This window comes from Calonectris borealis, chromosome 18 (assembly GCF_964195595.1).
Source record: "Calonectris borealis chromosome 18, bCalBor7.hap1.2, whole genome shotgun sequence".
NCBI classification, from domain to species: domain Eukaryota; kingdom Metazoa; phylum Chordata; class Aves; order Procellariiformes; family Procellariidae; genus Calonectris; species Calonectris borealis.
This window is the reverse complement of record NC_134329.1, coordinates 16,391,600-16,679,957: the sequence shown is the minus strand read 5'-3', so window position 1 is coordinate 16,679,957 and position 288,358 is coordinate 16,391,600. Positions and strand designations below refer to the sequence as shown.

The following is a 288,358-nucleotide window of genomic DNA, read 5'->3' as shown; positions in this document are numbered from 1 at the left end:
TTTCTGCATGTAATCCATTACTGCAAATCCGAACAATAATTTAGATAATCCTCCATAGCATTGACCCTAAAGATCTTTACAGCAACACAAATGAGATCAAAGGACAAATGAAAGTCTCTTAATCCCTCTAAGTGTGAGTTCAACCTAATCTTACATTTCTGTCTTTTAATTCTCTCTAAATCTGTTTTTAACTTTGCTTAACAATCATTATCCTTTTTCATGCCCTAATTCTGCAAAAAAAAAAAAAAGCACATGTCTAGGAGTACATTCAAGCATTTCTCCACAGGGATGGTATTTTTAAAATGAAACACTATTTTCTCGTGCCAGCTGCTGAAGTGAGAAGTAGGTGGAGGGAAGAAGTGGATGTAGGATATGCAATGGAGGATTAAGATTGATGAATGAGGTGCAGAAAGTCTGCTTGGTAATAGCAGTCACTTGTGTGAGCATAAAATCTAAACAATAACTTTTCAAAATAAGAGTCAGGGACAGTAATTTCCTTTTAGAAAAGAATTTACCTGGAATTGAAAAAATATACATATCAGGAGAGAACTGTGTAGTTTAACGAGCAGAAAGAAGAGAAATACCCCAGATGTATTTATTTTTTGTGATCTTAATTTTTCAAATATGTTATTTTAATCTGTGTAGAATACTATTTTTACTTCTGCCAAAGGATTGCCTCTAAGAGCTTGTCAGGTGCATTATTTAAACAGCTTTATAATACTGTTTAATATGGACCTTTAGTACAGACCAAAGCTTGTTGAGCCAGCAGCAAAACCTCTATTGACTTCCGTGACCTATGAACATGACCTATCTGTACCACACTAAACACCATAGGGATCAACAAATGAAACTGAACACAAATGTAATATTTAAGGGACACAAAGACTTCAGAGGCAACCAGAAAGGCCCATAGTTGGAAGCCATACATGAAACTTGCAGAGCTTGGCCCTGCACAATTGCTGAGTACCCGTTGCACTGTGACACTAATTGCACTCTCTTCTTCAGAAGAGTAAAGGATCTAATTGCATTCTTCTAATTAAGCAGAGAATAAAACATTTGTATGCATAAGGATGCCATCTTTTGGAAAATTTCGAGCTGGGGAATAAGGAACTCGGGAGAGACAAGCATGAAAACACCAAACTACACCAGTCCTACTAAGACATTGTTATAGAGCGAGCAATTCAAAAGAGTGGGATGTCTGAGGCATTCACTCCTTTCATGTACTAATTTTGTGAGTACTATTTGCTTCAGGAGTAGGAAAGGTAGGTATACAGGTGGAAGAGTGTTTTCTTTCAATTTTGAGGTAACCACCTTTTTTTTTTTTTGTTATACTGACATGCTGATTTCAACCTCTTATTCCAAACATCTTGTAAGAAACACTGGAGAAAGCCCAGCAATGAACACCTCAAGCAACAAGCCTGTTTATGAGAAAAAAATATTAAGATATGCTTAAGTCGATTTATTCCCTTAATTGAGATCTATGGATGGTGAACTTCCACTCTCGCATGAAAGCACTATCCACAAAATCAGTTTGGGGCTCCCCACTTCCTGTGCTACGTACTGCTCAGATGAACCAAGAATATATTGTTGATTATACATCACCATAGGCCAACAGCAGCTTACCATTTTCCTAGTATAAAAGGTGTTGCTGGGTTTCTAAGGGCTAAATCAGTAATTAGGCAGTATATCTACCTCCCCAAGCTCCATTCTTTGCAAAAGGCTGAGCAGCCAGTCTGCTTTTCATGGATAGAAAAAATGATCCCACTGTGACTTGTGCAAGTGCCCAAATTTGGCCCGTTCAACAGTACCTGAGTTTTCCACCTTATTCATAGCCTGGAGAAAGGAAGGCTTGGGGGATCTTTTCAATGTGTATAAACATATGATGGAAGTCTGTAAAGAAGATGGAGCCAGACTCTTCTCAGCGGTGCCCAGTGGAAAGACAAAAGGCAATGGGCAAACTGAAATACAGGAAATTCCATTTAAACATAGAAAAACCTTTTTTTACCTTAAGGGTGATCAAACACTGGAATAGATTGCTCGAAGAGTTTGCAGAGTCTCCTTCCTTGGAGATATGCAAATCCAACTGGAGCAGGTTGCTCAGAACCTTGTCAACTGTTTTGAGCAGGGAAGTTGGACTAGACAACCTCCACAGGTCCCTTCCAACCTCAACTGTTCTGCGTGGTTCTATGATTTATAAGTGGCCATGTACACTGGATTGATATATATAAAATAAAGCATGTGTATGCTTATGGGTGGGTGGGTGTGTACACACTTTGACTTTTTTTGCTAATTTTTCCTGAAGAAAAAGTTAGTATTTCTTCCTAATAAGACTACTACATTGAATCCAATAATTTCAAAAGTATAAAATACCAATCACTACTTTAACCAACACACGTAATGAAGGAGGGAAGAATGAAATTCTGTCTTTTCCTAGAATATTACATTTCACAAAGTTCTCATCAGGTTTCTACGGAAAATTTTGAAGAGTTTTTCCCCTTCAGAGAATAAATTAGGGGTTTTCCCCTATTCGGAGAATAAATATAATACATACTACTGCATTCCAGTTGTAAGTTAATGATGGGTTGGGCCATACATGGCCATTAAGAATCATGGTTCTTACAGAATGTTCAACTTCTACCATGTCTAAAAAGCTGACTACTGAAAAACTGAATTGAGAGGAAGACTGTTTCTAAACTGGTTTTTTTCCCCTGAAGTCCTACACATTTGCTGTTGGAGATAGTAAAAGTTAGGCTACTTGTTTAGGTGGTCTGGAAAATCTCATTCTACAATGGACAGGCTGATTAAGACATGTACCCATAACACGGGAAAATTCAGATTCAAGTTTCTGCACACATTCATTTCAAACAGAGAACTGCAACCAAGCCTTCTCCTACAGCAGTAAGCAGAGTGGTCTTTTAATGGATATGTATGTGTAGGGGTGTATTAAAAAATCACCATGGTTTTTACAAAAAAAAAAAAAAGTTAGTATTACTGCTGTTATTTGGCCACAATTAGCTATTCCTTCCACCTTGCCAACCTCATGTCATAGAAGATCTCATAGCTTCTGACTGTTTCATTAATGAAGTCCTATATAAATTTGGTAATGCAGCTATCACTCAATGATATTTTGAAGCCATGCCAACATTTTTATGTTACTCAGATTTGTGTATTTTGGGATACTGAAGGCTTCTTTCATTAAGCATTATTCTTTGCTAATGTGTAGTTAATAACATAATGGAAAAGCTTTTAAACTGCTCTGAGGATTAAACCACTCATACTTGTTTAACTGCTTGATTTCCTAATGGATATAGTGTAGGATTTAATATTCTGCTCATTTACATTACCTACCAGAAGAAAAAAAGAGAGAGACCTTTAACTGTTTGTTCTAAAAACAACAGTAAATCATGTTTAAGTTGATTGATTTCTGCATATATATTAACACAGACTAAGGCACAATGAAAGGCACAATGTCTTCATAATGCACGCCATCATGATCAACTACAGCTGAATATTTAGATTACTTTTTTTTTTCTTTTTACTTAGACTGGAGAAACAGCATCCTTATTGCTTGACTGAATTTGACTTATCTCACAGCTGGATTCACTCCCTTATACAAAGTGTGGTGCTAAGTTAAAATAAAATTTCATTCCTTCCATAATTAATGGAACTACACTGGTTTACATCAACCACTGCTCTAGCCCTATATATCTGATATCATAATTGAATATCTTGTTCAAATACATCCAGACACAGAAAAACTTTTAAGGATTAGATTATATCCCCTTTATTCACTCTGAGAAATACTTTAGCCCCCTAACATATTCAATGAAATGGACATAGGCTGAGAACAATGGTAGGAACTGCATGCACCACACAGGCAACTCTTGAACATGTTCTCTTTCATTTCAGTCCTGCCTTCTCTCTCTCACAGCTATTCCAGAAGCTGCATCATGATGGTGAATTTATGACACAGCAAAATCCTAGTATATAGCCCCAGCTTGAAACATCCCCAGTCACTTCCAATTAGGACGTAGAAGTTAACTGAGCCCAAATCTCCATACATAACCATAAATTTCATGAACACTACCTCAGAGTCAAACATTCATCCATGTAAGTTCCTCCATCAAACTAACAGATATAAGGCATCTGCCTGCAAAGCACTGTCTCCTCAACCAAGAGCATTCTGCATTTAAAAAAAAAAGTCAAATTTAAACAGAATTGTCTAACTAAGAGAGAGACTGTCTAATTAAGGCAGTTCTCCAGGTATATTGTAATGCTGATTGATTAACTTCCTGCAGGCCTGATTACTCTGCCGCTGTAATGTTAAATAATGTCTTACTCCTCAAGAAGTCTCACTGATATTCATTGGAACTATCCAGAGATCATAGCAGTACTCAGCATGAGCAGGCAATGAGGGTATCAGGGACACACTCATAGCTGGACACAAAGAACAAAAATCTCAACAACTATTCCAAGATAATCCTCTATAAGTCCAAGACCTGTCCAAATTCCTGAAGGGGAATCACAAAGGCAGAACCGATATTCCAAGAGCTGTTCTCTCGTATAGAAGTGGCCACATTTAGAAACTTAGAATAGTTACCCTGATATGTTTTGCTGAGGATGCTCTGAAAAATTACTGTCACAAGTGCTGAAATAATCATAATCAAAGTGATTAAAAATTACTGTCATGAATGCTAAAATAATCAAATCCATAAAGTGCACCACAAAATCTATTAGCTACTTCACGCTACATATCCAGTTTGGGAAACAATATTTCTGTTGTTTGAATGGCAGCTGTGATTCAACAATACAATCACACACCAAGCACTCTCATTAGCTGAATGGCTAATACAAATGGAGTTAACTGTAAGAACTGGCATTTCACAGAAATCTGTTAGGTAAACAAAATCAGCAACGGTCCGAGAAACATCAAGGAGAATTAAATAGGATATGTACGATCCTCTCTGATTGTTAATAAATCTTCATTTTTTTCTGAACTGGCAATATTCTTTAAGAGGACTGCTCAGGAATTTTAAAAAAATAAATTACCTGAGAAGTATTTCAGTGTAAAACTCTCAAGCACTAAATCAGTTATTTAGTTGGATTGTACAGAACCCTGAGATCCAGATGTGCACTACCTTCCTCCTTGCCCTGGACTCCTTTGAAAGGTGAGCCCGGCATGCAGACAGAGAGAAGGCTGTGGTGTACTCCATTAAGGTTCGAATAAATCTGGAACCAGGATGTGGGGCACATCCAGAGCACCTTGCCTTCCAGTCAGGATATAGGCAGGATGCATACATGCGAACCCAAGACTCTTAAGTATGCCACAGGGTAAACAGACCACAGTGACCAAGATGAAATTCAAAGAGTTTTCATGAATTAATGATTGCTCCTCCATTAAGCTGAATGGACAGGTTTGAGAAGTGGTAGTGTTGAATATTGACGTGGTAGATTTGTGTTCCAATGATTAACATTATCCTGAGTCTCCTCGGCAAGCAGTATGACAGCAGGGAAGAACACCCAACTCTTCAGTATCTCCTGTGGGTTTGGGACGGTGCCTTGCCATCTTTGGCACCCACCAGCAGCTTCCAGTTTGGTTTGATTGAAACTGCTAGCTCTACACTTTGGCATCTGAAAGTCAAGTTTATGCAAATCAATTCTTGCCCTCAGTAACATTCGTCTAGCTCTGCTGCCATCAAATAATTTGGGTCTTCTTACAGCCCTCAGAGCTCTCAGTGGCTGAGCACTGCTTTCAGTAGACACTGCATTTGGTTAACAACTCTGTTGGTTATGCACAGGATTGACAATGTCCATGAACTGAACCCAGCTTGTTCTACCAAGTGGCAAGAAAACTAATCCATCTATCGTGACTAAAATATTTTGTTTAAAAAAAACCAAAAACAACCAAGAAATTAGGTACATATGTGAGTTACAAGGATCAAGCCTTTGTGTTGATACGTATACGAGACTGTAATGCAGTAGACCAACAAACCAAAACTTCTAAATGCAAGTGAATATGCTCCCCCTAAAGTCACAGAAGGGAAGGGAGGTCTTAAATCATATGAATAAGCTATTGAAATAGCATAAACAATTCCATTTGAGCCTGAAGTTAATTATGGCACTGTAGCTGTCAAAGGATTCATCTGAAGCACTTGCTGCCTAAATTGAAGGTTGGACATCCAAATTGAAATGTCATTTTTATTAGTCTCTGACGCTTAGAGAAATAGCCTCTTCTTTTCTAGTAGGCTATACCCATTAACTCCCATTAGTGCTAATGGAGTTATGCACATACATCACATTCATGTACATCACTAAGCACCTTTGTAACACTCATAATGTCACATTAGGTAACAGCTGTTTTACTGCAGTATGGTAGGAAAAATTCCAATATGGCATACTTGACATCATCCTCTGAAGTAACCACTGGCCACTTCAACATTTTAAACTGACGTATAATCTAAGATACAAAGCTGGATCTTCATGCAGATCTAGAATAGCTCAGTTGGCTGGATTACATCTGATGTGAGTTGATCAGAAAACCTGATCCAAAGAACCTTCTGGCTTCAGCCAGTTTTGCTGTTCCTATCCATGGTGTGGAACTTCCTCTGAAAGGACAATACTGGAGATCAGCCAACAAATGAACTTTTTGGAGTATACATAATAATATATATTGGGCTTCTGGACATCATTGCATCTAGCATTATATTGCATGCAGACCTGTTAATTAAATTGGATTGATTTTGACAATCTTTATGTGAAGGCTAGTGGTACAAAACTCCAATGTACTCTTTGGGGCAGGGGATTCTGTCTTCCTGTTTGTTTGGATGCCTGGGTACTATCATGCTAGAAATACGTACTGAGAATGATAACATTTGCTTCATGCCCAGTTTAAATGTCCTGTTTTGTATAGCTCTTAAACTAACTGAGGTGCACGGGAAACTTGAGGTTGTTTCTGGGTGATCTGAATCAATTGTTTTCTCTCTAGCTGAGCAATCTGAAAGAGCAACCATCTATGCTGTCAGTCAGCACAGGCTATTCTGCCTTTGGTTACGTACAAACAGGATGTCCCATCTCAGAAGACCAAGTCCACAGAGGGGGATTATAACAAAACCCACAATGATGCTTGCGTTTATTAAGCACTGTGCCTTTTGTTATAATCCCATAATGCTTTACATTATTGATTTGGCATTCCTGGCAGCAATCTATCAATAGGAAATTGAGTTGAATCTTTTCGGCTGAAGAGAAGGGTGACTAATTGCCTGACATCTTCAAATAGCTCTTGCACTGAATTAATTCTTGCACTTAGATTCCATGTTTTATTAATGTCGGGATCCAATCTACCATAAAGGCAGTATGTAATAAGAGTGAAAACATTTACCATTGATTGCAATATCAGCTCCTGACAGCTCTGTGGTACTTCTCAGATACCAGCTAAAGTAACCTAGTAAACCGTGCAGAGTTCCAAGCAGTAAGCAGCTCTATGCATATTGTAGCATCCACCTTAGTCATCTCAGTTCCTCTTGTTCAAAGAACAGATGGCAATGAAAACTGATTTCAAGTAGTTATGTATAATCCCTGCTAAACATTTGTCGGAATTTACTGCAGTTGCTATGTACTGTAGATACATCAAATGGCAATTTTTGAAAGACTTTTATAAATGCCATTTTAGAATGCTTTCACCTCTGGAGCAGTTTGAAATGAAGAACACTCCAGCATGGTCAGATAGGGTGCTACAAAATAAGAATGGAAGAGAGCCACTCACTGAGCTTTGAGGTGTCATCATTTTGGGGACATAAGTAGGAGGTGGAAAGGATTGTTTATGTATGACAAAACAACCTGCCTTTAAGATAGGGGTCCCTGGGTGACAATCACTTATCCCTGCTTCCAGCTGGTTTGAAAATTGATTTCATGTGCTTGGATTGCAAATTTATTTTGTAGTATTTTGTGGTAATAGATACTGCAACATTGCTGTCCCTAAACCTGCAGAATGCAAGTTAGGTAAGAGAACAACTTTAAAGCTAAACAATAGAAAATTAATAACAATCATTCTTATTCTTAGCACAACCTCAATGTGCTGTATAGACTCCTTTAAAGCACATACTCTGCTCTGTAAACAGGGATTACATTAACATGCCTGTGATATCTGCCCTCCTGGAGAGTACATGTGTATGTCACTGTCCTCTAGAGACAGGAAAATAACCATGCAGTGGTGTGTGCCCTTACACCATTGCCAGCAGAAATTCAGATGAAACTCAAGTGCCTTCACCCTCCAGCCAGATGTGAACTCCATACTGATGGGATGCTCTGAAGTGTCTGCAATGCACAGGAGAGGTCAGTGGACAGCGAGGGAGAACGCCACAAAACGTTGCAGTTTTGTGGGTAGTACTGCAAGAGTTACATTATTAATGCACCTACCTGTTACACATTCTATGTTTAACTGACCTGCCTTTCACCCAGGCTTTTACAACATGTGATGACATTGCTAAAACAGACTGACTGAGAAAGAATCAGCAGCTTGCTATGCAAAAGTGTTAGTAAATCATTTTAGAGTTGAAAGAAGCTTTTATATTAATGAAATGGCTTTGTATTACAAATCTAATCTGGATAACCTGCTTAATCCCTTGTCATCTTAATTCATGAATTAATATTATGAATTCTCGAAGGTCTGGTACACTTGCCTGAAATTTTTAATTCCTTTCTAAGTGTATCAAAATCACACATCTGAATTTTGTCAGAAATGAAAATACAATGTACCCAATATTTCCTAAACAATGAAACTGGAAAGTAAATCTCTCTTAAACATATTTTATGTATTTTCCTATTGAAGATCATCGTAAATATTAAATATATCATGTTAGCCTACTTAGCAATTCACATGTAGATTTTTTTCAAAGGAAATTTGAAAACAGATAATCTTCACAACATGTCCATGAATGTTATTTAAGTCTCATAGCGTTCTTAAAAGGGAGTTTAGAATGTTTTTCTCTTTCAATAGAAGTATTTTGGTGATGGCAAGTAAATCTGAGAATCAGCAGAAGACATACAATAAGGCCCACTACCTACAGCTTGCATTGCCTACAGCTCCAAAATCCCCCAGTCATTCCACTTGTGTATGTCTAGTACAGTAATAGCTTACTTATAACCATTTTTGCTGTTCCAGGATCGAGAATGCAGCTGTAATATTAAACCTACCTTCAACTACAGCTATGGTGAATTCAAAACCATCTATAGTTAATTTTTCTTCCCCGTGCAATGAAAAGGTTTTCAAAGGAACAATATTGATCCCTTCAATTCCCTCAGAAAAATGTACTTTGGCATACTCAAAAGGATCTTCCTTTATTTTCAAAGTTAATCATTCTAAGGTTATACTATTTTATTGTGTTTTCTATGTTTTTTTGCCGTAAGGCAATGTTGTCATGCACCACTAAGGTTATCACAGCTTGCAAATGCAATTTTTTTTTTTTTTTGTTCTTGCTACACTGCCGATATAGATAATACTTCAATAGTTTTCTCAGCCAGCACCAACAGAGAGCTGGCTCATTTAACTATCTTTGAATTGTATCCAATTTGGCTGCAAGGCTGGATTTTTCATAGCATAACACAGGGCAGTTAAAGACTAATTTTTGCCATGGAGTTCTATTTCCTTCCAGTTCTATCCTGCATTTGTACATCAACATATAATTTGGATTATTACTAAATGCATCACATACCAGTTGCACCTTCATACTTTCTGGGATCCTGCTGTATTTTCAGGTGTAACCTACCTAATGTTGTACTGCTGGCGATGACATCCACTAGGTTTATGCTAGACTTGGCTATGAGAAGACTGAGGTAACCAGCCTATTTATACAGTGTAAGACCTCATAAAGACTACTCTTTAGAGTGTAAGACCCAAGAATAACCAACAGACTGGTGTGACACAGAGCAGAAATGTAACACCTAATGCAGCACAGAACAAAATGAATGGCAATGCTTAGACTGGACACCCTCTGACAGTAATAGTCCAAGGGAATTTGATTCCTCCTTGTCAAGCAGAGTTGCTACCCAATTTCTCATCTGGCCAAACACTGGTAGCAGCTCCAATAAGACACCACAATATTTTTCAATCCTTCTTTTATCATTTCTAATGGCAAATGCCAGCAGTGTATAAACACTTGCTACATCACACTTTCTTCTATCCAAAGATGAACGGAGTGTATCAAAGCTGGAGGTGAGGGTGGTTGCTGGGTTTTCTTTATCACGGCAGTCAACAAATTGCCAAAATTACCAACACAGAACTCCAAAGAATTATTTGCAAATATTATACTTTGTCACATGCGTTTATATAATCACTTTGTGGCTCTAGGTCAGATAAGCAAGGAAAGACAAGTTAGATGCTTTGCTGATAATCAGCTTGCATAACCTCTTTGATTAATTTTCAAGCAGATGAAGATCTGGCCCACAATCTTCACAACATTTTTGAGAAGATCCAGACTGAACTCCAAATTGTCCTGATAGTCTCGTTGTTTTACCACTCTTTAGTTGCCCAAATGTCCTTTCTGTATTCATTTGCTTCCTCAGATACATGAAAATTATTATCCCTGTATCAAACCCAAGGCAGTAGTGCTTGACAAAATCCAGCTGTAATTTTCACATCAATTAGCTGTTTGAGACAGCAAGTTTCACAGTTCATGCTTTGTGCAATGTATTGGATTTACTAGATATAAATTCTTTATTCCATCAATGGCAAAACCAAAGCAATTGCCCTGCCACATGATTTATTTCATTCCTTATCCGCTCTGCAGCATCTCAAACTTTTCCAGTACTCCCCATGTTCCTATGCTTCATCCTGACTTTTCTTCAGAATTACTGAGTCATATTCACAGTGACTTTGCACCCTGGCCAGCCAAATGAATTACAGACATACAGACTCACCTCTTCACTGTTGAATCCCTGCCTGTGGCTCTTCTGGGTTTTCTAAAAGGTCCTTCCCAGCTGGAGATATACAGGCAACTCTGCCTGCTGACTTGCTGTCATTTATTATCCTTGTTTGGGCACATGCAAAAATACCAAGACAACAAAACATTTTGTCTTGGGTTTGAAGCAGTTCTGGAAAAGCGCCTGTCACACCTAAACCTACAATGTTGTCATCTCATAATCTCTTATGATTCTACCTAACCAGATATTATTACAGATGTCAATTCTGCATATCTTATTAGGGCAAGAAAACTGAATTTGAACAAGAGGTAGGTATCAAATTCCCATTCTCAAATTGGGTTAGCAGATTTATCCACAAAACTAACTCCACTCCTTTGGGATCAGGAAATGGGTACAGCACTAAGAAATCACTAAGAAAAGTTGAAGCAAGTTGAAGCAAATGCTTCCATGAAATTAAATGGTACTTTGGTATTCAGGTCTGCCTCCTCTACTGGGATTTGTGACTAGGTAAAAAAATCATCTGGTAACAATCTCTTTCACTCCATTTACATGGTTTTTTAACATCATCTCAAGCTTCCTTCACAATCATAAAATATTTTGCATATTGTTTTCCCACTGTATCCAGAGACATAACTTTGCAAATTGGTGCAATAGAAGAAATTTGAACTATAGGGAATAAGTAGTTCATGATGCTAAATGTTATGACTTTAATTGAACTTTCTAGGAGGCAGATTATTCCACTTTTCAAAATTGGTTTCCCAAGTCACTTTTGGTCTAAAAATATTTCAGATATTATACTCACTTTGCTTGTCAGACTTTTAAATTCATCATTTAGTTTCAGAGCAAAAACATCCTAATGGGTACAACCTCTTCCACTTCAATAACCTGTCTTCCACATACTTTTGATACATTCTCTTGAAGTTAATGAGTGAACTCCCTGCACCTTGCTACTCTTGGGGATGATAGGAAGACCAGTTGCCAGCTCTCACTCTCTTTCACTCACTCCAGTCACTTTTTACATGACAATATAGTCTGCAAATTTCATTAGCAGTCACAGAGGAGATCTGGCTTTTCTTTTGGTGAGGTAAGATCCATTAATGCATTTTCAGAATGTATAAGCTTATATTCATGGAGTCAAAGACTCCATGCACCAAATAATACCCTATAGCATTGTTATTAGAGCAAGACAGAATTTTTTGAACCACAGAGATTTCACTAAATCTGCACCTTTCACTGGACGCACCACAATTTTAACTTTCTCAGATCCAGGATGAAATTGCTAGTCAAAACATACGCAGTTGTGACACCAGCATGATTAAAAGCTCAAGTAAGGACATAAGTCTAATACAGGGGAGATGAAGGTTTTAGCTTTATTTATGTGACATTAATCAGAGAGATTGTGGTAAAATCACCTCTCATCCCACCTTCCAACTCTGTTCAGCTACTACGCTGTTATTCTGGGATTTGTCTCTCATGGTACAGAAGTAGCCCAAATATGAAAAAAAACAAAACATCATACACTGTCCACTTTAAAGTGTGATGGCAACTTTAAGTTCTTATGACAAAGGCAAATATCTTGAGAATGGTGAGTGGCTTATAATACCCTCTTATTCTATGCATAGACAACAAGATTTCTTTTTGTATGAAAGAAGGGGCACAAGACCTGATACAGCCAGTTCAACCTGGTATTTGAAAAACATCTCTAATGCTATCAAGAATAGCGCTCAGTCCCTTGGCAAACAGACATATGCCTTGGAAGGTAGTGACATTTAAGGAAAGGGTAATTATTTTTTTTTACCACAATTTATATTTCTGTACCTTAGAAGTAAAAATGTCAAAGATTTACAGACTGAAATAAGTAAAATACTGAAAGGCATGTACAAGATCCTTTCCGGAGAAAAAAGAGGTTGCTTAGAGAATACTTGAAACTTCTAAAGAGCTTCTCCTCTATGTAAGAATGCCAAGGGAATTTATCGATGATTTTGTAATAAGATGATATTGATGTTAAGAAGGGACATGTTTTAATACCTCAGTGTCTGGAGTCCCTGATCTGGGAATGAAGCAAATGGCTTTCTGGGACAGACTTTAATACCTTCAATGAGACCTAAGAACCCTCAGTATCTCCCAAGGAAGGTTGACAGTCATGCAGAACCAGGCATTAAGCAGACTGAGGTATCGAGACAGAATTGCAGTGTTGATCACCAATTACCTTGTCTTCCCCATTCCATACTTTATCCCCAGACTCCTTTCTCCTCTACGTTCTTCTTCCTCTCCTTCTTCCACTACTTCATCCTATAAAGAAAGACTGGAACCCTGACAGGCACAATTGCTGTCCTGAATTTCTCTTGATGAAGGCTGTGATGCATGCAGCTCCATAGAATCAGCTATTACTAAGTAAGTGCCTCTAAAAAACTGCCATCTGCCATTGTCACCCTGTTTTCCAGGACCTGCATTACCACACTCAGCTCAGGTGGCAGTTCCTCCTCCACCCCATGCAGGCAATCCCTGCTGGACCAGAGGAGCTGGCACTCTGCCATCCTAGAACTGTTTAACTTTAGCTTTGCAGCAGACTTTGGTTCTTAGAACATCCTCTCTGCTCAGCAGCTGAGGCAACCGTTCCAGGTTCCTTCTAAGTCCCACTGGCTCATGAAGAGCAGTGTGAAACTCAGCTAAGGCAACAGCCAGGAGAGAAAACATCAAATCGCAGATGAAGTATTGTTCCAGTATCCATATATTTCAATAGGAAATATATTTTTTTTCTTTTTTTTTAGTGCCAGGTGACAGCTCTTCTCAAGAAAAAACTGATTGGGTTTAGCAGATTTTAAAAGAAACATGCATGAGAACAATTTTTATCTCCAAACCTCTAATATACTAACACCAATCTGTCACTAAAATATTTTAATATACATTCAAGCCACCAGAATATCAGTCATGTAATGTAATACAGATGCTGTAATGCAGATGTGTGTAAAATAATCACTTATCCCAGTTACAAAGCTGTAGCTCTTGCCACGTTATAAAATGACAGAGCATGTAAACAGAAAAGCAGCTCAACATATAGATTACTTATTTTGTGCTGCCTTCCTTCGCAGCAAACTATGCTATCTTCTTATTCAAGTAGCATGGCACTAATTCAAAATGCAAGACACTTGCCTTTCCCAGAGTACAAAGTGGGCTGTTTAAATCTGACAAGGTTTTTGCCCTCCTTTTCTCCCGCCACCCTTCAGCCTCCACACATAACCACATAACATAGTTTAGATATTTTTTTTCAAACCAGCCTTCTCATTTCTGTTTTTTTTTTGGTGAATCTATGAAGGGACTAAGATCAGCCACACACCAGAAACTAAAGTAACATGCTACTTGCACATGCTTTATCAGCATCACCTCCGGGAGGTTTCCTGCTTCTAAGCTACTGTGCAAATAGCCTTTGTTTCATAGCAGTAGAAATCTCCTTTGTCAACATTAGCATTTTGTGTTTGGATTTATTACAAATCCTGAAAATAACAATCACGTTTCCCTTCTTTAAAGATACCTACCCATTACATAACTTTTTTCATTGACTTCATCAGCCCAGGTGTGAACAGAACTCCTATTTTCTTAATGGTGGTCTTCTGCTTCAGCAAGCGACCACACTGTATCGAGTTTAGCTCCCTCAATACAAGCAGCAACTTCTAAACAGCAGTCATCTCTTAGGCATTGTTAATTTGTCCTGTTGAGAATTGTTATTAATTGATCACACCTCGTCTCCTTAATCCCCATGTTCTTATACACATCAAACGGTAACTTACTCCACAAAAAATCCTTCTGATGACACAGTGCAGTGGAAAGCAGAGCAAGGTAATGAGAAAATGGCCTCTATACTTGAGCCTTTGACCAGAATAAATAAGTCTCCTTGCCTCATTGATGTTTACCTTTTCAAATGCTGGACTATTTCCTCTGGGAATGAATGTTAACAGGCCATGGCCAACACCTACTTATAGTTTTGCCTTCATTTTCCAATATATACTGTAAAAATAGTGGTCCTCTTTACCACGCATGGTGTAATTTTCTTTCCTTCCATTTGCTGTTTTGTAACTTCAGCCTACTGTAAATCACATTAAAAGACTTGCTTTCTAATAGTTTTTTTATTGACTAATATATTTTATTTGGCACCTGTTACCTTGGTGGAGATTTCTTCTTCCAGTAATTTACTGTATGTGACATAGTCCTCTGGGCATTAGTCAAGAGGAATCAACACAGTTAAACAGTAGATTTACTCTACACTCCTTGGGCTTGGGGTTAAAAAAAAGAATGTTATGAAAATCTATCAGTGTCCTCTGTTTTGCAAAGAGAAGACTTGCCACTGTGCTTACTTGCTTCAGAAGCAGCTGATATGATGTGTTTTCTTACACAAGTCATGCTGTGCCCATTTATCTATTATTTAAAATATGAAATAATTCTTATCTAATACAGAAGTGTTTAGTGAGACTTAATGAGCTGCTAGTATGTTTATTACAGAGATGTCTAAGAACCAAATGGCATAATATTGCTTCATATATGAAAAATGATTAAAACATCTTATGAAGTATCAATTTGTAAGTAAAAAGGGTTCCAGCTATGAAACCACATTTGCTATTACACTCTGGAGGACATGCTATAATGTTTATATTTCCTAAGAATACTTCTTTAATTTTAGTACGATGTTTCTTTATCACCACAGTTTACCAGTAATAAGGATTTAAGCACTCCAGGCCCCTATGAGATTTGGTTAGTTTTCACAGGTTCTGTCTGTTGAGCAGCATTTGCTCACTATGTGAGTCAAGGGAACTATCAATCAGCTGTGTTAACATCTTTGCTTTTTTGAGTGCTGGTGCCTTTTGTATGTTAGTCTATGATGAACATGTGCAAGACAGATGTGTCAAAACTGTCCCCCTCCTCCAGATACATGAAGCAAGATTTTAGGAAACCATTCTGGTATGCTCTGAAACCTCTAAAGACTTCCAAATAGTCCCATAAATAGCTGGCTTTTGGTGCTGTAAAGTGAGGGTTTTGAAAAGAAAGAAAAAAAGACCACAAACAAAGCAAAGAAGTCAACCAAAAGGAAAGTCTGTGACTAGAGGAGAGAGGTTTCCTAACGTTGTGGCTGGCCGCTATACCCTATTATGCTTCTCAACACACTATCGGCAATGCAAATGGCAGCCTGCCTGTACGGCACATGGATCAGCCGGTGGCACACATACAGCTGGACGTATCTGCAGGCAGCATGTTCGACTTTGTCCTTGCCAGCTAACCAGATTTTTGCAGCCAATCTCAGAGTTATTTCACAAAGAGAAAGGATCACTAATCTCCCTTTTCTCTCTTTGCCATCTTCACCTTAAGACTTCACCATGGGAGTGTGGCATGATGGGAAATATATACTTCACACCCATCACCGCTGGCAAGGAGCTTTGGGGTCCCAGGAGGCGCAGGATAAGTCACTAAGCAGTTACCCAGACTGTACAATGAGCACAGAATAGTTGATGAACACTGCTTCATTTTCTGCAGCTTTTTAAAGGTCACATGCCATACATTATGAAAATATGATGGTAAAAAAATCAGAAATGCTCCTACACTCCTTTGACCTGCAACCTATCATGGACAGCAAGCCTTTAACAAAGAAAAATATGCCATATCAGGAACAGGGTAGTCATATAAACTATGTGATCCAGAAGTCACGCTATACCTAGGAGTACTGACATTGTGTCTTGTTCCTGAGGGAAAAGAAAAGTGCCAGTGTAGCCTGAGTTGGGTTTTTAAACACATTTAGTTACACCAATCCAAAAGGTCAGGTCCTTCAGCTTAGCTCATATCAATTTAGAATTGCTCTAAAAGAAACCAGGTCAAAATCACTGCAATTTCAGGGGTTAGACAGAGCCTAATCATTTTATCTCCTCTCTTTCAAAGCACAAGCACAAATAGTACTGAAGCGTGCAAAGTTGCAGAGGGCAGTGAGCAAATGTCTACCTATAGAGGAGGGGGGGAAGACTAAAACAACGAATCCATTTTGACATCTTCTCTGTTAACACTTTTAATTTTACCAAGTTTTTTCTTAGTAGGACAAGTAGACAAAATTTGATGACCCCCTGAGTAAATGAATTCCATAAACTGACCATAAAGTCAACGAATTCATGCTTCTTTATGCTTGTTTTACATGAACAGCTTTTTATAACAACAATCCATTCTATTACAAGAGAAGCAAGCTTATAAAAAGGGCAGAAAGAAAATTTTATTTCAGATTAACTCCTCCACCATGTAAGAGAACATTTCATATGTCATCTTCGAATTTTTCCTTAAGTTTATCTCTACATCTCTCTGTCACAAAGCAGGTATCAAAGAACAGCCTTAATTTTCTTCATGAGCAGTGAGAACGAGGTACATTTGAAATAAAGGAAAAAAGGTATGAACTAACAAGTGTGTGTGTATATATATGTGTATATATATAAGGAGAACCACCCTAAGAAGTCACTGTCAATGTGGAGGACATAAAACATTAAACTATTGCCTTGGCTTAAGAAATGCAATTTCCATGTCCAGAATCCCAAATGCTGATCTGGGGCTTGATTTTCAAAACCAGCAGCTGACCCTGGTATTCTTTATCTTGCAAATATTGGTGAAGTATAGAGACTTCATAATTATATCACAGACAACTTTTTTTTTTAATTGAAGATCAGTTACCTTCACAAACCATTGGAGAACATAATTATTCCTGTCTCTAATTCCTGTTTTGAACCAGTAAACACTCCTGAAAAGAAAAATCAAGAGTTTTCTCACAGTGCTTACAGTTCAGGTAGTCCATATTGTTGTGACACTTTAAAATGACAGCCACCATCTACAAAAGTGGATGTCTGAAACTGAAATGAACTTCCCTGAAAATGTGTAGGAAACTTACTTTCCCTTATTCTGCTCCAGCTGACAGTGCTATACTTTTCTAACTCTAAGAGGAAGCCGTTTAAAATCAAATAAATTATTAGTAATATTCTTCGTGACTTTGAATTGTGTAGGTTTTGATGGCACATTGACTGATGAACAATAATAAGCTGCTTAGCAAGCAGAATAAGTACCACAATGAAACACTTTTATGCAGGAGAAATTAATGCCAATATTTACCTTTTGGTATTTCATTGGCTTAGCCATGACTCCATGGCTTAGCAAAGCTTGTAAGTTTAGGGTAGTAATGAGCAGGGTTTGGAAATATAGAGGATTATTCCAGATGTTTCTCCAAAGCTACCTAACTAGCTGAACTTCTGAATCTATAAAATCAGATCAGATGTCTTATTTGACACATTATTATGAATACGATGGAAATGGGAAACTTTGTGGCTAAGAAAAAAATACTGCCTCCTCCAACATACTCTGAGTTTTTTATTAGTTGTCCTGATCATGATCTCCGAAGTCAAGAATGGCAAGTAGAAACAAAGGGAGAAAAACGAGATCACCAAAAAAGAGGCTTTTATTACATCCATGCAGGAATGTTATTAAAGTGAAGAAACCTGAGGGAACAAGAGCTTTGAGCTATGATATTCTTTTCTGTATAGCTGATGAAAAGAGACTATGAAAGGTCAAACAATTCTAATTCTCCTCCTTGAAGTTAGTCATTCTTCCTGTTGTCAATGTTACTCTGTAGTCTACTTAGCAAAGGCAAGATTGCATCAGTTCATGGCGATAGCAAGCAAGAATGAATTAAAAAGAGAAATGGATGCATTTGTGCATTTCCATTTCCATTTTCCATTTTCCTGAAATGCTGATAGTCTGAAAGCCAAACCTCATGCCCAAGTCAGACTTCTCTTGAGAAAGAAATGCTATGGAAATTCTGAATGTGGGAGGGAGATCAGTTTCATGGTTTCTACATGCAAAACTTCACTTGGGAGTGGGTGACTGCTCTGAGCTATTCATTCCTCTTGCAAAGCCACTGCATACAGTATGACCCTGGCTGACAACTCTTCCTTCCTTTGTACCTACCCTCCCACACTTCGTACAACACTCAAGAAGATTTAGAAAAAGGTACAGGGCACATGACTAAGAAATAAACTGTGGAATCCCTGCTCAGTGAGAAACCATGGGGAGCTATCACCTTCACTTCAGCAAGCTAAGAATATAGGAATGAATAGGCATTTTAGCTGTAATTTCTAAGATTTTGTGATGACCTAAACCAGCTAGGTACAAAGGGTTAAAAATAAATATTTAGGTAGGGAAGGGAGAAATGTATTTTAATATTTTTAATGAGCTGTATGTTTCCTGAAGATAAAGTTGGTTTCAGAGCTTAACATTTCAATGTCACGGGCATGCTGCTGAATTTCCTTTTTATGGAACATGAAATTGCGGCTAGGCAGTTGGAGAAGAAAACACAATTTTGTTTCCTTTCCATATTCATGATAATATTTGTCATAATAATTTAGTTTTGTTTCAGTAACAGGAATGTTGGTGTTTTTCCATTTCCCCAATGCATTTCCATTTTCACACTTCCCCATCTAACATCAAATATATTGAAAATGGTGCCAAAATATTCAACAACATTGAAAGAGCAGAGGAGAAATAAAATTATAGTCACAGATTTCATTTCACTTCTTTTTCTAAATTAATCAATATTTCATTTTCTAATTCTTATCTAGAGAACTAGCAATATACCCCAATGAACTTCCACTCTCAAATATGAAAATCTGACAAGTTGAACTTGAAAATTTGGTTTAGCAAATAGGCGATCTTGAAAATGAAACCAAGATTATTACAAGCAGCAATCATCCCCACAAGTACAAAAGAAAGAAAAACAATTAGATTTTGTCACATGATCCTACCATTAAAATGTCTTCAGAGTGAAAGATTTAACAAATCATTTCAGGTCACTTTGCTATTGAAAACATAGGGAGATTGTAACTCAGGGTTACTAACTCCAGGTAGAGGTGTGGCAAAACCACACTCATAATCATGATTAGGGTGAGGTTTTTTTTCCTTTCCTGCTCCAAAACTCACATTCTCATCTCTGCTGCTATATAGCAAAGACCATAGTGACACTTGCTGGTGCAGCAAGGAGTCTGAAACAAAATGCAAAAGGAAACTGAACCAATTGCAGTTGTTTTTTAATTCATATCTTCCCTTGGGGATAAATGCTCTGAGGATTCTGTTTCCTGCTTGCCAGATCAAGACACGTACAACATGTAGAGGTAATTATTCTTCTCCTGATCTAGCAGTGGAAGCATTGAAATAGCAAACTTGGCTATCGCAGGAGCACTGTGCCACTTTGCTAAACATAGGTGAATCAATCTGTCAATCTTCTCTTTTTGTCCCCTTTTTTAAAGGTATCTGAACAAGAAAGTACTCTAAGATATACTCTCTCCCTTTGCCCTCCACCTGTCTTACCTGTCTCTTTAAATGTCCCTGTACTCCTTAAATACCCCTATAACCTCTCGTTTCAGTGAAAAAGGATTGGAAAAGTTTCTCTTCTCCTGTGGCTGGCATGTATGGGGCACCTCAATATTGCTTATGGCTCTGCCCAGCTTTCAGAAGAGCAGTGCATTGCACCGATTCTGCAAGGAGAGTCAAGTATCTTCAGCATGCTATGGAGCCAGAACCTCAAGATGTGCTTCCAGCCATGGGAGCTTGAGGAAATGCCTTATACTCCCTGTCTCACCATGTTCTCCACTGCAAAGGGCACTGGGAGACATAGATTTGATTTTTTTTGAGGGAGAGGGCAAGTGGTTATACAGCCATATTAAAAGCCTGCATTGGCTAGAGATACTACATGGGGTTAAAACCCCTTACAACCTCCTCCCTCCAATCCACATCTAAAATAGGAGTTACCATGAAACCCCTGTTAAAGGGAAGTTGTAGTGAATGCTCACTCAGCTGAGAAGAGTTATGGGAGCCTCAGGTCTCTGATTTGATACTTGGAAAACTAAAAGTGATTTCTCTTACAACAGTAACAACAGCAACAACAACAAAACAACCCCCAAATGAACAGCAAAGGAACATTTTAGCCATTTGTTGATTATGATGACAGGCAATTCTTCCTCACAGGCAATTGCATATCCTAGATGGTTATTCCATTCAATATTTGTCCTGATTGAGGCAACATGGTTGCTTTCACCTGAGGTTGAATTCATTGTTACAGTAGAGGCACCTGGAAGCACCTGACCTACCAAGTTGTTAATATTTAGGTCTAAAAGGCTGAAAAAAAGGGAGCAGGTGTAGCAAGTATGTGGCAGGCAAGCTTGAATTTACACCCTGCTCCCATCATAAAACACCACGAGAAAAAATTCCAGGATTGTCCTCAGTTGCTTGACATCTTTCAAGGGAGAAAGTCTTTTACTTTCCTTTCCACATATTTTCTTATGACCTTTCTGCATTTTTTATCTGTTCTAAGGTGCCAGGAGTACCATTCCCAACCACATGGTTTTTCATAGGTGGCAGAGAGGGGAAATGAAGGGCTGTATCTCTTCCTCTACAATGCATTTCAGCAATATCTATAGCATGTTATGTGATTCAACTAAATGAGCTTTTCTGTTTGCTCCTTGCCCTTTTCTGTCATTCCTCTCCTGTTGTCCATAAATCACATCTTCTCAATGTCTCCATTTCATTGTTTACCTTGTCCATTTAGACTGAAAGTATCTCAAAACAGGGGCTTTCTCTTAGACATACTAAATTATGTACATAGTATTTGGAAATTCTGGGAAAGATTTTATAGAGGTATTTCAAACCCTCAGCTCCTGCTGGCTGCAGTGTAAGCTCCACCTACATGTCTTTACAAGTCAGTAAGCCAAGTTGTGTGAATAACTTGTTTTATTTTGGTTTGGTTTTCTGTTTCCCTGCCTAAACAGATATACTGCAAAATGCACTGCTCTTCTGAAAGCTGGGCAGAGCCATAAGCAATATTGAGGTGCCCCATACATGCCAGCCACAGGAGAAGAGAAACTTTTCCAATCCTTTTTCACTGAAACGAGAGGTTATAGGGGTATTTAAGGAGTACAGGGACATTTAAAGAGACAGGTAAGACAGGTGGAGGGCAAAGGGAGAGAGTATACCTTAGAGTACTTTCTTCTTCAGAAAGAAACCTCTAAAAAAGGGGACATTAAAAAATGTCCTGGTAAGGCATTAACCAGTTTTAAAATATTTAGATGCATCTGGAAAAAAAAGAAAAAGGTTGCTTAAAAATGTGGGGAAATATATAAATCTGTTTTGTATCAAAACTTTCAAAATGAAAATTATTTGACTTGATGAATCTTTTAGCTGAGGCAATTTGACAAACTCAGCATGAATTCATAAATCGTGTCAATCAAATGTAATGTGAAGTTACACTGAAAAAGTTATGTCCTGAGATTATTGACCAATTCTAGTTCTAACACTAGTATTATGGATCAATCCTAGTTTTTCAATGGGTAATCAGCTAACATTTTGGTCTTTAATCACTCAGTGCTTACCTTAGCACAAACAACTGGTATGTACTGAGCACAGGGTGGAACAATCTCTCTCGTAACTTTGCTTTGTCTTCCTACAGCTAACCCACTGTTCAATACCCATCCCTGGATGGTATTAAGAATCTGTGCTCATCTATATGAGCTCATCCCTCTCCTTTCAAGCTTCTGTGTACATTAAATAAGTTCCTTTTGGAGAAAGAATGGATAGTTTCTTTGGCAGCAAAATATGCAGTTTTGAAGCTTATTGAAGTCAGCATGTGTATGACAAAGAACAGCAAATTTCAGTCACTGTTGAATGATTTGCACTGATTGGAAGGCTGTCAGTTACGATCTCTCTGCCAGCTCTCTGGTCACTCAACACAGAGTTCGTTGCTCCAAAGGGGTCTAGTACGCTAAACAACTTTCAGCTAGAACAAATAGAAGAATGAAATGGACCTAGGCCATTGCAGCTGCAGCACAAATGTTCCCAAACAAAGCCAAGAGCCCCTGTCATGAGCAGTGTTCCCATTCATACCAGTAAAAGATTTTAAAGTACAACAAGATACCATGTCAACAGATTAGATACTGCAAACAAATTAGTAATTTGGAAGTAGGCTATAGTCAGAAGTGTTGAAAAAAAAATGGAGTATCCCTAGTGGTATTCTTTCAAAGATATTCTGAGGAAAAAAAAATGCAATGGCTAAATCCTCTATCAATGAACTAGAAAAAGAGAAGATAATTATAGGGGATAACAAGGGTCAAAAATATAATCTTCAAGGCTACTAGAACCAGGAGAGCAAAAAAAATTCCTCCTGAGCAGTAAGAGGCTCTGGTATTATCCATTTCTTAAGCTACTTAACCTGCAAGTGAATATACTATTAAAAATCCCCAACTTCGTGACATTATTAAAATGTTTCAGCTGGGAAAACTCATATTTGCCTAAGAGTAGGAGCAAGTGTTAGTCCTAAAGTCCTCTGCAAGAGAAACATAGGATGGGAGACTTAAATAGCAGCATGCAATGAAAGAGTGAGAGAAAATGATACTTCACGAAAAAAACAGGCTGCAGACATTATCATTTTTCTTCTGGGAAAAGCATAAAAAAAGAAAGCCTGAGCTTCTTCAGGATTTTTAGGAGGTACTTCAGAAATGCAACTGGAGTCCTAATAGAATTTCTCAAGTTGCTGTCAATTTATTCAGAAGAAGAAGAAATATGATTTAGCAAAAGTCATCAGCATAACAACCTTCCATTTAACCACTACAGTGTTTTGATCTCCCTACTTTGAACAAGATCCTAAGGAGAATCCCCATTTGCTGTGGTTCAGGATAGCTGATCTTGACTATTTTTTAAATCAAGCCTGGTTAGACACAAAAGAATGATTGTGTGAAGTCTTAATGCACAGGTGCCCTTGCATGCAGCACTCAAGCCAGACAACCACATATTGGAAATTGTTGCTCCCACAAGTCTCAAGCATCAGTCATGTGCTAAACACTGCATGTTCATTTAACCCAAGCATTTCCCAGGCAACTGATCAAAACCCATTTAAGTGTAATGACAAAACCAGCAATGTTAGTGTTTTGATGCTTGAACAGGTCTAGCGTCCTGAACACAGCACTGACATTTAGAAAGTCAGCTCTAGCCATGTCTTTCCCAGCTTTTATGTGCATACTTCTATTCAATGGGGGCTAAAGCTTCTTTGGAGTAACTTGATGATTGTGGATTTCAGAAAAGTTTCAGAAAGCTTAATTTAAAATACACTGGGGCCATTTGAAAAAGTTGTCAAGTATTCACTGCGCTGTGTTCAAGCTAATCTCTCTGACAGCACCTTTCAAGATCTTCATGGCCAGGACCCACACATAATCAAACTGGCTGTATGGAGGCATGCTGCTCTGTTGTGCCAGATGTCTGACAGGTGGCGTAGCCACTGGCAGGCACCAAGTAGCTAGCAGGCTAAGTCTCCATCCCACTTCCCTTAATGCTTGCCCTCAATTTCATGGCCCTGTCTATTGAAACCAGTCTTACTGAACCCAGCAGTTCCACAAGAATGATGTGACAGTTCACACATACTCTAGCAGAAAGCAACAGCTTCTTCTTACAGAGACCATAGCTCTTTTACATATGCACTTTCAGGTAAGAGATAATCAATATGGACCTTGGACCACATTCAGTTCCAATTATCCTCCAAGCTAGAACTCTCTTGACTGGACTGGGAGCCCAGCTTGGTCTGCTTGAGATTACTGCTTATTGCTATGGTAGGCTGCTGCTCCATACTCCAGCTTGTGTTTCTTTGTGCTATTTGTATTCCCCTCTTGAGGTATGCCATAATCTCTGGAGAGATGCTAGTGCAGCACAAACTGTAACAGTTTATTAATCTACAATGGCAGATATACTAACATAGACCATTCAACCCATGGTCTCCAGTTATATCTCCTTTTTTTAATTTGAAATGAAATTCAATAAATATATTGCTGTCTGTCATTTGTTTCTCCTCTGTGCACTAGGATATTGCACTGTCCTGAGTGTTTCAAGTTGCTTACTGGCGCAAGCTGATAACAGTCCCCATGACCCTCACTTTTCAGTGACCCCTTGAGCCATGACTTATCCATGAGCATCCATTCATAAAACAAAAATGTCTTTCTTGCACCTTTTATTTCCAGAAACAATTAAGGCCTAAAGCACTTACATCCTAGATCTTGGAGGCATGTAATTGTGCTTGGAAGCACAATTTGTATTTTTTAAAGGATCTTATGGTCGTGTACGGGCAAGCATTAGAGGCAAGTGGCCTATATCCACTATTCTTGGTCTGTAAGTTTCTTGCAATTGGCAGCAGAACAAGAGGCTATCTTCAAGATAGCAGCAACTGCAACTGGCAGCCTGAAAACATGGGCATCACAGTTAACCCTGCAGTTGCTGTAGCATGATCTGCTTCTTCCCATACATTATGCTGTGGGGCTGTTGAGCTGTGACATTCTGATAGAGCAATAGGACTTGTAACAGGAGATGAAAAGTGTGTCTCTCAAACACAGGGGCAGATCCTTCACCTTTAGAATTAAATGCTTAAAAACAAAGAAGATGACAAAGCAGCCTTATAACTCACCAGAAGGAAACTGCCTCTCCCTTGCTCCTCCTCTCTCTGTTGGAGACAAGATCTGTCACCATTGCCCTTGTCCAGGAGAATGAGAGATTCAAGAAGGCATCTGATGCCTGGAAAATGAAGAAACCTATGACAGCAAGAAATTCAAGGAAAAGCAGAACGCCTGTATCAAGGCAGCAGGCCTTTTTCTTCCCATATAGAACATACAGACTACAGGGAATCTCTTTCCCTATAAGTCTATAATTATTATATTTATTTCCTTCTGGGGTCCCACCAGAAATACTGAAGGCCAAAGCCTTAAGATGGATCTAGTCTGTAGTACTTGCCCACTGGTAATACTTTGAAATATAGACTTCTAGCAAAACCAGAAAAGGGATCTTTCCTTGCAAAATACTTACAAGGAAGACAAACACTGATCTTAGAATTACATGTTAGGGAATTAAGAACAAATTATGTTCTCGATATAATGACACTGACATTGCAGAGAGCATGAATAGAGGTGAATTTGATGTTGAGAGTTTAAATAATTTGCTTGAGGTCACATTGCAAGTCTGTGTCAGCCCTGAGATTAGAAGCCAGGAGCTATTAAATTCTCTCTCTTGTTCTCAAACTCCTAGACTAGAGAATACAGCTCCCTGCAGGGAGGAATATTTAAAAAAAAACCAGAAGACTTGTTCACTGAGTACAGGCCCTAGAGTAAGACTTTGACACATGTAGTATCACTAACGCTTCTCCATTCCTCATGTATCCTCCTTGACCTCCTCTGACTGACAGAATTACTGACAACTTCTCAAGAGCCATCTGATCAAAAATCTGAGGATTATAGCTTCTGGAGGTTGGGAGAAGGGGAATTAAGTGTGGCTCTGCAACCCTAGATGTGAGAAATAACTTCACCCCTTGCACCTAAGACATTCTAGTGAGCTGTCCCTGTTAGCAGCTGGTGTTAGATCCACTGACAGCTTGACAAAGGCAATTGCAAAAAAAGGTTCTTCTTTCCAGTCATTAGATGAAATGTAGACTATAGGCCACCAAATCATAAAGTGCTCCAGCCTCCCACATAACAGCAATGGGAGGCAGAAGGCTGTGATGCATTTCAGTCTAGTCCTTTATTATTACATTTCGCTGTGAACACTTCAGAGCAAATTCTTCTAAGATTTTCCCCAGCCTTTGACTGCATCATGATTTGCTATTGTAATGCTCTCCTTCATGAAAAGAACGTGCTAGCATACGATTTCCTCCCTCATTTTCAAAAAGCCTTCCATGAATTCCATGGACACCAGGAAAGAACTCAATGTCACCTAGGACCCTCAGGATAACCACTTGTCCTCCTTCTCCATGCCTTCACACTACCTCCAGCGATCATGTAAAACATACTACTTTTAATACACTTCACACGCACTGAGGATTCAAAGGGACTAACTTTGAGGCAGCTGCTTTGAAATGAGATGGATACTTCAAATGCAGCCCAAGAGAAGGAAGAGACAACAGTAAATCCCATCTGAACCTATCTTTACTCCGTGCAGCCCAATACCACCAATAATACCACAAATAAAGCAATAACTATCACAGGGAATAGCACCAGTTTTTGAGTAATAGGCTATGCTTACAGCCAGATTCAGGAATTAAGAGACCAACATTTCTTATCCTTATTGATCTGAAACTCTACCTTAACGTGAAACCTTCCAGAATAAGGACAGTTTTTGAACTGTTATTTGAGCAGTTCTTACCCAATCACAGTGCAGATTCGGCCATTTACTGGGCCCCTATATTACAGTGCAATATAAAAAGTATTAATTATTTATTCTGTTTTATCAGCATTATATTCACCAATGCTTGAGTGCTGTAAATGCAAATGATATAGGTATGAAAGCATTAAAATGTAAATACAAATAAAATTTGAGGTTAAATCAGCTAGGATAAGATGGCAACAGAAACCTACACATCGATGTAGGTTTCGATGACTGTGAATGGGAAGAGGTTTTATTCAGGCTAAAATACTAAATATCCTTACACACCTTTCAACACCTGACATTCATTACCACAACATCTCTTACTACTATCCTCTGCTACTGAAATGAACAGAACTATACCCACTGATGTCAGTATTCAGTGATGCCTGTAGTTTGTCTGTTTTCAAATAATAGGTTTGAATCTGTCCTGTTGTAAATGAGTTGAGCAATTTCACTTAGTCATATCAGCAGACTTTGCCTGGCTATTAGAATCAAACTAGATGGATTCACAATGTTAATGCTCAGGGTCCTACACAATAGCCACAATTTTTTCCCTTCAAATGGGCTTTCTCAGAAATGATTAGGCTCAAGTGTATTCATTAAATAAGCCAATGATCAAGTTAATATTATTATTAGCTTTTAACCATGCAAACACAGTCCAAATAAAACTGGGATTTACAATAGTATGATCACATTGACTCTCACCTGGTCATTTATTCTGCCATAAAAAGGCAATAAAAAGCACTGACTGTGCTTGGAGTATGTCTACCTTCCTAATAAAACGTTGGCCTCAGTTATTTGGATTTTTTTTTTCTGACAAATGAGGAACAGCTGATCAACAAATGTATTGTTCTTTTTATAGCAGAACTTTATTTTTTTCCATACTGTAACAATTGAGAAAAGAACACCCCAAATCTGTCAAAATAGAATGCTTTTGGAATCAAGCCACAAAAGATAAAATGAAGTTGTCACTGAAAATTAATTAATACAAAGCAGCAATTGGTAGGAGGAATAAATACTTTTTAGACTTAAAAATACCAGTGCAACAGCATACTGAAAGGCTATTTTTAGTCCTATTTTTAACAAGCATATCTCACTATGTTTAATAATAGCAAATTAGGTCTCCAGGGCAAGATATTGAGAAAAATTGTTTACAGCATGCACTTCCAGATCTGAAAAACTTACCTTAACGGATTTTTAAGTTGTTATTAAGCTTTTGTTGGCTTTTTAAAGAAATGGCTTTAAAGCATTTTTCCGTTATATGCGTTCATTATTTGTTACAGCACGTGAGGTTTCTATGTAACCAAAAATCATTACAGCATAGGCAATTTCAATGTCTGAGTCTCCGTGAAAGCCAGTTTTCTTGAATGCAAGTGTGAAACAAGCAAACACAAAATTTTTTTTCTCATGTAAGGAAAAACATGCATTTTGAAATTTATTGAGAGTTCAATTTAAAAACTTCCATTTTGTAATAAATAGCTCCTTATGACCAAGTAGATGACAAGAATTAAATCTTCTGGGCTTCTTTTAAAAATCTGTATCCAATTCTTAAAAATCTATATCCAATTCTAAATACATTAGACCTCTGGAGCCCTGTCCTGGCTTACCAGAAAGGGGAAAAAGCCTCATCTGCCGAGCTATAAAAGCTTTTAACTTTCTCTCTTTGGAAATCAGATGAAGCTGGATATAGTTTTAAGGTTCTTAATATATCCCTTTGCAGTAGCTAATAAAAACCAAAACTGTACACAGTGAAATACACCCCTCTGCAAGGACTATGTATTTATGTCCTACAATATCTTCCAAAATGGAGTGAAAAAACATCTCTATGCGTCTATATAACACACATGAATTCTTCTACTTGTATCCCAAGCTGATAGTACAGAAATCAGGCAAGACATGTCACTCCAATCCAGTGTGACTTGAGGGACTAAACCCAAGCCCTTGTAATTTTGTTACAAACCCCTCTGTTCGTTACACTACTGGCAGACCTTTGGTGGGGAAGTATGGACATGAGGAGGCACACACTACCCTTTTACTACACAGACACTTTTACCAGTGTCTTGTGGCCTCTCCACTTCTTCAGCAAGGCTGAAAAGATGAGAAGAAGCCATGACTTTGCCTACAGAAACACAGAAACAAGAGAAGGGATAATTCAGGGGAGAAAGGTACAGATAATAGTGTCAGCTGTGCAGGTTGTACACTGGATGGATTACCATTCCGCCTAAGATCATACACCCAGCCTCTCAGCACTGCTCATCAGCCAGGAACAGCACTGCACAAACGTCATTCTACAGCTTCCAGGCCAGAGCTGACAGTCCTATCTACTCCTCTTGAGCATCAAAGGGGTGATTTTGCTACCATAATCTCATCTGAATTCACTTGGAAGATGTCACATACTATTCAGGGAAGTGCTGAATTGTGTTGGTCCCGGAAAGAGCACATTTTAAAGAAGGCTCCATGCAGTCTAAATATATGACTTCTTAAGTATGTGTCCAGGTATTGGAACATAAATGGATTTATACTGGCAGTAGTTACAAACATTCATTCAAATAAAACATCCTTGTTTATTTACTACAGACCAATAAGCAGGAGTGGACACATGAGTTAATTGAATAATTTTCTGGAAAGAATTTTTTTACCTACTCAACTAAATAGTGTTTATCAAAATGACTAAAATTACCCCTTAACTTGAAGGACACATGTCAGAAAATGCATTAGTATTCAGAAAGACACATGCATGCTGGAGGCATTCTTTTCTAAGAAATTTTGAGCATATTAGGCATCTTAGAACAAAAAATGAGACATAAACGTTCTGTGAAGGACAGTGAAATACTAGGGAACAATATACCAAATATGGATATTGCCCAAGACCAGTAGGAGTAATGGAATATGGCCCCCAAAATACTTGTGCTAAGTTATTTAACAAGCCTAAACAAGTTTGGGATTTTCCTAAGAAGCCTATTTTCCTAAGAGGAATATTTATATTAGTGTTTCAATTTAGTGAAGTAAGAAGTGTATGCAATCATAAGATGCCCAGCGTGCCTTCTAAAAACTTAAATCAAACCTTATAGTTGTCCATTAACACGGAAACATGAAATATTCTGGCCTTTTTACTAATGGAGAAACTATGGCACAGAGAAATGAAATTATCTACATTTCATATGATATGCAAGAAATTCCCTCTGGTCAAAGAACTTCTTCCATAGTTTGCTGTACAGTGTCTTCTGCTCCAGTAAAAACTTAAATTGAAATCATGATGGTAGAGAAAAAGGGAAATACTTCTATGATTCAAACTTTTTTTTATAATACATGTATAATGGAGAAGAAATGTGAGCAGACAATAAGAAAATGAAGGGAAAGTCCAACACAATCTAACGTTTTCACCTTTCAGATATCATCAGAAACATTAGTTTTCAGTTGATTATTTCAGATTTCATCTGCTAATGCTGGGCAGTGGTCTTGGGTTCCAAAATCAGATACCTTCAAAAAATATGGTTTTACTTAGGACTGTAAAAACTTCCTGTGACTCATTCTAACCACAAACTAAAAATCTTTATTAATGTCTTGAGCTAGCCATTCACAGATTGGGACATTTTAAATCATTAGTCATTTAAAAACCCTTGGTCTTTGTGAAGGTGGCCTGAATGTTTGGCTCATTTGAAAAGTCACAAGCACACTTGAGGCAAGGACCTTGGATCCCTTGACCTCAATAGAGGGATGCAGCAGTGGGGCAGTGACCACATGTGAACCCAAGGCAAGTTTTAGCTTCTGGGGCTGATTGACAAAATACAGTTTTTCATCTACAGATGACAAACCAGCCTATTTTTTTTAACTGAGAATAATACTGCATGCTCGATTCTCCTTGCCCTCTATTCTGTCTACTGGTAGAACTTAACTGAAGTCAGGGGAGCCACCCTGTTGATTATGCTACTGCATGCTTAGTATCAGTGTCTGAATACTGCCTCTAAGTTAGAACATTATTTGGAAAAATAAACACTTAGGGTAAGATGCCACCATCCCTGCTTGCCAACTCTCTCGTCAGCCAGCTGCATAACTGCCTGTGGCAATCAGCCTCTCTAAAGGAACCGATAACCCCTCTGCTCTTGAAGGGAACATAACAGCCCTGGCATTGTTTTGTCACTTGCGTATAAAAATAGACACAGAATGCTTCCCCCCACCCCTTTCCATTTTGATGCTTTATCATGTTCCAATTAACACCATCCCCTTTACAATCCTCAACTGACTAAAATCCATGCCTCTTCCGTTTGTCCTCCAACATGTATATAGCTGCTTTTATGATCTTTGGCCTCATAACTTCTCTTACTGTCCCAAAGGATTAGTTACGAGATGCTCTCATGCTAGGGTTTTTACTTTCCTTTCTACATCTAGTGCTCATGGAAAGTGTATTAATTGTACTGATAATTTTGCAATGGATTTTTCCATTCTTTTGAAGTCACATATGGTGAATTAACAACTCATTTTCCAAAGGTTCTTACAACAAAAGTTTCAGGTGTCCAGAAAGAAGGAGGACTGACTAATCAATAGTTCACCATCTCCTAATTCAACAGCAGGTACTGCAGCAGTGTTTATGTGTGGAATAACATACAATTTTAGAAACAGGCAAGGGCCAAAGCAAGCATTTAGCACCACAGCACTTGGATTTGCATAAGAAAAGGGCTTTTCCAAAATAAGGACATTAACGTTATTTTTGAAAGTTGCTTTACTATGGAACCAATTCTTTTTATACCGAAAATAAAACCCTTGCCTTACAAAGGACTAGCTGGTGACAGTATGTATAGAGACACTGCAGAAAAACTTGTACCCTTCAATGCAGGAACCCAGCCTGCATACAATTTTGGAGGTAAGCAAGGTGATACTGTACAGTATGCATATGGTAAGCAAATCCCTAATCTGAGTGAGGATGAAATGCCGTCACTAGAGCTAGTAAGGCACAACTGTGAATTCAGCCCTCTCCTGACTAAGAAATCATGTGTAGTCCAGTCCTAAGTACTGTATGCTTAATATTCATAGCAATTTATTAGGGAGTTTGGATATTATATGAATTCTTGCCACACTTTCTATCATATCCCTATGCAACTGGTTCCTTGAATAATGTGTTATTGTTTCTCTGTCTTTGACTGCTTAGTTAAAATTTCTGTTTTGTCTGAAGAAAAGAGGAAAGAAAAAAACCTTTGGGCACAAATTTCTGAGCAATCAATCGCTATTGCCACAAGTTTTGAAACTGAGGGTTTGAAAGACAATTTATCAGAAGATGGACAAACTGAATGAAATAGCCTAATATTTGCAATATGTAGTTAAACACCATTTAAATCTGATTGATATCCTATGAATTCTGGATTTTTTTGGTTGCTGTATTTTAATAACAGATATTAGGAGTACACTCCCATGAAAAATTATTTTCTTCTCAGCTCTCACCCTCATGTTTCACAGCCAGTGGTTGAACTTGTGAATACTTTTTGGATTTGAGGGCAAATCCAGCTTTTACTATTGTGGCTGTGGACATTTTCTGAGAAAGAATTCACTGACCATGTGTAAGAGGGCAAGTTAGTAAAAAACAGAGTAGAGCAGGACTGGATGAAGGAAGAGACAGAGATCCATTGATTGTGAGATTCCTGCTAGCTAGTTAAATTACTGTACAGTCATACAGGAATGCTTCATTCAGCAGGATAAAAACTCCACAGAAGGGCTCTGCAGTCTCTCTCCCACTACTACATCTGCAAACTGCAACACCGGAGTGAAGCACTGGGTCATTTCTGAACTGACTTTTAGCTCCAGCAGCTGTTACTGTGTCAAGCTGTTATGTGGGAATAAGTTCTGTGTCCTTTCTGCTGGAGATGCAGCGCCTTCTTGGAAAGGGGATCTCTGGGATGGGAAGATGGGAAGATACAGAGAGAAAATTGTATACTTAATAAAAGTTTTGGATGTGTCATTTTTGCTTACCAAAGAAAATTGCACAGAAAAAAACTGGCTGCTTAATGGATTGTTCAAATGCTCATTAGCATCAAGCAGATTTATTTGAACAGATAATTATCCCCATATTGTGCTTTCATCACTGGAATTGTTTATGTTAAACTGTCAAGCAGCCGTTTTCAAATTTTATTCCTCGATGTGTTGAAGTTCCTTTTATGGTTAGAAAAACAAAAAAGGATTTAATTTTTTTCCCCCTCAGCTTCATTTTAACCCTGTTTAAAGTCTTTCATGAGACTTTTAAGTTTACAGGAACATTGAGTCATTTTCACTTCAGATGTTATGAAGAACTGAACATATAGGTTCTCCCATGAGAAACACAATGCTATTCAAGTTTCTCCGTTCTGCTTTAATTCATTCATTATATTAGCTGGAAGGCACATGTATGTGTGCACGCAAGAGAGAATGTACAACTTACAAGGGGCAACTTCTCTACCTCCAGAAGCTGATTTTGAAGCTGACAGTCCCCCAACATTCACTTTGGCTGTTGCCATCAGTATGTTTAGCAAATCAGTCTATTTGCAGTTACAAGTGATTAGAGCCCTATGTAAGATAGATAGCAAATTGCTATGCCTAATCAAAACAAGCCAACCCATGCCTTTAGCCTACTCTTAATGCTATTATCTGTTGCTAAAGAAAGCAGTCTGACAATATATGTGTCCTTTTAATTTTCTCTGGCTGTCAGTTACGTTTATATTCTACATACTGCTTATCCACAGTAAAAGTCAATTTAGCTAGCCAGTATAAATATGCATTTTCTTCAATGGCGAATGACTGTATGATGACAGACAATGTTCAACATTTGATGTTTAACTACATAAGTTATTAAAAAATGGAATAGCATGTTTCTTTTTTAATTGCATTCCCACCTTTTTACCTCCCGCAGCAAACAGTAGAAATTCTTTAAAGGCATCTCCCAGGAAGATTTGCAAGTATTCCTATAGAGAACCACTACAAAAAAAACCCTTTTAATATTGCCTTGCAAGGTAAATAATCCTAAATAAAGCCAAAATATCCTAATTTGCCATTTCTCTAACTTCAGCTGTGTGCACTCCTACAGAATTTGTTAACGTGGAGAGCAATGGCAAAGCTGTAATTTTGGTCTATAACTCATAGTCAATAAGGAGTAGAGAACTATGTCTACTTACAGGGCTTTCATGCAAGTCAGCCTGAGAATCTAATAGCCAACAGGAAAAAAGGTGTTGACCAAACTTGGCCCATAAGTAAGGAAGAAGAAGGACAAGCTCCTGTGTGCTCCTTGTCTTTTATCCTCATAAAATCCCTATTAAGCATTTTCCAGTATAAATCTTCAATCTTGGGTTTAAACTCCCTCTGGTTTTGAACAGCTGTCCTGGTGAATCTTAGCATCCATGTAGCTGTCCAGCATCCAGGCTTTTGCATCTACTCTGTTGCTTGCTGTGAAAAGAGGTACCTTATCTTAATGATAAAAGCTTTTTATTTTAGAGCAGAAATAAAATCCCATTGAGGAAATATGCAAAGCTACACTAGCATTTTGTTAAGGAGCACGCGAAGATTGGCATTTTATCATTTCGTATCCTGAGCAAGAAATCTTTACAGCTTTGAGAGATGACAGTGGCTGCTGGCCCTAGTACAGTTAGTATTGGCACCAGCCATCAGACAGGGATGTAGCCACACACAAAGGCTGCCCTGTTGCATGGGGATGTAACTTCAGCTCTGCTCAAAGGTCAATCACAGGAAGTTGCTATCCTAAAGGGAAATAAATCAGGTGGTTTAACTCTATGGAGGAGAGTAACCTGATTTATTAACTGTTGTTTTTGAGACTGCACAGGCAACGCTTGAAAAATGAAGTGAGGATGCCGTCTGTGTTTTGCATTATAATTCAATTTAGCAATACCACACACACACACAAAGCTTTATTGCTAATGGATGCACCAAGCAGACCTGACTGCTCTACATCAACAACAAAACAAAGAACTAGACATCAACAGTAGGCTATCATTAGCAGTAATGTTATTCCAAAGCGTGGCATATCTGTCAGGCAAATGTAACTGCATCTGACATCTACCATAGTTCTATTTGCCTGGCTGAGATGATACGTTTCAAATTGAAGAACATCTGTTTTGGGCATGTGATGAATTACCTTCAACTATATTTCCTATTTCCTGCTATCCTGTGAGATCAGACGCTGAAAGAAGTTACATAACACTATGATTGTGTTGTTTTTAAGTACTTTTGAAATTTTAGATTTTTTCTGACTAATGGCTCTTTTCATGGTTTAAAAAAAAAAAGGTCCCAGAGAGAGGATATTTGCATTGCTAGAATAGGAAGAAATTGAAATAAAAACATATGCTGTGGAGATTCTTCCTTTCCCATTGATAATAAGTCAGCTGAAATGGCTCACCTATCCGAAGGTGATAATTCTAGAGAGGTACAATGTGGTACTTTCGCCACTGTCCTTTTCAGCTGATAAATTCTCTCACTGAATGTACTAGAATTGTACCTGGTTGCAGGGGTGTGGGAGAGTAAGCAAGAAACAAGGTAAAGTATGAGTTTAATGGATCCACCAAAAACTGGAAGAATCAACACCATGTCACAAGGAGAAGAGAATAGTGTGAGAACTTTGGTCATAGAGGAGTTTGGCAATCAAAAATAAGACCCTCTGATTGAAATGTAAAATTTCACACATCAAAAGAGGGATTAATATTCAGGCAATGGGACCTGACAGCACATCAGCACAGCACATGTAGAAAATTTAATGTAGTACTAGTGTGCATGTCTTCTGCATTTAAAACGAAAATTGAGAGCTATCGAGAACAAGGCTGTTTTAAATGTGCTATACAGTGAGTAGTAATATGAACACCTTCATGCATGAGAAAGCACAATTTGCCATCACTCTGAAGAGGATCACTATGAATTTAGCTTGTACACTAGCTGATATAAAAATATTTATTTCTCAGTGGATAGTATTTATTGTATTCCAGTGATTCGTAGTGTGACAGCAGCACACCAGATCATATGTGCAGTCACAAGTTGCTCAAATGCTTTGCATGTTGACTTTAAAATTATGTTTTATACAATGTCTTCACAGACCTAAAACAATAAAAGCATCTAGACTACTTGCTCAACTAGTAGAAGGCAACCAGTTTTGCAGCTTTTGGAATTCACTTCGGTTTCTGGACATACTACATTATCCTGAATCATACCAGGTGGTATATTTCTGGGTAAGCAGAAAGGTCTCTTTCGGTAAGCTTCAGATCCAAACATGGATCTCAGCTTCCCCTAAATTCATTGGAATCTGAAGTCAGGAATTTCATTTGGGCTCCTAGGCCATTGCTTCAGTTAAGAAGTGTTCTGTCGCCGATTAGTACAAACCAGACTATTGTTGTAGTACATTCAGCTTCCAAAAATGAATGCATCGCAGCTGACCATACGCATTTCTCCAAAAGCAAACTGCCATATCAGCAGGTCATCAAAAGTAGCAAGACCATTTACAATAGCACCATCTGGTGTCTCTCAGTGATTTTATAGTTATGGTAAATGTAGTAGATTAAAGAAGTTAGCACACAGAAATTAACACAGTATGAAATAGTCATGTCCTGTCATTTCCACTACTCTGTCCCAGCTTTTCACAATGAACAAATGATGCCATTTGCTTCTTTCCGTGTGATTCTCACAGTTGTCCACATCTGATGAATTTAGGGTTTGCTTTGTTTTCAAAAGGAGGCTGATTTATATCTTTTTGCCTGCAATCAAACTTGGGCTGAATGAGAAAAATCAGGAAACTGCCTGTGCTAATCAGTCTTAATATGTTAAGCAGGTTTTTGATCAGCCTATACCAGGTACATCTGGAAAAGTTGCCTGTCACCCACTCTCATGCTTGGCTCTTTCCCAGAGGTACACCTGCAGTCCTTGCACTCTCAGAATATAAAGAAGTATTTTCCGCAAAGGATGCACACTGAAATGCAGCAGAACTTAGTGAACTGGACATTAGACAATGCTAAGGAAATAATTCTTCAGTTCCCAGGCAGACCAATGACCTTGGAAAAGTGAGTTCAGTATTTTATTCGTCTCTACTTGCTATAGGATTCTGCTTTATTAAGTGTGTGTAGCATCCCATCTAACGGGGACCAGCCTTTATAAATATGAACAACAACTTTACTTCTTTCTAAATGAGTGTCTCCTGTGACTGAACTCTTAGGGAATGCTATTCTTGAAATTAATCTTGAATGCTCTAATTAGAATGGTAGCAGTTACAGAATTCTCTAATGGCTACTTTGAAGAAACAATTAGTGTCTTTATTATGATAACCCTCCAGATGAGATACTACAGTTGACAAAAGATTATTAAACAAGTTATTATTCAGTCACTGACTCGCTCAGCCAATAGCTTGTGTATGTAGTGATGAAGGTTAACAAGCCAGCAGTTATAAGTGTTGTAATACAGTGGCCAGCTTTTTAATACATTTTTGACAGTACGATATTGCAATAGATTGGGTTTTTTTAGTAAATCAATGGTAATTCCACTATAATTAGATCTTCCTAAGATTGTATAAGGTGTGATTAGCACGCAGAATTGTAAACCTTTTATTTCATTCATCTCAGAAATTAGCATAGAAGGTCAGAATCCAAGACAATAGGCATTATTTCCAAGAGCAAAGAATTGAGTTAATCAATCTCTTTATAGCTATACTTGTCAGTCAATCAGAAATGTGACTTTAGGATACGCAATGTCAAGTCTATGCTAAAGTCTGAAAAAAAAATCAGAAGGAAAAATTAAATCCTGGCTTCCCAGACAGAAGATATTTCATGCTCAGGAATATGGGAAGGAACAAATGGAACTGTGGAAGGAAAGGTGGCAGAAAGAAACATTCAAAAAATTGCTCTAGCAAGCAAGAGGGTAACACTGTAAATAGTGTGTAGCTTCTCTTTCTAGGAGGAGTGAGTTACACGAAAATGATACTGCTCTGGGGGAATATATATTTTGATCTAACTTGCTTGTCACTTGATAAATTTAAACATTGAGGACAAAAGATTCTGGTACACAGTTTTCTTCCTGTTTGCTGTACTGTGTTCTGATGGTCACCCTGTCACAAGTCTTAGTAGAACTGTTATGTTATATTAGGCTAAGACTATATTGGGCTATTATTTTGCAGCAACCAGTGATAGATTCATACCTTAATTATGCATCAGTTAATCAGAAAGCTCAGATGGTCTGGATTTTCTGAAAATTTTTGTAAAATACAAAATGCAAGTGAGCACCAGCGTCCTCTATACACCCAGGGTCAAGCAGCCATACATCAAAATCTTCCCGCCCATAAAAGACAGTGAGACACTTGTCTTCCTCACACCATCTCTTGAAGTCTAACTTACAAGCCCTGGTTGCCTTGCTCCTGATTTGCATGGTTTCCCTGTAAGAACATCCCTTAGGCTAGAGGGGGCCAGACTAGTACAGTCATTGCAAGGCCTTCAAGTTGTTGTGGGTACTGTGCTGCAATAAGAAGTCTTCTGGATGAGCCATAGAACAAAACCCTTATCATTTATGATCAACAAATTCTTCATAGCACTTTGTTAAGGAAGATGTGGAAACCTTACTGCTTTCCTTCCAATTCCTTTCCTTCCAATTTCCTTTCCAATTTCCTTACCTTCTCTGTCTAACTCGTACTGCAGGTTCACAAAATAAAGATAATCTTTTCTCCCTGTCTTCCTTTAGTGTTGCTTGCTCCACTGAAAGCAGTGTTATTTGGGCTAAAATAATTTTTATTTCTACAACCCTTGGGTTGTATCTACTCGTAAAATATCTTGGTAAGAAAGGCATTACAGGAATGTAAGGATATTATCATAAGACTACCTATAACCAGTTTGCTCAATTCTTCTCTCTAGGGATAGCCATTTGAATAAGTGAGTAGTCATTGAAATTTTGAATTAGTTTTGTGTATTATAACTTCACTGGATAGTTCATTTTCCTCTCCTATGGATAACACAAAGATACTTTCTAAAAAGACAGTGCACCAAGTTTTCTAATCAGATTCTTATACCCTGGTGACTCTGCAGACCATTTTCTAATAGAATTGAGGCATGGGCTACGTAGCTAAAATAGAATAGGCTATTAAAAATGTTATCTCTGCGGAAGCTTATAATAATAATACTAAAAAATTTCCATGGTAGAGAAGAACGCATTTTGAAAAAAGATATATTAAGTCAGTCACTGCCACTCATGAAAAGCTTCCAGTGAGAGAGAGTGATCTATAGAAGGAAGGTCTTATATCCAGGAAAACAGATGCTTCTATAATGGCATAATTCAGTAGATTTGATGACAACTTAAAAAAATCATGTAATAATAACTAAATCACTGATGTTTGTTTTATCTGATCTCAGATTGGCTGTATAATTATAATAGTCATACTTGGAATTCTCTAAATAGGTTACTTATGAGCAAAGCCTAAAAGCATACAAGCAATAGCATAACAAGTCTAAAAAAGTAATTTTCTGCATTTTGATGTCCTTCAATGCTCATTTGTTTCACTTGAGCCATGTGCTGTGTTGGCAAGTCTCCATCCAAGTGCTAGTTTGTATCAACAGACTGTACTGGATTCTTAAAAAGAGAACATGGAGAGAGCAGCTGCATATTTCATCTGGCATTGTCATGGCATTATCGCATTTCGGCACTGTAAAACTGTAGTTTATTATGCGTTGCTGTCAGTGCTAAACTGGAAAGAACTTTGTTGATCCCCTGTAAGGTATGATGGTAGCACAAAGTGAGGGATTTTTACCACACAGAGATCTTCAAAGTGCCCCAGTTCTCTGTAGTCCGATAAAATAAACAATTCTCCAGAGAGATTTCTTCTCTTCAAATAACACTATTTGCCCCTTTCTAGTTGAAGGTATTTGTGAAATTAAGTTAACAATGCTTTGCCAAAATGGCCCATTGAATACCCACATTCTTGCTATATTCACTGATCCTTCCATGGTCATCGTCTAGCATTCGCGGAGAAGTTCACAATAATCTTTTATCTTCACCTATGTCTTAGTTACTTTCAAAGATGCGGTGAATGTGAAATAAAAATCCCCGCGAAAAATGTTAAGGTTCTTGAACAAATTAAGTGCGTGTGCGTAACAATACATATCCGTACATCAGTGTTGGGCTATCACGAGCCCTTACTATAAAACTGTTTCTCATTCATAGAAGATCTGCTTAAAAATTCATAGCACATTTTGGTCTATTACTGTTAGAAAGCCTCACGGTTATTGAATGTTGTCCCTTCTCAAGGTTATGTCCTTACAGTAGTGTCAGGCTCAGGGTACTTACTTTCCTAAGCAGAAATTTGGCAGTATGCCCTTTTGTAGCTGGGTAACAGTTCCTGGATTACTTCAGTATGTTCAGTTGAGGTTTAGTTACTGAAGGAGTTTTGCTAGAGAGGCTAATTAGAAAGATCCAAACCACACTTATTTAATGGCAAAATATTATTTGTTCACTAATTCAAAGAAACAAAGATTGCAGGCCCAGGTGTTAACGAAAAAAATAATGTTTTTCTTTTATATGTATGTTCCCAGTCTAAACTTCCACACTCAATAACTTATATAAATCCAGATTAGTCTCCCTCTCGGGAGGAACAGCCTACATTGCTTGCAGCACATTCTTTCTGCCTGTGAGTCTTCCCAGCCTGTCAGCTCTATAATTGACACATTCTGGGAAACCTCTCTTGGCTCACCCAAAGCTCCCTCCCTTTTCTAGTTCTTTGAGGTTTTAGGCTTCTTTGATCCCCCACTTAGCCTTGGGAAGAGTACCCATTCTAGCCTGGATGGAGCCAGCTCATTAGCTTTTCTCCCAGTGATGACCCAACCGTTATTATCTTAACTACTTTGAAGCCATGTATCTGAAGCTATTCTTATCTGTGTCATTGTTTTACATTTCCTCTTTGGTCCTTTAACAACCCCTTTATAGTTTGCTTTGATTTAACTCTCTCCATGCAGGCAGGAAGCAATATTGAATTGAATAGGGAAACATTTATAACACGAATGAACCAGCTTAACACACAAAATGTATTCTTGATGAGAAAAACATATTTTCTTTTTTTCCAACACCTGTTTCATCTTCCCTCTGAAATGATGAAATCAGATAGGTAAGTGGGAATGCTTAATGACTTCCATTAAATTGGACTAGGTCTGAGATTAGACAGATGCATGCATATGAGCTAGAAGACCAGAGTAAGACCCTTTTGTTTTCTCTATATGTCTTAAAACATTTTAAGATTCTCATAAAGCCATAATTATATACAAATCATCAATTTGTAAATTTCCTCCAAAAATCCCAACATTTCTGTTAAATCAGGATCAGGAATTCTAGTGAGTCCTTTTCTTGGATTCAACTGTGAAGATTGCATGCAGTCCTTTCTCAGGCAACCTTCTCATACTGAAAAACCCAAGCAGGTCAGCAAAACAGCCACAGGAAACACCTATTTGACTCAGAAAGGAGGGGGATAATGTCTGAGTTTTAAAAGATCTGAGCATCACCTGCTTTCCTTCCACTCCACTTAAAATCAACCGTAGCAAGTCCATGGAAGAAAATTTAAGACAATGTTAAGGTATTCTGAAAACACCATCCAAAATCTCTAAGCAACTACAGCAATTTGCAATGTTATCTTTAGGTGTGAAGAAGGCATTAGTATATCTATAACAAGATCTGATATTTTGTCACTGTTGTTCTAGATAATTTAATTACAAGACACATGAGTTATTTTCACAGATGCAGTCTAATTAAAATTAAATATGAGCTGGATGGTTTGTAAACATTTTGGAAGTGTAGGTTATTGACTTAAAAAAGTGCAAAAGTCGCAGGTAGGCAGTGCTCCCTATGTAATGAAGTTTGAGACAGGATACTGTGAGAGTTTTGTAATGAGGTGTTCTTTGTGGCAGAAGTTTAAATGAACAATGCCTTATGATCATGACTAATTTAGACAACTGGCAGTGCAGTTTATATGCTACGCTCCAAAGTGTGTCAAGTTGGTATTGGGTACAGTGCTTTATCAACAGATCATTCCAGAAAGAGTAGCATGTAGAAAGCTCATAGAAGAGACTGAAAAGATATTTTATTGATATTTGGTGAGACAAGAAAGCTAAAGTGCAATAAAATAGGTAGGTAAGTAAAATTGGCACTGACAATAATATTATTTCTGGATACTGGTCTTGGGCAAGTTATTTTTTCAACTATCAGAATGACACTTTCCTTTGTTTGTAAACAATTTAGGCATGTAGGAATGGAAAAGGAAAAATCTATGTGTCATCTCTAAAGACCCAATCTCAATTTGCATGTAAAATCACCAGAGAAACTTTCATGTGTTCGCTTTTAATATCACATATCAGCTTTGCTCTTAGAACGTATATTAATCCACTTAAAGGTGAGGAACCAAGAGAAACAATTGAAAGGAGGTGAAGGAAAATGGCTCTAAACAAAGCATTCCTAAGCAAACTGCTGAGGCTTACAAGACTGCAGCAGAACTTGCTCTGAAGTCTAACTCAGTACATTGCTGAGGCGATTTCATTTTTTTGGACATAGTGAGGAAAAATTCCTGGAGTTAACAAGAACTAAGGGATTCTAACTGGTTTCAGTTCTTTCCTTCTCCCTGTCTTTTTCACTGAGGAACAGCAGTAGAGAAGCTATTTCAGCAGCTCGGATTAACAGAGGAAAGCAATGAAATGTCTGAAGAACCTAGGTCAATGCACTATACTAAATTTCTACACAATAATTATGAACATAGACTGCTGGCTGAAAATAAAGTTTTCCTTGCATGGTTTATTCCTGTTAGTAAAATGAAGACTTTGATTTTCAAATGGTCACAATGGCTATGCCTCTACTTTGGAATAGCAGCCTGGACTGCGCAAATATACCAGCAACATCCCAACTCCATGGCAGTATGAGACCTGGGCAAACACTACCTCTAGCTCCCACAGTGCAAGTTTTTGGAAAGGAAACTTGAGCATGTGGGCCAGAAATGAGCCATGGGGTCCTTCAGCAGATCTCCTTATTTGGGGAATTCGACATCTGGTACTGTGGAGCTTCTTGCAGGGGACATCTAACCCACAGTCCAGAAAAGAATTAATAACCACTGATGACAAGCCCCAAAATGGAAGAACCAGAAGTGTTGAATCTAGCCACATATTTCATAGGGATGCTTGATATCTTGCTATTGTAGCCTAAGATCTAGAAATGTGAAAAATTTTGGTATTTTCACTCCAGAAAAGATAAAGACAGACCATGTGAAACCAGAAAGGGAACAGAGGTTTAGCTAGACCTAAAAAAATTGCAAATGCAAGATAAAATCCTGAGTACCATAACCAAAAAACCACAGTAATCTATAACAGGCAACCCTAACAAATGTAAGACCAGAATAACAGAAATACTTAAATCTCTTTAACTAATATATATACGGACTAGATCTCACAAGAAAATCTGAAAATTGGCAATGAGTAGAGATGCCTGAATACCTTTTTCATTTATATTTTATTGTTTGAGTAATAACATTAGTCTTAATGCAGGAGAGATTTAGCCCTTTTGTACTTTCCCCCACACCTCAAGTGAATTTCACCTGTGGGAGAATGAATGATTGAGTCTTTGTGAATATTTGCACTCATAAAAGACAAGGGATTTCTTAGCCAAGAGAATGAATACAGAAAGACATAATGGCAAAAGAAAAATGGAGAAATTAAAATTTGTATTTAAACCTGTATAGATAGATATTTCCCACTGTATTATGCATTGAGCTGTATGTGAAATACCTACAGGATTATTGTTCCAAGGGTGAAGCAGGATGCAGTGTATGTGACAATAATTGCAGAAGCACTTGCATTAAGTTGGAAGTAAACATTTTTTAAAAATATATGTATAGCATCAAAACAAGTTTTAAAATGTTCTTATAAAAAGTGTTTTTAAAAAGTTTCCTATGTTATTATCTCAGGAGACATCAGCTTCAAAGGAGTTAGCAATTCAGTTCTAAAACTTCTGCCTTAATGTCTTTTCCTAAAGTTGTCTTTGAGGATTTGTGAGCTGTTTACTTGGCAGTAAAAATTCAAAGTCCAACCAAAGACCTGTTGTGGACTCCTGATTCTCACTTTTCCTATCTCTCATTCCAGTGATTAGTGCAGGACTGAAAACCCTGATTAGCTGCTGCTTGTTGTGATGGGGCTGATATACTGCTGTGACACAGTAGCTAAAAGGTATACATAATATAATGGAATACCTGTGTCTTCACTAGACAGAAGGTTGAGTCTTCTACTCCAAATCCGAGAGTTCTCTTTCTACGTCATCGTTTTAGCTATAGATATCCACAGCTTCATTCCTGCAGAAAAATAAACAGAGATGGAATTACAACACCGCTTGTGAAAGGGATTTCCCATCTAGAAAATAACAATTTTTAGTAATCTTTGTAACGCATTTTGGGGTCATATTTATGCTATGAATAGGCATAAATATTTTCTCCATTACAACCAAATATTAAACACTGTTTTACTTTAAAGCAAGGTAATTTTGCCAGTAGTTTGAACAAATTCAGGATCAGACACCTTTCTGGGAAATTTTATATATCTTTTTATGCATCTGCTTTAATTGCACATCGAGGCCCATTGGCTTTTTATGGCTGCCACTGTGGAAAATAAATTATTCACTAATTATTATATGGGTGAGTGTGACTATGTTGCACCATAATGTTAAAACATTACATCAAGTAAAGTGTGGAACATAGCATGAATTGATTAAACATGCTCCTTTTTTGATGAATGTGTCCTTCCTTGTACCTCAGGCTTGGACAGAGGGCTGAGTGAATGGCAAATTACTGTCATCATCATGGTGGCTAGTCATGAAGAAAATGGCTTTCTGATTTCACTAATTTACTTTTCCAAATGACAGTTTTAGTTTATCACACCATCTTAGTTCTGACATGTTTTCTTCCCTCTATGGATTAAGCACATTAGTTATGCAACAACTGTCTGAAACTTCTACAGTGGTTGAGTTCAAGATTCAAGACGCTCTCTGAGGCTAGGTAAAGACGACAGAATATCGACTTTCCACAGGGAATAACTCAAGCAGAATGTCTCTCTTATAGAGATAGCTTCAGAAAAAAGTAATGTATTTTACCGTCTAAGGAAAGGGAAATCACCAGGATTTTAACCAAAGAACTATCGCAATTGTATAGAACACTCTTAATTCATCCTGGGCTTCATACCTCTCCAAAAGAAGATAACTACTTGGCAAGCTTTCTTCTTTCTTCTCCAAAATAGTTTTTTTAGTCTCACTGGTGTTGGTCCCCCTACACCTAATTGACATCTCTTCTCAGAAGGGCTTCCATGTAATGTAGTATCTTTGTTCTGAGACTGTATCAGAAACCAATGATGAATTAGCAAATCACAGGGCCAAACTTTCTTACAGTATGTAGATAAAATGTCTCAACTCATTGATTTCTCTAGGCACCTAAATAACTTTTGCTGTACTCTCCCCCTGTTTTGGGGCAAGTGTAAATTTTGTTTACAGGACTAATTTCCATTTCCACGTAATATCTACAGATAACTTTACATTAATGGTATGTAAATACATACTGGGTCCAGTCAGCTGATATAAACCAAAATTTTTTCACAGATTTCCATGGTCCATGACTGGAAAGGAAGAGGGCTAGAATAGCTTACATGTGACATTCCGTTATTTCACTTGATACACTATAAGAATATACCTAACTATTGTCATGCTGGTAGTTATATAAGGTCCTACAAAAAAGAAAATAGAACATGAGGCATACAACCATTTCTAAAGTGCAAACATTTAAACAGTAGCTTCTGTTTAGTTTGTAGTGTTTTCTTGCCTCCTTGCTTCAGTTATGGTTCTCCCACACTTAATTAGCTCCCTCCAACTGGATATCATATCATGTCATACTTAACGCATGATCTGTATCAGATGTTAGCTCTACCTCCAGCAAATATATACTTGTTTTATTTATGGAAAATACTGTTGCAGTAATAGAAGAATGTAAAGTCCCTAGGAAACACACTTTTTCATAATTGAGAATAGAATTTTAAACACAAGGACAGAAATACACAGTATCCAAACCTCTAGTTTAAAATGACTAAAAGGCTTCAGTGAAATGCCTACGGGAATAAAGTAATATTTGCAACTTAAAACTATCTTCTCCAGTGTTTTCTCCAATATGTTAATGGCTCAGGCAATTTAATTTCCATGCAAAAGTACAAAGTGGAAAGCAGTTTCCTTTGAACACATGTAGTACTTTTTCTGGATATATTAGGCTATATTGCAAGTGCTTCAAATGAAGATAGAGGAACATACTAGTAAGAGTTCATTAAATTATTTTACTAAATACCAAACAATCGTGTTTAACTTGAAGGTTTTCATGTTCAAAGAGATCCTACTTTCATCTTCTAAGTCTCTAAAGAAGGCTGTGGGAGAAAAGGCTCAAGTAATGTACCTTTCCTTTTCTTTAACTTGAAGGACAGTAAAAATCCTTCCAGGCAGAGCTTCTTTCCGTTCTTTCTTCTACAGAAAGAATATGCATATTTCATCATATTTTCTTCTTAAACTCTTTCACACCTACCAGATGATGTCTGTACTCCATCAACATGTGGTCTACTGACTGAAAAATATTCCCTATATCTAACTAATTTCCATAACAAAGAAACAAAGTATCATGGTTTAACCCCAGCCAGAAACTAAGCCCCACACAGCTGCTCGCTCAGTCCCCTGAGGTGGGATGGGAGAGAGAATCGAAAGGGTAAAAATGAGAAAACTCGTGGGTTGAGATAAAGACAGTTTAACAGGTAAAGCAAAAGCCGCGCACACAAGCAAAGCAAAACAAGGAATTCATTCACTGCTTCCCATCAGCAGGCAGATATTCAGTCATCTCCAGGAAAGCAGGGCTCCATCACGTGTAACAGTTATTTGGGAAGACAAACGCCATCACTCCAAACGTCCCCCCCTTCCTTCTTCTTCCCCCAGCTTTATACGCTGAGCATGACATCATACGGTATGGAATACCCCATTGGCCAGTTGGGTCAGCTCTCCTGACTATGCTCCCTCCCAGCTTCTTGTGCACCTGTCAGAGCATGGGAAGCTGAAAAGTCCTTAACTATTGTAAACGTTACTTAGCAACAACTAAAACATCAGTGTGTTATCAACATTATTCTCATACTAAATACAAAACACAGCACTATACCAACTACTAGGAAGAAAATTAATTCTATCCCAGCCAAAACCAGGACACGAAGAAAATAAATACTGATTTGGGAACTGTTCAAGCATTTCACATTTAGAATTGTATTTGCATTGTTCTGCACGTGAACTCATTTTGCAGAAGAGCTACTTACATCCATCACCTATGTAGGAAATCTATTGACAGTTTTACACGAGGAAAGAAACAGAATTTTTGAGACCTACTTGATGTACCTCACAGGCTGCTATGTAACAGTGGACAACACTGATTGGCCAAGACAGTGCAGCAGAAGTGATACTGATCACTTCTGATAACTGAATTCTGATCTAAGGATGAATAATTTCAGGCTGAGGATTTCAGGACCATATAGGTACACCTATTGTTATTGAATTAATAAGAACACGAAGTCTTACTGCCCTGGACAGATCTGGGTATCTCAGTGTTATTACCCAAAGGATGTAAATAAAATAGCTATGTCATGAATATTTTCTTTTACTCTTTACAGTTGCTATCACAGGAATTTTTATATCTTGCTTATGATAAAACTCAGTCCCCATCGTCTATTCACCAAGATCACTGCATTATGCCTATAACAGTAGTACAAGATGATGCTGTTGGATTTAACTAAGAGTTCCCACTGACTGACAGACAGGTGAACATTTTGAAAATGGCTTATTCACCTCTTCATCAGCCTTTTTTTGAGTAGAATTACATTCACAGTAAATAAAAAAACTGCTACACTCAGTGATTCTCTGAAGAGTAACACTAGTAGTTGCATCATTGCCATGACACCTCACATACCATTTGTTAGTTTAAAAAGTAGTAATAGAAAAAACTGTAGGAACAGAGAGTGAGTTTTTCAACTTGAGCTGTTGTTTATAATTCCACCAAAAGAAATTTTGAAACAATATAAGCCCATACTTTTTGTTTGATCTTTTAATATATTAATATTTGCAAGTAGAATACTCAAGAGAAACTCATTGAGAAAAGCTTTAAATCTCATATCAGTGTCTGAAGATTTTAGGACCTGGCCCTAGAAAATGGTATTGGTCTATTAATAAATATCAAGGACATTTTTTCACAGCTCTGTTAAATGCTAAATGCTTCCATTAGCTGAAAGTGTATTATTTTGCAGTCAGAAGAGTGTTAACCTTTTAGTTGTATGGGAACAATAATAAATCCATCCTCTTCTAACATGGTTTATCAGGTAATGATGATACTTTAATAAATAACAATGAGCTCTTTATTCAACAGTACATAAAACATAACTAGAATTTTGTTTAATGACTCATAACAGTAATTCTTTATTTTGCTGCCTTTTTTTTTTTTTTTTTTAATTCCCTGACCTATTGTCCCTGGTATCCATAAGATACTTATGTGTAATCCTTAAAGAGTGAGATTTATCATCATGTCTTTGAAGTACAAAGGATCACAAGCCTCTTTCCTGATGGCTAAGATATATTTTTCAAGTCAGTGCACATTTTTTAAGTATTTCTTTTCTTGTTCACACACCACCAATGTCATTGTACTCTGCACACAATAATTTACCAGTGCTTACCATCTATGGACAGCTGTAGGATAGGATCAGCAGGCAAGGGAGATCTTTAAGCTTGTACTTTCAGTGATTTGCTTGAGCTGTTAACTTGTAAGCTCTCAGTATGCTATGAACTAAATAACACTGTGCTCAGAATAACCGATGACAGTGGTATCTCAGACATTATCCATGTCTCTGGCAATTACTGACTTTTTAAAAAAGTAATTTCTGTATTACAAAATTAGATGTCTTTTCTAGAGTGACTAGAAGCTTCAGGTAATGCCAATACTGCAATATCTGCAAAGCATTTCTTAGTGCAAAACCACTTGCAGAAAGGCTTCCAGAGATGACACAAAGATAATACAGAGGTCAGCAACATTTTCCAGGAAACTCATCCAAGGTCCATGTAGTACAATGAAAAAAAGTTTTTTTTTACTATGATGTACTTTGGGCAAATACTGCTGACCTATAAAGGGTGTCCACATCAGAAAAAATCACATTTAGGAAAAGATAATAAAGGTACCAGGCTTAAAAAGCAAGAACTGAAGGAAGAGTGTATTTTCTTGTTTCATTTGGAAAAGATCCTTCCGATTCTAGAAGAGCTGACATGTTGATAAAAGCACAGAGGAATACTTCTGCCAAACATGCTGCTTTACCAATATGAAGTGGACAACTCCACCCACCAGCTTCCCATACCCAGTATTGAAACTTGGAAAGAAAGGGAACAGCAATGGCCCTAGGCAAGCAAAGGGGTGTTTCTTTGTATTTGTTCTCCACAAATCAATGACAACTTTAGCTTTTGAAAAATGGGAAGGCTTGGTCATACTGTTTTTACCAGTCCCACTTTCTCTGGAGATGGGGAGAGGAATTCCAATCCGAGCCTACTGCTGCTCTTGCTAGTGGAAGAAACAAGGGAAGAAAATTAGTAAAATGGGCATCTACAGTGATGTTTTGGAAATCACTGTTCTTATGTTATCTGATTGCTGAATTCTTCTGGCCTCTCTGCAGCTGTAGTTCTGTATAAAAGCAGCTAAGCTGCAGTGTTATGAGCAAAGGTTTAACAAATAATAGCCTAGAATCTATTTATTTCCATCTGCAAATTTATACATCTTGCTATTCAAATTTGCATAATGAAAAGTATATTAGAATCCAGATGCACATCAACTTAGATATGCATTCACTCTATTGAAGGGACGAATTCTGATGCCTCAGTTACAGACCTAATCTACTGTTTTTGAAAGTCAATGAAAAGTCTTCCATCCATTAAGTGGACTCTGTCCCAACCTTTTAGGGTTTTTCAGTCCTTATCAAACAAAATTCCACAATTCATTATTTGAAGACTTTTCTTCAGCAACCACTACTTTTCTAAAAGGTCTGAGCAAACAATCTGTTATCCAGTAGTGAAAAGAATAGCATACAAAAAGCCATTTCCAGTCCAAAACTAGTAAATAATCATAATCTCACATTCCGCAAGAACAACACTACGTATTTCCAGACTTCCATTCATCTTAGCTCCAAGGAGGCAAGGCAGGCTTTTGGCTGCATCCTTGCACTTAGAAACAGGATCAGGTTTCTCACTAGTTTTATTTGACATACTATGTGATCTTGTAGAAGGTACTTTACTTCCCTGTTTCCCTCTACTTTTTACATTTTTTAATTAGGCTGTAAACTCAACTTGCCAACTGCCAGCTAAAGTGGGACCTCAGTCTTCATCAGGACCATTAATCATAGTATAAGAAAATAAGAGATGTTAGTAAAATTTAATAACATTTCTACCATACCTGCTCAAACAGTATAGATCCTAACCTGTCAGTAATCTCATTTTCTTAGATCCCAAACCAGCATCTTTAAGAGTGGAAATGTATCAGTACAAAGATTTTAAATAATTTGGTAATGCAATGATGAAATTGTTTTTGTCCTTTTCCCCACTATCCAAAGACTGTAATGATTCACGTCATTGTTAATGAAGTCTAACACTTACCGTATCAAAAAGATATTCAATATTGCAGTGGAAGCTTCATTTTTACTTTGTCCCATAGTAGCAGAATATCAGCACCAGTATTTTCAGATTGTTTGACATACTCTGTGTGCAAGAGCTCTTTGGATACAACGTAATGTTGACTTTTAGTTAATAGCTTTTTTCTTAATGCACCTTTACAAACTTTGTTAGGATGCAAGATCATGTCAGTATTTACTACTGTCATACATTTCTTTTCTGTTGCCAGCTGCATATGGAAGTTTTCTGTGTTTCTTTAATACAAACCCATAGAGATGACAGTATGATGACACTAAAGGCATTAGAGCTAAGCCTATGGATGCAATTACATGCAGTGAATCAGACTCTGGGGTGTTGAGTGCATCAAAATAATGCATCATAGTTAGGAGATAAACTGCAAACTTAGATGCTAACACAAACAAGAAGTCTGGAATGTGGTAGCTATCTACAGCTGGAAAGGAAGATCTGGAAAAGAAATCTGAAAGAAAAATTTCTGATTGTGCAACAACAAAAAAAGAAAATTGCAAGGAAGAAAAAGAGAGAGTCACAGATTAATAATGCTCATTCATTGAGGTGCAACTGGCTATCAGAACTCTACACACTACCTTTGAATCCACTTGCATGTACCAAGGGTTAACTGGGATAGTATGAGGTTGTTTCCCAGGTGTTCAGGTTAAAAATACACCCAGAACCTTTAAAGTCCAGATAAGAGTAAGTCTAAACTGTTACCCCAGGTAGGTAGGAGGAGCATTAACTCTTTTCATCTAGCTCCTTCTCCCACATCTCCTTTTTCCTTTCCCTTCTCTATAAAAAAAGTACAGTTTTTCTTGTCCAAATCTTGAAGATGTATAAGTAACGTCTGCATTAGACTCTCATCTCTGCTTGTGGGTGATGGTCTGAACAGGAACTTCACTGGCCTGGAGTACACTCTCATACTCCAGGTTATGGTTCAGACATTTGGCACATCTACTTACATCTCCCTTCTTTAAGTCCTTTACCTTCTAATTGGCTAAACCCACAGTCTTTCACCCCTGAGATTACAGCAAGAGCTCACATGACCACAACAGCTCTGTGTGGCTGAACAAAAACAGTCCTTGAACATAGTTTGGTTGTAGTGTGAGGATCATAGCACGGAAACTTTGGGAACCGGTGTTCCAAAACAACTTTTGAAACCTCAGATTTGGACCATTTTAGTCTCTTTGCATTTTTCCAGAAAGAATATTTTGTAACCTCTCTGGTTAGTCACGAGCTTTGTAAAATTCCAGTCTTGGGACACAAGTCAAGTTGTTTCAGATACAGTATTTGACAAATTAGTTCATATGTTTGCACAGCTTTTTGAAAAATATTTTGCTAGCTGTTCCAGCCCGTTTTTGATTTGTCACTATGTTACTCCAAAAATCCTATCCTTTTTGTATCTTTTTATACTGTGGGGTAAGATGGAATAATATCACTATTCTGATTTTGTAACACACTATGTATTCTGCAGGGGTGTAAAAGATAACATGAATTATTAGGGAAGTCATTCCTAGTTTGAATTCCCTCAGCCAGAAAATATTATTTGTTCAACAGAGTAATGAATTTTAATACAATAAAGCTGCATTTGCTCATCATCTTACTAATGGCTGGTGTTTCCGACATGACAGAAAACAACTGCATATGGACAAATACAAGCAAGCCTCCAGTTACTTAAAACAACTATCTCAGTTAGCATCAGAAAATGAATGGAGCTTTATAAAACAACATTCTTTATCTGCAGCTGTACTACAGGGCCCTCTGCCGTGCGATTCATGGTAATAATGGAATAAACATAGCAGGTCAGTAAAATTATCCTCCCATTAGTTCTAGCGGTGTAAGCTGCATAATTGACAGGTTAGGTTTTCACTATTGTTTAAAAACCTTTTTAGGAGCAAGTGGCAAGTGGGCATTATTTACCACTCACTCTGGGTTCCTAACAAGGTCAGACAGATCGCCTAACCTTGTCAGATGGCTCGATCTCAGCCTGATCTGATTTCTGTTTCATAAACTAAACTCCACAGTCCCTTGAAAGAGAGACAATAGCCTTTTCAATGGCCTGAGCCCTTTCACCTTTTGTTTCTCTGTTTAAATAATATATGTCTCTTTGGTCTTTTGGCAAGAATGCTTGACCTTGTAAATATGACCATTCACAGTACTCTGTAGTGCTGGAATGTGCTTTCATAATACTCGAAGGCTTCTTTATATTATCTAAGGCAAATGTTTGTTTATGAAAGTTGAAGTAAAACATTCACATGATCAAAAGAGAAATGAACAGGCATCTGGAAGGCACAGTAAAAAGATCCCTCCTAAGAGGAAACTTCTCTCGTTTCAGCTACTGTTCTGAATCCAATTAGGGTAGGTGAAAGCATTTATCTCACTTAACTCTGAAATTAGAAAAAGAACAGGAACTACAAAAAAAAATTGGCTATTAATATTCTAACTAATTTGCTCTCCTTCTGTATTTGTGAACTGCTGATACACTGCTGCCAACGGTTATATTAGTCCATTATAATAGTTGCAGAAAGGACTTCTTTGACCTTTCCTTGTGCCCTGGGGTACAGTTCCACAGAACTGCTGAGGCAGTCTACCAACTTGCTGTACCTGAAAGGGACAGACCTGTTTCTTCTTCCCGTCTTCACTGCTGCTGCCCTCTCATCTGCCTGCTTGCAGCTGTGCCTCCCTTGCACTGGCTATGGTGCTTTTTTGGAATCTTCACTGAACTGAATTTGTCAGCCAAGCAGAAAAGTATTTGCATTTTCTTTATCAGCTTTTTTTTTCTGCTGCTCATGTGAGCGGAATCATTTTAGTGGGGGGCCACTGAACACCAACCTGAGTGGAAAGGAACCAGAAGGGACATGCAGTGAGGAGGTAAAGAAAAGCAGTGAAGCTGGTACAGAAATATGGTGGGAAACAAAGCCGTAGGGTGTAGCACTTGCTGTTCTGCAAGATGTGAGGAGAAGAGACAGTGACTGTTGCAGCTGCAAGGAGAAGCCAACCCTTCTGTCTTCTTTCCTGGGACTAGCTCCCACCACTCATCCAGCCTGAGCTTCCCTCCTGCTGTAGCAACAGCTATATGGCATAACCAAAGCAGGTGGCTGGGCTGGGGTCTGTTGCTGCACCTCCAGCAACCAACAATCTGTTGCTAAAGGCAGTTCCTGCTCTGTGGCTCGAGGCAGTTGCTTAGAGCCAGCCATGTGCAGCAGCTTCAGTGTGTGTCAGGGTTTCACAGAGGAAAGGCTTAGTACTGTACACATTAAAAACCTCTAATGCAGACAAACTAAAGACATACTTTGACTAAGCATCTTTTGCCTTAGATAATACAGTAATTCTACAGGTCTGAAATTCAGGAGATTGTCATAATCTTCCTGCTATGAACAAACATCACTTGCTGCAGACTTAATTAGTCTTCCCTTTATTCATACAGCTTGTATACAGCTGAGAAACTTGTTTCCCTGCAGATACCTCACCACCTACTACAATCTCCAGTGTAAACCCATGGTTTTTTCTTTCCACTTTAAAATATTGCTCTGGCTGGTCACTCAGTCAATGCACCAAAATTCTCCCTCTCTCTTTATGCTCTTCTACCCTTTTTTTCCACAGTTAGAGCCAATTAAATGTCTGACCTAGAAGAAAGTACTTAACTACCATTGAGTCTGAATAGCTTCTCACTGTGAATTGCCATTAAGCTTCTTAATAAGGCACTGTAGGTAATATTAACCTCAGTCAGAATGTCTTAAAAGGTATAGGCACTTTTCACTATCATAAATTAAACCAAATAAATTTTCCTTTCTCTCATATGGCTATTTTATGGGATTGGTGTTATTTATATTAAGCAGCTATCTAAATGCTCAAACTACATACTGATAGCTTACGCAGTGGATTTTTTTTCTCTTCTGTTAATATCAAATATATTCAATTTGCTTACTGAAATACATTTCTGATATTCCTAGCACTTCAGATTCAATCTGCATTAAACTCTTACTTCATAACATGACTGAATTGTGGTCTTGGAACAACGCATGTGCAGAATTTGGAAATGAATCTCTTTAGTGTTGACAATTGCTAAGACTGAGAAAAGAAACTGCAAGAAGATTAGAGGTAATCATGCTCTCTTCCCACTGTTTCTTCATCTGAAATTTATAACTAGCCCAAACCGCTATAGTACCTGCAAGCTTCGCAACAGAATCTCTGCAGTACCTGATAGGATAAGGAAAAGCTCTTACTTCCTATAATGTAGAGAACTGTTTCACAGAGAAACTAAAGTCCAGGTTCTTTTAATTTGGTACCCAAACGGAACTGAGATGCTGAAATATTTTTTCAAGCTTTTTTTTAATCAAACCTTTCAAATTAACAGAACTTGGGTAGATAACAACGGTGGACAAAGCAATAAACCAAGATCAATGTCTGGTTTGGTTTGCTCATCCAAGCAGTAAGCATAGGAAATTCAGCAGAACATGATGTTTAAATCATTGTCACCAATCAGAAGGAAAGAACACTGTAACCTTTTGTGAATTAAATGACAAATGTCTGGTAACTGATATTCTAGAAGACAGTGAACACTTCAGATCTGCTACTGTCCTTGTAAGTCAGGAGGTGAATTTTATAGATGTTTTTGGAGAATAAGATTGAGACTGGTACCTTCTAAGGAGAAAGAAAGGGGCATTAAAATTTTCTACTGTCTGGTCTGCCAAGCAAAAACATCCCACAGAACAGAGGAAAAAGTCCTGCACAAAAGATATGGGCATGTTATTTATAGACAAGTTACGAGTATGCAGTTGATTTTGCTTCCTCTGGATAAAAGTTATTGTGTTTTGGACAAGAAAATGCAGTTGATATTTGAAATCAGAACACTGATTGAGTGTTTTGAAAGTACAACACATGCCTTCTTAGCAGAAAATTACAGAGAAGTCCAATTCCTACGCTGCTGATTGCAAGCTTTTGTGTCCAAGACTTATTGAATACAGTTTTGTACCCCGCCTAGGACAAACAGGGTACGTCAACCTGTAGGTGCCAATACAATATAAAGATTTAATAATAAAATACTACTAATATAAAATATAATAATATATAATACATATTATTATAGATACTATAAAACAGATAATAAAAATAACAATAAAAATAAACTGTTAATAATAAAAATGTTTCTATTGTATTGACAATAAAACCAAAGTGTTCTAGTATGCTGTCATGTGTAGTTTTAAATGAAGCTCATAATAAAATTAGGCAAGAGTAGCAAAAGCTCTCGTATGTTCAACTCTTTTAGAAGCAGCTGCAGCAAGGGATTCAGATTAATGCAGTTGACTACTGATTCAATTAAATGTTAGATTTACAAATGAAATTAGCTATTAAAAGCCAGGAGATTATCTTTTTTTGGTTATTTTTAATGAATTTTTTTTTTTAGTTATTATGAACCTAGGAAGTCATTGGCAAAGAGGTTCTTCTGATACACTATCTTGTGTCTGCTTCAAAGTAAGGCACGAGGAATAGTTGTATATGGATACAAGATAATTTGCCAAAAAATAGAGTTCCTTAATTTATTTGGTTAAAAGGTGGCTGATACTCTGATGAATAAGAGCTTATAAAATTTCAGAAAATGCTAATTTCAGATGTTGTCAACATAAATCTCCATTATTTTTTTAATATTACTAATCTCTTTCCCTAATGGTGTCTGTGGTAAGGAGTTCCACAGACATTGCCCCTATTTATAAGGGCAATTTTAAAATCACTGTCTTGCAATTGTATTGAATATCTCTTTGGCCTTGCATTAATTAAGAAATTAATGAAATTTTTTATTTACCTTTACATTATTGTTCATTATTTATGCCATTTAATCATCTCTGTTGCAAACCATAATTTAACTGTTAACTGTTCTTACCCTTTAGCAACTTCTGATGGCAATGTAGGCAAAATGTAAGGTTGCCTCATTGAGCAGTTTTAATTTAGGTTTATACATGTTGCTTGAACGCAGTTGTGGAAATTCGGACCATTTTACTTCGTGAATGGGGGCGTGGGAGGGAGAACAACACTCCTGATATTATAGAAATCATTATGTCAGCCTTAAGTTTAGATTTTTTGAGCAGACAGTAAAATCAAGGAAGCTTAAAAAAGCTCATCCATGAGTCTTTATAAAGCTGCTTTTTGGGTTAGCAGACAAAAATGACTTCACGTACAATCTATTTCTGTAATTAAACGTGTGAGCCATAGTTCAATGGAAAGACAATTCTCAGCCTAAAATGCCAAATTTCCACCTTGGTACTACAGACAAAAGTCCTCCTGTTCTGGTAGTGTGATTTATCTTTGAAATTCAAAGGTTAAACAAGTATGTCTGCTTCCCATATGGGCCTTCTAACTAGTCTGCTTCTAACTGTCAATTAGAAGTCTTACAATTTGCTGAATGGATGCAGCCTAGAACATCAAAGATTAGCCATAGAGCTAGAAGTTCAATCTACTTCTCTTTGGACATCTTTAAGTTTCTTCTCTACTAACTCCTGTTGGCAAAGATGTTTAAAAAAGAAGTGAGCACTGACAGAAGAGTTATGTGAAGAGCTTTCTGCCTTGATCTACTCAATCTAAATAAAACACATCACTTCAGGAAATTGAGCTGCTTTTTGTAACCACAAAGTCTGATGTATCTGCTACTAAGGAGGGAAGTGCAGACAGACTTACACACTCCCTCATGAGTTCCTACTGATCTCAGGGAATATTATGAAGTATACATCCTAACTCTGTGGATGTCAGAGGCTGCTGAATTGTGGTCTTCATACCACAAATATTTAATGAGAACATAATAAATAGTCTGTGGCTCATCTGCAGAGACATATTGCCTTTCCTTTTTAATTAAAAGTCTCATTACGGTGACAGTGATGGTGGTTTCTGCCAGAAATGTTCAGGGCTGATTGTAGTCCATTGATCCAACGACCTGCTTCTCCACAGCTTCTTGGGTTAAGTTCTTCCCTCACTTTAACCTCTTACCCTCAATGCCAGTGATTTTTATGGGATTGGTGACATTCGCAAATCAAAATACAACCAGGTTCCTTCTTTTTTCGCCCCGATGTCCATATAAATGAGTCTGGAGACATATTTACTGAGAGCTCAGCATGGGCAGTTATCACTCTTTTTTTTTCTTCTTCTTCTCATTAACTTGGTGATTTTCAGGTTCACATAAATAATGAGATAGATAGAATCATAGAGTAGTTTAGATTGAAAGAGACCTCTGGAGGCCATCTAACACAAGCCCCCGAGACATAAGATTCATATCTGAGGTGATTTCAGTATTTCTACAGAGAACTGGAATGCCCTGGAAGAAGAAGAACTTCATAGCCTGTTTCATGCGTACTAATTAATTAATGTATAGTAAAAAGACTGAACAGTGAACACTATATAGTGAAGTGAATTTTGAAAGTTTTTCGTTTTCTGGAGACAGTCATAAGGTGTGGCTTAGTTCTACAAATGTTTCATCTTACGATATGATTTAGGCACTTGGAGGAGGTTTTTGAAAGTAAATATGCAAATCAAAATATAGAAGAAAGTCTGTGTTATCTTCAGAAGTGCCAAGGGGCTGCAAGAGTTTCTGCAGCATGTGTATATGTTCCTCAAAATCTGTTTAGATGGCTATCTTAATCCATTAGATGCCTAAACTAGTTTTTAAATACTTCCCTATTTCTGCTTTTTTTTTTTTTTTAAATCTGTCCTTACACAGGCAAGAGTCAGCATTCTTATTATTAAAAAGCCAGCTGTATCTAAAATGTCGTTACAAATCTATTTGTTGTCAGTTTGTTTCATTTGATTGGGAAAAAACGAGAGGCAGAAGTAACATCTAAAAGTTCCTACTCCTCGCTAGATTATTACTAATTTTTAACTAGGACTATTTAATTGCATCTTCACCAATTTACAACAGTTATTGGCCACAGTCATCAAACAGTTCGTAAAGCAATTTGAAGTATTATACTCCTGTAAGACTGTATTTGTTTTGCCATGTTTTCTTTATAAATAATACGCATTAGGTTGGAACATTATCCTCATTAGCCTAGGGGACTGTTGAAAAGCAGTAGTTATATGAAAGATTGAATTTCAGCGTTTCGGGTCCTATTATGCTAGGTAATTAAATGAGAACCTCTGCTAATTGTACTGCATCAAAGACTGACAATGGCTAGGAAGAAATGGCGTGTTCCATTCATTAAGCAAGGATAATATGCTTGTTATGACCAAATAATCCATCATGATCAGAGAATGATCCGAATATTGTTTATCTGTATGCCACATTAATGAGACTTGGCGCTTTCAGACTGCTCTTGAGTACCAGATGCATTGGAAAAAATAGCAAGCCCACCTTCTGCTGCTGCTGCTCCCTCCGGCGCGGTGCAGGAAGCCCCGGCTGATGCGCGAGGGGGCACTGCTCGCACTGCAAACGCAACCGCTCGCCTCTGGCACAGCGAGTGCCAGACTGGAAAACTCCCTGTGATTCAAAACCTTAGAACAAAACTCCCGCAGAAGAACTTAGAGCTTAAATCCACCTTAAAAGATACTTCTCTTAACTCCTGGTCAGATGCTGTCACCTCGGTTACGATTGTCCGAGAATATGGTATTAATATGCCCATTCACATGTACAGTCACAACAGATCTGGTATGTTGAATACAACTTCAGAGTCTAATAATTGCTACCACGTGTTTAACGTAATGGTTGAACTCAAGCTAAGTGTCAAGGGGTTCACCTGGATTAGCAATTTATCCTGGGCACAGCACTTTGAAGTAGCTATCCTTTTTCAGAATGCAACCTGCAACAGATGTGTCTCGAGTTTTTCAAAGCCTTAACTTGAAGCAAATCAAAATATGCAGGAGTAAAGTGACAAACACCTTTGAAATGTATTATATCTGACAGAATATCTGTTTCTTAAGTTAATAGATACGTATTAAGACAACTAATTCACATTGCAGAAAACATACTAGAGTGATTCATGGTGTACATATTTAAAGCTTATCAAGATATCTCGATTTATTTTAGTTTATGCATACAAATATAAGAGAAGGAATAAGAAGGATCAGAAACACTTGTGGATGAATTGTTCAAAAGGTTATTCATATATGTGAACGCTACAATATCTACACATGAAAAATGCTATATAAGACACGAGCATTATTGGTTTATAGACTTCTATTGCAATAGAATCTAGAGATCATAATTAGTCCATCATGTTCCTTCCCAAGAGTATGTAGTCTCAGGTTATAATACTTGTATAAAACACAGAAACAAAGAGAAGAAACATTACAGTTAAAAAAAAAGCTGTCAAAGATTTCAGTAAGTGTTTGCTATATGAAAACAAATACTTAGTCTTGGCTCTGTTCAAATTCTGCTCACGTTTCTTTCCACAAATGATGAAGTTGTATTTGCATTTTATGTCTCTGGAAGCTAATAGTCCCAAATATTACTGGTAATTTGAATATTTACTACAAGTATGGACATCTTAAAAATCTGACCCTTATAATATAGTTATCACAGTTTTGGAACTAAAAAAATTAAGGAACATGGCATCATTATTTGTGTATAAAAACACTGGTATTTGGCCTTAGAATAGATAGCAGATTTGTGGACACTCAAAAACGTAGATGGGTTCAAAAACAGTTGGAAAAGTTCAGGGGAGAGAAATCCATCAAAGACAAAGATACAATTGTTGGCTCAGGAATTCTCTGAGCGGCAAATCTTCAGAGGCTGGGAAAGGACTATCACTGCACACTTGCCTTCTTGTACACTTCCCAAGGCATCTGGTTTTGGCCACTGTCAAAAACAAGCTAGGTGAATCTTTGGTCTGACTCAGTACAGCTAGTATTATTATAGAGATTCTTAGCACATTGAGGAAAGAAGACCAGATTCTTCAAAAATTTCAGTTATTGAAAATTTTGGAAGAGCTTTTGCATGCACATAGAGTAATTTTTTTATATAAGAATAGAAAATTAAATTTACATCTAGCTAATGGCATGACTTTTCTAAAGCTGATGTGCCAGGTGAAGCCTTTGCAGCCAGAAATTAAAATGTTGAAAAGATTCACAGACCCCTAAATGGTTTTTATCAAATGCTCCATTCTAAATGATATGCCCTTTACCTTGTAGTTGCTTTCTGGACCTGTTTCTGTGAAGCTTCTCATTGATAAATTTGGCATCCCTTTGCCAGGTCAGAGGAAAGATACTTCCCTATTTTACTAAACTATCTGTGAATAGAACTAGACAATAAATACCTAAAATCATGTTAGCCACATGGCATTTTGTCTGCATTCTTAACAAAATTTAGCTCATTTTGGTAGCAATGTTGAATGATAGGAGGGAAAGCCCCATATTTAATCCCTTTGATATCAGTGATTTGAGTATCTACTGTTTTTTTTATATACTAAGTTGTATATAAAACAGATCTAAAACTGAAGCGTATGCACCCCAAATTTTTGATCCATGCAATAGATACATATTGTGTACATTGCTTACAGTCATGAGTATAACAACTAGGAAAGATCACAGTGACTAGGTGAGCTGGCTCCTTTTGCAAATAATGGTATCTTGTGATCCTAAGTCCTTGTTAAAAACATCTGTCAACCAAAAAGATGACAATGCCAGACACTATGGTAGAAAAATACATTTCAGATGTACTGAATATAAACCCAGGCCATGCTGTCTGCATGCAGCACAAATGAATAACTGTAAGAGATACAAGTTCTATCCCTATTCCAAGGATAAATGCTGACACTGAAGTATAATAAAATCACTTTAAATGGCAATACTCCTAACTGGAAAACAAAGCATAGAAGACAGAAGAGAGATAATAATGCACTCAGGTACAAGGATGGGATAAAACTGTATGCTGAACATTTTTTCACTCTATTCCTTTATGTGGCTTCAGATCTCTGGCAGAATTTGGGGTGCGCCACTCTCCCTTCCTTTCTGTTGGAATCTTGTATAAATTGAACAATACAGAATGCAATTTCGATATGGTCACTTGCAGTGAACTGGTCACGATCACATTCCAAGGGTTTAAAATTCTATATTTAAAGAAAACGAGTTTAGAAAAGTATAATTCTGAATAATTACAAATAAGTGAGCAGAGGCATACATTAAATGAGAAACCTATTTATTCACCTAGTCCTATTAATTTTAAAGAATGGTAGAATATATATGTAGCTTTTTTCCTCTATGTGTCCATGCACTTGATGAAACTATTTGGTGTCATTATCCCATTATATATATAAGGACATCGAGGGATAGAGTAGGTGACTTGTTTAAGGTCACACTGAAAGACAGAGTCATTTGTATGATATAGTGCCAAGGATAACAATACATGGCAAGCTAAAACAGAGAACAAGTTAAATGGGCCTTCGAGTAGTAGACATAGTCAGTGCTAAATGATCACATCCAAAACCACTTACATGTATCACGGACAATCTATGCTTTTGGCTAAATTACCAGGTAATGGTCAAAGACTAGTTTTCATTACAGAATGATTAAAATCAAGATTACAGGCTATAATGTCTATTATACTCATTTGTGTTATGAGTGCTAAACTGCCAGCAACATCACAACCCCAATATCTGTTTTCTAAAGTTCTATCAGATTATTCCTTCTGACACACTTTTGCTTCCAGTCCAGTCTTAGGGTTGGTTGACAGGTTTTTGATTTTCTTTTGTCATTGAAAGTCTACACAGCACAAAATTTGGTTGTTTTTTTTCCTTAAAAACCCCACATTTTCACATTAAGAAAAAAATGTGTAAAATCTTGTACTTCAACTGTTTTCCATTTTATGATGAAAGTTGCACATGCCCATGCTCAGTATAAGACAACTTGATAGCTTTTTCATTCTCTAACAAAAAATAGCAACTTGGATAGCTGTAAGTAGTTATTGTAACACTCAATCACCTACACAATATGTTACTCCTCAAAATATATGATCATGTTTTCACCTGAGAAATGTTGGTGAGATATATTCACCATACAGAACTTCTGCACGGATGCAATAGGTGCATCGACAAAATACAAATTGTACAAATTGTACCTCAGTGCCTATATACAGGTTGGAGAGTTTCGCTATCAAATGCTATCTGCACATGGCAATATGAGCTTTAATTTGATGGATTTTTTTTCTGCTTTCATTTTTTTTAGCATTGGGTCAGTGAATCGGCATATGATTTCAACATTGCAGCTGGCAAAATATAAAGAGGGGGTTGTGTGAGACCTCAATGTAGGTTGCATTTTCAGCCTAATGTATACTGTATGGTACTTTTGAAAATTTTAGGAGGCTGACTGACCCTAAGAAGTCAGCTTTGGCCCACTGTTGCCTATTTGTTTCTGAGCATGTTCCTTATTTCCTTACACTTACTGCAGGGAATACGCTACATATAAGACTGAAAATTTCAGTTTTGCCTATTACAAGTCACAAGAGCCCATAAAGACTTCAAAACTTTAACTCCTGAGGTTCCTTCAGAGAAACAAAGCTGTGTAACAATGTTAGAAGTATCTGTTGATGAAATATTTACTACAAGTAGAAAACAAAAAAATTGTGACAAAATCTTTGTTGTGACAAATTTAATTATGACAAAACTAAGTTACATACTATTCAAAATGAAGTTCATACTATTCATTCCCTATATTCAAGACAAATACCTTGACACATCATTACTAGGATGTGCTGAAGTCTAGGGCTAAGCTAGTGGTAAAATAGCTAACCAATTCTCCTCGCTCACTTGAGTAACCCTTTGACAACGTAAGACCTGGACTTGGGGATAAAATTTCCATAAAGTTTAGTGGGAACAGAATTGAACTCTTAGGGCTAAATTCATGTTATATAGTTTCTGCAACTAACCTTCTTAACTTCAACTGGATAATCTGAGGAGTCGCATAATAATCAACGTGAATAAAATATCAGAATCTAACTTTGCACATAAAAAACCACTCTGGAGCAATACAACATCACAAAAATCCAAACAGATTCAGGATTACATAAAATTTAACACATACAGAATGCCTTTGCTTACATGTTTAGAGACATAATTTGGACTGTATCAAAGGTAGGTAATGATATGTTTCATATTTTTTAATCTCGTTACGGTTTCCTTTTTCAGGACTCCGTATATACTTTTCCTTGCCTTCAAACACACCCCTTCTCCGTTTTTGTGCTTGATGTTAATTGTACTGTTGTTATAAATTGTTCACAGCAACCCATAATTTCATTATATATGCATTAAGAAATAAATTAAGCCAAGTTCTTTGAATTTGAGTGTAATTTGTGTATTTAACTCCTTTGGTTTTCTTTGAAAATGCTAGCCTAAACAAATCATCTTAGGCATAGCTTCTATTGAAAATTCTCATACTGAAATATTGTACCTACAATGACAAGAAATCAAATTTCAAAAGAATAATAATAGCTGTAGCAAAACCTATTCTGTCCAGACTTCTTTTATCATATTTATCACCTTCTTATCTGACTTCTACTTCTTATCCATGAAAGTCTCTGCCAATGGGTTCTATGTGCAACTTCCAAAACTTTCTTCAGAGCATGTTACGCAAATAACACATACGCTCCAGTTCGGATTTGATAAATAGGACATATCCTACTTGTCAGTACTTCCAAATATCTCATGTTCCACCTAATTTACATCATATTGAAATTTTCTTCACAATTCTAAGAAGACAAATGTTGCTAGTTTATGAATGATGATAGGATTGGTTTTTGGTCCCTTAGTAAAAGTTGCCTTGGAAAGAAATAGCATTTGTCTTCACTGTATCAGCTTTCTTGTATAAATCAGATGGATTGTATACACACATTATCTCCAAATTCAAGTGCAGGACATAAATGTTTGTTAGCGGCTGTGTTTTACCATTGACTGCTGGATTTTTATATTTAAACTCCTCTAACAAGTATTTGTAGCATCTAGCAGAATTTGCAATGAAGCAGAAGAGGCTAAAGCTGTTAAATATTTTTGAATGAGTTTTTCACTGAGAAATGCTTCTTTACATTCTTGTGAGAAAAATTATGTTAAAATTGCATCCATATGATATCCTCTTTCTGCTTTTTCCAATCTGAATTAGCTCCTACTGACAATAAAATAATGTAAACCATGACAGTACAAAGCATACTCCTGACAAAGTTCTCTGCAGTTCCTCATCAGAAATCATGATGGTAAGGTAGCCTTTCTTCACTTAGCTTATCAAACTGGGAACAATGTCTTGCACAAACAATAGACTTTTTAGAATCAGCCAAAATATATTTTACTTATTTTATTTAGGGTAATATCTAATGATAAACTTTGACACCTGTTTCAGTAACTGACCACAGATGGAGAGAACCTCACTGATTTTGGTTGATTAGCCAGCCATAGAGGACTGGCTGTGAGTATTTGCCTGAAGGATCAGAGCCTAATTTCTCACCATAAAAGCAGCAGGTTGGAAAAGAAGTCACTATTTAAGCCATTGCTTTGTCATAGAGCAGGAGGGGTGGGGGTGTTTGTTTCCCTGCTTAGGTGATTTCTGCACTTGATACTTCTTGCACTAAAATACTTCAAATACTCAATCCTTCTTACTAAACTGCACCTTGCTTACTGTATGCTACAGCTGTAGCAAAGATTATTAAAAGTATGGTTACTGTTGGGCCACACATATTTACATTTTTTGCCACAAGAAGGAGATGCCAGCTGAAGTTATCCAGGATACCCAAGTGAAAGCATCAAATTAAAGGAATAGGAATAAAAATATGGCCTGTGAGTTATGTTTAGAAGATGGAACTGAGGAAGTGTGCAAAAGGAAAAGAAAAAACAAGAGGATGAGGAGGCAATGACAGGGCTGGAGCTGGGTGACATGCAGGTGGGTCAAGCTGTTCTCTTTGTTTTAGGGCTTGCAGTGGGCTTCCCTCTCTCCTGTTTTGTAAGGCTCTTTGCTTTTGGTTTTCTATTTTTAATATATGTTGCTTTACAGCAGACTTGGGAAAGCAGGAGTGCAGCAATGGGGTGGTGAGGTGTCAGTGATGGTCCCTCGTGTCGGAGAGGAATTTCTGTACTCCCCAGGGCCGGCTGCCTCTTCATTCCCGCGCCCCTCTCCTGATCGCCACCCGCGGCCCCCAACCTGGCCAGCTCGCACCCCAGGGCAGGGCTCCCCCCTCCCCTGCCATGTCGGCTTGGCGAAAGTCCTTCCTCCCTTCGCAGCCCGGGCGCTCTGAGCGAGCGTCTCACCTCGTCAGCCTCCTCCTGCGGGGGGCTCAGCACCAGGGGACCGACAGCGGGTCCTGCTCCCCACCTCGGTGCCGGGCAGCCCTCCCCTCAGCCGCTGCCCGAGGGCGTCCTTCCCCTCAGCGCCTCCCGCCCCGCGCTGAGGGCGGCCGTAGGTAGGGCTCCCCCCGCCCCCCTCCCCCGCCGCGAGCGCCAACGGTCCCCCCTCCCCCCTCCCCTCTCTCCCTCCTCTGAGGGAAAAGTGTGTGTGCGCGCGTCTGCCGGCGGCCCCGAGATAAAGGCACGGCAAGCGGAGCCGGCTGGAGCCGCAGCGGAGGGCTCTCGGGTTTAGCGGGGGACGACCCAGCCCCGCCGGGTCCGGGACCTTCCCTGCCCTTTGCTCGCCCGCTTGAAAAGTTTTGCCTGGGGAGCGCGGCGGTGCTGGGGCGCCCGTCAGTCTCAGCCCGCCATGGGCGCTGACCCCCCGGCCCGACCCCACCGGCGCTAGGGCAGGGCGCGGAGGGGAGAAGGAAGGCGCGGGGCTGAGGGGAAGGCGCGGGAGGCGGCATGGGCAGGAGCCCGCCGCGGGGCTGAGCTGCGCTCCGGAGCGAGGTGTGCGTGCGAAGCTCGGCGATGGCGCCCCCGCAGCGGGCGGCGGGCGGGGAGAGCTAGCGGCGTCGGCGGAGCCCCCCGGAGCCGCGCCCGGGATGTGTCCCCGTCTTCTCGGCATGGCGGGGGCTGCCGGGGGCGGCGGGCCCCGCTGCCCGGCTGTCAGCCTGCTCCTCGGAGCCCTGCTCTGCGGAGGTAAGCGGGGAGGCACTTGTCGCCGGGCGCTGGCGGGGTGCGGAGCGGGGGGAGCTGGCTGGTGCTTCTGTTGGAGCGAGTGGAGTCACCAGTTGATCGCGTACAGACTGTGCTGGGCTGGTTTGCAGCTACTCAGGCAGCGACTTGAACTCCTTCCTAAGCAAGCGTCTTGTTTTCCACTGTAGCGGCGTGTGGACTAAATTACTCCTTCCTCCTTCTTTTCTCCTGGTCTCTTCTTCTCCTTTAAATCCTGCCTCTGTCTCTGCTGTTTTAAAATTTCGCCTCCCCCTTTTTTCCTCGCTTGTTTATTTGAATGGTAGGAAACTTTGCAAGCTTGCATTTGACTAAAATGAGAAAAAGGGAAAGTTTCCTTTCTTTCTGCCTCAACGATGATGGTATTTACAAATGCATCTTAATTATTGTGTTGTGTTAAAGGTATCCCCTCTGTGGGACAGAGTGTCCCGGTCCCAGCTTGGAACGGAACATGGGGAGTGGTGAAAGCTATAAAAAGGCACCAGGAGTACAATGACAGTGTTTAGGAATAGCGTCCTTTAAATTATATTGGAGTTGTGCAGTGGTAGCTCTAGAGACTGGATAGAAGCTCTGTTACCTGGACTGGACAAGATGCTTGTTATCTTGATTAAAGGGACAGCTGAGGAACAGGTTTGTCTTAGCAGAGAGGTCATTTGAATGATCTGCTGTTTTTTCTCATCGCTGAACTTCTGTGACACAGAGTCCCTTTGACAAAGGCAAATCTTCTCTAAAGTGATTCAGGAATGCAAATTGTGCATGATCCAAACAGGGGTTTCTGTGCAGAATAGTAGGTGACTGCCATGTCTCAATACTACTTGTTTTCTTGCTCAGACCATGATAGTTGTGGATATTTTCTAAAAACATATCCTTCTCCCCCATTGGGGGGATGGAAACTTGTTAAGCTCTCTGCAATTCCTGCTGTTGTTGCCATCCCTAGGAATAAAAAAAAATAATTTTGCCTTTTATCCTGTTGGTATTAGTGGTGCTGTTCGACTGACACGAGGAGATTACTAATAAAAGACTCTTCACTGTTTAGTTTGGTCCAGTCGTGCCAACCCCTCTCCCAGGGTAGTTGATTGTAGAGGCAGCTGTGAGATATACAGAAGTATCTCAAGAGTGAAGCAAGCGTGGAATCAGTAGCAGTTCACAAAGGGACTTTTCCCACCCTGGTTGGTAGGGAAAACAAAGTACTTGGCAGAAAATTGCGTGGCCTCTTAATGCCGGTCATTTTAATATAGTACATTAAAATTAATGGACATCCCAGTGACTTGACATGCTCTGAAAGTGCTGATGTGAAGAATCTAAAATACAGGTTTCTGTTTTGATTGCTGCAGCCTGGGGGTGAGAGTTATATTAGCCTTGTGCTCACCTTCAAAGACTGCATGAGATTAAGACTTGTAAAGAGGGTCTGGCATTTTTCTGGGGCGGTGTGTCTCTTCTGCCATGCAGCTTTGACAGTCACAAATGCATCTTCTCCAATAAGCGTTTGCATTAGACTTAATATATTGAGTTAGGCACCGATATATGGGCATTTTCTGTCTGAAAATATTTTTGTAAGAGAAATATGTAGGTTATGCTGCTTCTTAAGGGTGGGAGAAAGTGCTACAGTGAGAGGTTATAAACAGCCCAACCTTGTTAAGCCGTTTCTCTCTGCTGGAACCTGGGTCAGCGTTGACTCAGCCATGCTGTAAAAAAGTCAGTAGTGGTGCCACGGCTAGCCACGGCTAGCAGCAGCTGCTGGGGATTTCTGGGCTGTGCTCTTTGAGAATGAAAGAGAAAATATTACTTTCCTTCAGGGAAGAAAAGCACAGCTTCTGAGCAGGGAGTTTGCCTCTCAGCATTGCTGGGCACAGTATGATTTAGAAAAAAGCCGGTTAATTAAACTTATTAAGTAAGGTGTTTGTATAGTTTCCTTGTGAGGCCTTAACAAGCGTTTCATTTGCGCTCCCCTTGTGTATTTGCACTCTTTTTGTTGGCATGTTAGGATAGTGATTGTTCTTGAGAGCTAAAGTCCAACTAAATGAAAGTCACTTTATAGCTCACAAGCGAAAACATTTGTAAATGTGCTGAGAAACTTACTATTATAGACAAGTTGTCATTTGCTATTTAAAGAGCTATATTTACTTCTCTAAACTCATTAGCATCTCCTGTCAGGCCTGAATTTCTAAGAAAATTCTCCTGAAATGTTGCCTTAGGCTTCAGTGTGCCATTATGCTGTGGTTATTATCTGGCTAATAATGTTAATTCATTCAATCTCAAGAAAGAAGCTTGGCATTTAATTTAAGCCATGCCTCTAGTCAGACCAGGATGTATAAAAAGTCAGTGTGCAAAAGTGCTCTTGCATTTAGGTACAAGCACATGTTTTACATACCAATTATTGGATGCCTGTTCCCTAGGTGGAGAGTATGTGTGTGAAATCATATTTACATAAGTAAATCCCAAGTGTATATATATTCCTTTCAGGAAATGACCTCTTCTCAGCAAAGTGCTAATGCATGTGCTTAAGCCTCTTTATAGCCAATAGAAGGTATTCATGAGCTTGAAGTAAATTTTTTTTACTTTTTTAAAATTGTTTTCTTGAATCAGAGCATAAATGCGAACACAAGTGTACAGATTTACTTATTGTATAATGCATAGATAACTGAGAATCCTCAGTTTCATATTAGCTGTGAACTAAACCAAGAATCATAGAAACTGGAAATACGGAATCTAGTAAGTCCTAAAAAAGAGTTTAAGGATACAGCTAGGGGATTGATTCGTTTGCACAAGAAGTATATATGTGCAAGAAGGTATTGAACATGAGCAGATGTTAAAGGTGCATGGAGTTACCAGAATTTTAGGTACTTAAGTAGTGTTTGAACACAAATGCACACACAGTTGTGCATCCATAGGTTGGTGTAGCACCTGCTTTGGTTCTGCTCTTCTTTATGCCACAATCATGCAATATGTCCTTGTTTTAGTTGCACTGATGTGGAAACTGATTGAGGCTCTTTATTTTGAATATTGTTTCATTCCAATTTTAAAATGTTCAAGCAGTGAGGTTTTTTTATATCTTATTTATGGAAAACCTCCTAAATTTTCTTAATTTCATTGCATTAGTGCTAGCTATGAACACAGCAGGGACTTGCATTATATTAAATTATAACTGCATGGGGTTTTATAAGTGGCTAATCTCTCTTTTGGATATAACACTTTCAAAATGGAGATAGTGCTATTAATATTCTAATTTACTTTGTTTTCATATTTGGTAGTAGATCTTAAAGTTTATTAGACACTGTACTTACCTAGTAAAATAACCAGCAGTTGTATTATAAATGTCTGTTCAAGCATGCTTTTAAATGCATGACTGTGTGACATAAAATGTCATACCTGTAATCACTTTTCTAATGCATAAATACGTGTCTGGCTCTTGAATTGGGCAACTAAGTATTTGTATGAAATGAAGTAATAAACAGCACACCATTATGTTTTCTTAAATGGCTAAATATTAGTAAGTATTGACAAATTATGTTCACTGAGATGGAAGGATGGGGATTTTATTGAGAATTGGGATTTAGTTCTGTGTTTTTCTTTTGAAACTCTACTGACAAAGCAGTAGTTCAGCACTACTGGAAAGGTGGCTTGTAAGGAATAGCTAGAAACTCTATGAATAACGGCAAATTTGCTAGAAGTTTTGGTATACAAACTTTCTGAGTAGAGGTAGTGCCCCTCTGCAGTAAATCTCTCTGAGCTGTTGTTTGTAACTGTAGTTAGGGTCATGCCTATTTAAGGCGGTTAGTCAAGAGACAAATAAGTAAATGAAAATTTGAAGTCTTCAGAGTATGATGACGCCGTTGAAGAGGTGTCAGAGATTTGTTGTGTTGAATCCCAGTTTTCTTCAAGGCTTTGGTAAATTCTTTGAATTACTCATATGCTGCATGCAAGTTTGTGCTGCCACACTGAGATTTTGGCAGTAGTTCACATCTGGCGGGCTCCACTAGATGTGTCCTAGCTATTTTGAGAGAGACAAAAAGCATATTATGATAAAAGATGTAAAAGTAAAATGGCAACAAGTTGAGAGAACTTAAGTGTGTAAAGACAGTAACTGAAAATCATCTAATACGGATGTTAAAAAGCTAAACGGAAGATCTAAGAGAAAGCAAACACATATTGTGGGTGGCTTAAAATAATAATGTCTCTTTCAAACTAATGGACAAGTTACTGTGTACTAGGTAGATTTGATACCAAAGACGAAAGTGGATTTAGTGAAAGGAAAGCTGTGTAGCCAGAATCAGACCTTGCCTCTGCTGTCAGGAATACCACTGTCTTGCTGTTTTCATCTGTCATTTCCTTCTTTCTCTCCCTGTTCTCTGATCCACTGTGATTGTCAGTTCATTGGTGAAAGACTTGATCCTGGTTTGGCCACTTTGTCCAGTGGGACCTTTTTGTTTGCTTAGTATCTAAACACTACAGTGATACAAATACAGGTAATATTTTGTGATGCTATAAGGTATTAACTTAAGGTGTATTAACTTGTGATGCTATAAGGGATTAACTTAAGGTATATTAACTCAAATGCAATTTGAGTGCTCTGTCCTTCGTAGTGATAAGCAATAGCTTTCTGGTCAGAAAACCTGCTTTTGTCTAGTTCAAACTCTTGTCCTGACTTGCTCTTACAGGCCTGAGTCCTTTATATTTTATTCAGTCTTCCTTACAGACTCAGTACCCTAGCAAAACAGTTTCACAGTGTTCAGCTCTTCGAGCAGTTGTACTGTTTTGTGTTCTGTGGACTGGCTCAGGCTCTAGTGACAGATGTGACCCCTTTGAAACAGGGACGGACAAATGGTGCATTGAAAGTTCATAGCTTCTGCAGTCTCCTCGCTTAGAGGTATCTGGTAAAAGCCTGCGGATGCATCCAGCTTTGGAAATAATTTCAGTCCGGTAGTGCCTGTGTCTGTTTTAGTTAGCAAATGGAAATACTCTCTCTTTATCTATTTGTTCACATTTTTTTGGGTCAATACACAGCCTCAGGTCACCATTTTTCTTTTCAACTGTATCTAGTGAAATGACCTAGTGAGTCTACTCTCCTATTTTCTTTGCTATTCTAAAACATACTAATCTGTTGAGTTTGAATTCCATAAACAAAGTGTCATCCCCATCACCAAAATTACAGGCATCTTTGCAGCACTGGTCAATTAGGTGAACTTTTCTTTAGTACATTTTGACTAAGTGGTTCTTTGCCACTACATTTAAGAAATGTGCTAATGTCTTACTATTGCATCACTGACATCTTGGGTCAGTAACTTTGTGCTTGGAGACAACCTTTTCTGGCACTTTTTTTGCTTGAATAACACACATCATACTAATCGTAGTTCCACTGTCGTTATCAAAAGCGTTCTCTTACAACTGTGCAGTTTTAGCAGCTTGACAGATGTAAACAGCTAGACAAGTCTCCTTAAGTGGACACTTCTTTTATTATACACTGCAGTAAGAATTTAATCTGATTTTGCCATCCAGTAGTGTTACAAGTGTCATGTGTAAGGTCAAACACCTTTTTTGTTAACTGTTTCTTCCCACATAATATTTTCCATTGTCTTCTACAATTGTTATAAAGTTTCTATAATTTTGTAGAAGGACAGCGTGAAATTTTTAATATTTTTATCATAAATACATTAATGTCTGTTGCTACCAGAATTTCTGCGTTTAGTGCTTTTAGTTGTGTGTTCCTCTTTAAGATCAGGAAACACAAACCTGCTGTAAGGGGAGCCTGTAAGTGAATTGCCCTTTTCAATACTATGAAGCAAACACTAAGCCCCAAAACAGTGGTTAGGACTTTAACATTTATATGAAAACTTTGAAGTTAAATAAGAATGTAAAGGAGGGGAAGCTTGCTTAATTATGAAAAAAGACTTTGAAAAAAGTTTATGCTTTTGGATGGAAAAAAGACTTAGTCCCCTGAGCACATCTAAAAGTCAGTTTCTCTGTGCATGAAGAAGAAATCTTAAGTAAATAAAAGGTAAGCTGATATCCCATGATACTGATGCAACAGAGGGGTTGGTCCACTAGATTCTGCTCATTAACTGCAACATGCAATCACAGAGTATAGATGTTGAAATATATCCACCAATACATCTAATGTATTACTTATGTAACTGCTGTATTTTTTTGCTTGATAAATTGTTTCAATTGAGCAGTTCTTAATTTGAAAATATTTTTGCAACTGATATAACTTACAAACCAATTTACTTTTAAAATTGTGCTTGCATCTAAAATTTACTTAGATAATTTAATATTTTTGTGAAGTTAACTATTTCAGATAAAATTAGCTTTTTGACTTCTAGTAAATGTATTCAAATACAAACTGATAATAGTATAGGTACTCTATAAAGCACATTAGTATTTTTCTGTAATATTGTTCTATAGTATCTATAGTATTTTTCTGTAATATTGTTTTGATATTACAAAAATGAACCACCTCTTTAACTGCTATGAAACGATTTGTCATGCCAAATGACTTTTGAAAAGCATCTTAACTTCATGTAACAATTTAATTTTTTTCTTCTGATTGACAATGAAAGTAAACTTCAAAATGTTGGTTTCTGTCCTTGTGAAATTCCATTTTCCAACCAGTTGTATTGCCTGAGGGTGCAGTTCCTTACCAGCTTGAGCCGATGTATATTGATGCTGCCAGGTTTCTGCCCTCTCCCAAACTGAGCAACCCTCTTTTTGTGCCAACTCTGGCATGCCTCTAATTCTCCTGTAAGCTGCTTCAGGGAGATAAAGCACATAAAATACTTTTTTTTTTTTATAAAGGGTAAGTTTGTATCACCTTGGGATCAACTTACTGCTTATATAATCGAAAAAGAGGATGGGCCCAGTGGGGGAGGGACACCTTAAACAAGTACGATACTGCAGCCTAGCACTTGCAGTGGTATGGCTTTAATTTGTTCGTGGGACACTATAGTAAAAAAAAGAGATTGTTATGGGAGTTGCTTATATTATATATCCAATGCAGGATATTAAACACTGAGAGGTTAGAGAACATGAGAGGCACTTGGTAAACGACACAGCTTTGATTTCTGTATTGGGTGTCTTTTCTCATTTTATTGATTCTGTATCACTTTGAACAAATAAAAGTGAGGTTTACATTAATGTATTGCCATTTCCTCATGTAGGTAGAATGCACTTTTTGATGCTTAAGATAAAACTATTTTCCTGAACTCAAACCAACCCAAATACACACCATCACCATGACTTCCTCTCCGCTCCCCCCCCCAAAAAAAAAACCCCAAAAGCCCCAAACTCCAACTTTCTTGCACTATTATTACAAACAGGACTGGTAGCACTGCTTCGTATTAGAATTGCCATTAAAAGAGTTTGGTTTTAGTTTCTTATAAATTCCCCAACCATTAACTGTTTCAGCTAAAATATTCCATGCCAAGCATCTGCCTCAGATTGAATACATTTTTTTTCTTTTCCAAAACTTCAGCCAAGAGTTCAGTGGTTTCCAAGAACAGAGCTAGTGGGGAAGGGGGAAACTCTGGATTTTCCTTTGTTTAAACATAGTTGCTGACCTCTCCTTTGAGAAGCACTGATACCCCAATGAAACTTGCCAGGCGGAGACTTGTGAGATTGCTGAGAAAACAGTCCATGGTTGATTTGATGGGTTGTCAGGTTAGCCACATTTGAAAGAATGAATTTGCTTATGATAAGGAAAGACTTGATGTGTCCTTACAGCTAAATTCTATGAAAATTACTATGCACTGGGCATATGCCATGTCAGGGTGAGCTCTACTTTCCTTGCAATTACAGATATTCACTGCAGAAGTCTGACATGGGCAAAGTATAAGAGCTGTGGGTAGGGACAGTGTCTGTCCTTGTGCTCTCTATGCTCTGTCCCCTTCCGTAGCCGCAGGGGAGATTTCTGGAAGAGGAAACTGCCTAATTGGAATAAAGAAAGGACAAAGCTGGACCTGAAGGTGGCGAGTGAAATGGGCAAAAGGAGAATGGTGCAGGAAAGTGTGGTATGAACATTGGCAAAGACAGGAATCAGTTTGGGGCTGGATGGGAGGGAGAGTCAGGCTTTCTGGGTAAGGAGGAAGATCAAGGTTGTGTAAGGGGAATGTCTCGGGAAGCTGGGACTAGAACTGGAGCGACAAAATGAGCAGAAATATGCTGGGGAGCATACACGGATTTCGGTCATGTGTTGATGGAAAAAAGGATTCGGGCTTGAACAAAATGGGTATAGAAGTACATAGCTGCTAGAGTATGGATTTTTTTTTTGTCAGAGCCTGGGATACAGAATGCATTCTTGTAGTAGTGATGTGTTGTATATGGAGGAGAAATAGAGGTGGGGTGCAGGCCTACTGTAATGTCTCCCACCCCAATGCCCATTGTAACCAGGTAGAACCTTTCTGTTGCCATTGGTGGGTATGGAGTCAGGCCCAACTGTTTTATGATTTAGTTAATGATTTTAATACTTGTTGTCTGCAGCTGAATTACCCTGTCAAGCGTTGTACAATGCCATTAGACTTGTGTTGAGACTGTGAAACCTAACTGACCGGTGGCCTGTATTTACTGGGCTGTTATAGCATGTTTGTTACATACACTCATCTCCAGCGTTTGCTCCGTTGGTGGTCTGTATGTGCTGGTGGAGAAAGTAATTACGCCTCATTCATCTTTATTCTTTTAAACCTGATTTTTGCACAACTTGATGTGGTGTTTTTTTCTTTTTGATTTCATAACTCTGTAGAAAGAGCTAGAAAGTGTGTTTCTGCTCTGTAGAATCAAATGACTTACCACTCTACTGGCATGAAATAGAGAGTAGCAAATATAATAAATAACTACTGTGGAGAAGGTAATATAGTATTGACTTCTCAGTACCTGTTAATTTTCACTGATCAGAACATCAGGGAAGAGGGAGATTGAATTTGGCTGCCCCTTAGTGAGGGCAGATACCTGCTTGTGAATAGTATTAGCCTGAAAACTCATGAGGGTTTCAGTTTTGCAACAGATTGTAAAAACTTGTAGAGGAACAATTTGTATTACACTTTTGTCATCTATAACTTTAGGTTGTCATTCCTCACATTTCTGCATTTTTAATGATGAGTTTAATTTAGGATTTCTTTCTTAACTGCTTTGCTCTTCTGGTAGGTACTCATGAAACTTTATGATGTGTTTCACAGCTCCAGGTGTGCAGTATTGAAATGTTTAGATGGAAAAGATGCTTCTCTGTGTGTGTAGCTGTAATTTGGGATTTGGACTTGAGTCATATAGAGTATGGGTAGCACAATTAGAAAAGGCTCCACATTTTCTCATCTGTGCTATAAAATGCTTGTTCAGTGAATTTCTGCGTGACACGCTTTGGCACTAATAGCCAAAGGGAGCTGCACATGCTTAACCTAAGTGTAAAGCCTGTGCCTCTTGGAAAAGCTGATGTGACATTACATGAGTTTGTGATTATTCTTGACTGGGTCTCTTGTGTCTATCCTGGTATGTCTTTATTGTATATCTTTGAATCTTAGTCTTTTAGATGACAAAGCTTACTATTAGAAAAAAATTGTGTTTTATTTGGCAGAGTGACTAATCATTATATTTTCCATTTTTCGTAAGTGTTCAAAAAGACAGTCTTTTATGAGAGATGCTATTTGAACTCATACTGTTTTAAATGCCTTTGTGCATTTGATGTTCATAATCATCTCATTGACAATTTCAGAAGGCAATCTATCAAAATAATTCAGAAATAGGGAACTCTCTTCCCATATATTTATGTTTAGCATGCCCTCTTGACATTCCATCTCAGCGAGAAAAGGTTTTTTTTTTTTCAATGGGAACAGCAAGAAATTGTAAGTAGGGTTTCCTGTTTTCTTTAATTCTCTCTCCAGCTGTATGTGTGAAATGTGGACGCTTAGGTAACCTCTCAGATTTAATTTGTTCATCTGTAAAATGGGAGTGACTATAGCCACTTGATTACCTTTTTGTTATCATAATGTGGGTAGAAAAATATTTTCTTCTTTGGTGTAAAATTGCAAGTTCTTTTTACAATAATATCTGCAACTGATTAGATAGTAACATGAATTAATTATTACTGTTTCATTTTTACCCAGGGAAAAAAATACTCTGATACAAGATCAGGATCACATGATGGTACTCAGCAATTCACTGGAGGTGCTTATTAGCTTATGAAATCAATATGAAAATATGACTAATGCATTGTGCTTTGGAATGTTAGCAAACTAGTAGAAGGAATTTTTCCAATTGTGTGTGACACAATGGAATTAGTGTATTCTCTTTTTTCCTTTGGAGTGTCACAAGCAGTCTGGAGATGAAAGGAGGGTGCTGACTGGTCTTGAAAGACAAATGCTGGTCTGGAAACACCTATAGTGCAATGTCCATCTGAAAGGTCTTACTTTATTATATTATACAGTTATTCAAAGAACCATAGATTCATGGTGTTGCCTTGGCATTTCATGGATTAAAGTTGGATATCACTATATTTCAGGCTCAAAGCTTCACAGGTCCTCAAAGCTTCAGGCTTCCATTGAACTTTAGTCTTGGTTTTGAAAATTCATTTAGAATTAAATTAGCTGTAGTGACGAAACTGTGGCACTTTAATAGGAGTCATCCGATGACATTTAAACACAACCATGTAGTGCAGTAATGTCAGAACTGGTTTGAGGTAAAAATCATGCCTTTAGGAAATATTGTTCAGGAAAGTCACAAAAGGCAAGTAGTTTATTTGGAGAGTACTTATATTGATTTGTTTTTGTTTTTTGGGGAGAGGAAGAAGATCCACTTTTGTCAGTAGCACAGATGTTTAAAGTTGGAGTTGAATTTACCGTTCTCAGTGCCTATAAAATTTCGGATCCTGACCTAGACCCTGAAATGGATCTCTCAACTTTGTATATTGAATCAAACTAACAGTGGTCCAAACCCACTTAAACTTTAGGAATGTTCGGACCTTTTTTTGTATTTTGTGGCTCTTGCACCTACTCTCTTCATTTATCATTTAGTAAGAGTACGTAAAATTGAAGCCTTGCATCACCAGTGCTTATTAGTTTCTCTTGACTTTTTGTAGTTCATTATTTTATGACTGTGGAATTTTCTGAAATTAAAAATTGGGTTTTAATGTTAGAACCTGTACATGAATAACTGCCAGGACACTGGCATAAGTTGTTAGCTGATCAAGTTCTCGCACTTTTGTAATGAAGCAAATTCTGCTCCGTGGTCACTCTGTCATGCCCTACGTGTTGCAAGTGAAATCCTGGTTCTACTTATTGCAGTAGGAGTCTTGCCATTCATCAAGATATGAACCGGCATATATATTGCTCTGTATATATCTAACAATTCATGGTTGCTTGGTAAAGTGTTTTCAGTCTACCTTATTTCACCATGCAATTTCCCTTCCTATGAAGGGAAACAGATTTGATGAAGAGGACATTCGTAGTGCTGTTCACAGGCAAAGAATAGTTTTGTATGGATTCTTCTGTTACAGTATTTACATATTCCTTTGCTGGAAGAGAGGCGCTAGTTCAGGATGCCAGATATAATTTGGCACTGCTAGACCCTGTCAGAGTTGAAGTTATTTTGGAAATCTCTCTCTTTCTGCTAATTAGTCTATGTTTATGTGATAGGTGCAGTTCAGATAATTCTATTTCAGTGTCCTTCATGGGAGGATGTTTAAAACAATTAATCTGAGTCCATGTGTTCAAATAATTTAAAGTACATTTAATCCAGATTATTTGGCTGCTGAAGTAGAGGCATTTAAAATATATTTATCCTTGGTTATTTATTTCTTTGGGGGTGAAAACTAACATAATAATATGTAACCAGAATTTTCAGTTATTCTGCCCTGTGTCTTGCAGTAGCCCTGCACAGAGTTACCAGAGGCAGAGGGAGAAGCTCAGATCTTTTGGTGGAAGTTTTGTCAGCATAGCAGTTGTTCATTTCATCTATGGCTTTATTGAATAATAATTCATGTAGTGCTTTCTGTCTTCATCTAATGCTGAGTACTCCTGAATGTTAGTATTCTTTCCACCTGATATAGCTGAGTGATATGAAAGGGGGGTGGTGGAAAGAAAGGACAGTATTTTCATTAGTAGACTGTAGAGTTTGGATGTTTTAGTTCTTACTGGTGGTTGGGGCTTAAAACTCACTTGATTTTGGAGTGTCAATATAATTGCTCCAGTTATTTTTATTGGTGATCTAGTTAATGGTATTTGGTGTTCAGGAGGGTGATTAATCTGATCAAATGTAGGTGTCTGCTCTAGAGTGAGGTGATTTGCTCTCTGGGTTTGAACTGAAAGTGTTGTATCTTTTGACCATGGTGGGAACAAGAAGTTATCTGTACATAGATGTTGATATTATAGCATCGTAAGTATAGGTGAGATTAATTCAACCCATATAGACTTATTTTTTTCAAAGAGTAGACGGGCCTGTAGCTTCTGTTAAGCGGTCAGCACTTTTTGGAAATCCATCCCATTCGCCCAGATTCAAACTCTAACTTAGGTATATAAGTTAAGATCCTAAATTACTCTATGTTCCTACGATCACAGAAGAGTAAGAAATGCTTCCAGGGGGTGATTCAGATTGATGTGATGTTTTGACTCCAAAAGGGCCTTTATTCTTCCATCATCAAAGTCTTGGACAAGTAAGGTCCATGTTTAGAGGCCTCAGTTATGTAGGGTGAATCTGGGCGTATGTGACTGAAGTTGGACACACACAACAGAAAACCCCAAAACTTGAAAAATAATGAAACACACCAGTTAGTATTTCTGTGCATTAAATGTTAAAGGATATACCTGGAAAGGTCTCTCTTCTGTTACCTATGCTCTGTTTTGTGGATTTGGTTATCGAAAGCTGTTACTCTAGTACATGTCATCGAACCTTCCACCCTCTTAGAAAGCGAGTTTTGGGTTGCCAGCCTGTGATTTTGTAAATTTCTAATCATCTCTGAAGAAATATACTTAGGTTTGTATTGAGATTTAAATTCTATACTAACATGGCACAAAAGTAAATAGCACTCTATATAAGTACAGAGTGAATATGACCCCTCCATACCTTGTAATTTTGAATTTGTCTCGCCACATTTCAGATTTTAGCTCCTCTAAACTGAAAATGAAATCAAACAGTGTGAGCTTTTGGGAAACTGTTTTGAAGAAACAGAAAATGCAAACCACATGGTATACTCGCAATGTGAAGATTTAGTGAAGAAATCTTTTTTCATTGGAAAAACGAACTCTAGTGGGTTTACTAAGCAACATTTCAAAGCAGTTTGAGATGAAAGGTCTGTGGTCTAATTCATTGCATATGTGATATTTCCTAATGGATCAGTGTTATATTGAAAAAGAAGTCAGGGAAGTGCAGTAAAACTGGGTGTTGTGTTTTTTTTTGTTTGAATTGATAGTTTAAAAAATGAGTTTAATCACAATTTTCTGTCTAAAAAGTGGCAAATATCTGTATATCAGAAAATCACATCTGGATTAAGTGTTCAACACTTTTCATTATAATACCCTTTAAAAATGTTACTTTCTCAAGCTGTAACAGTTTTAGCTGAAGTTTTCCATGCTGCATATTTTCTGACTGATTTGGGAAAGTTTCTGTGAAGTGGTTCAGTTGTTTCTGAGAACAAAGCCAGCTACAAATCCTGAATTCTAGCCAGCTAGAATCATTTCCATGAGCAGCAGTAGTTGGGTTAAATGCTGTGATTTTCACTGTTAGAGGCAAAGATAGATGGTGTTTTCTTTAATCTCTCTTTGTGAAGTGATGATGATGTATGAATGCTAGTATTCATTTTTACTAAGTAAGATTCATGACTGCAGATAACTCTTGCAAACATGTCCCTGCATTAAAAAAAGGCACATAAAAAAGGAGATAAAAATATTTTTGAAGTCGTATACCTTTTGGTCTAATTCCATGAAAAATCTATTCAAAGTTGCCAGACTTCTAAGTCTGAAAATTGGGTTTAGTCTGTTCTTAATGCAGAATTGAGAGGGTGGCAGCAGCATTATTCTGAGAAATCTTGTCTTTGCGAAGCCCACTGCATCTTAGATACCAGAGCTGCATACGGATTTTCTTGGGTATGTTCCTCTTTAACTGTCATAAGCCATCATGGGCCCAGTTTCCAGGGCAAAAGCTGCAGAGCCACAGAGGCTCTCGCATGCCCTCTGAATCCTCCTTCCTCTATTCTCTTCCACACAGAAAAGGAGGAGGAAGCAATCTCAGGGCATGACAAGGGTTAAGGAACAGGTGGTTATCTACGGGACTGAAGTCTCATTTCGTACACAGGATGGATAGCTTCCTGGGAAAAAATCCCAGTTTTTGTACTGAAGGAGGTTATTGTCTGTGGACTTCTGCTTCATTTGTTACAGAAGCTGGAAGGTGTGTAGATGTAACAGGCTCAGCATGGGTTTAACTTCTGAATCTATACAGAGAGGAACTTTGGCATTTTTGAGTATAAGCAGCCTCTGTGGCTGTCACTGTTTTTCATACTCGGTGTTGGTGACAGCATCCTAGAACATATTTTTAATAGCCCTTCAAAGACCACAAGATTGTCCTCATGAGCCAAATGCAAACTACAGAAGGAAGATAGGCAGAGGGTATCTGGTTCTAAGCATCTTATTTTACCTCTCAGAAACTTCCCTTGGCATTCAGGACTCCATTTTCTGAATCCCTCCTTTATCTTTACTTGCTGTAGCCAGACATGCTGGGAAGTTTGCAGGTTAACTTGTATCTCATGGAAGGAGCAAAGATTGTAGAAGGATAAAAAGGAGTTTAGTAACACTCGGGGGAATTATATTTTGTTCTTGTTCCTGCCACAGAGTTAGCACTATGCTTGGGGAAAAAAAAAGCAGATTTTTGTAATGCTTTTGTATTTTTTTATAGCTGTCCCTAATGTAAGCAAGAGATTTGCTCTGAACTTACACCAATGCTGTATTCTTCAGAAAATGAGGCCACAGGTTTTCTAAATTAGGCATCTGTATTAGCAGATGCTTTTGAGAGCATAGTTACTAATTTTGCTGTGCTGCAGTTTACCCTTTTAAAATTATAGAAAATTCTGTTCCAGAAAATTGTTGTGTAAGTAAATGTATTAATATTTCTGAAGTGGTCTGTATAGCATCCTGATAAGCTGCATAAAAAGTTTATCAGAATTTTAATAATTCAGTGCAATACTTAAATATTGTGTCTTGAATTAACGCATAGGGTTATACATAATGATAAAGAAATGGTGAGCAGCTGTCGATTCTGTCAGCCTTAGGCAGAAGTTCTCTGGAAGAAATAATATATCATTAAAGGCTGTATCTTAATGCATATGTATGTGGGGATGAATTAAGTTTAAGTCTGGATTTCCTTATTACTTTTTTAGTGCTTTCCTTGGCAAACTTAACATTCTTTTTTGTGAAGGAACCTCCTGGCTCATTGTAGGCTATTCCTGCTGCTTTTAATATCCTTTGAGATTGATTCATGAAGTGCCAACATCTTGAGCTGTGGAAAAAGAGTAAGAATCCTAAAGAAGGACCCTGGATACATGGGAATAGATTTGAACTCAGACTCTTTCTGTGCCACTTTGATCTAAAAGAGACGTGATTCAAAGAACCTTTACTGTTAATTAAGGCCATTAATTCAATCAGTTCCATTTTGATTAAAAATTGATAGTGTTAGCAACATATATGAAGACAGCATCTGGATCAGGTTTATTGGAACGATATTTTAGGAAACTAAAAGAGGTTTCTCAAGTAGCTTTTGAACATGTCTGTATGTGATAACTACTTAGAGGAAAAAATTCTCTGTGGGTATATGAACTTAAGAACATTTTTATATTAGTGACATTCAAGTGATTAATGTCCTGGTGTAGGATAGGTCAATGTGTGTTTCCATTTCACTAGCTGACAGTTCCTCACAGGAGAATGAAGTTACGAGGAAAGAATGGAAGAATGTTAGAATACCTGGCACATCTGTAGGGGATGGTGGTGGACCCACAATGCAACCAGCTTGGAGCAGTGCATGTTTTGAAAATTAACCAACCATAAAAGTCACGGGAAGAAGAACCTGTGACTTTTTGGCTTCTTTTCATTAGGTCTTTGAACGGAGCGCAGGAAAAAAAAGAAAATCAAAGCGATTTTTCCCTATAAACTAGTCAAGTGGCCACATTTATGACTTGCTGTGTGTGGTCAGAGTTGTTTCAGAAGTATCTCCGATTTAGGAACACTTTTGTAAGATGGCTCTCAGTAGCTTTCAGGTGAGATAGAGCAGCAGAAACTGTACACAAATAAATGATAAAACTTTATTTGTCTCTTACCTGTGTAACTTTACTGTCCTGCAAGAAAAATGATAATGACTTTTCATGGGCGTAGCCTGAGAAGCTAGGATTGAATGGAATTGGACCCTGTGGCAACACAGATGTCAAAGCTGCAGCTCAAGGCTTGATTGTGCCAAGGTCAGTGATCTTGGTATTGGACTTGCAGCTAATACAGTGCAGTGTCTGGGACTTACTAACTTTCAGTTCAGTTACAGCTGCTATTCTGTAATAATTCTTAGTTATCTTTGAGCAGGTCAGTTAGTGGATTCTTTTCAGCTGATCGTAGTTACTAACTGAGGTAAGTTATTTAGGAGCTACCTTGTTTTAGAAGAAGAGGACAAAGTTCTATGCCTGAAAGACAGCACTGGATAGTGATTGAGGCCATCTGAGATCCAACTCCTGACTTTTTCTGGAAGCATCCTTCTTGATTATAGGAAGTGCTGAAGGAGAACCTAAGTTAAGTGCGTGGATTTAATGGAATTAATCTGTGCAGGCGTTTATCATTTCCCACTTTATTGCATTCCATTGTGTCACACTGCATGCATAAGAAATATTTTTTTTCCCTCACCAGATTTCAGATGCTATAGAATCCCCTAAAAGTTCTTTGCAGCTGTCAGGGAACAAGGATTCAACATATTGCGGAAAAGGCTGAGCATGTTTGAGGTCAAGAGTGGTACTGACCTGTGTGATTGATAAGAATACTACAAGAACCTCTCCCAGTTTTTAATCTGATGCATTTTTTTTAGGTCTTCATTTAAACTTTTTTCTCGGCTCCCACAAAGAAAGCAGTCAGACTTCCTTTAAGATCTTTGTAAATATTCCTGCTAATTAAGCTATTAAGAGTGGAGTTGGGAGAATCTATTTACAGATTTTTTTAATGTAGTGGTTAATGTTTTGAGAATGGCTTTGTTGTATGAAGAAGTTCCTTACAGTCAGCTTACATAATAAAACTTTGTTCTTTGAATGTCAAATGATAATCTCCTTCAGGAGGTAGCAGAAATAGGGTAATAAGACACTCTATTAATTACTTCTTTTTTTTTTCCAAAAGACAGGGAAATATTAGGTGTTTAGAGAGAAAGGAAAACAGGTGTCTTCTTTTAAAGGCTCAGAGAAGTCTATTCAACGGCTATAGAGTTCCTGGATACTTCCTAGAGTGCCTGTAAGTGCCTTACATGATTATATTTTCATCTGTTTACTTACACATCACCAGCAAACTATAGTGCAGGAGATTCCTTAGCTGATAAATCAGGCTTTTATCCTCATATCCTTCTTGCAAGAGGGCTTACTTGAAAGGAAAAGGAATATTTTGCAGGCTCTTGTATTTTTACTATGTGAATATAGACCAGTTATTTGCAGTTCTGATGGCTTGTTTCTGGAACCAGTTTTAGTTTCCTCAGGAAACTTACCTTATTCTCTCACTTTTTTCTGCTTAAATGTCATCGCTTTTAAAAAAAAAAATCTAAGGAAATGGTGGTGTTCTAATAGTTGTAAGTGAGAACAGAAATCTTTGATTTAGACTGCACAGCAGTACAGTCTCTGTTAGAGAAGCACAAGCTTTCCTTTAATAAGCAGAAGTGACCTGGAGGGTTTCTCATAAGTTTAGTGAGTGGTGTGATGGCACAGAGATTGGATGCATCATGGTACATTATAAAACCCAGAGTGAAATCCAGAGTTTTAATGCAGACAGTGAACCCGGAAGCTCTGCTTCATTCAAGTCTGGAAGATGATCTGCAAAGCACATGGGACACTCTCTGCTGTGTACGTAGAACAGCTCATATCACCAAAACAGCATCAGGCAGCTTGATTTGCTGCTATTCCCATTCAGACAGGCTGCCCACATCGAGATTATAAGTAGATACATCTGCAAACATGCTGTGCTTCTTCCCAATCCCTAGACCTGTTCTCAAGAGCTGTGTAGATACAGCCAGTGAGCTCTCTGTTAGTTATAAAGGTAAGTCCACCAATTCCATGCCACGGGTACCAGGTGCAGATTTGGGTTCTGGCCAGAATGTTCTTGACAAGACAAAGTTTATTGGCTCTTGTTTTATACTATGCTCGTTTTTTAAATGCAGCCATTATGTTGGCCAAGTTCCCATAGTAAATTATTTTTATGTACCTAATTCATTCTCAATGAAACAGACCAATCCATTAAGGATTCTGCACTAAAAACTGTAGCTCGTTATGTGTTCTTGTGGTGTATGACATCAGTAGAATGCCACAAGTTAATTACATTCTTAATTACAGCTTTGTATTGAATTAGGGACCTATTATACATAGAATAATTGAAAACCTGCTGAGATCACGTCTGGTAACATCTAATTGTATCCCATGATTTTTTCCTCCTAAACTTTAAATAAAAACTGGCATTTCATTTAGCATGGTTTTAATTAATTGACATGAGAAATGTAATTAGAGCTGAGTCAATGGACCAACTATCTTAAAACAATCAGTCAGAAATTAATCATATTTTGGGGAACAATTAACAGTTTCCAGAGCAGGAGCTATTCTGCTGCATTTCTGGAAAAACCTTGAGCAGGCACAATTGAAGAAAGGACTTGCTGCTCTTAGAAGAGAAGAAAGATTTGAGTGTTCGGAGACATTCACAGTGCTCTTTCAACCTAAGGAAACTTGATATGCTTGCAGCTTCAGGCGTTAGAAACCTAAGAACAGCACAGGAAGAGAACTGAGATCTAATGATTTTCCCGAGTATTCAGGACAGGACATGGCTGTATTGTACCAGGAGTAGAAGAGGTTACTGGTGGCCTGAAGGGCTGAGAAGTTCTTTCCCAGCTTTTCTTGACTCCAGTGGAATTACCTGCTACCTGCCAAGAGCAGAAGTGTTTCACCTCAGCATCAGTGAGAGCAGGTTGCAAGCTGGACTTCTTGAACTTTCTGCCCTTGCTTTCCAATTCCCACCTGCCTATATGGATGTGGCAGAATTTGTTTGGAAGCTGCTTTGCCATCCACCATCCAAAGAGCACTATTGCAGGTAACAGGAAAAATTTTTATTTCCTCTTTTCTTTCTTTATGAACATGTTAGCCCACTCTTGCCCTTAATATCAAGACTGAGTAATTAGCTAAATTAGGCAGGACCTGGTAGTGAGAATGGTGATTGGTTAGTGGACCAACACATTGGGCGTTTTTCCTCCTTTTGTTTGACAAAAATCTTGATTGTGATCTTAGACAGAACTCGTTGGATTTTAAAGAAGTTATCTGAGAATGAAATGCTACTGAACAGTATTTTCAGTGACAGAATTTCTGAGGCTGACATCTAATCAGAAGATTTGGGTCTGTCCTTCTTTTTCACTTTCCTTTTGTAGAAGCCTTGAAAGTTGTTTGATTTTTGTGTTTTGTTTTGTGGTTTTGTTTGTTTTAAATGGAAATTATTATATTTTTCTATTGGTATTTTTCCATAGAGACAAAGCCTTTCATTTAAATCAACCTGCAACAAAGCTTTAATTCCAGGGTGAAGAATAATGTCTATTTTCTGTTTGCAGAAAGATTTATTTGTTTCGGGACATACAGTTGTTATATTTCCTGTGTATAGCCTGATTTAGAGGATCTGATGGTTTTTGTTTGATACCTCTAAAATTAATGTGAACATATTTAGACCTGCCTATACATAAATATGCATATGCTTTGTTTATAAATGGAGAGCATATGCAAGGATAAAACTGCTGTGTGAGAGCAGTTTAAGAGATCTCGCTGAGCTTGGACACAAGCAGAAAAACACTGGGTACATCAACTGAAAACTGGCTGGCAGCCATAGCACATAGAATGGAGGGAATGTTTGCCTAAAAGACGAGATTGTGTCAGGCGTGACTAAGCAGGAATTTTAGCTAAAATGCGTTAGCAAATTGAATGCTTAGAGGAAAATGAGAATGTTCATGGGCTTATCTTAGTTCATTTGAGACTGGATTTGATTTTTTGATACAAAAATCAATGGAGGGGGGAAAGGAAGTTCTGCAGAGTGTTTCCTGATTTTTAGGAATGCTGATATAGGTGACTGCTGAATATTTTGCTATGGCTCTGTTTACATTCCTTCTGGAATATGCATGCCTTTTAATGGCCTTGTAGCTCATGGAGCACTGGGCTGTCAGTCAGGTAGTAAAATACTTTCATTACCCCCATGCGCTGGACGGACCCAGTGAGAGAAAGGGTGGGACTGAATAAAAGGAGTGCACTTCAAGCTTACTTTCTGACTGTCAAAAGAATGATAAAACATAAGTCCTGGCTATTATTCTTCCTTTCTACATGAATGGCATTCCTGATGGAAAGAGGTGTTGGGGTGTGCATACTTGGCAGATCCTGCTCTTTTCTGAATCGCTAAGGATATGGGGATGGCCACTGCAAAGTGATAGCTTCATGGAATAAGTTATCCAGCAGGTCAGATAGTGTAGAACTGAGAGTAGAAGAGATTTCCTCCCCTTGGTGTAGGACCATTATGTGTTTATGTCAGACTAAGATGGTATTTTTCTTACCCTCTTTTCCTCCCTTCAGACTCTTTTCATTTCTTCAGAAGTGTGTGATTTTTACTTTTTTTTTCTTTTTTTTTTTTGTCTTGACATCAAAAATACTTTCTCCCAGGTAGAGGTCTTTAGCAGTTAAATTGTGCTCATGTTGAATAAATGAGAACCCCTGTTGCTATAAAGTTTCTGAAAAGCTGTCTCAATTAATTAATTAATAGGTAGGAAACTTTGCTGAAATACATGACCCTGCCTGCTTGATCTTTTATTTACTTTTATGGACTGCTGTGTTTTTTTCATTACTTTTCTCATATTATCCTTATTGGATATGTATGCAAATTGATGAACAAATCACCATATTCATGTTTCTGTCATCCAGCTAGGCTTAGCATGTAAAACACTGCTGCTCTGGCAAGGTTCTGGGAACTTCTGGAATGTGGAAAACAGGGCTGCTGGAGGCTCCCAAACTAGTTAAACGGTAATTCTTCTACCACTTTATTTCCCCCATTCCTGGGAATGTAGTGAAAAGAGGATTTAACAATGAAGCAGATATGCTGTGGTTAAGAAGAAAAAAAAACCGCTATTGGAGCTAGAAACCATTACCTGTCACTGAGATGGTGCATACAGCCCAGCATAGAGTGAACAATTTCCACTGTATCACTGGATAGAGCTGGGATAGAGCCGAACAACTTGTTTCTGTGCTAGGAATAGCATAGGAGTAGTATTGCAGGAGTCAGTTGGTAGGAAACAATGTTAGAAACCTTATGGAAAGCCTATGTGTGGGACTCACATTTCCAGAAAAAGCTCATCTTGTTTTCTGAAGTCAGGAAATACATTGTAGGGATGTTGGTTATGCACAAAGCATGCATTACAGACCCAGAAAATTAAGCATTGAGATCACAAATTTACGTCCAGGCTGCTTGCACAGAATTGATGTTCTGATAAGCTTTTGGGGACCAAAAAAGGGGATCAGTAGCTTAAATTGGTGAATTTAACAAACTTAGTTTTTCTTGACAAGTGATTTCTGGAGTATTCCTGTCTCCTGAAGGCTGTAGGAGTGGGCACATGGAATGATCTGACAGTAATGGGCAACTGTCTTTCTTCTCATCTCCCTCCAGTTTGCGTAAGCCTTCCATTTTTCAGTGATAATACTAAATGAAGTACGAGTTTGGACAGCAGCCAGGTGTCAGCACATGGCAGAAGGTTTTAATTCTGCTTTTAGAAACTAGATAAGTGGTGTGCTAATATAAGCTAATATAAGCACAACCTCTCTTCTCAGTTGGACAGCTTGAGAGTGAAGATGATCATGACACTGCCATGTTGTAGTGTTTTGTGTTAGAGCTTGTTAAAGCTCTAATTATTACAGCTGTCTCCGTAACATGCTGTCTCACTATTATAACATCTATTTGATTATATGCAATGCCAGAGCAACTAGATAGGATTAATTCCCTGAGAAGCTTTTTGTCTCTTGATTATGTATGTTTTTTCCCAGTTGTGTTCATACTCTGACACTGCTCAGGATTCATAACTGCTGTTGTCCTTTTCCATCCCCTCTCCCAATCTCCACATTGAAAGCTGTGTTTCTGAGTAATCATCAAGTTATGCATTTAGCTGCTTCCTCTCTGAGATTCCCTGATTTCTTCAGATGCATTGTAGCCACAAAGTGTGCTGTAGCTTGTGCCCAGGACAAGCTGATTATGCTATAGTATATGCATTCTGATGATCAGTGAAGACATCTGGTTTCAGTGAAGAAATTCAAACCAGAATGCCTCAGAATGCACAAATGGACTGAAATTAGTGTTTTTAACATTAACTGCAGTAGTGCTTTTTAGCCTTCTTTCTCATTCTCTACAGATTTTAACCCCTTCCATTCTTCAACAAATCTGTGCTTGAATTTATGTGTAATCCTCTCTAGTATAGGAGAAAGGCTGCTTTGTTTTATGGTTTCTAAATTTTTTTTTAGATGTGGGATTACTGTAAATTGTTTTAGAGAGATCAGTGAAAAGAAAGTGACTATCTTTCCCTTTGTGAAACTCCTTCTGTTATGGAACGTGGAGATTTCTCCACTACAATATGCCAATTACAGATGAGCTCATCATTTGACACATTTTTGGCATTGAGAAATTTTAGAATCTGAGTCTGAATTTGCACAGGATAGTGCTGTTTTGAATAGATCCAAAAGTTGGATCTCAAAGGTCTGACTATTGCGGTGCTGGATGGGTGCATGTAAAAACATACTGCGCTTCTCACTGAGTTAGTTGATATAATACAGGACAAAGCTGTGACAGGACACTCGGAAGCGGTCTCGATGAGTCCTTTGCCAGCTGTATTTAGTACTCTTGTTCCCCTGATCAATGAATAGATTTTCCTCAGATCCTCTTTTATTTTTTGGTTTCCTCAAAGCTTTTTTTTTTTCCCGTGGAAGATGAAATCTATCACAGGGGCTCAGATTTATTAACTGCTGCCTGAGTCGCTTTGCGTGATGTCAGGGCAGGCGAGGAACTGATTGTATCAGAACTAGCTTAACAGAAGGGCTTTGGATAATTCCATAGATTTTTAAGATGTTGGTTGGCTTAAATGATTAATGTGAAAGCTTCAAAGACTAAATATTTAAGGCGCTCTTCTGCTCTTACTTGTACCCATGCAAATCTCTGTATTTTCACATTTGAATGAAAAAGGAATTCTGCGTCTCTCTTTTGCTCCCTCCCTTTTTCTCCTCTCCCCCATTCAGATTGCACAGAGTTGGTATTCTCTCTTCCAGCAGTTGGTGAGCATCTAGGGAATACTGCCAGGTACATGGGGATGGGGGAAGGCAGGGTGCAAGGGGGAAGAGTGGATCCAAGCAGTGTGCAGCACATCATTCCCTGTTCATCACTGGTGTTCTTATGGATGCCCCTGAAGTAACAAATCCCTTCACATCTAACAGCTCAGAATTGGAGCTTCACTACTTCACTTCATCTTGCTACCCCCCTGTGTTGGAAATCATCATCTCCCCTGCTCCAGCTCCATTCCTCTCCTGACAGAATCTGTTTTCTCCTATTCCATCTCCCTGCATGAGCTGCCATTTAAAACCCTTTATTTTTTGCTGGGGGTACCTGCAGTAATGGTGGTAACCCCATATGCTGAGAGACCACTTTGTCATGGGCAGTGATCCTTCCTGTAGCTGAGCATGGGGCAGCTTTGCATGGGGCAAGGAGATGAAGACTGGAGAAGCAAACAGAGGAGTCTGATCCCATGCTGGTGAGATATCTGCATCAGTTGATGATTGAAATCTACATGATGGTTAAAATAATTTGGTAGCTGCTTACGGAAACGTAGTCATTTCCATTTGATTGGGCTAGCTTGCAATACCAGTGTACCTGGTAGAAAGGTATAACGCTTCTTGGTAAAAGACTGTTTTAGCGCTGTGTCTTTAAAAATGACTGCTGAATGCTATTCTTAATCATGATCCTATTTGTCGTCTGTGACAGTGGTGTAACTAGGAACTAACTGTTCAGTCAAGGTGAGAAGCTCACTCAGCCTGGTATTTACTTTTTACAGTCCTAGATGTAGTGCATTCATTAGTGAAGTCTGAATTCAGTGTGGGACGGACGGACTTAGTCTACTCTGTTCCCTTGGAGTATTTCATTAGTGAGTGCTTTTCACAGTTACATGTGTAGCTAAGCTGTGGGTTTCATCTGTGTTAAGTGGATTCTAGTTATTCCTCTGACCTTCAACTTCTCTTTCAGAAGTTCAGGCATCAAGGAACGTGCTTTGGTGCAGTTCTAAGGAAAGTCTATATTCCTTGGTTTTCAATACCTTTACTATATGAAGATATTAGGGTATCTAGGCAGCTTGCCAGCATGACTGGACTGGATAACACAGTTGGCAAATCCTGTATGCCCCAGACAAGGTATCAGTCATTGTCAGTGAAGATTTGTTTAACTGATCAACAGATGTATTTTTCTTATTGGCTCTTCTACATGGTGACTCAGGAGGGTGAGAAGGTTGGGTGAATTCCTTCAGGCTAATTGCATCAGTAGTAGCCAAACAGTGCAGCTATTTGCCTTTTGCCTCTCAGCCCTTCCTGACAGGTGTTTTCATGCCATGTGAGCCAGGGCTTTGTATCCTGCTAAGTTTGGAAGTGTGATCTAGAGAGGTGCTAAGTATCCCCCTCACCAAATTGCCAAGTACAGAAAGCCCTTAAAAGAGCACTCCTGGAATTGTTTAGAAAGGCTCTTTGTTGGGCATATGTAGTATTATCATAGAGATGCTTTCATTGCTAATCGACTGTTCAGATACATTCAACTGTGGAATTGATGTATGGTGTGTTATAGGCAGATACATGATGCAGGATGTTGTCTGAGAGAATTCCCTCAAATGTCACTTGCAAGAAAATTTATCTAGTAACTGTAGTTCTGAGACAGGATATAAGCTGAGCATCTAGTTTGCAATGTGTTTTGTTATGACCTCTGTCTAGCCATAGCAAGCAAACAAGAGCATTAGTGTGCAGTGGATAAAGGAGTATGTTGATTGTTGAAGATGTAGAGGGAGTTCTACCTCTGAAAAGCCTGGAGGACTTTTTATAGTAGCTTTGAAGGGCACAGCATTTGCTGTGATGATTCACTAGTTCTGCCAATTTGTAGTTGAAAGGTGGGCTCTCTTCATTCAAATGGATTGATGGTTCTGAAGAAAGCAAATTTCAGGTTTTTTTAATCCTTTTTCCTTAAGTAAGAGCACTGCATTTCTCCCAACTGTGCAGAAAGTGAGTCTGATTGATTTCAGTTGTTCCTTTGTGGAATTCATTTATGTTCCCTCACAGTAACTGAGGAAGTGGCTGACTTTTTCCTTATACTTTTGTTAGTACAGATTAACATATAAGGTCCTTCTTGACCTTTTATGAAATGGAATCATGTTATTCAGGAGAAGGAGGGAAGAGGGAAAATCTTTTAAGACTTCTCTGTCCCCTTGCCCGAGTTAAATTTTTTATCATCCTTGTGCAATTAAATATTTGCTACTGCTTAAAAAAATAACTTGGAATATATCAACAAGCTGGCAAATGGTGGAGCTCGTGAAGCTGATAATGAGTCTGTAGAGCTTTGGAGCTGATACTGAAAGGTCGTGAGTTCTGAGGGGGGTCTGACCCTCAGGAATCCTGGATCCAGAGAGGGTCAGAATGGCACTTGGGCCTAAGGGTGAGAGGCTAGATCCAAGTGATGCTTTGGAGTAAGATTTATTACAATCTAGCTGTTCCCCACCTTGTACTTGAAAATAAAGTAAAACCTAAACTGAAAATGGAGTGAGCTAGTGTTGCATTGGAGTGGGTAAATTTGCTAGAGAAGTCATTATTCTCTTCCTTTTGTAAGAGAATGAGGCTTCATTTTCCTTTACTACAATCAAGATACATTGTCAGTGTCGTGGTTTAACCCCAGCCGGCAACTAAGCCCCACACAGTCACTTGCTCACTCCCCCCCCCCCCCCCCCGGTGGGAAGGGGGAGAGAATCGGAAGAGTAAAAGTGAGAAAACTCGTGGGTTGAGATAAAGACAGCTTAACAGGTAAAGCAAAAGCCACGCACGCAAGCAAAGTAAAACAAGGAATTCATTCACTGCTTCCCATCGGTAGACAGGTGTTCAGCCATCTCCAGGAAAGCAGGGCTCCATCATGCGTAACGGTGATTTGGGAAGACAAACGCCATCACTCCGAACATCCCCCCCTTCCTCCTTCTTCTCCAAGCTTTATATGCTGAGCATGACGTCATATGGTATGGAATATCCCTGTGGTCAGTTGGGGTCAGCTGTCCCAGCCGTGTCCCCTCCCAACTTCTTGTGCACCCCCAGCCTCCTCGCTGGTGGGGTGGGGTGAGAAGCAGAAAAACCTTGACTCTGTGTAAGCACTGCTCAGCAATGATGAAAACATCCCTGTATTATCAACACTGTTTTCAGCACAAATCCAAAACATAGCCCCATACTAGCTGCTATGAAGAAAATTAACTCTATCCCAGCCAAAACCAGCACGGTCAGAGAAACCAGTACATTAATTTAGCTGTTTACTTTGGCATTTTTATATGCTAAAAGTACATACTGAAACTGTGTTCCTAACTTTTCCCTCTGTTCCTTCCACTTCTGCAAAAAATTCTTTGTGTGTGTATGTATTCAAAATATGTATGTGTGTAAATATACACGTAAAAATATTTTGGTGAACTGTTTCTATGTCTGACTTACATTTGGCATTCACAAGTTTGTATGTTGAAAGGTGGCAGGGATGTTACTTCAGGTTTGTTTGTTTAATGATGCACTGGTTTATAACCAGTAGGGATGGAAGGTTGCTTTTAAACTCAGTGACAAATTGCCAGGGGAACGAGGGCTATAAAGCCATTCATTTGGCTATCCTCTGGGGAGAGTCAGCCGTCCATCCAGCTGAGTCAGCTATCGCAATACGGCAGGAGAAACCTTCCAGCTAGCCAGCCATTTAGAAAATGTGCTAGCTGCTTCTGGGGATTAATTTAGTTAATCAGATCAGTTTAGCAAGTGTCAAGAAGAGAACTGACCAAGTGGCTGCTAGATGAAGCCCATGTAAAAGAGAAACAATCAGTGACAAGTATAATAACTAGTATTTTTCATGAATAAGTCATTTCAAATTATAAACACTTAGCAGCATACTTCTTTATTCCAGTGTGGTTATGCCTTCATGTTAATACCTGTATGTGGATCAATCTGGAAGGGTTAATTATATATTGGTTTTGAGTCCACTTCTTCCCAGCTCCTCCCATATTGCTTTCTTTCATATCGTTTTCTATACTGTTAACCATCCCTCATTAATTACCCCCTTCTCACCTTCTTTAAAGGCTCATGAGCTCAAAGAAAACTCCTGATACTTTCACATGTGAATCATGGAAACACCTGTATTTGTATCCCTTATCACTTTTTTTTATCCTGCTTTTGTCAGTGAGGACCTGGGCCGGCTCACATCACAGTCAATGGAGAGCAGGAGGTGGGTGGGCAAGCTAAGGAGAGTGGCCCTCAGAAATGGGCTTATGAGCTCACTGGAAACTGAATTGCAAAAACTGGTTCCTACTGGCAGCAAAAACATGATTTATTTCTTTTCAGAAGGAAATGGAGAACAAGAGATGTAAACTATTGAGACAGTGCCTCATTTATCTGTATCTTTTCTAAAAGCTTGTGTATAATTAAAATGCCATGAAAGTTTAGCTGGAGTAAAAATATGGTATCTCTATTAGTATTGAAGGAGCCCTTTGACTTATACCAATTGAGAATCTGATGTTATATAAAAGACTGTTAATAAGGAAGATGCTTAAAAGCTGGGTATTTTTAATGCATTTTTTTAGTGGAAGAAGCCTGTTTTCATTGCTGGTATTTAAATATTGTAATCAGCTATAAATAGTGGTTAAGGAAATGGAGACATTCATACAGTTATGTTTTCCGCTCTTGGTGACTTGAACCTATTTTCAGTAAAAACTCTTCATATGCATCCTAACTTGTTAAATGAGATTGCAGTGTTCTTCATTATATTGAATAGCATATTTTACGATGAGAGTTTCAGTAGAAATCAATACAGAATACTGTACTTGTTAGAAGTATTTTCAAAGTATGTTATTAATACTAAGGGAGATCCCTGTTTTCCCCCAAGATCTTTGGGTTGCTTTACTTTCAAACATTTACTTATTTTGTGACATCTTCATTATTTTCGTTCTGTAGGAGACTAATTGCATGAGCTCACATATTTTGTGTTTTGAGGAATTAGCCATTAAATAGCAACGACTTAAAATCTTCTTTGATTGATAACGTGTAACTGTCTGAATTGCAACAGTAATTCAATGTAACAGTCATTGCGTATGAGGTACAAAGTAATTTATCCTGCTAATAAAACATCATTGTACACTTGCTAAGAGAAAAATATTAAATTCATTCTTGTTACTTTGTATTTTTATATCTTAATTCTGTTCAAATTTCTGCCATAATATAAAAAAAAAATTTAATCACATCTTTTCATGAAGATGACTTTGAAATCCTTTGCAGTGGAAAAAATCAAGACAAAGAACCGCCAAACAGAAGTTGTATTCTGTGAATGTAAATAGGTTCTGCACCATAATTAGTGATTTTCTAGGGCTGGATTGGAGGCCCTGTATTTTCATGGGAAAATCCGTTTGATGTGTACCATCCCTAATTTCTGCAGTACTGAATAACCAGGCTCTAATTCTGTTGTAATGAACCATGTGTTAATGCTACAGCCTTCTGTCCAGCCAGAAGCCAAAACACCATGTCTGACTTTGTAATGAATCTTGCAGTTGTCTTGTTGACTCCATGGGTAGGCTTTTGTTCCAAATCTGTCCTCAAATATTGCTAGTTTTCATTGAAACGTACAATGCATCCTACGTTTGTGCTTGGGTTTACTCAATTTGCTAACTTTCCTGGAAAGCGTGAATACTTCATACTCTTCAGGGAAATTTTTTTGTTTGTTTCCTTGTTAGTTTTGGAACAGTGAGATTTAAAACCGTGGAACTGGCTAGAGCTGTTTATATTTTACAGTTTAGTTTTCTTTTTTGATTTTTTTTTTTTTAAAAGCTATGAGTCACATATAGAATTAGCACAGAGGTGAGGGTTTGCTGTGTATCTCTAGGTGGAAAGGTTTATTCTTGCAGCCACCAGTTTTTTGGTAGATCGTTTAATAATGAACACATGAACACTTGTTTCTGTGTTCTGAACAGTAACTTTTGCATGTGTGTTTTTTCCTCAAATTGATTTATTTTCTGCTACCAAGTTGGTTGATTTTTATTTTTATTTTATTTTAGCTTTAATTTAAAACTTGCAAACAGAACACAGTTTTGCATGGGTATAGTTAGACCGAGGAAGATATTGACTGAGTTCAGAAACTGTTTGGTATTGAGAATGACTTACTCAAATCCTAATCAAATGCACAGAGCCTAAGTAGATGGAATCCCTCCTCCCCTGCATGAAAAGCGCATGTGAGACCAATTCTGTTGTACTTACATGCTGCAATGAGTCCTACAGTGGCCAGAGCAATGTTCTTCAAGCACATTGCTTCAATCAGCAGGTCTGCATACTGTATTTTGATGGACTGGTGGCTATGTTGTAGTCCCACTGAGATGACCATCCTTGTGGCTGGGAGAGACCTTGCATGTGCTTACATCCAAAGCTTTGGGAATGTACTTTATAGGTTACAAACTGATACAAAGATGTTATCAGTTGTGTGGAAGTGTTATTAGTGGCTCCCACAGGATGTAGATAAAGAGTATGCGAGTGTAAACTAATGTCCATTGTAAATATTGGTCTATGAGGTAGGTTTCTTCTGAGTTTTGTTGATTTTCAGGCATGAGTATAGGACTGTTGGTTTACATATAGAGAGTCTAACCCAATTCAAGTGAGCACTTGTATTCTTTGTCTGCACAGCTTCTCCCCATTAGCATAGTTGTTACTCCTGAGAGTATGTGTTCATTCATTGCATCTCAGTGTGGCAGTCAAAGAATTAATTACTCTGAGAAGGGACAGGCCTCTTCTAAAGAGTTTCACAACTTCAGCTTTTAATGGATCTCTCTCCCCTGCTGAGGCAGCACCGCAGCTTGTCAAAGCATTCGCAGCGGCTCCATGGGTCAGTGGTTCCCAATGGAGAGACAGTGTTAGAGGAACCGTGACACTGGTTCCTAAGGCTGATTTACTTGGAATTGGGGGGGGAGTGAGGGAACAGGGAGAAGGGAAATTGTAAGCCCTTGAGTCATTGTTCACAGGAAACAGATTTTGAAATTCTCATTAAAAAAAAAAAAAGTACTTTATTTAAGCGCATGTTACTTGCACGTTCAAGCGCTAACCTCACTGGTTGCTTCTGAAACTGATTGTCTAAATGGCCTGCCTGCAATGCCGCTGGATGTTTGTTTCATTATCTAATGTCACTTATTGATTTTCATTAAAAACATGTCAGCATTGATTTTTCTAAAGCACCCTCGGAAATGCATTCTGACCCTTTTTTATGTTGAATCCACCGCAGAGTCTCCCACTGAATCAGTCTAAAGCAGGATTATTTTCTGACTAAGAAATGTTGATTAAATATTTTGATGTATGAGTGGTTAAGACTACTTTAAGAACAAAGCATGCCACAGGGAAATGAACTGAGACAAGGGAAAAGCTGAAAGGGAGGATGCTATAAAACAGGCGCTTTGTCCATTCATGCATTGTTATTTAAAGTTAGTGATGTAAATCAGCTGAGGATCTGGTCCTGTGTATTAGCATCAGTTCACACACCAGATTGTATTGATGTGATGCTGATATGAGAAAGGAAATGTTATTTTTAAACATAGTTAAATCTGAGTACAGACAAATATCATTTCTTCTCTTGCCTTATTACCATGAGTTTTCAGGGAGCCTGACATATTTGTTCCTTAAGTTTTAAAATGCTGACAATCACAGGACTTAAATTGATCAACTGTTTTTGTCATATGCCTATGTTATTTTCCTGCTGTCCTCCTGTGGCTCATTATGCTTATTTTTCATATATGAAAAATAAGTTACTAGACATGTATGGTGATGTGAATGATGTTCTGTGGACCTTTCGAGTAACTCTAGCACAGCTGCCTGTGATTGCAGGACACTGGGCTCACTGCTCCCAGACTGGTGCTTATATTCCTGCATTAGTTAGCACTGGGACTTCACAGAATTGACACACAGCTGAAGTTCAGTGACTGGAAAGTTCTGGTACTGGTGAATTGGCTATTGAATTTGAAGCTGTGGCCTGGTTTGGGTAGCAGTGGGCCGCAGAAATCCAAATTCATCACTGAAAACAGGAAAAGGCTTTTAAAGCCAGCTTTGTGTGCATCTCTTTCTGAAGATGGACAAGCTGGTTTCCCTATAATACTGTAGAGTGTAAAGCTCATGACTCTCCTTCTGGAGGTGAGTGTGATAGACAGTTGTACCGTAGTGTCTGTTGCAATAGTTCTTGACCTTTTGATCACAGATACATATAACCCAAGGGGAAAATCTTTGACTGCCTCTCCATGTGTACCTCAGTGGATGGCTCTAAAACCTCTCTGCACTGAGATCACGTGTGCCTCATCTTTCCTCCCTATTCTCTGTGTGCACTGTATTTTTTTTTTTCTCCTGTTGCCTCCTCTTTCCTTAGTGCACATTCTTAAGCTGTCTGCCTTTTCTTCGTTCCTCTTGTAATCTGCATTCATTATATTCATTGTACTCTTACCTATTCATGCTTACTGTTCTGATTTTTAGGATAGACATCCTTTCAAATACTTGCTGGATTCCCCAAGGGTTTGAGAAAGCATCTGTTTAAGTGGGACCAGCTGATCGATGCAGTGCTGCTCAAACCCCACTTACATCCTCCACCTCTGGTAGGTACGTAGGTCTCAAGGCAGCTAGATGCTGCAGCTCCCTTGCATAATATAATAGCTAGCTTCTAAATAGCACCAACTACTTGCCCCTTCGTGGTACAGCCTTCCTGTAAACTTAGCTATTGTTACACAAAGCTGGGATAGACGAACAGATGAGTGGTCCATCAAATATGGTGTTTGAGCTCTGGAGGTGGCCTTTTTCAAATGCCTCAGAGGAATGCAGAAGAAACCCCCTAATGTGCCTAGCCAATTGTGCAACTCTATACGATCGGGCTGGAGGGAGGGGACTGGATTTCTTCCTGACCCCCACCTGTCAGTCAGCTTAGCCCTGAAGGATAAACTGATCTTTTGAAGTCAAGGCTTAAAATTGCTGAGACTGGAGGGCATTTCTAATAGGTTACTGGGTTAGCAAGGAGAAGCAATGGTACTGTGTATGGTATCAGCTTTGCTTTGATCAGGTATTGTAGTGTTGCACACACACACACATTAATTTAATAGCTACTACTTAACACTTACCTATACTGTCCATATTACTAAATCAGAACCAGAGGGTGTCTGCGATACAGTCCTCTCCTTGAGTGGACAGATCTGAGAGCTTTTTCCAGAGGTGGTGACTAATGAAGCAGTTCTTTTTACTGATAAAACAATGAAGGAGCAATGTGCCTGAACTCTGACTTGCCCTATAAGTGTGTGGATGCGTATATATAGGTGTGTGTAAAATGCTGTGAGGCTGCCCTGATTTGGAGATTTCAGTGCTATTGAAATACAAATAATAAAAGCAGAAACTGGCACAAACCTACCGAGAGAATGCACTGAAAATACAACTTCTGAAGGGGAAACACCACCTTCTTCACCTCTCAAACAACCATACCATAAATTTTCTCCCTCTTTTGGTTTTAGTGCTGTTGTAAAAAGCCCAGGCATGCTTTAAAAACCTGAAACTTTCTCTTACAATGGCCAGGGCTGAGCTTTGAGACAATGCCACAACTCATTGTCTGTGGAAGAACCCTTGCTGGGAAGGCTGTGATTTATATCAGCCTGCCTGTCATGGGGTGAAAGGAATGCTCAGTTTTTCATTTTGATCAAATGTTAGGTTTGAAAACCACCCACTGCTGTAAACTCAGTTGGAGTGGAGAGATGAGATGGAGCACATTGCATGCTTTGTTGCTGAGATAGCGTTTTAAGGCTGGCTGAATCTGTTTCCCATTGCTGAATGCAGTGAGGAAAGATGTGGATTTATAAAAAGGAAAACTAAATTGAGTCCTTTTTTTTTCTACTTTCAGTGAAATCGAAAATGGGGTGAGGGCAGTTCAGGAATATATACTCTCTTCAGTAAAGACACTAAAGAAGGCAAAATCTTTGGTATAATTCATTTGAAACCTGAGTAGATGAACCTGTAGAGAAGATGGGGGTGGAATTTTCCAAGGAGACTAGCAGAGATAATCACCTAACTCCTACTGAAAGCTGATCGACCTGCCCTTATGCCAAAAACTGGGGGGGAAGACACCAAACCAATTTTGTTCTGTAATTGGCTTTATTTTCTTTCATAGATTTCTTCAGTTCCCCCCATCCCCTCATTTTTTTGTCTTCTGTTTAGCAGCTTTCACATGGACTTTCCTTTCTGAAAGGATGGATGCTGATACAGTTCTAGAACCACGATATTCTTTCTATTTAAAATGTACAATAGTTTCTGTGGCTTTTTCTTCTCTTGACTGTGTTGGCAACAGCCCATAGGACTTTCCCTGGTTTCGAGTTTCATCACGAATTTCCAACTTGGACTACCCTTAAGGTATAAAAGCATCTGATCTGAGTTTGTGGCTTTGAATTTAAATGACATTCAATTTCTGATCTTTCTTAGGTTAGTTCTCATTTTGGCTGAGTTTCATGATGTAGAATAACATTTTTACCTCATTAATACTACTTGTGTTTACTTTGTCCTAAAATGAGTAACTAAAAATTAGAACCTGAGATTCTAATTACAGAGTTTGGAGCAGTCCTTCCTAAGAGTATATTAAATAAAAACTATAATAAGTACCTATATACTCACGTGTTAAGAACATAAGAAATTCTGTGCTGTTGAGCCTGGCTGTAGTCACGATCTTCAGATAGTCTGTATGATGCTGGTGAAGCAATTTTTATGAGTAAGGGTTCACTACTGGGAGTAAGAAAAACTTTATCTCTTATCTACCTCTGCTGGTATTACATTTGTAAATGTAAAATTAGAAGATGTAGATAATTCCCCTGCTCTGCCACCACAAGCTGTGTAACCTTGGGCAAATCATGGCTGTGTTCACCTGATACAAGAAGGGATAATATAGTCTCATAGAGGTGCTTTGAAACTAAGCACGTTCAAGATTAAAATATTATGGTGACAGTGGCAAAAAAATATCCAGTGTACTTTAACCAGTATATTTGATCAGTCCTTCAGGTCAGAGCAGATTTAAAGGCCATCTGTGGTATGACTCCATTGACTTATATAAACCGGGATCAAACGTGATTCATGTATTTGTGTGGTCTGACCTCTTTGAATTCTCTGGTCAAGTTGTGTTAGGAAGGGAGAGAAGCACAGAGGTTCGCTATGATTTTTATGTGTCTGTCTTTAAATAAAACAAAACCCTGTCAACAGCTGACCAGAAGACTTTTGTTTTGCAGTTTTTTATCACAATTTTGGCAACATGAGTAGCAAGCTGAAATGTGCTTTTCCAATTACAATGCCTCTGAATATTTTTAAGGCAGTTAACATGGGTGTTATAAAGTACATTTTTTTTTCCCCCTATGAAATAATATACTCTCTTTTTAATGACAGAGCTGCTGAACTCTACTGAACTACTCTAGTTATTATTTTCTGAATACATTTTAAAAACCTTGTTTTTCCATCTTTTTCTTTTTATCCATAGATTATACCTTTATTGTTTTTATATTTCCAGGCATAAGGGGGGAGTTATCCTGTGGCCACATAATTCTGATCCCAGCTGGGAACAACCAAAAGGACTGACTGATTACAGTACCTAACAGTGCTCTGTAAAGGTGGTTTGCAAATGTAGAAAAAAATCCAAGGTCTGTTTCACCAGGGCATCAAAGGCTGAGTTTTTGAACATCATGCTACTACTAATTCCCAGCTGGAATGTGTTAAGTGCAGCCATTATTGTTAGAAATGGCAAACATCAGGTAACATTGCACTGTGGAGCTGGAAATGATTCTCATTCTTGAAATCTACATCCTGTATTTTTCCTCATAAGGTTCAGGTCTGGATTTCTTGCTTTTTGGTATTAACTTTGTGCTTTTTATGTTTAACATATGACTTACTAGCGGGCAGAGTACTAAATGCCAATGTTTTGAGAGTTTTATTGAGTGTTTTTGTCAGATGTGGTTTTAGGATAACATTTGGTTCTTCTCTATTATTTCCATGGTGTGCCTGTACCTCTGGTATCAAAGCAGAGCTCTGACAGGTATGCACATTTTCTGAAACTGTAGTGCAGATAAGAGTTTTAGAGTTCGAATTTATAGCCTCTTAATTTTAAAAGCCGTTCAGAAAACACTACAGGGCTTCTGTCAGTGAGAATCCTCTTGCTAGTATGGGCTGAAGCACGTTTCTTAGTAGGACTGCTTTTAGAACTATCTCCCTAGCTTCTGTAATAAAAGTTTGCATAGTGCATCTTGGTGTACCATCAGTAAGATCATTCCTATTTGATAAAAGCAGATTATCAAATGAAAAATACAATGTAAGTTTATTTACAATATTCTGTATTAAGTAAAATGAATTGGAAACTTGGCATTTCTGCATTTTATTATATATTCATACTTAATTGCTACATTTTTATCACTGAGCTCAGTCATCTTCATGTATAATCTTATTTGTTTCATTTGTGGGTTTTCTAAAAGAGATGTGAAACTATATTCACAGCAGAACTGAAAAAAAGGAAAAAAAAGCCTTTGAATTGATATGATGTAGGATATTTATAACAAGCTTAAAAGTGGATTATTGCTTACTATTGATGTACCTACAGTCAAACATACACATCTGATTCCTTCATACGAGTTTAAAATGTTAATGATAACTATAGCAGAATAAGTGGGTAGTTACGAGTCATAGAAAAGGAAGAACATCTGAACTTACTGCTATTATCTTTGACTAAATAGCCGGTGTAAATTAGGGAGTCCTTTGAACCAGTCCAGTTGGGCCCTGGAAGTTTGGGGACTTTCACAGAAATGCTTAAGCCACAGTCTTCTGATGGCGAGAGAGCTGAAAATAGCTGGAGGGTCAGCTCTGATCTCTCTTGTGAGACTGGAATTTGTTTAGGAGAGTTCTTATCTATGACGTTCCCTCCTGCACCTAAGTTTTGTTGCATTTGTTGCATACATTTTATAGAGCAGAAAAGGAGTGCTTCTGAAAGCTGTCTTAAAAATACAGACTCTGAAGAGATTGGGGGAAAGCCCAAATTCTTTCTAATCCCCATTTGTACAAATAATTTGTACAGATTAAAGATTCTGGACCAGAAAGAGGGGCTGAAGTCTGAAATGTATGGCCCCCATGTGGGACACGTACAGAGCAGCTAAACAAAATGCTTCATTTCAAAAAGCCGTTGCATGGCTTCTTTCTCTGTTCTCAGGGAGATGATGAAGAAGAAAAAAGATGACGACTTTGCAGCTGATTAATCACTGGGAAACAGTAATCATTGGTGGTGTGTTTTGGATCATTATTCAAGGACTTTCAGACAGAAATAAACTGGAAAACTACAACAGTAGCTTTCTCTAATTATTTTTCTGTGCTCAGCCCTACTTCATGTATTGAGCAAACCATTTCTCTTCTTCCAATTTATAGTCAATGATCTCTGGGGCACAGATTCAAACATCCTGCAGAGTTTATTCTAGAAGCTGACTTGATGAGAGCATATTTACGTCTTTAAAAGAGGCTATTTATTATGGAATTAATTCAGACTCTAAAATCATAGCTAAGGTTTTATAGCACACTTAAATGTATATATCTGCTTGAAAAATATTTTGAGATAGATCTTTACTATGTGTAAATTAGCACAGCCTCTCCAGAGCTGAAAGAAACTGAGCTGATTTACACCCGCTGAAGTTTGGACCCCTTTGATTTTTCTTTTCTCTTCCATGTGTATAATGCACTGAAAAAGAAGACAACCCTCTTTAATCTGTGGAGAATTTAGACACTAATCAAGCACTAAAGAGGCTCCATGCTGAGGCTGAGAGCTAAAATCCTAAGGATGAAATCAAGTAATTGCTTTATCTCTTTCTTTTCAGACATCTAGAGAGATGCTTAAAGGCAAAACTAAAAGTAAATGAATGAATCTATCCAAGTGGATTTAGCAGTGGATGTATGTATTAAACTTCCACTGAAAGTAGCAGCAAATAGGTGACATTCAATACCGCTTACAAAGGCAACACCAACATTAAGGCATGAGTTGGTTCTCTCTGACATGGTATATCTGTAAGCACCCAAATCAAGGGAAAATGTCCTTAATTTAGAAAAAAGTTTGCTTTTTTGTTAAAGGTATCTCATAATCAAGAAACTACCATAAATATTAAGTTTGTTCAGCAGTTAACTACCTTCATGTCTATAATTTCTCTGAAATTCCTATGTTTGTCCAGACCCTGAACAATCGCAGCACTGATTCAGTGATTTTTCTCATGGATATAATTTGTGAGAGACTTATACTTTCAGAAAGGAGCAAGCCAAAAAGCTAGGGGAGAGAGAGCAGGGAAGAGTTGGGCACTTTTTTTAAATGAGCTATTGAGTCTGCATAACAACCTGACCATTTTACAGTTACATTCTATTGCAGCAGGTTCTTCATACTTTGCTACTGATTGGGATCTGATTATTGAAACAGGAGGGATCATTTTCTTTCCTTAGCTTTTTCTCATGTATATCGTTTTATGCTTCTCATCTAGATTAGGAACAAAAAAGTGCAAATTTTTTACCAAAGACATGAGTAACGAAGCTGTTTCCATGAAAAAAGTTTCAGGCTTGGATTTTAGGTCTGAGCAAAGAATTTACGGTATTTTTGAGCTCGGTTTGTCTAAACTGGTAAATTAATAGTGATACTGCAAAATCAAATAAGGTTAGAAATAGAAAGGTTTAAAAAAAAATACTGTCTGTACTTCAGATTATTTATATTGAGGAGAGTCCTTGCATGTCAGTTGCTTGTTTAGTATGTGGAAAAATCATTGACATCAACTTCCAACTGCAAAATAGGGAGTTTACACCACAGACTGAATTCTGCTTAAGCCCCAGAGGCCATGTTTTCAAACTTTCCTCAAGTAAATATGGAAAGAAATGACCAAATTTCTAGGGCCTCGGAGGCTGACTTTCAGAATTACTGCCTCTGGATGCTGGCTGCTACTAGACTCCAAGTGTAGTAATGCAAGTTAATGCCTGCAAGATTGCACCCTAGATGCGTTGTAGCTTTAATTTTGGTCTCTGAGAAGGGCAATTAGCTCATACAGACTAATGACAGCTCATCTGCACTTTAATTAGCCAGGGATGTGATCATATTTAGTACAGGAGCAATACTAAAATGCCACTCACATTTCACTTTTAAGTGTTCTGTGTCAAACACACCATCACCCAGGAATGAACTGCTGCTATTAAATTTCATAAACAATCATTTGAAATAAAGAGTTGTCACGGAAGTAGACTTAAGCAGCATTTTAATGTAGTATCAAAGGCACCGTTGCACAGTGGACAGAATTACAAAACTCCCCTCCAGACAGCAGGAAAAGGTCATCAGATCTTGGTCATACTCACCTGAGTGGCCAGGTATTACTTGTGCACGATTTATCTTTTTCTTCTGGAAGTTAGAGAGATGTCATTTGTGAGATCATAAGGCAGCCAGACCTCTCCTGGCATCTGCCCTGGAAACGTGCAAAGCGTGTATATCAATTCTGGCTGGTTGTATGAGCTGTTTCTGTTACTGAATTGATTCTCAGCAATAAAGAAATGTGGCAGCAGAACAATAATAAATTAAAAACAATGAATGTCATGGCCAAACTGAAAGAATATTTACATTTTCTTTTCCATATCTACGTTTTAAAGTGTATGATGTAAGGGCACCATTACATTGTATGCTTACCTGACTTGACTAGGAGATCTGAGTGCTATAAACACTCACTAACTGATTTTACATACTGAAACTGCATTCAGCTTTTCCCCTTATGTACCCGTCTTCCTACTGTAAACCTTCCCTGTTCAGTGGTCAGCAGTTACAGCAGTCAGCCAGCTCATGGGGAGTCTGTAAAGATACTGCCACTTATTTTAGAAGTGAGGACTAGAGAGCTTTGAGTAATGGTGGCAACTTCAACTTGCTTTGTGAGGAAATCAAATGATATCTGGTCAGTGCAGAGGAGTGGCCAGAATGCAATGCCTAGAAGCAGTAGTCATTGTAAGTCAGATGCTCCAGTCCCTTAACTGTCTTAGTGGCCTTTTGCTGGTCTTGTTGCGATGTCTCTCTTCTACTGGAGAACACAGAAATGGACACAGTTGTGCGGGTGTGGAATCACTGGTACTGAGGACCACCTCCTTCAACCTGCTGGCAACACTTTGGGGGAAATCAAGGAGAAAAATCACTTTGACCCTTGTGCCCTGACCCTCGTCCCTAGAACTGCGTATTTATGCTTGATACATTCCAGGTCTCCATTAGCAGTGGGTGCCTGTGTGAAAGAGCAGCACAGGGTAATAGTCTGAGGGCCAAAGAGGCATTGGTAGTTCTTCCACAATGTCCCTTGCAAGCAGCAAACTTCCCTAGACAGCAGATCAGGTTAGCAAATGGTGGCGTTTGTTCACCACAGCAGATAGTCTCTCACTACACGTAGTGCTCCTGTGTGGTTCAGGCTTAGCCAGCTCTGATGCTTCAATGGAGAGACTTCCCAGCCCCTCTTCCACTGCCAGAGCACTGAACCTATTTTGTAGTTGCAGATCAGCAGGTGAAGAGACCCTACCTCCTGGTGCCGGAGGTCACAAGCTTCCAGCCTTCACCACCCTGGAATCAACCTGATAGGCACATGCCCTGCCTGCTGCTTCTTCAGTACGTTTCTTTCCTTCATTGTAGCAGCATCAGCAGAAATTGAAAGTTATGACCCTTGCAAAGATGAGATGCATAACGGTACTATCTAAAAGACATCACCTTGCTAGAAGTATAGATGAGAAGTAAATCAGGCTTATGGTTCAGCGGCTGTGTTGGTTAAGTATATAAGGAATTGTGGTATTTTGGGATTCCTGTTTGAGTGAATCAACTCGGTCACAGAATGAAAAACGCAAATGGTCTATTTGAGGAACTTGCCATTCACTCATGGTTTTAACACGTGTGAATCATGTAATCAGGGAAGTGAAATGATACTGTTTGACCTGTACCTACTCAATGTAGTATAAATTACATTTATTAATATTTCATGCCTACTGGCATAATTATTCTCTACAGAAATACATAAATAGCTTCTAATAGTTAATAAATATTCAGTTCTTTGGGAATATAATAGTAATTCTCAACAAAACAAGTACATACTTTTTAACTATTCGGTCACTTTTAGAATTACTAAACACAGACTTCTCTAATTCTCCAATCAATTCAGTAAAAATACTTCTTTTTGACTGCAGTAAGACTATATCAGTCTAAATTACAATGAGTTTGATACCTTGGAGCAAGCTAATGAATTCTAAGAGGAGCTGGCAACGCCATCTAGAGTTGAGGCTGCCTGGTATTTCTTACTATTGGGCCTTTTTCTGTTGTCTATGAGTACATCATAATTGAAACTGAAATTTTCTGTACCAGTTATCTGTCTCTGGCTGAATTTTACATTTTGAAAAGTGAACACTATTCAGTTTGAGGAAGAAGTTAGAGTAAAACTGTTTTGTCTGATAACCTTTTATTAATATCTTTTCATTGAGACTTTTCAAAGCCTTTGTGCTCTGAAGAGAAAGGACTTGAAAAGTGGTGGGAAGGTTTACTTTCATGCCATTTTGTGTAATGAACATGGGTACTGTGAAGATGCTGGGTAGTCATATAATCTAGAATTGCATATACACAACAAAGGGAAATTAAGATTGCCCATAGATCAAACTCCTGCATTTCCTAATTTAGGAATCTTTTAGCTTTCTTCCTTATCATTCTTTTGGTATAGGTTTTATCTGTAATTTTGAATATGTATTCAATATTATGTTCTATAGTATGTGTGCAACCATATAAAAAACCCTATAATTTCATTTTTATGAAATTTTAGGTGGGTAGTACCTGTCTTACTATGTTTATTCAGGTGTTACGAGATTCTCAGTGGATTCTGATATTTTCTTTTGGTTTTCTAGTGCACATCTAGAAGTTCCTAAACCACAATAGGAATGGTTTTATTAAAAAAGTTGGGGGGGGGGGGGAAGGGCAAAACCCCATTGTGAACAGTCTGTGAATACATTGTTGTCTCTTTGGCGATTAGAAATCTGTAGAGAAACTAGGTTTTTTATTTGAATCTTGTGTAATACAAGTAACCAAAAATAAGCAGTAAAATGAATGATGTGTTATGCCCTTTTCCTTCTAATCATTATATCATCCTTGAGTTCAAAGGTATTTCTTTCTACCCTCAGGATATTTCTTTTTTCCAGATCTCCTGAGCATGTCTTACTGAAGCAAGAGGCTATTGTGTTTTCTGGGATCACTTAAAAATTTCAAGGCAAACACTTTGCCATTTAAAAAAACCCCACAAACATCACTAATGATGGGAGGGAACTATTGGGACAAGCAGTGAATATATGAGGACAGTCTGCACCTCCCTCTGCACTTCAGAGACTTTGGTTCATTTCCAATAGCACTGAAGTCTTAACCACTGCAATTACCACTGAACCTTCAGATTCCTAGCAACTAGCAAACGAACAGAGAAAGCAGTTATCTGGGTAACTAGGGAATTTAACACCAGAACAGCCTTCTGTTTCACTGGCACATTAATGTGCAATGATTACATACCCAGAAGACAGAATTTAGCTAAGTTTCTGGTGGGGGCAAGAACTAGAGCAGCAATAGTCTCAGATGTCTTTGAAGGAAGAAATGTGGAAATTCTCTAAATAGTTGGAATAGTATTTTGATTTTAAATCTGGCTGTTAACTTCCCTGTGGTTTAGGGCTATCTAGATGTTTTCTTGTGATACATGTAAAATAGATGAAGTTCTTTTGATATGAACATGTATTAATATAATTGTCCTTTGCAGAACAGAAAAACTGCTCAAAACAGTATTTTTTCTTCCTTGTGTCTGAAGTCTTGTGCAATTGCTATGTCGATCCTGATAGATTTTTTTTGGTCTTGTTGCTGCCGTGGATTGGGCAAGTTTTCATCTGTTCATCAGTTTCACCATCTGTAAAACTATGAAAATGATACTGACTTCCACTGGGAAGGGAAGTGATGCTGAAGCATAACAGGTGTTTGCATGAGGTCTGCGTTTCTTAAGTATAGTTGATGTATCTAATAGTAAAATGTGAATAACTGAAATTTAAACAGCATGATTAACAGTACTTGTAAATAAATAAAGGACATGTTTATTTTGGAGTTCTTCCTTTTTGTGGAGATGCAAACATACCAATACATCTACTTCAACAGTGGCTGTTTGTAGAGCTTGAACAGATGATGTAAATAATGAAAAACCCACAAAAAAGAAAAGTCCGTATTATCTTTCCTGTTCTAGAATGGATCTGCATTTTTGCTGTGTGTGTTAAATCTGGAATTGATTCTGGAAAGCAGTTCATATTGTTCCCCTCTCCATCTAGCAGAAGTTAAAAAGCCATGTTGGAGTACTATATAGGATTTTAACTTTTGCAGTCTAGCAGTTAAATCTTCAATAATTTTTTAGTATATAGTGGCAAGCTTCTACTATCATTTACATTTCAGATGCCTAAGTAAGGAAATACTTAACATATATTTCTCAGAACTTTTTTGGCAGACATACTGTAACCAAAATAAATAAATATTGTACATTAGAAGAGTGCCTTATTCAACCTTACAGGCACACTGAAAAAGAAGAGACGTGCTGCAAGTTCATTCTCTCTGCTCATGGGGCTGGCTTTCATTTTTCCTGAAGCAGTTGTCTTTTTGCTTCTTGAACTCTTTTCCTTTGCTATGGAGTATCCCATCTGGTAAGGTCTGACAGACCCAGTAATCCCTCTCATATCTGTAGTTACAAAAACCAAGACAGATCTAAACCTACCATGGAAACATGCTGGTTCAATCATAATCAACTGTTTTTCTTTGCTCCCCCAAGTGTTTCAGGATGCTTTCATAGTAGATGCAAGGGAATTCTGGGAGATGGGAATAAGGATTTGTATGTAAAATGTGGGATTTGAGGGGGTTTAGAAGGAAAGATTAACTGGGTGAAATGTCTAGATCTGATGATTTCCTGCTGAGAATGCATTTTTTCAACTGGGAAGGCAGTTCTGAAGGACTGAAAAAGTAGTAGTGCTGTGTGTGTCTCTGGTCTCTTTCCTGCAGCATGCTGAAAGCATGAATGGAGCTACGGCTAGGATGGGTATTATCTCACGTTAGCAGGAAATTTGCTAATTGCTGCATGTCAGTCATGGTAAGAGTTTCATCCTGCTTTGTATGAAGAATATGATCCTGACTGCAAGTAGTTACTCGTTAGATGAGATTGAAAACAAACAGTATCTGGTATCTTAGCGAATATTCTAGAGGTGTAGGAATAAAATCTAGGTGTGCCAATTTACAGTTTATTGCTCTGACCATTAGACCATGCTCATCTTTAAAGATTTGTTTCAATCGGCAGCATTTCTAATGAGAACGCGGAAGTTTAAAAAGCCAAAGGAACATTTAACTACTTTAGTTCCTGAGGTTTTTTGTTGTGATTTTGTTGTGATTAAGTATGCCCAAGAAGTTCCCTATTTGACTATATCATGAAATGGATTCCTGCCAACATATACTACTAATACTCCATCAAGGGGGCTTATTTATGCTGTTGCGTTAGTAATTTTAAAAATACTATCAGAAAACCATTTATTTACATTAATAGTGCCACTAATATTTCATAAATCTGTTGCGGTTATGGCTTGTTGCTGCTTAAGGAGATATGGTAATTCAAGTATATAAGCTTGAAGGAGAATTGGGAGAGTTCTTTTTCCTAAGGGAAATGAAGCTAAAACTTTCAGATCTTAGGAAATGTTCCTAGCCCACATGAGATTCAGACACTGGTTTATGTGATAGCTAAGAGCTGATCCTGTAACTGCAGCTATGGAACAGAGATATTTGCCAGAAAATATTCAGTAGGTCTCTATTCATGTCATTCCAAACACACACATTATCTGATACAGTATTCACAGGAACCAGGTTTTTTTCTGTGCTTTAGATGGATGGAATGACCGAGGAAGATGAGTCACCTATGCTATGCATGGTAGAAATTTTCAGACATTACAGCTCCAGTTTGTCTATAAGTATTGGAAGTTTGCAGGTAGCTCTGACAATTGCCATTAATCTTTTAGAAATCAGCAGCATACTTAACTAGTCAATATGGACTTATTGAATAAGATTCATGTATTTAAGACTTAAATATAGGTTATTCCTTAGATTTCCAACCATGAAAAAGAATATGGTATAGGAAATAAATTGATTAATATTTATTTTCTCGTATTTTCTGCTTAGCTACAGTCAAGACTTGTTCATTTTCTTCTGGACTTGTAAGAAAATCAGACATGATCAGGGACTATCAAACTTCCTCTGAAGTTAGGTTGCTTTCTTGAACATGTTAGCAGTAGTCTTATATTACAGTTAATGGAGATCAGATATTAAATGACTGTTGCAGTGTTTTTTCTGTGACCAAGCATACCCTCTCTGCTAAGGGCTTGACCAGGTAGGTGGAAGGGTGTTGGTTGCTGTAAGATTACTCTGCACTAACAGTCATTACACAGCAGTGCTTTGCAATATCTAACAGTGCAGAAATCCCCTGATGGCAGTTTGGAATAGTGGTGGGAGAAGGGTTAACTTTTGTACCAGTACGTGCTCTCGGATAATTTATGAAGTATGTGTCTGATTTAGAGGTATGGAGGTGGACCAACTCATTTTGCCATGTGGCCTGCTGGAGAGGCAACCTTGGTGTTGCAGGAAAGTTGCTGATTGAGTTATTCAAAGGGCTTCTCTGTTGGCCGATAGCCAGGGCAGCACAGATTTTTGGCTGCAAAACCAGTTGTCTGTTTGCCATTTCAGTGTCAGAATTGAATTGCAATGAGAAGGTCTAAGATAGACTGAGGAGATAACGATAACAGGACAGCCGAGAGTCAGCACCTTGTTTGCCATATTTGGCTTTGGTTAGGGCAGATAGTTTTAATAATGATATTTGGTAGCTTATTCAGCAAAAAGCGGTGTTTATAGCTTTCAAACTGAAAACTGAAAACACCGTACATGAAAAGTAGTATCAGTGCCTCTAAAACCTTTGAGTGTAAGATAAGGCTGGTGTGCCATTTTGAAATGCTGGGCTGTAAACATTTTACTTAAGTTTGCTTCTTCTTAAAATTGAATCTTGGCAGACTTGCATGCAAATTCCATCAAGTACTAATCTTTGTTCAGCCATTGCTACGTGGATTTTTTTCATTAATTTGAAATAATTTAGGAAAGGAAGAGAGCCAGTGTTTTTCTAATTGGATAACCTAAAGTAAAATTGCTAAATCTGTATCATAGAATAATAGAATGGCTTGGGTTGGAAGGGACCTTGAAGATCATCTAGTTCCAACCCCCATTCCATGGGCAGGACACCTTCCACTAGACCAGGTTGCTCAAAGCCCCATCCAACATGGCCTTGAACGCTTCCAGGGATGGGGCATCCACAACTTCTCTGGGCAACCTGTTCCAGTGCCTCACAACCCTCATGGTGAAAAATTTCTTCCTAATCTAAATCTACCCTCTTCTACCCTACCCTAAATCTAATCTAAATCTACCCTCTTTCAGTTTAAAGCCATTACCCCTTGGCCTATCACTACACGCCCTTGTAAAAAGTCCCTCTCCAGCTTTCTTGTAGGCCCCTTTCAGGTACTGGAAGGCTGCTATAAGGTCTCCCTGGAGCCTTCTCTATCCAGGCTGACCATCCCCAACTCTCTCAGCCTGTCTTTGTAGAAGAGGTGCTCCAGCCCTCTGATCATCTTTGTGGCCCTCCTCTGGACTCACTCCAACAGGTCCATGTCCTTCTTGTGTTGGGAGCCCCAGACGTGAACACAGTACTCAAGGTGGGGTGTCACGAGAGCACAGTAGAGGGGGAGAATCACCTCCATTGACCTGCTGGTCACGCTTCTTTTGATGCAGCCCACGATACGGTTGGCTTTCTGGGCTGCAAGCGTGCATTGCTGGGTCATGTTAAGTTTCTCATCAACCAAAACCCCCAAGTCCTTCTCCTAACGGCTGCTCTCAATCCATTTTCCGCCCAGCCTGTATTTTTGCCAGGAATTGCCCCAGCCCATGTGCAGGACCTTGCACTTGGCCTTGTTGAACTTCATGAGGTTCGCATGGGCCCACCTCTCAAGGCTGTCGAGGTCCCTCTGGATGACATCCCTTCCCTCCAGCATGTTGACTGTACCACACAGCTTGGTGTCATCGGCAAACTTGCTGAGGGTGCACTCAATCCCACTGCCCATGTTGCCAACAAAGATGTTAAACAGAACATTTTTAAACCGCAAAGATGTTAAACAAATATGTAGGCACCAGACTGTTATTTGTTTCTTAATAGGGCTAATTTTGCTGAGACTTGAGGGATCTTAGCATCTCTGAAATCAGGTTGCCTATGCAGGTATTTAAGACAAAATAAAGAGGCTGGTCCCATTCTTAGGTGCGGGTGACCACCAAGGGGCATATGAGTTGCATTTGCATAGTGGTCTTGGGGAAACAGTTTAAAATGCTGCTGGAATCCAGATTATCTTTTAATGAGAAAAAGCTGTATCTTTATATATTGGAAAAGTTTTTCATTTATCTTGCCTAGATTTTCACAGGTCAGTCCCAAGTAGCAATAAAGTCGGAAGGAGTAAGTTCATTGGCTTAACTGGATTAGTATCACACCCTTATTCTTAATAGGAGTCAGACTTTCTTTACCTACTATAAAATGTTATTGAGAGTGAAATTTCTCAACTCTTTGTAATCAGACTGGTATCAAATATCTAGCAAATATCTAACAAATTTTAGTGCCCCCTCTTCTACCTCCTGTATTAATGCTGGCATCTCTTATCATGTGGGAACAATATGAATGAATTAAAGTTTTATGAAAATATGTTTAAATATACGTTTTATCTTTGAGTTGACCATAATGTATTGATGCACCTTAATATCTTTTGGTTTTATGATTTTAATAATACCACTTTCCATTACATAATCACCCTTTCAAAGGTCCCAAACCATTTTTTGAGCGCTAGTTAAGGCCCCAGGCATTTCTTTCTGCAAAAGAACTCTTACTTATTTTACTTGGGGCCTCTATCTACCTAGAAATGAGTGGCCTAAGGTAATTCAGCAGATGTGGTGCCTCTATTGTGGGATTACTTTAAAATTATTGTGGATAACAAAACCTTCATCTAAATTTAGAGTTTACCATCTTAGTGTAGTTACAGTGAAGAGTTGTACGGTTTATTCTTGACCAGTTGATCTGAAACATTCTGTTTTTCTGATCACCATTGCTTCCACAAAGAATCACTTAGCTTTTGATCACTGCAGGTTTCTGAACTATAGTTTTAGAAAAGATAGTTCATTTTAAATAGTTAAAATCTATTTCCAACTCTTTTGCATTTGAAAGATTTTGGTCCTGTAAGAATATTTTGTATTAGTTCTCTAGTTATCAGCGTGAAAACTTTCAGAGGAACAGAGCTGACAAAAACCTCTTGGAACAGCAGGTCATTTGGCAGCTTCTAAGTTCATCGTGCCTACTGCTGTGCTATGGGAGGTTGAAGCAGCAAGACAAGAACCTGTGTGGAATATATTTACTCTTTACCTGTTCTGCTGTGGATTAAATGAGAACAGATTTTTGTCTCTGAGCATCTGTGTATAAATTCAGTCTGAATAGGAGGCAAGTTACAAAATGAGATCAGCTCTGAAAAATAATACGAACCACAGCTAATTTTAAAAACAGAATATAAATTGCTACCTTTTGAGCAGCCAAAGAAAATTAGGGGCTTGTGTAGGCTCTTAGATTTTGCCAGATTTTGTATTGATTTGCATTAAGGCTAGTTTTTGTGAAGGTTTGTTTCAAAACAGGTGTGAGCTCTATGTGTTATGAGGATGTGTACCTTAATCTAAATGACCTGAGGAGACTTTTTGACCTTTCTTGCTCCCTCGGTGTGTCTCCATTTACATTTTCTAATGTGGGCACAGATTGTGTGCTGGCATCTGTGTTCAGATGATACAGAAGCAGTTATCAGGTTGATGCAACTTTCAGTTACTGCCTGGCTGGACCGGATTTGAACCAGGCAGCTGGAGGAGAGAGGTTCTTTTTTGTTTTGCCAAATCTTCTGAGTATAAGGATGACTGATAAGGGGGGGTAACTAGAAAACAATGTAAAAAATACTAATTGTGTAAGGGAAAATAAAAAAAGTGGGACAACTCATAACAGATAGTAGCATGTCGTTAAGGATAGTGCTTACTGTGCAAAGGAATCATCTTCCATTCTTGATGAGAGAGAAATCTCATCATGAGAGACTCTATAATGCTTTCCCAAAGTGTGGTGTGTACATTGCTAGTGGTTTGCAGGCACTTCAAAGTGAAACTCTGAACCTAAGTCTCTGAATCCATGCAAGCATGTAGATCTAAAATGTACACCATTCTCTTCTGAAATTGGCTGCGAAGAGTTCCCACAGTTCTCTCTACTGCAGGGGAGAGTCCATGCAAAGGAACTGATTTCAAGAAACCCAGCTTTCTTTGCTGTAGACATTGTGTGACAATGTTAGACAAGTTATTTATTCTGTCTGCATAATGATTCCTTTACTGTAAAATGAGGAGAATAGCACACCTCTGCCTCGCACAAGCTCTTGGAGATAAGAACTGTAAGATACTATGGCAGAGGGAAGGGATACCTGATTGTTGCAGAGAGCTATGGACTACCGTACCATTTCATGGTGTTTATCCCAAGTCAGGACTAAGGTGCACAGGCAGAGAACATGCAAGCAAATCTGCAGAGTGCCTTCACTATAGCTGGTTCTAATTAGTCATTTTTATGAGCTCCAGAGTCAGACAAAAATGAGGAGCCCTCCCCTTGTGTAGTTTCCTGTTTGCTGGGTGCATGTAAAAGAGATCTGGCCCTGATGTATGTTAATAATGAGCTGATAATGTAAGCCAGCTGAGAGATGTGGAGTTAGTCTGGTATGCTGCCAAGTGGGAGGTGAAAGTTCAGGAACTGACTCATGTTGCCAAGACCTGGTCCTGCGGAGAAGGTCTGCCCATTAATAGATTGAGTTTCTCATTAGGCCTCACAGCATATGCTTACAGCTTTCGGGTTTCAAGCTGAAACCCAATACCAGTAAAAGCCTGCTGAACAGAGCGGCAGATTTACTGGTAAATAAAGGATTAAAGGAACACTTGGCAGGGTTGTTGGACTGGAAACCTGACTGGCCTTTGAAGATTTCTCCATATTGTAGGTCCTCCCTTTAAATTTATACCAAGGGACTTGTTCTGCTCTTTACCGTGCAGCCCACGGGGCAGGAATTTTACATAGTCTGCTCTGTATCCATCAAGGGTATGAGATGCTTGTATCTGTCTTTTAAATCAAATGCATGATATTGCCTCTAAAGTAAAACATTATAAATAAGTTGTTAGCTCAGAGGAGCCTGGTGTAAACAGGCTTCCTTCCTACCCCCTAACCCACTGGCAGGCCCTGTCTTTCCATGGAGAACAAGTACCATGCATTAGTTTTCACAGCAGGCAGCTCAGCATTTACAGCATCTCTAAAACTACTCTTGTTCTGTTCCTTTTTTTGAATGAGGATCTCCAGCAAACCAGCACAACTGCCTGCTTGGGTTACAGCATGTGATGTTTATTACAGCTGGCCAGAGTGGAGTTCATATCTGGCTAAATGGCTTTAGCAAACTAAAATGCAGACAGGTTTAAATAGACTTATAAAAGAAAAAAAAATACAGCAGTCCAAAAGCCCTACAGCTGTCAAGAGTGTTAATATAGTACTCTGGGACTTCAGGGTGGCATTGGCTTTATATTTCTCTATTGAAAGCAAAAACGATTCCCATTAAAATTTTGTTTCTTGAATTTGCATGACATAATGGCTCTCGTACCACTCTGCTTTAGCTAGCTAGCTTTTCCTAGGGAAACTTGAGAGTCAAAAGGAACTGCAGGATAGGCATTGTAAACTGGTCAGGGTAGTAATAGTTTCCTTTTTCATTTAATTAATCTGAGTCTATTGTTTTCTGAACGAATGAAGGAGACAAAACTGCAAATGTGGAGGCAGCAGTGAATTTTATCTAACCTCTCTTCCAACAGAAGGGTTTCCTTTGTTCCTGCATGCCCAGAAGCCACAGGCATCTTTAATCATTGCTGAAATCATATTGTCTTGATCCAATAGCCATGCTAGACCACAGTCTTTTCTGATGTGAGACATCTGGCTTCAGTAAAGTTACAACAGGGAGAAGGTATCTGGCTTTTTCCTCGCTCAGACATGACATGACCATTGAATCTGAGAGTTAGATCAAGAGTTGGATTTACAGTTTATCATATAGAAATGAACTGTATTTTTGTGTGTGTAGACAAATATACGTTGCATGTATGCTTGTACATGCACAAGTACATATTTCACGATGATGATATATACTATCGTAGTTGCATAAAGACATCCATTATTTCTTTTATGTAAATCAGAACTACAAAAGGATTTTTCTGCCTCCAAAGGAGCCTGTATCAGATAGTATAGGCCAAGCTGTGGTTATGGAGTCCATTAGGAATTTGAAGTTGCAGGTTTAACTTTACCTGTGAACCACTTATCTCATACAGTCAGTCATGAAATTCCTATGGCAGAGAGACTTTTCTGAGAAACACTGCCTGGGAATGAGCAGTTGGGATCCAGAATAGATCAATGTGAGAAAATACATGTGGGTAGGCAGAAGCATGTGACAGGCTTGTTTGTGTGTTACTGTAGGAGTGCAACAGGCCTCTCTCCTGTGAATTGGCACGGACAGTCACCACTGCTGACGGTGGGGACAGCCATGTGTGGTGGCTCAGGGGCCAGCTGTAGAGGGAATGAAAGCTGTACTCAAAGCCAGGGTCTTACAGCCTCTTGGACTTTGAGTATGCCTTGGTCTTGCAGCATCTCACTGACAATGGAGCCCTGAACGCTTCTGATTAAATCAGTAGCTTTTATTCAGCTGTAACCCCATCCTCTGCTGGTAGTCTCTTTGTCACCAGAGCCAATGTGGTTGCCTGTTGCAAAGCCAACAGTGTGTTAGTGCAGTTGATGCTGCCGGTAGTAAGTGGACAGCGTTCATTGTATTGAAACATCTTTAGCCAGCCACATCAGCTTCTCTGTCCCTTAGAGGGCAGATTAAAACACTCCTAATGTTTAATAGCATAAATCCTGAGGAGATCTTATGTAAACATATTCAGTGAGCACTCATTAATTTCCCTTAGGAGTCAGGCTGAATGAGGATGATTTTCAAAGAAAGGTAAAAATTAATTTTATCTTTAAGGACTGCACCTGTTGGAAAAAATTGTAGGAGGCACTCTGTGTTTTTAGCTGTGTGAATTAGTGATCTGTGGCAGGGACATGGGGGAGGAGGAAGGTTTGGAAGTTATATTAGGAAAGGACAAAAATAGTACTTGCAAAATGTATAGCAAGGCTCTATTTCATTGATTTGCAGGGAGGTCTCGCTGATTCTTGAGGAACAGCACTTTAGGAGCATGACACATTCAACCTCTTAGAAAGACCGTACAAGTCATTTGTTCTGCACAATTTTGTGGCACTCAGCATAACAAATGTGCATCCATCATCGTCATTTGTCTTTGCCAATGACTTTAAGGACACTCGAGAAGCAACAGTAAGGTGGGATTCTTGGAAAATGATTCTGTTTTCTGCCAGCCCCAGAAAATACTTGCTCCCAGTCTTGCTCTATTGTACCTTCAGAGGTGTGCAGGCCAACTTTACTTCTTTCATTAATGCACTCCATCATTCCTTCTTGAAGACTCACCAGACTGTTGCTCTGCTTTGTACACTGGATCCAGGTTCTTGTAAGGTATCTTCATCTTAGGCATGCCTTGTTTTTTGACTTCTGAATTTATTCCTTTGGTAAAAACTTTGTCTTGGAAAGAAGAATTTGGTCTCATTGGCTTTTGCATCCTAATTCCAAAACTGGAATTGTCAGTTGTCTTCTCCCAGACACTTTCCTCAGGTACAGATGGTATGTTTTGGTTTAACTCTTTCTAGGCAGATTATAGCAAGACAATTAAAGCAAATAAAAAAAGACTTTAGAGAGGGACTTCTAAATCATTCTCTCTACATTAAACAACAAAAACAGAATTAAAAACATGTGAACATAATTCTTTTTCTGCATTTCCTCACTATGATTTAGCGTTCTGTCAGGTCTGCTTGTGTCCCTCTGGAGGATTCCTTCTTCTGGATCTCATTCTTCTCACCACAACCATTGCAGTGCCTTGTTCTTCCTATCATTTCTTCACCCACTCACTTCTCTGTTGCATGTAAACTGGAGAGAACGGATTACAGAATGGCTGAAGTTCAGCTGATGCAGGGACTGGGGCTTAAGGAGCCTCTTCCCTCCTGCTTCTGCCCTTCAGTACCAATATTCACCAAACAGACCACCCAGTGACTGCTGCGGAGAGCTGGGATGCTGCCACAAAGGTTTTGAGTCAGGTCAGGATACTTGAGAGTAACAACAGTTCAGGGTTTGGGGAGCAGCTGCTCACCCCAGTATCCACTGGCCTTTGCTCTGTTAGCAGCAGCAGCTAGGTCACCTTTTAGGAGGTAACACCTTAAAAACAGCCCTTAGAAGTGCTATGACCACAATAACACCAGTGCTCTAACCGTCCCTTTTAATTAATCCCTGGGAAAGAAGGTGTTTAACCAGATAAATTTCCGCTTGGTTTCTGTCCTGCTGTTGTTCTGGTATGATGAGTTGCTTTGTGCTCTGTGACAAAGAATTACTTGGAGGTTAAAGGTGATGCCGAGTTCATTTCCCGAACAGGCAAGGCTATCCTTCACCCCCTCAGCCTCATTTCTCAATTAATCTCCTCATAAATCCTCATTGCATTTTTGAAACAGAGATGATTAGCAGGGCTGTAGCCAGGATATGGGATATTCTGGCATGTTTTAAGTCACAGCATGCATGCATGCAAGTATTTAATACATGCAAGTAAATGTGCGTGCATTATGCCTGCTCGTGTTCCAAATTCCTCCATGGAGGAGAAGGAGAGAGTGAAGGATAAGTGTCTGTCTTCACTCTTAAATTACATTTTCATATAAATAATAAACTTCTTTTTTCAGGAAGCAATTAGAAAAAATCTTTGGGGCTGGGACATTGCTAGTGTAGTACGTAGTAATTTTTCTGACTTTTATGGAACTTTATTGATTTATACCAGTGGTGAAACTTTTCCAAGGGTGAAATTCTGCAACAGTTAAAGCTAATCTAAGTCAGTACTTCCATGGTCTTTTTCTCCACGAATTACATATTTTACACCAAATTTGCGTCGATACCTGGAGATGCTAGGTAGCGGAGATTGAGGCACTTAGTTACCACTCGGAAAAGTTGACGGACTGGATTTTAATCTTGGAAGCATTTGCTACCTTGTCTTGCCAAGTTTCATACATTAACGGTAAGACTCTTACATCATATTATCTTCTTAGTCTGTCTTGCGTTGATGCTTTCACCTGATACACGTGCAGTGTAATGCCACTGTCTCCTGCTTCATGTGCCACATGCAGCTAGTTGGATTTATCTGTCATCTGCTGTGTTGTATCTCCCCAGAATGCAAAACAGCACAATTGCCATGTGGTGTGGCACTACCTTAGACAATCATCAAAATCTTTTCCGTGTGACTGTGTGTGAATCTCGAACATTGAAAGGTACATTGAGAGGTCTACTGCCAAGCTCGAGCTTTGCAGATTCTGGACCTAAATTAAGGCAAACAAAACAAAGGATTTTACAACAAGTACTGGGTAAGATGATGGAAATAGTTTTTGCTAATAATGTTTTTCTTTCTCTGAAAAGTAAAACTCCCTCAAGACCGTAAGATAGGAAGCTGAAAGGTTTATTGAAGGCAGTTGTTTAAAACTACCACTAATCCAAGTCACATACCCCTTCAGTCAGTTATCAGTGCTCTTGTGTAAACATTCTCATTATGATGACAGGTCTAAGGAAAGTGCTATTGAAGAAATGAAACTGCTGTCCAGGAGGGATTTTGCTCTGTTGCAAGTATCTAAGGATTGCTGATGAATAGTCTATTGGAGCACAGAAAACTCAGAGCCATATAAACAAAACTCCAGAGAATCCATGTGGCAGTTGGTACGTTATTGGACCTAAAGATAACTTGGATTGCCCTTTAAAACATAGGGCATTTGCATTAAGGAATAGGTGTCATAATGTGTTTCAGCATTTCCAATGGCATGGTGCTTCAAGGTCTATTTTAAATACATGATCTTGAAAACAATTCTTTCCCAGATGTGATGCCCAAATCTGCAACTCTTTTCACAGGTCAGGAATTCCTGTTGCTGCAGTGTTCCCATTGGCTTGTATGGGATTATTGGCTGTTTGCAGGAACAAGTTTAAATTGCCCAACCTCAAAAAAAATCGTGCCGCTTCCGATGTGTGTGTTATCAATCTATGTATAAAGGAGGTTTGGAAATGGCAGGATTGGATTTGTGGATAATGACATCGGATGAGTCTAAAAATGCCTGACTTCAGTGCTTAGCTTTGGTAGAAACCCCTGGAAAACTCAATTTAGTTACACTGCCTCAGTTCCCTATCTAGATGGTGGGAAAAATTCCATCTCTTGTGTATTTCACTGCTGAGGTGGGATGATAGGTCTGGAAGGGGTTTATTTCATGGTAGAGTCCAGGACCCTGAGAATACAGGCCCTGAAACATGAGATGCCAGTTATGAACGTGTTGAGATATTATTAACCCCAGGGAAAGCCTGGTCCAGATCTGATGGTAAGAAATTCTTTTTTCTTTTTCAGCCTTGGAATTATTCACTGCCAGGTTATACCTAGCTCTTTGAGTAATACCCCTTATATTTGTGTAATGCAGAGCACAGTGGAGTCTGAATCTCAGTGTGGGCCTTTTGGCACTAATGTAATACAAAGTCCTGTTGGTTGTTGCTGGTTGGCTTTATTTTTAATTAGCTTATCAAAATGTACCTATTTACAAGAAAAATTATTCTCTCTTTTTCTTACTGAGTGGTAAGGGGAAAAGCATTGTAATTCATTTATTGAGACCTCTGTGTCCTCTTTCTATACCCGTGTAGCTGAGGGCTCCATCCTGCACAGATCTGAGCACTTCTCACACTAAGTTTGTACTCTTGGTTCTTGTTGATTTTTGTGGCAGTGGAAAGTGCTGAGCAAATTGCACCATTCAGCCTCTAGGACCCTAATCTCTTTTTAAACAAGGAGCCTGTGTAAAGCAATTTAATGTCTAAACAGAGGAATGAGTGCCTATCAGCGTCTAACAAAGACTTAAACAGCAGAGGAAAGCACGATGCTATTAAAAACTAGAGAAAGAGACACAGGACAAGGAATTGATGCATTGCCAAGGCCAGAACTATTTGTTTTATGTTTGTAACCTACATCTTACATGTCCCCATTTTTATGACTCTTCAGTAATTTAAAAAAAAAATCTGTGATATTCATGTAACTGATCATTGTGACATTCTGGCCAAGGTTTAAAGTTTCGTGGGGTTTTTTGTGAGCCATCTTGTAGGGCTAAATTTGAGACGTCTTCTGCAGAGACCTGTCTTTCACATAATTGTACTCCTATGAAAATTAGACCTCTTTAGCAGAGTGTCTTCAATGAGATGAACAGTCCAGATCTCTGAAAAGTTACTGGTTAAGTTAGAAAATCCTGACCATATTTTCTACTTATTCCCCACTTTGTGACTTCAACTGGGTTATTTTTGCCTGCTTTAAGGGGGGGGAGAGAAAAAAACCCAGTGTTTTACCTAGTGTTTTGTCTGATGAACTCAATGTGTTTTTTAATCACAAGTCAATCAAACTTTGTGATAGCTTCTCTCATTTCATTGCTAGTGTATTCGGTTTGCGTGGCAAGGTTTTAGTAGCGGGAGGCTACAGGGATGGCTTCTGTGAGAAGCTGCTGGAAGCTTCCCTTATGTCCGATAGGGCCAATGCCAGCCAGCTCCAAGACGGACCCATTGCTGGCCAAGGCTGAGCCCATCAGCGACGGTGGTAGTGCCTCTGTGGTAACATATTTAAAAAGGGGGAAAAAAAACAACTGCGCAACACCAGCAGCAGTCAGAAGGGAGGAGTGAGAATGTGAGAGAAACAACTCTGCAGACACCAAGGTCAGTGAAGAAGGAGGAGGAGGCAGCGCTCCAGGCACTGGAGCAGAGATTCCCATGCAGCCCATGGTGAAGACCATGGTGAGGCAGGCTGTCCCCCTGCAGCCCATGGAGGTTAGCAGTGGAGCAGGTTTCCCTGCAGCCCCTGGAGGACCTCACACCGGAGCAGGTGGATGCCCGAAGGAGGCTGTGACCCCATGGTGGGCCCATGCTGGAGCAGGCTCCTGGCAGGACCTGTGGACCTGTGGAGAGAGGAGCCCACGCTGGAGCAGGTTTGCTGGCAGGACTTGTGACCCCGTGGGGGACCCAGGCTGGAGCAGTCTGTTCCTGAAGGGCTGCATCCCATGGAAGGGACCCACGCTGGAGCAGTTCGTGAAGAACTGCAGCCCATGGGAAGGACTCAAGTTGGAGAAGTTAGGGGAGGACTGTCTCCCGTGGGAGGGACCCTATGCTAGAGCAGGGGAAGAGTGTGAGGAGTCCTCCGCAGAGATGTGTGATGAACTGACCGCACCCCCCATTCCCCATCCCCCTGCACCTCTGGAGGGGAGGACGTAGAGAAAATTGGGAGTGAAGTTGAGCCCTGGAAAAAGGGCAGTGTGGGGGAAGGTGTTTTAAGATTTGGTTTTATTTCTCATTATCCTACTCTGATTTGATTGGTAATAAATTAAACTAATTTCCCCAAGTCAAGTCTGTTTTGCCCGTGACGGTAATTGGTGAATGATCTCTCCCTGTCCTTAGCTTGACCCATGAGACTTTCATTTTATTTTTCTCTCCCTGTCCAGCTGAGGAGGGGAGTGATAGAGCAGCTTTGGTGGGCACCTGGCGTCCAGCTAAGGTCAATCCACCACAGCTAGAGAAACTGAGTTGCAGAGGTTTCCTATGGCTACCATATGTTTTCAATGGAGCTGGGAATAAACTCTGGTGTCCTAAATCCTTCTCCTCTTCTCTACAGCTATCAGACAAAATCAGCTTAAGCGTTATTTGCTTTGGACTTTTAGTGCTGACACAGTGAATGAATGCAGAATCCATGGAGTTTACCACAATGAGGCAAACAGCGTTGGAATGAAAGGCTATCATATGACATTTTACCTACTGCATGTTGCTCACAGGACACTGACATTTGCAGCTTCTGGCGAGGGGAAGAAAGCCTGAGTACCTGAATGGTGTCTATATAGAAGTTTCCAAACCTTATCTCTTAACAAAAGCTTTCATTAGCGGAATTTTGAGTTCCAGATATTTATCTTTGATTCTAAGCAGTAAACTAGCTTAAATATGTCAGATGGCCTCAGCAGTACAGACATTTGGTAATGTCAGCGCTGGGAGCAGGAGTGATTTCTGAAACCTTCGCTGACCTTTGCATATACACTGTTGTTTTACAGACTTTTAAGGTCATCAGCCAGTCTGAGAAAACAGTTTATAGATTTCGGTCCTGAATGTCAGACAGTCTTTGACTAACATGTCTCAGTTATATGAATTGAGGGTGATAGAGAAGATAGGTTTGCAATAAAAGGATATTTTGGAATTTCTGCAGTCAAAGGGTGAGATATGTAGAACTGCGACCATCAAAAGTTGAAGCTCGTAGGGTGTCATTAAAAGATTGGAAATGCATTTCTAATTTGCAGTTTTCTGAAAGTTTTCATTATGTTTCCAAATTAGACTTCAATGATTCACTTTTCTGTTTGTGAAAAGGCTGTACATTACAAAACAGCTGTGGTTTATACACATGTGCCTGTTGTGTCAGTAATCCTGAGGAAGATGGAACAACCTGACAGATGTTGGATAATGCTTTATAATGCAGAGGTCTAATCCTGCTTTCTAATAGATAAATACTAAAACAAGGAGTTTTACATGTAGTTAATGACATTACTCTAGATGGTCTGCATATCTTTCCAAACATTCAGATTGTCAATTTAAGTCTGGATAAGTTCTTGGCCTCTGTGCAATGAGCTCTATCATCTAATCACGCACTGTATTAAATATTTTTTTTTTAATCCACTTGGAATTCCCATTATTTAGTTTCAGTGACTGTCCCCTTGTTTTTGTATTTTAAAGAAGTGCAAAAGTTGCTGGTGTACCTTTTGTTCATTCATTGTTTTAGGTACTTTTGTCATTTTCCTGACAGTTGTGAAATGACTGTGTTCTGCCTCTGCTGGAGAAGAATGGGGGAAGTGTTCACTTCTGTACTAAATCCACGGATGTCTGTTGAGATTTAGTGAAGATTTTGGCTGCAGTAAGATACAAAGGATAATTTCATTAAGGAGTATACTCTCAGTATGTGAAAGAAGCCTGTTTAATAGAATTTTATTGCAGGTTTTCATTTAACAATATACTGAATGAAATAAGTTGATCTTTATTTCAGTCCCACTGAAATAAAATAGGAAATTTGTTCAGAGTAACTGAATATAGTGTCTCCTGATGATCTTTATGTGCTGTGGTTTAATTGAACTCTGATCTAGGCTAAATAAGGTTCCATCTACATCTGGGCTTAAAATATGTCTGGTTGGTTACCAAGGGTGTGTACACGTATATATGTGAATAGGGGTATACTATCCCATGTCAATCAACAAAACACTGCAATTATAAACTTATCCTTGGACTTCAGGTCACAGTTTAATAAAATCTGGTTTCTAAAAAGAACTGAGAAAATAATTTTGTTAGCAATCATTTATTTGACAAAATTGCCCTCATTGGGTGCTCTCAGAATATTTGAAAATAGGCTGCAATTTCCCTCAAATGTTTGCTATATGGATTTCTTTGGAGATTTGTTTCCACAGTTTATTTTTAACTTCACAAATTGTCTCCAACATTCACCATAAGCATTTGACACTTGACATTGCCTATGTGCAATTAGTCAAAGAGTCTCTCTGTTCTCTCACTGGGTGAGAAAGCATATCTGATGGGCGAGCATGAGAAATAGAAAATGTGGCTTCTGCAATTACCCTGTCATGTACGTTTTCCAATTGATTTTTTTTGAATGGTCACAGAACTATAGATTTTAAGCCGGAGAGGAGTATGAGGCTCCAGTCATCCCTATACTTAAACAGTAACTTGTACTGAGAAAAAAGTACCTTTCAGAAAGGAATCCAGTCTTGATGTGAAGACACGGCCAAGCCATTGCTCCTTTCTGTAGTTTGTTGCAATGGTTAACCAACCTCACAGTTAAAAATATTTTCTGTATTCTGAATTTGAGCTTGTTTGGTTTTAAGTTCCACCCAGCCTTTCTAACAGCGAAATTCCTTTTTCCAGATGTTAAGAAAAGGGAACGTGGAGGGGATGAGAGTACAACTAAGATCATTCTGAAGTCCAAATGAATATTCAGAGACACTTATGTCTTGAAGTATTTGCTGAGCTCTAGTTCTAAGCAAAATACTCGCTACAAAGATTTCATACACTGAAGTCACTAAATGTGGTGCTAGTATAGAAAATTAAAGGAAAATGAACCAGAAAATATAGCTGTTGACATTTTGTAGTGAAGGAAACATCTGCGCTGATTTAAGTGCATCTTTTCTACTTTTATTCTTTCCCTACTCTGTATTTCCTGAGCTGAAATATGTGATTTGCAGTGCAAGAGCAGAACAGGTTTGTAGTGGAAGGTGGAGTCGCTGAAGAGAATTCAAAGGTGGGGACTTTCATGAGAGGATGGTTTGTATAATGTGTTTATAGTACGGTTAGGCTCTCTGGGTGTAGGGGCAGCATGGGAATAGGAGTCCATGTAAGGAGGAGGGATAATATGCAGAATTTTAGGTGGTGGTGGTGCTGTAAATTAATACTTGTTTTTTTTTCTTAAAACTCTAGTGGCATGGAATTTGGGCCAAAAAAAAAAAATCAATATGGTACAGCATTCAATTATAGCTATGTTTAGGAATGGAGGAACAAGGCAGTGGGTAAAGCTGTTATAAAAAGGAAGGAGAAGATCCTGCCTTAAAAGTTACAGAATTCTTGGTGGAAGCTTCAGCTGTACTGATGTGCTAGGGCAATAGGAGAACACAGAGGGACAGAAATTTGTGTACCACTTTTCGTATGGTTTGTTTCCTGGAAGGAGTAATTATAAACGTGCCTTTGTGAGAGCCATACAAGGTGCAGAGAAAGCTTCTCGCATTAGTCTTCCTTTGCATAGGCAGATGTCTTCTGCTTCTCACTGGCTTTCTCTGGCTAGGAGCCTTCTGGCTGAGGGGACAGGCAGATGGTTTCCTTGAAGGCTCAGTGGCTCATCAAACATCAGTCAGTGAAGATACATGGCCATTGGCCAGTAATCTCCCACCCACAATCTAAACCCTTAATTCTCAGTCCAAAAGAAAGTTGTTTCAAACCAACCTCATAAAAGAATGGCTTAAAAATATTAAGTTTTTATAACTGTTCCAGTGAATCCAGCACCCAGGGCTCCAGTTCCATATGAACCCCCCCCCCCCCCCCCCCCCCAAAAAAAAAATTCCTCTTACACTGGAATCCAAGAAATAATAATACAGATGAGAATTCACCGTTTCATATCCAGCTCCAAAAATGAACTTGCTAGGTTATAGGAATTTGAGCTGGACTGTCACACTGGAGCCGGTGATGTGCTTAACAGATGCCTGCTTGGGTTCAGATGAAGTGCTGCAGAAGCATATGATGCCAGAAGAAGGATTAAAAAGTCACCAGGCTGTTACAAAGGAGGAGTAATTACTTGTAAGCCTTAACTTTTGTTCTTGGCTAATACTAGCTTTGTTAGATGTTTCTTAATCTTTTCCATGCTGGACTTCATCTCTGGACAAGTTGTAACTCTTGTTTGATAAATGTAGAAGGGTAAAGCACTTAACTGCCTACTCGTAAGTCAGGCCTGCTGTAATCTGAGTTAGTCTTCAGTACGGAAACGGTGTTTCTGCATTTCCGTTCTCGCCCTTGCCCGTATTCTTGATTTCTATTTCAGTTTGTAAAAGCCCTCATGAAATGGGAGTTGCACTTAATTTGAACCCAACTGGAAGGTCAACAAGCATCTTTCTTTAAGGAATAGACTCTTACATGAAACATCCAGGGTTTTCTCAGGATATTTACACCCTTTAGCTAAACTGTTTGAGGAAGTTCAACTTCCATGATGTGAGTAAGTTATATTTGTATAAATGTGCTTATAGCACTGGGTCACAGAGACCCAGTTCCATTTTACTGATACAATTGTGCCCACATAAGAAGCTGAACTGGCAGTGAAATACTGCTCCCACAACTGATGCTGTTATAGGGATAAAACGCTTAAATTTACACCTTGCTTTAACATGAACCTCTGGAAATGTGTTTCGGTGGTTGAGCAGAAAAAAGTTTAAAATGGAGAAATCTGTTCCAGAGCACCTGAAAGCATTGATAGACATGGCTTCTTTCCTGCCCCGCTCTGTAACAGGCAGTCTATTTATTTTTCAGGTAGACAAAGTAATCTTATGCTTAATGATTATTTAAAATAATAACTTGTGATATGAAGCTCAGAAAAACTTTGGCATTGTGTTTAAATAGATTCTCTGATAAATTAAAGAACTTTGTAGATGATCTGATCAAGCATACAAAAATGTTCTCTGGAAACATTGGTAATTAATTATACCAGGACATGAAGGTTATTGGGTAGAGATGAAGAGTATAGAACAAATCCCTTAAATGATGGTCTGTAGTTACTGATGCACATGGTTGGGATTCTAAAATAAAATGGACAATTTTAACTACCAATTTTATCATTAAAAGGCTTAAAGTGCTTAAATAAATTGTCTAAAGTACAGCCATCACTATAGAACTATATCACTCCATTATGTACAGTATGAAAGTGGGTGGAAATCTTTAGACGACAATAAAAAAGCAAAGCTTTTTCTTCCTTTTGCTGTCAGTCTGACCACGTAGGTTTTGCTGTTTGCTTTCAGCTTATTAAAGCGGAAGTTGCATGGCTGTTTTTCTTAATATAGGGACAAGTCCTACACACCTTGTCCATGTGATTGATCTGGGATAAGTGGAGTGCCTGCAAAAATGAGACCATTGTCTGTGTGAGGATAATGTGCTGCAGCAAAAGTCCTGGGAATTGCAGAAAAACAGCTGTTAAGTTTCAAGTGTAGGTCCTGATCAACAACCCTTTGAAATCAGAGGAGTTCAGTTGTCTCTGCAGCCTGCTGAGTTTATTTCTGTTTTTTGCAGATCTATTGGAGCCAAAGGTATTCCCTCAGTAGCAATGGTGCCAAATCTAGAGTATCTCTAATCATGGAAACACTTCAGCAAAATGTACCTGTGTGCTTAAGTCAATTTAATGCTTACATTCACTTATGTAGTTGCTTATGTGCTTTTCTTTAACTAGAGCTTGCTTCCCTCTAGTATTACAAGGCGTTTAGCCTGACACAAGAGGATGCCTAATAAAGAAATTCTAATGATTCGTCAAGTCAAATTCAGTAGCCAAACTGACCAGTAAGAAGCTGACTACTTGTGTAGGAACCAGGTGTTTTTAAAAGAATGGCCGTATCTGTCTTGTAAATGTCCATGATTGTTCTTTGCGAAGGGCTGCAGGAAGCTGACCAAATCTCAGCAGGCTCATCCAGGGCAGGTGAAGGGATTTAGAGAAGAAAATGAGACCAAACTGTGCCTGTTTCAGTAAACCAAGTTCCTGTTCTGCTCCTGGACCAGAAGAAGTATGTAGGCTTTGCTGTTCTCTTGAAAGGTCCATCGTCCAAAGTGGCTCTTCTTTGCATTCCTTATTTCAGTGTTACAGCACTTTGGGATGTAACCCTAACAGATTAGTACTTTGATTCAGCTAAGGGGAAATCGATCAGCTCAGGAGGTGGCATTTGTAGATTCCTTTCCAGCAGAATTAAAATGTATGCCAAGGATTGTAGACTTACAGGATTGTAACAGTGTGTTAAACTGATGTTATATTTTAAACGTGAATCTACTTGACAGAGAGGGTGTTGTGCTGGTAATTCACTACAGTCTGGTGTTTTCATTGACAGGCCTCTTACCTTTTTCTCTTTTTGCCATCTAATTTTTTTGGTTTTGTCCAGTCATGGCAGTTTGCTCATTTATGAGAACTAATTCTACCATCCAGTGGTGGTGCATGAATTAAACATGAGTGAACACATCTTAATTCCTTATTTCAAATTTATGGCTGCTGTCCTTTGAGAGCTCTGATTTCCCCCTCCTCCACGTTTGTTTCTTTCCTTTTTTCTTAATTGCCTAACACCTGCCTTCCAAAGCTATTCGCTTTCCCAGCACTGAGTAGTGCCAGCGCACTAGCTGTGTGCACACTCAACAGGATTGTAGTGAAGTTGTCTGTCAGCAGTAGTCATTTGGTGTAATGACAGATATTGATTATTTATTACTTGAAAACATTTAATTAAATTTGACTGCATAATTAGCATGCTAGCAGCCAGACATGCTAGAAGGACATTGAATCTATTATTTGCAAAAATCCTCAAGCTGCAGACCTTTGTGAGACAGCTGATAAAAGAGCCTGACTCTGTAGGGCTTTTTAGACATCTTTAGGTGTTCCTGAGTTTGAGATGAATCTGCACATTATGCATTGCCCTTACGGTTGCCTTTCTTCTTTAAAGAGCTGGATTTACACAGAATCTTAAATCCTGACTCTGATGGGATTCCCCGAGGATGTTGGAACTGACATATGTCTGAGGGCAAGGTCTGTTTTTAAATACTAAAGACAGTCTAGCGCTAGATGCATCATCATTCATTTAACTTACGTACCTACAGTCAGTCTCTTCAGTATGAGTTAGGAAGAGGGTTGTGAGTAGCATTATGTAATCTACTGTATTTTAACTGTCCTCTGTTGTTATCTACCCTATTTAGATAACAATTTTTCTCTTTCAACCATATATGTTGTTAATCTTTATAATAGGGAAACAACATTTAGGTCAAAAGGAATCTGATATTCAGCTGAAACTTAAAATCAGCCAGTATGTCCTAATTTCTCTCTGTGTGCATCTCATATATTAGCACTTGTTGAAATATTTCTAGCCTGTGATGTGCATCTGTGTTTAAATAACTTAGAAAGCTGAGGTACTGTCAATATTAAATTATAGAGGCGTAGACCATAGTGCTAGAAACAGTAATACGAGAGCAAGGTTTCTTGATGGAGGAAGAGTGTGAAATGGTGTACGTGTCAGTTCTTAGAAAAGTAGTTTCTGTCTTTGGCTGTAGAACAGAAACTATCTTTGATCTCCTGGACAGTGATCCTGTAGGGATAGTGATAAGCAGTCCTTCGGGGGCTGTGATTCAGTGGTCCGTAGCAATGTACGGAATACCTTATGCATGCTGTAACTGAACAAAAGATTGGAAAGACAGGAGAGAAGTTCTAAGAGGGTGGAAAGTTTAGAAGGGGATGGTATGACCAGGAAAAGAGTGGGGAAGGTGAGCACATGGGTGGTTTAAAAGACACCCTGTTTACTTACGGAATTGCTTTTGGAAGGCTTTGACTTTGATTTGGGGCCAGTCCTTAAGAGAATTGGTGCGCGCAAACTTATGCAAGTTTGCTTGAAGTTTTGTTAGAGAGGTGAGACGTTGCATAGGAGTGACAAGTAACCTAGTTATTTCTCATTCAGGTGATAGTCAAAGTATTCAATGAGTGTGTGTTTGCTGTGCATTAGCAAAGCACTGCTGCAGTCAGCTGAGCCATGTAAAATGGCTATTGGGACAAGCATTGCTTCTGCTTGTGAATCTTCCTACTCCCTCTGGGAGCAGGAATAATTGATGGTGCTGCACACAACCCTTTGTACATCACCTGTGTGTGTATATGTGCATGTGTGACAAAACGTTTATCATAGTTAAATGCAAGGTAGCACGAAAGCCTGCATTTTTTTTTCTTTTGTGAATGTAATGCAAAAAAGAATTAGCTACATCTAAACATGTAGCTACACTAAACATTTACAGCTACACTGTAAATATTTTTTGCACAAAATAGTGCTTGTCCCTAACTTATCAAGTAGCTCTACTAAAGTTATAGTAAATGTCCCTTTGAACCTATAAGCAGATTTGATCTAACTCGCATCACCTTTTCTTTTATATTAGTGACAGAGTGTCGAGGGATCTTGGACAATAATCAGAGATTTTCTTCATTACCAACATACCTACGTGTGAGCTATCGGATCTTCAGTGCTGAGACATCTTTCTTTCTCAAAGAAGCCAACCAGGACTTTATGAGAAATTCCAGTTTGCAGTCCAGGGTGGAATCGTTCTTCCCATATAAAGCCAAGAGACCACCAATATTAAATGCCAGCTATGGACCTTTTTCTGTTGAACAAGTTGTGCCCCAGGACCTAATGTTAACTTCCAACTTTTTTGGATCTGCCAACAAGTTTACTTATAACTGGAAACTTAAGGCCTACATAATGAGCGACAAAATTTACCTGAGCAAGCCCAAAGTCCAGGTCCTGTTCTACATCGTGGGCAGGGACTGGGATGACTATAGCACCACGGAACGGCTGCCCTGCCTGCGGGTGTTTGCCTTCCGAGAGACGCGAGAAGTCAGAGGCAGCTGCAGGCTGAAAGGGGATCTGGGGTTGTGTGTGGCAGAGCTGGAGCTCCTGCCGAGCTGGTTTAACCCCCCCACGGTTGTCACGGGCCGCAAGAAGACACCGGATCAGTTTGAAGGGAGCCCTGTGGAGCTTTACTATACTATCCAACCAGGAGACGAGAAGGGAGAATGTACTGCTGAGGATATAAGGAAGGGAAATGCTATCCGGCCAGGAAAAGATGGCATAGATGAAACCATGTCCCACTTACAGAGGATTGGATCTGTCAGCCTCTACCGAGGCCAGGAGACTTCTCAGCTAACGGAGCTACGGCTGGATAGTAATATTGTTGTCTGGTTGCCCTCAAAGCCTGTCAAACAAGGAGAAGTTGTGAATGTTTACGTGACAATTGCCAACAATTCTACGGTGGATCAGTTCATACTCAGGTACGGTAGGTTGTTTTTGAATGTTTCTAATGCAGTAGCACACAAAGATGTTGGGGACACGGGATGAATCTCAACCAATTTGAGGTTAAAGCCAACCAAAGGTTGCTCCTAGTCACTGAAATACATAATTTTCCTCCTTGAACACTATGAAGAAGATTGAAAGCCTCCATCACTAGCAGGCTTGTAACATGTATGCCATGCCATTTATCACATGCCCCCGTTATGCAACAATGTACAAAACACGGCCATTCGCTGCTTTAGTGGGACCATTTCTGCAGAATGACAGACAGTAAGGCACCAGAAAAGTTCTCTGCTTTACAGGGCTTTTAAAATCAGGTTTTTATTGCACAGGCATGGAGTTTAAATGTAGCAAAACTTCAATTACCTGCTTTTCTTTAAGTGCTCTGATGGTGCTTTGCCTCTCCCACACAGAGTGGTTTTGTTATAAGAGCTCTTTAGGGAGGGGTTTAACTATCTACTGGTAGTTAAGTAGCGTTTGTCTTTGCCAACGCATATACCCTTTAAAATAAGGCCTAATGTGTTTGATATTGCTGTCTGTTAACTCACTGTTAGAAGTGAGTGCCATTACTTTGGACACGAATGGTGAATACAGGACCTGGGAACACAAGAACTGTCTTACTGGGTCGGATCACTTTCCTTTTATTTTCTTCTTTAGCAGTTTCCCTACCGATCAGATGAAAATCCTTTGAGGATGACAAAGACTGGGAAACTTGTTAATCACTGAAATATTTGATGTGGTTTTTTTTTTCCTTGTTACCAGGCTTTAAATTCAAGGGAAATTTCCACGGTGATAAGCAACAATTGCTCTTTAAAGCCTCAGGGAATCAGAGTTTCCCAAAAGATTCTGCACATGAAAGTATTTATTTCTAAGGCTTACATGAATTAGATTAATACATAGTTGACAACTACTGAGGAGAATAGCCTTTAGAACAGGAAGTGTTGCTTGGCAGATAAAAGGCTTTTATTTTAAAAAAGGGGGGTTTTAGTCATGCCAGAATCGTTCTGATGTTCGCAGCTTTGGTTAAGTTGGTGAGATAATCTCCCAGACACCTGTTTACTGAGTGAAAACTCCGTTATAGAAGTCTTTTCTGACACTGTTGCTTATCTTTTATGGAAAATCCTTTTTCACGAAGCAGTAGAAACAGAATACTTTTCCACATAACAAGCATAGCTGTGGTGAAAGAAGTTGTCCAAAAGCAATGAACTGGGTGTTTGCTGGGTGGATAGGAGAGGGGATCACCCTTTGAAGGTCTGTGTCACAGTCTTTGTCTTCCTGAAAAGCAAGTTGAAGATAAACAAGCTTGTTGAAATCTGGTGATTTATTTCTTTGCTCAGAAGTGAATCTGACTGCCTAGGCAAGGATATCATTTGCATGCTGAGAGGTGCAATAGATAGAGATGGTAATGTGGGATGTCAGTAGTTGCCTGTGTGACTTGCTGTTATGGACAAAATGGATTTGCTTTCGTTTTGAGAACAAGTGACTGATTTATTTGAAGTGTCTGACATTTGTTGGTATATTAGTTGTTCTGTGTTACCACAAATGCAGAGCTCAGGCCATGTTCTCTTGCTGAAACATCCTTTTGGTGAAAAGAGGATTTGCATTTTTGCTTAAAGTTACTTTGAACCAGACACAAGAACACAAGAGGCTGAAGAGACCAAGATTTTTTTTTTTTAAAATGTCTTTTGCTTGATTCCAGTGCGGTTGGGCAGGTGGTCATTGCCTTGAGATGTAGTATAGGGCTGACTCACGTTCTAAAAATCAGCACTGTTCAGTATGCTTCCTCCTCTCCACCACCAGAGGCAAAAAAAGCAATGGGAGATACTCCAATGCAGTCTTGGTTTTGAAAACTTTGTCTTGCAGGCGTGTTAGTCTCTTGTATCTACCAAAGATGCTGATCTGTGCAGTTGTTAAGGCATCAGATGGAAGCTTTGCTTAAGGTGTACAGGAGGATAATTCTATGTAAAAGAAAAGGAAATTGTTTTAACTGTTTTCCTGACACTGCAATAGGAAGGGGCAGCTGATACCCACTGGTGAATGTCGTGTGGGACCGTCCCCTGAAGCATGAACCTTGTGGCCCATTCTGTCAACCTCGAAGGTTTCTTTTGTGGTTTTAGTGGCGGAGTGGTGGTGAAAGGCTGGCAAAGCCAAATTCAGCTTCCTGCTTCTGTGGTGGAAACCTGTTGTCTTCGGTGAGACTTCCTAGGTGTGAAAGACTGTAGAATGTGACCCAGGAATCTGTGAAGTGCCTGTATCTTACAGGAAAAAAAGCCAAGTGGCTACAGCAGCCAGGGAGTAGTCAGTGCATATGCTAGGTCTGCCTAGGGGCTCCTTTAACCTTCTCCGTGGCCATTTGCCTGGTTAGATAGAGGGCCGTATGCTCTCATACTCATGGGTTCCCAGCAGAGCAATCCCTACATCCTATGACATGCATTCACATTTAATTATCCTAAAGAAAAACACACCACACATTATCCCCAGGCATAGTGGGTTTGTTTATTTTCTGCTTCTTGTATATTTTTCATTGAGGTATTGCAACATCCAGTGCCGAAGCAAACAGCATGTGATCATTGCTTTGGGGGGGGAATAATAGCTACAAATCTTCTCTGGCAAAAGGGAAGTAGACTGGTCTAAATGACCTCATATCCACAAATCATTGCAATTGAAACTGTGTTCTTAAATTGTGTCTTAATTCAGAATCCTATTACTGTACCTATAAATTTATCAGCCCAAGAACACCAGTAAAGTCAAAGAGAATGACTAATATGACAGGGAGTGAATCGAATTATATGTGGTAGTACATTAACGCAGTAGGAGCACTGTCTGAATAAACACAGATCTTCCTTTCTTGCATCTAGTCAGCACAGGCCTATTGTGAAAGCAGTTCAAACAATACCGATAGGTTAAAGGGTGTAGGTTCTGTTCACAGGCCTGTTCCTGTCCTGCTGTGTCACCTCTGGCAAGTCTTTACAGGCCTTTTCTATATGCAATGTAGAAAATGCGAACAGTTAGTCAGCATCACTCTCAGGAGTGGGAAGCCTGTTTCAGTCCTGTTCCTAAAAGACTTTGACTTCCTCTGATGGAAGGGGTTTCATGTTTGCCATATATTATCAACAGTCACATGAATGGGAAAATCTTGATAAAAGAGCTGAGAAATAGAGAAGGGGGAAGGAAATATTGCACTGCATTCTTACCATTGGGAAGGATTTCTGGGCCCCCAAAAGAGAGATGAATTGCACTTACTGCTGACTGCTCGGTAAGGAAAATTAGTTACCTCTAGCAGTTGGGTAAACTATGAACAGAAGAAAAGTAGCATCTATATAGGACAGAAAAGCAAAAATCTAGCAATATTTAAAATAAAGATCATTCAGGTCTTCTGTGCACTTCCCAGAGCTGTTATAAATTAACACCGCTGGCTTCAGCAGAGCTGCCATGATTGATTGCTGCTTCACCAATTGCTGTGTACACAAGCTTTTCTAATCTGAGTCATCATTTTGGGTGTATTGTCTGTAAGGATTAGAAAGCAAAATCCTTAGGGCAAGACCCTGTTCTTGAATGCTTTTATGAACTGCCCTCACACCCAGCAGGCTACAAATAAGGGGAAAAATCATAACCATACTGAAAATAAGCTATTCTTGTGAGGTTAACTTTCAGAAAGTAACACATAGCTGCATGTGTAGGCTGAGATATTTGAAGGTAAGTAGGAAACCGGGCATTTAATTTCTATTTGTAGTACTGGGGAGTTGGTGAGCTGAATGCATTAGGCAGCTTTGAAAACGTTGGCCTGTGTGCATTGCTGTGTTTGTCTGTAGCTCTAAATACTTTTCCAGCTACTACACCATTAAAGGATCCTTCCATCTGTTTTTCATGGCGTGACATGCCACATTTGATCTGGCAGAGCACTGTGCAGCACAGGGCCAAAGCAAAAGGTGTGGGAGTGCGAAGTGTTTTATGTTACTCTGCGAGGCAGCAGCTAATCTCTAACTCACTCTAGAAGGTGCTGAACCACCAGATAACCCGATTTACAGGAGGTATTGAGCAGGATAAGTAACGGGAAAGAGGATGAAGTTGTTATCTGGCCTGATTAGAAAAAAGAGGTGAAAAACAGTGGTACTTTTTTCCCCTCAGGCTTCTTATTACAGATTTTGCAGTGCAGCTCATTGTACCTGAAGGGATGTAGGTTCTAAACAGTGTTACTGAATTACCTTTGTCCAGCAAACAAATCAACCCAAGACAATGGATAATTAGTAGTGATAATAAATCTACAGATTGGAAGAAAGATAAAGGATAAATGCAGTGAGGAAAGCTATTAAACCCATCAGCTGAGGCAGCTTTATATGTCAGTTCCTAATGAGTATTGACAGCAGAGCTGTGCTAGGTGGTATTGAGAACAGCTAAAAAACTAGAGGAAGATGCACACGTAGAGTAGCACTACACAGAATAGCCATAGCTAGAGAAAGTAGTTACGATCATAACATTGTTGTACTGCTTGCTTGTAAATCTCAATATTTCAAAGATTAGATTGTGATCTGACCATAAATAGCCATTTTGGAGTAACTGGTCATGGAAAAGGGGGATCTCCAGCACTAAATCTGCCTGTTTGGCATGGAAGACCTATTTGAGCCTCCCTAGGGAGTAAACCACTCAGGGGAGCTGTCTGTGCTTGGCACTGCCCTCAGCTGTTCTACCTGCTGTATATAAAAGAAACAAAAGTAATAACATTTTCAAGCAATTACTGTTTAATTTTAGATACTGACATTTTAATCTTACCTTATGTGAAATAACCTTTAGTACCCTGAAATTTACTTGTGCTTAATTGTTGGTTTATCAGTTTTTACTGCTGCAGTATGGTGGTAGCATCACTGCAAACGCAAGTGACGTCGTAATGAGTAACTGAAGCTGAAGTTAACCAGAATATGTGAGACTAAAACCAGGGCTGAGTTCACTCTACGTTTTGTGTTAACCCGTAATTTGGGACATATTATCCCAAGTAACTATTTTCCACAGTAAATGGAATGCTGATTTCCAACTGGAAATGAAGAGTGTGGTTTTTTATACTGCTTCATATTTTAAAACTAATGCAGCTCAGAGTGAAATGAAAAGAGACAGAATGATTTGGTGGGATGCTCTTCTGGGCGTACATGTGTGTCTCCAGATGTGAATTGCAACAAAACATTTTTCATTTCTATGCAGCTTTGCATTACTTAAATATTTAAAAGTTATTTTACTGCACAAAAGCGTATCAGTCGACATCTGAAGGGAGAGGAGTTTGAAGCCCTGAGACTTGGTTCTGTTGTCTCATTATTTCATGTTCCATTTTCAATTGAAAAGAAGGTCTCGTCTTCAAAAATTCAGACCTGCAGTTTTACCTATTGCACAAATGTAGAAAATAACACAGATATAGTCTCTGAAAGCTAGATTTCCTTTTATAGTGCCTTAAACTTCTTTAGATGTACATCTTGTATTCTGAGGCACAGATAAAACTGTAAGTGGCTAATTCTTACACTGTATAAAGAAAAGTATGCATCTCAGGCACTCTGGGTAGCAAACTGCTGTTTGTTCTCACCTGAGGTACAGTTTCTCCATTCATGTTTCCATCTTGAATAAACAAGATGCAAACTTGCTAACTAAGATCTTTCAGACTATTCTGTTCACATTTTTCTTGGTATCTCTTTCAGTAAAGTCAATTATTAAGTCAAGGCTGGGAAATAAAAGCAATTTGCTTGCTTATGAACCTTTAATCAGGGTTAAGAGAAACTGGAGAAACTCTTTCCCAGCCCATCAAAGTGGTTTCCCAGTTATTTTATGGTGTTGGTAGGACCCATAAAGTCAGGTGCTAGGCCAGAGTTGGTTTGCAAAAGTGTTCAGAGCTGTGAATTATGGCTTGAAGGGGTTTTATATATTTCATTGATGAAGAGTTTATATATTTCATTATCTAGTGTTTAGCCTTATGAAACTTTAATTCTTATTGATTTTTTTTGTTTTCCCTTCTATAGAATGATTAGTAACAATTCAGCTACAAATCTACAGTGGAGCAGGTTAATGAAAGAAAGGTAGTGGTCTAGTCCTTATTGTGCACAAATTAGGACGTCAAGAGACCTGGATTCTCTTCTTACTTCTGTTCAGGACTTACTGTGTTACTTTAGGCATATCATTTTATCCCTGCTTACATCTTCACCTTCTCAGATGGCTTGTTTGTACTATACATAATTCAGGGAAGAGACTGGACTGTGCTCTATGTGCATCATTCAGTCTAGTGAGCCTCTGATCCCCATAGGGCATCTGTGTATTACATAAAACAAGCTACAGTAAATCATACAAAAGTTGTTACACTGTGGGGATTATGGTTTTTGCAAGTAACAAAGTGTAATAGCACCTTGCAAGTGCTTTGTTAAGATTTCTCCAAAGTAAATGCGTAGTTAAAAAATCATAGCAATCATGTGCTATCATTTTTTATATTCTGCTTCAGTAAGCAATGGGGACGTAGTCTGTTGAAGTACTCCTAATTGTCATTTACTAGAGAATATGACAGACTAACAGTAAAAGGGTAAATATTTCTCAATACAAGTTTAAAAAGCATTTGTGATGTAAAAAATACTTTTTCAAACAAGAGAATGTGATAATGCTATTTTGAGAGAATGGTATCACACTCCAGTTAGTTTAATTTCATTAGCCCTTAGCAGGCACTTTTCATGGACATCAGTGTCATACCAGAGGCAGCTGGGTCCTCCAAACAAATGACTCATTCTCAAAAATGCTAAGCTGATGAGGATGTCCTTTAAACAGAGATTGAGAAAAGGTGCTTCTCACCAGAAGTGAAAAGCTCACTTGAGTCTGTGGTAGCAGAGTGTCAGGTTTGGTAAAATTTAAAAAGGAACTGATTATTATAGAATCATAGAATAGTTTGGGTTGGAAGGGACCTTTAAAGGTCATCTAGTCCAACCCCACTGCCGAGGGCAGGGACATCAACTCGATCAGGTTGCTCAGAGCCCCATCCAACCTGACCTTGAATGTTTCCACGGATGGGGCATTAACTTGAAATTGAAGCTACCTACAAAAGAAAAAACAGCACTCTGCCCCTGACCCTCTTTAAAAGCCTTTAAAATAGTGTGGTGCTTGAGAAACCTTCTGAACAATTCTACTGATGTCTCCAATGCAATGTACTCCTTAGTACTGAGAATAAACTATGGATTTGTTGTTAGAAGGCTGAGTCTGTGTTCCTTGCTTTGGAAGTCATTCGCTGATTGACCATGACGGAGTCGCTGGAGCACAGCTTTGCAACCAGTGAACCAGGAAAAGACCTTAAATCCTGATATGTTTAGGAGCTGAGCACTAAAGTTCAATGGTGCTGAAGTCCATAGAGTGTACCCAGCACTGAGAATCAAAAGTTATAGCCTTCCTTCTGAAAACGTTATCCTTAACACCCTGTTCAGCTGCCTGTAAAGTGGAATTCCTATCATGCAGAAGTCTTACAAGACTTAACTAAATCAGTAGTGTAGTACTTGTAGGAATGTTCTTTGTATCATGAAAGCAGGCATTTCCACAGTGCATGTTCAATTGAAGTCTGTGGGTTCTTTGAGCCAAATCCAAGGCTATCTTCGTATGATTGTCAGCCTTCCTGGTTATGTGACAGGTAACACCTACATTTTTCTAGGTGCAGACTAAGACATGAAATCCAATCAGCTGAGTGTAGACAAACCTGAACTATATATATAATTTATATAATAACTTTATATAACCTAACTATAAAACACATTTGGACTTTTGCGCTTCAGGCTTGTATGTTTGAAAACTTTCTGTAGTATGTTGATTAGACAGGTAGAAGGAATTGATAGGGGCCATTGTAGGGGGACATCATAAATGGAAGAGAACAAAATTATTGCATCAGCAGTCAGCCAGAGAATTGCTAGCTATTGATGCTGCTTCAAGTACTGGAGCTGAAGTTTTTGGTTAACTTTTGGCAAATGCACATGCATATCTGAGTTCCAGAAACTTCATATTGAGGTATCTTGTTAAAATCCCCTCTTGTAAGTCGTTTCCCTTCCCACCCCCTGCAGTCTCGGCAGACTAGTGAAGTCATTCCTGGCTTCTTTTCCAAATACGCTGCAGCACGTGTTGCTAAATGCACACTGGTGCCTCTGGCTCTTGTCCTTCTGTTTTGAGATGCCGCTCTGAGGTGCAGCGTGTCTCCTGCTAGCTTCTGCTCTGCCTGACCTTTGCAAAAGCCTGTGCATGTGCAAGGCTGCTTAAAGATGAGATAAGGCACCTCTACTTAATTTCTGTTTAGACTATTAGCCACTTGTGTGACTCAAGTTACAACAGTTAATTAAATCCTTGGTTACTTGCCTAATTAGAAACAATGGTGGCTCGTTAAAAGATCATACCATATAAACCCCAGTCCTCCCAAACCAGCAGTAGGGAGGGAAATTTCATACTACTGGGAGTGGATTTTAGTTGAACCAAGATAATGTTTTCTGGCTGTCTGAAAAAGGCTGTGATCTGATGCATTAGGGAATCTCCTGGGAGTCCTCAGTGTGATTATCTGACAAGCTGTTGGGTTCTAAGGCCACTGTAAGCAAGAAAGTGTGTGAGCCTGTAGGTCTGAATGGAAATGAGTATCCCTGAGAAAAATTGTATGACAAGGCTTTAAAACCTAGTGCATCTGTTAAAACTGTAAAAGCAGTAGTGACTTGCTGGAATGATACTGGGAGGGACATCAGCAAGTCATAGCTCAGGGCTTGCAGGGGGAGGATTTGGGATGGGGTGGAAGTATGGGGAGTAATCCAATGTAGCTAACTGGCCCAGTAGAATTGTAAAAACTGATGTTTTTATCTGTATTGTTTTATTGGTGCTTGTGTGGCTCGTTATTTAAGACAGAAACTGTCAGATTGAAGTTTCTGTTTTGGCAGACTACTGCTCCTCACTTGTGACAGCATATACAGAAAGAACTTAAATTGTTTATATGTTCTTATGGCACTTTACAGTTAAAACTTCCACAGAAGGTGTGGGGATGGTAGGAAGTGCTGCTCTGCACTTAAGAGTTAATTTCTACAGAATGCTGAGCTTTCCTATAAGGTATAGAGCATTTGACTCCAATTTTTGTCACTGTTTCCTCTGGGACCCCATTGGGGTGCTCTGTACTTCCTTGAAATCCCACCCTGCCCTGTATGTGCTGCCTCTTCAGAGAGGTGTGTGCTGTTGTGTGTAGTATTCTCTTGAAAAAAACCCTGCATTTCTATAGACTTTCAGTACACAGAAAAGCTGATTCATTCATAGTTTAGATGAGACTGAGTTAAAAAGAAATTCAGCATCGTTTGTTTGTTTGTTTGTCTGGTTCCTGGTGTGTTACAAAATGTCTGTTAGCAAAGCTGCCAGGGGGTTAATTTGCACTAACAGTCTAATCATCTCCAACAACATCGTTTTAGGTTTTCATATTGCTGCTTAGATCAGCAAGACTAGAGAAAAGACGACTTGAGAAATAGCGCATATCTTAGAAAAATGGGGGGGGAAGCATTTCAGACAAAGCCTTCTGCATTATCAGCTGCCAGGCTGCTTAAAAAGATTTGCTTTTTCTTACACGCTCTGGCTCCAAGATGTAAGTCTTGATTTCCAAAGTGTTATGAGACTGAGCTCTTTGTACAAAAGAGACAGGCTCATTAAAGGGAATATATGGGACTTACACAACCAAAGTCTATAGCTCAATTCCTCAACCTTCCCGATTAGTCGTTAAACAGAACACACAAGTAGTTGTGGATCATGAATCACAACTTGGTTTCGCAGATAAAAGAGTTCCTGACATGCTAGGCCATAAAGTCATATTTAGTCTTTCATTTGCCCCATGAGTGCAGTTCAGCCCTACCCGTGGTCATTAAGGCACAAATGTTGTTGCTGATCAGCCTAAGAGGGTTTCTTATTTGGCATATTGGACATCGGTGGATCCTGTTTCGAGGACACTAAATTTTGTTACGGATTGCATGGCTGCTTACTCTGAGCTTTGCTAGCTTTTAAAAAATTAGGTGCTGTGATGCTAATTGCTGGAGTTACTGAGTCACTTGGTGTGCCTGGTCTCAGCAGGTTGTAGAAATACCACCAGTAGCAACAAAAATATTTTTCTGCTTGAGGTTATGTCTAGCTTAGAAAAAGCCCTGATTGCATAGAGACTTCTTCCTATGGAAAGGAAACACCAACCCACAGTAGGAGCCTGTCACTTAGGAACGTACCCAAATTTAGTCCTGTTGAAAGTAATGAGAATATTCACAGGCTTTAGGCTGCTTTTTATCCCTCTGGATTCGAGACATTCATGAGAGGCCACGTTAGCACCAGCTTCTGCTTTTCCACAGCAGCCTGATCAGAGTTTTCCAGTAGAAAGGAATGACCAAACCTTTTTGGTTTTTTGTATGTACTTAGTTGCTGTTGGTTGGATGATGATGATGATAGTGGACAGTGTACACTTACATGTATTGTAATACTGTTTTCTGAGACAGCAGATGATAAAAGGATGGTGTTAAAGTTTTAATTCATTTGTCTACTCAGTATGCTGTGAAGAGGACAGAACTGGTCTGAACAGGGAGGCTCAGGGCACATAGAGGAACAGAGAGCAGGCAGTGTTACACAAGCCAGCTGTAGTGTCAGGAGGGTTGCACAACCTTGCAGGTAACATCGTGGCAGCATTCAAGTTGGTGACTTGGATCCTTGACACTGAATTTTGATTTACTGGTGAGTCCTGCTGTGCTTGTGATGACATGTGAAAGTTCCAGATTCCAGACCTAATGAGCTCACCTTTGCAACAGGGTCTCTGAAGGGAAGTAATGGCAACCTTGTGGCTTAGGTCCATTAGGGTCTGCGCTGGTGACATTGAGCTTCAAAGCAATTCCCCAGTGACTCTCGTGGTGAAGTGTTAGTATCTTAAATCAAGCTGTTCAAAGCCCTAGAAAGGATGTTGCAAACGGCAATCTAGCTGGGACAGAAATGCGTGAAGATGATATGTAATCTCCATTTTCTAAGACTCCAGGGTACTGCTTAGGAATTTTTCTCTTATCTGTCTGAGACAATGCTATTGTAATTAATACTGGGCAAAAAAATTGACATAGTTGAGCAAAGATTTTATCGTCTGGCTGTAGACAGTGACAGCTGGTTAATTTTAATATTTTCTGAAAGATCTTTAAAGAAATCCTGAATAGTTGTTCAGAAATTAATATGCTTCATCTCTCTTTGTGTTACTAAAGTATGGCTGTGCTGTCATCTATGGTTTGCATTCTTTAATTTTCATAGCATCTCAGGTGATGGGTGCTTTGTCTATTGCTATGGTAACAACCGTTTTTATTTCTTACTCAAAGTAAACATTGACGTAAAACCCACTGTAATGTGTTCTTTTTATTCACCATGTACACCTAATGGATGCCATAGCTGTGCAAATATGTCATGATTGTAGTGGATAGAGAGCAATAAACTGAAAGTCTAGTGCCCTGGTATATGACTGGTTTCGCCTTTCAACACACACATAATTTTGTCAGCTACTTCAACTCTGTTTTTACTCCTACCCATGTTTAATTAGATTTCAAATACTTCAGGGTGGAAACAGTCCCTGACTGTGTGTTGGTGAGTGCTTAAGGGAAATGGGATCTAATAGCAGATGAGGCATGCTAACTTTGTTTTTGCTCTTAAACAGCTCCATTTTGAAGTTGAATTGATCGCATGAACTTTTGGCAGTTGTTCAAAATCCTTCCTATCCTTTTTCTGAACGCTAATGATGGGAGTAGCATTTGTTTTCCTGTGGTAGTACTTCTATTTTGTTGCCTTAAAAACCCCAAATGTTTCATGAAAAGCTGTATGAAACTAGTAGCCCCCGTCCCCTCCACGAGGCTTTGCTACCCAGTTCCTTTCAGATTGCTGTTCCTCAAAACCTGTGTGCAATGATGCAAATGCAGAACGGAGTGTTAGAGTTCCTCCCTCACAGTAGGGGAGGTGATTTGCTTTGAGTCCTGTGCCACCCCCACGGGGGAGAGCTGTTAGGTCTGGCTCTTGGAAGGAAAAACACTGTTGGAAAAATTCTTTCTGCAAGTGTTTTCTAGGGTTCTCCCTGCTCCCTATCACAATTATCTGATAAATGTAGCAATTATCTTTTTGGCTTAGAGTAAAAGAAAAAAAAAAATCTAATTTTTATCTACAATAAGGGGCTTGCATTTTTCTGTATTATATTCTATATGCTTTTAGAGTGATTCAGATAGAACCTCATTAAACATCTTTACAGCCCTCTTAAGTTCATCTCTATTAACTATATTAGGGATTTCCCATGAGGGAGTGACTCTGTACCACCCTGCGCTAAAATCAAGCACAATTTAGTCTGAGAGACCGTTCTGTTGGGAGTGATGACATTAAAAATGCTGTGCATGGATAGAAGTGTTTGCAGGATTGAAGCTGTAGCCCTAGTTCTGCAATAAGACTATTCATGCACTTAGCCGTATGTGCTGTGGCCCAAAGTTAAACTGTGCAGTAACTTTAAAAATCAAGATCATGCTTTATGAAATGCTTTTTAATCCTGCAGATGGGAATGTGCTATATACTGCAATGAATATTGCTGAAAGGGGTCTAATTGCTTACCCATTTGATATGAATCAGATGATACTTTCCTACTTCTGCAGACTTATTTTAAAGTAAAATATTCGTATAGTTAGCTAGGTTTTAAATATTACTGATTATTCTGGTTTGGGGATAGTACTCCTTTCTTCCATGTTAGTAAAGCTAATACCAGAAGGTGTCATTTTTGGGGGTGCCTTGCCTAACGTTGTACAGTAGGCATATTAGGTAAGAGGGCTCAATAGAAAGAGCCACAACAACTCTCTTGTTCTCATAGTGCTAAATGAGAGTGAGTCATGGCTAGATCTCGGCTGGATGTAAGAGCGATTCCTGGGAATGGGAAATGGTCAAGAACTTCTTGTTCTAGGAAGCTCTGATTGTTCAGAAAGGCAATGATTGTCCTGTTGTGTTGCATAATTATATCCGCCTCCACATATCCCACTGCTGTTCATTTCTATTATGTCTTTTTATTTAAGTCATAGCTACTCAAGGAGGAAATTTAACAGATTCATGGCAAGAGCAAGTGAACATCCGTGCGTCCTTGTCTGCTCAAAAAAGGTCTCAATGGATAAGGAATGTTACTTTGATAATTGTTTAAATGGTGCTTAAGGGGCCCTCTGGGCTAGTTACATTGGCTCTATGATTTGCCTTTTTGCCAAATACTCAATTTATTCAGAGTCAGAAACATGAAAGAAGAGGGGAAAAAATGCAAGAGGATTCTAGTAATTGAGTCTTTACAAACATAAGGAAATTAGTCAGTCGTATTAAAAACCACAGTTGCCACGCTGAAATATACATGTACTCGAGTGTTTGTTCAATGGATAACTGTTTTTATCTTTTATTTCTCTTTTCCGTAAATATAAAAAGGAAAGAAAAATAACAAACACAAACTGAGTTTAACTCACTCTGAGCATATTCCTGTGATCTGAAAAAAAAAAAGGCAAACTATTCTCTGTTCCATTTTAGAGCTGCTTCATTCAGAGCAGAAAAGAGCCTTCTGTGGGAATTCATTCCAGATAGGTATTTTGGAGAAAATTGGAATCTGGATTGATTTTGGTAGGGAATTCTTAAATCTGGCCACTTATGCTTCTTAAATCTTTCTAGTATGTTACCTAAGGCTTAAAACACCCTCAGAGAAGTGTTTCTTATAAGATTCCAAATGAGTGTTTCTGACCTGTAGGTAAAGCTGATTGTGATTAGTAGTCAGATTTGGTGGTGGTTTTTTTTTTCCTTTTTTCCTGATCAAAACATCTTAATTGTCACCTGTGATTAAAAGTGACTCTGCAACATTTGAGTACGGAAATCCTTATATCATCAAGGCAGGTCGATGTGGACAGTTGTAACAATTTTGGGGCAGGTTCTGTGAGTACAGATTGCTCATCTGAGTAAAGAGCCCTGCATAATCATACTTATCAGATGGGAAGGAATTTTGGAGTGCTGTGTCTTTATGCTGTTTCAAATGCTTTAGAAACAGGACATCCAGAACAAAGATGCCCGTATAATGAAGGGTAGAGTGCCTAGCTCAAGTGAATGGATAGGTCATTAAAAACTTGGGCTGAATCGAGCTCCAGGCACACATCTTCATCACCATAAAACTTTCTGTTCTTAGACTCATGTTTCTGCGTTATTCTTTCTACTGCAGTATCCTCTGTTTCCTCCTTGTCACAGTCAATCCATATTACTCCATTAATTACTGATTGGGCAAGAGACAGCTCATCCTCTTCCTCCATCGAGTCTGTGGGTATATGTGTGCAGAAAGCTGTCTCTGCACTACAAAGAGCAGCAAAGAGCGTGTGCTGCTGCTTTCTGACCGCTCTCAAACCTAGCACACGGCTTCACTGACCAGCTGTTGCGTGTGCTTGAGATAGACTTATCGCAAGTCCCTGAACAATGTTTGCTAGGACCCCTACCCTGCTGTGAAATGTATTTAGAGCAGATTTTCTTATGGGCACAAGTATGATGTCATTGCAGAAGTGTAACTGTCAGATGTAGATATGTGGAACAGAAATTGGAAAACAGCAGCTGTAAAATATATGCTTTTTTTCACACTCTAGAGAGAGCGGATGATGCCTTCCAGCTTTTCCTAAGTTGAACCTTAATTCTTGTCTTTAACTTTTAGTATGCTTCTTGTGCAAATCCTGATGGGATCATTTCAATTAAGCTTTATATTCTGATATGGGTAAATTTATGTAAGCGGATAAGTGTTGGTTGTGCTGGAACTTGAGATTTATATTGCATGAACACCCAACTGTTTGGCTAAGTCTTTCTTTTTCTTTCTCCTTAAGCAACCTATTCATCTTTTTGCTTTGTCTGCACCTTCCACTCCTTACGTTCTCACTGGAGAGAGAAATATGGAGATTGGAGGTGTAATTTCTCTTGTCTGATGAAACAAATGTGAGACTTGCATTTGATAGGATACCGCCTGGGCTGTCTTATACAGGAGTAATAATAGTTTTCCAGCATGTGATAAGAGGGGACAGAATGTTATCACAGTTCCAGTGTTTGTATATTGAATTTCCACGTGGTCAGGCTTGAAAATAATAATGGTGAGAATGATGCCGACTTCTCTAAAATAATAGTCTTCTAGACAAGTTGTCTCTCTTATCCTTTATTGTAATAAAGTGAGTGTGTTACATGTTTATTACATAAATATATATAAAAGTATACTGCCTTGGTGCAAGTGGTACTAAGTGGTTAAAGCAGTAAGTCATGGAGTAAGATGCCATCCACAGAGCCACTAGATGAGGTGGCAGTCTTTTGACACTCGGGTGGTTCTTCCATGTCTCTCACGTCCATCAGCATGCTGGGACTATAACACTGAACCTGCTCACAACAGATCTGGTGATCCTTCTGAGAGGGGTTGTGACTCTTCCATGCGAGTGTACAAAGACATAGGAGAAAAAAGTGTGCTAGGTATAATTTTTCTCTCTCCTATCGTTGCACAAGCTTTAATTGCAAATCCAGTCCTTGACCTACCTAAATACAAGGACTGGTTGAGGCCAGCACAGACAGCTGCCAGATCGCCTCCGAGAAAGCACAATTTATAACCCTGTCCCCCCTGCACCGGGGCGGGAGGGTTGGAGGTCTGCAGGCAGCACCTTTCAGACTACTCTGCGGCACTGCCAGAGGCAAGGCACCTGTTTTAGCCAAAGGGTCTCCAGAAGCTGCTGCTTTGCGTCATCTCTGCCACCACTGCCACCACGAGCAGCAGCTGCGAACCAGCAGCTCCTCAACTTTGCACTCCTGCGATGTAAATACGACACATTACTGATGCCAGTAGACTTTGGATCAGTTAGTAACTACTGCTCAGCGTTATTATTTTAACATACGAAGAGATTGCTTTTGGTGTTGGGGGAATTTATTTCCCTCTGAGCATAGTCACAGCAAAGTTTGATTTGTACCTTTTTTTAAGTGCATGCTTTAGCATACAAAATCCAATGCATCCTTTTGTAGAGCCAAGTGGACTGTTGTTTTCTTGTTTGATTTGGCTCTTCTTGCTTAACCTGGAGCTGTGCCAAAAACATGAATATTCATGACACTGTTAAACAAGATTTTTATTGAAAACAAAAAATGGATCTGAAGTCTTTCATTTGTCATTCTGAACTCAGCTAGTGAAAGCCCTGTGAACAGGCACATTTATCAGTGAGGTTTTCTTGGGGTTTTCTGGTTTTGTTTGCTTATTGAATGAAAATTCATTAGGGCCAAAGAGCATATGACTGGCCAGTAAGCCTAATGTTAAGATATTTCTGTATACAATATGAATATAATATATATGAAATATGCAAATTAAATTGTACTAGTCTATATATTATATTAATTATAGCTTAAGTATAAAATACTTTAACAAGCAGTGAGCCTCAAGTAAGAACATACAAGCAGAGGACAGATCTAGCAGAGTTAACAAGAGTTGATGTTCACTTTTTCCAGGGCCAGTGTTCATATTTGAAACCTATCTGCCGGGCATCTTGGCTGTCCTGCACGCAGAGGGCATGGTTGTTCCCAAGGAACACTCTTCCTTGAGATTACAGTGTAAATAGATGGGAAGGCAAGTGTTCAGCTGGCCAGTCTGCATCTTGATGGTACCAGGAGTTTCTACTGCTCTGAGTGACCCGACTAGTGTCAGCAGAGGTGGTAGGGAAGAGGGCTAGTTGTGGTTTCTTCCTTGACTGTGGTCTTCTGGGTACTGCTTATGCATTCACCAATCTCAGAGCTGATTCCTGAGTCCCTGTGCAACGGCTGAATGAGGGAGAAATATATTTCCTCTGTGTGTGTATATGTAGATAGATAGTTGGAAGAGGGGAAAGTGAGAAGAAACTAGAAGAGCAATATAAGCGCAAGGTAGATTTCTCTTGCAGCCTCTGGCCTGTACAAGAAACTAAATAAGCTTAGCTTTTAGATGACACATGTAACTGATTTTAGATATCCATGCTCATTTATTTTGCAAGGTGAAATTCTCCTGAGAGCTATCTCTTTCATCCTGGAAAGCAGACTAGCTAGTATCTTTTTCTTTCATGCATTATCTAGGAGAACAGTGTCAGGAGGAAAATGTCTGGGGATGTGTTTGTACTGTGTCAGGTATGATGAGACTTGGATCCTGACTGGGACCTTTTTTGTCCTCTTACAGCTTCTTTATTAATATAAACAATCCTGTGTTTTCATGATGCATTTGTACTTCACAATATTCTGGTTCCCCTCATCGGAACGTGCTTTCTTCTGAACTTTATTGAAATGCTTATTATAACAGGAGATTTCATCCAGAAATATTTTTCACTTGATATGTTCATTTTAGGAACCATGAAATTCCCAGGCGTGAGCTTTCCACATTGACAAAACTCTAAACAGATAGTGTTGGAGATGGAGGAGAAAAAAATGTTCTTTTCATTAAATGTAATCATCTTGGTGCTTTGTAAAAATCACTTTCACCACATGCTCTGTTAGTTGCAATCAGTGATAAAATCTTACTATAGATATTAGTAGAAATTATTTCAGGCTGATGACCTCACCCACTTCTCACCTAGGATTTTTTGGGGTGTTGTGATAGTACCACAAAATTCAGCTACTGATGCATGAAAATGCTATATAAAGGTTACAGTTAATGACACGGATCTCAATTGATCCAAAATCTGATCCTGTGACAATTTAAATCCGTGTCAAAGCTTCCATTGACTTCAGTCAGGGCATGATCAGGTCAACAATTGAGTACTTGTGCTAAGGACTAGTAGCCTGTAACACCACACTCCCAACTCCTGATTATCACAGTTTCCTTTTTCAGCAATTAGTCGTACTGTTAAAAACAGATAATTAAAACAAGACATGTCCAGAAAAAGTAGTAACTTCTGAAGTTACTGTGGAGTTGTTCATACAGGAGTGCTATGAGGGCAGAAGTACAAAGAGTGAGGCTGAAGAGAAGCAAGAGATCTGATATAGAAGTAAGTTGGGGAAGCACCACCATAATTTTTTTGTTTATTGTACATTGATGGAGGTCAGTAAATATATTAGCAGAAAATACATGGAATAACTGATTACGGTCGGGAGTACATCGGAGTGAACGTTTATCTCCCTATAGTGGGTAGGCCTTATAGTGAAGTCTAAATTTGCTGTTGCTCGCAAGCAAAGAGTTAAAGTCCTTTTACTTGCAATTGTAATTTCCTGTTTCTGGATTTGGAGGTCTTGGTTCGGTCCTGCTAGACAGTCCGGTATGGTGCCTTGGCAACCCATTGCCCAATGTGTTAATTTGGGTGAGGTTCATTTCTAAAATAACAAGAATGTTGTTAACAACCCAAAAGTTTTGTGTAAGCTACAGTGAGACAAGATTTTTTTCAGGTATCTTAAAAAATTCTCATCCTAGCTAAAGGAGGAAGGCTAGAGCTAATTCCACACAAAGAGCTTAGGAACAAAAGAGAAAAAAAAAGCATCAATTAGTGTGCAAGAAGAGAGAACGGAAAAGTAGAAGGGATCATAGATAATTCAGAAGTGAATCCTGTTTCCCTCTACACTGAGTTATATGCCACTAAGATTTTTTTTTTCCCCCCAGTTGCTATTACGGCAGTGCAATAGCTAAAGTTTGCATGCAGAACTATAGAAAGGGCTTGGGGCATCCTGCCTGGAGAAGCTGTGTGTGAAGAGTGAAGATGACTTTCGAGCCTGGCTTCAGAAACCAGGGAGGCCCTCATGGTAGAATTGTGGGAAAGTATTGCTGTAACAACAAAGTATTTGCTCTTAAAGGGGGAAAAGTATGTAGCACCATCAAAGGAGGACAAGGATTCAAAGGGAAACATATGTCTAAAACATACGGGTCAAGTTTATTTGAAAGGAAAATTTGTTTGCTTTTGATTCTTTATAACATTTCCCATGGAGACTAGCAAATATAGCTGCCACATTTTTGGCAAAGGGGATCTTATCCTAAACCTGAAACACTTAAATACACATACTTACATAAATATGGTCTCTATTAGTTTCAGCCGTGTGACTTCTAACTCCTGCCTTTTGTAGTTAATTTTTTATTTTGTCCTATTGGGTGTATTTCAAGCTTAAAATGGGATTGTTAATAAAAACAAAAGTTGTTATTATTGCTTTTTGAGAAGGAGAAAGAAGGACAAGGTGATTAAAAGAAATTTTCTTCAGTGCTTATGCTGTATGTGCAAAGGTCTGTAGGAGTAGGGGCACTGGTGATAGACTATACTGTAAAAACTTTCTATAGGGTGCAGTGGGCCTGAAACCACCTGAGGTGTGTAGTTATTGAAAGTCATTATTAAAACTGGTTGACTATTACAGGAAACATTTAGGTAGCAGTAACTCAGGAATCCTCTCTGGCAGTGCTTTCCAAAAAATACCCATTAGCAGAGCTGAAATTTGAAGGTGGGGCAGGATAAAGTCAAATCAGGCCCTATTCACTGAACCATTCTGGTTCCAGTGCCTTCCCTGGGCTGGAATAAAGCTCGTTTCCCCCCCCCCCCCTTGATTCAGTTAACTTTGTTTATTTTTAAATAAACATATGACACACTCATTTCTCACACAGGCAAAGAGCTCTCATTGATGTCAGTGGGAGCTTCAACACCTTCAGGATGAGAGAGTCGGGATCAATAAAAGAATGCCTGAGAGCTGGCCAGGCTTTATATTCCACTATTCCTAAGCCTATGATAGTTGGAAAAGCAAACAATCCACTGAGACCTAATCAAGTTAAGTGCATTTAAAACACCGATTGTGACTGTCATCAAGGGATTACAGTCAACAGAATTGATACAAACATTTCAAAGCCTTGGTGCAAAAAGATGGGCAAGCTCAGAGCTAGAATAGCCTCTAACCTGCAGTAGAATGGTTTCAGTCTCCTGCTCTGTATTTTTCTTACCTTGGTGCTTCCTGAAATAAATGTATACATGTATACTTGTATACAAATACATATACATTTTTTTTTTAGAAGCACCGAAAGCAGACTCTTAATGTAAGTATATAAAAGGCTGATACCTGTTCCTCAGACATCACTTTTGGATCCCCTGTCAACATGCTGCCTAGCGCTTGGGACTAGATTTAGGCAAAGAATAGGGCTTATGAGTCAAAGCATTTGCCTTCCCCTCCATGCAAATGCTTTTCTTACCTTTGTATATATGTTGCAATACTTTTAATGGCTGAAACAAGAGATAGTAGTGACAAACACAGAGAGAATTGCCAAGGTTGTCTTGGCATTGTGTACTTTCTCTCTGTGGCCCAAAAAAATGGGAGGGAGAGAAAGAGCAGAGGCTTTGGCTATTTGCCAGTTTGCTTAGTGATTTGCAGACAGCAGACAGATCTGCCTGTGAAGATGGATGGTTGCAAACACTTATTAGTATGTAGTGCCAGTGACAGATCTCAAGACGGCCATCTGTCTTTCTTGTGAGAACATTGGTTACCCACCTTTGGTAATGAAGTGACTGAATCTCGCTGTTCTGACTTTTGACAGTGTCTTGTTGTAAGCGGATATTAAATGACTCCTAATCAAGTTAAAGTATGCAACCACAGTAGGGCTCTCGGTGCATTGTATGTCCTAAAATCTAATTTTGTCTTTGTTATTTGTACAGGACTATATCCGTGATTTTAGGTGACTGATAAGGGAGTAAACATGCACAGATTGTGTTTTACACACATTGAGATAAAAATCCCTACCACTGCTGGGCTGCTTTACCCAGAAGGAAGCATATATATTCTTTAAATATTTCTTCACAGCTGGTGCTAAACTCGAGCTGAAGGATTCAGTAGTCTGCCATGGAGGCAATGTTTGTGTGCAGATCTCATGTAAAGTGGAGTTTGGTCTTCTGTATTGAACTTGGTGAGTGCTGGACTTTGGTCTTACAGATCTTGAAGTCTCCTGAGCTTTCGGAGTCCAAAATGGCACAACTATCAGCTGTATTTGAGATTTTTATTATCTTGAGGGATGGAAATCAGTTTTCCTCATAAGGGTGAATTCACTTTTAGGGTTCCTTAGAGTTGGGTCTCATCTTCATTTACTTTATTCAGGTACATACATCTTGATGTCATAATGATCATAATGGTTTCATTTTGTCAGGAGTCAGTATTGGTTTTCAACCTTTCAGCTAAAGACAGATTTAAGAAAATTCATTCCTGCCAACATGAAGATATGAAATATTGTAATGAGCCTTTTCTAGTGAGACTTCTTTCCAGACATACCTAGATTTTGCTTAGGCAATATGATTTCCATAATAATTTAAAATCTGTCAGACTCCCTTCTCAGTCTTGTTCTGACTGCGTTACACAGTAAACCTGAAGGATGGTCTTTTTTTCAAGAACAGCCCAGGATAAAAATAGTATCTTTCTCACAGAAATGGGTGAAAGAGTTTTCACAGACCCTGCCAACAGTGTTCCTGGCTCAGAGCATTTCTATTTATCCTTCTTTTCTAAAAGCGCTGAATTCACTTTCAAGTTTGAAAGCATAAAAAAAATAATTTGAGATCCAAATTTGATGGTGCACTTGAAAGATCCAGTAGACATTCCAGATACATCTCATATTTGAGTTGTTCTGAATATTAAGCACCAAGATGCCAAATTATTAGATCCTGGCAGTGTTCCCATTTGCCTAGCAAAGTAATCCTATTATAATTAATGTGGCAAGGCTTCTCTATGTAGGAAAATATTTATGGGATCTGCAGAGACCACAAAATGAACCATAATAAAAGAATTCTGCCAAGTTTGGCTATGCAAATTAGGGACATATGGTTGGTGTGGCTGATGCTGGCAAAATCCTTTGAAGCCTGATTTATACATCATCTTACTGCCATCCATCACACTTCCACATAGTGGCAGGAGATATCAGCAGACGCTGTTGCTGCACCTTGAAATAAGTTTGGTGTGTGTTCTGCGTTCAGGTGGAAGACTGTAGCTTAAAGCAAAGAAATCAGAGTAGAAAGAAATAGTAACATTGAGCTTTGTTAGTATCTCTCTCTGTCTTGTCTCTGTATACTATATAAGCACTTAATAAAAATAGTTTTGAATTTCTGACTATACTAACTTCTTTTGGAAGTTCTGGGGCCAAACTGATTTATAAATCCACTCTAAATCCCAGTAAAATCACAATGAGAGAGAATAGAATTTGGCCTAGTATGTCCAGATCAAATAAATCATACTGGAAAAGCAATTAAAACTTTAATTTTTGTGTTGATTACTTTGATGCTTTACTTTTTAAAATCTATCTTTAGGAAAAATAGTACTGTAGATTATTTCAAATTTTTTTTTCAGCATGCAAAATAGCTAGTGAAAAGCTAGGTTAAAGGCTGCCCAAAATTACAAATGCTCGTAATTGTTTATTTTAAAAACCAGTGTTTACCTCACTGGAAAGACATCGGCATTTGGGAATGTGAAATGATGAGAGATGTAAACAGAAACATCCTTCATTGTCAGAGGAGCTTTACTACAGAAGCATGTTCAATCAGCGCTGGTAGGAACATTAAGTGGTATCACTTAATTACAGCTCCAGGTGAAACAAAATGATTTGCAATAACCATGTCAATTTAATTAGCATGATACAAATATAAGCCTTTTTTTTGCTCATTGCATAATGCATGGACATGACCTCTTTAAATGTATTTACTTTTATTGACACTTTAATTGGCTGCCCACACGCTGTTTCTCTATGCAGTGATTTCCATAGTAACAAAAGACAAATGATCATGACACTCAGATTAGGAACCACATAAAATTACATTGCTGGCTGCTTCCTACTTCTCTTCCCAAGGGGTAAAAGCATCCTTAAAAATCTGTAGTACAAATAGCAGAATAAGAGAGAAGGGCATGTTAGTACTACCCTATGCTTAGGCTTATAAATATGAGCATGACCTAGTAAGCAAGGTACAAGGTCAGAGGTAGCGAGGTCCCTGACAGAACTTCCTGATCACTGATGCGGGCGAAAAACTGCAAAGTAGAATACTGCTGCTCTCAGACTGTAGTTTAGGCACATTTATTTCTTTTTAAAATCAGACATGCTTAAAGGTAATCTAGCATTGTAACATCTCTTCCCTCATCTCTAACTTTTTCCCACATTGCAGTTTATAGATACTTTTGCAAAGTTTTTGAAGTATAGGGTCATGGACGATTTCATCTCTTATATTTATTCCCCTGTGCCATATGGAATAGACAAGCTTGCAAAATGAAGGAAGTCTAAAATTTAGTTTTCCATTATTTAAACCTTTTTTCCTCTTCTTACCACTGGCCAGTGCAAGTCAGTTCCATTTTTCATTCTCTGAGGAAAGGTTGCTAGACTCTACTGCTGTATAAGGAAACCCTAAGCTCCCCCTTCCAACACCAGTTTTTATTATTAAATCATGATGAAAACACATCTATTCCCCAAGAAGCAGAATACAGTATTGAAAAACTCAAATGCAGGTTCTTTTCATTAACTAACTTTGGATCAGTTTTTCAGAGGGTTATTTTTTTGAGATGCCTGAAGAGAGGTTGTAAGATATCCAACACGGAATGAGTGTCTGTCTCTTCTTAAAACTGGATCTTGTATTACATCCTTTTCTAGATTTTTAGCTGTCTTAATACCTTTTAAAATCTGGGTAGGTTTTACTGTGATTTTGGAAGTCTCTCTTTTTATGGCCAATGTAAGACACTCTAACAGGAAGAGTTGTACATCATACCCCTTTAGTTTCTCAGATTAGGTATCCTATGTGAATAGTCACTACAGATAACTGGTCTTTTCTTAAATTATTACAAAATAGTTGCCAAGTCTATCTTGCAAAACTGTTACTCAAATGTGTGAGCTCAGAACTGAAACCTGCTTCTATATCTTTACTAGGATGATGATGCTAAACAGAACAGTCAGTCAGGACTGTCTTTTTCTCACTCATTGCAAAAATTACTTTCCTTCTGTGAGCAACAGAATTTTGCACCATGCCCTGAATGGTCAGTGTTGCTCCTCTGGCTAGAACTAATTTTCCCATTGCTCAGTTGGAAGCATTTTGAAAAGCCTCCATTTTCCTTCAAATAGGAAAATGCTCTGAAATGCTGTTGCAAAAACCAGCAATACAGAAGCAGGTAGAAATTCACAGAAAAAATGACAAACTTGTAAGAGACCAACCTGCATGTTATTGCCAGTTGTTCTAACTACAAGCCAGTGAAAGAAAACTTTGAGCTGAATTTTGCCAACATTCACCCTGTAACAATCAGTCTATGATTAGTCATGTCATCAAAATATAAACAAAAATAATTCAATCATAAAAGCAGTAATTCCATCTGTGGGGCATAAACACTAAGAATAAAGCAATGTTGCCTTTTAGAAGGACTGAGCAGGATCGTGTGTCTCTTTTGAGTCCAGTATGAAAGCTATAGCTATGTACAATTTTTAACATGGTTGAAAACTACAATCAGAACTTTGATTTGTGACAACATAGTGCCAACCAAAGTGTTTGGGCTGTGAATCTGATGTTCTCAGGTTAGAAAAACCTTGGCTGAAAATTAATGTGTCCAAAGACTAGTTTTGTTTCACAGGGTACAGATAAGATGAAAATTTGATTAGTTCATACACCATCAAGGTAAAAGATATGAAGTATGAATATTCTATTAACAGCTTTGAACTGAACAAATAACCATGTCTGCTAGATTGCAAGCAATGTATTTCACAATCACAGAAAACTATTCTGTTTGTAGCAAAGGAGGATATGTAATGCCAGATTCAAGTATTTATCATTTTGCAATGCCATTCCTAGGACAGTTCATGATCTACCACAGAAACAAAAAATGGAGGCTGGCATTGTAAATGAGAACAGCACATTTAGAAAAAGTCTGAACTCTCTCTGCCTTATGATTCTCTTGAATATAAGGAGATATGGTTGGTCCATTTGAATAGATAAATGAGGGTTCTGCCATATATGATGCAAGTATAGAGTGTATCAGGAGAGAGAGCTTTTTCCTCTAGGTATTTTAAAATGTCCAATTCTCATGATAGAGGCTGATTTTTAGGTGAGAGGCAATCTAAAGCCTCACTAGCTATGGTCGTTTAAAAACTCTTTCTTGCTCCTTTTCAGATGTAGTGTTTTAATGTCATATTGTCTTTGATACCTCAGACCTTTTATCTTCTCAAAATCCTTTCTGTAGCTGCAATTCTATAAACAGTTCTGCTCTTGCCTCTAATACTATTTCTATGAAATGCTACATAGCTCCCTCTTTCCAATAATGGAAAAACTTCATTGTTGTGGTGTTTATAGCTCAAGATTATTAGGAGCTGAGTTTGGCTGAAATTCTTGGCAAAATGATGTGTTCAGTGAAGAGTACAAATTTGAGACAGCCAAAGAAATTAATATGTCAAATTTTAATTTAAGAAAGAACTGAACAACCTGAAAATGAAACAGAGCCTTTCAGTTTACGAAAGAAAAAAAAAAAAAAACACCACACCACAAAAAAAACCCAAAACAAAAAAAACCCACCAAACAAAAAACCACTTCATCCAGTAACATTTTTTTCCTGCCTTCTGGTAAGCATCAACGCCCAAAACAATTCTATGTTGACAGTAATAATTTTACCTTTGTTAGTGGTTTAGTCTGACCAGCAAACCCCAAATCAAATACTCATGAAGTTCTATTTCTGACCTTTTACTTTTTAATATCCTTTAAAAATGCTGTGAGTCCTTTTTGCAATTTGAAGTATCCTACTGGGGCAACCACTGTCTTTGCAATTGTGTTCCTGCTGTTCCCAGACCGTAAGTGTCTTATGCTCTGATTTTTTTTTTTTCCAAGTCACTCCCTGTTGCCAGAAAACAGTTAGTTTCCAAGTGTGGTGGAAACCAACTGTCCTTGAATTAGAAAGACGAGATTACCAAGATCTTGAAGAGAGTCAACAAAGTCTACTCCATTTTATGTTTATCATGGAAGTAGACTGAAGCATGAGTGACACCTTTCCAGGGATGATATGCAGATATAATTTGGGCCAGAAATGACTGGCTATGCTAGGTTCTCATTAATTATGTCTGAAAACGGTTACTCTCTTTCTTTATCATTACTGAGCATGCTTTTTTTTTATTTTCCCATACTTTCACTTCCAAATGCCAATGACTTTTAAGAATTATTTTCATGTAGTTGTCCATCTTCTTAAATATTGATGGGGTTGCAAAGTAAGCAGTTATTAGACTTTTACCTGCCTAATTTGGTTATCTGATACTTGTATGCAGCAGCAGCTGGTTAGATGGAGAACTACCCATTTACATCTGCACAGACAGTTTAACTACACGTTGACAAGAATTTCTCATCTGAAAAACAAGCCCCATCACTTGTGATTGTGTGTCTTGTATTTGATGTTACAGGTGTATGAGATTTGCCAATTAGAGATAAAGTTATTGCATTTCCGTACGTATAACTTGCGTGTCAAATATGCCTACTCCCTATTGAAGGATTATCCCTTAAGACCAAGTTGATAAAAGCATCTTCAGATAACAAGTATGAAGTCAGGCAAAGTAGGTGCTCTTTGGAAGAACAGCAGCACTCTTGGTCTCACAGTAGTTTGCTTGCTCTGAAGTTGGCACTGGCATTATTCCACCCTACTCCAAAATAATTCTGCCCTTTGCTTTGATGTATAGAAGGACTAAATGACTTGCATAGGGGTTCACAGGACATCTATAGAAGCGTAAGGACTATGAATGCTCTCATGAAATGTTTTCCCTCTGTCTCCAAACCTATCTTCAAAATCTTCTTGAGGCCTCTAGAAAACAACATGTAGGTCAAATAATGGCATAGGAAAGTTTCTTTTAAAGATGGGTGATTTCTGTATTTATTTTTGTTCTGTCTTTGGCAGTGTCTCTTTCAGGCTGGCTTTAACCCAGCACTGTGTTTAATACGCAGGCTGTCAAATGCTCTGTATTATGCATGATGGTTTAGTAATGTGCAATAGAGACTAAGTTGAACACAAAAGAAGTCTATTTCATTTAGATTCTCCAGCAAAATTTGAAAATGTTTTTTTGGAGAAAAAGATTCAGCCTTCTCTTGCACTTCCTTTTATACTTGCTTGCAATGAAAGAATATATTGTATATGCAATGGATGCATTGCAGTGCGGTGTTTCTGTTCCTTTTGAAGAGGTGCTTCTGTAAATTTTGATGGGTTGCATAAATGATTGTAGATTATTCTTACCCCCATATCTCTTTGTGGGCGTAGCCATCACATAGTCCTTCACTGGCTTTTTTCATCTTCCTCTCTGATGCTCACTTCGTTCAGTGTGTGAACTGGCTATATCTGCACTATTCTTTCCTCCTGTGTCCTCTGATAATCAGAATGCCTGGTGGCACTGTGGGCTGGAAGTTGCTTTTGGGTTCAGTTCCATTTCAGAGCTTGGCATTCAGTTCATGACCTTTCCTAAAATAATATGACTTATTGCAGACTATGCTATTAGTCTTTGAATTATTTGAGTGATGGAGCTAGAGATAAAAGGAAGGTAGAGAAGTATAGTTAGTTTGACTTTCCATTCTGGAGCTGCCAAGCAGGGTTTTCTCCTGAGGTGGCTATTACTTTTCAGTGTTGTCATGTCTGAACTTGTGTACCAGAGCCATTTGAGTTCTGTGGTGTTGAACGATTTTCAGAGGTAGTATGGTATGTTAAAAATACCTAGGTGCCTTCACACACTTTCTTAAGTGAGATTAAGTGAAATCTAAAGTAATATTTTGATTCTTTCTTGGTCATTAGAATTCTTGACAACGGTGCTTACCCAAGTAGAGAAAATTCTGACATCCCAAGAGGAGAAATTACAACACAGTCTCTTTGTGATGGTCCACGGAATCCTTTTTTTTATTATTTTGAATAGCTGAGTAATGTCCTATGGAATGCTGGCAGGTGATAGTTTGTATAAATTGGGGAAGTGTGGTAGATCTTTGATAGGCTCCTCTTTTGTCAAGAGCTCTGTTTACAATCCAGGGGAGTCATTCAAATGGTCAGGTTTCCTTGGTTTAAGTGGTTTAAGTGGGCTTAGAAATATTATTTACTCTTTATGTACTGTTCTCAGGACAGAGAAAAGTCATGCATGGCTCTAGGTCAGCATCAGAGTAAGCAGAAGTGTTTCTCTTTCATGGTCTTCCAACCTAACCGCTGTGCAGTCAGGTCAAAATTTCATCCTCCAGCATCAGAGCACAGAAGGACAGATTCTGCTTTCTTTGTGCATGCTGTGATATTACAGACTTCAAAGAGCTTTGGGTGAGGCTTTTGTGAAAGGGACGTATTAGCAATGAATACAGATAAGTATAGCAGGTCCTGGATTAAATTAGGAGATTGATCTGGGTAGTAAAGTGATAACTGGGGTCTAGTGTTTACTGAAGCTCCAAATGTTAGACCAGATGTTCGTACAGCTCTTCAAAAAGGTCATTAGGGCCAAATTTCAAAATCCATCGCAAGACTGAGAGAGATGGAGGAAGTGAGAGAGCTGGAGAGAAAATAGAGGTGGAAAAAACCAGCCTCTCAGTGCTGAATGGAGACAGAGATACGGAGAGCAGTGTCGTCTTTCATCACAGATGTGCATGTTTTGGTAGAGAAATAAATAGCATTTCTTTTGAAATTTCCTCTGATTTCAAAGTTCTTTGCAATCAAGTGGGTTTATATTATCATCAGCATTTTGGAGAAGAAGGATGAAGAACAGAGAGGTTAAGAGGCCTTGTCCAATGTCACACAAGAAGTTGGTATCGTATCCAGGAATAGCTTCCTATCCATTGCACCATGCTGTGACACAATGCTGCTATATAGAGAGGAGCTTACTGTGCATCTGTGATGCATTATGCAGCTGCAGAGAGCATTCAGCATTTGAGATTGTAACAGCACAGATAATCTAAACATAGAAGAGATGGGAAAAGTCAAGTGATAAAACCTGCATCTTTGTAACCTCTCCCAGTAAAACAGCAAATCAAAATTTGTATCCTAGGTGGTGGCACAAAATCTCCTAAAACCTGGAGTCAAGCAGTATCTGCAAGAACAAAAAGAAGTAGCATTAAGTAGAAACCTCAGTAGATGCAATATGCATATTCTGGTTCGAACATTCTCTTTCTAGCAAAGAATCTCTAAAATTAATGAATACTAACTCATGATGAGGCAGGGTATAGAAATGCTCTGTGAGACATTGCCTCAAAACCTTCTGCAGCATTAGAGATTAAGATGTTCAACAGATAAATGCATAAATTAGTAAATAAAATCTTGCTTCCAGCAAAGCTAAGCTTCTTTACACCCAATGGCAAATTGTAGTCACATGGACATGATTTGCTCTGCCACTGTTGCGGACTAATGAACTTATTATGTCCAAAAAGTAGAGTGTTAGAAATGAGCAAGAGTAGGCTGTTGTTCTTGAGGACCAGACACGGCCGAACTCGTGGTGTGTGTGTGTTGCATAATGTATTGTGGTCATATTGAGAGAATGTTTTTAGATTCCTGTTTATCTTCCTGATGAGTGGTTATTTCCTTTAATTAAAGATTAAATAAACCATATCTACTACATCCACTCAACTTATCCAAACTCTTCTAATAGTTTTCTGACTCTTTTTTTTCCTACAAAATTAATTTCTCTGTGAAGGCTGTTCGTGGGCAGTGAAATTAGGGTGACAGCTCTGGAATGGCAGGAGATAGGTTGTTCCACTGCAAATTACACCCTTTCCTCGAAGCAGGTGATTTTTCTCTGTTAAACACAAACATTTGGAAGTCTAAACCCTCCTACTTTCTGCTACGCAATCACACACTTTTAATTAAATGGAAGATGTAGTTATGGAAGGCATTAATACCTGCTTTTGTGACATGTGAGTGTACAAAATACAACCTATCATGAAAGAAACTGCTTTTGTATATGAGTCATGTTAAAGATGGCACCATGCAATTAGTCTGTAAGAGAATTGTCTTGATACCTTTGCATGAAAGAAATCTAAATGCTGTTACTTCAGCACTGTTATGTTGGCACGTACTGATGTAAAATCTCTACAAAATTTCCCTTTGAGTCTTCAGACCAATGCAGTTTTATTTCCATAAGTGTCTTTCACGTGGATTTTCTTCTTTTGGAAGGCAGGGCAAGTTTCTGCTGTTTTGTGTAGTGGCCATGCTTGAGCAAGTAATATGCCATCCCTTAATCACATTACCAAACTGGCACAAATGAGAGAGAAAAACGTAATGCAAGCTTTTGGACGAGAGTCATGAGTTGAAGATAAAGCACTTCCTGGCTCCCTAATGGCTTCATTTCTTTTCAAGGGAAAAAATATGCTTTTATCAGCTTTGAAGGTCAGGTAGTAAAATACAGAGGTTAAGCAGTTTTACTTTAATTTTGGATCCAGTATCAGAAATTCCCATTCAAATGCTGGATAGAGCAGCATAAGCAGTCAGTTCTGCCTGTTTATGGGTCTCAGCACTGAAGCACAAGCCAAGAGATCAAATCATGTGGATGGTTTGGACCAGTAAAGAATTCTGTTGTTCTGTCTCCTTTGATGGTGCTGTTATATATTTTTATGCAGCCATGGAAAAAAAAGTTGTTTTTTTTCCTTCCCAATTACCTTATACTTTATTATTGTTTTGTGTGTGTGATTGATTTTCTGTTCTGCCTCTAATAAGCCCCCCCCCCTTTTTTTTTTTGTAAAGAAATATTGGTAGTCCTGGTTGAGCTTCCTCAGGGTAAGTTTTCCATCATTTTTTCATCTGTCTGTTACCTCAACTCTACTCAGTTGGGACACCTCCTTTTAAAGTCAGAAGTTCAGGCCAAATTCCAGAACCACGCATAAACAAGCAACAACCTGGTAATACTGCAGGCTTGTTGGTTTCCACATCGGACTCCTGTCCACTTAGAAATGATCGAAAGCTACAAACAGATGTAGTTAGATTAAACCAGCAAATTTGAACTGCGGTTCCTTAGCACTACAGTTGCTTCTATTGGAAAATCTGTAGCACTGGGGACCGTTACCGCTCCCTGCCCCGTGGAGGGTGTGCAATTCCTCTGTCCTTCCTTCTCTCCACTGGACTCAGAGATGGGGTGAGGGAGTCATCTGGTACCTGCTGAAATTTGGGTGTATATCTTATTTTCCTGTCTTGCTACTGAATTCTGTGTTATGATGAGCAAATCTCTTGAGTCCCTTTATTCTTCATGGGTTTGTCTTTTAACGTGGCAGTACTAAATTATGTAATGAGACTGGTATGGGACTGAATCTATTGATGATTGTGGTGATAAGGCCCATATAAAGTCACTGGTATGGCTAATTTGTTGTTACTACTTTGGAATTAGGCCAAGAATTAGAGAATGCAGTTGCTCTTCCTGGATTTGACACCAGCAAGAACTATGGCAGTAAAACAAGCTTTCTTAAATTCATATTGGCTTTCCTGCTACCTCTTATGCTTTGACACACTGGCCGTTCTATTTGCTAAACCATTTTCCACTAAGCTTTCTATTTGTTCTTCAACTCTTAAATGTATAGTGCAAAATCCATAGCTTGTATGAAACCTTATAGTAAAGGAGCAGAGTATTTTAGAAGGGATTCTTCTGCTCCTTTTTTAAGTAGCCTGTGATTTCCAACAAGCTTTGCAAACATATGCAAGCTGGCATTCTAGCAGACCAGTGTTATAATAGATGGCTTATCTTGCTCTGGGAATAGCCCACAGGTTCCTTTGATTATCTTCCCATTTTTTGTGGGTGTCTGAGCATTGACATGTGGCTCTGTCTGGGAGGTTCGAGACTGTATCATACAATTAACCAACCCATATTCAGTCAAACAGTTCTGCTCTTTTGCTGCAGGGAAGATTCCAGCCATTTTATGCCTGACACGTATCTGTGCTTATGGACCGGTATAAAAAGAAAAGGGAGGGGAAAAAAAAAAAAGAGAGTATTAAGAAGCAGAGTTGAACAAACAGGACAGCTGGGAGTAAATCAATCATGTAACCCATCCTATTTCAACAAATTTTGAAAATTCTGTTTATTGCAGCTAACCATAGCTGTAGCAGTTTCTTTGATAGTTGAGAATTATCCTGGTTTTGTTACAGTAAAGAGTCTGTCATAGTTTTGCTATGCCAGGGAGTAGAGAAATCACTGTAATCTGTAAGAGCTATAGGACTTGAGAGCCAGGTATGCCGGGTGATGAGCCAGAGCAGAACTGAAGTCACAGTAGGGGCCGCAGCACTGAAAGAGTGTTTCATACATGACACCTGGAGCAGCACTGAAACTGTATTTTGTCCTTAGAGACTTAGTACTTCAAACAGCCATAAGAACTTACGCTTAAAGTACAGCTAAATAGTGTTAGAAGCTCTCTTTCGGCTGGCGTTGCTTGTTTTGGTTTTTAAATAAGATTATTTAGACTCCTCTTAGAAAGTCATTAACAAATGTCTGTCAGTTCCTTAATGCCTTCCGTTACATGAAAAATATTCATAGAAATCTCGTACCTTAGTAGAGTCTTGGGGTCCCAGACAGGCTTTGCATACTGAAAGACAGACCCTATCCTAACATTACAGAATGATTTATAGACAGATTTGGGGGCGGGGAGAAGTGGTGTAAGAAGTTTAGAAACCTAAGTAGTTCTGACAGTAAAGGGCGGTTGTGTTCATGCATTTGTGGTAGGGTGGTTGAAAGTTTCCCTTTTTGTCCTGGTTCATCTCCTTTTTACTCTGTGCTTTGTAGAGAGAATCTTTAGTTAGAAGCAGAATGGATTTTTTTTTTCTGAAATTCCATACATTTCTGTATCAGCCTCTACTGTTTCCACTGAGATAATTCTGTATTAATGAGGTTAACTGAAAGTGCAGTTGTGCAAATTCAGATTGTCTGCGGTGTTCCCCAAGGACTGTTTTAAAGTCGGGCTTTGAATCTCTCCGGCTATCCTAAAGCAAACACTTTAAAATAAAACCATATTCTAAAAACTCAGGGCAGGTCTCTATGTTGTTTCCCTTCTTTACTTCCAGCATTCAGCTCTTCATGATAGCAGAGCAGTGGAGGAAAGGAAGAGGCAGCCTTTAGTAACTGAACAGAAGAATATATAGATTATATAAGGAAAATGCAGGAGCATTTGAATCTCATTAAGACTGTGTGGTTTGGAATCTTTGGGTTTCCTGAGTAGGAGGAAACATTTGAAACAGAAAACTCTCCTACCATGATGGTATGTAGTATTTCACTTCTGCAGTTGTTCTACTTACCTTCATCTGATTCCCATTCAGAGTATGATACATTAATGCCTACTTCAGGCATTTCAGAGCAAAGTCCCAGACCCTCCCAAAATCATGAAATCGGCTTGCGGATAATTTTTTAACAATGTGTATTTGGATTTTGGTTTTTCTTTGGAACATACAAATTTTACATGCTTAAACACTATCTGCCCAACTACGAGGTTTAGAAATGTATTTTAAAAATTACTGCTGGTATTCTGGTGTATTCATACAGTGTTTCTAGTGTTTTGAGGGAGACACCAGATACTACAAAATACTGATCACTGACTCAGCAATACTATCCATAATCTTAGTGTCTACTACAGAAAATTACAAAATCTCCTCCTAAATTATCATCAAAGCAAGAGTCATGGCCCTGAGCAGCAGCTGCTACAACTGCAAATAAAGCACCATTGAGAATAACTCGTGCTCTTCTATAGAAAGTTTTTTTTAAAGGAGGATGCCTGCACTCCTGAGGGGATGAGGGGTTTACTATATGCCCTCATTTTACTGTATTCCCTGTACTGTGTGCAATTTTATGTTTAGATAGGAGAATGCCCCTTCACCCATTATTGTGCTACAGAATAATGTGCCTCTCAGTTGGCCTCTCCATCTGTTGCCCTGAATTGCTAAACAAATATGGCTTTTTAGTAGCTTGCGATCAGTCATTCTTCACAGATGCCCCAAATATACCCATTTTTCTTCGATTATTCTCTCGATTTAACCGAGGTGTTATCTGAAGGTCATTTAATGTCTTTTTCTGTCGTTCATTGGTGGGTTCAATTTGAGAAGAGAGTAATAATAATAATAGGGCTTGCATTAGAAGCACCTGGTGATTTTGGTTTCCTCAAGATCCTATGGAAGAGCACCCAGTGTCCAGTACTGGGGTGGTAACAAACACCTGGGACTGATAATACCTGAAGTAGCAACTCTTCTGCAGTGAACATCGTGTAGGCTCTCAGGGGCTTGTGACAGGGAGGCTGGGATCAAGATCAGAAATGGCCTAAGTAGCAACACGTCTCCTTCCTGTCATGTTGGTTTGAGTCTTTTCTTCTCGAAGCATTTCACAGAAGTGAGTATTAATACGTTTACTAACAGTTTAAGGACAGGAAAAAGTGAATCACAAAGAAATGCATAAGCAAAGGATATCTAGAATCAGATAATGAGTTGCCCTTGATTGGACCAGTTAAATCTTCATTTTTTTGAGAGTGTCTCTGTATTGAGTGACACCTGGCACTTCAACAAAAAAATCTGTTAGTTCCTTAGAAAATACTGTCAGGAGGATGGGATTTTTCCTTTTATTATTAAAGGACATTACCTTGAGAATTCTGGCACTCTGAGGATATGATGCGTACTAGTTAATAGCTCAGGTCAAACTCCTTCATCACTAACCCTAATGCTAAAAAAAAAAAGAAAACAAAGCCCCCCAAAACCCCCAAACAAACAAACAAAACCCACAAAGATCTGTTTCTGTTATTAGAGACCAAACTCTCTTCATGGATGTAATGTTACTACTTAGTCAGTGGAATGCAGAATGATTGACAGGATATTTTTAAGGACTTTAAGAGCTTTTGTACAGGCTTTCAAGGAAAAAGTTCTGACCATTATTTATTTTGAAGATGCTTTTTAAAGACACAGAAACCCAACACCCTACATTTACAGATGTGTAGCCAGTTCAGTTAACGTCTGCCTCAAAGACTTGAAATGTCAAGAGTACAAGCCCAGCACCATTAGCTGTTTTCTGATTTCATACATACCTTGTTAGGGTTATTGAACTCTCAGCGAGGGAAGAAAGGCTCAATATAGAAGCTGCGGAGATTTCTTACTCTTCTGAGAGATGAGCTGCTAAAAAAGAAGTCACCACGAGGTCTATTGATTATGCTGTAATACCCTGTTGATACGAAATGTGAAAGAAGAATCCCAAAACGATGAATTTCTGCTTCTCTCAGATGTATCCACAGGATCTTGTGCCTTGCAAAATACCTCTGTTTCTCTAAAGGCTACCACAATCAACTGGATGGCCATAGATTGCAGCACGTTTTCACCAATACTTTTACATCTGGGCAAAGGGGATGTGAAATGTACTGTGACTGGGAGAATAGCATTATATATCAACTTAGGCAATTTCAGATAGGTACGGATCACTACTTCTGTAGTGCAAGATCATGTTTGGGGATTTTATTTTTAAGTATCAGAATGATATAGCAGTAAGGTGTGGGGATATCCTCCTCCCACTGCCTTCTCATTTTGAATTTCAGACACTTTCCCCCACTTTTATAGCAGCAGTATATCACATTTACAACATCTAGCATTTCAAGGTTAGATGGCCAAGTGTTGAGTCAAGAAAAAATTGCCTTCCCAGGGATACTCAAATATTTCAGTTCATGTTTGGAAGACAGCGTTGATGTGCTACTGGTTGATTTTGTTTCAGAAACAGACAACACAGTGATTCATCTAGACAGAGTCAAAAAGCTGATCTCAACCTTAGTTGAGACCTTTCAAACATGGTCTATGATCAGATGTCTTGTGTGCAGGCAAGGCATTTATTTATATACAGTGCTGCTTCTGGATTTTTTTAAGTTTTTCAAACCAGTATGCCACTGTATTTCAGATGCATGTCAGCAGGCTGAGAGTCCTCATCAGGATTTCCTGTATATAGTGTCACCAAGTTTTTCCAATTCAGCTACATTGCTGTGTCTTCATACTTACTGTAGGAATTAAAGCAAAAGACCAGAAGAGACAAGGAAGTAAGGCTAGTGCTGGAGAGTACTGAAAATCAGTTTCCTGTGCTGGTAGCCTCTGAGAGGACAGCATGACACCCCTGGGCTTGTGTGGCCTGGAGAAGAGGAAGGATTGAGAAGGGGGCCCAGAGAGGTTGTAGAATATCTGTCCCTGGAGAATTTCAAAACCCAACAGCCCTGAGCACCCTGGTCTGAATTCAGTGTTGACCCTGCTTTGAGGAGGGGACTAGACTAGATGTCTCCCAAGGTTCCTTAACCTGTATCGTTCTGTGATGCTACAGAAAGAACACTAACGAGAAAGGAGATCTGGAGAAGGTGGAAGGGGAATGTGAGTATAGATGTACACAATCAGTAAGAGAGCATAAAGCTAACTATAATAAAATATGGATCACTTAAGTACTATCTATCTTAATGCATCATCTTTTCTTTCACCAATTAATATAAAAAGTAGATCAGCAAGTTAAGTCAGACCAGGAATTACCAGCGACTTTTGCAAATAATTCTGACCCTTTCTTGCTTTTCAACTGTGATGCAATGGCTGTTGGCTACCATATTTCCATCCTTTTTTTTTTCATCTGTATTACTTCTTGTCAATAGAATTTTAAGGTACCTATAAAGATTTAATGATCTCAGTGTCTTTTCTCTGGCTTTCTGTGTTTCTAATTTTAAGTAGTTCAGTCTAAAACTCAACATTTCTAGCACATAAAAGCCTCACTTTGCAGTAGAAAAATGACAGGCTTTTGTCTCCCTGCAAAGCCCCTTGGGATATTGGTTCTTAGCAATCCAGGACTTAATCTGTCACACAGGATTTCTGGTTCCCAGTGTACTAGTAAGAGGAGCCCAGTGAATCTGGGCTGCATGCCCAGTGAAGAGGTAACTGCATGGCCACGACCACATCAGTAGCTTGTGCTGGTGGAGAGACAAATTCCCTCAATTTCCCTGGTGAATCTGCACCTGCATGATTTTTGCATTCTTACTGCCTATTCTCAAAGCTGGCAACAGTGCCTACACCCCCTGTACATCATTCCTGGTCCTTGCTCACCAGGCAGCAAAGGATGCTGTCGAAGGCTCACCGAAATATGTGCACACCTTGACACCTAATTTGCAGCACGCTGGCCGTTTTGCACAGAGCAACTGTCTTGCTTCCCCATCGTTTGTGGCTTGGCCAAAGAGTATAATTGTAGCTTATGCTACTCTTTATGGCCTGAGCTTGATTTAAGCTGTTATAATTTACAGGTTTGCTCCATTTCTTTGAATTATTGATGGCAAGCTTTGGTGATTGTAATTACCTTTTTGGCTTTAACATTTTCTAGCAGTAATTTCAGAAAATTCAAAGGAGGCATAAACAAGTAAACGTGACAACTATATTATTGCAAATAAACATGCTGTAAGAGACCCATTGTATGTTTTATGCCTACAGTATTGATGTTCCTTTCCAGTGAGGGATATTTTATCCCACAATATTTAGTACTTCTTTTTGAATATAAATAGTTGTTGTGCTGGTTTCTGCTAATATTTATATATTCACATATTGAAGCAAGACATTTATCAGATAAAGGCATAGACACCTGGCCTGATTCTGTTATGATTAAAACAAAAATGAGGCTAAATGATGCATTGTTAATAATTGAGAAAAATTCTGAAGTAATTGAATAGACAAAGTATTCAGAGGGAAATTAATACTTTCAAGGGAAAAATAATATCTTGAATTTAAATCTCCTGAAGGTAGGAATTATTTTATATGTAACCTATAAAATAGACCTGTAAAACTACTTTTCAGGTAGTAATACAGTTTCCAAGAATATAGTAGAACTCAGAATGGGCTGGACTCTTTGCAAACAATGATAATTTTCAAATTTTTGTTAGCAACATTTGTCCTGGTTTCATCTAGGATATCTCTCGTGGGATAGAGTTAATTTTCTTCCTAGTAGCTGGCATAGTGCTTTTTTTGGATTTAGCATGAGAATAATGTGATAACACACTGATGTTTTAGTTGTCGCTAAGCAGTGTTTATACGAAGTCAAGGACTTTTCAGCTTCCCATACTCTGCCAGTGAGGAGATGCAGAAGAAGCTGGGAGGGAGTATAGCCAGGACAGCTGACCCAAACTGGCCAAAGGGATATTCCATACTATATGATGTCATGCTCAATGCATAAGCTGGGGGGAGTTGGCCGGGGGGCAGTGATCGCTGCTTGGAGACTGTCTGGGCATCAGTCGGTGGGTGGTGAGCGGTTGCATCACTTTTTTTTCCTGAGTTTTCTCTCTCTGTCTTTTTGTTATTTTTCCTTTTAATTACAATTTATGATTACGATTATTATTATATTTTATTTCAGTTATTAAACTGTTCTTACCTCAACCCATAAGTGTTCCCACTTTTACTCTTCCAATTCTCTCCTCCATCCCATTGGGGGAGGGGGAGTGAGCAAGCAGCTGTGTGGTGCTTAGTTGCCGGCTGGGGTTAAGCCAAGACATGTTACAGTGACTTTTGATTAAAAATTAAATATGTTCTTTTAAGCCTTAGCAGGGCACCTGTATGGTATTTAAAGTTATGTTCATGCCTGTTCTACTTAAAGGGTAGACCAATGCATAAAAAGGTTAAACAATTTGGTTGCAGCGTGAGTGAATAGCAGAGAAAGGACTAGACCACATCACTGATAGTCCCCAGCTCCGACTACCGAATGTATAGCTTCCCTGACCTGTTTGATCAAAGACAAGCATTCCTGAACTATAAACATGCCAAGCTATGCTTTCACTGCAGTGCTCAGATCAGTACGGATGTCGTACCTTTCTTGCATAAAGCTCTGAAAATGTCATAGATCGAGACAGTAGATGTCTTCTTGCACCCGACAAAAGCAAGCTGTCAGTCTAGAACCTGCAAACTTATTTTTTAGCATTTAACTTCTGAATTTTAAAGGGATTAAAGGGATTTTCTTTTTAAAAATGCTTTGTGCAAAAATAAATACAATATATTATTAGCAAGAATGGTTTCTCTTTAAATTTACATTAGCAGGTCAGCGACCAACACAATCATCAGTATCCTATATTCCTGCAAAGCTATGCTGAATAGTGCTTTAAATTATCCCATCTTAAAAACGGTGTACCTTTTTTATCAGTTGAAAAACCTTTACAAGCCTCATAAGAGTCCTTGAAGCAGTTACCTTTGAACAATTACACTGGATTTTTATATATTTTCCATATTGGTTTTATTGCCTCTCTGAAGTGATCTGGGATTTTATATCCCTACTTTTTCATAGGGTCTGGTTCTCCTGACAGATGCTTGCTTATATCTCCCAGGAACCCTAATGAGAGGCAGGCGTATGTCTGGTTTGGAGACTAGGCTTCCTTATGCTCAGTTTGCATTTATTCTTTTTTCTTAAACATTCCGTGAAATTAAAGAAGAGAACTAGGACAGCCTCGTTCCATTCCTAGCTGTCCCTTTCCTTCCCTCCTCATTTTTTGTCATCTCATCTTCTGTGAATTGCAAATTAGTGAGACTAGTTTGTACTTACATTTTGGCTCCTAAAAGAATATTTCCCTAACAATTTGCAAATTTGAAATAATGACAATAGGCTGATACTGCACTTAAGGGATTAGATATACAATTCTTCTCTACCAGTCAGAAGTGGAAGGCTACTGTCTTTACAGGTTTCCATATACCTACTACTTTCTTTGCCATTCTACTCCCATCCAAGCATTAAGCAACCATCTAGGAAATTTAATTATATGAATGATAAGAAGTGGTTCTTAACAGCTTTTCATGCACACTAGATAAACAGTTACTCTGTGTGTGCAGATTTTACATTGTGCAAACACAACAGCAGACGTGTCTGTACCAGACTTAGGATGTACTGCACAGGTGATTTGTGTATGTGTGGCAAATCCAAGGCACTCTGGACTTTTTGATGTTGGCAGGTAAGGACATAGGAAATAGGAGTTCGATTTGCAGCTCTCCTGCAGACTTGGGCAAGTTAGGCAAAGCAGTTCATCTCCCTGGTCATGGTGCAGCACTCCGTGTCTTTCGGACTTGTCACCTTAACGTAGGGGTAGAAATTTCTCCTCCTACCAGTTTGTCTAGTGTTTTGATTGTGACTGGTGCCTCTGGGCATATAGTACTACAGAACAAAAAACGTACCTATGAGAGCTGGAAAAAATGCTGTGATGGAGCTAATACATAGGAAAAGTCCAGTGGTTGTGTCGACAGCCTGTGGTAGAGCTCCATTTGATACACAGGTCTCATGAGACCTGGTTCTGTGGTTTAACCCTACCTTTATCTCTCTTCTAAGTGTTTCTGGTATTATAGTAGTTGCAAGAAATCTAATTAGCTAATGTTTGTACGCTGTGTTCAGATCCTTAGATAAAGGTCTGCCTACATGCATGCATAAAGTGCCAAGAAATATAGTTTGTAAACTTTTGTGTAGCAGGGTATCTGAGATTAACATGGCTTGTGATGATGGGGTGACTTCCAGTTTTCATTTTTATGCATTTGCTTATTAAAAGGAGTAAATAGCTGGTACTTAATGTGGGCTGTTCATTTTTCTCTCTTAAATACCTTTGTTTATGTGATCTGGGTTGCTGAGACTGTCAAGAACTGCTTCTAAGTTAGATCTATTTAAAGGATAGTAAGCTATTCAAGACTGGCTTTGAGTACCAACTCAAAACCAGCAAGCTAGAAAATCCCTTATAATAATGAAAAGGTAGGAAAAATTCATCACTTGGTTTTCAATTCTGTGCATCTGGGTTCAAATCCTGTCTCAGCACAAAAGCAAACAACGTTTTGCTGCTCAATGTTGGGGAGGCCATGCGTTCTCTGTGGTTGGAACTGTCTTCTCAACAGCCCTGTTGAGAAGCTTGTATGCTTGGCTGTAATGCTCGCTCCTGTTAATGAAAAAATTCATTAAAAAATTAGATGGAAAATGCAAAGCTTCTGTGTTACTTAAATCCCCTAATCCTATTTTGAAGACTTAAATAGTGAGTAGGCTTCAGGCTGGTGGGTGTGTAAGAGAGTGAATTTCGCTCTAGGTGAGTTAAAGGCTCATCAGAAACAAGCTAGGCTAATTCTAGTGCAATTCTGTACCATTCATTAAGCTTATCCCATCCTGAAGTGGGGAGGGAAAAATGACTGCACAATTTCTAAAGCTTTTTTGGAAATGCCACATCATCCAACTATGTTCACAAAATACTTGACGTTGACACGCTAAAAAAATTTGATCTCCATCTTACAAAAGTTGCAGCAGGTGTCACGAAGGGCTGACAGTTTCATAAATTGAGTAACTTGCAGAATAAGAGAGAAAATTACAATGTCAGTATCAGTTGTAGCCAAAAAAATAGGTGAATATTCTGGACTGATAAAGCTATCAGAAAGCTCAGCTTTCACGATTTGTTTGTGTCTGGGATTGCGCAATTGGTTTGGGAAATGCCTGTGACCTGGAATCCTTTATCGGTTTACATGGCTGTGGAGTATGATCAAGGAAAGCTTTAAGTTTTATCAATAGTGTCTCACCCAGGCATTTCATAGCTGAAGTAGAGTGGTCTTGCTTTAACTCTGTCATTTATTTGCTCTTTGACCTTTGCTTGGAGAGTCCAATAAACAGGAGATATTTCCTGCTGTAAGTGGACAGACTCGCAACTCAAATATACAAACCAGTCACTTGATAACATTAAATTTCATGGTGTACAAGACAGCATGTGAAAAGAAATCAGGTGTTATGTGTTCTGTTCCTTTATTTTCAATTTAGTCAGTGTGTGACCTTGGGTAAGTCATTCAACCTTTTTGAGCTGCTTGCCCTCTACAAAACAGTGCTAGCGTGGCTTAGATCATAAACAAAAATGCTTTTCCTGCCTGCAAGTGCTACACTTTTGATAATCATCTATAAATAATATTCATATGGACCGTATTTGAATTAGAACCTTAGCAATGAAAAGTCAGCATCAGCACCAAGGATCACCCGTACTCCATTCCCTCTCCCTTTTATTCATATGCATTGGATTTATCAAGCACTGTCAGGTAAGACAGAAATGCTGAAATGCACAAATGCCTCTTAATATACCCTCCAGTTCTCTGCTTGCATTGCTGCTTCCTGCTGAATAGAAAAAATGAGGTGTCTATGGACATTTTATACGTGCTATATGCTCTTGATTTTTCCTTGTTCGATGCTACTTACACAATCACAAAGCATTTTATGAGAATGTGTCAATCTTACGCCAGGGTAATGGACATTCCATTACTTTATCTCTGCAGACATTGTTGAAAACATGAAGTGTAAAAACAGATTCATTACCTAAATGCTCGGAAGGGAACAGTACATTAATCGCAACTTGGCTTGTTAAATTTTGTTGTTCGTTGTCTCCTCCATTTAATTAATTATATTTCTGCTTCAGATTCAGATAGTGGTATGTACCCGTGGAATCTGGAGTTTATGCAAAACATTTTTTGCTGCCAAAACATTTACAGAATAGACATTTTTTATACTTCGCAGTTCACAAGACATGTTTGCTGATGCTAACTATTCTACATAAGGTACCACATATACCACATACACATACAGTATAAATACAAGCTCCTGATGCTTAGTAGTATACGGGAATCATCAAATGGGTTCCATGCTAGATATTTCTTGAGGAATCTGATGCTAACATTGAAAAGAAGGGGAAAAAAATCACTTTTCTGTATTTTATTATAACCAATGAAAAGAAGGCAAAACAATAATATTTTATTTTATTAGAACCAGGAGTTTTGAAACCTTGAGGAGTGAAACCTCCATCCCAGCTTTTTTGCTCATTAGTTGATTAAGTTGTTCTCTTACAGGTTATGCATCAGCACAGACAAGTATTCTTTCTCGGTGTTAGATAATGCATGGACTTCACTGGTGCTGGATGGGATTCTCTTAACTCGTAAATATGACAGTGTAGTATATCTGGTGTTTCTTCATGAAACCTTCTTTGTTTCCTGGGGGCTGAGCAGTTCCAAAACCCTGTCTTTTCCGCTTACCTTGGAGTGGAGGATTTTTGCCACTCTAGCCCTTGCTATCTCTGCTCAGTACATTTTTATGCAGGTTTTCAGACCTTGAAAACTGAACGCAACACTGTACCTAGGAATAACTCGCTGTCCTGAGTGGTAGGGCAAATCTGCACAGATATGCTGCAATTCTGATGTTACTCAGGCACTGCTGTGGCCTGTGATACCATTTCTTTGAGTTGCGCTGTGGCATATCTGTGTGCCCAGGGCTGCTGGCACAGCTTGGTTCTGAATTAGGAACGCACCATGAGACACGTTCTGCTCTGTTCAACACATGTAAAAGATGCTCTGGGCTTCTTCCCCTGGTTGCTATTCAGATTATGGTGCCTACCCCATCTTATTAAACCAAAACATAAACTGTTAACTCATGGGCTTGGAAGAAATATCTCCACTTAAGTTTGTTTCATGTGATAACTGATTCCCAGTGAAAACTGAAGCTGGAAAGGTATCCATTTGATTTCTTCTTCATTTTTGTGGGGAAAAATACAGAGGCAGTATCTCTAGGGCCTATGGTTCACTGTGTGTAAGTGAAGAGCTAGAATAAGAGACGGTGATGTGTACTGCAGTTCTAAGTGGTTTGATGTTGTATAAGGCTGTTGCAAAACATTCCTGTTCTACAGCATTTCAGAGACTCCCAGTTCTCTCCATGCCTAGGTTTTCAATCAGCCACTCTGTAAGTGTGAAACAAGAAACCAGAAAGCACTTTCCTTTGGAACTGCCAGTACTGTGAGTCTGAAATCAAAGTAGACTCAATGGAAGTTAAACTGTTTGCTTGGGCATTTCTTAACCAGGCAGACGCATTGCACCGCTGTTTTCAAGAGGAGTTGGCTTGAATGTCATGACTTTTCTCACTGGAATAATTTTTTTCCAGGTTATTCCGTTTTAGGCTTAGCTAGGTACTGGGACAAGAATGAAGGACATAAATTTTTACCGAGCATAAGACAACTGTGTTGCTTGTCCAGGACCTTGCATCAAAGATGTTCAAAAGTAAAGGTAATCTCAGTGCCTGAGGCTCTTCTGTAGTCCTTGTGCTTACAATGCTTATCACTCCTCTGCCCTGAAGATCTTTACTGATACTGACTGAACGACTGCAACACAGCTGAGGTCAGGTAGTGAAATTCTACCTATAGGAACATGGAGAAATTAAGGCAGAGAACTGCCTAAAGCAGAAGAGAGAGTGATAGCTCTGTATCTTTGAATCTTAGAGCAGAGGTTCAAAGGCCTAAGATGTACTAGTGGGAAGCTTTAAATCGATACGGGCTCTCTAAGACACGGGTGTCTAGGCTGGGGTTCACTTGTCTGTCTGTGCAGTGATAATAGCCAAGGAACCAGTGTGACACCCCCTCACAGTTATTTAACTTGCCTAGAGACAAGCTCAGTTGAATTTGTAGAATTGTAAGCCTGCCCCCGCTATGCTTTTTAACATCAATGTTGCTAACTGTCACAATTTCCTATGGAATTTCAATCTTGGTGATTATTTTTATAGGAGCATCCCCTGCTGCAGTTGTGGGATGGCAGGAGGATTGCAACTCCCCATTATAAAATGAAGTTTCGAGCCCCTTATATTTACAGAGGAAACTCAGAGAAATTTCCCCAAGAATTTGTCTTGAAAGGACAGACTCAGAAGAGGAGAACTTGGAAGGAAATAAAAAGAACTCCACATCTCATGAGTTTAGGGATCCCAGATCACTGTGTTTTGAACAGTCCAGATTAGCAATATTATTAAAAATGTCTGTGATTTTTGGGTGCCTCTATTTTAGGCCACCCCCTGTGAAACACTTTACAGGAACATGTGCACTCATGCCATGATTTCAATTTTATTAGAAAAACAGCAAGACCAGAAGAAAATCTCTTGCCCAAGGCATATTCCATATGTTACTTCTCAGTGCTTTATTTTTCAGGCCTGTAAGAGACAAATGCACTTATTCCATTAATAAAGCCTGTGACTTAAAGTGCAGTTCTACCCTGGAAAAAATAGAAATGTGAGGTTCTAAGTTCGTTTTCCATCATAGCTTCTATATTAAATTTGTTCAGATTACAAATGAAAAGGTGGTGTTATTTTTCAGACTGTGTGCCCGTAGGCCTCAGCCTTGTCTGTAAAAGCAGCCTTTTCATTCTCATGGAAATCACAATAAAGAAGCACGGATCAGCTCACGTGCTTTGTTCCGCCTCTGCAAGGTGACTTCATATTTTTGTAAGGTTCACATTATTTACAGCTGCCACGAAGCCTCATTTAACATGTATATAGAGGGCAAATCCTAATGATTAAAATATACTACAAATATTCACCCAAGAGAATAAAACTACTATTTCCCTGCTTTTCTTCCCTCATTGAATTCCATTTGTAAAAGTTTTAATACAAATGTATAAATACAACAATTCTGTTCTTTTAAACCCCTCTCCCATCCAGTAATGATTTCGCAACCTCCCAGTCCTCAGCTCTCTGCCTTATCACTAAAAAGTAAATCTCCCCACTACCATTCACATGATGGATTTATTGCCTTTGTGAACCTTGCATTACCCTTCGTATTACTGCAGCTCAGCTCTCAGTCCTTGTTTTTACCAGAAGCTTTAGACAAATGTCATTAGCCAATAGAGGATCCGGCATGCATTGGGGAAGATGCATTCATCCTGGGGCCTTAAGCTTTGTGAATAGCAGAGGTATAAATAAAAAAATAAAAAATAGGTCATCGGTCTTCCAAATGCCACCCTTGCAAAGAGAGGCTGGGAAATTCCAGCTAGAAGGGTTGCACAAATAGGCAAAAATAAGCATCTGTTTCCAAAGAAATTCCAAAGTACTGAAGAGTTTTTGGGAGTCAGTGTGGAAGGTCATCATTTTGAGGGGGGAAGAAGGAGTTAGAAGCAGGTGGCAGGGGTAGTGTTTGTTTTCTGAGTCACTTGCAGCAAAATCTTTTTTAAAATCACCAATGTAATAGGATTATGAGGGCAAAGGTTCTTAAAAATTAGTAAAATTGGATTGAGAAAGCAGGTTGGTAGTGAAAGACTAAATTAGATGACAACTAAAAGCATAATTCAGTAGCTATATTTCAGCTGGCTGATACAGAGCCAATCCTGCAGTCTACTCCTGTATCTCAGATATATCTACTTGGTGCTAGGAAGGGTGTCCTAAGCTTACATACCTGACTTAAATACTTAATTCATCATTAATTTTGAGAGATTTTTCAGATACTTTCCACTACTACTTTTCAGTAACAATATTTAAACATTTGAAATAGTCTGTCTCATCTTCTTTTGCCACTTTTTGTAAGCTGAAAGGATGGCCTTACAATATCATAAAAAAGCAGAAAATGGCATACTAACATACGACATAAAATGAAGTCACAAATGATCTTGTGGACTGGCATGCTACTGTGGATAGTTCAGTATTACAACATGGCAATACTGGTTTATTGCAAGGCTGGCACACTTTTTGCATATTAACTGCATAGCAGCTTTGCTCCATATAATGCAACTGTTCATATTTATTCAGCCTAGTAGTTCTCCATGCTGAAAATTAGCACCCACTTTCCCTGCCAATGACAGAAACAACAGGTTTATGGGATTGTGATAAATTTTCAGCTCTATTTGCAAGTAGGTAATATCTGGACCTTAACTATTTTGATCCAGACGAAATCAGGGCTCTTCCAGCAATTTATGGTGTAAATTTTTCCCTTCCTTTTCCCTTTAACAAACTCTTTTTGGCATATAAACTCTCTAATAATGCATTAGTACGACAGCATATCAGGGCTTCTAGCTTTTCTCTTGGGGCTGCAGTTTCTACTACTACTAATGATACATTCCAGTCTCCGGTCTCATCTGGGTTGCTTTATCATCTTTGTGTTTTCTGAAAGTATAGTCACACTGGTATGGTTGCATTTATATTAAACTCAGCACTGTGAGCATTAAAGCAGATCATATAGTGGGTGCATACGAACTAGCTTCAGTGCAGAAGTATTATAATTGCATTTATGTGATGTTTTCTGACATAGTAGACATTGCTGCAAGTTCACAGGGACACATGGTCTGGAGCAGCGGAGTAGAAGACCTAGTGATAGATGGAGAGAAGGTACTATATTTTTAAGGGAGCTTAGGTGCTAAAGGCCTGACCCTGATTATCATCCACAGCAAGGTAGAATCAGAACTGGCCCTGAATTATGTCTGCATGAAACTTATGTCACTGAGAGAAGACTTAGTACTGATGACCAGTCTCGTCCCCTTTGAAGTCAGTAACATGAGCCGTGTCAGGCCTAAAGGACAGGAGATTGAGCATATCGATGTCTTGCTTGATGGAAATATGTGTGGAAATTTGTAGAAAGACCTGTGAGACTTGGTAATTTGTCTCTCCCCTGGGGTACTCCAAGTGTGAAAGTGTCTGCTGCTCACAAAAAAATAAATGTATAATTGCATGATCAGCTGATGAAATCAAAGTGAAATTGCTAGCAGCCTTCTTCCTGCCCTCCCTGTGTTTTGCTAGCATTAACATTCTAGCTTTTGTCACCTCTGATCAGGGGAAGATAAATCCTTCCTTTTGTAAGGAGCAGAAACACTTTCCCTCAGTGCTTAGAATAATGGCCTCTTCTGTATATTATTCATATTCCTCTCCTGGTACTTTTCATTTCTCTATATCCTTGGTTGTTGTATACCCTATAACTCTTAGTGGTTTTATCTAAGGCCCTTCAAATAAGGAAGTGAATGGCTTAGGAGACGGGTAGAGGTTTGCTAAGGCATTAAATAGACTGGCATATGTAATGTGCAAGTCCGTAACACCACCCTCCGTGGCTGCTGAGCAACTTGTCAGCCTTCTGGTAGATAGGGGCCAGTGCTAAACCATCCCTCACAATGACAGGCTGGTTGTTACTATAACGAGAGGAGGCCTGTAGACCAAGTTTTTCTCATCTATTTCTAGAAGTACTCTGCAGAATATTATAGAAATGGCGTGGAAGTTCACTGCAAGCCGACACTGCTTTTCTTTGGTATTTGGCCCAAAAAAATAACGTGCAGCAACTTTGCCAATCCTGAGCATCTGAAAGTTATGAATCAGGTGCCCCCAAATTAGAAGGAAGCAGGGGGAGGATGTATAATGTTATATATTAGTGGTCTTTTTGTTCAGCCACTGATGTTTGAACCATTATAATGTACTCACGACATTTCCAACCTTATCTCCACAGCCCAAGACTCTTGTCTCTAGAGATGGCTTTAACTCTAAACAGAAATTGCATAGGAGGTTGGAGAACTTAAGAGGTTCTGTAGCAGCCCTTCAAGTCTGATTGCAGGGGGTGCTCTGAGTGTGTTCATCTATCCATGCATGCGCTTGTTCACCCAACGTTTCATTTTGGATGTTATTAGTCTGATACAGTGTTGGGAGTAGCTGCTTCAGCATTTTCAAAACGCAAATCCTCTCTTGCTGCTGAAGCCTGTGCAACCCTAAATCAGGTGCTTGTGTTCTGTCCTGTCGCATGCTATTTAGGTCTAGTGCTTTTCTGCTGCATCAAGCTGAAACAAAATGATTTTCATCCCTGCAGTTAGTAGCTGGCTGCAGTTGGATGAATTGAAATGACTTTTGGGGGGAGTCATCGAGGGGAAAAAAAAGACTCCCCGGGAGATGATAAAGGGAATGTGATTTATGCTGATTTGTAATCCTCACAAAGAGAAGGAATAAACACAATGAGAGTTACAAATGTATTGATCTATTTTATCTTGTGGGTGTTTTTTCTTGTTTTATCATGACCTTAATATCTGCATCCAGGAGCAAGCTGTTGCCCCTGGCTTTCACCGACAGCTGGTTTTCTTTTGATGCATCCCAGAATCTTCCTGCTGATTCCTGCAGTGTCTCAAAGGAGCTCAGCTGTTTGTTGACCTCTCAAGACTTCACTCTGTTCATTATGGCTTCAAGAGTCCACAGTTGTCCTCAAGTGCAAGCTCAGCCTCAAAAAAAAAAAAAAAAGTCCTTAAAAGATCCTGATGATAGCCCAAGGGAACTGTTGCCCTTGGGCATGTCCAACTGTGGTTGTTGAGATACTATTGGTGACCTAAATGGGCCTGGCAAAGTAAAGGTGTAAAACCTGGTCCTGTAACTGTACAGCAATAAGCAGAAGGCTTGTGGTTTCTGATGCACAGACATCTGCCTGCTCACTCCTAAGGCAACCCCGACTCCATGCAAAAACTTTTCAGCCTTTTGAAAAGGGCAAACAGTGCCTTGTTTAAAAAAGTGTCAAGTCATGCTTTTATTTTGATTGCAGTTCTTACTCCCTGTCTTTCTTGCTGGTGAATTTCTATAGGAAAAGCCCTTTCTTTGATAGTCTGTAATTAGTATTAAAGATGGCTTTGACAGCCCTCTGTGGGCAGAGAAGGCAGAGTTGGTTGAGATGCTCTGCAGCAATAATTGCTGTTACAATTAGATACTTGAGCCTGGAGTAAGACAAACCAAACATACAAAAGGGAAAGCAACTTCCAAGTGAACTGCAGCCTGAGCTCTTGTACCTAATTCTTTGGTGTAACAGTCCTACAGCTGGACAGGCTCATTTCTCTTATAGTCGATGTTTATTCCTGGTTTTCTATAACAGGAATTGGACACCACTTACCTAATGTGGAAAGACTTTAAGGGGCTCCCTTTGTTGGGATACATTAGTCAAGGCTATTTAGATCCAGCCAAGACAAGTCAGCTTTCTGACAGTGTATCCCGAAGCCAGAAACAGGGTGTCCCGAAGAGGAGCAGGTAACTCTGGGAGGGACAGCAGGCGTAATCATGAGGTGGAGACATAGTTTCTCCACTAAGAAATTGTGCAGGAGTTGAAAGAAATTTTTCATTTAACTTAGCAAATGCTTTTGGACACGAAAACTTCCCAGTCTGAAGAGGACCCCTCATTGTCTGTGTTTTTACCATCTGGCAGCCTCAATGAATTGGCCATGAGTCCATGCTTATTGAAAACAACTGTATCTTTTTTTTGGCATTACGTTTCTTTTGGCGAACAAAATAAAATAAAATAAATGCCTTTGCACTGTGATGTGACACAACTGCAAACCAAGGTCAGACAAATAAGAAGCTGAAGATCTAGGACTGGATTCAGGGTGCCCTTTCAATGCAACTAAACGAGAGCAGGGATGGATGGGTTGGAATTTGAACTGTAAGTCAGTGGTGACTTCGCTGGTTTAGTCAAATTTCTAAATGAAAGAGGAAGGTGAAAATAAATGTGAGAGAAGTGAAAAAGGAGCGTTACAAGAGGAAATGTAGAGGTATACAAAGCCAAGAGAAAGCAAATGTGGAGGGACAGACATGGAAAAGACGAAGTGGAGAGAAACAAGAAAACTTTGTGTATGAAATACTCTGTCTATCCGTGGACAAATGTATACATGCACATACAAGGTAAAACCCACCAGGTTTTGAAGTATTAATGATTAGAAAATGAGGTCTGTCTCTCTACTCAGTCACTTCTGGAAAAAAAAGAAAAATTGGTTTAAATTACAAAAGCAGCTGCAGGAGGATGAGAGTAGTTTTCTACCCTACTTGAACTTCCTGAACCACATCTCATCCGTAATTTATTAGCGTTGCTTTCTCGCTCCTCAGCCACATGAGCTTCCATCGCGTGCCCTGCCTGCTGACAGTGCCCACTGGCTCTGGCCAGGTGGTGACCCCATGGAAACCCATATGTGCTTCTGATCCAAGGCCCCTGAGGTCAGCAGAAGTATTTTTGCTGACTTAACTGCAGGCTCAGGGGCTTCAGATCTGTACCTAAATACACAAACTACCAGCAACTGCCTCAGGGCACAAGGATTTGTGCTATTGCTGGGTAAACTTAAAGCATGAAAGAACCCAATTTGGAGGCTGTAGTACAGATCACTGCCAGCTTTTACTAGATTAAGACTCAATTCAAACATAAAAGCTAGCAGTTCTCTCTGCTGTATCCCCTTAGACCATCTTTGTAGCATTTCTATCACACTCTTGCATGCAGATTACAACACAAGGTGTGCTTGTTCTGAAACAAAATCAGGAGTAGCAGCATTGTTAATGTGCCTTAAAGTGACTATATGCAAGTGTGAGGATTATGATGAGCAAAGCAAGAACCGTTACCAAATACTACCAATACCATGATACAAGGGATATAAAGGAAACATGTTGCCGTAATTCTTCTTTTATTCTACAGTTATCTTTCTTAGCAGTTTTTCCACTTTGTTGATTGCAGTTTTGGCACTCATCTGTGCCAAAAGTTTGCTCCGGGTTGGTGCTGCTTGGTACTTCAAAGAGAGAGGGAGAGGAGGCAGGACTAAACGGATGGAAGCACACGTTATTACAGCACCCGCAGAGTCAGCAAACTCCCTGCTGTCTGGAGGGAGTTCTTTCTGGGGCAATGGTAAAATGCTCCATCCTTGAGTCAACTTAAGTTAGACTAATTAGAGTACAAAGGAGACAGTGCTGCATCTTGGGGATGAACCCGCCTGATAATCAGTCTTTTCTTTCATCGTTTTTACAAGCACCTAGTATAGTACATAACATTGAAACAATTATTTGACTGAACAGCTCCTCTCTTTCTTGATGTTTTAAGGACACCTGCCCCTTCCTCTTTCTAGCAGTTGATCTCAACAATATTGTATTTCTCTAAGGGAAAAGGAAACACAATCCTCATGGCTGCATGGCTGAGGGCAAAATTGTATTCATAACAGCTGCTGAAGGGGGAGTGCGGATGGGATTAAAAACACAAAGGGACTGCACGGGAAGATTACTTCAGAAAGTCACTTGGGGTCTAAGTAATAATCCTAATAACCCCTGAAAACAGTAAGTATTTTCCTCAGCACTGCTATGGCTCTGCCAGCTGGGGGAATGTCACAAATATGCAGCTTAGAGATCTTTTGGTAATAATAGAAGCTGCATGTAGTAGGGAATATAATCTCAAAGCATTTACTTATTTAAAAAGTGTCTCTGGTCCTATAAAATAGATCTGTGGAGGCGATGAGCCTGTATTTAGCATGTGCAGCTGAATCTGCACTCTGGATTCACCCTGGTAGGTTTTTTGTTTACTCAACACCCATCTCTCTCTCTCTCTCTGCCTCTCTGCAAGCGTGTGTTGGTGTGAGACAGATGCTTATTCCAACTCACTTTTCAATAGACAGCAGAGCAGACAGCATAATGTCCAATGTTTTCTCATATAAGGAAAATAACAACTCTTTATAAATGAATGTTCACTCGGATCCTGATCCCGTAGCGAAGACTTTTCAGGGGTTTTACTTAGATGTGATTATGCATCAGCTTCTTTCAGTTCCTTGTAGAGTCCATGAGATGGATCTTTGACTTGTACCTGTTGGTTATTTTGAGTTTCAAATTATAAAAGAGCCTTTCTACTCATTCATTCTTTAAGGAAATGGAAAAGGTGAATAAGTCAGAAGAAAACTGCAAACTCAGACTGTCCCCTGCTCAGTTAAGGTTAACCAGCTGAAATGCTTGGTATGAGGGGTACAACAGTTTTAAAGCACTGCTGCAAACACCTCTCAGGCAGTATGAGACTTTGGTCTCTCGGTAAGATCTTCCCATGCATTTCTTGTGAACTCAGATTTTTTGCTGATTCCATGAATAACAGGTAAAGGGCAATGAAAAGGAGGTTGAAAAGAGCCATCTTTTCCCTTGTGTTTTTGTGCTCCCAAATTGTATGTTCCCATCTGCTGATTAATACTTATATTGGAAACTCTGAGGAGAAGGAGGTCTTTCTGCACCATACCTGGACAGTGCTTATCATAAAGGGATCTCCATCCTTCCTGATGGGAATGGACTTTTGTATTTTGGGATGCCAACCTCAAGTGTTACAAAAATATTAGGGATTACAAAAAGAACAAATATGGGGTTCTTGTTATTGAAAACATTTACTCTTCTGCTTTTAGTTTTCCTTCTTCCCCATTTCTTAATAGCTGTGAGAATTCCTTCCAAATGACTCTGGGAGCTGAGACTTTAAAAAAAAAAATCTAAACCCTGCAATACTTCATATAAAATTTTGGGAGTTGGTGACAGCTGCTATGTCCAAAGAAATTCTTGAAGCTGTGGATTGGGGAGTTAAGAAAAGAAGATGTATGCTGAACTGGAGTTATTTGGTGCATGATTTTGCTTTCTTCTACCTTGGACCATCTTGTCTCCTATCTTGTTACTGCTCGGATAATTTGAGCTCGGTAACAGTGGTTTTGCCACCTAAGTGGCCCCTTAAATGCAATTAGCCAAGGCAGAAGGCAAGTAGAGCTTCTGGTAGCCATTGCAAGAACTCCCTTATGTTTTGAGCTCCTGTGAGCCTGCTTCAGGTTTAAATACTCTACCTGACCAGTGGATTTGAGAACCCTTGGTAATATCTGGGCTAAAATGTGATTGTTTCTCTGGAAGCAGGATGAGTTGGAGTTAAATGCAGTAGCAGCTCCGTGACAGCTTCTGTGAACCAGGAGTTTACAGTGTTTATCTTTGCTGGAGGCAGAATGTTAGCAGGTTGTAAATTCAGATTGGGTTTCCTCTCAGCTTGGAAGACAAATCCAGATTCTCTGTGTTGTGTAGTTCCCTCCTGCTTTTACTTTTTTTTTTTTTTTCTTTTCCTCCTGCCTTTCTTGTAATCCCTTAACTAGTACTCTTAACATTCAGTGCTGGAGAAAGCAGTTTTGCCATGAGATATATTAGGAGGTTAAATGACTATCTTTGTGACTTAAGTAGTGGTATCCAAGCTTCACAGAAAGCATCTCTTTTTCCTTTTCTTTTAAAATAAATAATCGGATACCAGACACCTGAAGAGAACTGGTAATGCTAACAAAGAGTTAACCACAGAAATCAGCCCAAACCAAAGAAGTGTGTGACTGGAACATCCCAAAGCACATTTGATTTCTCTTTTGGAAAAAAAAAAAAAATACAGCTGACAGCATCCACCTCGTGCCTTGCAGCTGAGCTCTTCAAAGCTTCCTAAGGGATATGAAGCACCTATTCCCATTGAAACAAAAGACAGCTGATTTTCCTAGTGTCTCAGGAATTTTAGTTATGTAAGAAACATTACAAAAGAAGAGCCCCTGAGCAATTTTGAATCCCAGGATTCCTCACTGGGAATGGAAGGAATTTATATAATTTTGATGGACAGTGAAGTCACCAAAATATGCAGTTCTGGGGAAGCTGAGTTTAGTCCAATTCAGCTGACAGAGGAGGTTTCAGAAATACTGAAATCTGTCTCAGCTGCTTGCAGAATTACACCTATATTCAAGAAGCTTAAGCATTCTGGTTTGGAGATTCTTAAGGATTTGATCACTGCATTTTAAAAGTAAAATATTTCAACTTTTTTTTTGACATGGCATTTTTTTCAAAGTTGTTTCAAATAGACGGGCATTCTAAGAAGTGAAAGGAAAAGGGGAAGGAGCAAAGAGCAAGGACTAAATACCTAGAGATTAGCTGTTTTGACATTTTAAAGGGTGTTTACCCTTTTTCACAAAAGCTGTTTCCTGAAGGCCTTTTCTTGATACTCCATGAGAAAGAAAATGCCTGAAGGAGAAAGGATGCTCTGAGGAGCAAGATCTTTGCTTTTACTAATGATTAGCCTATGTCATAAATCTAGAAAACAAAGAAGACAAAATTCTTGCATGGATGGCCCTTTGGACTAGTCTTCTTAATGGGAACCAAGTCTGAAATACTACTATTAGCAGTAATTTACTACCTAATAAATTTAGTACCTAAACTCCCCAGTTGAGATGGGGCTTTCTTTTGCTGCTTGCCTGTGCATATGGCTTGTAAATGAAAACCTGTATAGCAAAGAGGTGGCCACTGAAGCACAGGTGGAAATCTCCTTGCTAGGGTAGGATGGAGGCAAACAGGGCTCCTGTGGCTTGTTGCGGAGTCATGCAGGAAGCCTGGAGCTTTTTCTGATCCCCCATATTCCCTAAGCAGAGCTATAGCCGCTTAATCACAATTACTCTGTCCGTGTATTTTGCAAATTAAAGGAGCATGTTTGAAAGGTCGACACGGCTAACCAGGTCATACTCTTCTGTTCTGCTTTTGACTTCTCAACTAAGGCCAGCAATGAGGCTTTTAATGAATATGGTTTTGCCAGGCAGATGTCTGTCCTGTTCATTCAGAGCTGCGGTGAGATCTAGCAATTCATTTCACATAGAAAGATGAAAGGAAAAAGATTTACTTAATAAAAAAAATCTTGCTTAATTGCCGTGGTTAGTCTCCTGCCTGGGTTTTATGGGTTCCTGCAGCTGGCTTTAATCTCCTGATTTAGTCTGGGAACAAAGGAGGAAAGCAGTGAACTTAAATCATGGCAGGAAGAAGTTGAAATTTTTTTGGCAGAACTCGGGAAGGTTAGAGACTTACTGTAAAGTGCAGCCCACAAACAGGCCACCAGGAGAGGCTCCCTGGGTTTTGGGAGATACAATAAAATAATTTCTTACAATGTGACCTTTACAGTCAGTAATGTCAAGGGCTTCTACTAGTCTGCGCAAGTAAGGGAGGATTAGCAGAGTTGCAAGAAACATTGAGGCTCCGGAGAAGACTGACCAAAAGGGGTCAGTGTTTGTTAAGTTGAAACACCAACCTGACAAATATAAACAGATGAGGATTTACGTGTGGAAATGCAGAGGATTTAGCACGAGCATCCTCTCCCTTGCCCAGCATGGCGAGGTACGGCATGCCCACGCTTGGCTCGCGTGGCCCAGGGACTACCTTATAGATGAGCCAATTCCCCCGGTTAGACTGAACCTGCATCTGTCTCTAATATTTACGTTTCGAATACTTCCTAAAGAAAAGTCTTCCGGCACAGCAGCTTGGACAACAGATGTGAGCTGAAGAGACTGTCTGTACAAAGCCGTGGTCACTGATCTAAAACCAGACTGCTCTCAGATCAAAGTACAGCATGCCAAGAATAGCATGGCATTTATGAGGAGCACAGAAGATGCAGAGCTAAGTATAACCCTCTGAAAACAAACAGTCTAACAGGAACCAGAAGGTTTAGTGTCTGGAAAGCTATTCCAGATATTATGAAGCTCACTGATTATAGGAATTTAGTACTCATTTAGCTTTTTATTCTGTAGCGCAGCCTTGTCTGCCCAAGCTGCTGTGTAAACTTTCTGTTGGATTGCAGTTTGACAATACTGCTAACCCCACGTAAGAGGTACCTTCTGCTGCTGAGGGTATTGCCCTGGTCCCCCCCCCCACCCCTCGCTTCTTGCTTCTGCACTTCCCTGGCACTGACATTGCTGCTTATCTGATCTTCCAGTGAGCCATCCACAAAGCTAAATCATCCACTGATTAACGCTACCAACTTAGCTTGCCAGTGAGTCAGCTGGGTGTTAGTGCCAGGCTAAAGGGAATTAGGAACCTGTACAGCCAGGGGCTCCTAATCAGCTTCATGTGGTATTAGCCTACTTGTAACTTCAGATTCTTCCTTTGCTGGTAGATTACTTATCTGTATCACAGCACACCCAGGCAATGCAGCCCCGCTTGGATCTATGCTTTGAGGATGACTTTCTTTGGAATAAGAGAGGTGATGCTCTCAAGGATTAGCATACGTCAGCAAAATCATACAGCATGTGAAGAACTGTGTGGAGTACTCAGCAGTCTGCCTTCTCTATAGCACTGCTGCAGGTAGCAGAACCCTTCCATGGCCATAGCAGTTTTGCAAGATTAAAATTTAAATTTAAATAGGAAACTATAATTTGAGCTCCTGAAATCATAAGTCACATCTTCAGTCTGACTGTTGCTGATTCAATTGCCTTTCAGTTACTGTCTTTATCAGCTGTATAGTATTATGTCTAAATACTGCTGAGATTTCTTGTAATTTGAGGATAGTGAAATGGAACAGCTAGATTTTCATTTGTAGTCGATCAGAATGTATTAATTAGAAGCATCATTTCTAAGTTTGACGTATGAGGAAGATAGGGTGCTAAACAGAAATCTTTGTATACAACTAAAAGCTTCAATTTGGAAATGAAATATTTGCTTGGAAATTGCATATTTAGACAAATGCATTTGCTGTGAGATTGTGTAAGTAAATGTTTTTACTTGGTCTTGATAAAAAATAAGTAATGATTTCTAGGCAAGCTGCTGGAGACTTTTTCTGTAATGTCTTTGAGATGCTGCTTGTTCTGCATGCCAGCAAAATGTTTTAATTCTCCATTTGAGAGATTTAAAGAGAGACAGTTATCTTGAGACAAAGCTGAGGCAGAGATTTCCTGTGCTATGAATTAATAACCTTAGAAGTTCAAGCAAGAAAGTCTTTCACTGTTCTGGCTACCATGTGTTCATAAAGCTTCAAAAACCCGTTCAGATGGAGTCCTCTATCCAGTGTGGGATTGAAGCTGACCTCTGGTATTCTGCGCCATTCTTAATGATGGTCTGTCTTTCATTGTTCTGTTGCAAGGTCTGCTTTTGTCAAAAGATCAAAAACTGTGCTTAACTTTCAGCACATAAACAATCAAACTCAAATAAATGAGCTGCTGCCCATAGGTTTCATGCATATGTAGGTGGCTTGCTTAGCAGGGTCTGTGTTTAGATCCAGAAAAAGGAAAGGGTGATTTTTGTTACTGGGCAGCAGACTTGGGGCCTTGGTTTAGTTACTGCTACCGTGGAGAGGACATAGCCAAAGTGACAGAGGCAATTTAGTGACACCCACAGTAAATACAGTAATTGTCTAGAATAACGTTGGAGAGGAAGATTTTGACTCCACTTTGGGTGGAAGTCCAAGCTGACAAGTTATGGCTGGTGGATGCTTTCAGGTTGTAGAGCTGTGCAGAAAAACCTCTGTGTAAGGACAACGGTCTACTCGTGAATAAGCAGACATGGCGAAGGGGAGAATTTTCCAGTTGGAGTGGGGAACTCCGCACTAAGGAAACCTGGAGTACTTCAGCTGTTTGTCATTTCTGTCTATTGTCACCGTACCTGCCTCCCTTAAGTAAACATGGTAAATGTATACATACTGCATAGATTAGGTGGGTAAATACAGGAGACTGTCAAGCAATTTGGCCTCCAGGTCCTCGGTCTCAGGGTTTATTGAGAGTATAACTTACAAATTTTTATGTACAAAGTTGGCACTATTGATTTAAAAAATTAATATTTAATCACAAGCATACAACAAGGTCAACGAATCTTTGGTAAGGAATTAAATAGGCTTTTCCTTGCTAGCACTCAAACACTAAGTAAATAAAAATTTAAGTGAAAACATTTGTAGCATATGCGTACAGACTGCATTTAAAAATGTATGGGGCTCAGTATTGTCTGACTTAATTTTGATTCATCCATTGACCTTGTTATATAAAACTCAATGCCCTTTTTAGAGGGAGAGTTGCAAATTGTGCTTCTGCATATTTATTTAGGAAGTTCAATCTTCTGGGTGTTCATACCCTAATTCCAGTGCTAAGTGCAATCACAACATTGATTTTTCTCACTAAACATAACCTACTTTACCCTGGGATAGAATTTTTTTTTAATGGGCTTTATATAATGGCATATATGAAAACCACTCAACTTAATGCCCCATACTGTAGTTAATTAACAAAATGGCATTGTAGCCGTGGTCTTTCGTCCTCTGGCAGTGTATTTTACCACTAACTTTGGCCATACAAAATGTCCGTCCTAATTAGCAGGAGCCCAGGATTGATTATGTCAAGCTACATGGCGGAAAGAGCAATTTGCAGCTGCTGACAAAGTTGTAATTCTGTGGAAAATCCAAACATGAGGCACCTCATTTTGACTGATGTTATGCCATTTCAGAGCCCATCTCAAGGAACGGCTGAACAAAGTATCTAAATGATCAGTTTTTATTTCTCTCCAGTTGCTAAATAACAGTATCCTAAAATACATCCAACCATCTCCTAAAATACATACTACCAAACCATACTGATGTATTTATACAGATTTCAAGATTGGTGGTAGTGTTTTCTTATTAATGAAATGTTTATTTATTGTTCATTTATTTGAACTGTAATAGGCTGGAAAACTTAATGGGACTTAGAGCTGTAATGAACCTTCAGTAATGGACTTGATTCTCCCTTTACTTTTTCTGTTCTCATTTCTGAGTAATTCAGCTGGAGGCATTAGAGATGCATCAGGTTTGTGCTAGTTTTACTAGAGCAGGACAGTAATCTGTGAAGCTCCATGGTGTTTCATGTTACAAATGAGAGAATTAAGCACTTATGCTTTTATAATGAGAAAAAAAATGTTTTCTTTTTCAATGCCTTAAATTAATTGTGTTTTGTCTCACTGTTAAAAAACTGCAAAAAGAAGACAGATTCTCTCAATCATTCATGACTACATTTTTAAAGTGTTTTGGTGTCTGAAGATGCAAAAAGACCAGTTTTTCCAAGGAATTTAGATGCTGAGTCCTCATAAATGTCAAGAAGATATGGGCATCTTGTTAGATGATGATTTCTGCTCAATAATTAACATTTTGTGTTGCATAAGTCCTTTTAGAAAAATAGATTTTTCACCATGCTTTAGCCTCTTTGCTATGGTGAAGCCAGTTCCTGCTGAGTAGAGGCCATGATGAACGTACTCTGGTGATGTGAATTTAAGCAGCCTTTTGCCTTCTCCATCCGATGCTGAGGCCAAGCTACTCACAGAGCCATGTAATTCTAACTGGCATCCTGCTCCCCACACACTCATCATCTTGTGTGAGTCCAGTGGGCTGGTGGAAGTTTGTCCCTCAGTGTCTTTTGAAGGGAAAGGCTGTATAAGTATCTCTATTTCTCATTCCTGATGCTTTGTAATAGAGTTGAAGATCAGCAGTTAAATGTTCTGCACCCAATAGCATCTTTGCTGGGAGTTCTTTATACAAATGCTCCTTCGTTAAGCAAGTGCTCTTTAATTAACCCTCCATACAGTTATTGCTGATGTTCTTAGCATCACTAGATAAGTATAGTTAACTTTTCCACGGGACATAACAACTAACAGTGGCAGAAACTTGCATCCTATAAGAACATCTCTGAGATACAAAGCCTTGTCTTAACCTACAGCTGTATTCTCTCCAGGCTGGAGATTTCAAACAGAAATTTCCGTGGGAATCTGTTACAAAGAGGCAATTGTCAGGCAGAAGAGCAACAACCTGTCCACAGATATCTAGAAGAATATCATATGGAATAAAAATGAGTTATTTAAAAAACTCCAGTGAAGTATTCCTCTGTGCAATGACGAAGCACAAGTTTGTCTTGATACAGATGAACAGAACTTTCCCAAGTCTTCTGTTGGGACAAATTTTTCTTTGGGAGAAATTATTGCCAGAATAGAGAAAAGAACCTTGAGTGCAGGTTTTCCTACACGTTCGGTCTTAATCATAACTCCAGCCTGCCGTTGGCAGAACAGATAAAGGCACACAGTTAGCTGGTTCTGTCCAAAAAAAGTGATGTGTTGCCTTAGATCTGCATTCATGATACCACTTTCTTATTCACTTGTGGATTAGAAACATATCTAATACTTAGCTTAAAACTGATATATTGAGATTTCCGTGCCTGAGCTACATTTGGAAGATCACAGTCCTGAATGACTCTCTTGTAAACTTTTTACAATTGCTGTTTCCAACAGGGCAAAGGTGAAGAAAGGTGTAAACATTCTCAGTGCAAAGACAAGTGACCCCCGGCAGTGGGACGTGAAACAAGAGGTGGGGAATGGTGGAAAGCATTCGACCACAACAGTTATTTGTCAGAGGATAGCACCAAGTTCAAGGAACAGGTATGAAACCTCATATTCTCAGCACATTAAACTCATTTATATCCATGATACCATTCATTGGCTGAAAGACTTGGGGCTCATATTACCACTACTCATAGCTATTAAACCTGTAGGCTGGAAATCTGGAGATGCTTATGTTAACTATGGTACCATCTGCTGATCTATAACAGGGCATCTCAGTTTCCAGGTAATAAAATTCATCAGTTTAAATTAAAAAATGAATAGAATAGGCCTACGTTGGGGGGTGAGGGTGGGGGAGTGTAATTTTGGCATAAATATGAATATCTTTAATTTTAAAGGTTTTTACTGAACATAATTTTTTGACTTGATAGTTTTGACTTTGTTTCTCTGAACGTATCACAGCCTCTGTGGTTGGTTCATCAAGAAAGCAATGAATTCTTCCACAGTGAACCACTGTAACTTTCAAGCATTGGTACAGGATAATTCAAACCTTTCAGTATTTAGTGTCTTGTATGTAATACAGAAGAATCCCCTTTTGCAAACAGTTACTTCTTCCAGATCTGGGGATTCCTGTGCTAAGCCATACACTGGTAACTGTCGGAGGCAGAGCAGTGCACTCCAGGGAACACTGGTATGAATTGGCCTGCCAGTGCCTGCTTTCCTGTTTAATATATTTTTACTGAGACTTGGTCTAGTTGTTCCACAGACAAAAAAGCAGTACTTTTTCAGTAAGTATGATTGTCTTCCGCAACACATAGTAAAGTCGTATATTGGTGCTTTCAGTGGAAGTTATTTTGCTCTTGCTGGGTGTCATCTTAATGAATTCTCACAACACTGCTGTACGTTAGTCCACACAGAGCATTTTCATTGTACAAATCCGAGCAATGCTTCCCTAGCTCTGCGCTTATTATTAGCCTCAAACCTGGACTCATTGAAGAGTATCATAAAATCTTTGGTGAGTGCTGGGTTGGTTATTGCTTTCCCACGCAGTCAGTTTGTACTATCTTCAGGCACAGAAAACCTGAGCAGATTTTAACATTTGTATTCTATGCCCAGTCAGAGTGCCTGGGAAATATTAGACTTCTGTAAAGTGCAGGAATTTCTCTTGTCATGAGCAGCTCACTGATTCAATGTATTTACACTTAGTATCATTGCAGTTAGTGAGATTTTCAGTGGAGAGTTTGGGCAGAGGGAGAGTAAAGGGAAAGGAAAAATACATCATTTGAGTCTGCCAGCAGTAAAAAACAAAACAGTTTGAAAGGGAAGACATGGTTTTAGAACAGCATGTAGCTCTGAGTGTATTTGCAACAGCGGAACTATAATAGTCAGGTTATGAAACCCCAAATTAAATCTTCTCAATCCAATTTGCATAAAGTCTAATTAACCCATAAAAATATTTTTAGCACTAATTATGCAAATGAAAGTCAATGTTTTAATTAATACCTCTTTCATTTGTGTATGTAAATAGTCACTGCCTTCTGAAAGCATGACGAACCTAGGTTTGAATGAAAGGTTTGCGTACAAGGAAGAGCTGGATAGGGAAGCCTGGGCATGTGTGTACTGAGATCCCAGTGGGAAAGCATACGACGTAGTGGGCATTACGGTTACTGAGTTTCTAAGTGTCACTTGGAGCCCTCTGCGCAGAGCACGAATATTCTATTAAGCTAATTTAATTTGGTTGAGAATTGCAAGTCCCTAATGGGATCTTTCTGTGCTGCCACCAGCTTTTTCAGGCTAGTTTAGCAGTGCAGTTCATTTAGGTGATGTGCAGTTCTGTAGCAAGGTCAGCGTAGATGTGAGGTACTGTTCTGGAGTTCCAGCATTAACACAGGCTAATCTGCTGTTGCAGCAAACTCAGCCAACTCATAAATATGTTGGTTAATTTAAGTAGAGAGAGGTGTTTTCCACTGTCTTTGCAAAAAAGCTTCTGAAAAGCAAGTAGATGAAAGTTTGTAGTTCTTGAATGCTTTATGAACATTCACACAGCTTGTCAAGAAGATGATAGTATGTTATTTTTCTTTACATGACCAGCTATTTCTAGCACAGCTGAGAGAATCAGCTGGCAGGAACGAGAATGAAGGGTCTTCTACAATTGTGCCTTATTCCTCTGTTGCAATCAACAGAAGTAATTTGGCTCTCCCCTTGTATTGTCACACATCCCCAGTTGGTTGTGAAATAAGAATATTACTTAAATTCATAAATAGATTCTCAGTGCATTGGAGTGCTGCCTCCTACAAACTATTTTGTGGTAACCAGATAAAACTGCATCTAGGATTCATTCTGGTCGTAATGGGGAGAGTGATGTGTTGGGTTGTTAGGCACATGAACAGGAAATTCTGGCCTTTATGTGCTCTCATTTACTCGGGAATCTCCCTGATGCACCATGGAGACCCATTGCACTCTTTCCCCTTCATATCCCTGGAAACATATGCCCATACTCAATAAAACTACTCATTTTTGTTGTCATGTTGCTTTTCTTTTCTTGCATATTTCTACTATCATTAGTGTATGGATATAATTACATTGTAAGCACTTTGAAACAAGCAGTTTATATCTGAATGCAACACCACTTAGCAGCTAATATACCTTTCACATCACATAAATAATAAAAAACAAGGGACATATTTTAGATACATCACATCAATAATTGTTTACCGTTACATTTTGAGAATTTAAGTGGGTCACACCTTTTTGCTTTTTAAAGTAATATTTGTTCTCTTTGAATTTGTGCTGCTAAAGCCAAGAGCCATAGCTTCTTAATTTAGATTTATTCAGAAAGACTTTACCACTATAGCAAGTAACTGAAAACAGCTTGAAATCAGCAATGTTTGTGTGCCTCATAATGCAATTTGTGCTGAGACTCAAGTAGCTATTGATGAGGATAACAACAGTGTTGATAGTGAAAACAAGTTTTAGACTACTGCTTGGTCACTTGTTTTCCCTTGTTGTTTCTTGTTTCTGGAGGAAAGCTGGTAAGTTTGAAATGTGTCCTCAGGGTGGATGAAGAGATATTTTTGGTTACTATTATAACCATTTCCATATCTTAGTCTTGCCTCTGTTTGGTTCCAGCCTAAGCCTTGTGTGGCTGATTTATGATGTACCACATCTACCCTGAGACCAGCCTCAGTGAAAGGGCTTGTATTTGCTGTCTAGTTTATTCTGGATTGCCACCACTGGGTATAAGAGCTGCTCCAAGGCAGAGCAAGGGTTGTCTTTAACCTAAGTAATTTTCATCGTCCTTTTTTTTTTTTTTTTCTTTTTTTTCTTTTTTGTTACAGCACACCTCCACCAGCTGGTATGCTGTCAGTTGTAGGGATGAGAAAGACGGATTAAGGGCAGGAGCAAGGAGGGTTAGGGGAATTTCTTAAGCTGGCTTCTCTGCGAAAGCCAGAGCATCCTATAACTGCGGTGTCAAGAACTAAGAAGCAGTGACTGGGGCTAATCGAGGCCTAACTCCTCTTGGTCCTTCAAACCTGGAAGTGGGCTGGAACAAGCTGCCTTCAGTCTGTTCTTGGGCTGATGTTTCTGCCCGTGGATGCTGTACTTTGTTTGCGGAGGAATGGAGTCACACAGTGCTTTTGATTTCTGTCGACCGGGTAGAGAAACTGAGTGTGGGAGAATGGAGAGACATTTAGAAAAACTGACATAATGGAAAACTGCTGTGATGTAGCACTTAATCCTCTTGGCCTTGAACCTTTTGAGAGGCCCGTGGGCTTACAGCTCTCCAGCCATCTGTCTGATCGAGAGGCAGACTCGGGAAGAGTGCTTCCAGATGTTATGTTTATGTTTCAGACTGTGTCACAATCGCTTATTCCCCCCACTACACGTGCACACATTTTTTTAGTTTTAGGTTTGGTTTTTTTTTTTAAACACTGTCTGGGTATCATTGCATTCACATGGAAACAGCTAATGGTGTTACCAGGTTGTGTTTCATATCATCAGGGCATGGAGGAAAGCAACAAAGCTGTTACAATTCTGTGCAGGTCCTTCCTCTGTCTGGCAGCACCATAGCCTGCCAAGGGATGTCAGTGAAGTGAATTCTCTTGTGCTTGAAAAATAAAAGTAAAGCGTATATGTACAACACGCCTCAAACTTGAAAAACTGTAAGCTGTGTGGTGTGTGTGTCTGGCTATACCTGGAGACAGTCAGTCTGTGCCCAATATACGGACACAGAGAAAGAGTATTCACGCATTACGAGCAGGGTATTATTAATATTTTTAGAATCTGGGTCATCTTCCTCTGGCACAGTTTTGGGTCAGTGTGGTTTGTAGAGCTCAGCAGAGTGGCAGTGGTGCCTGCTGACCTCAAAACCTTGCAGGCTGAGCAGAGGACACCGGTTTTCACAAGGACTCAGAGGCTTGGCGCTCATGGGTCAGGATTTTTTCATTACAGTTGTTTATCCTTCTGACTGATAATTGAGGCAGGATCAGAGCTGAGATGGCACATGCCACTACTGTAGTAGTAGTAGATGCTTGGGAAATGGTATACGTCTTCAGGAGGTCACATGTGTGTCTGCAGAAACTGTTTTGTACAAACTATAGAAATACTTTGGGAGGAAGACATCAGCAGTGGATTTCTTTTGCCATTGAACCCCAAAAGAGAAACAATTTCCATTCATTTGTGAGAAGGTCACATATGAACAAACATTATGGCCTCCTGAGTATTTTGTTTTAAGCATCATGCATATTTTGGTGCAAATTAGGTGCAGTCTTTTAGGCTGCTGGCAAATTACCAGTGCAACCCTCAGAGCTTCCAAGGCAAGTCGTTCCTGTGATGTGCATCTGTCTGCTTAAAATGACACACGGGAATGTATGCATGTAGCTGTCAGTAACAGTATCAGGAATAATATAGCCAAGCCTTTACCTACTGCTTTAAAGATCCTTCCCCTCTACCCTTTCTCATCTGATTTCCCAAATAATTTATCTCTGCCTGCTGTCTTTGCATTTTGAGATTTCTCTTTATATTGGGATGCCTGCTTCAGGTCAAATTAGGGCACAGATGTCTCCAGCGTACGGTTTAGGTGCCAAAGATACACTGGACATCTGCACATATGGTGGAGGATCAGCCAGCTGTGCCTTGTAACAATAGCTTTTCTAGGGCACAGAAGACTAGGGTTAGAAGGTTGCTTCCCAAAGGAGCCTTTCATATGGCTCCTCTTTTGCTGCTTTGAAAGTCAGGAGTGTTTATCAAAGCCCTGGGCTGGGGAGGGAGGAAGGATGAAGAATGTCTCTCGTGTCTCTTTCAGGAGTAGGCTGCTGGCAGGAAGGAGGCGGATGCGCCGTTGCCTCGCTCGCTCTGTCTGCCGCAGTGTCTAAGCAAGTGTCTGCACAAACTGTCTTGAGAGGGAATATTTGTTTCTTATGCCTTATGGTCTTACTAGGTACTTGTGGGAACGGGGCAACTTGTTGAACCTTATGAATCCTGAGTGGTTTTGACTTAATGGGCAGCCCTCACTTGTATTAAGGAAAAGCAAATTCCATGGGAGCCCTCATGGACAAGGACTCTCACTGAGCCTGAAGGACCCTTTCTTTTCAATACTTCAGTAATGCAAGTTCAGAAGGATCAAATTTGAGATAACTATAGCAATTGTCATGGCAACAACATACATCTGTCTAGTTTTCATCTAGGACCTACCACGGCGAGGCCCTGATCTATAATTAGAGTGTTGGCCCTACCATAATCCAAATAAATAACAACACTATTATCAATCAATTGTTTCAATAGAAATTTGTGTTTAACTTGTCATCAGCATAAATACCTCCTTTCTAATAGATAAAGGCTGAGTCAGAAAACCAACAGGGTCTGCACAAGTGTTGTGGAAGATACTAAATGGAAAATATTTTCTTTCTTATCAGGTATGTCGCAATATTCTCTCTTCTGTTTGAAATTCAAAGCAAGATATTATAATCTAAAATAAGGTTTTTGAAAGCCTGTTGTTGGGCACTACTGAAATTAATTTTCATGTTGGATTTCAGCAGAACCAATGTTAGACTCAGTCTTGACCATTCAAAAAATACATCAGACTTTATAGATAACTTAACATAGTATTTGCCAAGGAGTAAGGCATTCCCATGAGTTTTCTCTCCAAGAAAAGAAATTAATTAATAGAGGTGAGATAACAAAATGCATGAAATGAGATCTATCCATGATGTCTACAGAAGTTCCAGCCCAGTTCCAATTAATTAATTTTTTACATTTTTTTGCCTACTTTGGAGTTCCTGGGTCTGTTGGGAAGCAGAAGGGCTGAAGCACCAAGAGAAAGGTCATTCTTCACATATTTCTTGCCCATATGAAAGCATCAAATTTGTTTGCTCAGCAAATCTCTATAGTTCGGAAAAGCTTTTTACATGCTTATCAAAACCAAATGCTGGAGGCTTAGCCAATGCATGCAATAACCCAGCCTTGCTGAGAAAGCTGTCTTGCTTGCTGTCAGTGCCTTCTCTGCTTTCCAGTCAGGTTGGAAAAATTGTTTTATTTCATTATTATGTAAATAGAGCAGAGCCCCACACATATTAAATTGAATAGGATGTGCAATCATGGAATAATGGGACAACAGCTTTATATCCATTCCAAATTGATAGATGGGTTCAATAATAACTGTAATTCCTGATGTCCAGGGTGAGATTATTTTTTGATATCTGACAAAGTAGTCATTTCTCAGAGAGTGACTAGAAAACATACAGTCTACTTTTCAGGCTTTGACTTATGTCTGAGCGTGTGTTTTGCAGAGCTTCCGGAATATGCAGTAGGAAAGGCTGGCTGTCCCACTTGCATCTTCTGCCGAAAGCTGCTGTGTTCTTGCCTCTTGCACACAGCAATCTCTATTGCTTTCCGTTTTAATAGCTGTCATTCATAGCGAGGTTATTCGTGAAAATCTCCTTCTGATGCAGCACATTCTTGGACTGATAGTTCTCTTAATTTTTTCTCTTTGCACTTTAAATCATGAGTTCTAATTTGGGGTGAGGTCAGCTCTTATTTATCTGTGACAGTTGGCGTGGTTTGGATGTTTTAGCAGCTATAGTAATGCAGCCTTCCTTGTGATTTGGAGGCAGTGGAAGATAAGAGACAAAAGATGCAGAAGTGGGGGGGGAGGAATTTGTGCATGTGTATTTTTTCTCACACTGTCTTTGAAGCAGAAACATCTGCTGAAAGCCATAAACAGCTGAGTTCAGCAATACCACATCACGCTGCCAAGCAACTCTGCTTTCCTCTGTAACTTTCACAGCAGAGGAAATAAATCAGTCAGGCAATAAAGAATGAAGAAAATTTAGGAAAAAGCGCCAAAAGCCAAACCTTTCTAGAATAAAGTGAATAAGATCTTTGTTAGTATTCGGCGGAGCAAATTGAAATATGTTTCTTACACACGTAAGCTCTCTGTACCATTGCTGCTTGAGGAATTTTGTAATAACAAAACTCCTCTGAACTCAAGACACTTAAAACTGGTCAGGAGAGACCTCTGGAAAATAGGTTACAATCTCGTAAAAGAAAATTAGATGATTTTAAACATTTTTCCAATCTCATGCCTTTGTCGGATCAGTAGCAGCTAACCAAGTGACAGTGGTAAAGTATCACCGTTTATCCAAGACCTTTACGTTTCCTTAGACAAAGCACAATATATTAGACAGGTGAAACATTTGTTTCTGCACGGACTTACTGAGATTTACTTTTCTACTCAAAATTACTTTAGTTTGATGAGTTACTGCCTATTTAAAATACAGATAAAAATATCTTCTCCATTTCTTTCTTCTGTTATATAATAATGGTGACTGCTCTATGAGACAGATAGAAAATTATTACATAGATGCTAAGTCTTTGTTGTAAGTCTTACAAGTTAAGCAAGGTTGGTAAGAAAACCAGCAGATCATGGTAACTGCTGACTCGGAGGATTTTACTGCGTGTTGCTGGTGCTGTGGGCTCCTACTCCCCGCTGGTAGCAGAGCTCTCCCTCCAGTCACCACTCCTGGCTGTCACTTTGATTCAGATCATTAAGTTCTATTCCCAGTTGACCTGTGTACGTAATTAAATAAGTGATGTTACTTGTATACCTGCAGCAAGGGATAGTTAAACACTACTCCTGCTGCCTTCTTAGTTCAGAGACCACATCATCTGTCTTTTGTTGTTGTACCTCTCACCAGGCCTAAATAATAGAAAGACAGAACTTGGGTGTTTTTTACAAACTGCAGGTTTTTTCTCTCTTTTTAAAATTCAAAATAAGTTTAAATGCATTTCATTAGCCTCTGACATTACATCCATCGCCTATCCTCCAGTTGGAGATAGTTGTAATGAAAAAATAATTTTATAAGCACATTAAAATTAATCACTTAAAATCACTTATATAATTGATACAGGCTTTATAGAGGAAGTTGAGTCTTCATAAACACTTGGCAGACCTCACTGTTGTCTCATTAGTACCAGTTTTACATTGGTTTGGCTCCACTGGGTTGAATGAAATTAATCTACTGATTCTCACTTTTGTGATTTAAACCAGGATCAAGCCTTACATGATCATAAGATGTTTGTTTAAACTTATTTGCAGTATCCAGTTCTGTGATTACAAATATATTGGTTTGAATGACAAACCAGCATGAGGTCCTGAACTCAAAAAATTTGAAGACCTGATCTGACAGGTGTTGTTAGTGCTTCAGTCCAGGTGTGTTTGCGTCTTTGAGACACTCACATCCCAGGCTTAGAAAGCCTTGCTCTTCAGTTATCTTCTTAGAAAAATGCTTGCAATAGCTGGGCTGCTAACAAATACAGCTCTCGTCCTACAACTTGCTAGTATTTTTTTCAGTATTTCCATGCACTCTCGTCTATCTCCATCCATCTGCTGTCTCTCTTCTGCTATATTAGTAGGCTGCTGAAGCAGACAGCGTGTTCATTATTTGTACAATATGCAGCAAGGTTCTAGCCTATGACAAGGCTCCTACTCTTAATAATAAATAATCACCTCCTTTATCTGGTTAATTCTGTGTCTGCCTGAAAATAATTGAATGGATCCATTTCCTGGTGTGAAGCATGTTTGAAACTTTTGCATGCTGATATGGGGATAATACTACTTTGTTGCATATAACTACTAATAGGCCAAGTTACCAGTGCTTCACACTGCATGAAGCAGCACCATTATTGTTCTGCAAACACCCTAGAGCATATGAGCACTGTTAGCAAACACAACAGTTTATGTAATTCAAGCTGGACATAACACAACTCAGCAAAACCAAGGACTTCTCACATTCTGTTGATGGATTCCATTCAATTCCTCCTGCACGTTTTACATAGTAGGTAGAGATAATACGTGATTTTACCAGCTTAGAAAGTAAAAATCTTTGTCTGTTATAGACAAAGCAACTCCTGTAGTCTAAAAAACTAGCTTGCATCAGAGATCATTGCAGTTGTCCACACATAACTGTCTTACACAAGAAAGAGTAGTTACTCTATTGGCTTCTATAACTCATCATTTGCAAGTCATAATTTATCTACAATTCAGGCTGCAGGGAGACCTCTGGTATTTCACGTTCTGGGAATGAAGGAAGATCTTGTTTTTCTTCACTGTCACTTCATGGTGAATATCAGCAAATACTGACATTTTAAAAGGCAACCTCTTTTTTCAGAGCTGTGCAGCCATAGTCCCTTAAGTGTAAATCAGTGTTGAATTTGTCTTGCTGTGTCAAGTGCTTGTACGAATCACCTGGTTTGAGTTGGTTTCTGTTACGTGAATTGGTGGGTTGGAGGGGACATAGGAAGTGTTTGGAGGATACTGTATATTTCCTGGCAATTGAACAAGGTAAAGGTGGGCTACTCTTTTGAAAGGTAGGGGATGTCTGTGAGTTCTCAAAAAAATTGGTTATGATCCATCAAATACTGGCTAAATAAGACCCCTGGGGTTCTGTTTCTTTCAGTAGACGATACTGGATGATTAAGATCTGTAAGCATATTCTTTCGTAACACTTCGAAAATTAAGAATGAGAAATGAAATGGGAGTGGCAGTATTATACGAAAGCAGCCACTGTTTTTTGAATGCGCTTTTTCCTTACGCAAGGAAATTCAGTACTTTTTCCTGGAAAAATCTGTGATGTGTTCTTACTACTTTCAAGGGTCAGAATGAGAAGTGTCAACAGCTGGTATAAATCAGTGTAGATCTGCTGAAACAATGTATACCAGTTTGTCTCACTATCATTCATGAAGAACTCATACAACTTTCCCGTTATTACTTTGCCAACATGCTAGTAATTTCGTGGAGAAGTAAATTTATTAAAGAAAACTGAGATGCTTGTTGTAGGGGGTTTTTTGGGTAGATCAATGCTGAATACTTGATTACTTGCCAGGAATTTCAGTTCCAGTTAAATTTCCAGGGAAGAAACCTTAGCTTCATTGAAGCAAATGGCAAAATTTCTTTTGCAGTCTGAATTTCACCCCAAGTTTAGACTAAATTTTTACTCTTCTCTCCTTCCTTCTCTCTGATATACAGCTCGGAAACCAAGAATAGAACAGAATAGAATATTTCAGTTGGAAGGGACCTATAACGATCATCTAGTCCAACTGCCAGATAATCTCTTTCCTGCTCAAGGCTCTGAACAGCAGCTTACAGGCTCCCCTTCCATGTGTATACCTGCGTACATGATGGTAATTATCACAAAAGAAGTTTTAAGTAGCACCCCATTGATTTTTGGTTTCCATGCTGCAAATTAATGGACTGAGCATGCACTCTTTGTAATCACACTAGTAGAAATTCAATAATGACTCTTCCAGAGTACTTGAGTGACCTCAGCCACTGAATTCATTCCTATTTCGACTATTTTTAATAAGACTGGCATATTTAGCAATGCCATCGGATGACTTGAAAGCAAAGTGCCCTGTCAACCAAAGCGTTACTGATAGACCAACTAACAAGAATTTCAATGTTTATATCTTACCCAAAATAGTTTACAGCTTCTGTGTGGCAATGTTCATTGGAATGTACTAAGGAAAAGAAATTTCTGATTTGTATAATCTGCATGAAGTATTCCGTTATAACTACTAGATTTCAACCAAGTCAGAACTCAGCAAGTACCTCTGACAGTCCCCAAAGGAATATAATCTCTCTGGTTAGTTTAGCAGTTGTTCAGCTAGATTTAGAGGTTTTAATTGTATTTGGTTATCATTTCTTACAGCGTTTTTGTCATGTCTGAAAAAGTGTAATAGGATGATGAGGCTCTCCACTTGGAGATGCTATTTGTCAATTTTTATCTTGAGAAATGTTCAGAAATTTAATGATACTTACTGGGAAGGAATGTTTAAAGACAGATCTTGTTCTTTGCTGCACATCTGTTTGGCTATGTATACTTGTGTAGTTCCACAGTTTGGTTATACCTGCTGTGATTTCCTCACAAGAAGCTAGTAAACTCCTATGCATTACAGATGAACACTATTTAAATGCATAGTAAATACAAGCCGTTCCCAATAGTACTCTTACTTAGAAAAGTTAACCTAAAAGTGTCACGGTAAGTGTAGGGGACTTGATCACTAAGAATTGGCTAGAAACTCAGCTTTTGCTAACATTCCTCCCAGAACCATCCAGGAAAGGGCTTGTTGCCATGTTCTGTTAATCAAAGCTGTATTAATTATTTTGACAGGCAGCCTCTCCTGCTCTTTTCAGTATTCCTAGGACTGGTAGAATTGCTGAGGTGAGAGGAAACATGTAGTCATCAGACATCATATAATTGCCACATCCTTCAGTGATGCAAATCAGTAGAGATTTGTTGTGGTTCACTGTCGATCACATATAAATTCACCGTGTGGGTTTATTAAAAAAAAAAATCTCAGAAGATACCCAGAGTCACAGAACAGACTTCCATTTAGAGCAGAACCCAGGACATTTGAGGGCAGTGGTTTTTACAGACCCCGCTGACCATGTTGTGCATAAATAGGCCCTGGCTTTATAAATGTTTGAAAAATGTGAACTCCTCACCATTATCTGCTCCCAGAGGAATACTGATTTCACTGGCTTTGCTTTGAGTGCCACACCTCAACAACTGGTTTTGAAAAGATGTGTCTGTAATTGGCAATAGAAGAACTTATGCTTTTTTAATAGGAGTTAATACCTAACTATCAGGACAGGAGGAAATAACCAGGTTTTGAATTTGGAGCCTGATTCAGCATTCAGTGAAGTTTGGAGAAGACTGTCCATTACCATTGAGTCCTGCTCTTGATGAACAACTTTAGAACAGCTTGTACATCCTAAATACATTTAAGAATACAACTACTAACTATGCACACCACTAAGCACAAGTTAATTGCTGCCTGAAGGACAGAAGATGAAAAAAATATCCTTTCAGCAACTATCGGTTGTTTTTTTTCCAGGTTTTCCCACCCAGGTCCTTTTAGAGCCCTCTTTTTAGATCTGCTCAATGTGCAGGCTCCAACATCCCTCTTCCTTCTGTCTTCTTTTTTAAGAACCTTTATTCTGTTTTTACCCTCCTTACTAACTATAGGGTAGTTAGTTTGGGATGAAATTTGCCATTGATTCCTGGTATAATGATAACATCTACTGCAGGATATGCTTTATGTCTTCCAGGCTGGATTTGGGCCTTAGTGTCTCTTTGTATCTTGTCAAATACCCTGGCAGAGATTACTCTGGTCTGTCTTTTATGGGACTAGTGGGTTTTTTTGTGTAATGATACCCCCTTTACCAGCCACTGGGGAGATTTGCATTAACTGTTGAGTTCTTTCCCAGTATTAATCAAGTCTTAGTTTGGAATTGTGGATCCTGGAAGGGGGAAGAGTTTGTGGAGGTCTCCCCTCATGTGGGTTATATAGCAGCATGCCTTTCACATTAGGAGCTTTAACATTTGTGTGTGTGAATATATATTTTTTTATTTGCATTTGCAAGGCTTATAATGCTTATAATGTCAAATTGTCATCATGCCAGTGATCTATTTGTTCCTTTGCCAAGTTCTCAAGTAATTTCCTAGGTTGCTAGAAAGGATATTCCTCTTTTCTACAGTTCTGCAAATTTAGCTGTGGATTGAAGAAAAATCAGGCATCCAGTTCAACCCTCAGTGTGCACCAAGCAGCCACTGGCAGCAGCTCCCATGGGGAGATCATTAGCCAGCTGTGGGAGTCCAGTGTTTTATTCCTTTCTTCTTGAGATCATCTGAACCCACATGATCCTCCTCCTAAGAAAGCACATGCAGCTCTTGCTAGGGTCTCATGAGCAAGATGAGATAACTTAATTGGCTGGAGCTCATTATAGGCTCCTTTTGGCCTGTGGCCTGGCTCACTTCCCATAAAACTTGGTTACAGAGGAAGGAAAGATTTGCGCTTGAGTTCACACACTGACCCAAGTGGAACAAGGATGCAGCATGGACATGCACAGACACACGAGCAAGAGAGTGCTCCCAGGCCCTGCAGTGTGACCCACACATCGGATGGATAGGTGCTTTAACTACCAAAGTGCCATAAATCATTTGTATTCATCAATATCTGTCATATTTTCTGTGGTTCCAGTCTTGAGTTCCCTATGTGCCTTAGTCAGAGAGAGAAGACTTAGTTTCAGTGACACTCTCTCAGGATAAAAACCCTAGCCTATTTGGAGTAAACGGTTGACTGAAGTATTTGTCAGGCTCTATTGTAGCTCTTCCTGCATTCTGTAAAATTACCCACGTATATACAAGCATGAGTTCATTTTGCCAGGAAGCAAGACCATAATCCTGCCTACTTTGAAGCCATGTCTTTGTGGACTGTGATGGGTGACTTAACTGTTCAGATTACTTAGATTGTTGGAGACTTCATCCCTTTGTAATATTAATGATGCTGAGTAGCTCAGCCCTGCATGAGAAATTTTTCTTATATTTAAGAATATTTTTACTTTTTCATCTTACATTTTTTCTTATATTTTCCTGTATTTCCCTATGTTTATATTTAATTTCTTGTATTTCTTATATATATATTTTTTATATATATATTTAATACCTTTTTCTTATAATAAATCCTCTCATAGGGGGATTTGGTTTCTAAAGAGTTAATTGCTGCATGCTATTTTACTCATGAGCCAATTGAATCAGATAATTTGCTGTTTCCTGAGTAATGTCAGAGTGTACAGAAGGATCTTTTGTTCCAATGAAGATGTTGAAGTGGGTTTGAAGATTCCTTTCTATGCAAATTCTTTACATGAAAGTTTTACAGTATGTACCCTACAAAATTTAGAAATGCTGCTATTCACACATCAATACCTATAATTAGTCAGTAATTGTTGAGATCTAGTACTCTCTTTAGCATGTTTATTAGAACGATTCCAGATATCCCTGAAGACAGATTCAGAAAAGTGTGTAAACCCTTCAGTTTTATAGTTGCTGCCAGTTTTTCATCTTAAGCAGGGAAAGAGTTGGGATTTTCCTAGGCACTGAAGTGCCGAGGTTCTTGCCCCTGAAGTTCAAGAGCTATCAGCTACTGATAGTAGTCACCAACCTGTTTCTGTAGGACCCCAGCCTGATCTGTCCTTCATTGGCGGACATCTCCCTCTTCCCAACAATGTAGCTCCCTCATTTCACAATACAAAGCAGAATTGTGCTCCTTGTAGACACCTTTTTGTTTCCACCTTCTTGACGGGTAAGTGCTATCTGTTTTGTTATTGGAGTCTAACAGCCAAAATTCTCATGTGTGGAAACACCTATGTGAGAGAGAATGAGCACGAATGATTGTGAGGGATGAAGGACAAGGAACAGACAGCTCAGAAACACTCGTTATGGAGCTCACAGGAAACTTGCTTGCAGTTTGCCTGTGTTACTTCCTTCTCATTGGGCAAAACGTGCACTAAACACTAAGAGTGCAGAGCTCGGGTCTTCATATCCCAAGACTTTTCCACAGTTCAGAGCCTAAGATGCTCTACAGATTAGCACTGAACTGTGCACTAAGTCACCAGACCCTGTGTACCTCATCTCAGCAGTGAGGATTTGAAGAAAAAAAGAATCAGAGGGGCTAATTAGCTGGGTCACCAAGTGGTCAGGCTTGGCAGGACTGAAGGGAGGAGAAGCACTCTGTAACTGTGAGTAGGGTAGAAGCAAAGAGGTGTTTGTCCAGACCAAATCTCTCCTGAGCCTTTAAAGTTTTCTGTCTCTAATTAAAATCAAGCGTAGATTATGTGAGCATTTCAGCTTATGTCTTCCATGTCTCTCTATTACTCTTTCTCAAATCTTAATGCTTCTTACTCCAATAGCCAAAATCTCTCAATTATTGTCACATTCTGAGTAGCTAAATGACAATAATCCTCTGTAGGGAAAAAGATAGTTTAAGTGAATGGCAGTGATGATTAGATGCAGGAAAAATATGCCAAAAGTCATTCTCTCTTTGCTAACTAGATGTAATTTAAATTTTAAAAGAAGGTATTGAAATTACTGCTCTTGGAAGGGAATCCAAAACTATAATGGTTGTTCTTTTTCTAAGGGAAGTCACATTTCTCCTTGGGGCTAATACCATAAGGTCCTTTGTTTGTACTGAAAACAGCATAGTGCTAAGTAAAGAACGGAGATCTAAGTTATTAGAGAGAGAGATATGCTTAACTATATAAATTTATAGTTTACTGTATACCGTTTATGGTGTTGGCTCTCTTCTGTGCATTCCTACCCACTAGACTGTGGAAACAGAGAGTTTCCGTATTGCCATCAGTCAGTGACAGTATTTTGACATTTGTGCAAGGGAATGTAGATATCAAACCCAAATCTGTTTCCACTGAAAATGAAATAAACTGTGATGATACGTAAAAACTTAGGTTTGCAAGTCTGGAACTTGCAGGCTTTTCCAGAGTTTCCTAAAAGTGTGTAAAGTTAACCTTCAAAGTCTTTGTAGGACTGGCGTCCCTCTAGTCTCTTCTGAAAACCAGTGTCCACATTCATCTGTCTTTTTACTCTGTCTTAGACTTACTGATGTGGGTAGAAATCACCTCCCTAACTTCTCCCTCTTCTAAGATATATACTGGACATAATAGCCATTATTCCTTTGCTTGACATTCCAGGTTAAAAATACCAAATGCACTCAACTCGCTCTGCCCTCTAGTTTCAGTCAATTTCTGGGGAGGACATTGATTTGATTAATTACCCGTTTGCAGCAGAAATGTACTGGAAGTTGCTCGGGTGACCTCTAGATCATCTAATGGCTGATACGTGGGAACTCTCCATCACAAGCAGAGCTTTGGCCTCTCTCAGGGTCCATAGTGTCAGAAGGGGGAAACCGTTAATATCTTGTATCCATCACATTTACTTTAAACGCAGTGCACTTTCTCCTAGGTGCTGCATCCAAACATTTCTTAATTCGTAGTGTTTCAACCTCTTCTGTCTGAGTCATGGTATCTGCCACTGTATAATGATGACCAGAAAGCCGTCTGTGCTCTGGGAGTGTTGTGCTATAGAAGAGCTGGGTAACATTGTCACAGGTGATCCAGAAGGAGCCTCAATAGTGCCCATGGATTAATAACTCATTGTCATTAAGGCCATCCAGGCTTGCCTAACACAGCCCTCCATTCAACGTAAATTTCTGTTAAACATTGATTAAGCCCGCAAAGATAAGAACTTTGCTGTTATGTGGGGTGGTTGCAGTCTCTGCACTTTACCACTAAAGCTATGGCAAGCAAGGGAAGGACATGCTGCTAATTCTAAGCATATACATTCTTTAGCTCTCTCCCCCTCACCAAGCCTTAAGCTTGTTGCCTAAAAATGCCCTTTACAAGAAAAAATCTATAGTGCTGCAGATCAGCAAATCACCTGGCTGATTTGCTGGTGACCTGCCTGTAAGGACTGCATTACTCAAGTATTCACTTGTCCTTTGAACATGAAAAGACAGACAGGTGGAGCCTGGGGTATTACTTGATACAAAGCAAACATTTAAAAAGCACAAAGTTCCTGGTCCTTATTGGTAATGGAAAATACTATTTTCAAAAGTGCCATTTGACATTTAGAAGATTAACTGGTATTGACTTCCTGTGTGAGTTGGGCTTCTGAGTATCTGAGTCACTTTTGGAAACCTGAGTTAGCCATCTGTTTCACTTAGGCTTTGGAGTGCCAAGTGAAGCAATGCATAAATACTTTGATGACTACAGTTTGTAGTACCTAAATTTAAAAAAGCAGTTATTTCAACAGTTTGACACTTAGTAGAATTTTCAGAAGCTCTGAGGCCTCGAATTCCCACTGCCTGGGAGAAAGCAGATGTGTTTGAAAGCAACTGGAGTTTGAAAGGAACTTGTGCTTTTGAAAACCCCAGAGCTACCCCATCACTTTTAAAAGTGGAACTAAGGTACTTCCAGAAATTTCACCTGCCATCCCAACCAGACGTCTGACAACAGAAGCTGAAAACAAAGAATATTTCTTAAAATGGGGTAGAAAAATGAGATGTGAAATGTTAGCATGTATAATAGGAACCTCCTATTGCAAATTTGTCTATAGATTCTGAGAATGTTCATGGAGGACACAGTTGAGGCTGAAAACATGGGTATTTAGGGCACTGGGGAAGCTGTTTCTGTTCCCGGTTCAAATTGAACATGGGCAGGAAAGGCAGATATGGCTGTAGTCCAGCATAGAGAGAGTATGCCAGCTTTTGAGCAGTGCTCTGGCATGGGAGGGGTAGCAAGAATGATTTGGTAAGAACTTGGCATTGAGAAAAGAGCTCTATTTTGAGCTTGACAACAGAGAAGACAGAAGACTTGAGATTGAGGAGTAGAGGACATAATAGGTGGTTTAGAAGACTAGCTTAGGGCAAGTGGTAGCAACATCCATGAGATGCATGAGAGTCATGTGGGCTATGTGGGTCAAGCAGGGGAAGTGCAAAGAAGTAACTGTGCCATTAGAATGGAGAAAGTAAGAGAGGAGCTGCAGCGACCTGCTCCGGGCTGCCCCACGGAGCCGCAGGGGGAAGCAGGGCTGTGCTGAGCACGCTCTGGGAGCAGTGGATCACTCCTGTGCTGATGGCCCAGCGTGCCCTGGCTGGTGTCCACACTGTTTGAGGCAGGAGGGGGAACAGCAAGCGGGGAGGCAGCTGAAAATAGCAACGTTAATGTGAAATCGATAGTCATGTTTGTTCTTGTTCCTTTCTAACGTAAGCGGGTGACAATCCTCATTCCCATCTTTCATTCTCTGCTATGTGACTTAGCAATAATAAACTCTTCCTTTAAGCTCAGTAAGGATGTTCATAGAAACTTTTTATTGCACCTCCTTTGTTTTAACTGGAGTTCAACAGTTCCTCACTGCCACGTTGTGAAACTGGGCCAAATAAACAGCAGAGTAGTCCATCCATCACTGCTTTAATTTTGTGCCTTGAAGGAAATGACTAGTCTAGGGAAACAGCACACAATGCAGTTTGAACAGCCATCTCCAGGCCATTTAACATCAGGGGAGGCTCATAATGAGAGCTCTCGGTGCCCTGGCCCATCTTCATAATGTTTCAGTACCCAATTTTATTTGGACCATCTCCATAACTTCCCAGGATTATGTCACCTTCCTTCAATTTGAATTTGAGGCTGCTGAAAAGCGGCTGTTTTGACAGCTTTGGAGAGTGTAGAGAGTTTGTTGATCAAAGACATAAGGAACAGCAGCAACTTCTTGCTGGTCCTCCCCTGTGATATTCCTTGACCAGAAAGACAATAAAATCTAGAAGTCCATATAATTTTGAGCATTACATTTTTTTTCATACCTGTAATGCTTGATAGAAACAGTTCTATTTTGATGCCATTGCATTTTTTGATGACAAAAATGCAGTTGGCAAATTGCAACCAGTGCTCACTCTTACTCCTGGATCCAGATGACATGGATACAAATTGCCAAGGTTTATTACAGTAACATGCCAGTGGAAGCCAGACAGAATGATAGTCTTTACTGCATACAGATTGTAGCGGTTTTTCCTGTTAACATTTCCCACACCAGCCAGCTTGATCATATACAAAGTCTTCGATAGGTATGATTGAGAGAGAATTTAAAATCCATATGGGTACGACTGTGGATAGAAATCTTTTTGTAGGAGGCTGTGAGGCTTGACTGGGTGTGTTGCCATTTCCCTTTCTCAAGAAATACTTCCCACTTTCAGAATTTAAAACCTTTTAAGCTACTAGTTTTTGTTTAAAGATGGTACTGCATGTTTTTTTTTTTTAATCCATTATAATTCACTGTATGTTGATTGTTGTTAAGGAATTCAGAACAATGGAAACTGTTCAAGTGTATCCCTGCAGCTGGATCAGGAGTATATAAAAGCCTTCATTTTGTGATTTCTTAGCTTTAACATGAATTAAACATTCATTGCACTTTCTGGATAAGATGGAACTGGACTGGTTAACATGATAGTAGATGCAAATAACTTTTAAAAGATTTGATTCCCACTATATAACCTCACTGATTTCCTTTATAACAATGTCAGAGTACTCAAAGCCTCACTCACATAGTAGGCAGAGCTCTACAAAATCCTTGGTACTCAATTTAACCATGCACTTATTGTTTGTGTCCCCATTTCTCCGATGGACTCCTGTATCACCTTGGGCAAGTCACTTCATTTTTATGTTCCCCAGCTTGCATATCATAAAATAAGCTAATAGTACTTTACTCTCAAGAGCTGTGCATAAAATATTGTGCCTGAAAGCAGTAAGAGAAAGATATTAGCATTGCTATTGTTGATGTTATGTTTTTATTTAAACAACGTGTTCTTATGGTCTTATGCATCATATGAGTAGACCCGCTGAAGGCAGCAGTACTGTTTACACATTGAAAGTGGTTTGCTGGACAATGGCCAGAAAATAGGGATGAACCTATAACTAGTGGACATTCCCCAAGGCATTTAGCAGCAGGAATTATGGTTCAGAACCATGTTAGGAGGATGGATAGATATATAAATAATTGTCATGAGGATTTAAAGTCATTTAGGAGGCATAGTCTACTTTGCATGTAAACAAAATGTAGGTCTTGAGGGAGTCTGTGTCTCAGCTAAATCTGCTCACGTATAAATCCTCTTTTTTAGCCTTTATATTTTGTAATCATTGTAATTTAAATTCAGCTACAGTCCACAGGATTTGCACATTTTACCACCATTAAGGAGGTCAATAGGAGCTGTGCATCCCACTCACTGTAGCTGCCCTTCAATAATTAACTCCTTCCCATCTCCTAAATCTGGAGTCGGGCACAGCAACAGCACTTGAGACAGCCTTTGAGAGCATTCAGCCTGGGAATATGCACGTGGGGGACAATTAATTCAGCCATTTTGTATTTGTCTTCTTACTTCTGTCTTCCTCTCTTTCCTGAGATGCTAAGCTGCTGACTTTGTTGTTGCTGCAATTATTAGAAAGCTGGCCCATCCCCTGTTGACTTCTGCACCAGGGGGTCAGACTGCCAGGCAGCACGTTCCCTGAACCCATTGATTTCCTTCTGGTGTTTGTTTGGCATCCTTCCCATCCTGCACATTGCATAGTATTAACCAACTGCGTGTGTTCTCCTAGCTAAACAAATTCTTCAGACCAAATTCATCACTGAAGGAAACTGATACTGGGAGATGCATCCCCAGACGATAAAGCTTTCCACCAGAAAAATATCCTATTCTGCTATTATCTGTTTTTGTAGTTCCTTCAAGTGTTTTCATTTTATGTTGAGAAAGTTGTGATTGTTTTATAGTAAACAACTTTCCAGGAATGACAAATGTTGATTTGCCCATTGAAAAGAGGAGACAGATGTTCCACAGAGTAGGAGAGAGAGAGGAAAATACCCAGGCTTTTACCAATCAGCCATGTTTGAATTTTTTTCCTGTAGTTAAAAGTGTAGAATTGAAACGTGCAGGAGAAGGAGCGTTGAACATTACTTCACCTCAATCATCCCTGCTAAGTATTATGATTGCAAGAAAGAGATCCTTAATATCCCTGTTACACGTGGAGCATTTTATTAACTCAGAGAGGCACTTGGGGTTGGCTTTTTTTTTTCCTGGAGGAAATAGTAAAATTTGACAGGTAATTTTGTAAATGAAGACAGTAAACAGCTGTTGAAGATGATAATGTCTGAGTGGTTTTGTTGTTTCTATGAAAACTTAGTTACACTCATTTTAGATTAATTTTTCATTGTCTTCTGTTAAATGAGAATTGCTTACATGACTGCTTCAAATGGAACCTTGATTGCTTTCCATCTACTGCCAAAACCATAAAAGACCAAAAAAAATCAAATGCATAAAAGCATTTATGAGCAGCGATACCATAAATTTGTGCTATAGTGCATTTTAATTTGATAAATTAAAGTTTTGCTATGCAGCAGTTTGTGTTCATGTGTGAGAGAGGCATATACATTAGCCATTTAAATTCAATACTGTGTTAAACAGCAGTAAAAGCAATTCTGGCTGCTATTGGGAGCTTTTGGTGTGGTATTATGAAATTCCCCAAAAGTCTGAGATGCAATGTGGGAGAAATGAAATGAAATTAAACGTACTCATGGAAAAGGAAGTGCAAGGATAGTCTTGCAGCAAAGCCACCAAACAGTGATTTAGAAGATAGAGCTTCAGTTCGCACATCACCCACAGATTTCCTGCGTTACCTTTGTAAGTGCTACTCGGGAGTGTGGAAGGAAGGGGTGGCCCTTGCAGTCCAGGCTCTGAAATGGGGGCTAGGTCCAGTTTCTAGCTGCTGCAGATATTTGGTGTGATCTGGAACAAGTCACTCTGTTTTCTCTGGGCCTAATTTTTCCATTTATAAATGGAACTAATAAACATCCTTTCACTCTTTTTCTGGTTTGTTTGGTCTGTGTGGGCCACAAGGTCTCCTGGTATGTGAAGCCATCTTCTAGTATGTAATATACCGCTTAGCACAATAGTGCACCAGCATTTAGTGGAATACTGTAGAAAGAAAGAAAGGACAATAGTTACAAAGAGTCTAAGCCATAATTCAGTCCTGCTTTGAAGTATGTTAGAGGCATTTAAAGCTTCTGCTGACTCTCTGCATGTGGATGATTTCACCCAAGATGGATATTTCTTTGAGTCTGAGAAAGTGCTCAGGTTCTATTGTTTGTGAGTTCACAGAACAATCAGGCAAGTGTGAATGAAGGTCATTTGTTTTGTTTGTTAGATCATACACTTAAAAACACTTGAGTCCTATTATGACCTTTTATGGAATTTTGTTTTGGCATAAATGTCAGGAAATGCAGCCAGGAATGAAAATATTGATAAATATATTGCCAGGATTTAAACTGTAACTTAGACTTGCTGAAGAACAGATATTTAGGCAGCCTTAATCATTTTTGAAACATTTCTCATCACCCAGTCCTTCGTATAAATGGTTCTGAAAATGTTTCTAAATACACATCGTTCTCCCTTTGCAAGGCTTCACACCATGAAAAGCATTGTTCAGGAAGGGAAATCACTGCCTCTAACAAATTGATATTTCAAAGTTCACTGCAGAGTCATTTTTTATAGCTGCTTCACCCAAAAAAGTTCAACTCAGATGTGCCAATACATTTTTAAGGAGCTCCTGTTTTTCTTCTATTGAGCCAATTCTCTTGACAGGCTTAATAGAAGGACAGGCAAGACAAATGACTGGTGTGAGATCATACAGTTAGTCCATGACCCCAGAAAGGGCTTTGACACAGACTCTTAACACTAGACCACGTGGTACTTCCGTAAGCCAACAGCATCCACTAACGGAGATGCCTGCCACTTAACCCAGGGCCAGTTACCAGAGCTTTGAAGTAGGGAGAGAGAAAGGGGCAGCAAGTGAGCAAGGAGAATTTATCTGTAAACAGAAGATCTGACCTGAATCCCCTTCGGCAATGTTCCCCTGCGTGGAAAGGGCCCAGGTTGTGTGGTTAATATCATAGGAGGTTGACGGTAGATCTTGGCTAGCAAAGGATAACGTAAATCTAATGTGTAGTTTGAGAATGGGGAAGGGAAGTAGGTGTAATTTAAGCTTGACAAATTCAGCCTGTCCAACATGTTTTCTTGTGTCTCTAGTACTTCCTACTGTATATATATGTATACACACACACACACACAGCATTTCATTCACAAGTTCGATGTTCTCAGTTCTTTGGCTTGTCACAGATGTTTTTGTGCTTGCCAGTAAATCACATCAATAATTCTAGAAGCCTTTTTTTTATCTGCTGGTATAGGTAGAACATGGAAGTAGTGTACGATAATTTAATACAGCCAGCTAAGATGTTCTCTGTTTTTTCTCTTCCCTTCCTCTGTCCATTTCACCAAGACATTTTCATTCCGTGAACCAGATCATCAGCAAGAGGAATCGAGTAAAAATCCACTGAGGTCAGGAAGTAATGTCAATTTACAGTACGTGACATCTACTGAGGATGAATAGACAATCTCCGATAGCCTAGAGCACCTCTTGCTTCCCAATATTGCCTTAGACACAATTTTGTCTTTATATTTGAATATTTGGAGCTCAGTATTCCTGTAAATCCCTTTTTCTATATTCAAAACACTCCATCTGCTTTGGGAAACCCTTTAAATTAGTCATAAAGGCCAAGTTTCTTTATAGAAAGAACTGGATAGCACAGACATCCTATCTGCAAAAATAAAAGCTAACTTCCTAGTGAAATGTAATTCTTGGAAGAGTTGGCAATGCTGCTGAAAATTATTAAGAAAATATTTGTCCTGTTTCAAAAATCTTTTAGATTGAATGTCATGTAGATATGTGTGTGTTTAGAATGTAAAACAGACTCTGAAGACCATCCCATCCAGAATATATTAACCTCCTTCTTTCTGGTACAAATTGTGTGTTCTGCAGTCAGCAACTGTAGGATATTTGCAGCGATCTATAACCTGTATTTGACAGTTCTGTGTTTACCACATTGGCTTAGCACTGCTCCCTCAGCAGAGCAGCAGAGTTGAACACCCCTGGAAATTCAACTCTTAATGTCAGATTGCTCTACAGAGCTTTTATCTCTGCATTAGCCAGAATTTAAAATCTGTGGAAGTGAAAGTTTTTGTTCAGGGATTTTAGCATTAATTCCATTGAACCAACCACACCTGCATTTCTGTTGTGATATTCGAGGTACCATATTGATCAGGTTATTTCAGGTAACCTGAATGATTCAGGTCACTTCAGCTACAACTGTTTTCTTATTGTGACCAAAATAATTTGGGCACAAAGGTGTTTACTTTCCATGGCCAAGCATGGACAGTCAGTCAGCCATGTGCATTCCTGAAATCTCTGTCTGTTGAAATAATCCCCAAGCAAAGAAAGTGTTACTGTTTGTTGTCCAGTCCTTTGCAGCCTGATGTTGAATACCCTGCCAAGTGATGCTAAAGCATAGGTCTTGTCCCAGGTGGAGGTAATATCAAAGGTGCAGAACAGAGGAGAATCAGACTGTGACCCCATTCATAGAATTAGGGGGAGGAGAGGGACAGCAGAAGGAAAACCCATCTCATATGCAGTGCAGCCAGGTCATCTCTGGGAGCAGAGCATTACGGTTGGTGGAATATTCAATAGCAGCCTATAAGCAGCTCTTTGTGGGTGGAAAAGGTCATCTCTTGGTTTGCCTTGGGCATCAGAAAATACTTTGAAATTGCCCTGGCTTCTGTAAGCTGACAGTGCTGCTGGAGAGAGTGCCTGCGGGCACAAGAGAGGTGACAATGGAACAGTGGCCCCACTCCCATCAAAATCAAAAGCAGGCGCCGATTGACTTGAGTGAAAGTAAGGTCAGGACCAGTGTCGCATGTAACATATTTCAGTGTTGTCATCATACTGATTTTTCACACAGGAGAATGGTTAGCAGTATTCACTGTACAGCTTCAAGAGTTTTGAGAGATGTTGACACAAGTTTTAATAGATGGATCATTTCCTGCACGCTATGGTTTCTGTATTTAAAGAAAAAGTGCTGCATGCCGAGGGGAATAATAATGTGTCCATGATTCACTCCTTTTATAATCTTGTTCTGAAGGGGATGCATCTGACAGATTGCTACCCCAGGAAAATCAAACTAGATTAAGGATCTGTAGCTGGGAAGAGGCTGGAAGGGGCAAACTCCTTTATATTTGTGCTGTTAATTTCCAGGACCACCCGGTCTAGTTGGCTGTCATCCTTCCCACTTCTTAACCTTTTTTTCATATTGCTTCTGCAAGCCTGCTTTATCAAATAAGAATCCATGACAGTGTTCTTGGATTTTCTCTGCATACAGCTATGAGTGCATTTTCCCATTGGCAGTTCAGATGAGAGTATAGCACAGCTTGGGCTGACAGACGTCTAATCGTTCTCTTTAAGAATTGTCTCTTATCTGACATTCACACAGCTGCGGAGTCTGTTCTGCTGGTGTTCTCATACAGAAGCAATTAACAAGTGTAAGAAGATTTCTTAACATACAGACAAAGGTGTAAATGCAATTGAATTACCCCAGTTGAACAGCATGCCAACATGAACTGCTGGGGCTCAGCTGAGCAGTGGTACTTGGCAATCCACAGTAACATGGCTGTTTGCACTCCTAAGGACAGGTCCTCTGACTTGGGGTTACGGAAGGAATTGCTAATGACATCTGTAATTTTTAAAGTCTCTGCTGGCATCAAGCTTTTGGTTTCTGCAAAAGTAGTTGAGGCAGCGTTACAGGGGGGCAAACTGGGCCAAGGGATGGCTGATAGACAAATTGGTAGGATTTGAGATCTAGAGATTTAGTAGAAAGATCATTAGCAAGTAGTTACTACTGATCCAAATCAAATCTTGTTTATAAAAGGAAGGAAACCTTTATGTATGAAACTCACACCAATTCAGACCATCTATAGTGGAAAGTGCAGAGTGGGGTGTGGGCAGTTCTTTGAAAATAAACTTCACCTTTAGAAACTGGCAAAGAACCTGAGCATGTGGCTCTCTCACCCCTGCAGGTCTCATCAGGCTTCATTGCCTCCTGCCAGTACCTTCCAGAAGAGGACTGTAAATCTGATAATGTACACTCTTGTGAGGATTTCCCTGTAGGATTGAATTTTTACCCTTTTCCTGTTCCATTTTCACTTAGAGAGAAGATAACCCTTAATTTTAGTTTTGAAATTAAACTAATTGCACTTACTTATCTACTGGTTAGATTGAAGCAGCAAAAGGAAGCCTGTCTGTGATTCAGGAGTGAGTCAGCAGACATTCTCCTTGTCTGCAGTCTGACTCTCCGAGTTCAGCTCTGATACGTGGGTTTGTGTAGGACAAATTCACAGAGTGGTGGATTTCGCCCCATGTGACTGCAAATCATTAATTTCTACTACTTCTTCCTATGCATCCCAAATAGCTATTTCAGACCTGTGCTGCCACCAGCCTGCTGATGACAGATTATGATTTCATAAGAAGGAGTGTTGTCACAGGCGCATTGTCTTAAACTTGTGTGTTCCTCATGAACACGATTACTCCTGCTTCTTTGTGCCTTTTCTCATTTCACTGGGCATTGCACCACCCTAATCCTGCGTGCATACACTGTGTGTGCAGATGAGCTTTTGCTATTGGCTTTGCATTTCTTCAGAGCCTTGGAAAGCTGGACTTTTATCAGTCTAATTCCACCTGATCAAGCAAAGTGTCAAAAGTCAGCAAAGAGCAGGAGTGGTGACTAATATTGTGGAAGATTTCAATTACAAAGGGAAGGCTTGTTCTTTAGAATCTTTTTTCCTTCTTTTTGACAGTGTCCCCTAAATGTCACTTGTACAATTACACAGAAACCTATTTTGATTCACCTAGCGCAGAAAGGCATAGAAAGAAGGGTATAAAAAGGCAGTAATGATGGCTTGGAAAAAAAATCACAGTAGATTTTTAAATCTTTGCTTTGGGCTATGAGACAAATGTGTAATTATATGGTGCATAGAAAGATTCTGTGCTAGACTCTTGTTTATTACTTTCCGCAATAAAAAATTCACTGTTGTTTAAAGAGTATTCTGATATCATGCAGCCTATTCTGATGTCATGCAGCCTATCATTCCCCCTAGCACTCCTACACTCTTCCTGGGGGTCAAGTCAAGCTTAAAATTTTTTCCTAGTAATGGAAAGTCACCTCTATAAAGCATAACGTCTCTCAAAAGCCTCATCCAAATCCGTTGTGTTTTCTTGCTTTGAATCGGGGCCTGATTTAGTGAATTTGAAACTGAGACTTCCCAACAAATTAGACATAGCTATTTTCTAATTGAGGTGCTGTAGGGAAAAAACCAGATTTGGACAGAACCAGAGATGTCAGAGTCATCACTTCAAAGTTGCTCTTGGAGTTTATCTGTAAGTGTGTTGTCAGTCGAGTAGGCACTTGCTTTTCTCACAGGCCATTTAACATTAGGATCATGTCTCCTTCATTTGTCTTCTTGAAATATTGAGGACACATTGCTCTTCATGTGCCTGACAGTCAGACAGGAATGTCTGCTCTCTGCCTGAAAACTGATGTCCACTATCAGCTCTTAGAAGAAACATTTTAGCTGCAAATACAAACATTCAGTCGTCATCCAATGAAATCTTTAGAAAGTAGGTGGCTTCTCCTAGAAACTTTGATGAACATTTTGCTTAAAGACAGTTTTTCTACTATAGCAAGTATCTTCTGTATTTTCCTGCTTTTTCATTTTATTAAGCAGAAATGTCAGATAGGACTGCCAAGAAACAAAGATCCAGGACTTCTTTTCTCCACGCAAACACGCTGAGTCTAGACCTGAAGTCTCCATCCTGCTGGTGACGTCATCTTCGTTAGTAATAGAGAATGACTTTACTTTTTTTTTTTCAACTCCACCCTAACACCAAACTGCTTTTGCCGCACAACTTACGTTTTTGCTCCAAAACAAAATATTTTTTGTTGTGAAAATTACAACTTGCATGAGGAAAGCAGAACATTAAAAAAATGAAAACTTTTTGGGTAGAAACTCTGATGATTGCAATTGTAACGTTACAATGTTGCAATGGGGGAGAAGTCAATGATAAATACGCATAGTGTGCTCAATACAGTGGGCAAAAGGAGAAAGAAAAATGTAAATATACAGAAGTGAAAGGGTGAACTTGCCAGGGAGTTGCTGAATTATGAAGAAATCCAAACATAGATAGTTGGTGTAATCTCAAATCTATCAGCCTTGACAGTATCCTTTTAAATGACTCCTTAAAAATGTTAATTGCACATCATAGGCACTTCAGCAATGACATTTCTGCCATTGAATGTCATGGGGACATTTTTCCTTTTATTATACTTGAACAGGAGAAGTGAATTACTGGTGTTAGCCACCAAATAACTGTATCATGAAATGTAATGGATCTACCTCCAATATTTATGTTGGTTCCGCTTTTAATAAGCTTCTTTTTAAATATACAATGAGTGAGAGCTGTGGATGGTGTTGGGAAGGCAGCGTTGTTAAGCTTTGCTTTTTGAACTGTAAAATAAACGTTTGTCCATCAGACTTCCAGAACTACAGATGCTGAAAGCCCTGGGGTCCATGATTTTTGTAAATTTGAGTAAGAGCTGCTTTGTAACTGCAGACTGAAGAAGTTGGTCACATTTTTGTCTAATTTCCCAGGATATTGACTAGCATCAGCTCTCTCCGTCGTACATTTTTGTTTTAAACATGCAGAAGGAAGAGGAAGGGAAAAAGAAATGGAAAACAGACAGGGAAGAAGAAGTGAAAGGGAAAGTGGAATAAAACATCCCAGCAACCACTGCTGGCATTTTAGGATTTTCCACAGTGAACTCAAAACGGAGATTCTTTGTCTAAGATGGCTCCTGCAGCTTCCTCTCCCTCTTTACCCCTTCAGGGGAAGTAAGAATATAGAGAGAAAAAACTAAAATTTCCTTTTTTGTTGCTGTCTAACCTATATTGCCTCGGTCTTACTTTAGGAAACTTCCCTCCTTATGATGGGGTGTTTGGATGTTACTCAGTGTCAGATGCGCTGCCTTACTGTTTTCACCATCTCAGTGGAGTTCTTTGGTTAATGTCAGTATGCACCTTATCCTACGCTTTTCTGGCTTTGGGTTGGGTTTTTTTCCTTTCATATCTTTTGAGGACAGATTTGGTAAACTGCATGCATAATGTACGTTGAGGGGTATTAAATGTGTGTTCCTCCTGGATATCTGAACTTTGGTTTTTTTATGGTCACCATGTAAAGGCCAGCCTGACGATGCCAAAATAGTGAATTGGGGGATGGAAGGCTTAATGTGAGTAACACTTTCAAAACTCCCCCTGTCCTTCACAGTTCTCCATGCACAGCCTTGGTTTTACAGTGCTTGTCACAGTTTTATACTATAAACTCTTAATGCACTGCAGCAAAGCTATGCCAAGAGATGGTAAAATGTTCCTTTGCAAGTTTGACCTTGCAAGATCATACTGCATAGTTGCAGTTTACAGAGATTATGAAAGAACCAAATATTATTACTCAGCATTGTGATGCTAACTTTTGGAGATGTGTATTCAGAGTGGACCAGTCTTTACAATTATCCAGGACAGTGTCCTAAAGTGTAACTGTACCTGCAAATAATCAGTAGACACGAATTAGACCATTATACCTGACTCTGCTCTCCTGTCAATTTTCACCTATGTCGTTCCCATTTACGTGGAATTTCAGCTGAGCTCAATATTTATCCTGCTGTTACTGCTCAGACTATCTTTTCCTTAGACTAGTTTGGGTTTCTGCTTTACCCTAATTGTATTTTGCTTTAGTATGGTAAAGACCATGTGAGCAGCATACAACATTGAAGAGAATTTACAAGAAAAGGGTAGAATTAAAAGAATATATCATATATTCTACAAATACTAATAAGGGGAATAAGATGGTCTGAGACAGAAGACATGACCTGAGATTGAGGAAGAGGAATATATTCCTGCTGCAGACTGCTCCTTAGTGAAGCTTGCAAAAATATATTGGCTTTCTAGAAAGAAAACTACTTCTCCATCTTCCCCAGGCTGATATTCTCTAGCTCTAGATTGTACACAGTATTATTCAATTCCCTGCAGCTTCTAGTCCGAGGGACTCCACATAAACTGTGTTTGCTCTGTGATGAAATTGCAGCTGTTGAGCTTATTTCTCAAAGGATGCAGCTCATTTCAAGATCTTTTACTCTCTATTCAGGCAGCTTCACAGACACCTAGAAAAGCTTTTCAGCTAAATTGGAGGTCTCTTCAGATAGCTGCCACCAACCAGTTGTTGATCATTGCTTCTGACCTGAAAAATCCCTTTACCTTCTTTGTGGACTTGAACTTGAAAAGCTGTAATCGTGCCCACATGGAATGTAGGGGAGAGCATGGGGCTCTCACCCACAAGCTTGACTTTTCATTGCCCCGTGAACTTTGTTCATGGCCAGCAAGGTTGAAAAACTATTTTAGTTCACCTTTGAGTTTTCTTCTTCATTGTTTCACCATAATATTATATGGTTAACCATTTAATTATATGTTTTTTTCCTTTACTATGCCAATAAATGTGTGCTTTCTTTACATCCATTGCCTCTACCAAATGCAGATATTTTATGAAGTTTACATGCCTGGTGAATGGTTAACTTTCTAGGTGTTTTTCCAGTAGGCAAGTGCAGCTACCCTGTTGAAAAGGAATTAGGGAACTTTATGCACAATTATTTTTGGTGTTTCAAGCATAGTCCAAAAGCAGATATGCTAGCAGAGCAGTAAAAAAAAACCACAGTAAAAACTATAGGAACTGGAGTCTGAAGACACCTGACTTGTAAATTAGATGTGCATATCACACATCTGATTTACATATGCAGTTACATATAAATGTGATTTGTCTTGCCACCTGATTCATAATGCAGTTTCATCTTCAGTTTGTTTCAAAACAGGTGCAAATGCCTGATACGCTTACATCTACATGAGCAATACCTGGAGGGATGTTATGCATGGCAATCAGCAGTTAGGCTGCATCCCTTTCTTTGATCAATGAGTCATTTGAGGGCATAACAGACCACAAGTGTCTGGCACAGTACAATATTAATAACAAGTTATTAAAAAAATCAACTGGTCATGTCAACAGCAACTGACACATCTTCACTGGAAGGGGTAGCCTGTTTGGGGCTACTCCAGTAACCAGACCCTTCTACATCTCTCTGCCGTATTTTCAAAATCTCATTGCTAATTGTGGGTACCTTGATTTTTTTTATATCCCCCCAGGGAATATCAGTTTGGCACCCGGGAGTGCATGCTCAAGAAATCAGTAGCCTGTCTCTCAAGTCATGCTGCATTGTAGTTTCTGCAAGTAGGTCTTGGTATGAATGACAGACACAAGTGGGGACTGAAAGAGAAAGCTGAGTCTGTTCAACTCATAAATGGATTTAGTAAATGGAGTACCTTGTTCTCTATCAATTCCAGGGGTACTGTTGCTTATAAATGGAATAAAACACGTGCAAGATATTTGTAATCAGAAAATCCATTGTATAGGCTGCTTTTTCAAAGGTGTTCTCCCATCTCTGAGTATGTTTCACTGGCTGCTCCCAAACTACTAAAGTAAGCAATTAAAAGTGAATGATAAAACATGGTTTTGTGTATTTGATCTCATCTTGCTGCTTTTAGCAGGCTGAAAGAGCCATATAATCTAATGCTGATGATCGGAATGATTCTGACTTCCTTTCTCCATTTGAAAGCACTGGGTTTGGAGTGAATCTCTCTGAAAATCTCTGCTCAGGGTCTCCTTTCCAGTGATGTGCCTTGGAAGATTTTCAGTGCTTAAACATTTGCTGTCTCCAAAAGAGGAAAATACTGCTTACTTACAGTGATTGTGGAGAGATTCCAGCACTGAATGAATACTAAGTAGAAAATGTCCTTCTCGGAGGCAGGAAGAGATGATGCATCACTGTGGAAGCTTATTTCTTGACCAATCTGCCTATGTATTTTGTTATCTGAAATTATAATGAAGACATTAGCAGACTAATATCTTGCACAAACTGAACGGAAAATGAAATAAAGTTGGGGAGATGATGATAGCTCAGTACTGGGATTTGCACATAGCCTTTATACGATGACACCAGTCTGAGGCAGAGGGTCGCATGCCTGCTTCCTTTGGGAAAAGGGAAAAACCAATCTCATCTACCTTGTGCCTGGATGTGATGTAGTATCAGAGAAGACTAATAAGGCTGGTATCTTGACTGCAGCATTTATTGGTGATTAGTGACTCTAAAAAAATGCTCTGCATAGAAGGAAGAAATTGGTGAGTTATTGTGATCTCCAGTCAGGTCTCCCTTCTTTAGGGACTGTCTCGTCCAGTTTTCTGCCTGTCCAAGAGAGGAGCATTTCTGTTTTTCTGTACTCTAATTAGCAACATGACTTTTGCTGTTTGTTCTAGGATAGCAGTTAACATCACTGAGATTAGCATCTGTGGGCAAGGCTTATACAGAGAAGTCAGATAGGCACCTCTTAATAGGCATACTCTTAATTTTTGTTTGAGACTAGAAGAAAAAATTATCATTCACATTATTCAACTGGGAAATATAAGGCACAGAAAAATCACACTCCAGGCACTCTCTACCTTATGCCACCCAGACAGTGCATATTTCATCAGCTAAGAATTTCCCTCGCAAGTGAGAGCTCTCAGCATAATGCAGCAGTTGAACCATGAGTGGTCTTCTGACTCTTTCCTACGTGGCATGTGGTTGAATCCAGCTGAGATCCTGAGGCTCAGGACCATCATGATAAAGGTACCGTATTCACGTGCCTAAAGTAGCAGACACCAGAGGTTTTTTAAAGCTCCATGATGCCTAATTCCTATTGATTTTATTTTAGCTGTAAGGATCTGTATCTTCATGTCTTGCCTGAGGTCATTAAAGGATGCTGTGGAAGAGCTAGGAAGTGAAATGAGATTTCCTGTCTCAGTCCAATACCTTAATCAAAAAGCTATGTTTTGTATCACAGTTTATGACAGGAAAGCTAAGAAATCTTATTAACTCATCTAACTCTCATCTGGACTGTATGAAGAAATCAAGCAGAGTATTGTATCATCCTTTTGAAGATACACATGTATATTACGTTATGTTGCTCAAGAGTTTGCTAAGTTACACCTCAGATATTTTCCTTTGAAGACCTTCATAATACTTTTAATGTGGTAGTTTTCTGTGAAATTATGTCTCCCTATCTGTTAATTGCCAAAATAGATCATCCTTTTCTTTCTCCTTTGCTGGTTTTTATGGTTTAAACATGAAAGCTAGGCTAATATTGCAAAACAAGAAATTTAAACTGCATTTTGTCTCCAGTAGTTGGCATTCTTCTTTAATTACCACATCCTTTCCATGGTTTTTCAAAGAGATTACCTTTGTAACAGCTCTTATTAAGGACCTACTGAAAGAAACTTACATTAAGCATTTGTATTTCATTTGATCAAATCTTTCAGAAAGGAAGTGGATGGCTTAAGGTCCCAGTGGTGGATATTACAGCATTTAGCTCATAGGCGTCTGATTCAAAGCAACCTGGGTTGCTAATGACCCACCCTTTGTTAGCATTGAGTGCTGACTATGTAAGTGAATTGATGTGTAAAGAGCTGCCCACATAATTTCATCATTTTTAAAGTCATCATCAGTCACACTTTCCAGATCAGGTTCTAATCTCTGTGTTTGGTTAATTTTTCTTAAATTGCTATGATTCATCCTGGTCCTAGGATGTATCCATTGAAGGTAGCCCAGTTATCAAATGTGGTTAGGAAAAGGTGCAGGAGGAGCGAGAAATTGAAAATAGCAGGAATAGAGGAACATATGTCCTGTACACCATTATAGTCTTTTCTAAGATGGGAAGAGGCATTGGTGTGTACACCTAAGTGGGCTGAAGTACAGATTGCTCTGGGGTCCAGTTTGACCATTGGGTTTTGATGAGAGCTTGTCTCTGTACATGGAAGTAACATACTTCAATACGTCAATTTTAGTGAAGAGTAAGATGTGCAATGTAACTGAAGGATAATGGGGTTTGTACTCTTTTCAATTTTTTATGTCATTTAGTAAGTGCTGATCTTGCATTAAGATGTCACTGTCAAACTAGATAGCATTAAAGAGGAAAAGAGTTGCTAAATTTTCAGCAGGTTGAAGTATTCTTGGATCCCTAGGCACTTTCAGTAAAAATCTGTTGGAATAAAGGATGGCTAAAAAATGTTTTTAATCTAGGCTTTTTAAAATTTCTCTTTTGAGAACCACTGTAATAAATCGAAATTATTGATTTAGCCTGTAGCGGTCCTAAGATTCACTCATTTAAGAGTCGAAACCGCTCTATTACTGAGAGCAATAACCCAACACTTTGAAATCTCTCATCAGAGACTCCTGGTCCACACATTTAGACGGGCATTCAACAAAGATTTCCATTTGTTTATGGATCTTACATCAGCTGAGATCTCTGCACTGCTTTTCTTAGTAATTATCTGCCTGCCTTCTCCCACTGCACCCTGTGAAAGCCTTTGCAGCACTGGGCCTGTGGTTCACTGTTTCTGGGCTCAGCTGAGCCCTGGCCATGTGTGGCCAGTACAAGCCGTTTCAGCACTGACAAGTTTAACATCATCCCACCTCTTACTAGACCTCTGCAGAGAAACAGAATCTATTTTGCATTCTAGCATCTGTGGTATTATCCACATTATGAGTCTATCCATGGGCTTACGTGTGGATTGTGTATACATGACACCATGTTTTAAATTCCCTATGTTAAAGAGAGGGTTAAATACAGCTTTTGATACAGCCAGTCCTGGGTATCCATATAAGAACAATTTCCTTCCAAGGGTAAATATTTCTCAGGGCACTGAAGGTTTGAATGATCAATAAATAGTTGCAAAGGAATGCTTAATATCATACTCAAAAATATTCTAAAATCAAGAATCCTGGTTAAATTAACACCAGCTGATATCAAAAGTGTGTGTGTTTTGTTCATATAGTTGGCAAGAGCTGGCGAGTTCCATGGCAGTTTCTCCCTATGTCACTTTTGTTTTGCCTTTTATGCCTTTTTTATTATCTTTCCATTAACAGAATATTTCTGTTCCACCTTCTTTTTCTAAAACTGCGCTCCTCAGAAGCATTCACACAGCTCTGCAGCACAGTTCCTCCTCTTTCTCCTGGGGTAGTAATTTACTGCTAGCCTGTGCCAGTAGTAAATTACTAACCCCATCAGTAACTTGCTGGCTCAGCTGCTGTAACCAATAAGTAGCACCTAATCATTGCCCATCTGCTCCAGCAAAGGAGTAACTACAGGTTCAGTGCTCCTCACTTACGCCTGTGCGCTCAGACCCAGAGCCGGAGTGGCTGTTTAGCAGATCAAAGGGAGTCCTTACTCCCTTGTGCAAGCGCGTGGTCCATTCTAGCCCTGAATGATTAGCATGTTTATAAATTAAAATAAATCCAAGGAGTGAACTGTCCCAGGGGAACTCTCAATCCAATCAAATTAGACTCATATATCCACCCCAGAGCAATTCCTTAGAAGCCCTGCCTTCATGAAGCTTCATTTGTAATCACTACGTGCTGTGTACTTTAGAGAAGTTTTATAATTACTTGCTGTTCCGGCTGCTGAGCAGTTCTAAATGTTAGATATTAAGGAATTGCTGTTTCAGTCAGTGAACAAGCTCTGAACATTAAATGTGCTTCATAAGAAGTTTTTTTCTCAGCCATTACACATCTCTGAAGGCATATTTTTTTTCAAGTGGATGCTTTCCCAGCTGTTGATCATCTCTCTGTTTCTTCTGTATGAAGAGAGAAGGAGGAAACTGATGATAGTGTGACATTGTATAAAGGCTTTATCACTGTGGAGGGAGATGGGTGCATTACTCACAAACGCCACAAAGGCGTTGAAATAATTATGCAGGTCATCCTGAAAAAGTGCCGAAAAAAACTTTATCTTATACCACGCATATTTTTGGACATTTTTGTATCACGTATTTTACAGAAGAAACATTGTAGCAATGTTTTACATAGTTCTGTAAAAGAATTTTGGTACCATCTCTCCACTGCTGCAGCTTGATACCTTGGAAAGAAGCAGCCTGTCTTTGTCATGGGTCAAGAAGATACTTGGCTGAAATAGCTCAATGAGAGGTACCAAGTGCTCAGTGAGAATGGAAATCCAAATTAAGCAGGTGTTTTTGAGGCAGTGTTGTAAAAGGTGATAGCAGTGATTTCTTTCACAGAATAGCTCATCGATTATCAAAAATATGCCTCACGTACAGAATGCTGTTGAAATTTAAGGTGCATTCACTGAAGACCATTTAAGAGTAGAATCAAGTGCTGTGGTTCCCATTTCCATCGATACCAGAATGATGGTCCAGTGGTTAACAAGAGATTTGGAAAAACACAAATCAGTTCCTCATCCTGCCCCAGTCTTCCATATGACCTTGAGTGTGTCACATAGCCTCTCCTTCAGTCCTCATGAGCAAAATTGAGATAGCTATGTCTATAGTGGAACAGAGAAGAGATTTAGGAGTGTATGACCCTCAAGCCCCACTGCAACAGATGGTATATAAACAGAGCATGGACAGTAAGTCCCTCATTTTAGTCCTAGAAGATCACACGGTGGCAGATGTAACCGTCAGTGGTGGAAGAGTGATTCTGATAATCCTGCATTTGGGAGGAAGGAAGTCAGTTTATGTCAGACTTGTTTATGGTGGAGTTAAGTGCTTCTTAGAGATACGGGCTGTTGTTTGTGGCTCCGGTGAAGATAATATTGCTGAGAATGCAACTGAGGCAATAGCAGTCAAGTGCGGTTTACATTACAGTTGTGCAGTTTGCCATGTAGTTCTCCAAATGTGTACGTGTGTGCATAATAGATGAAAAAATGTTGACATTTTCTTTGACTGCGATAATCAAAGTCATTGAGCATCACGGACTTAAAATATAAAATCCAAAAGATGTACTCGAGTCCTCTATGTATTATTAGGTTGGAATAAAAGAAGAATCCCTTCACATGTAAACTACAGGATATATATACATGTATGAAATATAGAATAGGAATACTGAGCCAGTAACTTTAAAAAACTACGTCTACACTGAGAGCTGACTAGTCCCTGCCTGCAACAGGATCCCTGGAGAACTTCCCAAATGCATCTGCATGTATGCATACTAACTGTAGCCAGCCTGAACTAAAGTTCATGCTTCAGGTGATCTCAGGAATCATGTAGAAAAGATGTGGTCACCTCATATTGCCCGTTTTCAATCATAGGACATCATTACAAGGGTGTGGGGATACCTAGATACGGCCAGCTACAGCAGGCTGTGGTCTGTCCACACTGCAGTTAAGTGTGCCATGAAATGCTACACAGAAACAGGATGCCCAAAGATTTTGTTCTGGGTATTTCCCCAGCTCAAAAGCCAGGTTCGAGTGTGTGCTGCAAGTAAACAGTATAGACAGTTCATGAGCAGAACACCAGGCAACTCTTAGAAATTGTCTGAAGGACCAGGGAAAATTAGGTGTTGTGAATGGAGAGCTGGAAGCCAGAAGGAGGTGATCAGCCCTCACCTACGTCAGTGCATCAGGAATCAGTGGGCTGGCTGGAAATGAGCTCCTTCTCACCTACAGCTTCCCACCTAGAGCTCTCTGATCCTATCAGTAGAGTTGTGGGGCTTTTGTTGTAAAGCTACACATTTCACATCTGCTCAGAGGCTATTTAGAGAAGTGTAGACTTCTTGATCAGGAAAACTTTCCTGAAATATATTATCTCTTAGAACCGCTTTGATGTGTGCAAAAATTTATTCTCTATTTAGCGTAAGTGAAAGCACTGAGAGAGTCAATCACATGTAAAAACTTTTTCTCTGTCAGTTACTAAGCATCAGATCTACAAATGGTGAAAATAATGGCATTTCAGGTGTCATTAATCTGAGGCATAATGGTGCCTTTAACAGCTAAATGAATGCTGTAGCTCAGGTGATTCAGGTATCTTTGCATATAATCATGCTTTCAAATAAATTACGAAGTTCAACCCAGTATGTATTCATTTTGAGATGTCCCAGAAGTGTGTAAACTACAGTTAACACAGTTGCCTTGTATTTACAAGCTGTAAGATTTATGTAGTAGGAACTCTTCAAATGGGAATAGGCTGGTCTTGAGTTATGAATTGCTAAACCCATCCATCTATCGCATTACTACACAAAATCACTCTTTAAATGCATGGAGGAAGTATACTACTATTGCAAAAGTGTTACAATGTCTCACTTTTGACACAGCAAGAAAACAGTAAGGAAATAAATTTAAAGCATTAGGCAGTATTAAGACTTTTCAGAGTAAGCCATCCAAATGAAAACCCATAATCAAAATAATAATTATCAGGGGAACGCATTTGCTTTCAAAGTAATCATGGAAAGTAAAGCACAGAATAGGTCTTAAGTAACAAAAAATGGTGATTTCTGTTCAGAAGTAAAAAGAAAGTCTAGCACTTGAGAATATAAGTGCTTTGTACATGATCAGTTCTTGATGGATTTTCTCAGAAGTGGGCCTTCATGTATTGTACATAAAAAAAGAGGAAAAATTGAAGCTGTTATGTGATGAATGCATCCAAAGGTGTGATGAAGCTGGAATTGGGTTACTGAAGCTAGGAAGATGCCTGTCTTTCTCTTCATTTTAAAATTATTACAGCGTAGGGTTAGGTTGAAGTAATATTCTGTGAGATATTAAGACTTTCTACACTGTGGGAAGACATTTGGAAAGTTCCAGAAAAGTTAATGTATAATTTCTGATGCAGATAATTTGTACTTCTTTTTTTAATTAAACCAACAGATAGTCCAGCAAATTTCTTTCATATATTCTTTTTATTTCTGATGTAGTTAAAGAAATTTAATTCAAGGGAAAGAATTTCAGCATGTCTTTTCATATTTGTCATTCAAATTATCTTATGCCTCCTGACTTAATAGTATATTTTGCCTGCTGTAGCTTTGTTCTTTCTATTTGGTCTCAGCTGCCTGGGTTTTTAATTTCCAGAGCGTACCTCTAAGTTTAGACTAATCATGTCATTTTGCCATTTAATCATGTTAATTTTTTTAACGGCTTCCATGCAGCATATATGAATTTCAGTTATGCTGAGTTTCATTGCTAAGGATTTATGTGATTTTGATGGTGGACATATACAATGAATCCTGTTTTTCTTTTTGGCGGCGCTAATTCTGGGCTCTTCCGTCTTCATGAGCTGCACTGGACTTAACTTTGGTTGATCAGGGTCAAATCCATCTTGCAGTAGGGTTGAATCATACTTGCAAAATCATAAAAAACATGTAAAGGAATAAGCATATTTTGCTTTCGTCAGATACAATATCCTGGATTTTATTCCTCCACGTAGCATTCATAGTAAGAACAGCTGACCCATTTTGAATAATTCCAGTTTGTATGCTCTGAAGAAGTTGTAGATTGGAAAAAGCCTTGTGTTATATCTGCATATAAATAGCTGCATTTTCCAGTAGCTAATATGATTCACTTCATTTGCCGTCTTCAGTGAAAGTAATAGCTCTTCCCTTTCCCTGTTTTCCTCTTTTCAGAAGTAACAGTTTATTCAATGAGGTCGTGCAGATGAACTTTGAAATAGCCAGTTTCAGCAGCCTTTCTGGAACGCAGCCCATCACCTGGCAGGTGGAATACCCTCGGAAGGGGACAACAGACATAACCTTGTCTGAAATCTTCATCTGCCAGAAGGATCTTGTTGGAATTGTTCCATTGGCAATGGTAAGAAACTGTTTCAGCATGTTGCTCCATCCGATCTGTATGTGGTCTGAGAAGATGTATACCAGGCCTCAGACAGACTTGCAAAGGAGTGCTCTCTGCCTTGCCTCCCCATTGCATAGCTGTATAGGACTACTTGCTAAAATCATGCCCTCATTTAAGGGTCTGTACACATCACAGGATTTCAGTTCTTATAAACTTACCACAGAGGAAAGGAATGCTGCCACTTTAAAAATCTCTCTCAGACTTTAAATCGTGAATTTCTGTCATGCATGGTTCCCTCCAGGCTACCAGCTGGTAACAAAAAGCCAAGCAGATTTACCTTCCCATTTCTAATTGCCATTACATGGCTTGAATTTGCAAGCTGTAGAGCAACTTTAGAGGGCCTCAAGCACCTTCTGCTAAAGCCTAAGTTGCTTGGTCCTTAGTAGGCTGAGGCTGATAATAATTTCACTGGCTGTTTCCCTAATAGTGTAAGAACCTGTGGTTTCAAGGAAGAAAACAGAAAATAATAATAGCCTCAGTAATATATTTAAGAAAAATGAAGTATAGAAAGTATAGACTTTCATGTGGAAAAATGCCTTGGGTTAAAATCTACTTGCTCTGCTCAGTGTTGTAGCACCAGTTGTGGGCTACCTACCTCCCCGTGAAATCATACCCGTTGCCTGTCTTTACAAGGGTTACAAATGTGATCTGTGGAAGCAGTGTCTCCTACTCTTCCTCTGGCCCAGTGAAGATGCAATTACTTCTGCAAAGCAAGGCTGGGACAGTGGGAGCACTGAGACTTAGCAGTCAGGGCCCCCTCCTGCGAATGAACAACCTAGGATTAAATTCCTGCTCCAAGTCAAGCAAACAAGAAATTTCTCTGGAGTCTCCAACATCTCAGGTGCACTGTTTTTAGGTAGGCATTTTATTTTCTGTGGGATTTAGGTACACGCTGAGAACTTTTTCCATGCTCACAGGTGAAGTAGGCACTTAGCATTTATTTTGGAAGTCCTGCCGAACCTCAGGAAAGGGAGAAGCACAAGCTGCCAGCTACCTAGAACAGGACCAAGTGGCAATTAATAGAGGAACTGCACATGCTACCATTAGTTAAGGTTAGAGCTCAGGATTTGGAACAAGAGTTAGACATATCTATCCCACCTGTGAATTGTGCCTCTCCTATGCATAATCTTGGTGGTGAAATTCTGGCAGTTTTTTTCTTTGAACAGTGTTCAGTGGTTTGCAGGAGATAATTAGATGAGTATTATTTCCTGGAAGTCCTAGTCTTCAATATATTCTTCTCCTTTGAAGAATAAAACCGCTGCTTATATCAAATGAGGTCATGCCCAGCAATTTCCTGATCCAAAGTCTGTTAAGTCAGCAGAAAGCCTATGCTACATTCCAGATCTGAGAGGGAAATAATTGTCCTCATTACCTGTGGAGTTGAACAGGGAATGCATATTTGAGCATCTGTCCTCTAAAGACTTGAGAATGTGCATAAGGAAGGCTTTTGTGGTCAGATTTTATTTTGAGATAGATGCCTTCCAGTACCAAATGATAGACATCTGTCTACTGGCAGACTTAACATCTTCTTGTTCATTTCTGGAAAGAATTCATCAGCTTCTTCCCTGTATTCCATAGGGAATCAAGATCTTTTTTTAATATCTTTTATCTTATATTAGGGTCTAATGTCTTTGCACTTGCATAGAAGGTTCAAGATTTATTTGCAGACTTGCATCTATTCTAGATTAAAATTCATCTACTTAACAAGGGTTCCTTTAAGAACTGGAGGTCTAAATGAATGAATTTAGCATTGTATAAATCATATAAGGTGAGATCCTTTATTCCCAACAGATGTACCATTAGGCACTCTGGGTTGTGCAAAGGGTTCAAACAATGAAATCATTAAACCTTTCTCTTTGCAAAGCTTTCTTGCATTTGTTTATCTCATTTCTGTACGTTGTGATAACACTTGGCTGGAGCCAAAATATACTGTGTTAACAGAACCCAGTCAGATGGGATACCAATGCAAAATGGACTTTGCTAGCAGGATATTAGTAGATAAAGGGAATTTTCAGAGTTTTCTGTTAGCTAACACTGCATATCCAGCCAGGGTGCTTTCTTCATTTAGGCATTAATCTCTAGCTGAGCTGATTACCTGGCAGTTGTCCTGTTCAAAAACAAGAGTCACACTGAAAAGAGAGAGGGTGATGCTGTTCTGCTGAGAAGTTGGACCATGCTCTTTATCTCAACTACACACAGTAAAGCAACAGTGCATTATTGTGCACAGAAATTAGATCTCAATGTTTATCAGCATGTTTCGTAATCCTCTAGAGGGTAAAGTAGATTTTGTTGATTTAAGCATGGAGCGTTCCTACAGCAAAACTGCTAAAATCAAAAGTAAAATCTGTCATTCAGAATTTTTAAAGGTGGCCAAAAAAAAGGGAAAGAAGGAGCTGCCCAAAGATGATGTACTGGATTAAGATGTAGCATCTGATTGATTTTCTGCGATTGGCCTGGTGGGCATCCTAGTCAGTCTTTTGAGGATGAAACAGCAAACTTTTGCTTGGTTTGAGTTTATACTTAAAGATTAAGTTAAAGATTGTCTCTGACTCACAGAGTAGAGCAGGTCTCATGTGAGCCATTCCAAACTTATGAAGCAAGAAAGATCATGTATCCTCTATTGCCCTATGCCTGATTACATTACAAAAAAGTAGTATGATGAAAAACAAGTGGGTCTTCAAAAGGTTAGTGCAACTGTTGCTACAGTATTTTGGAATGAAAGACATTAAAGAATTGACATTGTCAGTAAGAACTGAACCTGGAATTTTAAAAGAGCCTTATAGGACTTGGATCAGTGGAGCAAGTGGTAGGGTACAGCTGCTGAAAAATCAATGGAAATTCATCATACAGTCAAAAGAAAGAGTTTTAGTAGAGTTTGTATTCTGTGTGCCTAACTGCTACACCAAATAGTGTATACAAGTAAGAAACAACAACACCGTGATGCTGCTACAGTGAAATAAAAGGAGCAAGAGATATCAAAACTACTGGGCTGAGAATCAGTCTAATAACTTTTTTCCCCAGAAAAAATGAGATGTAAATTTGAGGTAAGTCTATTTTTTTCCTGAGCTCAGAAGTTAATCAATCTGAGTAATTTTGGAGGACGTTTCACCCTTTAAGGTATTTAGAGAGAAAAATGAGACAGAAAAATGTAATTCTAACTGGTTCTGTTGCTTTCTAACTCTCATACCAGAATTTTAGTTAAGTACTGTGGGGAGTGATGCATCAAAAATAGATCCTAGTCAGACATATGTAGTACTCTCACTACCAAACTCTTGAGTATGGCACTTGGTGCAGCCATCCACTCAATACATCTTTCATGCAGGCTGCATGAGATTCTATATGTCTCACTCAAAATATGAGATTAAATTTATATGTTATATTTCCATCATTGAATAGCAATAATTAACTGAGGCAAGATTTTTAAAGAGGTAATGTCATTTATTAGACCATCTGATACAGGTGGAGAAAGATAGATGCTCTTTCAGGCACACAATCCCTCTTTAAGATCTCTTGACTCACTTAAATCACAACAACTGCAAAATACCACCGCTACAGAAACTGGGGATTGTAAAATTCATCAAGTAGGAGAGTTAAATAAGAAAATAAAAAGATTTCTTAAGGCAAAACAGAAAATATACCCCACTGTCTGCTGTCAGGAAAAATCTACCCCAAAGATTTAATCTTCCAGTAGAGAAAATCTACTGAGTTGTGCCCTATTCTGGCATGTTTTATTTCATGTTACTTGTTGCAGGATCAATTAGGAAAGTGCTTTCATAGGAGCTTAATTAATTATCTGCTAAGCTGCTTTTGAAAACCTCCTCAATTAATCACAAGTAACCTCAGAACTTGCCGATTAAGGTGTACAAGTTTGCTTAACTTACTTTCCACATTTTCCTCAAATTTCTATCCTGTCATGAGCAAATGTAGCCAACTATATTGATTTTGCCACTTGACTAGATTAAAAAACAAAACCAAAACTGTTCACATTTGTAGCATGTGCACACACACAAATCCCACTGAAGAAGTCTATATGTTTGTGTTCAACAGGAGACCATGTTTTAGGAAATTTAGCAAGAGATTTCTTTTCATGCTTTAAATGGCTAATACATTTTTTTAATACTATTAAATTTTGCTTTGGGATAAAACAAGGTAGAAGACTTGTGTATAAGTTCATTGTTTGATGCCATTAAGGCACATTAATATTAAAGGAGAATTCCTTCATGGGAGGAAGATGGGGAATCAATGTTTAATATTTATGCAAGACCATCTGGGTCCCTGGAAGTACTAGTCCTTCAATGGCAGGATAAGCTCCCTCTGAATTAGTTTATCTCTAATTGTAACTTGCATGAAATCCAGGTATCTAAAATGGTGAAGCATAAACCCAATGTGAGGAGTCTATTCTGAGAGTTCTAGTCTGAATTTACTCCAAAAGACATTTGTCACCATGGGAAGCCATGCAACTTGCTCATCCATGCATATTTCCTCTTTAAAATAACACTAATACTAAATTTTCAGTGGGTTTTCAGGCTTCATTCATCAGGCTCTATAATCCATTGATAACTGCTTACAAGCAAATGGAAGTTGGAACGGCTCTCGGGCATTACGTAAAAGTTGCTGCTGTTTCATGCCTTACATGCTCAGAAGTTTGTCTTTTCTCCCCTGTATCAGTATCAGTGGGTCTAATAAAAGATACAATCTGTCTCTACATGTCCTGCCTTCCTACTGATGTAAACTGCATCTTTTCCTTGCGTAATAGCATCCTGTGAACTGCTGGTTAATGAAAGTTCAGATTTTTTATGTAGAGTACCCTGACAAACCCAGCAATAATGTGTAGCTGAGATTCTCCTTGGCTTGTCATTAGGCAGTACAGTTCCATACATACTTTTTGCTCAGTGGTAACTTGTTTCATTAGGAAGTGCTTGATTTGTGTGTTACCTTCCCTTACATTCAGAACTCAGTGTATTGACAGTTCTGTTGCAGAAGTAAGTGAATGGACATCTAAGATGCAGAGCTGTGACTCAGCCAAAAACACTTTTTGACATTTTTATGTATGCTTGTTCACTTGCTTTCCATTAAAACACGATGATCAAAAATTTAGCTCCCAAAGCAATGTTTGTTTTATATACAGATTTATGTATGCCATTCCCTAAGGTAAAGATTTTTTAAGGTATTTCATTGTAATGAAGTCCCTGTAATACTGTTTTAAAATATGGACCTAAATAAATAGAGTTTTCATCCCTGCACAGTCTGTGACTTCACAGAGCTTTATCTGTTTCAAGGTCACAGAAGTGCAGAATTCTCACTCCTGTTTATCTTTGAGTCTTGAATGAAGCGGGGGGGGGGGCAACAGGCACTGAGGAGCTTTCTGGAAGATAAAATCCATTTCCTGATTTGCTTATCACAAACAAATTAACAGATAATCTACGTATCAAACTTTTCAGCTGACAGGTATCATCTCAGGTAATTTAATTATGAATCACATCAAATAAACACTGCAAGTTCAAGGAATTTTATTTGATATTTTTATTACTCTTAGTAATACTAACTGGGGCAACTTAAATCAACTGTGAACCCTTAAATAATACCACGACGTCAAGATTTTTTAGAGTTTAGTTACAGGACTGAGTGTTCTGCGTGAAAGACCAGAGTTACAATCTTCTGATGTTAAGGGAGAAGCAGTAACTGAGATCACTTATATGCCTACAATTTCCATCATGGGAGGTTACAATTGTTTAAATGAGGATAGCATTCCTTCCTTTAGATTCATGGTGGATATAATTTCACTAAAGTTTGTGTCATTGCTCTATATTTATACCGGATGAACTCAGGAGCCTGCATACCTGCTTATAAATTGGCCGTGTCACATAGTGCGTTGAGCTGTGATGAGCAATGCATATCGATTAATCTTATCTGTTAAGAATTGGCTTTTTTGTTGTCTGCCCATCAGGAAACAAAAGCAAAAAAAGGATGAACTGTTGTTCATTGATCTTAAATTGGTCAGAAGATGCAAACAACATACAGAATTCAAAAAGGCTCAATTTAACAGTGCCTTTTTAAGTCCCAGTCATCATTTCTATAACCACTGCACTTTTGCCTCTAGCTTCTGTTTTCCCTTTTTTTACTACAATCACATTCAGTCCTACCTTTTGCAGGAAATGAGAATGGATCAATAAGGCTATCTCAGCTGGCTGGAATTAATTTTTCCATTGGATCGAGTTGTATGTCATTTTCTGTGCAGCACAACAGTATGTATAATTTCCTCTTCCAGCATCCCTCATATCTGACAATGCTGTTGAATGGATTACTTTGAGATTTTTAAAATGCTGAAGAGAGGTGGGGTCAGCTAGCTTCCAGATTTTTAAAGTGTTCTGTAAAAGATGTCTGCCGTATAGAGAACTTTTGGGGTTTTTTGCTAATTTTCCTGCCTGTATTAGAGAGATATCAATATGAGGCTTAATATGTATGCTTCTCAGCCTCGACAAAAAATTGCAGAACAACGAGAATGTGGAGTGAGACAGCCAGCGACTCAATTATTGGACGCTTGGTGTAATGGTAATACCTAAAGGCTCCCCTCAAAGAAGACTGTCTCACAGCACTAAATGCTATACAGACAAATGACAGGCAAGTCGGAATCCTCTAGAAAATTCTCAGTCCACAAGCCAAGCTGATGGAAGTCAAGGTGTTGTTCAAGGTTGGATGAAACTGAGCTCCGTGAATGGGAAAGGGGGACAGCGCAGCTGCCACCGGGACATAGGATCACACATTTGTCCTAACATAGCAGGCATAAGGATTCAAGATCCCCCAGCCAGTCCTTGCTTGATGCCGATCACTTGTGCACGTTAGAAGAGAACTGTCATGAGCTCTTTCTTCTGACAGCATGGCCCAGTGCAGGGCTGCGTGGAGATAGCCAGGTGCTTCTACACTGATTCTCAGCATTGCAAGTTAGCCTGAGTCAAGTCCACATACAGCTGCAGATAATTTTGGTATTTGGTTCATGGCACTGCATTGTGTAACATGTGAAGTCTGGAGATTCTTTTGTTCTTGTGATTGACTGGGCAGGATTTTGGGACTGCTGTAAGTATTGGTGATACTGCTCGATCAGAAGAAGTCATCTTAAATAACAGTTTATATTTGAAACGACAGCTGATTGAAATTCTGATTGTTTACCATAACCACAAAGGCAATTTCACAGCTGCCACACACATGTGAGCAGAGACCATGCAGAGACGTAATAATGAGCCAGCAGAAAGTGAGCTCTGGACCGGGATGATAGTGCTTGAGAAGGACATTCCAGCGCTGTGTATTTTGATGCTGTAGCTGCTAAGGACTGTATTCACCCTCTGTGCCCTCCATTGCTGCCTTCACTGCTGGATCAGATGGAGCAGGGCAGAGAAGCACTTCTCACCAGGAGCAGGAGACCAATTTCAGAGGCTGATATTCTGCACAAGTTTGCGACTGAAATGGAACTGGAATTTAAAGGCAGAGGAGTTACTAATTTGTAAGACTGTAGCATGCGTTAAGCAATTTAGACTTTGACCAGAGTTCACCCATGGCCAACAATGGGAGGCAAAAGCTCTGCCTGATTCTGAACCTCCTGCAGCACTGCACTTCTGCTGCGAAGGATTTGAAAGAAATGGAAAGGGAGATAGAAGAACATTGAATGGGTTTGTTCACGAGGTGCTGACAGAGCTGGAAGGGGAATTGAACTCTGCAGTCTCGATTGCTAGATTATGCCCTCTCCTATGGCAGTTAATATACTAGTTTTCATCTAAACTAGTGCGCTCTCATTAGCTTTAGCTAACAATCAGTTGTCTTGTCTTAACTGATAAATACAAGTCCAGGCACTGCCCAAACTTATTGCAGACAACAAAACATTTGTGGTTTACCCAAGAGAGCAAACGGTCTCCACCTTCCCATGCTGTCACTTAAAAGAGATGCCAGGCTGAACAGTGACTGCCAGAGCAGATCAGGTATGTTTGCAAACACACTAGTTGCTCAGCTGGCTTGAGCATTAAGCGGGTTAGCTGTGACCCATACCGAAAAACAGGAACAATTTCTCTTAATTGGCAACTTCTAATAATGATTTTGATCTGTAAAGAGAGTTTTAATATTTCTGAGGAATACCTCATTCTTCACAATCAGGTGAAATACTCACCTAGCAGAATTATGAATTATTTAGTCTGAACTCTAATTAATGAGGTCCTGAAGTGCTCCAGCTTGGACAGTGAGACTATCTAGACAACAAGGAGATGCTTTACTCTAATGGAAGATAATGAGTAAGCATGGGGAAAAAAATCACCAGGTCTTTTATAAGCCTCAGTGTTACAATGAGCTACCCCAAGCATTAAAAAACCCAGCAACTTTTCACCTTGTTTGCCTTACCCTGCTTTCAGTTTACAGTTCATTATCCAGCCAGACTCAAAGCACTGAGGATGTTTGTCACGGAATTCATTAGGAATCTGTACTTCAAACTCAGTAGTTCTGCTTGAGGGAGATAAAATGCTAAAACCTAGGGTTCAGTACGGTCCTGGGAAGAAAGCTAGCATCGTGCTTCTGGCTCTTTCTCTTTGCCTATCTGTGCAGTCGCTGTTACAAAGACCTGGGGAGCAGCAGTGGCGATGGGATTTGGTCTATTCGTAATCCCAGTATCAAAAGGGTATCAAGACCACACAAAAACTTGGGCTACTAACAAAACCTACTTTGCTAAGCTAGAGGGGCTGTATGCAAAGGTCTTTCTGCAATGCCCGAGCTCTCCAGATTGGTGCACGTATGCTAAATGAATTAACAGACCAAAACTTCTACACTGTGGCAGTGGCCCCATTGCTGTGGTGTGTACTTTAGACCATAGTTAAACTGCAGGGCATGGCAAGGTAAATCAGCACGGACACTGAACCTATCAAGATTGTTTTTCCCCTCAGAAACAAATCATGCCTAATATTTAAAGCACCAGCACCATAGCGTGAGCATCAGCAAGCCAGCACGCTGGTGAGAGAGGGAATTTTACCAAGCAAATGGAAACAAAAGTAACATTGACATTAATTTTAATCAGGTCCTGGTCACCTGACTTGTCCTCTGTATTTTTTTCTCTAGCAAAGCTGATTGTCTTTCTGCAAGATTTGTTACCTCACAGAACAATAATGTGGGCTGTAATGATGTAATTTATTGCTGCAATTTGCTTTTGGAAATCCTCTATTAGTGAAAAATAGCAACAGCGCAGTTTTATTAATTACAGTAGTTGAATATTGAATGCTGACTGTCATTGTCAGGATTGGTGACTGTGTTGTACTCTGTTCTCCAAGGCCCTATAGGACCAGAGCTATGCATGTTTTGGAGGCTGTGAAATGAGTATTTTGATTAAACTAAGTAAGTGTAAAAAAAATAATTCAAGTTCACTGGGGAGTTTGAGAAAATGATAGAGGGAAACATTAGCCTGCAAATTCAGTATTGAAAAACACACCAGTGTGTTACTGCGCTACATAATGTGCTTATATATAGTATGGTTCTGCAGCATAGGCCATTTATCTATACCTTCTACCCCCAAACTACTTCTGACAGTTCAAACCTTCAGGTTCATTATTGAGTTTTATTCTCAATATGCCATTCCAGGGAGAAATACTTTATCTCCTTTTTTCTTTTTTTCTGTAATGTGGAAATTTTTTACCTTGGCGTAACACTTCTATTTTCATTTGCATAAACCAGATTTTACCAGGATGTAGCTGGGGAAAGAGCATGTAGACAAAATCACCTTGTATGATTTAAAGGTGAATTCTCTTCCTTTTGTGTTCTGAAACAGTGCACAATTGAGTGAAATCCAAAAGGCTTGCTATAACCTCTTTATGATCTTGAGCTCTCATTTTGGAGAGCTAACAGAAGGTAGAAGGCCTCCTGCTGCATATATTATGTCAGCAGCAGAAACCAAAGCGATCAGTCTAAGACCTGGATGTACTTTGGAATCATTTTGTACAGGGTAGTACGTGCCTGTGTGCCAATACCAAGAAGTTTTTATATGGCTTGAAGCTTCGATTGAGCCAGCAGAGAAGACTATGTTTTAGATTCTGGATCTGGGACAAAATGTCAGTTGCAAGCATTGAAAAGCAGGAACTAACAGTGGAGCTGCCAGCTGGCACAAGGTATCCTACGGCATATGTTTTAAGAATGCCTGGAAGCTTCAGGAGGGAGCTTAGTGTGGTAATAAATAAGTCATTTGAGACTCAGTAATTCCTCCTCACTGCTCTTACCTCATTCAAATTATGGACTACTCATTAAGCACTGGGAGACTCTGATATGCAAAAATAGGAATTGTCTGATGGACTGGGAGCCACAGGTCTGGAGTTAGTTTCTGCCTCTTTTGGATCTTTGGCAACACTCAGGTCCACAGCAGTTTACTCATCTTTAAAACAGACAAAGTAGTTAATATTTCCTATGTTACAATGTAAGTATTGGCTTACAGGATCATTCTGTACTGCTGATTCTTTATAAAAGAAAGTTCCCTGCTTAAACATGAATGCCAATCTCCCCTACTCAGTACTGGCAATGTTCTAGTTCTGAAGAGTAAAAATATAAGTGAAGCAAGGTTTGTGGCCAGAGGTAATGTCTTTTATTAGGCCAATAGAGTTAGAAAAAACAGACAAGCTTTCAAGCATACAAATCTTTTTTCAAGCCTCTTTTAGTGTTGTAAGTTGCTGTGAGATGCTCAGATAAAGATAATGGTCACTGTGGTTGCTCCAGGTTATACGAACAAATAAAATACTGCTTTAAACAAATGGATTTGATCCCTTTGTCCTTCATATCACTGACTTATAGAATGATCTTAGCAACCTATTTCAAGGATGCTTCTCTAGCCGTGGACCTTTAGCCAGCACGATCTTGCAAAGCAACCCCTGAAGGTAAAACATGTTTTTGCTTGAGTAAGGAGGAAATAATTGCATCTGTGATTATACATACTTTATATATTTACTTTGCCTCCTTCTACATATATGCTGGGTTTAGTTCCTATATATTATAAGGCCTACCAGTCTGTTAGACATGTTTCTGATCAATAATTTAATTTTCCTGTGTCACTCTCTCATATTTTTAACTGTACTAAGTTTCTGATGTCTGTACAGTATCTGCTCTCATTAATGCAATAATCTTGTTCCTGCCCTCTGTGTGCTTTGCTTATGTGGACCTGCTATGAAGTCAGTGAAATCAATAAACTATTTCAAAAGGAAAAATAATCTAGAGGCAAGGATAGGAAATAATAATGACTGTTTTCTGCATTTTTATTACTACTTTTTCATAGCAGTTTCATAAGAATCTCTACTGTGTCTTTGTTACAGATTTTGCTTATCGAAAATTAAAACTGTACAGCCAAAATAAGAAAAGAGCAAGTAGAAATTTTCTCTTGCTGATTTCAAAATAGACTAAATTAAATTGAAATAATTTAACAGAAGCTGCCTCCTTCACTTTCACTGTGGTTTAAATAGAGTTCTGACATCCACAAACTTGAGCCAAGTGTTCTTGTGCACTCTACGGCCAAAAATTGAGGACCTTAAGGAACTTGTAGAAGATGAATACTGCCTATTAGAAGGAGAAGGTAACTCATTAATAATCCATGACATATTAATCTACACAAATAAAACAAGTTCACAACCCTCTACAGTGGCCATAAAAATCATCCATGTATCATGCAGTACCCCAGTTACTTAAAACAAGAAATTGTCCTTGGAACTTAATACTTAATGTCCATAAAGCATTTAAAATTGCTTCACCCCAGCTATAGATTGCATGCCACCCCACACTGTGATCAGTACTGTGCCGTGCCCTTGAAACAATCAGGCTAGATAAGTTTTTACCTCGATTTTCCAAACTGAACAGTTTATTCATCATCAGTGTGGCTTGTAGCACTGTATAAAACTTGGTTCATATTCAGTAGAATCTGGGGGCTCCACCCGAAATTCCAGGAGTGGGTTATAGTAGGCACCATATTTTCATTGACTGTAAAAGAGTTTCTACTTCCACTCTAAACAAATGGACTAAGGACAGTGGCCTGTCTGGGGAGCTGAAGCACAAGGAAGGCAGATTGGAAACTTAACTTGCACAAGTTAATTCAAGGAGAAGAACGGAGGAGGTGATCCAGGTGCCTACATATAGGTGTGTAATACCATTAAAGGTGCCATAGAGTCTGAGCCACCCATCCAGGACTACCAGGTATGACACAGGACCTACAGGAGACCTGAGCCTTTACAGGAGAGCATCTGGAGGCCAGGCATGATACCTAAGAGCATGTAAATGGCACTCTGTTCTTAGGCACTTCAGTCTTTTTCCAGAGCTGCAAATTGTGAATTGGATCTGTTGTGAAGCACATCCCCAAAAATGCCATCTTTTTTTTGGCTGTAACTCTGTGGATATCTTCAGTGTATAGTTTAATTTATCCAACTATGCTTCCTTGACAGTTTTTCCTGCTACTTCTGAACAATACAGCACTACAAACTGAAGCAAATAAGAGGTGTACATAAGTATTTGTAAACATCAGGCCCTGACTGTAAGGCTTCTTTAAGCTGTTCTTGACTCCCATCATTCAGAAATCACGTTAAGATTTCCATCTTTGCTGCCCAGCATGACTTTGTGCTACTGTTATACACCATGTCTCTACAGGTTCCACCCATATCAATGGTGATGCTGGTTTCATATCAATCACAGTGAACATCTGCAACATGTTAAGGGGTAAACGTACAGCAACGAAAGTATCACTGTGATCCAGATCATCTCTAAGTGGTGGAAAACCCCTTGTATCTGTCATATCTTATTAGCATAGCATCCAATTAAATCAATCAGTTTTGCCTGAGGAGTAGGACCCCAATCGTTCAGGTGGAAGTCAGCGAGGGTTTATAGAAGTGTTTGGGTTTAACTAAAGGAAAGCACATTAGGGAGGACTCTTTAGGGTTTACTCCATAACGCTTGATAGAATGGACCTCGGCTTTACTGAAGCCACTGGCAAAATCACTGTTGATTTCAGTGGATCAGGTTTTAAAAAATTATGTTTGCAAAATATTTACAGTAAGAAATATCTGGGATAGAAATATATAAAATGAAAAGTACTGCCTCTGTCTGCCTGTAATCGAGTATGTGGCTTCTATGAATGCCTCATAATCTTGTTTCCATTATAGTTGTGTATATATATGTGTGCATATAGATTAGTCACATACACACATGTGGTGTGTAATTGTGTGTGCATCCATGCATGTGTCCTAATACGCTTGTATATTTTCAATCTGCAACTGTCTATTGATTACAGCTATCACAGCAATATTATTATAGATATATAGCCAACTATATAACAGGGCCGCAGGTTTAATTGAAATGAACATGGGAAGAATTTCAAATTGCTGATGAAAATTGCCTTTTTACTACCAGCTATATTCCCACGGTTGTCACAGACTGGAGACATCACCAGAGCTGTGCTGGTTCTGCTTAATGGTGGAGCAAACCCAATTTAACTGGGGGTCCATTTCCAGATAACTTCCTCAGACTCGTGAAAAAGGAAAGTAAATGACTGACAGATCTTGCGCCCAGATAATGCCCTTAAATTGACAAATTTCACATATTAGTCTTTTTGCAACAAAAGAGAATTGTAAGCCATGAAATTATTTCAGCAAGAAGATATTATATAGCTCTATCCATGGCTGCTTAAGCATCCATGAACTATTCCATTATAAGATCACCAGGTGGCTATTGCCTTTCTCTCCCATTCAGGCTTTACCAATATTCCCACTCCCATCTGTGATAAACTTAATAGGACCATTCAGCAATGGAGAAAACATGAGAGGTGTTCATCATAGCTGAAGGCTTTCTCAGACAATTATTCCTCAGATGTTTGAGTAAATGAAAAGCTATTTTTGTGATTAGAAAGGATAGAATGTGTTGCAGTTTCTGAGACCGTTTTATTGGCTTAGCTTTTGGTATCCGTAACAAATATTTATCCTTTCCTGGGAATGCTGTAAGTAGCTATAGTCACTGAACTAATGCTCTTAATACGTTTCTCTCCATTCTATTTTCCAAGCACGTGGCTACTCTTCTAAGAGTGCTTGTTAGGTAAAAAATTATATGTATGAGTACGTATTGTAGATGTTGTCATATGTCTACTATAGATGAAATACGTATAATTTATGCACTGCATAAATGTATAAAAACGTAAGTTTTCAAGAGAACTTAGGACAGTTTATTGCTTGTATTCATCAGGTGTAAGTGCATTCATAAGTATCTGTAAGTATGCTTATATCCATAAGCAGCAATGCTCTGAAACAAGAACAGCAAAGGTTGTCAAGTATGTCGGTCTCAGAATAAGGGCTTTTAACCTGTCACTTCACAGCTTTTCATCTGTTTGCATTTTCTATGCTCAAAATAACCAATAATGGTGCTGGAGTTGGAATATCTCAGGTAATCAATCACATTTCAATCCGTAACTACAATTTTTTCTCTCTAGATAATGTGTTTCCTATGTAAGTACTTTCATTTCTGAGTCAATTTAGCAAAATACTAAAAGTAAGGAATGAAATTTCACAAAGAGGAGCAGGTAGTTTCCTGTGTTATACATACGCATCTTTTAAAAAATCAGGTTTTTTGTTTCATTTATGTCTAAGTATAGAGAAATAAAATGTGGGCTTGTGTTGCTAATGTAGGGGGCCAGTAATTAAGATTTATCTCAATACGGAGACTGTAAACAGACACAAGATTATTGATTAAAAAGTCATTGCATTTGCAGAACACTGAGTTCCCGTTTTGAAAAGACACTCAGATCTTCGTCATAAATTACATCGTTCACAAAACTGTGCTGGGCCTGAGACTTTCCCATCCGAGCTGAGCGCAGTTTGCCTTCTCTCCTTCTGGCCCCAGGAGTCTGCCACTTTTTCCTTGCAGTGGTCCAGCCCCAGGAGAAATGGGTGCGTGTGCACTGATGGGCTTTCCCTGTGTACTGGTGATGGTCAAAGCCACTCTTCTGGGAGGTGAGGAGTAGGAGTCTGAATCCCTTCCTTAAGTGCCTGTTTCCACATTTCCTCCATTTACCTTCTTTAAGACTCCTGGAGACCCACAGACATCATGTTGATGAAGCTCTTCAAACAAATGTTGTGCATGCTAGGGACAGAACAATGCCAAAATCCACCTTTGCGTCTTTCCATGAGTGATGTTTTATCTGTGTTTGATTTCTGCATTATTTGTTCTTCAGGGCAGGTATTGTCCTTAATTTTTGTGCCATGTACGTTGTTGGCCATTTAACTAAGATTTAATAAAGAGAAGATACCTCACAGTGTTGTCATGTGTCAAAAAGAATTAGCATCCAAAAGAAACTTTGAGATCCATTGTTCTACTATCCTCATCAGAAACAGACTGCAGAAATGGCAACTTTTATTGAATAAGTCTGCTTCTTATGTAGATTTTGAATGGCCTAATTTTTCGCCACTGTTAATTTGTTCATTAGTTTACATTTTCCTTGGCACTATGGACCTTAGAGTCATGGATTAACCTGCATTCCATCTGGATCCATGTTTGAATACTGAGGGGTGCTATTAAGTAAGCAGGTTGCCCCCCTTTGGTTTTACTGCTTAATGGCATTACCCCATTTCTTTTGCAATGTGATATTACTCATGAAGTAAAAGTATATAAACTGTGTTATAAACTGATGAATGAAGCAGAGCAGGATTTACATGTGATGGGCCAATAGCATGGGAATCAAGTGAAAGAAAAGAGCAAACCGAAATCCAGCCAACAAAATTTGCCCTGCCCCACTGCCTGCCATGGAGTGGATTTGCCTCAGGGTGGTTCTCAATCATGATGCAAAGTCTTTGGTCTGTAGAAACACTCCTGTTCTTCTGAAGTGTGTTCTAAGAATTTAAAAACAGAATGTCAGCTTCTTTCCCTTCTCGTATATACTGTCTGTGAATGCGGAGTGTCAGAGAATCCAGTTGGCAGAAAGCACAATGTATAATTTACTTTTAATCATGGGATTATGTAGATAAACAGTCTGCTGCCTGACAATATTATTTTGTTAATCAACTGTAATCTTCGTAGTATTAATAACTCAAATCTACAACCGTTGTGTCACCAGACTCACGAATCAGCATAACAATTGTCTGCAGTGCGGTACAGCTCTGTGCATCAGTCTAACTGGGATGCCCTGGAAACTGGTGATGCATAACTTAGTGCTCATCTGTAGACTATTTATGTGTTTGCAACTGGCGTGTGTGGAGTTTACTTTATATCTCCCATATCTCCATCTTCTTCTCTTGTAAATATGTTGCCAAGGTGTCACTGTTTATCAAGGGTGATGGGTTGAACAATAGTTGGAAGCACAGTACAGCTCCTGAAGCTCTCCTGCGCAGGCATTGTCTCTACCGATTCAAGTGCTGTCAACAGCATGCAAGGGCTTGCTGCTTCTGTCCTTTGTCCATAAGACAAATACTGCTTTGATTTTAAGGTGGACAGTGCCCAACTGCCTCTTTTCCACAAACTTTTTCAAGAAACTTTCCTTATAAATTAAAACATATAATTGGCTTTTCTGTGTCGCTCCTTCAGGTCTACAGCATAGGTTTGTTACTCATGAGGTAGTGTGTTTGTGTGAGGGAGAAATCTAAATGCTAAGCTATGATTAACATCATTCTATGAGATTCCACTTACAGAATTTTCAGCCTGTAAACAGGACCATTCTCATGACCTCAGGCTCCCATGGATTTCTCTTGATAACACCATCTAATCGGATTTAGAGTTTAATTAAACAGCTGTCACTTTGCTTCCTCATTCTGCCGCAATTTAATGTTGAATTAGTTCCTAAATTAGTCATGGCTGAATGCTTGCCTTCTTACAATTGAGAGGTTGGATGAACATAAGGTTTGCTCTTCAGCTAAATTCAAGCAACTAAGGCTCGTATTCTGTATTCTTGCTCTTTGCACAGAGCTCCCACTGGCATCGGTGGAAGTTCCCGGACTGAAACAGGGATGGAATAAAATGTGAGATTCCTGCAGAGTCAACCATAGTGTTACCTACCCAACTTCAAATGACCAAATGTGAGCACATACTTCTTCTCAGCTCTGGCTAGACTACATTAGCTTTATGGATGTTTTTTTCCCTGTCTAAAAGAGTACTGATTTTTTTGAGTGCCAGTTCTGCTCAGTTTTCTGTGAAGTAGCACAACGAGTGCAGTTGTAGAAGAAAATGTTTAGACCAACACTACTTCTAGTGGACTTTATTCAAATTAACCCGGATGTAGCCAAGACCAGAGCATGAGCAAAAGCCTATGGTGCTCTGAGTCGTAACATCGGCTCCAAGCAGGAAAGCTCGGGAGACTTCCTGTAGAGAGGTGATACTGATTCCCTGCCTGACTCTGATCTCATCATTTTTCTTTGAAATGCCAATTAATTGTTTTCCTGATCTACTCAAATGTAATATCAAGATTTGTAACTGTGGTAACTGGATACAGGCACACACAGAGGAGTCCCAAACCACTAGGCTGATATAACTCACCAGTTGAAGCCTGTGGGTTTCTTGATGAAGTCGTCTTTTTTTTTTTTTTCCAAATCAAGAATGCAGGGAAACGAATGGGAGTACCCCTTTGTCTTAAGTAGCTGCACTTGAGTCACAATTTACCAAGTGCTTAGCTGTAAAGAGGTGTGAAAGCCACCCAGCCCTCTTACTTTTTTTGTTTATCTGACGAAGGCGGATGAACAGTAGAAGTTGCTAGTGCTATGAAGATTTCATACCACACTTGCTGCATACATATGCCAGCAGAGAAGCTTTTCTTTATCTGTAGTACGTATCAGGTTGTGACCTCAGGGCTTCATTTCTGAAGTCACTGAAGCATGCTGAAGGTTTGTGTAGAGGAGGTACAATTCTGTGTCCTTGATGCAGAGTCTGATGGTTGAGGTCCTTTGCAAAAGGTTGGGGTTTTGAGCAAGCAAATGTAGTGCTGATTTGAGCTAGACTAGTACACAAGATATTGTCTGGGCTGAGAAAGAGTAAACGTTTTGTTAGTGGATAATGAAAATGCTATGTTGAGTAAAGCATTTACTCTGTTCTGTTCATGAGAGCTAGTTTGAAGTCAAAACTTATCAATAAATTTTTAAAGTAATTTCTTATGTACACAATTCAATGGTTTGCTTTTGAATATCTCCTTTGATTAGAGCCTTATGTCTAACCGCTAGAGTCTTCCTCTAAGCATTAGAAGAACAAGAAAAAACGTTCCTTAATGCTACTGTTTGTTGATTAAATACGTTTAAATAGTAATGATTTCCTTCATATGCTGTATTCATTGAAGGGATGCCCTGGTAACAGGAAAGAACCATTCTAATCGGGAGTTTGTAGGTAGTTTTTCATACAAGAAAACCAACTCTGTCTCTGCAATATCAGAGTCAGATGTTGTTGGGATTCAGTCATTGTGCTGCAAAGACAGTTTGAGGCTTCCAAAGAAGTTCAGAGCTCAAATCTCACTTCTGTGTCAATGAGAATTATATGTGTAGTTCTCCATTTTGACTTCGGAAGTGACAACCCTTACTTTTTTAGAGTTTGTAATACACTTACAGAAACTTCTTTCCAGCCTGGATATTGATGCTTACTTATAACTCATCCTCTTTCTGTTTTTTTTGAATTTACTTTACACTACTTTCCCCATTTTTTAATTTATTGGGAACAAGTCCAAACATTGCTATCAGATGCTTTCAGTCTTTTGCCACACAAAATAAATTTGATTTTAAAACTTTAATTGCTGCCTGCACAGAAAGTAGATTAGTTCTTGGGGGATTTTAGAAATTAAAGAATGTAGAAATGGCCAAGATACTGTGATTTTGAAAAGTGCCCACATTTTAAATGAGTTCTTAGTCTCTCTAAAGTTTTCTTAGTAATCTTGTTCATATACTCCCAAATTAGCTTGCAAACCGGGTAGTGTATTGCATTTTAAAATAAAACATAGAAGTCACTACCTATACCAGCTATCATATTTCCTGTTCTGATGTGAGAACAATTGTTTTCTTAATGTTGTTTGACGTATCCTTAAAGATTCAACTACTATTTCTGCTTATCAATGGATAATCAAGGGTATTACAGGAGGTGGCAGAATTGCAAGGGAAGCAGGTTCGGGTGCTGAATCAGAGCCCCCTTGTCTGTGGTGCACGTCCGAGTGCTCAGTATTGCAGAGCAGACAGACAGACAGACAGAGTTCTTTTTAAGCTCCTTTTATTTTTATGAGTTTCAGTTCAGCTTTTGAGGAATCTTGGACCATGGATCCTTTCATACATTATTTAGAGTTTTCTGCCTGAGAGCTTGTGTATGGGTGCAGACAATGGGTCAATTCTCTGTTACATTAAAGCCTTTGGCTTTATTGCAGCAATATAAAGGAAACACAGAGGAGGCAGAAGTTGTGCCATAAGGCTATTCCATATACAGGGATATAGGACACACATTTTTCTATTTTAGTTCTAAACAAAAAAACAATAGAATCAAGACTTGGTTCTTTAGTCTTTTTTTTTGTTTTAAATATCACACTTGAATAGCATAGGGCACTTACAAACTAAGGGAAGTGGCAGATTTTAAAATTGCTTTTAACATAGTGTATAATATATTAATTGCTTATACTTCAGTATTTCTTAATCTACGTAATACCAATGAGTTATGACTGCTTTCAGTGGAGATGAAATAATGGTTTCCATCTCTGCTGAAAGCTGTAGCTAGGTGGCTACCAATTGCTTCCCAGTGCTGAGGATCTCTAATGATTGTAATGGTACTAACTATGAAGCCATTACATAATATCTACAGTATGTTTCTATGTCCTTTATACGCATCATGAATTTGAAATTCCTGCAGTTCATATTGGGCTACAGAGAAGGGTTTTAAAATTTCAGTAGCCCTTTATCATGACCGATGATACTACAATTTTTGGGGCAGGTGCATCTCCAAAGTAATTTATCAAAATAAATTCCTTCAGATGCACACTACTTCCTTTAATGAAACCATTAGCAAAGGGCAGAAGATTGAAGTTTCTAATTGCTGGTAATGTGCCAGTAGCCAAATTTTCTGTCTTCTCTCCAGAAAGGTCTTGGGAAATTTCAAAAGGTTTTTTAACCTTTGTAATAATGGCTTTATATCAAAGCCACTTAGAATTCAGGTACACCAGTAATGACCTATTGGAAAGAGAGAAACAGAAGTGACAGATTATTACTTAACAATTGGTACATCAGTTCTGCACTATATAGTGCAGAAAGCAGGAATATCAGTCACATTTGCCTGTCAGCCTTTTCCATTTTAAAAGTATAGATCATCATCTTTTGCCCAGTGAGAAAGGATCATATTATTTGAGATGGGTGAAGCAGAATAGCGTTATTTAGGATACAAGATACATAGGTTATTGTGTTATCGTTCAATTTTGAAAAATTGGAGAATACGAAGATACAGGGGTGGAGGGAACCACAAGAGGTCATCTGCTTCCTTTCCTCTTCTACCTGACTCAAAGAACCTATGTTATTTCTGAATGATGTATAACCTGTTCTTCAAAGATCTCTTAGGCTAGACTGTGCATTTTCTTCTGCCCCAGACAACCTATTCCATAAATTCTCTATCATTATTTTGATAACAAAGATTGCCTTAATGTGAAACAAATCTTCCTTGTTGCAGCTTAAGCCCATTACTTCAGGCCCTGTCTATGAACATGGAAAATAGGTTATTATTCCTCATATTTGGAAGACTTTTATGTATATGGAGACAGTAATCATCGTTCCCCATAATCTTTTCTAGGCTAAACAATCCCAATTCTTTTAGTCATTCCTCATGGATCTTATTTTCTAGTTTTTGATTTATTCTCCTTGATCTTTTTTGTTTCTTTTCACTTGAGAAAGTTTTTTTCTTGCAGTATAGTTCTCAAAATTGGATGTAGTCCTTTAGCTGAGGCCTTGCTAGGGCTGAGTAGAGCAGGAATACCTCACATCTTACAGGTGATACTCATCTTTATACAACTTACTGTGGGAGGGTTCTTCGGTTAGTTTGGGTTTGTTTTTTAACCACAGCGGCATGCAGTTGCTAACTTAAGTTCAGCTTGTGGTCTGCTATAGCCTCCAAATGCTTTTCTGAGAGCAGCTTTTCCTGTTGAATCTTTTCTGTCCTATGTTTATAGGATTAGTTGTTCCTACAGAAAAGCAGCAACTTGCATTTAACTTTATTGCATCCCATTTCTTTAAACCCTATCTCCAATACTGGATTTTAATCCTGTCCTCTAGCATTCTCCCGATGCTGTGGTGTAGGCTCAGAGCTCAGCTGCAGCTGTGGCTGGTGGTGCAGCAAACATGATTTAGAATGATGCTACTGGCAGTCTCGCCCTCACCCAGGGTAATGCCAGAGCTGGTCTTTTCCTGGCGATATGCAGGGCTGGGGAAACAGGAGCACAGGATCCTCATGCAGGTCAGAGTGCCTTGTGGTCTTGTCTGCTGGGCTTCCCGTTTACCTTCTCTCCTATTTTTCTTAATATTTGACTTTATGTTGAGGCCACTGATTACTCAATGCTGCAGGCATGAGCAAAGCTGAGCTGGAGGAAGCTCTGGTGACTCACAGGCAGTTTGTTGCAAGTTAAACCTGGATGATGAATTCACTCTGCCGCTTGTGGCACAAAAGTTTCACCTCATTGCATAATCAGGTCTTTGTTTTTATCTTCTTGGCAGTGGTGCAGGGCTTGTTTCTTTTTTGTTTTGTGTGTATATGATTTTCTGATTTGTCTTGAACTTCATAAATTACCATTGAATGCAAATATGGGTAAATCCCCAAGTCACAGAGTATGTTTTATATCTGAAACTCGTTTCTATTTATGGGATTTCTCTTTCTCTGAACCTGTCCCTTTAAATTAAATTTCTCTATCAGTAATACATACCAGTTGCTAAGGAAAAACTGGATCTGAGTAGAATCATTTCAAAGCAGAGCTGAGATGGCCTGAAAAGATGTCCTGTCATTTCCACAAACTTTCTTGCTGCTCCTTTGCCCTGGAGTCTTTAGTTTGCCATGTTTACACTCAGAGTCACAAAAAATAAGGCTTTAAGGGATCAAGGCAAAAGATTAATTTCAAAGGACATACAGCACTTGCAGTAGCCAAATACACAGCAGAAAATACGTTGAACCTGCTTTTTGTTGAACCTATGTGGGTTGTTCAATTCTTGTTGCTTTGTAAGTCTGCAGACAGAAGAGTAGTTGGGTTTGTCACCGAGTTTTTTTCACAAATGTTGAGATTTGCTCCTTTGCATCTGTTTCTGGACTTATCAAAATACCAGTACATGGAAACAAATAATTTTGGAACAACATTTTCAAGTTTGGATGACAGAAGTTAAGGTCCAAAAGCCGTGCCTTTCACTACAGCACTCTTGCTCAAAAACGCCAGGTACCCGGCAGAATTTGTATGGGGGACGGCTGAGGGTGGTCTCTACCTTAGAAAATCCTGAGAATGGCCTTAGACTTTCCAGTAATGTTATTTATAAATCTGGCTCTGATTTACTGTGTTGGGTAGCTTTGTTTTCAAATATGCCACAGGAATTATTTAGGGTTCTTGCTTTTCTAGAACAGTCAACATTCCTTTTTTAACAGTTTTTTTTTTAAGTTTGATGGGATTTCTTATGAGAGCTGTAGGAGAACCTGAGAAATAACAAGTTGCAAGATGAAAAGAAAATCTGACCTAGATTTCAAACTCACTAAACTTGAATTGAAAACAGTATCAGTAGTATCAGTGCCCCATTTTGCTGCTGTTGACATCAGTGGCTGCAGTCCTCATGACTTTGGTGCTGAGGATTTTGCTCAATATTTTATTCACTTTATGGAACTGGAAGTTGAGAAGTTGGAGAAAACTTTGAAGTTCTTCCTGTATGGGGATCTTGGGAATATGGTGATGCTGAAACAGTTCAGGAATTAGAAGAGTTAGCTTAGTCGATGGTGTATTGAAAGGCTTTTATACACCACAACCCAAGTTCAAACTTCAGATTTCCTTATTATTTTCCCTGCAGTTAATAGCATCACTAACTGCTTCTGGATTCCTTACATTGCTTCATAGGCCATATCAAAGGAAATTAAATAATCTTGAAACAGTTCCAGATACAAAGTTCACAGAGAGGTCCCATCTTTGCAATAGGCTTAGATTCAAAGAGCAATATTTTTACTTCCGAGGCTCTTGTATCCTGTCCCAAACATTGCTAATCAAATGCAGTTTAGTAAAAACCCTGAACTCATGTTTTGGAAGGTAAATATTGGGAAAAGCCCCACACTTAAAAAGTAGAAGCTGCCTGTGATGTGTGCCTGCCTGGACTGAATTTAGCTGCAGTCATTTTGCTCGCTATTTAACAGTGTGCAATGCAGCTGACTGTGTTTATTTAGCAGGTAAAATATAATTGGGGTTTTACTACGTTTTACCAAGTTGCACCTATTTGAAGATGAGATTAGATCACTAACCGCTGAGAACTAATGCATCTTTCTTGAGTATAAGTCCAGTTGAAGAGCTGATGCTTGCCTTTTGGAAATCTCTTTAGCTGTCTCTGAACAGTGCTGTGCTTTTTTTTGTGTACAGGACACGGAAATTCTGAACACCGCAATTCTCACGGGAAAAACAGTGGCAGTGCCTATCAAAGTGGTCTCCATTGAGGAGAACAGTGCAGTGACAGACATCTCTGAATCAGTTGAGTGCAAATCCTCTGATGAAGACGTCATTAAAGTAAGTTCATGCCATGTATTGGCTTCTGAAATTTCATGTCTTTTTATACACAGAAGGATAATAGCCTGGGAACAACCACTATATCAGCTCCTGTAAATTAATTGTACTACTGTTTCAAAAGCATAAGGAGAGGGATTTTTAAGAAAAGAGAGAGTTAGGTGCAACAATACAGCCACCACACTGAGTTTCAGTAGAATTTCAGTGTTTAATTTTTATTTGTGTCCCAGTTTTAAAATGTCTTGGTGACGTCACCTCAAATCCTCTGTGCACAGAGTTCATTCACTGCAAGAACTGCTCTGCTGTTAGTACTGCCTCTCCAGATGTTTCTTATCACCTTTCCAGCTGTGATTATCACCTCCACAGCTACATCAGTGGAATGGAGTGGATAAGCGTTCCCCAGCAACTGCAATGCAAAGTCATCCTGGTCGACTTCACATTCTGCTAAGAGCTGTTTTGAAATAACAACTTGATTCTGCACAGAAGTGGCTAGAAAGCATTCATGTGACCAGTCCATCCATTTAGCACTAGCAGCTTAATGTTGCACAGTAACAAACACCAGTGGTGTAGTATTGTCTTAAGGCAACACAGCGATTTCTGCTGTGAATATGTAGTCAAAGCCCTGAAGGAAATTCACAGTTGTGCAGGGAGTCAGCACAAAGGCAATGCTCTGCATGAACCCGTTGCACTTTCCATGCACGATGTTCATGGTGATGGTCTTTAAGCAGGGGTGAATTTACCCTTGGTCTATAAGCTCTTTTGAACAGGGATTTTATTATATTATGTCATTTTACAGCATATAGCACAGTGGGCTTTGTGATGATACTCTTCAGGTGTCTTTAATATGCTATCAGCCCTCTTGGATGTATGGTATACAAATAGTAATGCCGCAGCATTATGTATTACAGTCAGTTCAGTTTGTAGGTTCATGGAGAGCAATAAAACGCCTGTGAACTTGCAGGATCCAACAGTTTGCTGCGCTATTGTAGAATTTATGTAGAAGCATTTATTATACCAGTAACCAAGTAGGTGGGAAAAATAGTCATATTTTGAACTAATGAAGCCGTTACAAAAGACTTCTACAGAAAGCATTCTGCTTTCAGTGGATCCTTCAGAGCCAAACAAATCTCTCCAGTTTGCTGGAGCTTGAAGTGCTCCCATATATCAGATGCTTTACAGAGTTTTTAATCTCAAAGAACTCCTGTTAACCTTTTTCCTAAGGTAGCCACCTAACTACAAATCAAAGTAATAGCTGGAATTTAGTTTAGGGATCATCCTGATTGTAACCTTATTGGAAACCACATTCCTGAGTAAGAAAAAATACAAGATATTCACAAATTAAAAAAATAAATTCAGAAAAGGACCACTGTGATCATCCTGATTAGCCATCTTGCTTAAACAGCTTACAAAATTTCATCAAATAATTCCAGCCCCATGGGGATTTCTTCTTTCTAACAGTGAAAATGACCAGTGTTAAATTCTTCCGTGCAGAGGAAGACTCAAGTCAGGGAGAAAAAAAATATTATCTGATGGGCATTTGTTATACATCACCACATGATGCATAGAAAATGACAGCACAATGATTTCCCAAATAAAAATCCCCCTGCAAAAATTGCTTCTGAGTTTTATAGCTTTGGAGCATATGGATCAAGAAGAAATGAAATTCCAAATCTTACAGAAAAAGAGAGTGTTCTTGCAGTAATTGCAGTACAGCCTGGACTATTGCAGTTCTCCAACAATATGTTTGGAAAGAATGTTTTCTTGAAGCACTATGTCCTTTGATTAGCACTTGGGACCCTGCTGTGCTCTCCTCTTATTTTCTACAGAAATAATTTATCTCCACTAAAAGGGTTTCTTAAAATGGAGTCTGTTTGCACTATCGGAACATTTTTAAGTGGCTTGTAGAAGCCTCCCTATCTAGCCACTCTGAAGCTGAAGTGGAACAAATAACTGGAGGCTAACACAGTGTTTATTGGAATCGACTAGAGAAATTTTTCAGGTGTGATTTCTTTCTCTTCAGAAATGTTTTGAAATTGCTCAGATGAATAGAGAAACTATCTTCTGTGTATTTAGAAATATGCAGAATCTCTAGAGGAATGCATCTGTGACACGAGTGCTAATGGCTATGAAACACACAGCTAGTTAAAAAGTAGAGTTCAATGAGATGCTTTAAACAAAGGTTTTATCATCTCATCATAAAGGAAAAAGGGCTTTTTTTTTCATCTAGAATGTTCCAGTTTCCAGGAAATTTCTTTACATGGGGAAATGAAGTTTGAGGTTCAAGTCAAGTTGACATGTTCATATTGGTTCTGATTTTAAAAAGCACTCAGTTTCAAATGGAGCACAAAGGCCCTTAGTGCTTAATTCCTTTTGAAATTCCCCATCAAGCTTTCATGTTAAAGTCTTTGGATATATCATCATCCTCTTTAAAATACTGTTTTAGATACCTTGTTGGGAGTAACCTTTCTGTTTAAATAAAAAAAAAAAAGTCCAGTCATCATAAATCATAAATTGTATCTGTTGGGAAGAGATCATGGTATCTTCAACAAAGAAAATGTGTGCATGTGTTTACAGTTCATGTTCCTGAGCATCCCTGTCATAGCAGAACCAAAACATATTTACAGGTATGAAAGCCTGTAGATTAATTTAAACCACAAACTAAGAAAAAAAAGGTGTTATTGATGAGAGTTATTTAATACTTAGACATATTATCATCTAGAGGTTCACACAGATATTTTTGTTTGATTTCAATTGTGTGGAATTCCTGATAACTTTCGATTCAGGCAAACATACAGAGTTAGGCTAGAAGTTGAAGATGAACGGTGCCTCTTAGCACTTGGCTTGTAATATTTAGTCATCAAATAAATAAGTGTCCATTTGTATGGTTCATGTAAAGAGCCTAAAGGTGATGTTTCTCCGAGCAATTTGAATGGCCATCAGATAAAAGCTTATTTATATTAATTTTTACAGTGCCTTCTGTTTGGCTGTAATTACATTATTCTCAGTTACAGAGCCCCGTGGAGATCTAAACCTAAGATGTATCTGCAAGTAACAGGTAGTAGTTTCCCCAGTGATAAGCATGGTCTCGAGGCAGCTCAGTGCACAGTTTGTGGCCTGTCTTAATCTGCTGACTCCTTTTACTTTTTTATTGTCTTACAGTTTTAGCTCTTTACTTCTGAATTTACAGTTGATTTCATGAACTTTAAAAGTCTTTGAATGCTCTAGACCTTCACACAGTGGTCCAACCTTTTAAAAGTGGACACAAAATTTATTATGGCACTAAAACTCAAGCAACAGCCAAATTTTACTTTGCTAAGCTGGAATTTACCAATAGGATCCATATAGCTGGATCCATTAATAGTAATTGCAGTTGCATGCGTAGGGTCCTTTTCATCTCCTGGAAATTCAAGTGGAATGTGGCTGCTTTTGCTGGTGCTTTTGTGCAGTTTGCTCAAGAGTAAATACTGCTCCGGGTTCCCAGGGCACCTGGCTGCTAGAACAAATGCAGTTTCATGCTGTGAAGAGTTTTAGGAGACTTGCAATACCTTGTGACATTTCCAGATTGAAAAGTCTTGATAATGCTTATGAACTTGAGGATGTTTTTTCCTTTAAAATAACTTGAGTTCAAAAATCTTCAGTGCTACATGTATTTCAGAAGCTACTGTAAACATTTTGGGTTTAGTATTTCATCATTCTTGGACTAGCTTTTATCCCATTGCTACATGAGGGGATGCTGTATACATGGTATTATATTCTCATTGTATTGCTGTTATTTATAATTGGTAAATTAAAAGCTGGATACTAGTCTCAGTGTATTAGCCTTGAACCATACTCTAAAGACCTTATTTACTAGTTTATTTTCATTTTTAAATGGCATTAATAGCTTTGAGATGTATTCAGATCAAAACATGGATTCAGATAATATTAGTCCACACATGCAGCTGCTGTGGTCATCACTGGAAACAGAAACACGGATCTTGCCTTTAAGATGTCCATCAGTAGTTGTTAATAAACAGTGGGCTTTTGGTTTCCTTGGTACTGATGAGCAGAGGGAGACATTTACCGCAGGTAAAGGCCACTGCAAGAATGTTAGGAATTTCTCTTAGGAGCTAAAATCCAGGACAGAGTGTCACAGCTGTCCCTCTCTTCTCACAGTAACTTGAAACAAAATCCCAGATCAAAGCAATGGAACTGTTGGGGGCTGAAAATCTGGCTAGGGGGGTTTATGGTTGAACTCCAGCTTACAGCTGGAAAAGACTGGAACTACTGCTGGTATCAATACTTTCAAAGCAATAGTGATGGCACCTACAGACACCTGTCAGGGTTACAGATCTTGTTTAAAGGCCCCATCCAGGAATCATTTACACACGTGAGTAACTTTACTGTGAATACCGCTGACATCAGGGAACATACTCATATGAAATACTCATGTAGGATCCATAAATGTTTCAGAGATTTTGCCATTTGTGGTGGAAACAGTTTATGAAATGAAATTAATTCTTACTAAATAGATGAAAACTCATGTTGAAATGTCTGCTGTTCATTTGTGAATCTATTCAGTTTAAAAGCCAGTCTGGATGCTGTGTAACACATGATGTAGGAAAGTCTCAGTTTGCCAGTAAGGAAGCTGTCAGATGGATATTTTCATAAGAGATAAATAAATAGTTGTATACTAATTGCAGTATTTTATTTTTAAAATTGTATATCTGGAACTGTATCACAAGACCCTATTTACTAAGGAAAAGTCATCAGCACTTCATTATGTAGATGATACTTTGGCATTGTCTTGATATACCCAATCTTACACAAATAGCTATGCTTCAACCTCTTCAGTTATTATTTAACTACAAAGAAATTTCACTGTTCTTCCTTACTTTCCAGTGTTTGCAAAACTTAACATGTATTTTAAAACTGGATACAGAAGCACTGTTTTCCCTTTGACAGGCAGAGGAATCACTAGTTAGCAGCATTCATAGGTATTTTTATTAAAAGTTGAGTTAGGCATTTTCCTGCCAGTAGATTGAATGCCATTCCAAACTGAGTGGCTGAGCTACAGGCAGCTATTAAAGAATCGAACTCTTAAGCCTCAATCCTGCACTCATTAAAGTGCTGCACTCATTAAAGGCATCAGGAAAGCTCACCCTGAAATTTTAATGGTATGGGGACGGTCCCTCAGGCTCCTTAATGTTTCATCACAGTACCATGGCTATTCCAGAGAAAAAGGTCTTAATAAATACAAGATTATGTGTTTATGGATGCCTTTTCATCATATTGTTTAGGCACCAAATAGAAAGATACTCACCCTGACTCGAATCAGTGGCTGTATATTGGGGTAACATGATCACTTGCTCTCTGAGCGTGGGGGCTGGATGCCAGACTTTGTAATTCAAAAGCAGGCTTCCGCCAGTAATGGAAATCATCTTGCACTTTCTTTATATTAGCCCTACCTACAAAAGTGTGGTTATCCACGCATGAGCAGGGCTGATACTCTGTTAGTGAGGGCAGAGGTCCCCACACTGTACATATATTGACCTGAATGGGGATCAGCTTCTCCCCACAGCTGATGGACTGACTGGGGGTAACATTCTGCTGCAGCACCAGCTTCTGCTGCTTGATCTACCTACTGTAAGGGCTCAGCTGGTCCCTGGATCCATTGGAACTTTCCAGACATGCAACCAAGAGAGAGCAAAACAGGCACCCAGGGAATGGTGAGATGGGGACAGGTGATGACAGAAACATTGGGATGATGGAAGGGTGTGAAGTGTTACATTAAAGAAAGTGCTAGTGCCAAAATACATTGGTCTGTCAAAACCTGTATGAAGATGAATGGGAATCAGGGTATGACTGTCCTTACCCGGTGCATCGCAGTGCTAAAGGATATGGAAATGCTTGAGATTGTTAAGGAAGGACCTAAATACCTGGTGTGTCGCTCTCCACGGGGCTAATTCAAGATCCAGTCCTTTTCCTATTGAAATTAGAAGTATTACACGATAAACATTACAGAACTGATCTTGTACAGAATCAGTGCTTCTGGTCCTAAGCATGGCTTGGAGATAATTGTACTTGGTTCAGTGAAGAGTTACTACAGATACTGCCAAAATATAAAAATGAGGAATCTCTTAAGTATCTGTCAGAGGAAAGCTAAGTCTGCTCAAAACAAAGCTTCCCATGGCATCTAGGGTTTCTTCCCTGGCTTTCTAACCAGCTGCATCTGGAGGCAGATAATGATGTGGTGGGTTGTGATGAAGTGTGATGCAGATGGTGATTTCAAGGGGAAGCAGAGTTTCAGAAGATTTCGTCCCATTAGAAACCCTGGCACGTCACAGGCACATTACGTTTTCCCTCATACCTTTCAACTCCTGCTGCATACGGCAGGGTAAGCGTCCAAACTTGCATTGCATTTCTGCACCTCAGCATACACGTATTTTTCATATGGGGCTTTATTGCAAAGCCTTCAAGACTCAGAGGATTTAGGGCTTCACGTTATGTTTTTAGTGCAGGTTATAGGAGAAAATAAAAACAAGGGGCTGGCTAGAAAGAACTGGTTGTCCCTACCAGCTATTTTGATTGAGGAAAAACACTAACTTCCAATAAAAAGCTCCTACAGTGAATATAATGCAATTGATTTATTGCTCATTTTTTACTTAGGTCAAATAAAACTCTATTTGTGTTGGTTGGCTAGGTGCAACTGTTTGTAGAGCTGAGCATGCTGAATAACGAGTAGGTGGATAAGCTTCTGATTAAAAGAAGTCTCATTCCTAACTAAACCCTGTAAAACAAAGGGAGAAATGAAAAGTCATGTTAGATGGTGTTTCCAGGAATCTAGTGTGGTCTAATAATAGACAGGCCATATTCTGTGCAGTCACTTTAATGTGATGATCCCTTCTGTGGTTTTATGACAGCCCTGCAAGATTCAGTGAAAGCATGGAGGGGTCAATCTAAACAACAGCAGTGCTGCCAGTCCTCCTCCACTGTAATATGCAGGCAGCTACTCATGGAGGGTTGATGCCTCTTTCAGGTACTTCAGCCCACACATTCAAAATTGTAGCAGTACCCTCATTTTAAAAAATAAAGTAGTTGTATAACTTTCTGGAAGTTATGGAAATTATTATTCCTTCCTTCTGGAAGGAATGAGGAAGAGTTGTGTGTTCATTCTCAGGCTTGCAAGTCTTCCCTTGGTTAGCTCCAGAATGAGGAGCGGAAAGCTCAGTCGTGTAATACCGCTCTGAGAGCCAACACAGCTAAGCTGCTTTTGTGTCCTGAGCTAGGGTCTGTGCATGGGGCTGTAGCGACACGCCAGCAGGCTCAGAACAAGCATGGGATCTCTGTCACATCCAGTCCATGGTGCAGATACCCCCAATGGCCATCACAAATGACCTTTCTGAAGTTTATGTTCGGTAGCTAATGAACTGCAAATACAGTTCCTACTCACCACACCCTAATAAAGCCTTGAAAGCCCTCAAAAGCAGAAGCTGTATCTCTTTCTGAGTCCAAACCCAGCACCCTATTTCTCTGATGGCTCCTCTTTCCTCTTCTGATACTATGCGTTCCTGTGATTTGTGTGAAACTGAAAAGCTTTAAAAATGGGAAAGAAGGTCACAGCATGGAAATTCCATTGTTTTGCTGTTCTGAAGCCCCGTGACTTTGTAGGCTTTTCTTCTGGTAAATCTAATATGATATGTTATATTCTGAATAGAATTGCAAATTGAAAGTCCACCTCCTTGCCCTCCTCCATATTTTTCATAGACCTGTGATTTACTGGGATCAATATACATCAGTAGAGTGGAAAAACTTCAGAGGAGCTTTAGAAAAATGAAGCGTTACCGCACACTTCCGTCAGATGCAAATACAGCGTATAAGCCAGCAATATGTGGAGCTTTCGTAGAAGATGTGATATCATTAATGGATACCACTACTCCCCAAGCAGTCAGCCTCTGTGGAAATTGAAACTCAAAATTGACATGGTCTGCGATACTTAAATTCAGCGATAAAAGTTGTAAATACCTTGTCATCACATAAAATGCAAAAATTTCAAGGGCAGCTAAAGAAACTTTTAAACTCTATCCTTGCAGACTTCTTTCCCTGTCATCTCATGCCTTCACCCAGCTCACTACCTGCGTTAGCGATGTCAGTGTGGAAAACCTATACATCCCAAATGAAAAATCAAAGCTGAGCGGCAGTAACAGTGTCTCAATTTCCACAGAAAGTGCTTCAAAATCAACTTCAAAGATGCAAGATCAAGACCAGGAAAGTAAATGGGAGAAATAACATTAGTCTTGTGACAGCTACAGATATGATGGGAAAATAAGCAGTTTTGTCCAGATCTTTTTGAGTAATACAGTCAGAAGAAACAATGGTTCGCTTCTCCTTTCCTTTGCTGCAGTAGCTGTAATTTACACATTGTGAATTTGTATATTGTAGATACATATTAAGTTAGAAAATGACAAGCATTGTGATGTTCTCAAATGTGCAACTACTGTCCAAAGTGTGTAGATGGAATTACAAGTCCCTGCATTCACCCTGTGATCCTGCTTTGCCAAGCAAGATATTTGGGGCCATGCTGCATATATAGTCTGGCATATCCCTAGTGAGTAGGAGCCAAACTCTCTGTTCAGCCCCATTTTCAGAAATTACTTGACTGGAGAGTGCACAAAACAAGACAGATTTTGTTTTATGTGATAATGCTAGCTGCAGAGAGCTCCTGTGGCTCAGCACAGCTACAGCTCAGCTTCAAAAGCTGGTCATTTGGGAGCAAATAGATGCCCTCCAGTCTCAGCTGGCATTTTGTGCCCCTTTTACTCTCAGTTCTGTCGTAGTGAATGATATTCAGTTAGTTAAATGTACTGCTACTGCTCTGCAACGCTGCCAGCAAAATCTTTGTAATGAGATTAGGTAACGTCCAGCCTTTTCCCTAAGAAATGCTCTCTAGCTTTGGGTGTTTTCTTCTTAGTCCTGCTAATCTGGCTGCTGATACTGAAAATGCAGACCCTTCTCAGCAGAGAGAGTCCAAATTGCGTCTAAACTATGGCCCTGATTTTACAGAGTTCTCCTTTTCTTCAGCGCTCAGGGCTCGATCCCCATGTTACTAGTGCGGGTTGCTGGGAACTTTGCCTGAGGACTGATCGCAGGGATTGAAACCGCATTTGGAATGTGGCAACTGTTTACAAGCACAAAGCAACACCAACGCACGAGCTGTGTTATCCATTGAAAACTGCAGACAGTTAGTTCTGAGAGGCAGAATGAGGCTTAAATCAGTTATTAAAGTGTAATACCTGCCCTGCTCCCTCATCATTGTTTCCAGAATGGGAGTAATTCCTCAACTGTTTCAAGAAACAAATTCATTCTTTTTCTTTTGGTGGGTCGTAGGTAAAAACAACTTTTAGGGTTATTCTTGCACGTAATGGGAAAAATCAAGCCTTTCATTTATTAAGATGACAGTCTTATCAGTGTTAAGTCTGCATGACTGTATTTACCTTTATGCTCGCCCTGTGAGGGGAGCTTTTGGCTTCACTTTCCGAGTCACTGAGCACAGCTCCAGCTGTAGTCAGTGGGAACGTGGGGTGGCTCTGGCAAGTCAAGTCACACTAGCAATTAGCGACTCCTATAATGGGTGCTTCCCTTTTAAAGGCTGCTCTAACGGTGTCACAAAGCTGTAAATACCATTCCAGAGATCATGGAGAGCTCAGGTCTGAAGCTTTAACTCTTATCAGACTTAAACAGTTTAACATGAAAAAATGAATAGTATGGGCCTTGAGACAGCTTCCATTTTCCAGTAGTAGGTTATTGATTATTCGGATTATGCAGTCAGGCATTGAAATCCTTCTTATGAAGCAGTTGCCATCACCTAATGTTCATGTAGCATAGGATTTCCTTTATGTATAAAACCACAGTGTTTAATTGGAATCAAGGCTAGAGAGCTATATAGAGTCTCTCTCAAAACCTCTAGAATTTAATAGAGGATAATTCCCTTTCTACAGAGGTTGTTGTTAAAAAAAATCTTAGAAGAAATTCTATAGCAAGGACATGAATATTACAAAATTCTAAAGGATTGTCCAAAAAACTTGTGGAATGATTATCACTGTCTAATATTTTCTATATATCATGTAAGCGTCAGTATCTTCAGTGGATAAGTCATTCTGGTGCTCTGTATTCCTTAATGGAATGAATGACTTTGTTACAAAGCTTAACCTCCATGAGCTTCAGTTGCCCTTCTGGTATGTAAGAGTGATGATACTGAGCTGAAATACTAGGAGTGTCATATATTTGAAAAGTGCTGAACATCACTATTCTTTACTAATTATCCTGTAAATTTTTTCATTGAAATTGAGATTTCTTTAAGAGACACAGGAGAAATCTTTTTGCTCATAGAAGTGCTCTCGTAAATATTTAAACATTTATGTAACCTTTGAATATTTTAGCAACATTTACATTAGTGTAACAGAAAGGGGTAAATCGGTTTACACACCAAAATACAAGATTCTGAACCTGATGAATACAAGCAAGACATCTACCATTACCATATCTCCTCATTTCTGTTCAGTCTTAAAGTTCTGAGATGTTTTAAACCTCAGGATGTTTAATTAAGGGCAAACCACACAGACTTCTACCTAGAAAATGGACTGTTGCCTCACAAATTTTCAGTGTTCATAAAGTTGACAGGATTGCCATATTAAAAACTTCTCTTTTTGTCCTTCAGAACTGTTCTTCAGAGACTGGGCTGGTATCTCCAGAGGTGAAAAACCACTAGGAGAATAAACAAGCTTAGACTAGAGTAGACTCATAGAGTCAGTACCACTCATTTATTTTTAGGTCTTGCAGTCATCGTTCTTTCCACTCCTGTGTACAACAGATACGAAACAGAACAGACAGTTTTTTGAGTTCACCATCTTTTGAAAGACAGTCTTAGCTTATATTTGACATGAAATTTGTCTTTTGTAAGCTATCTGCCTCCACCAGTAATTGAATGAAGATTTCTCAGGAATCTATAGCAGAATTTAACCCAGCAAAACCGATATTCTTACAGAAGCATCAACAGCCCTTTTATGGCTGCAGAGTCCAAGGCAGTACGTTGTCACACCCTTTGTGACAAGCAGCTCATGCTCCCTACTTGCAATTCTGCAATACAAAGGTCATGGTGGGATCAAGACCTTAATATGAAAGGAGTAAGTAAAGGAAGACCCAGAGGTTCTGTATTTGACTGGTAAAGGTACTAGGCATCTCCTTAATATTCACGGCAGCTAATCTGTTCGTTACCAGAGGGAAAGGTACATTCACTCCCCAGATCACAAAGGCACATAGTGCCATAGGTAGTGATTCAGGAGTGACTCTCTCTTGACTTCCTGGCAGTAGTTTTCTCTGTCAGCTCAATAAAACGTGATTTGTTGCAGAGAGAATCTATCCAAGTCATTTGGAAAGGCAATGGCCTTTGTTACAAAGGGGCACAAAAATATAAGGCCAGAAAAAAGAAAGACAAAGAAGAAACCTCTAGGGAGTTGTGCTTAGCCCTGTCTTTTGCTGTCTAGCTTCTTTATTTTAGTTTTAATCTGGAGAGAGAAGTTATGAAATAGAAAAAAGGGGGAAAGTAGCTGAATGCAGCTTAATAATGAAAGGAACTGCTGAAATAGCATCAGAAAGCTCTTTAAAATGCAAAACTTCTTGCTGATCTGCTACGCAGAATAGGAAAAAACCAATCACTTAAAGGTGGTGGCTAAGCAGGCTTTCCCTTCATCATCTCTCACTTCTTCTGATGCCAAAGACAAAAAGCACTTTCAGGGAGAAGATACTTTCCTAGTAAAAGCATAAATACTACAGGAGATGAGAGACAGATCGGTGTTCACAGAGTCTCCAGCTTCTGTTAGAAACTTCCTTAGACTGCTGTGGGCAGGACTCACAGATGAGAGCCGGTCATTGTACTGTTCAGTGACCCCCCAGAAGCATTGCAAAACCCTGGACAAAAACAGAGAGATACTTTTATCTATCAAAAATGCTTAAACAAAAATACCTTTTTAATTAAAAAGAATTTGAGTTCTAATATGACCCAGTGTAATTTATTACTCTTTTTAATCTCCCTTCTATCCTTCCTCCGTGATTCCATGTGACAGTGTTTGAGGTTGTCCCTACCAGTCCTGTGTTTCCACCTCTTTTAACCCCATATGAGAACAGATCAAAACAGTTTTGCCAAGTCTGTGTTGAATAACACCAAAAACAAGTTGACTGTGATACTATTTCCATCTGAGTTAATCTGAGCTAAGAGGGTCTGTTGTTGCACCACATAACCCCTACCCTTTTTTTGTTAAGGGCTGTCTGCTTAGCAAATCAGACCTTACGTGTGGCTTGCTGATGTTGTAAATTGTAGCAGACTCAGTACATCTGGATTTGTTCTCTGAGGCTGAGAAATCCTTTTTATTTATTTTTTAACTGACACTGTGTGAGACAAGGACAAGGGAAGCAAACCCACTTGCTCTCATTCTGCTAGCCTGCTATAGCTAAGCTTAGCTGAGACGTGTTGCTTACAGAAGCTGTAGACTATGGAATAGCTTTCTTGGGAAGGAGTATCCTTAATCCTGTACATATGGAGAGCACACACACATTGTGAATTAGACGCTAAGATACTTTCTCCCTTTCATCCCCTGTATAGCACTAGCTGGGAAGTCTGTTGCCTTTCTTTGTCAAAAGCAATCAATGTTGCTTCAAGAATGGATACCTGAAAGCACAATAGTTAAAATGCATACAGTAATACAATAGAATATAAGCTTTGCTCCTCCTGCGCTCTCTGTGTGCTACCTCTTTATCAGAAATACAGGAGCAGAAGAAAGAGCATGTATAAGGACATTAGCAATACTTGTACTTGGTGAAGAGAGTAACGTTTTTCTCAATGCAAGTCATAAAGACCTGCCACTATTGCTGATGCATGTCCAGTAATAAATATTAACCTGTAGCAGTTTTAAAGGCTGCATGGTAGCTACAGCAGCCACCTCCTTAGGATGCTGTATATATTTGTTTAGCCATTTGTTTGTCGCATACCCATGAAGGCATATTAGCAGCTTTACAAATACAGATGGAGATTGGATCTCAGCCCAGAACCATTTAGGAATTGCAGTTTTGCTACTATTGTTACTGTGTTTTTTCCCTGACAGTCGCACTTGTTCTGTTACTGACAGCATTGGGCTTTAGATAATATTAAATCATACATCTAGACCAGACCTGGTCGGTCTGAAGCCAAGTATGTTATCAGAAATCTTTTATCAGCGTGTGCACATGGTTTACTATGTGCATAAATAAGCAACTGTATATCTAACTCAGAAAGTTCATTCGTCTTTGGGGTGAACTCCATAGAAATGAATGGGATGGAACCACTTTCAGGATGGCAATAGCTACTGCTCCAAGCAGAATTAAATTAGATCTTATTGAGAAGCCTCCCAAAAGCTTCTGCTCAAAGGAAGACAGGGCTAAAGAACAAAGAGCCATATCTGAAGCTGCTTTGTCAAATGTTCCGGACATAGGGTCTTCTCCCCCAGGCACGCTCACTACTTCCCGTTTGGCTCTAGAAGGTGTTCTGTGCTCCAAGTGCAGTGCAGTTCTCTGACTGTTGCTGACCAACGCTCCCTGGGTTGTGTTGTTTACACCATGAGGGAAAATGGACAGAAAGAGTTGAATTGACTTTCCTGAGGTTACAGAGGAAGACAGAAATTAGAGTCTGTGTCAGCCAGAACTTCCTTGTACCCTGAACTTCATTGAGGATGTTGTGCCATAGGTGACATTCATATGTGGTACATTATTTAGATGTAAATTCCTTTTAGCTTCAGCCATCTAAGAATTAGGTATCTAAGGTCTAAGATACTTCGCAGGGTCGCCATCTCGGGTGGAGAGACACAGACAGCTTCAGGGAGAGGGGTAGTAACACTGCCAGGCATCAAGAGAGGAAAGTCATCCACTGGCCATTCCTGTTCCCATGCAACTGAGACAGCAGCGAGACAAGGGGCTTACGTTAGACATCAGCAGCTCAAATACAGGAGCTGAATGCCCCCAATATGTCCTAGCAGCTGTATACGGCTCTGGGCAGAAATGCCTCCGTGATCAGGAAGACAAGGCTGTAACCCCTGACATGTAGCTCTTGCTTGCCTGTGCGGTTGGAGTTGTTTTCATGAGAAACATTTTCATGATGTTTCCTCTTCCAGGGTGAAGCTGATGCAATGGCACCATAGAAAGAAAGAGCAGCCCGTCTAGGACAAAGTTCTGAATTACTGCATGGTATTATATATTATATTATGCACCTCTGCTGCATAGTACTTTTAGATTAGATCAAGTAGTCATTCTGAAACAGCCTAGCGTGAACCAAACCCCTTTCTGTACTGCCATTCAAGTTAATACATGTAAAAATAGGGCATGCCATTCATAGTGATAAAATGAAGACATTTCTGCCACCTTCAGACTTTTAACCCTATCTTAGATGGTCTGAGGGAGAAGCCTAAACAGACAGCTGGGTCAGATATTGTAGTACGTAGTACTGCTTTCAGTCAACAGAGCCCAGTTACAGCATAATCCTCTTAGGGAATGAGTCATAGAAGTGATTGTATTATGTTCTCTAAAGTTTCTTTTTGCAATCTCACCATCAAATATTTTACCAGAATGTGAGCAGTGCCTAAACCTGACAGAGGATACAAATGGGATGTGTATGTCAAACTGGGAACGGTTTAGCTCCCGTATCTGTGGTCACAGAGGACATCCATCTGTTTGATTAGCCTGGGGACATAAACATTTCCAGCTGATGATCTTCATTTGAATAAAATTATATTGGGAATGGGAGTGGGAATAAAAGGGAGCAGATGATAATATAAATGTATGCTCAGGTGGGGAGACGCATTGCCACCACTAACGATACTTGTTATGGGTGATGAAATAGAATTCTGTCCGGATGGGAGCAAAAGCAGGAGTCGAAGAGATCTACTGGGTTTACTGTTAATTTCTGCAGACATACCAGCTCATTTAGTAACATAACAGCTCCCATTGCTAGCCACTTAATGTATGATTAATGTGCCACAGGATTTCCCCAGACATTTATGACACCTTTAGGAATAGATATGACAATGACTTTATCACATGGAGTCACTTCATACTATCTGCATCCCTCTTAATGATTTATATATTCAGGAGTGATTTTATCACTGGTACTCAGTAACGTAATAAATGAGAAAACTCAATGGTCTGTAAATTACAACATTGATTAAAGAAGTGATTACTGATATGATTCTTACATTACTATGATAATGCTTGCTTATATTTCAGGACAGCATTTACATGTTAATGATAAATCTACTGCAGTGTTTAGAAATACTTTACAGCTTTAATCAAAGTGTAAACATTTATAAACAGATAATGTTTATTGCGGAGGAAATGAGTAGGCTTCTGTTACTCTAAAGTGGATGAAATCCACTTCAGAGCCAGCTTTGTCTTGATGACTGAAAGCAGCATCACCGCTGAAGAAGGTACTGTTTGGTTTGCTGCTTGCCTCTATTGAGACCTGTTTTGGTTTGTTGGGTTCCTCTTGACCAAGCCGTGAAGGAGCCTTTCTCATTATAAATGCCACAGCACTAGTGGCTCACTGCATAACAAACAGAAAATCAACCACATAAATAGTATCCAGTCTTTAGGCATCTCCAGCATAATTATGCCTCCTGAGCCAACGAAGGATTTTTGTGTTCAGCTGCTCCCATTGTAAAAGGCCATCATTAACATGCATAAAGAGAAGGGAGACTTTTTTGTTTGGTTTTGTTTTTGAGATGCCAGGGTTACACTTTGAGCTTGTTTTGTCGCAGTGATTGCCTTTTTTTCTTTCTCTCTCTCTTCGCCCCCCTTAGGTTTCTGACAGATGTGACTATATTTTTGTCAATGGCAAAGAAATGAAAGGCAAGGTGAATGCGCTTGTGAACTTCACGTATCAGTATCTGAGTGCTCCTCTGCAAATCACAGTCTGGGTTCCACGCCTGCCTCTTCAGATCGACATTTCAGACACAGAACTGAGCCAAATAAAAGGCTGGCGAGTCCCAGTTGTTTCCAACAAAAGGTGGGTTTGAGTTGCTAAATTTCTTGGGTGTTTTTTGTAAAATGAATGGAGTTGATTTTAACTCTCAGCAAGAACAGCTGCAGCACCTGTAGCCAAAATGCAGCATCTTTCCCTGAGGAACAGCAGTACTGGAATCCCCAGCTTTGCGCAGGACATCTGCAGATAGAAAAAAGCTTTTAAAATTTGTGGGAGTTTTGCTTCTGTGCGTGTGTCTGTCCTGTGCAACAGAGTACAGTGTGGTGCTCTTGTAAGGTCCACTTACAGGGTTGTTGTTGTTCGGACATACCAGCTTAGATGAAAACGTGGTATAGTCCATTTGTATGGTCCTTCATCGTGCTAGGTAGCCATGAATCAGCAATGGTCCAAAAAAATAGAAGGGAGGACAGTTATTTAAGGGGGTACTCTCCATTAGCACTCTAATGTTAGTTTTCACTAATGTTTTGAAAACATTTCTTGATGCTTCATTTTCTTATGAAAAAAGACCCACCAGAGACAGTGATGATGAGGATGAAGATGAGCGGAAAGGACGAGGATGCACTCTGCAGTACCAGCATGCCATGGTGCGAGTCCTCACACAATTTGTAGCTGAGGATTCTAGCCCTTGGGGTCAGCTGAGCTACCTGCTGGGCTCAGATTGGCAGTTTGACATTACAGACCTGGTGATGGATTTTATGAAACTGGAGGATCCTCACATTGCCAAGCTGCAGGAAGGCAGGATTTTGATCGGACGGGAAGTAGGAATGACAACGATGCAGGTACTGTGCTCTAGACTACCACATTCTGCAAAAGAGAACCTGTGTATGGACATAAATCCAGTACAGTGTTCTGCTATCTTGAAATAGGATAATTTCTCATTACATTCCTGTGACCTTCTAGAGTGTCACACAGCATTAACGCAACGACAGTGATCCAAGTTAGAGGGGGTCCAAGGCGTGCAGTATGGCCAGGAGCTGGAAGTCATAGAGCCTTCAGAAATCTTTAGGAGAGGCATCACTTCCAGGCACAGTGAGAAGTCAGAGGTCTTGCCCCACATGGATGCAGGTTACCACCAGTCAGCTGATGGGCACCATTTTGACTTTTTGAGACAGAGATCTTTAGATTGTGCCAAGTTTCTTTTGACTTATTTAAACATTAATTCAGGAAAAAAAAATACTGGTTGATAACCTGGTTAATAACCCTGAAAGGCACAGGTGGCCAACACCATATGCCAGTTCTGCTCGAGCAGAATCCTTACTAAAGCCAATGCACAAAGAGCGAATATAGCCAATCTAGGCTGTGGATGTGAGATGGAGAAGGTGGATAAGAGTATGTGCATGAACTAGCTATCCTTAGTTCCCTAAAGATAGCAGTATGGCCCTTAGTTTCATTAAAGGGAAGGATATCCTGCTACCTTAATGTTCCATCAGAAACAGAAAAGAGAGAGAAATGAGAATTTCCAAGCAAAGAAGTGAAGGACAAATCCTAGATGTTGCTAACCTCCCTTTGAAATGGTTGGAAAGTAAATCTGATGAGCTCATCCATACTGGGACACAAAATAACAGGGGAAGAAAGGGAAAATCGACTCTTCTAGTGAAATGATGCAAATAACACAAGTGAGATAGTATAGCTCTCAGTATTGGATGCAATGTTCTCATCCATAACCTCTCTACTAAATGTTTTTCTGACCCTGCTAATGAAATCAGACTGCCTTTTCAGTGTGCTCTGCCACTTCATTTCTATGCATAAAGCTTTGGAGACAAAAAGGGATGATGACCTTAAGAAAGGTTATTTTAATTGATCAGCCTTTTCCTAAGTTGATTCTTTTGTGTTTCTCCAAAGGTTTTGTCTCCTCTGTCTGACTCCATCCTGGCAGAGAAGACAGTGACTGTGCTAGATGACAAAGTGACCATAACAGACCTTGGAGTCCAGCTGGTGGCTGGGCTTTCACTCTTTCTTCAGCCAAGCGCAGCAAGTAGTCGGGCTATTGTGGCTACAACCGTTGCCCAAGAGCTGCTTCATACTCCTAAGCAGGTAGTGTACACTTCATATTTCCTGTTGTTGCCTTTTGGGATGGGTCAGTGTTTTATCAACATGAAGTACAGATGATAGTTCATAACAAGTTTAGAAGTTAGACTTTGTACATGTAGGTGTAGTACACGTCCATGTCAATTGCTTTCCTCCAGAGGTGCTCTGGAGTTGTCTTCTCATTTCTTCCCTTCAATTATGGACTTAATCTGCAGTAAAAGTTCTGACTATACTGAAGTTTATATTATTTACATTTGTAATACCCTTTCTTTAAATGAGGCAACATCTGTTATTTTCGCAACACAGGCAGTCTTTGGACAGTGATCCTTGTTTGCTATATGAGCATGCCCTTGTTTTCCATGCCAGAGAGCACAGAGCTCTGTGTGTCACAGCAATTTAATATTTTGAAGAGCCATAAAACAGAGGCAGAAGATAGCCAAATACATTTCTTTTCCCTCCTGGAGTCACGGCAGACTGCCAGGCTCCTCTCTCCTTTTATTTTTTAGATGGATTTTGGGGGGTTTGTCATTCAGTTCATGTGCTGATCCTACTTCATTTAAGCCAGCAAATTCCCATCTCTGTAAAGGGAGTCTTTCAAGCAGCATGCTTCAGGTCACAACCCACATGGAAAAGAAGATTGGAGAATACCATCAGATTGAGGCAAACAGTTGCTCTGGAACAGATTAAAAACAAGGGTCAGTAGCAGTGGAACAAGCTGCATGTTCATTGCTCTTTCAGTCAGTTGATTTGAAGAGTGGGACTGGGGACTGTGCAATTAACTCTGTCCACAGCTACTCCTCTCACAGAAACTGTATTTCATCTCACATAGATAGGGAGAGATCTCAAGTCAAGTTTTATGGCCCATTTTCATGATTATTGCTACCTAATTTTCTGGAACATAAAAATAATTTAGATTATTTTATAACTTAGTGACAGGAAAATGTCCAAACTAGAAGGACATGCTGCCCATCTGTTCCATTTACTGCGTCCTGTAAACAGAAGAATGTTATGTAATTAACCCGTTTATACCCTTCTCCAGGGTTTAGAAACCATGTCTGACATATTGTCTTCAGACAAAGACTGTAAAAGCAAAAGCTAAAGCATGCCTAACCCAATTCTGTTATGTAGGACAGAGCACCATTTGTCCCGCAGCATCACTGGAGGAATCATGGCTTTGATTGCAGATAAAAGAGCTTGTGTATCTGGAAAGGTTGCACAGATACATTGTCAACTTCTCAGATTTATAGGTAATCTTCCTGAATATGCAAAGATATTTATCAACATCGTGTTATGGCATATTATGACAGGGCATTTCAGTAATGCACAACATGACATCTCATATTGTATTATGGCATGGTGATATGATATGATATGACATGTCATTATCACTACTATTGGCAAGTTATGAAATAATACAAAAGAGTAAAAATGTATAAACGTGGTTTGTTTTGAAATTATTTTTCCCAGCATCTGTGTTATGGAACAATTTTAGTGAAATATTTTGTTGAGCTGATGTTCTTTTGCGAGACAATTTCAGTTTTCTCAGAGTGGCACATTTCTGATACAAAGTGACTTGGCATATCAGGCTCCCTTTCTGAGCAATGCTTTTGCTTCTGGTAGTGCTGGGCGGTGTGGGATGCTGCTGTCCCTATGTCCTCTTCCTGGGCCTACAGATAGCACTACTGCATCATGCTCACTGAAGATACCAACTGTAAAACAGGAGGCAAGAGAAAATCAAGACCTTTTTTTCTCAGTAAAAGAAGTTTAAAATCTGTTGTTTCTTCTCCAGACTCCATCTGGAAAAAAACCAGGACCTAGACTATATTAGAAGGCAGTGGAAAACCTTCTCTACACCAGGATCTGAAACGCCCAAGGAAATCTGGTTGCTTAGTAGCAATTCCAAATTAGTCAGTTTTTCCTACTCCTCCTATGCACGGCGTCTTCTGTCCCAAATACACAGCAACGTGTTCTTGTGGAATCCCACTTCAGTCTCTGCCTCTCCTCCCAGCTCCTCCTCTGGAGCCTGGCCACCCCCATTGCCTCTGCTTGTCTTCCCACCACCTCCTCTTCACCTGGAGAAAGAGAAGTGTCCTGCCTGCTTCCCAACTGAAGGCTTTGCTGGGAGCATCACTCCTCGCTTGGGGGAATTTGTGTCAGTTGCTGCTGAAGCACCATGAGCGTTTGCAGTCCTGATCCTGGTCATGCCAGGTCACTGTGGAACCTGAGCACTGTGGAACCAGTCCCTAGTTACTGGGGCACTTTGGCAGTGCCTTCATTCCAGAGGCCTGAGCTAATTCCAGACACTGTGCAATTCGCTTCCTACTTTACTGTAAGCCACTCATTTGTTCTCAGGCCTAAATCTTATTTAGCCTCTAGACAGGACTTGCCCAAGGAAGGGCTGTTAAGAAGAGACCTTAGGGACTTTGCATTTGCATCACCCAAAAAATAAGACAGGAATAGATTTCACACTACAAAATACATTGAAGGAAATATTCTTAGCATAGGCCTGTAGAGTCACGTATATCTTCTCCTTCCATTTGCAGTTTAAATGGAAGATATAACATTTAAGTCACTTGCCCTTAGAAGAATTAATGCAAATGTAGGAATGCTTGTGCTAAATTTTGCAAGAAGTGACTCATGATTTGGAGTATATCAGCTGAGATCCTTACTGAGCTGGAAGTTCAGAAGGGAAGTGCTGAGTGTTTTCTGCAAATCAAGCCTTTTGAAAGAGGATTTTTTTCAAGAGGGCAGCCCAGAACTAAGCATACACTTGAATGTTGCAAGGCCTTCATTATTTAAGTGTGTCTTTTCCTCTCAAACAAGTTTATAAAAAGGCCCAAATAACTCATGCAACCCTTACTGGTGCAACTGAAAAAAAAAAACAGTTAAGATAGCTGAAGGTTTTATGTTTCTCAGGAATGATTCTGTATGTCTCAGCATTGTTATATGGAAAAAACAGTCAATGTGTTCTTAGTCAAATGTTTTCCTTGGCTCCACTTTAGCACCTTCAGTAGCCAAGCTTCAACATAGATTAGCAAATGTCCTTGGGTAATTGGTACTCTGGCAGGCACAATATTGTCCCTAGCAAATTAAGCAGTACATCTGTATAGTGCAATGGAAGGCATAAAGCATTATACAGATTGTGCCATTACAGATCTTTCAATATCATAGGAATGAATTCAGTATTTTTGCTGTGACTTTCTTTCAATGAATAGAATTACTAGATTAGTTCCTTGATTACCATGACCGCACCATGTTTGCATAAGTAGCACAAATCAGCCAAAACACCAAGTCCTGAAACGTTGGCAGTTTCTCCAAATACTTAGCAATCTAAAGAGGATAAGCTAAAATTTTTTATCTTGGATGCCTTAAGTTAGATATCTTTATCTATAGTTGGGCAACTGATTACCTGAGGTGACCTTTAGGGATGCTGAGACCTTACGTCCTCTTTTTTTAAATCAGTGGGGAGCTCATTGGCACTGAAAAGTGGATCAATGATTTAGGTGCCTAAAAATAAATGCAGGTTGACCAACTTTTAAATATCACAGTTGAAATATCTTCTGAAAATTTGGAAACTAGCTGTGAGCAGTCTATTTTTAGTGGCCATCTGCTCAGGTAGGGAAGCTGTTCCATTTGGCTTGCTGATGGTTGTTAAAATCAACACTGCCATCTTAAAGGCTTCTCCAAAATGTAAATAAAAGAAAACCTACCGTGTTTAAATGTTTTCTGATCTGAGTGAGCTTCAAGGACTCTTAAATTTCAGCTGGCTCTGCAGGGAAACTCACAGTCATATCATAGCTTTTTCATCACTGTAGGGTATCGCATGTGGTCTAATGAACTGAAATAGAAGAGTGGATAAAATAAAAGAAAGAAAAAAGGAAGCCTTTAATAAATAGCTGTGTGTATTAATATATCTCTCAGTGCTACTGGAAAACTGCAGGCATTTTCTTAGGGAAAAAAGAGCAATGTTAGCACTTTCTAAAGGCTAAGTTCTTCTCTTTCACATGTGTAGCTCCTGTTGACATCAGTTGTAAGACCCAATCCTGTGAGGTCATCACCCTCAGGGAGTGTCCTCCGAGATGTCAGCTCGCCCTCTCATAGGCGGTGAGGGTGCTCAGCACCACCTGAACCAGGGCAACAAGCTAGAGTTGCTTGCATGACCCTGCCTTTTGGATTGACACGATACTGTCCTGTTTTAACTTACGTCCTTCATGCAAACTAGTTCTGGGAGTTCACTGACAGTTAAGTAACAGGCATTAGGAGTATTTTTATGGTGTGGATTCATTACCCCATTCTGGCAGTATAAATTACACTTAAGTTGTATTTCTGTTGTCTTTAAACTGACAGAGCAATGTAATGGCTCACAAGTATGACAGAGGAATTAAGCAGCATGGGAAGGAGAGAAAGGATGTATTGTTAGATAAGAATCCGAATTCTTCCCTTGCAAATAGAAGCAAATTCCCACTGGAAAGGAATGTCACATTAGCAGATTGGACAAAAAGGAGAGAAAGAAATACACAGTAGGGGAACGCATGGTTTGAATTAAGATCTGAGTCTTGGCTGCCTTTCATTTCCACGTCATAATGATCAAGCCCAATTTTACTACACAAGCCACAGGCTTAAAAATAAATGCACGTGTAATACTTTGATATTTCATGTGATAAAATTGCTAGGGAAACCCATTTCAGCATTCAAGTCCCCAGATAGAACAATCAGAGCTGGACTAATAGAAGCTGCTGAGAACAGTATTCCCTTGCCTTTATTTGAGGGAGGCATGTATTTGTTTTCTGCAGAGCCATCCAGCCATCCGTTTCTTTCCGTTGGTGTCCTGCCTCACTCCAGGACTATTGCAGCTGACCCCAGCAATTGAGGGCTTATTCACAGATACTTTTATTTGTGCTTTAGTGAATGAAGACCATTAAAGGGGCTCTTTATTCTGGGCGTGGAATAAAATCAAATATACTGATCAGTCCTCACGTCGGTGTTTCTAAGCAGCAGAATTCTCTGAAACACAACCAGTCCTACACACTTTAGTCCCCTGTTTTTTGCTTGAAGAATACAAGATAGCGTGCCCTGGTATCAAGCTGACCCCAGCTTTTTTGAGGAGGTATTGAAGGACACTTTGTAATCACTGACTGTGATGCTACAGATGGGCTCAGAGGAACATCCTAAGATAAGCAGACTTTCAAATGCTGTATGATGGCTTAGAGGGCAAAATAATCATCACTGTGGCTCCCAGATTTTCACAGGCAGCTTGTGCGAGTCCCAGCATAGTGGGACTCATTAGATCTCTGTATGATGGGCTTCCAAACCAGCTCTGCTTCCTGCATTCAGGTTGCCTTTTGGAGTGTGAGCCTCCTTGTTTTATCTAGGTGGAACAGACAGAGCCAGCAAACAATAGCATTTGTGGTGACTCATACGGCAGGGTTTGAAGTATTCCAGGTCAGGCAATACAGAGCTCCTTGGGGACCGTTGATTTCTATTAGTGCCATGTTACTTGTGTACCCTGGTAATTTCCCCTTTTTTTTACCCACCTAAACATAACAAGTGGATAACAAGGGAGATAAAACTATTAACAAAAAGCAAAATGCAGTTTTATCCCAGAAGATTTATTGAGTGGCATCTTTGGACTGATACGCAGTAATGTAATTCAAGGCCAGAAAAGGTGGTGGAACTGCAGCAAATCAAGAAGAACTTGCTGATCTGGCATGTAGTTATACCTGGAATGGAGGAAGAGAACAGCAAAGGCACAAGCAAAAATGTAGACAAAATGTGTCCTGATAAAGAAAGTTTTTTATGTGCTTAGGTGTGTGTTGATTTGATAATCAACAGTGGTTGTGGGAAGCAGTTTCTTTGTCTCCTCTGGACTGGATTTTGCTGTCATTAACATGATCTAATGTACATTATCTGACTCACTTCACATCATCACAGTCACCATATAAATCACCCTGTTCTCTAAGTGATGCTGGCCCCAATGTGTAGTTGTCGTTCATTTGTTTTGGGAGTGCAACTGAGTGTGTGTGTTTGTGTGTGCATATGTGAAAGAGAGAGGAAAAGTGGAGGAAAGAAAGACTGGAGAGCCAGATAATCCTTCAAACTATTTGTTTATGCTTGATAATTAATGAACACAAGCATTTGTCACCTCAGTGTTGAAGACATCAGACTAGGGGCAGCAACTTTGCAGGTAAGAAGGCTCCAATCCATCTTCATCTGCTGATAGTAATTGGAGGACCTTGTCAGAGATTCAAAAGGGATTTATTGATGCGGTACATAGGATTTGCAGAAACAGCTCTTTGAAGGACATGGTACTAAATAATTTCTTTTTTCTTCCTTTTTTTCTTTTTAGCTTTTCAGAATTTATAATCATTTGGGAAATTCACTTCCTTCCCCTGCCTTCAGCTTTCCTTTAACGATGTGAATGAGAGGAGATGATCTCTTGCCAAATAGAATATTTGGGCTGATACAATATACTTTGGCAGGATTTGAGATTCTGTCCCTCTTTCTCTCATCTGTTTTCTTTCCCTTTTAATTAGTACTGTCCCTAGTATAAGCATGACAATGTTGTGTTGTGAAAAAATTGCTTCTTCCTATGAAAAAAGGATCTCTTGGAAATAAAAAATACCAATGTTGTTGAAAATAATGGCTAAGCTATTGCACACCTCGGTTATCTATAGTAAATCACATGTGTGCCTGCAAATTTCAGCTGACTCCATTTCGTTTTTCTCTATCTCTGCTTCATAAAACCAGGAATGCAGAATAGTGGAGAAATAGTGTAAAGAATAAAAGTTACAACTTTTGTCAAATTCTAGTCATTTGGGCTGAATTGTTCCATGCTGGCTACCTCTTAATCTGAAAGGTGCCTGAGGGCTTAAAGCAGAAGGGAGTCAAGATAACTTGAAGAAGACAGGAAAGAAGAATATATGGCTCCTCATACGTGTTCCTCTCCAGTGTCTGGATGGAGACCCCAGATCCCTCAGAGGTGCTATTCTACCACCAATAAAACCTTACTTGCATAGTAAGGGCCATAGTCGGATCTGGGGCTCTGCAACGCCAGGTATGCTGTGTTTGGCTATTAAGAAATGCACAAAGGATTTAGTGATGTAAATCCTTTTGTGGAGATGTGGAACTATGGAAGTCCTCAGCGGAGCTGGGAGGAGGCACAGGCCTCATAATTTCCAACCCTAACTGTACAAAATTCTGCACTTATTTTCTCATTCTGCTCTCCAGAAGAGAGCACCGCTGGCAGACAATGTCAAGCCTGTTGTGATATATGCTTGAAATGATGATGGTGTTTTTGCCTTCCATAGGTTGATGAAAAATAAATGTATCTTTCACACCTCCGGGATGGTACACAAGGCTGTCCTCTTGTTTTAGGGAGAAGGAAGGCAACAGGGTGTTGAATTGCCGGAGGAGATGCATCTTTTTCTCTCTACACGTATCCATTAAAAAAAAATAATCCTTTACTTTCCCACAACTGTGTTTGCTGTACTATAGATTTCTATGATATAAATTTAAGCTGTGCCCTGCAGCTTTATGTTTCTGTCTGTTGAGCCATTTCAGGGTTGTTTCTCTAATGAAAGATCAGCTGTTTTAATTTCTGTACGCAGTTCCCTTCCCAGCTTCTGAGCTACCCTGGCTCCGTTTCAGCTGTTTGAAGTGCATTTGAGTCACCAAGAACTTTGCCTTCTTTCCTGTTGTCCACAACTTATTTTTTCTTCTTTCAGTCCCTCAAGAACTTGCTGATAGCACTTTTGAAATCAAATATTCAGTATAGTCCAACCTCCTGCACAGCTAAATGCCCCTTGCTGTTTTCATTGAAAAGCTTTAAATCTAACTAGAAGGGTAGCAATTCCCTTTGTTTATAACAATAGCGTAACAAATTGTAGCCAATTGTAAACCATATTAGGTTGTAAATTTGTATTATGACTGGACGTTAACAGGGTGGCAATGTTTTTCTCTGATGGTGATTTTCAGCCCAGTTGTTCTGATGTACCCAAGTGTAAAGTTATTAGGGCCATCTGCAGTTTAAGTCTGGGAAGAAAAGAACTTTGGTTTTGTGTGAAGTTGCACTCCGGCAATCTGCCTGCACGTCTGCTGGCTAAACAGGCAAGACATAGAGCAAATGAAAAAATAAAGAAATCTCCTGCAAAGAAAGCTACTGAGACGTGGAGAAGTAAATATCTATATCATCTGGATGGGATTTCAAATGGCAAAGAGCTGACCTCTAGCTTTGTGTTTGCTTCTAATGATGGCTTCTAACAGTGCTACCTGCAGAGAACAAAGGCAGTCCAATTAAATCCAAGCCATTTGTATGTCGTAGAGATCATACCAGAATCCCCATCCTCCTTGACACAGAAATGCGGTGGACTTTTTAATTACCTCAAGGATAAAGTGTTTTTTACTTAAAACAAACCTTTCTCCTGCAAAATGGCAGTTGTTCCTTGAATCTTTTTCTTTTGGGTGAATCTTCTACTCCAACCATTTCCAACATACTGTGGTAGCTCCTTATTCCTGCTAAGATACTTACGCCTTGTTCAGTTTGACAGCTCCCTGTGACATTTGTGCATGGGGAACATGAGGAAAATAAGTGTTCTGTCAAGTGCCTCCAGTAATTTTTCTGGTTTGTCTCTTTCAGATTTTGTATGACAGGAATGACTTTCTTTATAAATCACGTAAATTGTAGCTTGTTAATGGGTACTTTGGTATTACGGACATCTCATATCAATTATTTTATATGTTCTTTTGCAAAACATTTGCAGGAAGGATAACAGTGGAACCTTAGTGAAAAATGTGACCAATTTTCCGCCCCATCAGTTGAAGCTTGGTTTGCTTTAAATGCAGTGCAGAGCCATTGTCTTCCATTTCCTCCAGCTGCCGTTCAGAGCTGAGAGATTGATGAGCTGCAATGGCTTGAGCTGTTTTATTTAAGACCCCGTCTTTAACCATATCCCTCTCCTTTCAGGAAGCTGTAGTAAGCACCTGGATTCAGTTCAGCGACAGCTCTGTTACTCCGCTGGACATTTATGACTCTAAGGACTTCTCCCTTTCTGCTGTATCATTAGACGAAGCTGTTGTCTCAATCCACCAGAACGCTGCCTTAAAATGGCCAGTTGTGGCAGCAGAAGGTGAAGGTCAGGGCACGTTAATCAAGGTGGACATGATGATTTCTGAAGCCTGCCAAAAGTCCAAGAGGAAAAGTGTCCTGGCTGTGGGCAATGGCAACATCAAAGTCAAGTTTGGCCAGAATGATGCAGACTCCGATACAGGTGGAGATTATGATGCTGATGAGATTGAAAACCATGCTAGCGACCGGCGGCACAAAGTGTCAGATCAGGAACGGTATGGCCAGGATGGACGATATTATGGTAGCTCTTCAGCAGAGCGAGAGGAAGGTGCCATCAGGAAAGTCAGCACCACAGCAAAATCCGTAATAAAAAATAAAGTCATTAAAAACAGTAGGCTGGACGGTGGCAAACTCTCAGACGATAGCCAGCTGCAGAACATTCCTATAGACTTCACTAACTTCCCTGCTCAAGTAGACCTCCCAAAAGGCAATGCGGGCATGGAGGAAAATGACCTGGTGCAGACACCTAGGGGCCTTAGCGATTTGGAGATCGGGATGTATGCTCTGCTAGGGGTCTTCTGCCTGGCAATTCTAGTCTTCCTAATAAACTGTGCAACATTTGCACTGAAGTACCGTCACAAGCAGGTTCTGGTGGAAGGACAGGCCACCATGACCCATTCCCATGACTGGGTCTGGCTGGGAAATGAAGCAGAACTGCTGGAGAACACAGCAGATGCATCACCTCAGCAGGATGAACACACAACTATTATCGACCGAGGCTCGGGTTGTGAGGAGAGCAACCAGCTCCTCAATGGCAGTGCTCAGAAGAACATTCAGAGCCAGGTTCACAGGTGTGCTGACTCAGGGGGCAAGCTCGGAAAGGAGCAGAAATCTGAACCTTTACATTCGCCGACATCTAAACGGAAGCGGGTAAAATTCACGACATTCACTACTATCCCACCTGACGATGGTTGTCCTACTGTCAACTCAATCCTAAGTAGCAATGACGATGACATTAAGTGGGTGTGCCAGGATATGGACCTGGGGGACTCCAAAGAGATACGAAACTACATGGAGAAGTTCAAAGACAAAGTGTAGCTCCTTGCTGTTTTTTTCGGTTTAACCACACCTTGATGCCTTCAGTTCTACAGTATATATTGGGACAGAAGAGGGGGAGGGGAAGGAATCACCAGGAGAAATGATGAGGCAGTTTTTATAATCAGGGAAAGAAATTTGCCAAACTGTCCATGGTTTGTTTTTGGTTTTCACTTTGTTTTGTTTTTCCAGCAGTTATTCTGCTACTCATGGATTCAGGAAGTGAAATATAAATAGCAGAAAGGAACAAGGAAATGGTATGACCACTATGATGAACTGGGCAAGATGAGGTTGTGAAAATTTGTTTTATGGGTCATACAAATAATAATGATAGGAATGTTTCAAAGTACCAAAAATATTTGTAAAAAGAAAAGAGAGAATATAAAAGCATGAAAAGAATAAGCAAGAGACAAACAATAACTTGTCTGTATTTCTAATAAAACATCGCAATTATGGACATATGACCCACAAGGAGACTTTTTAGATTGTTACCCAAGCTGTTTCTTTTTATTCCTTCATTTGAAGTGAAGATGTGTCTTTGGCATTACATATGAAGGAGGAAGAAATTACCTGGTATTTTTATTTTTACTTTTCTGTTTGTCTTGTAAGTTGAAACACAATAATTTTCCCTCTTGTATTTTTCTTTTAAATATCTTAAAAACAGGAAAATTTTCAATTCACTAAGTTCACAGTGGACCAAGAACAGTCTGTTTCTAAGTGAGTTATAAATAATCTCCTGTCCTTTAAAGACTTCAGGGGATAAGTATTGACTAATAATTTCCATGTGGTGTCTCTTCTGAAAGCCTAAGCCTCCATTGTTTCACCCTAGCTAGGAATATGTTCTGTTTGGAAGAAGTATTCATTTTACTTTCAGGCTTGGATTGTTTATTTAGTTGTTTGTTTTAAATTTCCACAACCAAAGTTCCCATGTTTCACCAAGGGAAGAAGGTGCTGTTTTATGTTAGCATTTAGAAGTAACAGCCGATGGGAGTTCCCCAGTGGTGCATTTTAAATGTACCTGGAACTGAGACTGTCACAGGCCAAATATGTACAGCCTGGATTTTGAGTTTTTTTGCCAAGTCCATGAATTCATAATTTCATTCTGTAATTTTCTGTTTATTCTAATGTCACCAGCTCTCATCAAGCTCTGAAAGCTAGAGGAATGGACAGAAAGACATTGATTGTCCCCAAACTTTTATTTTCTTGTACTGGGAGAGCTGGCCTCTGGACACACTGTTGGAAGGGAGGGAAATATTGCTGAAGCAAGATCAAGAAATATCTGGAGCTATTCTATAGATTATTTTTGCCATTGGACCAGCTAAGACTGAAAATTTTAGACTAGATTGTAAAGCTGATGTTTTGAATAAAAAAAATACAAAACCAGTAATAAATCTGAAGCAAATATAAAATGGAGTCGTAGAGTCGTTGTGTAAACTGGCAGAACTGTGTTGACTCAGTGCCAGTTTACACGAGTGGAGGACGCAGATCAAAATCTATACAATGAGGAAACCACTGTCATCCAAAACCTTTTGTAACTGAAAGGAAGATGGTATATCCAACCTTTTGGAAAGCGGTATTATATTCTGACTGTTAGCCAGAAGCACTTGCATTGTCCTGTCTTTACCCATGTATTTCTTTTTTTTTTTTTGTTACTAAACTCAGTAGTTTGGTTTTTTTACTTGGACAAAATCAATCCTGCCATACAGTAACATAGTTGGACGTTTTAACAAGATATGCCTAGTATGCATTGTAGACTGAAAGAATGTAATATTTATTTATACATGTTATACGAATTGTAATTAAAATGCTTTACATGGCTTGACAAATTAACCTCTCTTTTCTGAGGGGAGGGGGCTCCTTCTGTATTGGAGTACTGCATCCACTGCCTGACAGCTGAAACAAAATTTAAGCCGCTTTCTGAAGAGAGGAGAATAGAGATGTATGACAGTTTTTCAGTGCTCTGACCCTTCTTTTGTGAACCGCTTCCCCTTCCCACCCAACATGTGGTGATGATGATGGATGGCAGGAGAAGATAGCAGTCGGGCACAGTTCATGGCAGTGTCACTATTCATCTTGTTCATCTTCATGCCTACCATCAGCACGAACAACTCCAGGACTCTTGCTTCGGATGTGTGCAACTTTTGTGCAGCCCAGTCATAATTAATTACGTTGCTTCTCTGATTGATACAGTAGGTTCAGATGGAAGCAAGTTTCACTGAATCACAACTGACATATACAAAGCACCCTGTATCCCAGAGGACCCCAAGCTACTTTACAAGCTAAGCACAGTGATGCATCAGCCACACCTCAGGGATCAGTATATCTTCCTGGGAAAATGCAGGCGTCTCTGAGGTGAAAAAGGCATTTACAGCACGGAGCTGCAAAATACAACAGCAGAGGAATGAGAAAGATAGTATGAAGTAAAAATAATACACCCATGGTAGCACGGAATATAGTTGTTCAAAGTGCATTTTTAAGAAGGCTGTAATTGTGCTGAACAGCCCCCGTAACAGCACACACGAAGAATGGCATCTCCAGTAAGCCAGTGTTCCCGAGCACTTTCTGGTGTACTGGTACAGCGCTGGCTGGAGAGGAAAGGGGTAATTACTAAATCACTGTTTCTAGTCCAGGCACCTTGACTTTGCTCTTTCTTTTTGGCAGCTGAGGCTTTATAGGATCAGAAGAGAAAAGCATATCTCCATCTAACATAAGCAGTTGGCTACTGAAACAAAACTTTGTGAGGAGAATTCATCTTGCTCTGTATTTTCATGATGACGTGCATGTCTCTCTTGGTCTTGCTACCTTACCCCATTGTCTAAGAAAAGTATTCCACAATGAATGAAAACTGTATTCCTAATTCACTTCCTCTCCAAAAGCTCAAGTGCTTTTTTCAAGAAAGAAAAACGTGGCTTCACTGAAATTAAAAGGGGGGGGGAAATCAAAGTTTCCCATCAGAAATTATTTTGCAATTCCTTTTCAA

At 39.2% G+C, this 288,358-nt stretch overlaps 1 protein-coding gene across 2 annotated transcripts; it reads left to right on the top strand.

The window, feature by feature from the left end:
- The first annotated feature begins 66,766 nt into the window (after nt 1–66,766).
- Nucleotides 66,767–285,929, top strand: TMEM132C (transmembrane protein 132C). Of its 2 annotated transcripts, none has more exons than XM_075168147.1 (9): nt 66,767–66,842; nt 132,463–133,351; nt 193,816–193,962; nt 233,235–233,418; nt 257,012–257,155; nt 273,010–273,215; nt 273,697–273,970; nt 275,034–275,225; nt 284,182–285,929. In XM_075168147.1, exons 1-9 carry the CDS (start codon nt 66,767–66,769, stop codon nt 285,379–285,381), a joined length of 3,312 nt encoding a protein of 1,103 aa, XP_075024248.1. In that variant the 3' UTR covers nt 285,382–285,929. The 2 variants fall into 2 exon arrangements, with proteins under 2 accessions (XP_075024248.1, XP_075024247.1); XM_075168146.1 differs by lacking the exon at nt 66,767–66,842 and adding an exon at nt 99,122–99,235 and having other exon boundaries at nt 132,462–133,351.
- Nucleotides 285,930–288,358: the final 2,429 nt, after the last annotated feature.

Excerpts from the sequence above, each read along its gene's own strand:
- TMEM132C (XM_075168146.1), top strand. The coding sequence starts at position 99,122 with ATGAGTGGTCCATCAAATATGGTGTTTGAGCTCTGGAGGTGGCCTTTT. Across the intron at positions 257,156-273,009 it reads CTGATGAAGACGTCATTAAA|GTTTCTGACAGATGTGACTA; the intron begins GTAAGTTCATGC and ends CGCCCCCCTTAG. Across the intron at positions 273,971-275,033 it reads TAGGAATGACAACGATGCAG|GTTTTGTCTCCTCTGTCTGA; the intron begins GTACTGTGCTCT and ends GTTTCTCCAAAG.